At 29.3% G+C, this 288,358-nt stretch overlaps 13 protein-coding genes and 1 pseudogene across 21 annotated transcripts; 6 read left to right on the top strand and 8 right to left on the bottom strand.

Moving 5' to 3' along the window:
• Positions 1–75,792: 75,792 nt before the first annotated feature.
• On the bottom strand, positions 75,793–157,655 carry LOC132935700 (uncharacterized). Its single transcript, XM_061002315.1, has 5 exons — positions 157,048–157,655; positions 117,352–117,562; positions 97,151–97,775; positions 95,251–95,879; positions 75,793–77,765 (listed from the first exon to the last, which is right to left on the bottom strand). Exons 1-5 carry the CDS (start codon positions 157,355–157,357, stop codon positions 77,381–77,383), a joined length of 2,160 nt encoding a protein of 719 aa, XP_060858298.1. The 5' UTR covers positions 157,358–157,655; the 3' UTR covers positions 75,793–77,380.
• On the bottom strand, positions 88,032–91,586 carry LOC132937156 (E3 SUMO-protein ligase ZBED1-like). The gene is made up of 2 exons (XM_061003984.1): positions 90,794–91,586; positions 88,032–90,342 (listed from the first exon to the last, which is right to left on the bottom strand). The coding sequence occupies exons 1-2, from the start codon at positions 90,976–90,978 to the stop codon at positions 88,656–88,658; spliced, it is 1,872 nt and encodes a 623-aa protein (XP_060859967.1). The 5' UTR covers positions 90,979–91,586; the 3' UTR covers positions 88,032–88,655.
• Positions 157,656–159,537: 1,882 nt separating the features above from the next.
• Positions 159,538–160,059, bottom strand: LOC132945710 (SCAN domain-containing protein 3-like). Its single transcript, XM_061015467.1, has one exon. It carries the CDS (start codon positions 160,057–160,059, stop codon positions 159,538–159,540), a length of 522 nt encoding a protein of 173 aa, XP_060871450.1.
• A 2,146-nt stretch (positions 160,060–162,205) lies between these two features.
• LOC132940566 (dynein light chain roadblock-type 2-like) lies at positions 162,206–164,616 on the bottom strand. Its single transcript, XM_061008300.1, has 3 exons — positions 164,526–164,616; positions 164,117–164,284; positions 162,206–162,328 (listed from the first exon to the last, which is right to left on the bottom strand). Exons 1-3 carry the CDS (start codon positions 164,614–164,616, stop codon positions 162,252–162,254), a joined length of 336 nt encoding a protein of 111 aa, XP_060864283.1. The 3' UTR covers positions 162,206–162,251.
• Positions 164,617–169,697: 5,081 nt separating this feature from the next.
• LOC132934772 (dynein light chain roadblock-type 2-like) lies at positions 169,698–177,128 on the bottom strand. 2 transcript variants are annotated; one of them, XM_061001113.1, is made up of 4 exons: positions 176,877–177,128; positions 176,634–176,734; positions 176,358–176,525; positions 169,698–170,361 (listed from the first exon to the last, which is right to left on the bottom strand). In XM_061001113.1, the coding sequence occupies exons 2-4, from the start codon at positions 176,713–176,715 to the stop codon at positions 170,309–170,311; spliced, it is 303 nt and encodes a 100-aa protein (XP_060857096.1). In that variant the 5' UTR covers positions 176,716–176,734; positions 176,877–177,128; the 3' UTR covers positions 169,698–170,308. The 2 variants fall into 2 exon arrangements, with proteins under 2 accessions (XP_060857096.1, XP_060857095.1); XM_061001112.1 differs by having other exon boundaries at positions 176,634–176,723; positions 176,877–177,099.
• A 446-nt stretch (positions 177,129–177,574) lies between these two features.
• LOC132945704 (uncharacterized) lies at positions 177,575–181,927 on the top strand (annotated as a pseudogene).
• A 2,230-nt stretch (positions 181,928–184,157) lies between these two features.
• On the top strand, positions 184,158–191,013 carry LOC132934770 (uncharacterized). The gene is made up of 2 exons (XM_061001110.1): positions 184,158–184,575; positions 188,104–191,013. Exons 1-2 carry the CDS (start codon positions 184,493–184,495, stop codon positions 189,263–189,265), a joined length of 1,245 nt encoding a protein of 414 aa, XP_060857093.1. The 5' UTR covers positions 184,158–184,492; the 3' UTR covers positions 189,266–191,013.
• A 1,069-nt stretch (positions 191,014–192,082) lies between these two features.
• On the top strand, positions 192,083–206,062 carry LOC132934768 (uncharacterized protein C05D11.1-like). 2 transcript variants are annotated; one of them, XM_061001106.1, is made up of 19 exons: positions 192,083–193,224; positions 194,673–195,009; positions 195,859–195,999; positions 196,083–196,183; positions 196,243–196,452; positions 196,607–196,729; positions 196,823–196,968; positions 197,040–197,139; positions 197,576–197,851; positions 197,942–198,196; positions 198,287–198,460; positions 198,522–198,758; positions 198,861–199,041; positions 199,469–199,721; positions 199,808–199,994; positions 200,085–200,228; positions 201,041–201,201; positions 201,265–201,417; positions 205,788–206,062. In XM_061001106.1, exons 2-19 carry the CDS (start codon positions 194,814–194,816, stop codon positions 205,849–205,851), a joined length of 3,102 nt encoding a protein of 1,033 aa, XP_060857089.1. In that variant the 5' UTR covers positions 192,083–193,224; positions 194,673–194,813; the 3' UTR covers positions 205,852–206,062. The 2 variants fall into 2 exon arrangements, with proteins under 2 accessions (XP_060857089.1, XP_060857088.1); XM_061001105.1 differs by lacking the exon at positions 192,083–193,224 and adding an exon at positions 193,452–194,605.
• On the top strand, positions 201,469–202,622 carry LOC132934771 (uncharacterized). Its single transcript, XM_061001111.1, has one exon. The coding sequence runs from the start codon at positions 201,925–201,927 to the stop codon at positions 202,615–202,617; it is 693 nt and encodes a 230-aa protein (XP_060857094.1). The 5' UTR covers positions 201,469–201,924; the 3' UTR covers positions 202,618–202,622.
• Positions 206,063–206,321: 259 nt separating the features above from the next.
• LOC132934769 (dynein regulatory complex subunit 3-like) lies at positions 206,322–219,097 on the bottom strand. Of its 2 annotated transcripts, XM_061001108.1 has the most exons (10): positions 218,751–219,097; positions 217,995–218,158; positions 214,989–215,117; positions 214,698–214,876; positions 213,196–213,417; positions 212,535–212,675; positions 210,809–210,989; positions 208,141–208,293; positions 207,338–207,486; positions 206,322–206,878 (listed from the first exon to the last, which is right to left on the bottom strand). In XM_061001108.1, exons 1-10 carry the CDS (start codon positions 218,875–218,877, stop codon positions 206,788–206,790), a joined length of 1,536 nt encoding a protein of 511 aa, XP_060857091.1. In that variant the 5' UTR covers positions 218,878–219,097; the 3' UTR covers positions 206,322–206,787. The 2 variants fall into 2 exon arrangements, with proteins under 2 accessions (XP_060857091.1, XP_060857092.1); XM_061001109.1 differs by lacking the exon at positions 214,989–215,117.
• Positions 219,098–219,262: 165 nt separating this feature from the next.
• Positions 219,263–239,968, top strand: LOC132934165 (ADP-ribosylation factor-like protein 6). Its single transcript, XM_061000439.1, has 2 exons — positions 219,263–219,667; positions 238,572–239,968. The coding sequence occupies exons 1-2, from the start codon at positions 219,469–219,471 to the stop codon at positions 238,982–238,984; spliced, it is 612 nt and encodes a 203-aa protein (XP_060856422.1). The 5' UTR covers positions 219,263–219,468; the 3' UTR covers positions 238,985–239,968.
• LOC132934163 (leucine-rich repeat-containing protein 69-like) lies at positions 224,481–232,499 on the top strand. Its single transcript, XM_061000438.1, has 2 exons — positions 224,481–225,517; positions 231,030–232,499. Exons 1-2 carry the CDS (start codon positions 224,807–224,809, stop codon positions 231,522–231,524), a joined length of 1,206 nt encoding a protein of 401 aa, XP_060856421.1. The 5' UTR covers positions 224,481–224,806; the 3' UTR covers positions 231,525–232,499.
• A 3,748-nt stretch (positions 239,969–243,716) lies between the features above and the next one.
• Positions 243,717–252,201, bottom strand: LOC132934162 (uncharacterized). The gene is made up of 10 exons (XM_061000437.1): positions 250,414–252,201; positions 247,679–247,832; positions 247,481–247,606; positions 247,260–247,403; positions 246,577–246,694; positions 245,618–246,506; positions 245,359–245,548; positions 245,152–245,289; positions 244,804–245,097; positions 243,717–244,739 (listed from the first exon to the last, which is right to left on the bottom strand). The coding sequence occupies exons 1-10, from the start codon at positions 250,512–250,514 to the stop codon at positions 244,500–244,502; spliced, it is 2,394 nt and encodes a 797-aa protein (XP_060856420.1). The 5' UTR covers positions 250,515–252,201; the 3' UTR covers positions 243,717–244,499.
• A 1,579-nt stretch (positions 252,202–253,780) lies between these two features.
• Positions 253,781–264,683, bottom strand: LOC132934546 (U3 small nucleolar RNA-associated protein 6 homolog). Of its 6 annotated transcripts, XM_061000867.1 has the most exons (11): positions 264,314–264,683; positions 264,045–264,112; positions 263,886–263,982; positions 263,676–263,802; positions 263,454–263,606; positions 257,660–258,024; positions 257,462–257,593; positions 256,898–257,408; positions 255,236–255,509; positions 255,024–255,171; positions 253,781–254,939 (listed from the first exon to the last, which is right to left on the bottom strand). In XM_061000867.1, exons 3-11 carry the CDS (start codon positions 263,957–263,959, stop codon positions 254,888–254,890), a joined length of 1,836 nt encoding a protein of 611 aa, XP_060856850.1. In that variant the 5' UTR covers positions 263,960–263,982; positions 264,045–264,112; positions 264,314–264,683; the 3' UTR covers positions 253,781–254,887. The 6 variants fall into 6 exon arrangements, with proteins under 6 accessions (XP_060856850.1, XP_060856851.1, XP_060856848.1 ...); XM_061000868.1 differs by having other exon boundaries at positions 256,898–257,122; positions 257,186–257,408; positions 263,886–264,683; XM_061000865.1 differs by having other exon boundaries at positions 264,045–264,683.
• Positions 264,684–288,358: the final 23,675 nt, after the last annotated feature.

The raw sequence follows: 288,358 nt of genomic DNA, 5'->3' as shown, positions 1-288,358 counted from the left end.
AAATAACATTTTAATAAACGTGTTTTCATTATTGTCTAATTTAAAAATAAATATACCTAGATTAAGTAAGATAGACCAACTTCACCGTTGTGTCTAAACCGTTCATCTTTTCTTCTGATTTTTTTCCCATTTACGGCTCATCGAACAAGTGTCGAAAGCGTTGTATTTTAGAGTCGACTACTCGACTAGTGTACTCACTACTAGTACTATACTTCTATACTTGTTATGTTGAACGTGTTGCGCCTAAAACTTGTAAGTACCTTGTACCTACCTGTACATAGGCGTAGCGTGATGAATTTATCCAGTGGGCTATATTGCCTATTATGTTTTTGGTACATAACATAAATTCTAAAAAAGTAACTAAAAAAATGGGAGGGGGGGGGCTAAACAAAATTATCTATGCCTATGCCCACCTAACTTTGTTTTAAAATGCCAATTTTTGCATATTTTTAGTAAATATTTAGTGATATTTAAGGTGATAATTAATATTATACCGCATATTAATACTGCAATTTTAAGTTGCTATAATATCCCAACAGCTCATTAGTCATAACAGGGATCTTCATGCATTTGCGTTTTTTTTATGACTTTGGTGTAATCTTTAAATAAAATCATCTATTACACAAGTTATAAAGGCTAATATTTTTCAGGATTTGTCATATTGGTTGATATTTTATTGTTAATGTGACTTTAAAAAAAAAATTAAGTGTGTATTAATTTAAATAAGTATTCAATTTTTTTGAGACGATATTTACACAAATTGATATGTCATACTCTCATAAATGTTATTCTCTATAATTTTCGTAATTAATGATTTTACTCTAAGATTACTAAACAACATAAAAACATGATTTTGGCATGAATTTTTTGGTCTCTGCGGTGCACGTAGACCAGAGAGAGAAAACAAACAGTGCGGTGATATCTTCTTAAGTGATTTTGCATGTTTAAAGATTCTATAGATATTTACGCGTATAGTTTGGTCATAAATCAAGAAATTAAAAACATAAATTATAAAATAAATCTAATCTAAAAAATAAAAATAAAGTGCCTATATATGCACCCTCATGGCCATCCATGTTTCGAATATAGATTTAATGATTATTTTTAATGTGTATAGGTATAGTGTAAATATTTAATATTAATGTACATACATTTGAAGACCTGGTGATATACGTAAGCCATTCTTTAAATTTTGCAATAAAATTGTTAAAGAAATTGGGCCAAGGAATTAGGTTAGATTTTTACAAAGATTTTTGATTTTTGCCCAACCACTTTGTATTGACTATTGAATTTGGCTGATGCACTGATACAAAATAACATTATTATGTTCACTTATTTTTTTTCCTAAAATGTCGGTCTAATATTACCTACATCACAAGGACAATCGTTAATGTTTTATATTGTGCTATATTTCTATCGGTTCTTCAAATGTAGTACCGGAAAATAGCCAATAGGCAACACAATATTAATAAGATTTTGATTAAGATAATAAGATTATTATTACATTAATGAATTAATCTACATATTATGAGGTTAGGTGTAGATTTCTCAAAAATATTTATTAATTATTTCTATAATTAATTATGTAAGAGTATAGGTAACGACCGGAACCAAAATTTAATTAAAACATCACAATATGAGTAAATATAGTATAGATTAATAATAGGGACGTATAATAATATCATCACAAAATAAATTCGTTATGTTGTAAGATATAAATTATCTTTTGTTTTTTATTTAGGCCACTGTCCACAGGTAGATACCAAAAAGGAGTAAAGGACCAAAAGTTGTATCGCTAACATTTTTGTCTAGGAACCTATAAGTATACTTACTAACTAAGTAAGTTCACCATTTCACGTTGCAATTACTTTCTCAAGACATCGCAGAATTTACTTTATGGTATTATAGTATCTATATTAATTGTTAAAAAGGCAAAATTTACTTACTTATGTGTGTGTGTGTGATTCCCAACCAAGTCTATCACACTCGTGGTTCTAAAATTTGGTACATGGGCGATCCTATGAGGATGTGCACCTCGAAGCCTTTTTTTAAATTTTGCTCACTACAGGGATTTTTGGCTTCGAAAAAATGAATATTTTTTTTTGTTTTGTTTAGGATTTCCAATGGTTGTAAAAAATAAAATACCTATTATAATTGTGTATAATTTTAGACTATAAATTATACGTATAACAACTCATATGGCCAAATTACTGTGACAAAAATGTGTGTAGTTTACATTTAACAAAGTTTAAGAAAGTGTAAATCCACATCCACATCCACTGGCATTATTTAATTTGTCACCGGTAACATCATTAATAATTATGTCTACTATATAAAACCAAAGGCATAAAACGGGTGACCGTAGTGCAAATCCCCAGCAGTTTTCAACCGATTTTCATAAAATGTTCGTCAGCAAATTTAGCGAGAAAATAGTTATTGTGATTGGTTATAATTTTAGACCTGTAATTTGTATGTGGCCAAAACAACCCAAAGGACTGTGTCAAAAATCTGCGCAGTTTAAATTTAACGTAGTTTAAGAAGGGGTAAATTCATGGGCATCTAATTTGTTACGTCGTGAAGGATTAGCCAGTTTTTAATAAAACAAATGGTAACAGAATTATTGTACGATTCTTAAAATATATTATTATTCGAACGTGGCCAACAAAAACGGACGGGTTCTATATAAATAAGGTATGATTATATTACGAGTTATTGTGTGGAAACTATATATTGCTTTGATATTTATAATTACGTGTTTCGGTGTTTCGATATGTCTACGATTTGCGAACTCTTTTATTTCGGGAGGGCACATATAGAACGATGATTACTCCAACGGTTTCATAACAATATGTAGCAGAACATTTCTGTTCTATTTAGCGCGTTCGGTGTGTGAAATATATTGCGAGAAACGCGTGCGATACTAGTTTTGAATAAATTATAGATATCAACCGTTTTAATGAAAAACAAATGTCATTTCAAAATAAAAAAAACACAGTGTTAGTGTTTTCTGATAAATATATTGTAACATATTATTATCACGAACCGGGTCTGGTCTTTTTTAATTATTATCTGCAGCGTTGGTTGTGTGAAAAAATAAAAAATACAAACACAAGTTTCACATGTATAATACATATTATATTTATAAACACTATATTATTGTGTCACTCCTATTAAATATTTTAGTCGTTTTTATTTACAAACAGATGTTGTGTTATATTATGATGTTCAGTATATAATCTGCATACACTAATGAGTGAGAGCTATGAAGATAAGTAGGCACGAGATAAAAATATAAACCTCAGACAGACTGGAGTTCGCATGTAAATAGTTAAGCTAATTGAGTTATTTTGTTACTATAAAGTACATATCTAGCTGCAATTACAATTATTATAAGAGTAATATATCCGTATTGTACAATTGTTCGCAATATATATGAATATAAATTATTTACATAATTTAAAAATAAGTATTGTTTTTTTATTTTACAATAAAATATTGGAATATATAAAAACATGACGACTTGATTTTATAACACCTTAACCTTAACTCTTAAAATTTTATAACAATCACTGACAAAACCAAATAATAATAAAATAGCTACCTATATAATAATGCTATCAGTGATCGAAATAGCTCAAGATAAGTGGAGGGATGCTTTACAATTCAGATTTCCTGATATCATCATAACATTCTTCTATTCTTCATTTAACAACAAAGTAGAGGGATGACATCCCTCCGTATCCCCCCCCCCCCCACACTTCGAGCACTGAATGCGATGACAAGTTAGGTATGATTTATAAGTATGATTCTATACTTGGATTATACGTAGGTACATCTTAGAAATAAATTAGACATAATAAAATAATAAATCAAAATCGTTATTCTACAAAATATACTTTGAATAAATAATTAATATAGTTGGTTAAAAAATGCACCATTGTTTTCCGTCCAAGTGTCCAACTCTTAGTAAGCAGTAGCTTTAATTAAAACTACCTAAATACATTTTAAATTTCAAATAATATGTGTATTGTAGGTACCTCTACCTACTACCTAACTATGATATATTTTGATAAGTTATGTCTTACGAGTTGGAATTTTCGTGAAAAATTGAAAATTATTTTGTAATTCAAAAATCGTACAATTTTAATATTCATACCCAATATTTGAAAATGTAGTACAAGGTTCCTTATAAGTTTTGCTTACTAGAATTATAAAAAAAAGTTTAGTGTACACAATTCACTCAGTTGTTATGTACCTATGATACGTGCCTACTTTTTTCAACTAATAGGCATTGTTGGGAATAGATAACTAATAAATTATCTAGATAAGATAAGATAAGACAATTTTAACAAAATATTATCTAGATAAAAATAAAGATAACATAAGTGTAATTTATCTAGATAAAGATAAATACAACAATACATTTATCTATATAAATATCTAGATAAATATCATTTTTTACACTTATTTTTATTGTTTTTTAGTATTTTTGTAATATTATATTTATATCAGTATAATGACATAACATTTATTATAACAACGAATTGAGCCTTTGAAATACAGTACTACGAAGTTAATTTAAATTTATTTTTAAAATGAATGGGGAAATAAACCTATACCTAATTAATTTTAATATGCTTATTATGGCTATTTTTTTTATAGTAGAGAACGATGTAAAGTGCATGCCCGCATGCAGGTTCTCGTATTATCGTAATATTGTCGTTGGCAATAATAACAAGAAATATATTCTTCTAACTTTATAAATAATTCATATTATATTAGAATTTTAGTAACATTGGTTTTATAATTTTTTAGGGGCACTATAATATTTATCTAGATAAGCCCATTTTTTATCTAAGCTAAACTTTAGATAAATTGTAACATAATTATCTAGATACTTTAAAAGATAATTAATTTCAAAAAATCTTATCTAGATAATTCCCAACACTGCTAATAGGTAGGTACTAGGGGAATACGCAAAACCTGCAGTTTTCGACAAAATCGATTTTATTGTTTTGTTGTAACTCAAAAACTGTAGTCTGTAGATACTAGAATTTTTCACCAAAAGTTTATATTTACGTGTATAGAAATATATGCTGTTATTTTAAAAATATTTTGACACTTCTTAAGCAGTTTTTTTTTTCGAAATCTGACTTTTTTGAGTTTATATTTGTATTATTTTCGTATAAATATTAATAAAAAAATTTTCGATCGGTCAAAATTCAAAAAGCTTGAAAATATATTACAAGGTTCTTCATAATTTGTTATTACTTATTAAAGCAATTTAAAAAAATCAATAATACATAGGCACAACTTTTTTTGTAGACATTGCAAGTTCAAATTTTTTTTAAAAAAAAGGATATTTAAACAAAAATATTGATTTTAGTTATTTTGTTGTAGTTAAAAAAATATTAATCGTAGGAACTTGTAACTTTTTTCTATTGTGTATGTTATTATTTACTATATAGCCTATATAGGTAATTAAGTTTTCAATGCATTTAGATTAATTTTTAGCAGTTTATTCCTAAAACCTATTTTATACTCACACAGTCACACCCTTCAACGTACTACGGTTATATTGACTATTAAAGTAATTTATTTAAAAGCTATTAATTATATATGAAATTGTATTATAAATATTATTATATGATGTTTGTCAAAAATTAGTTAAATTTACCGTATTACTTTTTCAACATAAATTACCAATAGCAAACTAAATATAATATAATATAATATTTGATATAATAAAATATATTTAGAAATATAGGCTGACAGACCGTCTCCGCTCTGAATCGTATTTCGTGTACATTAAATATTATGCAGTGACCTACTGCTTGACGAGACGGCTACTATACAGCAGAGAGACTTCTCTGGTTTTTTAATACTTAATTTTATTTATTTAACCGTTTCAGTATTTCGTAATATTTATGTGTATATATAATATATGAGCGACGAGCGTAAAAGTAACGGTACATTTAAACGAAAAAACTAGTTTACACATTTTGATTTGGACGTAGGTAATACCTACTAAAGATTCAAGAATAATTTCCCTGTCACATACCTATATAGGTACTGTTAAATACACAATATACAAATGGATTTTTAAGTGTAATTTATTACCATATTTAAACACGGAGATATACTAATCATGCGGGTCATCGACTGTAGGATTGTCCCAAGGGCCAAGATGTATACCAATTTATTGATATAAAAAAAAAAATAATGAGAAATGAGAAAATAATAGAATTTCTGATTTTTATAACAAAGTAGGTAAGTAAGTGGGTACGCCGCAGATGTAGTCACCGATACGGAAAATAAAAATGAAATTTTTGTCCCCAATGTTTGAATTATGTAATATTTGATACTTAAATACATATTGTTTACATATTGTTCATATTTTGTGCAATGTATACAAATGTAAATATCTTGTTTGATATTTAAATCGTGTCCATTGTATCAAATTGCCTACACACTAACATTATATTTCTGTATCATTACTATTTCAAACTGGTATAATATGTAACTATTGTAACTGTATAACATCAAAAGTCTGTAATTATTACTTTGGTTATTAGGTATAATACAGTTCAGTATTCTCAATTTAAAATATAGACTGGTTTTGAATACGCGTTACAGTAGTTTAATTGCAATACACGACAGTATTCAATGTCAATAATGTTTAAATATTTTTACCGATTTTTTACTACTATTTACTACAGTATTAATTATACTTTTCAATTCAGGGCCGGACTGGACTTAGGTAGGTCGATATGGCCTTTGCCAATTTGGGTGCAATACATTGTGGGGGCCCACATGGCCTCCTAAATAGACAGGACAATACATTTTTTGCACACTGTTTAGTAATGCAAAATCATCTTAATGTTTAAGAATTCCGTAGTATCTACTCTAAATAGCTACCTACATATTTAATTTTACTTAATAATAAATATTATAAAACCAATTAAATCGCAGTCGGCGCAAAAACCTGTCTAATTTAGATTCTAGATCACCGATCATTATTTCTTTTATTTTTTTCGATATGAACGCATATTAAAATAATACACATACGCTTCATACGTATTATACAAAAATACCTATAAATTATTTGATGAACATTTAATTTTTAATATATATATATATATATTTGTATGTATACAAATCAAGTTCCATACTATACATTTTTAGTATGTATACATTTAAATTAAACTAATTGTTCTGTATTTATCGTTAAATAACTACAAAACTGTGGGGGCTCAAATTGTTGGTGGTGTCTAGGCTGCAGCCCACTCATCCCCCCTCTACTCTCCTTAAATTCGTCATTGGTTCAACTGTATATTTTTTTTTGCAAAAATACATTTATTTTTTAAATTTTTTGTTGGAATAGTGTCATCTAGAATTATATTTGAAACTATTAAAATATTAAAATTTATATGTATAAATATTTATCAAGCCGGAAAGAACACGTAGGAAATCGTATTGCTTATCATATTGGACATAGAATTTTTTTTTTAAATTTGTATACAACAATTTCAATATTAATGTTTAATGTTATTAATGTGCATTAACTAAACTCAGTTTAAAAATGTAAAATGAAATATTTACGTCTTATAACGTATAACAAAAAATGTAGTTTTTACCATTAGGTAGTTGAAAAAATACAGTGCTAAAATTTATTGGCCATAAGCCTATAGAACACAAAGTTAGTAGAATAGTTTATATATATTAAACCATCATTCCATACACTAAAAATAATCCTCGACCTTCAGTCTATAAAAAACAAAAAAGTTATATTTAAGTATGTATTTAAGAAAAATGATAAAAATTGAGAATTAAATTAGATTTTATTTGTTAGCTGTTAATTTATTGTTACGGACCTACCAATATATTTTAAATAAAACATTATGCATAGTACATGACGTAGATGCATATGGTAGATATTTATTTTAAAAATTAATAGAATTTTTAGTTATGATTTTACACATCTATGATATCCCGGAAGCCGGTTTTCATAAATATTATGGGCTGGATAATAAAAATCAACGAAAATCTAAATAAGTAATGCAATGGCCAGGATTGGGAGTGAAAAAGTTACTAGGTAGGTACTGGTTTTCTGATGACCTAATTTACTGGAAAAAAATCGTACATATTAACGGTCCGAAATATTATGATATGACCATGATCCAAATGTATATATTTTAAGGTCAATCGGGCACGATTCGATGATCCGCCGTCGGAAGTACTGTAACTTCCATCGCGAAGTATAAACTGCAGTGCCTGATTTACGACTTTTTGGGGCCAGGTTCGTACAATAATATCCAAGGGGGCCTCATTAAAAAAAGCTTCGTACCAAAACTAAAGAAAAAAATACCTCGACCAGTGTTGACAGATAGTATATTATTATGTACATTCACCAAGCATTCTCACCACCATTTTTTCATGAATTTATGAATTAAATGAATTAATTAAAATTCTGAATCTTGGAATTTTTAAACATACCTATACTTAGAAACCATTTTAACAAATTCTTGAGATTTTTGTACTACTTAAAAAGTGTACTATACTACTATGGCGATACAAACTTCTGTATTTCAATTGAGACCCCCTTTGAAAAATTTTGATGTACTTAGTTCAACTTTTCAACTATTAAAATGTTGATACTAAGAATAATAGTAAGTCCTTAAAAATGGTTTTACAAAAATATAAAATAGGGTAAGGTTGAATGGCACTTATTTTAGTCAAGTTGCACTTGATTTATAAAACGGTAATGGTCGGTATTAATAAATAATACATTTTCTTATTGTAAATAATTTCTTTAAAATATAATAATATATTATAATATACATACGTATGTTATATAATAATTAATATGTAATATCATATATATTATAGTATGCCCATGAAAACATTTTATCAATTAGTTAGGGCGAAGTTATAAGTGTTTTCAAAATGATTAAAGTAAGTAAATTTTTTGAACATTTTTGTTGAAAAACCCTTTTTTGAATCGGAGTGAATTTCGACCATTTCCTTTTTTAATCCAAGTACAATATTCGACTAAATTAATTATTATTCGACAATATTCTAACCTATTTAATTTATGTAAAAAGTGCAATAACATGTATTATTGGATCTAGTATTTATAATACTTGGACCATTTTCGCAAATTATAAATTATAAATTTTAAGATATTGATTATACTATTATTTGCTAACATTTTAAACTTACCACATCTCACCATAGCCCTATATCTTCCAAACCGAAGATTATGTACATTGCACTTGACCATATTATATTACCTGTAGTAGTTAGTATACATAGTTAAATAACTTAAAAACTATTCCTCCAAATTTTGATTTTGATTCGTAAAAAATACCAAAAAACTGATACACTTAATAATTTACAGTAGAAAAACCCCGTTTGTGAACCCCCTTCCCATTTGAAAAACAGACGTTTGTATATCTACAGGACACCCAATAAATAATTTAGTTGAAAAAATCTCAAAAATTTGAAAATACTGCCATAAATTATATTTAAAAATAATAAAGATCGGATTTTGAGTACCTGTATTATGGAATAAAATAAAATTGAGAATAATTTCTGAATTACTATATATATACAGCTATTACAAACCTACGTGAAACTGACACTACAAAGTTGGCACAATAATCTAAAACCATTCCAATAAACTCTACTCGGACTTGTTGGACGTTGTTGGACAATTGTTGGAATTTGTTGGAAGCTACATTCAAAGTTATGCAATTTCAAAGTTTGTAGTGCCAACTACATGACCAGCACTACATATGCAAAAAAAAATTTAAAACTCTACCAACAATACTCATATAACATTGTTGGACATTGTTGGACACTTGTTGGAATTTGTTGGAAGGTATTTCAAAAGTTATTCAAGTTCAAAGTTTGTAGTGCCAACTTCACAACCAGCACTACGAATAAAAAAAAAAACGCTGAAAACAGATCAAAAAATATACTTATACAGTTTTCAGACATTGTCGGACTTTTGTTTGACAAAGACTAAAAAAATATTCTGAATTTAAACGGTGTTAAATAATTAAGTTAGGTTCATAAAAAAATGATTTCTAAATTAAAAATGTTTAACTATCGTAATATTGAAATCTAGTGTCCAACAACTACAAAAAGTGGTCCAACAAACTTTTTAACACATCATAAAACCAGAAAATTCCTTCCAACAACTTTCCTAAGTTTTTAAATCACCATTTTCTTCTAGCACTACATTTTTCGTTTTTTCACGTAATATTCATAATAAAAATTTTTAACCATCGTTATATTGAGCTCTGGTGTCCAACAACTTTGAAAAGTGGTCCAACAAACTTGTTAACACATCGTACAAGAAGAAAAATTACTCCAACAACTTTTCTAAGTTTTAAATCACCATTTCCTTCTAGCACTATACATTTTTCGTTTTTTCACCTAATATTCAAATTAAAATTTTTTAATTGTTATTATATTGAGTTCTGGTGTCTAACAACTTTAAAAATTTTTATTATGAATATTAGGTGAAAAAACGAAAAATGTAGTGCTAGAAGAAAATGGTGATTTAAAAACTTAGAAAAGTTGTTGGAGTAATTTTTCTTCTTGTACGATGTGTTAACAAGTTTGTTGGACCACTTTTTGAAGTTGTTGGACACTAGATTTCAATATAACGATAGTTAAACATTTTTTATTGAGAAATCATTTTTTTATGAACCAAACTTAATTACTTAACATTGTTTAAATTCAGAATATTTGTTTAGTCGATGTCAAACAAAAATCCAACAATGTCTGAAAACTGTATTAGTATATTTTTGGATCTGTTTTCAGCGTTTTTTTTTAATTCGTAGTGCTGGTTGTGAAGTTGGCACTACAAACTTTGAACTTGAATAATTTTTGGACGTTCCAACAAATTCCAATAAGTGTCCAACGATGTCCAACAATGTTATATGAGTAATGTTGGTAGAGTTTTAAAGCGTTTTTTCACCTAATATTCATATTAAAAATTTTTAATTGTTATTATATTGAGTTCTGGTGTCCAACAATTTAAAATTTTTATGATGAATATTAGGTGAAAAAACGAAAAATTTAGTGCTAGAAGAAAATGGTGATTTAAAAACTTAGAAAAGTTGTTGGAGTAATTTTTCTTCTTGTACGATGTGTTAACAAGTTTGTTGGACCATTTTTTAAAGTTGTTGGACACCAGAACTCAATATAATAACAATTACAAATTTTTAATTTGAATATTAGGTGAAAAAACGAAAAATGTAGTACTAGAAGGAAATGGTGATTTATAAACTTAGAAAAGTGGTTGGAATAATATTTCTTCTTGTACGATGTGTTAACAAGTTTGTTGGACCACTTTTTGAAGTTGTTGGACACCAGATTTCAATATAACGATAGTTAAAAATTTTTTATTGAGAAATCAATTTTTTATGAACCAAACTTAATTACTTAACATAGTTTAAATTCAGAATATTTTTTTAGTCGATGTCAAACAAAAGTCCAACAATGTCTGAAAACTGTATTAGTATATTTTTGGATCTGTTTTCAGCGTTTTTTTTTTAATTCGTAGTGCTGGTTGTGAAGTTGGCACTACAAACTTTGAACTTGAATAATTTTTGGACGTTCCAACAAATTCCAATAAGTGTCCAACAATGTCCAACAATGTTATATGAGTAATGTTGGTAGAGTTTTAAAGTTTTTTTTTCATATGTAGTGCTGGTCATGTAGTTGGCACTACAAACTTTGAAATTGCATAACTTTGAATGTAGCTTCCAACAAATTCCAACAATTGTCCAACAACGTCCAACAAGTCCGAGTAGAGTTTGTTGGAATGGTTTTAGATTATTGTGCCAACTTTGTAGTGCCAGTTTCACGTAGATCCATTACAATTCAAGTGTAGCCCGCGTTATTGTCGTTTCAAAAAACGCCTTCGAGGATTGAAAATGGCGATTTTCTCGCTAGATTTTTTTTTCACAAATGAGATTTCTACATACACAGGATTCCACGAATTGTGGTTTTGGTGTGCAAAATAACACAGGATCTGCCAACGGCTGGTAATAAGATGCCCTATATAATATAGTATAATAAAACTAAATTTATGGTTGGGGGCTTTTTAACTGACAATTCACCTGGGTAATAGGTACCTACAATAGTCGTTGAAGTCCGCTGCATACGAATTGCGTTCCAGATATAAGAATTTTGATAAATGACCAGTGGTGGACTTAAGGAAAAAGGCTAGGATAAAATAGATAAATACATGCCTAAATAAACAATTTACAGGAACGCGTATGATTTCTAGTTATTAGTTTATTATAGTAACAAAATAATAATAAAATGAAATATTATAATAAAATAATAAGACAATAAAAAATGTATGAATACTATAAATAATGGTCGTACACTCGTACCTATAAGCTTGTAAAGATTCTCCCTGCTTTATGTTATTGATGTAAATCATCGGTCATTTGTAATATATTTAATAATAATGCACGACGATAATAATATTATATTGGGCTTAGTTTTATTTTCTTACCTGAAGCGGGTATATATGGAAACTCCGCCTTACTTAATATGTAATACTTAATAATATATATTGTAACCAAATAAGCTCGACAATTAAAAATGAAGAAAAAATAATGATAGTGTTAGAGAACAAATAGTTATAAATTATAATAATCGATTTATATTAGACTTCGAAGTTAGAATATCCGTACATATTATTCACAGTTTAAAATATTATAACATAAGGTACATATATATTTTATGATTATTACAATTATAATAATTAAGATTTTTTTACATACCTAATACACATTACAATTTGTTTGATTAATTGTTCGGACAATTATTATTTTATTTTTGTGTCTTATATACTTTTGGCATATACTTACGCATTAACGCATACCTAACTATTATTTAATGAGGACGATTATTATTATGAAAGTTATGATTTTATATTAAATCAATTTTATATTTTAAACTAACTTTTATTTTAGATTCTGAGTGGAACGATGAATGTATTGATTTTACAATGATTTGTGTTTTTTTAAAAAAATTTTTTTGTATGTCTGCTGTCATCACAGTTTGGTGCAGTAAAACTGCTTCGATTTTCTTCAACAGTATCTTGTTCGATGGAAAAGTGAATCTATTTGGTGCATTCGGGAGGTCACATTTTATAATTCCTAATAGTTTTCAAAAGCGCCTGGAAAAACAACATACAAATTAAGGAAAAACGGGAATTTTACGCAAAATCATGTTTTCCACAAAATCGATTTTGGTTTTTGGTGTAACTCTAAAACAAATGAACATATTAGGAACATATTCAGTTTTCAATTTTATTAGTCATTTTTTTCAATGAATGTCAATAAAACTTTATTTGTTGGGTAAAAGTTTGAAATTTTAATACATGGCTCCTACTATATTGTTACAATGACATTTGAAAAATATTAAAAATCCTTTGTCACAGTTTTTATTTATAAATTATAACCATTTAAAGTTAAAATCTTGACAAAATAAGGAAAAATCACGAAAATTAGCAAATTATTTTGAGTTGAGAATTTATAAAAATTTTTCTTTTCAAATCTAAGATTTAAAAATGTAATACAAGATACCTCATAAGTTTGTCTTGTACCTTTATCAAAAAAATAATGTCTACAAGAAAGTCAAATTAAATTTTTATGAGCGTTTGAAATTCATATTTTTACAACATTTGATATTTACTCAATTTCTTATGTAACAATTTCCTTATTTTGTTGTAATTCAAAAACGAATGACTGTAAATACTAGAAAATTTTACTGAATGTTTATACTTATTAGCCTTTTTTATACATCATACACTTTTGAAAATAATTTGACTCTTTTTGAGCTGTTTACGGACATTGTCAGTTCTAAATTTTTTTAGTTTTTTTTTTTTCTATAAATATCATTATCTATTTCTATAAAATCATAAGCATGTTATGCAAGGCTCCTGATATATTGTTACAATAGCAGTTGAAAAATATTGAAAATACATAGGCACAATTTTTTTTATAAGCATTTAAAGTTCTAATTTTGACAAAATTTATTAAATTTAAAATGTAATAACTATTTTGTGGTTAAAAATGTATGAAATGTTCAATTTTTGTAGCTAAGGATTGAAAATTTAAAACAAGGTTCCACGTAAATAAGTAAATGTATAAATTACTTTATTCACAGTAATATTATCAATATCATAGGCTGACTGACCATTTTCGCCCAGAATCGTTTTTCTTATACAATGATATTATATCATTGAATTCAAATTTAACACCATCCATTAGAGTGACCCACTTGTAACCTACTGTACAGCAGAGAGATATCCACTTACCCACCTTTTTTTTTTATTTTACTGAAAATGACAATTTTTAATTGTATTACAATTTATTGTTTTTCGAAAAATATTGATGGTTAAAACGTTTTAAATAAACGTTAAAAAGTGGAGTAGTTTTTTTTTTAATATTAATATTTTTTTGAAACAAATTAATTCAAAACGTATAGGTAATAGCTTTTTTCAAAATATTCTTTTTGTGAATTTTCAAACATTAAATCTTAAATTGTTTATCACCCACATGTGAAATGAGTTTTTCACTAATAGCTAATCTCAGAAAATACTAGACCAATAAAAGTTATATCACCGTATTTTATGTTTGTTTGATTTTTTCCAGGACGAAGTCAGATATTATTATACAATATACAGCTAATATACTATATCTATATGTAATATGTATATACATTTTTTTAATTTATAATTTTAATGCATTTTACGATTTTTAGCTTATACTTAAATACCTAATATATATTAATATGTATAATGATCCGATGAAAAATATTATGTTTAACCTACCTATGTTCTTTAGCAATATAATATTCAATACTGTTACTGACAGACCTAAGTGCGTGTGAATGGGAAGAAAAATAAATAATAATTTATTTACATCGAGCATTCAGACACATTCAATTGTTAAATATTATCGAGATGAAATCGTATGAAAACGCGTTCGCAATTTGTTTGTTGTGCTTTTATTATCAGCTCTTGTAAATCGTTCTCAATCGACACCAAGCAGGTATCTACTTCACGTATCTCAACATTAAATGTTTATACATCATTAACTATTGGTTCAATATTTGAAATAATTAAACGTATGTACAATACACATTGCACACTAAACAGCAATGAACGATACATTTTTTTTTCGTTATTGATCTTAAGTATTGGCAATTATGGCTATTAGCATTTTGTAGGGGGGGAGAGGTTTGAGGTTAAGGTTGAAGAATACGTGTATGTGGAGCGAGAATTCGTCACTGAAAACCCATGTGGTCACCCATCTGGGAACTAGTGACGTCGGCTGATGCTCGACCTCAGAACACGTTGGTGACTGAGGCCAACCATTGAGCCACACACAGACTCCTATATTTTAAAGTCTTATTAAATGGCTCTTTAATGACTGAAAAAAATTTAAATAAATTTACTTAAAATACTTTAAAAAAAAACCGGAAAGTCGCTGTGACGTTGTTGAGTACCTATACAGGTCACTGTAATGGGTGTGAATTCAATGATAAATCAAATAACGATACTGAACGGAAACAGTGAGTCAGCCTCTATCTGAACTTCAAATGTATGTATTTTATAAACAAATTTGTTTACGTTTTTATTTCGATATTAATATAAGAACACAAAACTTATGAAGAACCAGTGATTATATTTTTAGAACTCGGGAGTTGTCTACTCGTAAAACGTATCCACCGCAACCGTTCGTTATAGTCATACCTACAATCTTCAATCCCGCTATGAAGGCGTCTTCTGTGAAAATATTTGTTTTTCCTGTCTTCAATAAATTTATCAAAACGGTTCTTGGAGCGGGTCTATACGGTCCAAATGTCCAACAAATATAGTAAATATATAGGTTTTAATTACTCGATGCACTAAATATTAGATACAAAAATTTTAATTGACATATTATTGTCTGTGGATATGTTAAGAGGACGCCAATTTTGCATGAGATGTCTTCGTTTTACAATAATATGAACTTAAAATTAATAAAATGACCCGAAAATCCTAAAAAAAAGATCTAAAAAATAGAAAAACGTTAAAAAATGCAAAATAAAAGTTTCACCTTTAAAAACCGTAACCTTAACCTTTTGAAGTTACGTGATACGAAGTTAGTACCTAATTGGAGCACATTTTCCTAAAGTTCCAATAAAATAATGAGCTTGTCGTTGAAATCTTGGCCCTACTATAACTAATAATATTATATATTATCATATAAAGTATATACAAATTATATTATAGTATACAATTTTATTTATAGGACTTAATCAGCAGATTAATATTCTCGACTAGGTTTTTACTCATCTGTAAATGCTTGAACAAACATAACGATTAAAAAATTGTTTATGTGTCACCCATTTTTGTCCTCTAGTTGTGTGGGTATAATAGTAAGTAATACAAATTATAGGTCTTTGGATTCTCAGAAATCGTTTTTAAATCGCGTTCAACCGATATTATTATGTATAAATATAGTCATGGTCGTGTTTAAGACGTCTTGAAGTATATATTCCGGTTCGGTATGGGTAGTCGTGGTAGTGGGTTGGTATGTATACATAAAAATATAAGTTATATATATATATATTATATAGGTATATGTATAATGTACATTCATTCTGATCTGACACAATTTTATCAAATGACCATTCAAAGAACACGTGAAACGCAATCATCGTTTTACCTCAACCGTAAAAAATAAATATGTTCATCTTCACGCGAGTAACTATATAATATGTAAACTGTGAAACAGTTTATCCAAATAATCCAACGTTTGATACAAATAGTGTGTACGTCATCATATTATTAAACTACGAACAAAACATTATTAACTACATTTTAAACACATGTGTGTTAATATTACATATTATTTAATTTAAGAGGACGTCGTACTCACATGTGATGTCACCGGCTTACCATTGAAAATTTTAATATAATTATTGTTGAAAATAATAGCAATAATAAATTAATGTTTTGTTATTATTTTATTAGAAAATGGTCCTACTAATAACACGTACCATAGTACATTTTACGTTCAGAATAATCTGTTTTACTCTGTTATTTTAATATTACAGTGATTTGACCCTATTACTTAAATGTAAGAACATCATCTGTGTTCGCACATCAGTTTTTTTTACGATATTTCGTTTTTGAAATAAATTATAAATGTTTTAAAATTGTATGTTTTTTTTAAATTCTAAATGCTGATAACTTGGATAATTTTTTTCCTTTAAATTTCATAATAGGTCGGTTCAGTCAACTTAACATATAACATAGTTGAACATATTCTTATTCTGAAAGTAAAGTTTGCAATGGTATATATGTTTGTATAGAGGGGAAGGACAACTGCAGTAAATAAAATATACGACGTCCTCTTAAATAAATTCCTGTCTTTTTAATGCTAAATATTTTTATACTGATTTTACCCTAAGAGCACCGTATGGCGTATGAAAACCATACTATATTAGACAAAGAGTATCGATACGTTCGTGTATATTAATCTGACGTGAGTAGTAAAAAAAAACATTTAGCTGAAATGAAAAACTTTATTTTTCAACGATTTGAAAATTAAACTTTCCTTGCATGCGTGGTACAAAAAATATACTCAGAAATGGAGTAGAAAAAAATATCATAAATCAATATATTCCTGCATAGCTTAGAATGTAAAAACGAAATTATGTAACAACTTGTTTTCGTACCTACCATCGATATTTGTGCGAATTATAAATTATAATTATTATAATATTATGGTTACAAGAGAAAAGACAAAAGACGGACATTCCTTTATGCATCGAATATAGGTCATTGTTTTGATTAGGTGGGTGTGTTCTTAAACTCGGAAGCGATTATTATCGTATAATCATATATGATTCGTATTCTATAATATTATCATGAGTCATGACTGATGTTATTTTTCTGTTTTTTTTTTAGGTTTAGAAAATAATATAATATCATTCTTTTCACCTATATTAAGTACTACTTATACAAGGTAAATCACATGGAATACTCACCCCCTGTTTTTCTTCAATAATGTAGTTATTCAAAATCTGTTTTTTGGGATTTTTAAATACAGGTCGCCAAGTAGGTACTTGAAGACCGGATATTCAAATTCATGAGATTATTTGTTCTACTTAAGGAATATGTCTTGTATAGGAATTCAAACTTCTGGTGTTCTATGGTGAGTAGAACATTTTAGTAATTAATCAAAATGTTTAAAATGTAAAAATGATCCAAATATAATAAACACTAGATTCAATATTACATCCATTTTATATTTTTTTAAGGATTATTATCCTATACTCTATAGTATAAACATTTTAATACCCGAGAAACTATTTGTTCGCATTTAGAATTAGATGCATACAAATTTTCAAAAAAATTATTCACTCAGTAACCTACAGTATAAAAATAGAGTTCTCATTTGAAATAATAGAAGTTTGTATTTACACTAGAAACTCCTTTAGTAGTATTGTAATAAGCATGCTTGATATGCAAGTATGCAACCCTGCATACAAACAAAACACAATTTGTCATATTTAATCTATACTAAAGTATTTTAGGTATGGCCGGTATGGAGGTTATAAAAATAAAATAAGTGTATTTGATAGTTATTTGGATAGATTTTTAATGTGCTCTTGAAAATGCTCGATTGTTCATTTAATAAGTATCTATGTAAAACGGACAACTGTGAACATATTTTGAAATTTTGAAACCGCTTGTTGCTTAATACGATTTTTTAACCAAACAACTAACAAGCCACTTGAAAAATAACACATCGAAGCACTTGGATTTTCAACCTGTGAAATAAGCGCTCATGAAGATAATGATAGAGTTATATAGTTATTAGTTAATATAATACATTTCTGTATAGCCCATTTTTCCCAAACGGCACCCGTTGTACAAATACGTCAATTCCCAAATGGCCCCCACTTTTGCACCCTCAAATTCCTTTCCCCTTTATACATACTTTTAGGAGTGTCTTTAAATAGGTGTAGTGTAAAATGTGTTGGAATTTTTGAAATGTTATTTGTAAAGTAAATTATAAAAATTGACATTATATAAAAAATCATAGGAAATATAAATCATAAATTTAAAATGAGTTAATGTTTTTTTAAAATTTTGTATGCAAAGTAAATTATAAAGAATTTTTACTGTCGAATACTGGAGCCGTTTGGGAATTTACCTATCCGTGAACCCTTTTTCGATGTCTGTTTGGGTTGTACTGGGAATTTGTTGGGAAGGGACTTAGCCTTCTTTTCAAATCGGGAATTCGTAATTTTCACCAAAATATAGATATGCAATTTGGGGTGAATGTAAGTTCTCACACGAAATATAGCAGGTAAAATCAGCTATGGCCCATGGGTATGCATAAGTAAGTTCCCACGGAAAAAAAAATTAAGACGAATACAATTTTCCTTCCCACTTTATTCAGATTTTAACGTAGTTGGTGTGGTTTAAATATGTGTGTTTTTGTGTCATTAATCTCGTTGATTCAAATTACAATAATTTTTCGGGATTTCTAACTACAGGTGAGTACCTCGTTGCAGCCTTATCTGGTTATTATTATTACAAATTTTGAAGTCCGATCCGCCGTAATCGCGTTATTACACAGTATTCTACCTATGACATTTATTAATTTTTGTCATAAATAATGAACTTTTTACCTATATTTAATTATTACAATATTATAAATTATATTTTTTGTAATATAATATATTATGATGGTTATTAGGTAGTTTAAACTCAATACTGTGCTGTGTAAATTGCAGGTTACCTATAGTTAAATAAGAAATAAAAATTGAATATTTTGTGTTATAAGTTATTACTATTAGTTTCTATCCTAGGTACTATCCTATACTCTACTATTGAAATGTGTACTATAGTGAACTATCGAAAGTATAATCGATTTGAATTTTAGTGCAATTACTGAAACTTACAATTCATATTTTTTGTTACTTGAGATTAAGTAAATTACATATCTTTATTTTCGAGTAAATTACACATGCCATGATGTATATATTTTGGGTCAACTTTGGTTCAAATTGACTTCAGTTTACAAATAAAGTCTTCATCCAGACCTCATGAAGTAGGTATAGGTAAAACATTTTTTTTCTGCAATTTAAACCGAATAATATAGGTATTTGTATTTTTTCTTTACCTCGTCTACGCATGAAGAGAGATACATTAATAATATTAATAATATACATTCAGATAATATTATAAAAACAATAGTAGAAAAAGAATGCCGTTTAAAAATATTTAAAAGTATACAATACTATACCTACAAGATATTACTAAAATACTTAGTACAATATTTTTTTAGGTTTTCATTTTCGATGAATATTGTTCTGGTATAAGGAAGCAGGGGGCATAACTCCATTATTGTTTGTCAAAATTACGGTATAGAGAGATGGACTCCAATCCTTCCAAAAATATTGAGCTATTTGCAGGTATTATTCTGCCTATGTAATAAAAACCAAAACAAAACAAATCGAAAGATAGAGCCCGGAAAACTCACGTATAGGCAAATTTAACACCATCCATTACATTGACCCACTTGTAACCTACTGTACAGCAGATAGACATCCACTTATCCACTTTTTTTGTTACTTGAGATTATGTAAATTACATATCTTTATTTTCGAGTAAATTACACATGCCATGATGTATATATTTTGGGCCAACTTTGGTGCAAATTGACTTCAGTTTACAAATAAAGTCTTCATCCAGACCTCATGAAGTAGGTATAGGTAAAACATTTTTTCTACGCATGAAGAGAGATACATTAATAATATTAATAATATACATTCAGATAATATTATAAAACCGATAGTAGAAAAAGAATGCCGTTTAAAAATATTTAAAAGTATACAATACTATACCTACAAGATATTACTAAAATACTTAATACAATATTTTTTTAGGTTTTCATTTTCGATGAATATTGTTCTGGTATAAGGAGGTGGGCAAACTCCATAATTGTTAGTCAAAATTACGGTCTAGAGAGATGGACTCCAATCCTTCCAAAAATATTGAGCTATTTGCAGGTATTATTCTGCTTATGTAATAAAAACCAAAACAAAACAAATCGAAAGATAGAGCCCGGAAAACACACGTTTTCACGTGCTTAACCATATGCTTTGGTTGATTTCTATGGACAGATTCATAAATTAATTTTGTTTAAGGCTCATAATATATTTAACGTTAACCGAGACTCTTTTGGACAATTTTGATGGTGATTGATAATCGAGCAAAAATTACATTTAAGATGGAAGCAAATAATTAAATAACAATACTTTCGCATACAAATGGTGCCAACTAAAAAGAAAAATAAGTAACTGGTTTAGTAGTGGCCTAGTGGTATACAAACTTCTCATAAAAATTCAATAAACGAATCAAATTAATTGAACTTAAAATTACAAAGTAATAACTTGGCTCTGCCTGAGTGGCAATAATGAACAAGGATGTAAATAGTCGTCACGCAAAGTTTAATAATGTTTTTCTTACCAACATAATATTATACCAATAATAATTTATACCATTTACCAATATATCTATTAGCTATAACCTATACAATTTAAAAGTTAACTCTTAGAATTATTAATTTTGTATATTATATTATTGTATACTTTTCGGCACTTAAATGTTAAATATAGTTTATTTATGAAAAACTCTCATTTTTGTATTTATATATTACATTGTTGCCATTTGTTACAGAAAACGTAAAAATTATTATGAATAATTATGATTGGATACAACTTGTATTTAAAAAATTGTGCAGTTTACATTTACGGAGTTTAATAAGGGATAAATACACGGACATTACATAATATTTACATCTGTTACGGGCAACGCTGTGCAAGATAAAATAGTATTCTATTATAATTTATTATTCAGTGACTAGTGTTAAGGCGTAACTGTATGCACCCAAACGTGCATACACGCGTTGAGTGTATAATGCATGATTTTAAAGGAACTATTGTTTTAATCTGATGCAATTAATACAAAATAATTTGTGTATTCATTTGTATACAATAACTATGCTGTTATTTTTAATTCAGAAAAAAATACATTTGAATATAATTGTAGTATATTTATGTAGGTTCTGGAGCACCACCCCCTTAAATTTTACATGTAAAAGCATAGGCACCTTTGTATAGGCAATTCGTAGTACACGCACCGCTCAAACTTGCATTAATTACTCGATATAGGCAACCCGCAACACACATACACTCGTCACATACCACCCGATCCGACACGTGACCGACATATATTTTACCCCTTCCCCTTCAAATACATTACCTCCCCTTTAAAAAAAATATATATATAATATTGTGATGTACATTTGTATCGACTATATCGAACACTTGTCTGACATATATTTTACCCCTTCCCCTTCAAATACATTACCTCCCCTTAAAAAAAAATATGTATAATATTCAGATGTACATTTGTATCGACTATATCGAACACTTATCCGACATATATTTTACCCCTTCCCAATCAAATACAAGACAGCCCCTTTTATTTTCCCTTTAAAAAAAAATATATATAAAATATTCTAATGTACCTACATTTGTATCATACATACACATACATACACACAACACACATACATACCTATATATACACACACATACATACACACACACACACATATATTCATTTACATACGTACATACATACATATTTAAAAATATTATACAATTTTCAGATTATAATCCCATTCGAATAAACATCCCGCTAAAGCATGCGTTATACATCGGAATATATCTCAAACAAACCCATATTCAAATATATTATAATATAGTTTACATGTATACATACTTACATATTATATCCAAACAATTATACACACATCATTATCACAAACCCCTGAACACATTATACAATTTACATAACATATACTTACATATCAATAAAACACATCATTAGCATACGATACATAGGTATATTTATATGCATATAAATATGATATGACCATAATTTACAAACTTTTACACAATACCATAGGTACAGTAGGTACTCATCAGTTTTCATTCTGAACGTATGTAATAATATTTACAACACACATATACACACATACGTACAAACATATATACATATACACACACATACATGCATACATACATATATACATACATACATACATACATACATACATACATACATACATACATACATACATACATACATACATACATACATACATACATACATACATACATACGAACAAACATACTCATATAATATGAGATCATCATACATAATATCTAAAAATATTATACCTACAATTTTCAGATTATAATCACATTCGGAAAAAATGACTCGCTAAAGCATACGTTATACATCGGAATGTATCACACACACACACACACACACACACACAAACACACACACACACGGAAACTCACACATAGTCACATACATACATACATACATACATACGAACAAACATACTCATATAATATGAGATCATCATACATAATATCTAAAAATATTATACCTACAATTTTCAGATTATAATCACATTCGGAAAAAATGACTCGCTAAAGCATACGTTATACATCGGAATGTATCACACACACAAACACACACACACACACACACAAACACACACACACATGGAAAAACTCACACATAGTCACAATTATAAATATTGAAACATTCCAATCCAACAGAGTACTACCCTTAATTATATTTTACACCCTGCCACCCGTCCTCACGCCCTAACAATATCATCCGACTACAGACCTGTACAAGCCTGTAGTGACACGTCCGAGTATTGTCGACGAATTTCAGGCAGAAAGTAGTGCACACAGAGCAAAATTAAATCAGTCTGTTAACTACAGTTCAAGTGTCAAGTCGTGTTATTTCAGAGTTCTTAAGTGTTTTTAAAGTGTATACAAATATTTTACAAGTTTTATAAAAATCAAATTATTTATTTTACGTTAATGAACACCATAGTTAATTTTCCTACCGCTAGTTCTATTATTAGCGAATACGCTAATAATTCGCTTCAATAAAACGCCTATGCTTTTACATGTAAAATTTAAGGGGGCGGTGCTCCAGAACCTACATAAATATACTACTTATAATATTTCAATCGCAAAAGTTTCATCGCTATATTTTACCGTCACGCAGTGTCGTAGGGTTTATAAGGTTTAACTCACCCTCTTGGCTTTTTTTTTTATGGTATTCTAAGATCTGAATATACACAGTAGTCAACTACGCGACCGCTCGAATACAGTTTAGCAACGATTTACACTTCATCTTATTGATATAAATCATAAAATTACTATGGCATAGTTAACGGACAAGCTGAACTCAATGCTGAAGACTATAATGCGAATTAGGTTGGTGATACATTTTTTATTATTAATGGAGAACAGTATCTTAAGTTAACTTAATATGGTCATATTTAGTCTTAGTAGTTATTAAATTTATATTGTTTGTAAATTAAAAGTTTGGCTGGTGTATAGTTATAAAAATTATAAACGAGAATAAACTATAGAATAATATTTTGCATTTTTTAATGCAGTTATGATGCGAGATCTTATTTTATTCGCCAATAATTGAATTATTTCATTTTGGATATCTTTTCCTAAGTAATGACAATGAATTTCTTGAGATGATATTCTTCTTATGTGTTCTTTCATTACTGGATCAAATTTACTTAAAAATTCAATACATTTTAAGAAGTTACCATTATTGGAAGTATTAAGTTTATCTGATTTCCCCCGAAAAGTCAAATTTTGACTGCTAAGTGTTTTTTATCAATTCTATAATTCGCCTAAGTACATTTTTCCAATGTTCTGTCTCAATTTTTAAATTAGCTTCATTGATATTATCTATAGTTTTTCCACGCTTACACCTTGTTTCTAATTCTTTCCAATTTTGATATGCCTTTTTATGAGAATTTGACGTCTCGTGTCTGTTCAATATATTTCCATTGGTTGTAAGAGATACTACTCCAATATTAAACAATTTGCAGCAAAAACAAAACACAGAATCACTTGATTTAGAATAAATTATCCAAGAACGTTTAATACGTTCACCATTAGGTAAACGTCGAAAATAGTGAAAAGATGAAAATGATCTACCACTAGTGTTTATAGGAAATGTTTCCATATTTATTTGACAAGGTCCACACTCTATTAAATAAAGTCTTAATTTTTCATCGATAGAGGGCCAATTATTAGGGTCATCAAAATCAAGAGACTTAAAATTGGTGTACTTTTCATCATCATTGCAAGATTTTTTATTTTCAATATTTTCTTCACTTATAGTACTTATACCTAGCAATCTCTTTCTTGTTTTCATTTTCAGAGTCAAAATCAGCTTTTCTGCAGTTTATGTCATGTATATCTTTAATATTTAAATTGGCACTATTCTTTTCAGTTATATTAATCTCTTCTTTACTTTCATTGTCATGTTCTTTTTTTTTATTGTCAACTTCGTCCATACTTAGATCTTCAATATTTTTATTTCCACTATTTTCTTCACTGTCATCAGTATCATTATCATTAATAACATTTTCTTGATAATTTTGTTGACAAAATTTCAGTAAACTACCTTTTTGTTAAACTAAATCTTTCTCCCGTGCTAGTCTTTTCTTTAAATATTGCGAACCTGATAATCGTTTACGCTTTTTTATGTCATCGGCCATAATATCTGAATAATTAATTAATTAATTAATATTATTTTATTTTTTAATTATTTAACATAACTCCATACATCAACGGACAAGAAAAACTAATTATATAACAGTATTACATAGTTAATTAACCACTAGTTAACAAAAAGTCTATTATTTGGTATTTTTGCATTTTTAAAATAATTACAAATACAATAAATATCAGATAGAAGATGTTATGCCTGTAGTAAACGTGTTCTAATTTATTAAATAAATAAAAATACATCCAATTATGAAGAAGACTAAGAACGACGCGCGATACGGCAATATTATTTACTGTAGTGAAACCAGTTTCAATAGCGTCTATAATACGCAGCTTATTCTCCCTGGCCCCCTCCGGCCATCCGTCAAACCATAACCTAACCATTTTACATAATATTATGATTGAACTGTCGGGCGGCAGTTTCACTATAACGGCGACCGTATACTATTGAATCATTTACGCGCTATAGGTACCAATAATGATTAACAGTAAATTAAAAATATATTATATTTATATTACTTACCTATTGTGTAATGAAGTCTTGATAGATGTATATGTCTTGATTTATAAAAAAATTATATTGTTGAGCTCAATAAAGAATGTACCTACACTACACTACACTACACTACACTGTACAGTGAGAGTGAATGACACACAACAGTCACCAATTGCAAAAACGCTAATAGAATTATTATCGATTAAATTGTAATGGCACAACATGCTTTGAGACGTTATCGCAATGCAGGAAAAAATTATCTATATTATTTTTATTGAATATTGTTTTGGAGTTAATATATGTAGATATATATAGATATGTAGATATATATATATATACAATATGTTTGTATATTGTACTTTGAAATTTGTTAAAATCTAAAATAAACGTGAAAAATAAGATATTTAATTTTTTCTTATATGCCACCTCTATATAGTTATAAATTTTGCCGCCGTAGGCTTGTGCCTACGTCGCCTACGCCTATAACCGGCCCTGCAAACAGCACAATGAACTTAAATTTTGTATCGTGAATTAGAGAACTGAATAACTCATATATTTTGACTTTCTTGATTTTAGTGCTATTTTTGGATTTTTAAAGATATTTTGGATTTTATCCTGTACGGAATTGCTAATATTTTATAAAATAACATTTTAATAAACGTGTTTTCATTATTGTCTAATTTAAAAATAAATATACCTAGATTAAGTAAGATAGACCAACTTCACCGTTGTGTCTAAACCGAGCGTACATCTTTTCTTCTGATTTTTTTCCCATTTACGGCTCATCGAACAAGTGTCGAAAGCGTTGTATTTTAGAGTCGACTACTCGACTATATAGTGTACTCACTACTAGTACTATACTTCTATACTTGTTGTGTTGAACGTGTTGCGCCTAAAACTTGTAAGTACCTTGTACCTACCTATACATAGGCTTAGCGTGATGAATTTATCTAGTGGGCTATATTGCCTATTATGTTTTTGGTACATAACATAAATTCTAAAAAAGTAACTAAAAAATGGAGGGGGGGGCTAAACAAAAGGGTAATATATGATTCCGAATGGAACGATTGCGAACGGACCTTTTCCGGTAACACGATTGCGAACGTTTTTACCTGCTTTTAATCGTGCGGTGTTGTCAGATTTGGTGTTAGTCAATAACACATTTTTAAATGCCCGAATGCCCCAGCCTTGAAGAAGGTCACGTATTTACAGACTATTTAGTATTGACATATATTCCACCTGATGCATTATTTCCACCATATCTTTGGGCACAAGAACCTTCAGTAAATCCAAGGTATGATTTAAAAAAATAACTTGAATTCTTGTTCCTTCCCACTTAAATTTTACCAGTAAATAAAACACCAAATTCTCTGATAAGCGTCATTCGTTCGCAATCGTGTTTACCTATGCCTATACCCACCTAACTTTGTTTTAAAATGCCAATTTTTGCATATTTTTAGTAAATATTTAGCGATATTTAAGGTAATAATTAATATTATACCGCATATTAACACTGCAATTTTAAGTTGCTATAATATCCCAACAGCTCATTAGTCATAACAGGGATCTTCATGCATTTGCGTTTTTTTAGGAAACAGCAAATTCAAAATTTGATTCGATATTTGTTTCATATTAGGTACCTACATACAAATAAAACGCAATCATGTAAATTGTTTTTTTATGACTTTGGTGTAATCTTTGAATAAAATCACCTATTACACAAGTTATAAAGGCTAATATTTTTCAGGATTTGTCATATTGGTTGATATTTTATTGTTAATGTGACTTAAAAAAAAAAAAAATAAGTGTGTATTAATATAAATAAGTATTCAATTTTTTTGAGACGATATTTAGACAAATTGATATGTCATACTCTCATAAATGTTATTCTCTATAATTTTCGTAAGTAATGATTTTACTCTAAGATTACTAAACAACATAAAAACATGATTTTGGCATGAATTTTTTGGTCTCTGCGGTGCACGTAGGCCAGTGAGAGAGAAAACAAACAGTGCGGTGATATCTTCTTAAGTGATTTTGCATGTTTAAAGATTCTATAGATATTTACGCATATAGTTTGGTCATAAATCAAGAAATTAAAAACATAAATTATAAAATAAATCTAATCTAAAAAATAAAAACAAAGTGCCTATATATGCACCCTCATGGCCATCCATGTTTCGAATATAGATTTAATGATTATTTTTATTGTGTATAGGTATAGTGTAAATATTTAATATTAATGTACATACATTTGAAGACCTGGTGATATACGTAAGCCATTCTTTAAATTTTGCAATAAAATTGTTAAAGAAATTGGGCCAAGGAATTAGGTTAGATATTTACAAAGATTTTTGATTTTTGCCCAACCACTTTGTATTGACTATTGAATTTGGCTGATGCACTGATACAAAATAACATTATTATGTTCACTTATTTTTTTTTCTAAAATGTCGGTCTAATATTACCTACATCACAAGGACAATCGTTAATGTATTATATTATGCTATATTTCTATCGGTTCTTCAAATGTAGTACCGGAAAATAGCCAATAGGCAACACAATATTAATAAGATTATGATTAAGATAATAAGATTATTATTACATTAATGAATTAATCTACATATTATGAGGTTAGGTGTAGATTTCTCAAAAATATTTATTAATTATTTCTATAATTAATTATGTAAGAGTATAGGTAACGACCGGAACCAAAATTTAATTAAAACATCACAATATGAGTAAATATAGTATAGATTAATAATAGGGACGTATAATAATATCATCACAAAATAAATTCGTTATGTGGTAAGATATAAATTATCTTTTGTTTTTTATTTAGACCACTGTCCACAGGTAGATACCAAAAAGGAGTAAAGGACCAAAAGTTGTATCGCTAACATTTTTGTCTAGGAACCTATAAGTATACTTACTACCTAAGTAAGTTCACCATTTCACGTTGCAATTACTTTCTCAAGACATCGCAGAATTTACTTTATGGTATTATAGTATCTATATTAATTGTTAAAAAGGCAAAATTTACTTACTTATGTGTGTGTGTGTGATTCCCAACCAAGTCTATCACACTCATGGTTCTAAAATTTGGTACATGGGCGATCCTATCAGGATGTGCACCTCGAAGCCTTTTTTTAAATTTTGCTCACTACAGGGATTTTTGGCTTCAAAAAAATGAATATTTTTTTTTGTTTTGTTTAGGTGGTTGTAAAAAATAAAATACCTATTATAATTGTGTATAATTTTAGACTATAAATTATATGTATAACAACTCATATGGCCAAATTACTGTGACAAAAATGTGTGTAGTTTACATTTAACGAAGTTTAAGAAAGTGTAAATCCACATCCACTGGGATTATTTAATTTGTCACCGGTAACATCTGCAAGATCGTCCATAATTAATAATTATGTCTACCATATAAAACCAAAGGCATAAAACGGGTGACCGTAGTGCAAATCCCCAGCAGTTTTCAACCGATTTTCATAAAATGTTCGTCAGCAAATTTAGCGAGAAAATAGTTATTGTGATTGGTTATAATTTTAGACCTGTAATTTGTATCTGGCCAAAACAACCCGAATGACTGTGTCAAAAATCTGCGCAGTTTAAATTTGACGTAGTGTAAGAAGGGGTAAATTCATGGGCATCTCATTTGTTACGTCGTGAAGAATTAGCCAGTTTTTAATAAAACAAATGGTAATAGAATTATTGTACGATTCTTAAAATATACTATTATTCGAACGTGGCCAACAAAAATGGACGGGTTCTATATAAATAAGGTATGATTATACTACGAATTATTGTGTGGAAACTATATATTGCTTTAATATTTATAATTACGTGTTTCGGTGTTTCGATATGTCTACGATTTGCGAACTCTTTATTTCGGGAGGGAACATATAGAACGATGATTACTCCAACGGTTTCATAACAATATATAGCAGAACATTTCTGTTCTATTTAGCGCGTTCGGTGTGTGAAATATATTGTGAGAAACGCGTGCGATACTAGTTTTGAATAAATTATAGATATCAGCCGTTTTAATGAAAAACAAATGTCATTTCAAAATAAAATAAACACAGTGTTGGTGTTTTCTGATAAATATATTGTAACATATTATTATCACGAACCGGGTCTGGTCTTTTTTAATTATTATCTGCAGCGTTGGTTGTGTGAAAAAATAAAAAATACAAACACAAGTTTCACATGTATAATACATATTATATTTATAAACACTATATTATTGTGTTACTCCTATTAAATATTTTAGTCGTTTTCATTTACAAACAGATGTTGTGTTATATGATGTTCAGTATATAATCTGCATACACTAATGAGTGAGAGCTATGGAGATAAGTAGGCACGAGATAAAAATATAAACCTCAGACAGACTGGAGAAAGCAGGAACGTTCGGCACACGTTTCGCTCGGTTCGTCTCAATTTGCAGATGTGGTAGCGTAGTGAAGCGGTTCCCAAACTTTAGCGATCACGGCACCCTTAGGAAAAAATTTCGTGTTTCGTGGAACCCCAATGTCTGTAAAACGAATATTTTATATTATATTAGTAACTATTATTTAGGTGAACTTTTTTTGCCCAGTATGTATAATATAAAATAATTTTCTTAATATTCACATACATCTAGCGGAACTCTTGAGATTGTCCCACGGAACCCTTGGTAATTGCTTACGTAGTGGTCTGTTGTACAGTTTGTTGTGTTCAATTTGAAAGCAATAAATAAAAAATATCTAAAAACCGGGAAGATTGCTGAATTTCTCCAAAGTTTTTCGCAGCGGCGGTGGTCACTCATTAATCATCTTTATGTATTTGGCAAGAGGCGTGGCGCAATTGAATGGAGAACCTTGGGGGAGGGTGAAGGGGCTTGAGCGCCCTATAATATTAGAAAACATTCGATACACGGGGCCTGTGACTCCATAAAGACATACATAGCTGCGGACTGCGGTGCAAATTTGGACGCAGAAACAATAGAACGTCAAAAACAAAAAAAATAGAACAGTAAAAAAGTAAGAAAAATTAAAAAGTTAAAATACAATACAAAAAAGCTGTTTGTATTTATTACAATACGCCAACAATAATTATCACTGTATTACTGCAGTGTTGCGATAAAGTGTATTAAATAATATAAACGGCTGCAATAGCCAATAATAATCATAGATTACCTATACTTCCTATATGCGTAAAATTCAGTATCTATAATACGTAGTATATAATAATCAGGGATAGGATTTTATAGCACTTAGGTAAAACCGCATAAATGTGTGCTATAACCTTAAATATCCTTAAATATGTGATAAAAAAATATATTCAAAAATTGTCATTTTAAAAAAAATGTATATCAGCGGTTCTTAACCTGTGGTCCGCGGACCCCGGGGGGTCCGCAACACTCATGTCGGGGGTCCGCGGCAACTTTACCACCTAACATAAGTCAATTTGTGACATGAGTGTATTATTACAATATTTTTCGATTATTATTTTTGTTTCCGAAGACTTTTTATTCGTGACCACTGTGGTACACACCACGGCAGAGGAAATATTTTGTAAAATTAATGAATTTATTATAGCGAATGAAATTGAATGGACTAAATGTGTAAGAGTTAGTACAGATGGTTAGATCCACAATTATCGAGTAAAGCTCTGAAAGTTTTGATTCCATTTCCCACAACTTATTTATGTGAAAAGACATTCTCCGCCCTCGTGGATATTAAGAATAAGTTTCGAAACCGATTAGAAAACGTAGAATCTGAACTACGATTAAAGCTTTTGAGTATTGAGCCCGATGTTCAAAAACTAGTAACTGAAATGCAACATCAACCATCGCATTAAAACTTATTAATTAAGTAAATAAAAATTAAGTTTTAAGAATATTAAGAATAAGATAATAATAATAATAATTAATAATAAAATAATTTCTATTACAATTTTTTTTTTTAAATTTAAGTCATTAATGATGTTCAAGTGTAATAGTTATAAATGTGTACATTTTGTTATGTCTACTTCTATAATTTGTAGTATAAAATAGTTATTATAATTTTGGTTATGATAACTTGATATGTTTTGTAAAAAAAAAGGTATTTGAAAAAAAATTGGTGGGGGGTCCGCGATCTCTAAAAATCTTTCATCGGGGTCCGTGTTCTACAAAAGATTAAGAACCGCTGATGTATATAACATTTTAATTATAATAATTTTTCCTTTTTCTTTAATTATTTTAATACCTATTGATCTATTTTTAGCGTATATAAATAATTTTTTTTGTTCGTGTTTTAATTTTTTTTTATATATAAGTACTAATATTTCTATTAAATTATTTATTATTATAATTTTTTATTGCACGTACAATTTATTATCCCAACGTCCAAACAGCTCTGTCCATTAATTTATCCTAAATTAGATAATTAGACCTAGCTGTGGTACTGAAAAACGCAAATCGTCTTTTTTCAAAAAGACTATCTTAGTAGTAGGATAAACATTTCCTGGTACATTATTGTACCTGTTGCATTATAAGTTTGATATTCGACGCTCATTAATCATTATATTTAAAATAAATTAATAATAGGTATGTACCTATTAGTTCAGTTTGAATTTAGTCCTATTGCATAGTATTTTATCCTGACGAACTACGATGAAGGTTGATAATCATTTAAGATAACTATAAACTATATAAAAACATTAAACAGTATAAAGTATAAACTTACAAAAAATATGGTTTTTGATAACTATATAGGGCATAGGGTTATAGTTATATAGGTTATTATCTGACTTTATCATAAATCATTTTTATTTTTAATTTAGTAATATTCGAAATTTCAGTAAAATGTTTTGAATTATATATCTCTACGCATAACCTACCTAATCAGCTCGTGTTTGCACTACGATGGTGTGCGTATGCGGCCGCGGTTTTTGGTAAAATTAAAAATATGACCATTTAAAAAATTAATTATTAAAATGTCATTTACACTATTTTAATCAAATAAAAGGCACACAGTGTATAATCATTTTAAGTACAGAAAACACCGAGTAATGGCAAACGGAGATAATATATCTTGGCGCTGATGAATAATGCATAAGACAATGAACTTATTGAACTATTCAAACTAATGACAAAATATCCAACATTTTGACCGAAAACGGAGACGTATTTCATATAAATAATACTGTAGAAATCTGGGTTATTAATAAGTTGGAAATAGTTTGTAATAATTGCAAACGAAAAATGACTTAATGTACTTTGGAGGGATCAAATAAAATTATTCGTCGTGAGCGGTAGTTGAAAATAGTAAAATACAGAACTTTTACATATCTACATGACGATAATAATAAGGTAGGTATAATAAAATGCACGTATATAGACTGCAACGTCGAAAATTAATAATCTACTTATGAACTCCAACAATTAGGTACAAACTACAAATCAATAGTTTAATGGAACATTTTACCATGTAAATGAAAAGTCGAAAATAGTAATTTTCACAACAAACAGTATAATTTAGAATATTTAGTAATTTAATAATTTAGTCTAAAATAGTATAACAGTAATACTATTTTTAGGCGATGATACAATTTAATGTTTGTCTCGCTCATTTTCAACAACTTAATATAGAATTCGTGTTTTACATAAATCAATGTACATTCAAATAGGTAGTGTATTGTCTGGTTCCATCCAAAATAACTGATACTTATTTATGAAAAACGTGAAATTTAATAAAAACATTATGTAATAAAAATTCAAACCTCAAATGATAATTTTAGATTTTGAATTATCTGCTCGTACCTAGTGGATTCTTGCATATTTTTCAAGTACAGAAATTATAAGTCACCGGTTTTACAAGATCTAAGGCCAAGCTTGGTACAGTCAAGTTAAAATTGAATGCCTAAAACAAAAATGAATCTGAATACATCACATTCGTTAAAGTATTTATGTGAATTACCTCTAGACTGAGCCACTTTCGAACGAGGTAGGACTATACCTGCAACGGTCCAGAATCTGGACGTCACTTGGAAGGCAAGTTATACAATCCACACCCATCAATTTATAATTTGTATTGAGGTACTCGAGGAACACTGAGCAGAAGTTTACTTAAAACTATACAATCAAATAGACGAAAAATTACGAATCACAGCTCTAAAGTTATCTCAAATATTAAAAAACAGGACAACGGAAACAAAAGTCTGGATTAGGCTACTAAAAAACTACTTCAAATTTCAAATTTAATTTTAAGCAAAGTACTCATCATAATAATACTCATATCATTACTCTAAAAACTCAATTAATAATAATTATGATTTCAATACGAAATTTTATTTCAGTAAAATTAATTTGCGCTAATAGGATGATTATATTTGCGTTTGGGTCATGTTATATGAGCTACAGCCGGCGTAACAAAGTATAAATAGTCGGTAGGTTATAAAGGTTTAATGGTTATAAAAATTTGATGCTACATATAATCTATTGAAAGTACCCGAAATACGATTTCTGATCTATGAAAGTGCCACGTGAAACTTTTTGAGTACGAAAAAAAACATTCCCAAAAAAGAAAATACAAAAAAAGATAAGAACACCACTGTCAAACAGATACATACATGGTCTCTTGGTTTGAAATCTAAATTGTATGTAAACCCAATTAAAACTGGTTTGAAACTTTGAACATTAAATTATTCCTCATTATATATTTGTTGTCAATAAATAGTCAACTGATATTATGTAATATTATAAAAATAAGAACCTAAGAAATTAATGAACAAGGTTTTAATTATTGTTATTATTATTATTATTTCAATTTAAAAATCTACATAGGTGGGGTGGGGTACAGTTCTGTGTCAAACGAAATTCTTAATTATAAGATTTGTATCTTAAATGATTTCGATAAAACAAGAAAGAGTTTATTAAAGGACCTGCTATACGACGGGCTTAGAAAAAATCGCATTCTCATTTGAAGAGTATAATTATATAATTGTGCACTCCGATAATTAACACTGATGATATGGTGAAAAAATGCGAAGAAAAGCTAGTTGCAGGGTTTATAAATGCTTTGTTTTTGCTTGAACTAAATTCAATAGAATCTAGCAAACTCATGTGACTCGTGGAAAACCAAAAATACGAATACTCACTCGAGGAAAAATACGTTTTTATGGGCTAATTATTATCAAGAAGCTTGAGGTAAACCGTTGACTATTTATCACACTTTTTAATATTTTAATAGGTACTTACAATCGTTTTGTTTAGTTATAATTTTTGGGTTCGAATATTCTTGCACAAAAAATCGCCAATTATGGATTAGAAATTGTTAATTAAAAACTCATTAAAAACTCCAAAACGTGCATAGAAAAAATGACTTAAAAATAATGCTATAATACTTAAACAATTTAATTATTTATAAACTGAATAAATGTTTATAAATTATCAGATTTTATTAAAGCAATAATGTAAAAATAAGTTAAAAACTTTTTTTTTATTTTTATTTTAAAAGCCGCTAGTATAGACTATGATAGCTTAACAATTACATAGTAAGAAACTAAAGTAGCCTCTGTATAAAGGCAATTATTGTTTTGATAGCTGTTTCAGAATTAGAGTTTAAGATGGAAAAAAGATTAATGGGAATATTAAGAGACATGAAAAGAATTAGTCTTTTAAGTCGGAGAGCAGGGCAGTTAAATAAAATATGAGGAAGGTCACATACATATATACTCATTTGGATGAAGTGAGCAAGTGTACAAAGTGGCGAGTCGTTTAGTCCAAGTTTAAATGAGTGACTTGGTAATAATGAATGTCCTATCCGTAAACGATTATATGGACTATATGAGACCTTTGTAAATTTAAGTTATTAAACCAGGTTTTTTTTTTGATATTAGGCGTTGTATGTCTGTATCTCGAAGCGAACTCAGCAGGTAAGTTATGCCAATGGGAAGACCATAGGTTAGATTGGTAGTGTTTTAAAAATGGGATAAAGTCAGAATGTGGTAGATGTGTAAGAGAGGGACAAATTAAACGGGAGGAGGATTTAGCCAAATTATCAGCAATCTCGTTACCTCGAATACCAGTGTGACTGGGAATCCAAAGGAAGTGAATCGTGTAGTTAGATTGATTGATTTTGAAAACAAGTGATTTGATACGAAGAACAAGAGGGGAGATTTGAGAGTTGAAAGGGTTGGAAACTAAAGCTTGTAGGCAGGACATAGAATCAGTGGCTATTAAATATTTATTAGGGGTGAAGTTAAGAATTAATGTTAGGGCTTCGATGATAGCATAGCATTCAGCTGAGAAGGAGGAAGACGATGGAGGGAGGTTGTTAGTGAAAGATAAATGCAATTTTGGAATGTGGAAAGCATAACCAGCAGAAAGAGGTGATACCGATCCATCCGTATAGATAATAATGAAATCGGGAAACTGTATATTAAGATAGTTTGAAAAAGCTGCATTTACCATGGAGTAAGACATCGATTTGAAATCATTGGAGGAAAGGTCAGAAAATTGATGACCCAATTGAACATGAGGGGAACATAGTAATGAATCATATGGAAGCTCATAAAGAGGAAGTTTAACTAAGTTGATGATGAATTGGTGGAAACACGAAACGGAATTAGCGATAATAGATAAGACTGGAGTGGATTTGGGGACATAGCGCCAATTCAGATATAAAGAATAGTAAATATCAAAAATTAAGTGTTTACTATGAGATAATGATTTCAAAATAAATTTACCAGCAAGCCAACGACATCTAATATTGAAGGGCGAGCAAATAGATTCGACTTCAATGGCAGGGCATGGAGTGGAATCTACATAACCCATAATGATTCTGAGGCAGGAGATTTGAAGTTTGTTAAGTTTTTTCCAATTACAAAAAGAGGCTGACCCAAAAAGGAAACAACCATAGTCCAATTAAGAGCGTATAATTGAGAAGTAAATGGATAATAAGCATGAGGGATGAGAGCCCCACCACGTACCAGTTATTGATCTAAGAAAATTAGACCAACGAGAGGCGAAAATTGTGAGTGACGTAATGTGAGGTGACCAACGAAGTATGGGATCAAGGATGATACCTAAATAAGTGATAATTGGTACAAAAGTTAAAAACTTACTAATAAATAATAATAAATTAGTATTAAACATCGGAATTCAATATACCTATTAAATCCTTTATTGAAATAAATATTATACACCTCAATTAAAAACGTATTTATAATTTATGTAGGTACATATAAATACATTATGTCATATACACATGGTATATCCATTAAAACACGAAAACTCCATCATGACTACGCTATCATGTAAAATCTAAAAATATTTATAACAAGCACAATTTTACAAAGCAAATGTATAAATATGAAATATTAATCCTATTTTAATTTATTAATATTATATTTAATTTTAATTTTATACATATTAAATTATAATATTAATATTCTAAATTAAAACAGTCCTAAAATGTACTTTTAAACATGTGTTTATTTCCTAAAAATCTAATAATATGCATTTAAGTAATTCAATGAAACATCGTCTAACGGACATCTCCCAATAGCGGACACTATTTTAATATTTTCTTTTAGTGACTTTTTTCCGAGTTCTATCCAAAAAAACTATGGCATTAAAAAAAAAAAAACATGCAGTGGGGTGGTAAAGTTTCGAATAAACGATTGACTGTACTTTTATGTAGTAATATCATAGGTGAGTTTGAACATCCTCTCGTCATAGGTAAAGCTAAGAGACTGCGAGTTTTCAAAAAATTAGAAATTTATTCCCCGTCGACTGGTGTTGGAATAAAAAGGCATGGACGACACAGATTATGAGAGACTGGCTTACGAAGTTTGATAAAAATACGAGTCAATCGTACTCAAAAGATGTGCGTAAATAAAATAACGAAATTAATCGTTACTTATATTGAGTTATTTATTATATTTATTTATATAATATAATAAATGTATTACAAGTACTCCGATGTTTACGGATATAACCTACCTAAAACACCCAAGTCCAAAAATATAAATTTAAATACGTAATGCAGCATGCATGTACAGTACAAGTTTATAAATAATTTTATAATATTCTGCTCCGAATGTATTCAGACAATTGTCAAGGTTATAACCAGTCGTCAAAATGTATGTACTTTTGCATAATAATCCATAATGTTTGTTTGTTGATTTTTATCCAAGAACTAGATCACAATTTTCAAAATAGATATTATAGTTGGCTATTACGAACAGCATTTAATGTTTAATATTAGAATCAGAATAAAAACATTTCGTTTTATCTAGATCGCTCCAAACAGTTTAAACATTTATGTTATAATAATAACATAATAATATTACTATTATATTATATGTTAACAATATTATAATAATACTATTATATTTTGTTGTATTATATTATTATCTCATTATAGTCATATTATTTGTGACACCTGTGGTACGCGTTAACTATCGTTAATTCGCACAGAGTTCATTCGGGATTTCGGACAAATGTATATGAAATGAATCGAAATAATAAAATTACTAAAAATGAATTAATTACTTTAAAAAGTAAAAATAAAGTAACTACAACTCCGGGATTAAAAACATGCATATAAACTGCAGCTTTTAATGCGAATTAATATTTTCAGCGAGAATTTCAAAACGCCAAATCAACCTGTCACTTCAAATATTTATGTATTTTTTAAGGTCTTACGATTGACCTTAATTATATAGTGTTGGTAATAATAATAAAAACATAAACGATCATTATTTTTTTTGCAGGTTTTCGCATTTCGTGCACACAACTGCCACGATTTAAACTAAATTAACACTTTCTTAAGTTATTAGATTCTGAGCGGAGTGATAAATGTATTGATTTTACAAAGTGTATGTTTTTTTTATTAAATATTTTTCTAGTAGAAAAAATTATCTAATCATGGACTTTGATTGAGGTTTCTGGTAAAAAATTGGATCTAGTTAGTAGTTGGTACTTATAGAAGGTAAAAATTGAAAATTCTCAGTACTTTTTAAAATAGGTAATGTTACAGTCGTAAATTAGGTAAAAACGTAAATGCTTAGCCAATATCATAAATTCCTAACATTAGTAGCTGATATATCGCCAATGTCTAGGTGTTAAGTGACAACATAGGGAAGGTTGTAAAATTCAAATTTTTTGTTAACACATTTACAACTATGACTAGCAAATGACAGACAATGTCGATAATTTTGTTTAGCAAAATATTAAAATTTGGTAAAAATTTAATATCGCATATAAGATAAATTATACTTAATATTTCATGAATAATGCATATCCTGCCAACCCCCTCAGTGGCGTAATCAAGGGGTGACGTGGGGGTCAGACCCCCCCCCATTGGCTTTTTATTACCTTGATAGTAAAAACTAAAAAGTTTTGAGAGGGTGGGAGATTTTCCAATTTTCCCTTACCATTTAGATATGTCGTTTTATTTTTTTGATACCCCCCTTCCAGAAATCATGTCTAAACCACTGACGCCTCCTCCTAAATGACGGCACTACCTGTGACACTTTGAAGGTAGGTACTATAGGTAGATGTTAGATACATGTTATGCAATATGCTAGTAGGAATGCGTGTGTAAAAATATTATAATTATTTAATTAATATAATTATTAATTAATTATTAGAAAAAATAAGTTATCGTGGTTTATATTGTATACCTACTATATAGTCATAGGCATAGATGACATATCACATATTATGTATTCGAAAGACTGCTATATTTTATTTAAAATTAGAGTTCACCTAACAGCCAGTTTACAATAGATTTGTGATTTGAATTGATTTAACATTTTTGTCAATTATGTCTGAGAAAGCCTGGAGTTATAGTAATTACCTAAGAAATATTTCTAAATGCATCATTGCCTTAAAATAATGGACAATAGCGTTATGTCCTAGTAAATATCGTATACTGTATAGTTTGATCGGAAATATCGTTATTAGAGAGTTTTTGCACAACGCCGGTTAAAAATAACGTGTAACGAACCAACTACTTCAGCTCAATAATGGAAGTATTTTGAAATAAATAACAAGTTGACTGTATGAGTTATGTATATTTATTTGTAATTTAAACGTAAATATTCTAAGTCCAAAATAATTAACTAATAACTTTGGTAAACGAGATGTGACTTAATAATTGACTTGGTGGTTTCTCTGCTGGTGCTCGTCTGATGGACACTTGTCCATCGACGTACCTCGTCGGTTATTCCTAATAGCTCCCTCCTATGGCATTTTAGTATAAAACGGTATATCTCTGCGTACTCCTGAGGTCACCTTTAGACGTCATTCGTATAATTATGTTATTTTAGGAGTATATATTTTGTACAAAGTCATAATCTTTTACGCTTATTATATTATTCGTTTTTCCTAGAATATGGATAATGCGTGCATATACTTATCACGTGTTGTGCGGTACCGTTGATGTTATTACTATTAGTCCTGTATTCCTATCGATGTAGGCTTTCCGGGATTACTGATATTACTACTATTAGTTTTATCGATGTATGCCGCCCGGGGTTACGTGCTCCCTGCAGCATTTATGTCTATTATTGAATATATCATTATTATTATTATATACGTAGTCACAGCTCGTTACAAACGTATGAACCCGTTAACGTTATTTACCAAAACAAGCCTTTGCGCATGCGCACCAAATATCGGTACTAATATCGAATATTAAATATCCGGTAATGCAAAAACTAAAGTTGCAACTATAACGTTAATATATCACCGTATAATTTAAGCGAACGTTATTTTTACCGGCGTTGTGCAAAAACTCTCTATTAACGTAAATTCCTTAATTTACGTCTCTGTCGGTAACAATTATAAGCTGGCAGTCCATCTACGCTCAGAATCATTTTTCGTATGCAACGATTTATCATTGAATTCAAATTTAACACATACATTACAGTGACCTACTCAAGATGAGGTACACTCGACATCTATTTTACGAGCGGTTATCTACTCGACGGCTTTTACTTTTGAGGTTTGACCCTCCAAAGTACCAAAAACTAGATCCAAATTGCTACCAGAAATCGACCTTGAATTTTAAGAAGCTATTTTACTGCTCCTAAAGATGACATCACGATCAATAAATAAAACACATATAATATTGTAAAACCGAAACATTCATTGCTTCGCTCAGAATCGGAAGAGTTACATATTTTGTTTTTTTTTTCAGTTTATTTCTTATACAATTTGGAATCTTTACTCGCACATTTTATTTGATTTATTTTAATTATGATATTTACTTAAAAATTAAAATACAAAAATGTTTTTTTTCATATTTATTTTCTTTACAGTTTTGTTTTTATAGTTTTAGTTGTATTATTTGTAATGAGAAAATAATGCATTTTCCTACAAATTCACAGCTCTAGTATATAATATATAAATTATGTTGATATCTAGGGGTTACTTCCTCGACAGCTTTTTTTTTTTAATTTGAACTTATTGTAGTGTTTTTTTTTACTTTTCATAACACAGATCTTAAAAATAAACACACGTCTTAAAGTTTTGTTCATGGAAGAACTAAATATAGATCGTATAGAATAAAAAATATTTGAATTAACTTTGGGCTTCAAATATTATCTTTAATCCTATTATTTTGGTTTCATATAAACAAGAATGATTTTATGCACTTGACTATTAGGTAGTTGGGTATATAAATTATCATAATATAAAATATTATAAAAATTGAACGTGGTAACTGTTTATTAACTATAACATCATACTGCGTTTTGAAATAATTTATATTATTCTTATTATTATTATAATCAAGCAATACCTATACCTATATTCTACCTAGGTACTGCGATTTGACCACAATGTGTACAAGGTTACAAGCCACACATTCCGTCATCACTCATCTGCTTATAATAATAATTTTTACTATACATATAATTTATCAATCATTATCAGGTGGACGGAGTGGCCGAGCGGACTAAGGTGTCGGTTGGGACGCACACCGGCGCTGGTTCAAACCTCGGTTCACGGGCGGCATTTTTCTTCGGGCAAGTCACGGTGTCCGGAGAGAAGTGCCGCCATCCCGCATCAGGGCATGGCAGATACCCACAGGTGCCCACTAAAAGATCTGCCGAAACTACACACACGTGTTACACCTACAGTTCCCTCCCCTACAAACAAAAAACAAACAGCCATAGTTTTCGGGCTTCACGATCAATAAAAAAAAAAAAATAATCATTACAATTATTAGATTAAGTACAATAAATTACTTTAATTAGGTCGTGCCCAATGAAACCTAAATATATAATTAATCAAAAGACTTGTTAATGGGCTGAATGTCGTTCAAACTGTATATAATTTTCTTTGATTTTACCGCCACCTAGTGGAACCGCTCCGAACGCGAACGACGGTACAAATGGCCATTCGTTCGCGTTCGGCTTGCCGTTCACACTTCTATGTTCGGTACATTTCGATGTACCAAATTCGCATTCGTTCGCGTTCGCGGCCTAATGTAAACGCACCTTAAGAGAGTGTATTTCGTAAGAATTCTTCCAGTGTGAATCTACCATTCTCCACATAACCCATTCTGAATAGCCATATCATTGCGTGGATAAATTCTATAATCTGATTGTCTTACCTAAAAAATTTAAAAATCATCTATTTATTATGATCAAATTATTAAGTATTGAAAATATATATTTCTAATATAATTCATTCAAGTATTTCTGATAACTAACTATAATTACTTTTTAGAATTATTCGTAACACATTTACGTTATTATTTTTTGTATACTTTATATATATGTGTTAAATACAGTAGACCATGTAGTTGATCAATGAATAATAGTTTTTACTTAATACCTACTCAATTTGATAAAAAAAATATTTAGATATTCGTACTTAATACAGAAACACTTTTACACTGTACTTAAAAATGTTGTTCTTTATTTGATCTTTGGGTGACATTGGGGTACATACCTATGTAAGATATTATAAATGACAATTATCATAAAATACTTGAATATATTTATCAACGAGGAATAACAATTATTTAAACTCTTTGACCATTTATTACTCTTGTAAGAGTGCAGAACGCAGTTTATTTTGTGTGATTGAGTGATGGTTCTTTATTCTTACGTAAATAGTCAAAACAGTTTATTTATGTTATACAGTTTTTCTTTTATTTTGACCAGTGCTCTTCGAGCTACAGATATTTTGGTATAGAATTTTAAATAGTTTTTACAATATTTTCTTTTTACATACTTTGCTCATTGAGCTACAAATATTCGATACGTTAGTTGTTTGATGAGTGGTATGACTCACGTGGGTGCCGTAGGGTTGATGGATAGACCAAAACAGCCGACTCGGTTGGTGGTGTTTGGCGGGTGTAAAGGATGCGGCTATCGGGCGTTGATTCGTCCTCGACAACACTGCTTCTTAGGTGCACGTATTAGTTGCGGCGCGGAGTGGTGGCTGTGATGACAGCACGTCCTACAGCGGCGGCAATAACAGTTGCAGGTAATTGGTTCGACGGTGTCGCGTGCGGATGACGGCGACGGTCGGCAGGCAGACTTGACGGTGGCGCGTGCGGGTGACGGTGATGGTCGGCGGGCCAGCTCGACGGTGGCGCGTGCGGGTGACAGCGACGGTCGGCGGTTGCGGACAACGACCACTGCTGTTTGGAATCGGTAGCTTGAACAGTACGCTGCTAAGGCGTACCACTACCGACTCCGCACAGAGAGTGTTGTGGGGGAGCTCTCTCCAGTGCTTTAGGCGTGAGTAGCTTGATCAGTACGCTGCCAGGGCGTACCACTACTCACACTGTCAAGGATGGAAGAGAGATGTGGAGGGAAGTTACGTTAAAATGACGGGAATGAACGAATGAACAAACTATCGAACGAATTATTGCTTGATTGAATGATAGAACTATTGAACGATTGAATGAATGATTGATTGATTTGATACCGTAGGCTCTGATCTGGCCTGTATAAATGTAGTTTGGTGCTTATTGCTGCTGGTTGGTGTGTTGAATAACATTGACCACATTGTCTTAGGTTTCTGCATGATGCGTGTTAGTCTCATGTGGGCGGCTAAGTTATATTGAGGTAGTTTTAAATAATCTGGTTGATTTTTGTATTGTTGACATTAATTTGTGTTTTTCCGTGTCGGAAAGTCTTGTAGGGTGGTCCGGTCTTGGAGCGCGTGTGCTGCCGCGCGCTCTGTACGGCGTCAGTGCGTTTTTCTATTTCGACGCATTTTTGTCGTTATTCGACACATGTGTTGCTTTACGGGCAGGAGAAGTAATGGACATTATAGTAGGTCAAGTTATTAAGTACCACAACACTTTACGCGATCATTAGTGGCATTACTGATGAGTAAAATGCTGGAAAGTCACGATTAGGTCGGTTCGGTACCGTTTCATCGGACGCTGGTTATGTCCGGTAGATGGCGCGGGTTGTTTCATTTATGCTTATTAATTCTGTCTCGTTACACTCTATTGAAGTCATTTCGTGCTCTAGTCTCCACTGTTCTTAAATGATCTATAAATATATATACCTACCAAATCAGAGTCTTATTTCTTGGAACTATCTAATTTCAGTGATTGATTTGAAAAAAAATTACCATTACATCTGTATAATTGTGGATGCTGTCCCATGAGCCGTAAAAGTGATGCAAGTGATGACTATATAAAGTTATTTGTTCTATGTTGAAGCCTGTATACAGTAAATCTCTGTGGAGTTACTGTGTCCATCCAGAAGTGTTCAAAATAGTTCATCAATGTTCCGAGTTCGATTACAAGATTGTAGTCTGTGACTGAAATAGAAAAGTAATTATGCATAGCTGAACACTATTAATGTACTTAGTATAAATAACTTACTTAAGTCTTGTATAAATCTAAATCCTAATTGTATTGAATACAAATATCCATGAAATATTATTGCGTTCCCTGGCAAGTGAGCTAATGCCATCAACTACAGTAAATATTATGTATGTTTAAAATATGATGAAGAGTAGGATAGAAAAGAGATTTCTGGAACCTCAACCTGCTGGCTCAACTCTAAATTCCTGATGGCTCAACCCGTGTACACTTTTTGCTCAACCTATGGTTGCTCTTCTGCTCAATTCATGGGTTGAGTCAATCTATCACATACGTATACAACATTCCTCCCGCCACCCCGCTCTTCGATTTCACCCGTGCCGATCATCCCACCATCTATCACACACTTATACGATTAGAGACCGGCACAACTCAATATTGCTATGTTTAAACTACTCCTATGCCCAAAGGACATAATACACATTGTTTTTGATTACATTAATTATTTTGTATCTTGTATTATGATCAATGATCATGAACACAAGTATGAATAAGATTATTATTTATGTATGCTAGAATTAGAACATTTTTTTAAATAGTTTATCAAGATTAAATATACCAAATTCTTTGTAAATTTGTTCTGTGCTAAAAGCTTCAAAAGAAAAGACATGTTTGGAAAATATTCGTCATTACATTTAATGTGTGCTTCAATAGCTGAATTTGGTTGGTCTTTTTCTGGTTTGTTAGATCATTTTTTTTTCCAAAGTTGAATTTCTATTGGCAGTACTTCCTTATCCAGAAATTCAGAATATATTTCGAAGTCGTTTGCATCTATTTCAAATTTGTTGCATATTTTTGGTAACAACTTGTACAGCGAAGAAATTTGTTTTTTGTGATTATTAAACCTTGCTTGAAGTTGTTCAATGAAATTGTCGAAAAAAGGAATATATATTGTTATGCGGTAATATTCTTCAGGTGAATTTGTAATGACGTTAATTCGATGTTTTTGACGTGCAACGATTCTTGGTATTTTTATGTCTTCTTCACTATCAACTGATTTTATGAGATCCTTTGCTTTTTCAAAAATCTTGGAAAATGTAGTATCCATATTATTCCGCATATCATGTATTTCGTGTAACACAATATCAACGTATTCCATTGCTTCGGTCAAATTACAATTTACAGACTGTAAATTCTTACACAGTGGTAATATTTGGGTAAAAGTATAGAAGCTGTGACCATACTTATAACAAAGTCGCTGGTTATAATAGTTTTTCCTAATTGTAAAGCTTTTGATGACGTTTCAATATCACGTTTTAACTGTAATTCATCTAATGTATTTACAATTGCTTTATACATTTCTGTAAATCGTATAAGTCCGTCGTGATTTTCCACCCAGTGTGTCTCACACATTGATGTAAGTTTGGTCCATTTAGATTCAGGAAACTGTTCTTTAATATATTTTTTTAATAATTTTGTGCACATTGCAGATGCTTTAATAAAATTACGTATCGATTTAAGGATACCAATACAGTTACGAATATGTTGAATACTACACGAATGTGTACATAAAGTGCTGCTGGATGTACTTTTCGAATAATTAATTGCACTCCGTTAAAATTACCGCTCATTGATGCCCAGTGTTGGCAGTATCTAGATAAATGTATCTAGATAATGAATCTAGATAAAACTACAGCATCTTTATCTCATCTAGATAAGTAAAATATTAGGTATCTGATTGTCATCTAAGATAAACTGTATACCTATCTAGATAAATATATCTAGATAAATAAATAATTTTTAGTTTCGATTGATTTGTTGGTAGTTTGGTACTTTTAATTTTTAATTTTATCTTATCATTGATCAAACAAAATATTATTACACTATTTCTGAATTAAACGTGAATATATTTATTTTTTTTCATAGCAGTAATTGTATTGATAATAACAATCTAATACTATAAAATCACAATATTATAATTTATAATAATATGATATTCATACGAATGTGTTTTTCATTTATTATTACGTTTCTCGTGAATGTTGATTACTATTTTATAGAAATGGTTCCAATGAAATAATATCGTTCTTGTCTATTTATATAAAACTAAATAATATTGTTATTAATGTTATTACGTAAAAGTGTAAAACCCTCGTCCAGCAGCGCACATTATTTCGTGAACTCGTAATGGAATATCCTATACTCTATATAATTATAGTATATTATTATAAATTATAGTATAGTATAGTCTGAATTCGGCACTGCCCCGCTAGACGTTCACAACTTCGCGTTATAATAATAATATTATCTTGATTTTTGGATAGTGAGGCGGTGTCCGGAGAGTTAATCGGACATAAATAGCTCAGAACATAATAATATTTGGTATATCTCGAAAACAATAATATAATATTATATTATATTCTTATTCAATTGCTAACGTTCACTCGCGGTCGTCGCTCAACGTTGAACCTTAAACCTTGGGCGTATTTATGTATACTTCCATATTGGCTGTAAAACATTTAAGAATGTTTTTATCAATTGTTTTTTTATAATTTATTACATTTAATTCTATTTTGAAGTGGATGTCGTCCTAATGATACTTGCATGCAATTATTATTTATTAAATTAGGATAATAATTGTAGGTATAGCGTTTGGAGTTTTGACTTCTTAAAAAATATAACATAAGTTACCAATTAGTGATGATTGAAAAAAATTAATAAGTCTTACAGTATTTCCATATTCGGTTTGAGTTGAAGTAAAAAAGTAGGTGCCTACACAGAAATAAATCATTGTTTGACAGTTAAAATAAGGAATTGAATAGAAAAATTTGTTTATTAAAATTAATGGTCATACAATAGTAAAATACTAAAAGGATTTGTATAAAATAATTAAGCAATATATTTATTTTTTGCGCATTTTAAACAAAAAATAAAAATATCTATTATGATATCTAGATAAAAAAAATATGTATCTTTATCTTTATCTAGATAAAAGTAAAAATGATCATCTGAATCTAAATCTAGATAATTGTTAACGAAATTATCTTTATCTTATCTATATATTATTTTTGTTATCTGGGCTCAACACTGTTGATGCCGCCCTGTCATATCCTTGCCCTACCATATACTTCGAATCTATACCAAGACATTTAATAGTTTCTAAAATAACATTGGCTATATTTTTGCCAGTAGTATTTTCTACTGACACAAATTTTGAAAAATCTTCCCGTAAAATAAATTGATGGTCAGGATCTTCATCGACGTATCGAAACACAAAATGACATTTGTTCGATTCGCGATACATCAGTTGTCTCGTCAATTCTATTTACTAAACGATCTTGTATTATTTTTCCGATGATAGTGATTAAATTATTTTGTATGGTAGGACTTATATACATAGCTTTAATTGCGCCGTTTTCAATGCGATCGGTCATAATTTTATCACCGAAGTTCATTCATTCGCATAAGAGCTCTAAAAGTACCATCATTATGAATTGGCTCATCTAGTGTGAGTGGCCCAGCGTCAGATGTACCATGAAGGGCCAATTCTTGACGGCCACACAATATAATAGTTTGAATAACCGGTATTAATTTATAAACCTTTACCGATAAAATGATGATAAAATATGGCACAATATTTACATACCGCACCAGAATCTTGCATTTTAGTGTAACATAACCACGGAAATCGTTTAATCCAATTTAATTTAAATTTTAAATTTCTATTTCCCGACATATGAAACGTAAACTTATCATCGGGCACCCAAACATTAGTGAGTAACTTATATTTTATTCAATCACTAACCTTTTGATCTAAACAGCAGCCAATATCAATAATATAATTTGTAGATTCCGTTGTAGTTAGTGTATCTGTAATTATTGCGGTCGATGTAGAACTTGTACTTGTTTCATTCTCGGTTGTTTATATTTTTTACAAAATAATTTGTAAGGGAATTGTTACGCTTACTATTTGACTTTTTATTAAAGACCTGATACCTAACCTTAGGCATCCGAGATGTACTTGTCGAGGACCTCTGCAGCCAGGAGAGCCGCGTTGACTCCTTTGATGTCTCTCGGAGTGCGCAGGGGCCTGGAAGTAACGTGAGCGTGAAAAGCTTCAAGGTTGAACTTCTTGAGCAACCAGCCTGGGTGCACGTGGGTCGGCGGTGAGAGGGTCGATCGAAAAGGCAACATAGGCATGGTCACTCAGGTTGACCTCGTCTAGGATGGCCCAGTCCACGACATCCACTCCCCTGGAGAATGTGACGTCTATGATGGAGGTGGCCTCCCCTCTGACGAAAGTAGGCGTGTTACCGGTGTTAGCTAGGATCAGGCCGAGACTGGGTGCTAGGTCGGTGAGGAGGTAGCCTCTCGGGTTGTTGGTGCGCGATCCCCAATCCACGCTCCACGCGTTGAAGTCACCCCCTATGATAAGCCTGTTATCGCCCCTGGCTCTCACAGCGAGTTCGAGGTCCCCTAAGAAGGCCTCGTACTCGCCCAGAGTGGTGCCGGGTTTCCAGTAACAGCTGAATACTACGAGGTCTCCTAGCCTTATCCAGGCGTAACCTTAACCGGAGCCCCATTCGTCGTGAACGAATCCCGTGCCGGAGGTGGTTCCTACGGCAGCCTTGCGGTCCAAGCTGAAGCACATCCTGGGGTTTTCTTCAGTCCTGGCGTAGGGTTCACTCAGAATGAGGACGTCCGCATTCCTTGGGGTGACTGTTTGGTCCAGGAGTTGTTGGGCGTCCCAATTCCCGTTGAGGTTCACCTGAATGAAACTAATCATGTTGGCGATTATCGGAGCGCCAGGATTCTGCCGCGCACCTTGCTTTGCAGGCGGCCGAACCAGGTCTGTGGGGACCCGAATTCAGACCGGCGCGGTCACAGGCTACGCACTTGGAATCGCGAGTGCAATCCTTCTCCTTGTGGGACGTCTCCCCGCATTTGTGGCAAGAATCTCTAAGGTCAGGATCCGGGCAGCTACTTTGTGAGTGACCAAAACCATGACATTTGTAACACCTGGTGGCGTCTGAACGGGGTATTCTGAAGCGGCAACAGGTCCAACCGACCCTGACACGAGTGACCTCCGTAGGTTTAGCAGATCTGGGTACGCAGACCTTAGCTACCTGTTGTCCATTCTTCAACCTCCACGTGGAGGTAACAGATATCTCGCTGGTGGCTGCCGCAATCGTGGCGTCTCCCTTACTGGAAGTCAGGATGGCGCTTTTGACGGCCGCGAGGACTGCCTCAGCGGTGGCGGTTGATTCTACATCAATTAACTCCATGTCGACAGACGTGCCAGCCTTAGCTAAGGAGGCCTGCACCCCAGTTAACTTTTCGGAGAGAGCTTTTTGGAGAGACGAGGCCGCTTCCCTAGACTTGAGGCTCCTCCCCAGGTCCAGAACAACGTCCCCCCCTCTGGTCTACCGGATTCCGTTTACGGTAGCACCATAGTCGCCGGGGTTGACGCCTCACTCTTGAATGACCCTGACTGTGTCTTCGTAGGAAGAACCAGTCGGGACTTTTACTATGATGGGTGCATTCCGGAGTGGAGGTAATCTCCTGGGCACCGGTGTGATCGAAGTTGGCTTCCCCATCGGCGGGTGGAGCAGCAGCCTTGGCCTCCTTCCGGGTTTTTCTTCCTACCACTTCCGACCAAGGTGCTTCCACGTTAGAGGTAGAAGCCGCAGTCTTGGTGAGCTTGTTGGGCTCTGAACCTGTGTGGCTAGGCTTCGCCATTGTTGTCTTTTTGCGTTGCTTTTTTCTCGTGGAGGTGTTCTGAGGGTCTACCTTCATGGATAAATCGTCATCGGTGAGGCTGCACTTGGGGCTGGGGGCCCTCTGGTCAGCTGTCCCAGTAGTAGGGATGCTGGTGGGCGAGGTGTTGGCTTTTACACGATTCAGTGCGCCTATCGTGGACCTCCTTTTCCGGAAGCCGTATTGGCAGTCTGGGATGATACCTGTTATTACCATTATGGCCGCATTGTCACGGTGCAGTAAGCACTCGCGACTCTCAGTGCCATTTTCCTCTGTGGAGAGGCGAGTTTGTTTTTGTTCACCTCGTGCTTCAGTGCATCGCATCATATCGGTGCGGCGTACAACAACTGCGAGTGCACAACCGTCGTCAGTAGTTTCCTCTTCTCAGCAGTGGGTCCTCCGACGTTTGGCATTAAGGTCCGCTCAAACCGAAGCGGTGGCGGTGGTGGTAACTTCAGCGGTATTTATCGCTTTTTAAATACCGTTGATCTAACCTAACCGGAGAGCGAAATATTTCGCCGAAAATTACTAGTTGACATTGTGACACCCATGTATCTTAGTAATATTTTAAAGTACAAAACAACAAATTGCTATATATTTTTTAAATTTTTACTATACCACGGATATATATTATGAAAACTCAAGTTCAGACGAAGAAGATTTATTACTGTTAGCAGCTGTAATGGATGATGAAGAACAAAAAAGATACCATATGCAAGGTGACGATTACGATGAATAGATATGTGTTTGAATATAAAGTCAAAATATATCATATAATCTAATGATAAGCTTTCTATAGATGTTAATATATCAATAATAAAATGTAGATAATTCACAGTTGGGAATTTACAACTGATTATCGTAGCGGTAAGCGAAAAATATAGTGTCTGCAGCGAAAAATAAAAATATCGCGTTCAATCTTACGGTAACATTTTCGCGGTGGTATTAATTTCGCGATAGTGAGTGCGTTCGTATTAAAACGTATGGACATTAATTTTCGCTGCCGCTACCGCCAACACTACCGCTTCGGTTTGAGTGGACCTTTAGGCGACAAAGCGCCGAAGCTGTTCTCACGCCTTTTTCGCTGGCCGTGTCTATGTGTTTTCTGAAGCCTAGAACAGAGCTGAGCTGCACACCAAGATATCGGATGTTGTCTGCAACTTTTATTTCGCTGTCGTCGATTTTGAACATTGGCTTGTCGTATCCTCACTTGGTTGTGAGCATTATTGCCACCGACTTGCTGCTTGACAACGCCAAGCCTTGCTTCTTCATCCACGCAGAAACCACCTGTAGCGAGTCGTTCGTGGCTTCCTCCAGTATCCGGGTGCTGTGCCCCGTGGCCACCACTGCCGCATCGTCAGCAAAACACACAATATGGACGCTGTCTGGGAGTTCAATCCGCATCAACTCATCATAGAAGATGTTCCATAGGATCGGACCGATGACCGAACCCTGCGGTACTGACCTGACCTAACCTAACCTTTTTTTTTTTTTTTTGCCGTTATCGTGGCGCTGTAGAGGGGAACTTTACCTTATAGGTCATCCCTCTAAATCCACATCGTTTATTAAAAAAATATTCAGTTACAATGTAGCTATATTTTACAATAATTTGAGAGCTCTATCTCTCGTGCCGTGGCCTTCAGCCTATAACAGATTTTCCTAATTATGGTAACATTATGTATCTTTCTGCCCTTAGACGTGCTCTTTCCTCTTCTTCTCTCTTTGAAAGTATGCCACTGACAAACTCTCCGACCGCGTTCCAGTTGTCTCGGTTCTTCAGCATCAAGTCCACCATCCCTTCTGACTCCAACGTCTTTTCCATCTTGACCTCTAGCTCCCGTCACTGCCTCCACCATCGATCCCAACGGAAGATAGCGTGGTCAGCATCATCTCTCGGAGCAAAGCAGTCCACGCACATGGGGTCCTCCGTTCGCTTGAAACTATGTAAATACTCCCGGAAGCGGCCATGCCCGGTGAGCATTTGCGTTAGGTGAAAATGTATCCCTCCATGTTTCCTTGTTGCCCATTTTTTCACGTCTGGTATCATCCTTCTTGTCCATCTGCCCGTATCCGCCTCATTCCACTCGTCCTGCCACTTTATGAACGATTCTTCTCGGGATTTATCTTTTCTAGTCCTATCCTTATGTAATTTCAGTCTTTCCAACGCCAACAGATGTGTAGGAATGGTAGCAGCGACCACTAATATGGCTTGTGTGGAAACCGTTCTATACCCCATGGCAATTCTTAGAGCTATTATTCTTTGTGGTTTAGACCTAACCTAACCTAACCTAACCAAACCTAACATATCCTGACCTGACCTAACTTTTTTTTTCGTCAGTTAAATCGAGGACCGTAGGAGGAACCGCGTTAGCATTACTTCTCCTCCGGACCCCATCGTTTATTGGTTAACACAATAACGCCTGAGTCAGAATCGGTGGGCCAATCCCCCACTCGCTGCCTACAACAAACAACAACAACTTACAGTACATGATAATTACAAATGGGGAGACCCTACTCTCCCAATGTTGCCTTCGGCTACAAAAATTTTTTTTATCTTAACTAAGGATGTTTCTAAACTACGGGGTATCTGACGTCGAGTCCGTCGGCTAGCTCTGCGGCTTGGCGGGCTCTCTCCGCATCCTCCTTCGCTGTCAGGATGCCTTCGACCATCCGGTAGAACATCCGGAACGTCTCCTCTGCGTTCCTCAGGATCGCCCGCTTCTCGTTCTGGTCCGCTGGGAGCTGGTCGAAGGGGGGGGGGGGGCACACACAATGTCACCGATGTCGGCTGCGGACGGACTGTGGCCCAGCTGAATGGCCAGAGGGACTCGGAACGCACTCCAGTAGGGGCAATCTGTCAGGGTATGCTCGGCAGTATCCTCGTGGCTCAGGCACTGAAGACACGTGGGGCTGATGGCCCTGGATCACCTATACAGGTATTCCTGGAAACAGCGGTGTCCCGACAGTGCCTGTGACATGTGGTACGTCAGAAGCACTAGCGGAACCGTTCTTTCCAGCCAACGTCCGACTGATGGGTGCACCGTCTGCTCCAGGACGCCTTCCTGGTGGCTTCCCATCTCTGCTGACATGCCTCGATGGTTCGGGCTCTCTCTTCCCTTTTGACCGACGCTTTGGAAGGTCGGAGCGCCCCAGGAGCGATTTCGATGGCGAGATGGGACCGGATCCTCTTCCGCTCCAAGCCGAGTAGGTCCGCCGGAACCGTCGAGGCCAGTACCAGGGCGGCTTCGCCTGAGAAACCTAACCTAACCTAACCCTAAAAAAAAAAAAAATGATATTTTCCACACCATCACGGAGGTATAGCACATGGTGAACGTGGTCTCTCCTATAGGCCTGATCCACGAACCGACAAAACTAAATAAATAGCTAACGAAAAAAAAAAAAAAAAAAAAACTTAAGGCAATTGCCGTCCAGTTCGGTGCAGCATCTGTTTGTGATCCCGGATCTTCGTCCGTAAGCTCACAAGACTCCGAGGAGCGTTTGAAACGATGTGCGACTCCACTCTTATTAGGTTAGTCAGGATCTGCACCTCCTGGGCTGAATATTTCTGCCTTGTCGGTATCAACCGCAGGTTACCCATATTCAGTCGCATGGTGGGAGTGGTTGGAGATGCAGGATTTGTACGCCCAACGAAACTGGCCATATTATGGGAGGAGGGGGTAAAAAGGGAGCCGTCAAAGGAAGGGTAGGTGGAGGTGGCGGCGAACGATTTTGCTGTTCCGATGCATCTGCAAAACGACAATCTTTGTAAGAAAAAACAAAACATCGAAACACACAACTCACCAATCTCAAGGCGTCCACGAACAGCTCCCTTACATGTGGCGACTTTGGGACACTGGCCCCGATGTCAATGAGTTGCCTCTCACTCCTGACGGATGCCTGTGTGGACACAGCCACTGACAGGGACCACCTGACGTCGGCGGTGTACACAGGCACCCGCCTGTATGCAACGTCGGCCGACTTCCGCTCTGGTACACCCGACCCAATAGGGTAGTGTACCCTATTGTCGAACCTAAATGGTCTGACGGCTGGACGTCCCTTTGTCAACCAGTACCGTTGACGACAGGCGTAAAAGTTTTTATGCTCTCCCAACTAATATCAAAATCAAATACAAGATAAAAAAAAAAATGGTATAACCCCTAACCTAACCTAAATTTACACTAATTTCCACATCACCCTAAGGAGGTACAGTGCAATGATGCGCTTTTTTTAACGTGGTATCCCCCCTTGAGGCCTACTCCACGGAACAACAAACGGAAAAAAAACACAGGCCATCAATGAAAAAAAAAAAAAAAACCCACAAACTAGTGGAACTGTTCGGACCGTTCACGCTGTGAAATACGTCGGCCTCCGACATCTCTGCCCTGAACTGAATGATTTGTGTAGACCTTGGGTCTAGGTTGGAAACCACCAACTGTAGGGGGACTGCTCCAACTTCGGCCAAGATGAGGTCTTTCAGTGCAAACTTAGCCGACTCGAAGTCCGGGCGCCTCTGACAAAGTCCCTTGACGATGGCCAGCTTATACGAATTGCAGACAACGAAGGCCCTGTACACGTCCATGGCCGGAACGGTTCCGGCCACGGACAGCCTTCCCAGCATGCCGTGTGAATGGGCGCCATACTCCCGCGTCAAGCGTTTCAGCTTGAAAGCGATCCCCGCGGTGACGGAGCTGCCCATTCCACACTGCAGCCATATAAACCTTGAGACAATGCGCAACCACTCACCAGCAGCCTGCATAAGCAAAAAACACAACTATAAATAATTTTGAAAATGATATAAACATACAACTAAGAACTGATATATCTGTGCAACAGCGTGTTATTTTTTTAATATCACTATCCAATCATTTTTTATAAGCAAATGAAAAAAAAAACTAAAAAAACCAAATGTTTAGAATCATATTTATTTTTTAAATTAAAGTAAAACCAAAATTTTCCGAAAAAACCCGTTTCCGAAGTGGTTACCGGTAATCTTGAAGAATTAAAACCGCTTCCAAACCGATAATCGGTAATTACATTTTTAGGGATCATTTTGGTAACCAGTAATCAATTACCACTAATGCTAAAAACCCCTAAAACCGATAACCGAATTTTTCATAAGCGGTTTCATGCCCTGGTTATATACTAGCATATTATATATCATACGACAGAAGCAAGGCTGGGCGTTAATGAGTTAAGAAGTTAAAGTTAAGTTAACTTTTCCACTTAGATGAAATGTGGCTTCGTCCGAAAAAACAATGCGTGAGACAAATGACTAATCTTCTTCTTGTTTTTCGGATACGAAATTGTAAAAATTAATCCTTTTTTGTTTGTCTTCCGGTAAGAGGGCTTGTTATAGTTGTATTCGGTATGCCTTCAATGTCAAACGACGTCGTAGAACACGCCAAACTGTCGAATATAAGAGATCTAGCTCTAGGCATGTACGATGTGTAGACTTCTGTGGACTCCGAATGAAACTTTGTCAAACACGCTCGATGAGGTCGACCTGAGCGTTTCTGTGCACACAGACAACCACTTTCTTTGAACGTTTGTTGCTAACGTCGAATGCTTTGAGCAGTTGGAGCTTCAGTTCCATAAGTTCTTCGAAAATCACGTTGAACGGTTATTACTGAATCGCACTTATTGAAACGTAGGACGCAAAACGCTTTCTGTTGCGGAGTCGCCATAACGAAACAAACTAACGGTTCCTAGTTCACTAACCATTACGGTGCCAAATTTATCAACTAGATAACTTAAAATAAATTTGTTTATCTAATCTTTCCATTAATACATTGGTCATTACCCTGCGATTAACCGTTGCCGAAGAACTATATCAGTTCGTAATCGGATGAAGACTGTTGATACATTCTGTATATATAAGTTAAAATAATAGTTATTGTAATAATAAAAGGTACAACAAATAAATCGTCAAATTGTATAAATCAAAAATTCACACATTATTGTTGTTGTGTGCTTCACTGAAACTGGTTTTTTTTTCATATCATCAAAAAGTTACCATTGAATCAATGTTGGTGATCTGCGATCGGTTTTACTTTTAAAGGTCGATGAATATGTGTTTTTACAGATTTTGGATTCATTAGTAACTTCAATATTATTAAACCATTAGTTTTGGACACTTTCATAAGTGAAGCTCCTTTAGAAGATAATATATGGTTTTCCAAAAATGTTTCCAAATTCGTTGGTAAGGATACATGTTGTATTGTAATATATTTTTAAGTTTTTTAAAACTCGATTCAATGGCAGCGGAACTGCATACTTCTTCTCCATACTTAAAAATATGTAACATAACTGCAGACCACAAGGACAATAGTTTCATGCTTTTAATTAATACAGGCGCCAACGATGGTAAAAATAAAGGATTTATCCCAGAACCTTCTTGTATAGAAGACTTATTTTTCTCAAATATTGCATTTACCCATTCTTGTAAAGGGTTATCAAACTGATCAAGGCCTTCGTTTTGATGTTCAAATTCTTCCTCGACGAATATCCTGGCTTCATATTCTGATTCTGCAGTTGCAATTATTTTTTCGAACTGTTTCTCAAAATCTATAAACCAATGGAAGTTGCAGACATTATAATTTGCCTGTGTATTTCACATGAGGTATCTTCATTCGTCACTAAATTAGTTCCATCAGTTTCGTTCGTTATTACAATAAACAATGATAGAAGTAGTGCATGTATTTCAATGAGAGATTGAGACTTTATTAATACACCTATTGAACGTAAAATAATCTCTCACTCTTCGAGAAACTATTTTTAATGACGGCCATTTGCTACAAATTTTAACGAAATGTGCTACATCTATTCGGACAAAGAATTGAGGTACCCAATATGTATCATGGTCCAATTTTTAGGAAAGTAGGTACAAGAAAATACTAAATATAATTTATTTATGTGACTATACCTAACACTAACAAAGTAATATATTTATAATACCTAATATTGTTTTTACCAAGCCTATAACTTATTATTTATATATAATTTTATTATAAAAAATAGGTTATTAAAATTCTATATTATGTGTATAGCAAATACAGAGATTCTTTGTTTAATGTCCAATTATTTAACATACAAGTATTTCTATTAACTTCTAAGTGGGACCAAGAAAATATAATACGCCTACAGTCAATTCCATACTAAGTACACATTTGAGCTTATACAAGTTATAGTCGCAGCCTGGAAAGTAATCCATATACTAGCGCGTTTTAGGTTTTGACAATTTTTCCAATTTCCAGTTAATTGTTTATAAGTATTAGTTGTTAACATTTAATATTTTGATGAATTATTTTGAACACTGTTACCTTAGATTACTCTTTGTCTAATTCATGCGGACAATGTCTGTCCGTACAGAAAAAAAATAAGTAAATTATACTTATTATATAATTAATTTTACAGTTACAGTGTATTATTATTAGAAAAACTATGAATGGGAATTTGTTAAACGGACCTAAGTTCATTTATGACCAAAAATAGTTTTTATTGTAAATAGTAATTTATCTTCTTATGTAAAATTGTATGTATGAAATTATTAAAAGGTGGGTACCTATTTATATTTTATTATAACTTACATTTTTAATGTGCCCAATATATCTACTTAAAAAAACTAAACTAGGTTTATGTAATATATAAAATACAAAAAATGTTTTAAAATAATAGGAGGTAGTTATATTAATTTATGAATAATTCATTTTTAGTATTTAGTTACCACCTTACTTACTATTTAACATTTAAATTTAAAATAAATTTTGATTTTATTCCCAATATAATTTTAATTAGTTAATATAGAATGCATTAAAATCCATAGCATTGACAACTAACTTGTTTGAAAATTAGATCAATGGAATCATATATTTCAAATACAGCATATGGCATAAATAATGATTGGAAAATGGTAAATTTTATGTTAATTACTGAAATAATGGACGAGCGCCATACAAGTATTAATCTTGAAGATAAACTTATTTACATTATGAAAGAATGAGATATATATAATACAACTTGATAAAATAACTCATATCAATATGATAACGCCGTTGAAAAATGCCATTGTTTCTATGGCACCTGATATTAAAAGCAGAACATGTTGAGCCTATTCCTTACAATTGTGTATTAATAAATGTTTAGAAGAAAAGAAGATTAAGCAAATATTTGTAACTGCATCGTCGATTGTTTCGGATTTAAAACATTCATCTATGCATATTTTATAGCAACCAAAGCACTCCAGTTAACTCAGAAAAATACTAAACAACCAAAAAAAAAAAAATTTATCCAATATCTGTAAATTCAAGATGGAATTCTGTGTATACTATGATTGAACGACTTATTGAAGCTAGACAATGTGTAAGTACCTATAGAACTTAATGACCACAAACAGAAACACTGCAGTCTGCAATTATTTTGGAGCTCTATTAGTGTAAATGGGAACTATTGGTGTCATGTATGTATAATGAGTAATGATACAATCTTTTTAAAAAGCATAGTTCATATTTTTTTAAATACCAATGATTCTGACCTATTAGAAATTAAGATATTAAAAAAATCTTTGATAATGGACTTTAAATCAAGAATTTATGAAACAGGTATACAGAGATGTACTGGCCTAATATTATCTACCTAATGTAGTATTTATTGTACAACTACATATTGGCATATTGCTATATGTTATATATTAAACAACAAAATATTATGTGAATAATGAGTTTTATTATGTTTTTTTTATTAGGAAAATAGATAAACACATACATTATACATAAACAAAATTAGATAAAATTAAGAGCACAACAATGATTGAAAATTTTGTTTACTCAAAATTCAAATACAAACATTATCAATTTTCTTATTGGAAAGTTTATGATTGTGGATGATTCTTCTAGTTCTATTGTTCATTATCCATCTCCAAACGAACCAAATAAATAATTATTATAATAATGCCACAGCCAATCAATCATACACCAGCTTCAACATTAAAGACAAATAATGTTTTAAAAAAATGTGTTTATTTCACAACCATCAATTTTAACAGTAGGTAAATAATTTAATACATATATAATATACCTATGTAGTATCGTATATTATGTTATATGCATATATCTGTTATTATTTTGCAAAGACCTAGATAAATAACTTCATGTGATAATCAAGTTAAAGTAACTATTTATTTAAAACACATTCTGTTCATAATCTTAATTTTATCTATATGTATCTTAATATAGATAAACATTGAATTTTAAATTGATTTTCAGGCTCAACAAATCAAAAACAATATTAATAATTTATTATTCTATCAAAAAAATTAAATGAAAATGGTGGTATGTTACTGTTAGAATATTATGATACTGTAGTCGTTTGTCCTAATTATTTTGTCTTTAAATTTTAACACGGCATCACATACAATTGAAGGTGGTAGTGCAGGTTTTCGAACAACCATTTTAATACAATATAACAAAAAAATAATTTTTATAAAATTACACTCAAGATATATAAAAATGCACACTGCAGACTGTGAAACGTACACTGCAATCTGTTGTCTGTTAAAATGTCACAATAACAATAAAAATTAAATTAAACCAATAAGAACGATGGAAATTAAATGAAATGTATAAATAGAACTTATACTGATTAAGTGATAAATATACTCCACCCGAGATAAGAACGTACCTCGTTGCGCAGGCGGCGACCGGTTTCCCACTCGCAACCTAGTCATAGATATAAACATAGTATAGTTATAGTCATAAGCCCAACCTGCACGTGTCAACCTATTTTGGTTATATACAGGTATGCTTCGCCGCCATTTTTCGACTAATAATTACACGTGAATACGAAATTTTCCCCTTTTATTTTATCATTGAGTCACAAAATGGTGGCGTAGCATACCTATGGTATATAGAGCCTTATTTTGTTCTGCCTCCCAGTAACGTTCTTATTCCGGACGGAGTATACACACGATTTATTTGAAATATTTTTCGTACATGACATATTATTACTATGTATTTTATGTAATTAAAAATAACTTTCTTTGTGTAATAATATGTTTATAGATATAAGTTACCACAAAATATAAATTATACGTGTCTGTAATTTATTATCTTGTATTTTCATATTAATACAAATGTATTATTGAAGTGAGTACTTCATAGGCAATATCAGACCTCCTTACGCTGTATCAAATCCTTGAGTTATTGACGCACGTTGACAACCTTTGCCGACGTAAATGTCTAATCATATTTTTTTGTATATAATATAGGCAGTCAACTGCCATGCTTATAGAAAATAATATAAACATGAATTGATGAGTGGGACATCCGACATAACATGTATTTAAGTGTGATTGAAGAACATACAAAGATTTTTATGGCGAGGAAATAACGTGCGAACTCCGTGTCAGGACGTGCAAATTCGTGTTAATTACGTGCTAAATATTGACACAGGAAAAAGTTTTAAAATCGCATTATTTCACTTTTTTGGGGTTCTGGGGAAATTTGTAAAAAAGAAAATGCGATTTGTACGGCGGGGAAATGACGTGCGAACTCCGGGTCTGGACGTGCAAATTTATGCTAATTACGTGCTAAATATTGGCACAGGAATTAATTCTGATTTGACTTTAGTTATGTTTGGCGGATATTTTAAGATTAGATTTTTAGATATTTTAAAAAGAGCAAATTACGAATATAGTCGTGCAAATTCATGCTAATAGCATGCTAAATAATTGCATGACAATTTTTTTATATTTTGAATGTGGGGGGGGGGGGGGCAGAGGAACGTACGTGATAATTTCTGATGTTAACAGAAACACTATATTATATTATGTTTGCAGAAACCACCAATAAATTTGCACATTTTTTCAATATCAATATAAACTTACCTCCACCTATTGTGAACTAAGAATGAGTATATGAAGTGTTATTACGTTATGGTCGTTATGTAAGAAAAAATGTGTTTCAACCATAATTGTATAACCCACTGGCCAGATTAAATATGATAACCAAAATGGACGAATTAAAGTAATTAAAGCACAATTTAACTTTTAATTGTAACTTGTAACTTTTGTATAAAGTCAGATGAAAAATAATTGAATTAAAAATGAGCAACTTTACAAGTCACAAAAGTAACTGATTTACATAACTTAGTTACATGTAACTAGTAACTATAATTTGCCCAACCCTGTATACACTATGTCATTGACACATGGGTAATACTTAGTTACAAAATATTAAGGAACAATAAATACTATACATTTTCATATAAATTATACTACGATATATAATAATAATAAAAAATATATTTATTTTAATAGTTATCAACTATTATTATGAGAATCATTACAGTTATCTATGTATTACCTATATTATCTATATCTAAAAGCGTAACTTCTGACTTTTTTTAAAAAAAAATAGCTATTTTAATTGGAAAGATTTATTTCTTAGATATTTCTTAATTATTTTCAACCATAAAAAGGTCTTTCAGGCAGGTACTGCCGACGAAACTGGTATAGTAGGTAATTTAAATACTAAAAAAGCTTATATAATTCATAAAATGACATTTCATTTTGCATTAGAAATGCATACAATTGTAAATAAATGTTTATACCATTAAATTTAATTTCAAGGTGTCTTATTGATTTTAAATTAATTGTAATATGAATTTAGTGTACCTATCAGCATCAAATAGTTATTATATAAGCTAGTAGTTAGGGAATATTTTCTAACGTATTTTGCAAAAAAAATTATAATTTTGTGATGCAAATGCACTAATTCCCATTAACACAATTTCTTTATCAGAAAATCTATTATTGAGTTCAATATTTATTTTATCTACAATTGGCAGATAAAATATATAACCTTTAAAACCAGTTTCAGAATTTAACATATTGTTTTAAAAATTGAATTCAACTAAATGTTTTTCTTATTTTTTTATAGAAGGCTTGTAGCCTGAGGATACTTAATATCTAATTCACTTGTAATCAATTTATAATCATTGTTATTGTTTAACTTGGTTTCATAATCTTGATTATCGTTCATGGGAACGAACATGAAAATATTTTGAGGTTATAGAGGTCTTAATACAAATAGATATATAATATATTTATTGTATATAATTTATGATAAGACCTCTGCCAGAATGAGAGACAATGTTAAAAAGCAGTCTTTCTCTCTTCCCCATTCCCGCATACTTCCCTCTATTTTATAAATGTAGCCATGACCTATCCATTCTAATATCTATGATGTCAACTTGAGAAAGTAAGTAATATTGACAACAGTTAATGAATATATAAATTTAAAGTCTATACTTTTAAGTAAGCCAATAGCTTCTAATGAATGCAATTTTATGTAATAATAAAAACACAATTTCTAAGGTAGCTTTCATAGCTTTACATATTGTATGAATTTGAGACGACTATTTTACAATATCTTAAGTTAAACAAGTTTGGTTGTTAGAATTTAGTGTTGTAAGCGCCAACTAATTAAATAATATAAATAATAGACAGTATCATATTCGTAATAATAATAGGCCAATGAAGCAAATGAGCTGAGGCAGAACTTTGAAAAATAAAAATTAAAGACAGTGCTTAACTGTGGTAGACGGGAAGTTCGCGTTCTTGAGCGAGGTCCGTGTGTTTTAAGCGACTTAAAGAGACTCGTATTTTATGTGTTTGTTTATGAATAATAAAATTGTTAAATTTCAATAGTTTGAATTATCATCTTATTTGGTGTACCAACGAGGGATAGGTATACGAGATTGACGCCCATCATAATTTGTTATCCACTACCCGAATTCCTTTTTATCATTTAAGTTTTTGTTTGTTTGTGTTTTAATTTGTTTAATTACAAGTAATTTATTGTGTGTTTTACACATATAGCGTTTTGAACATTATCCATTCATATTGAACTTTCACGGCCTGAAGACTACGATAAATTGAGTCCATCATTTGGATACACGTTCGAGATAAATATTGGTGTATGGCTATATTTTGTTTGTAAGCGATTTTATATATTATATTTTATATTTTACGCATTTTTCATTAATTAATATTTTTTTTTTGTGTTCATTAATTTATATTTTAATTTCAGTAGGAGTAGTAATTATTTAGTTAGTTTTTGCATTATAATATATTAATTGATCTAGTGGTTTACATTTTCTGATCATAAACTCTTAAACAATTTTTCTTAGAATTCTTACTAATTTAAATTTATTTCGGGATTTTAAAAATATTTTAATTTAGGTACCTATATAATTTTAGTTAAAAGCTTTTAGTTATAATTAAACACATTTAATATACAAGTAGAGAATTAAGATTACCTATATCTTCAATGTTGATTGAGTAGGTACTAGCTAGTTTAATTTAAACTACTCAAAGAAGAAATTAATTTGTATAATTTTTATTTTATATATTCTTAATAATAAGAAAATTAAAACTATTATATATGAAGTAGTTTTTATGTGTCATATTTATCTATTTTATGTATAATAATAATTAGTTTATTGCATTTATAGATGTGCCAATTCAAAAGTTTGATTTCTATTTGTATTTAATTTTTTTTTCTGAATTTATTAAAATGATACATTGATTATGAATTATTTGTATTATTTTATTTTATATTTATAATACATTTTATTATTATAGCTACAATTATTATTATGAATTCATGTGTGAGAGATTATTAACTTAATGGAAAAAGAAATATGAGTGCATATTATATACATCAGACATTTAAATTTGGATATAAGTTGAATATAAAAAGATATTAAAAATATATCTGGTGGATGTGTATCTGTTGATATACATAAGATATTTATATTAAGGTATAAGCTGAATATAAAAATATATTTATAATATATCTGATCGATATATACGTGTTGATATTAATTAAATGTTTGTAATTGGATATTAGTTTAATATTAAAATAATATTCATAATATATCAATTCTATATCTTGTCAATATATAAATATGGATATAAATGAGATATATTTATTCTGATATTTATCAGATAAAAAAAGTTGGTTCATAAGACATTAATATAATATCTGGTAGATATATTAAGTTTTGTAGGACAGTTAATAAAGATATTCTGTGGATATCAACATAAAATTAATAATATCTCATTGATATTTATTCAATATGTTTCTGCTATGTGGGAGGTAGGTCATGGAACAAAAAAGAAGAAGAAAGGTCATTAGATAAAGGTGGAACATATACTGTATTGAAGTAACGAGAAAATAAACTAGAGACTCACTCATTAACCGAGCTTTGTAAGTTCTCAAAATTTTCAGAGTGGGGAATCTCATTGTTAGATTTATGAGCTAGGACAAAATCCCAAAACGACCTAGGATTAGATATCAGCATAGACTCAGTACGAGACGGGAAGAAATGTCTCCAACCAATTAAATTAATTTAAGAATTCACAATATATTTTTATATAGAGATCACGGCGGAAGTCATAATAATTATAGGAACGATCGAATAAAGTGGAGACTTTATTCAGCTTTATCATAATACCAAGACCCGGATGATAAGGATCACAAGGCACTGCTGAAGTTACAGCTTTTATGATGTAGACTCTTTTATCGTTGGAGAATACAAGGTCCAAGATACCCCCAAAAAAGTTTTGAATGTCATTGTGTTGGAAAAAATTTAAAAAACGCAAAAGCATCAGGGTCACATTGGACTCTGGGGTTAGAAACCGTATTGTATATTAAATCAAAATCATCGTTGGACCATATAATATCTGGCAAATTGAAGTCACCGCAAAAATGAATACACATTCAGGGCAAAGGAGAAGAACAGATTACACAGTGGATATAAAAGACTTGCAGAAATCCGTCAATTAGGAGGAAAGTACACGAAGCACACTAGCAATTTGATATTATTAAAACTAAGTTTAACAAATAGACGCTCAACATTAGTAGGTGGAGTAAAAATTAATTTAGATATTATATCATTACGGATGGTAATGAAAACCTCTAGAAAAACTACTTGTTAAACTATTTCTATCGTATCTATATATAATATAGTTGGTTAGTTTTAGCTCACTGTCATAGAAGCTGTCACATAGCCGTTTCAGTGGAACAGATAAAAACATAATCAAAAACAGCAACATTCAATTACAATTAAAATACTTAATTTGGTTCTTAGACCGTGGCAATTTTGATTAAAACCTAAGAGAACCTGGTTACAAGTACATACATCACTACATAACCAATAATCCTTATAATATTATAATTATTAACGCGTAAATAAACAGAAGGAACACAGCTTGACGCATGGGCGTAACTTGGGCAATTTTAATGAGGAGGGGGTAACTTTATTTTATGTCAATATATCGTATACTTAAAGATATTTGGAGACTAAATATACTTAATCACTGGAAACTGGATAGCATAAAATAATAATATTATTATCTAAGCTGAATCTTAATTGTAGTAGGTATGTTAAAATTAAATGACATTATGGAAAAAGCTTGATAAGATGATGGTTTATTCAATAAAAACATTCTGCATTTCTATATTTTCCTATTACTTTATTTTTGCATAAAAAGGAATTTATTCCGAAGTCCATAAGTCATAACGTTATAAATATAATGTATAATATACAATATAGGTACATAATATTATAATTTATAGTTATTAGGTATATATATATTTATTTTTAAATGTATCACACTGTGCGTCTGTATATTAATTATAACTTATACAAATAATAACCAAAGTCATACACACAAATATAACATAATAAAAAAGTACCTCGAATTTTACAATTTAATAATTGTTATCAGTTGAAGTTCACAGTTAAACAGTTATCACTTATCACGAATAGGAAAACAGGCTTTCATTTTATCACTTCATGCCTAAGTTCAAATAAACGTGTATCGAACCTCAGTATGAAGAAGGAGGGTTTTGTGAAAACTGCCCATTTCTTCACACTATGATGAAAATATTCTGGAGTTTGTGTGACGAGACTTGATAAAGTTGACCACTTTACAAGAATCATCCAGAACGTTCTTCAAATCAACTGGAAGAGGTTTCGATGCAAGAGCTTGTCGATGGATGCAACAATGAGTCCACTTTACCAGGGGGGCTACTGCCTTGACACGTGCAAGGAGACCAGAGTAACAACCAGACATAGATTTACCACCATTAGTACTTAAACCACAACACTTCGACCACTATATACTCTTTTCAGTGAAATAAAAATCAATTGCGTGAAAAATATCTGCACCTGTTGCGCGTTTAGTAAGAGGATGGCATAGCAAAAGCTCTTCTAAGCTTTCATTTTTCTTTAAATACTTAGCAATTACTAACAAAACAGCTAATTAGCTAATTGTGCGACATAAGTACTCTCGTCAACTTGAATGGAAAATAATGGACTGTCATGGATATCTTTTAGTATTGTCTCTTCAATATCATCAGATATGTCTTTGAGTCTACGACTGACTGTATCATTTGATAATGGGATAGCATTTATTTTATGGACATAGTCTTCTCCAAACATACAAGAAACTGTGTCTTTAATGCTTGGCAAAATCAAATTTTCGCCGATAGTATGATTTTTACCACTTCTAGCGATACGATAACTAATTTGAAAAGAAGCTTCGACAGCATTTTCGTTAGCACTACCTGTAGAAAGGTAAGTACGCGTATTGCATTTATTTTTATTTTCTAGCAAACGTTTGAAAAAACTGATATTTTTGTCCTTTAAATCTGAATGTTTAGTATTTAAATGACGAGTTAGTAGTGAAGGCTTCGTACTGCCATTACATAGTACTTCTCCACAAACAACGCATTCAGGTCTAGCGATATTTTCAATCAAAACAAATGAAAAACCATAGGACAGATATTCTTTACTATATTTCCTTATCTTAGTATCACTAACCTGTGGTAATTTTTTCTTTTTTTTTCTTTCATTACAAATTAATTATAGATGATTTTTCACTTTTTTCACTGGAAGATGGTAAAGCAATATCTAAATTTTCATTATAAACATTTTTTACGACGGACTGTGGTTTAGATTGGTCTTGTTTATTTAATATTTGTTCATTATTAGAATTAGAAGTACTACTAGACTGTGGTATTGGCTTTTCACTTTTTTCACTGGAAGATGGTAAAGCAATATCTAAATTTTCATTATAAACATTTTTTACGACGGACTATGGTTTAGATTGGTCTTGTTTATTTAATATTTGTTCATTATTAGAATTAGAAGTACTACTAGACTGTGGTAATTGAAGAATTCGCGACATTGACCCTCGTTGTTTTTTTATAAATTCTTCTTTTTTTTGTTTTTTATTCTTTTTTGGTGCCCAGAGGGATAGGAACGAAATTTATCGCGACCGTGACTGTCCATAGTAGATTGGATAAATAACTAAAAATAACGAAATTATTTTACTGATTGCTAAATATCGATTATTTATATAATTATATATTTATATGTGAACATCTATATATTTATTATGACTACATAAGATACCAGAAATATCAAATTTACCGTAAAATTAAAACCAGTCTTGTAGTTAAGACTTACAGATCAAGCCGATTTAATATTATTTCAACGAAAACAATAGTATTTTTATTGATGCCAAATTGTTGTGAAAAATAATTAAATATGTGAATCTTGTGGTATTTAAATACAAGTATTTATATTATGTTAAAAATACTCTTAAAAAGTATTCAGAATGTTTAAAAAATACATTAAAAACATTGTATTTAGAATAGGTACCAAAAAATACTTCAAAAAGTATTTTGATACACGTATTCAAATACTTGTATTCGAATACTTTACAAGACTGATTAAAACAAATAAATTATAAAATTACTTACTTAAGATACAAAGAGCTACGTTGAAATATATATGAATTTCTTTAATAGCAGTCCGCACTCCTGCTTCGCTATCTTCAAAATGAAGAAGTAAAAATATAAAATAAATATGTTCTAATGTTATAATATGTTATATGAAACAAAAATTATACGTCGTCGCCCGTCGGCTGTCACTCGAATTTTCCTGGGAATCCGATAACAAATCTACCCGTATCACTGTTTAATCTTTATCGAATATTTTACGTATTTTATTTATATCTCTCGTAGAAAGTAGGCAACTATTAGTATATATATATATATTATACATGTACATATTATTAGCTACATCAAATGCGATAAGCCAATAACGACGATACAACCGTCGAGCATTTTAGTTTTAACAATCATTATAAAAATATAAGATCAATATATAAAAATAATAATATAATATTAATACAAGATTTTTTATCCTACTAAAATATATTTTTTAAATTTAACTTTGCTCATTTTATTAATATTTGATTTTTTTTATTAAACATCAATTTTTTATTCAATTGATTTTTTATACCATTTAGGTTTCTTAGATATAGGTTTTTTTTTCTACCTTGGTTTTTTATTTTAACTAACCTTTTTTTATTGAAATTACATTTTATTTTATTTCAGTTTTTATTTAGCTGATTTTTTATTCTAATCAATTTTTTTATCCTATAAAGGTATTTTTTTAATTTAACTAGCCTTTTTTTTATTAATTTTTCGACCAACTTCTATTTGGGAATAAATTAGGGAGGAATGACTTACAAATTTTGAATTCACGCTTACAAATACTTACAAATTGCGCATAACGATTTGGAGTAGTCAAAAACTTTTGATCAATTGATCTAATGAAACGATAAGAATTCTGAAAACTAAATGGGATAAAAAATCAATTGAATAAAAAATTGATATTTAATAAAAAAATCAAATATTAATAAAATGAGCAAAGTTAAATTTAAAAAATATATTTTAGTAGGATAAAAAATCTTGTATTAATATTATATTATTATTTTTATATATTGATCTTATATTTTTTTAAATATAACTTGGCTCATTTTATTAATATTTGATTTTTTAATAAATAAAAATTTTTTATTCGACTGATTTTTTATCCTTTATAGGTTTTTTAGATTTGTATGGAAAATAAAAGGAAAATTAATAAAAAAAATCAGTTAAATTAAAAAAATATCTTAAAAAGATAAAAATTTTAATAAAATAAAAAATCAGCTATATCTAAATAAAAATTTATATTAAATAAAATGTAATTTCAATTTATTGTCAATTTTTTATTCAACTAGTTTTTAATCTATTTAGGTTTTTTCGATATACATTTTTCTACGTTGGTTTTTTTAATTTAACGAACCTTTTTTTTATTGAAATTACATTTTGTTTAATATCAATTTTTATTTAGGTAGCTGATTTTTATTTTATTAAAATTGTTTATCTTATTAAGATATTTTTACTTAAATTTAACTTGGCTCATTTTATTAATATTTGATTTTTTACTAAATATCAATTTTTATTCAACTGATTTTTTATCCCATTTAGGTTTCATAGATATAAGATTTTTTCTACTTTGGTTTTTTATTTTAACTAACCTTTTTTTATTGAAATTACATTTTATTTAATATCAATTTTTATTTAGCTGATTTTTTATTCTAATCAATTTTTTTATCCTATAAAGGTATTTTTTTAATTTAACTAGGCTTTTTTTATCAATTTAGCGACCAATTTCTATTTGGGAATAAATTAGGGAGGAATGACTTACAAATTTTGAATTCACGCTTACAAATACTTACAAATTGCGCATAACGATTTGGAGTAGTCAAAAACTTTGAAATGCCAAAACGGCCAAGTTTCGCGGAAGTTAGCCGTGATTTAAACTTTTGAGGATAATTGAAAACGGCTGTACTTACAAATTACCAAATTGTGCTTACATTTACTTACAAATGACTTACAAATTATTGACAAAATTTGGAGCCAACATTTTGACATTGTGTGGCCAACTTCACGGACGCCGTATAACCTATGTTGAATTAATGTATAATCTTTACTTGTATGAATAATGTAATTTATTAATTATGTGCCCACATTCAGAACTCTCCCAACACATCTGATTGTTGGAGTTGTATCTTAAGTACGTTTATTTTCATATTATTTTCGAACAATATTAAAGGAAATAAATAACACAGCAGCTGACATATTATATCCTATAATATTATGTACCTATTGTACTTATAACCTATGTAAGATATTATTATTTGATTTATTAATTATTTTGTATTTCATAATTTGTAGTAAAAACAGCCCTTTCCTAAATTCTACATTTCTATTAACTTAGGTCATATGTGTAGCCCAAAAATAATGAGTTACAAATTATGAAAAGTTGGTAACAATTGATTACAAATGAGTTGAGTTACAAAATATTGGCATTGGTGCCGAGTCGATCAGACAAAATCGGGCAGCTGGACCGCTAACCCCTCATTATTAGAACATCGACAGAGTCCAAAAAAGTTAGTTACAAATTATGAAAAGTTAATTACAATTGGTCACAAATGAGTTACAAAATATTTGCATTGGTCCTGAGTTATCGGACAAAGTCAGAGGGCTGACTCGGGAGGCCTCATCAGTAGAACATCGACAGAATCCAAAAGTAATTATTTACAAATTATGAAATTTAATTCCGTTGAATTCTTTTCATTGTAGGAATTCGAAGAACAATAATAGGATTTGTTTATGACAATAAAGTCTTTATAATAATATATTCAAAACAATACCAATTGTATTACTTATTTCATTTTATATTAAAACATGTAAGGAATATACGAATATAATATAATATCATGAATCATAATGAGTATGTTACTATAGTTTTAACAATTAATAAGCAATATAAATAATACGGATATTCATAAAGTATAGGTACCTAATTTGTATAATCTTTTGTATCCATCAATTGATATCCATTGAGTTTATAATATAAGAATTTTAAAACTAAAATTTTTAGCATTATTAACTTAAATGCTTATACCAATAATATAATATTATAATGATACTATTATATATTCACTCTGTTCGCCAAGTAAGTGCTCCAGCATTTTCACTTAATCGATTACTGGATGGAAAGAGGTAATTATTCAACACATCATCCGTTTATCACAATCATTTTTGGACATTTTTGGAGCACTTCCCAAATTTGCTCCTGAATGTTTGAGTTAAAATAACAGTGCAGAACTTTCAAAAGCTATTTGGACTAAAATAATGATCAACAAAATTGAGTAGTATTCCAACAATGTCAAAAAAATAAATGTATGATATAGTTTTATATACTGCTAACTTTATACGAGGGTCAAAAGCTATTTTAGTTGGTTAAGAGGGCTACCTCTTCATGTCGAAATGGCCATAACCCTGGTACAACAAGGTTACAAATTTTAAAAATTCGTTTACAAATTAAGCTTAATGAATTACAAATATTTCAGAGTTATATTAGTTGGTTGGAGGGGCTAGCCCTCCATTTTGAAATGGGCATAACTCTGATACAGCGAGGTTACAAATTTTAAAAAGTTGGTTACAAATGGTTACAAATTAAAAGGAAAATCATGAATTTAATTCCAATCGATTTGGTTAAAGTGGGGGGCTGACGTGAAGTTGGCCCCTCATTGAGAAACTAGGTGTACCTAAATTTCGAACTACGAAGTAACAAATTTTGAAAAGTTAGTTACAAAGTTATAAATTAAAAAAATTAGGTTACAAATATTTTGAAAGTTTTTTAGTAAAGTGGGGGGGGGGGGGCTAACTTCACACGTAATTTTTATTCTATATAGATTTTTTATTAAGGTTTTTTTAAAATTTCTTTTTAGATTTGTTATATTCAATCAAGGTTTTTTAACAAAAATAAATTGTTTTCTTCAGTATACATATTCATAATAAATTAAGATAAGATCTTAATTTGGTTTCAAACTTTATAAATTCCTTAAGTTCATAAGTGCTAATCCCCAGAATTTTCTAGTAAAAAATATAAAATATTTTTGAAGTAAGATAGTATTTTTTTTTTCCATTAAACATCTTCATAAAGATATGTTCGAAGTCAAATATAATTGGAAGATTGTCAAAATGTCATCAAGATATCAGGTATGTAAGTTAATAAAATATTATATGATGTATTGATGTTATATAATGTTATATAAAATGTTTGTTTACAAATTGTTTTATGCCGGTTACAATTAGTTACTAAAAGGTTACTAAATGTTGAAATAGGTCTGATATTGATTGAACATATCCGGGGGCCAACATCATAAACGTAATAGTTTAGCAATTCGCAAACGACAGCCCCGTGTAAGAATTGATATTTTTTTATGTTAAACAATAAACTATGATATTTTTGTAATGCACATAGATTTTATTTTGTACGCCATATCCCGAATATATAGCATTATACTTAGTAATATTATAGGCTGACAGACTTAGAATAGTTTTTTGTATACAATAATTATTGATTTTATATCATTGAATTCAAATTTAGCATATCTATTACGGTGACCCATTCTACAAATTACTATAATAAAGTAAGTATAGAGCAGCTCTGACTTCTCCTGTTAATTTTTTTTAAAGACTTTTAAAAAAATTCCTCACCATGCATTTTGAACATTACGACCGCTGAACTAAATAAAATGATATATAAATTATAATTATGGAAAATTATGGAAAATGAATTATGGGCGGTTATACTTGAGTTACAAATTCCAAATTTGTGGTTACGAATTATTACGAATTGGTAACCTTTCGAACCGTTACGGACCCTGTAATTCGGTTTTTCGAGTTACCTACTGACCCTGGCACCCACAAATGGAAAATGGATTTTGGGCGGTTATAGGTACTGAAGTTACAAATTCCAAATTTGTGGTTACAAATTATTACAAATTGGTTACTAATTTGTGAAGCCGTTTTTGTAACAAAATGTTAACTTTGCAGTGCTCTTAGTGTCAGTGACCTCAAAATTTCTCGAATGATCTTACAATAAGGCAATTTTCGTAGAAGCAGCTGTAGACAAATCAAAACTACGACTATTCGATATCAAGACAGCATTTCTGTATGGAGATCTACAGGAAGAAATACACATATTACAGCCAACGGGTTATGAATACGGGTCGAATAAAGTATTTAAACTTCAACGAAGTCTTTATGGGTTGAAACAAACTCGAAGATGTTGGAACAAACGATTCAAAGATTTATTGAATGCATTTGGTTTACCATCCAGCGAAGCAGATGCGTGTGTATTTATAACTAATAACAATCATATTATTCTTGCAATATTTGTAGACGATGGTTTAACCGCTGCAGATAATGAAGATATAATAGAGTAATTTTAACAGACCTGAAAACAGAGTTTGAAGTTAAAAAGGGCAATTTAGATTTTAGAATATTTTCTAGGTTTGCAAGTAAACATAATGAAAGACGGGTCATTATTTGATGTACAAATAATGATTTGTACATCAAACAAATTATGCATGTAGCAAAATTAATAAAATTAATATGTTTGATGTACAAATAATGATTTGTACATCAAACAAATTATGCATGTAGCAAAATTAATAAAATTAATATGTTGGATGCTAAGGAACTTTCAATTCCGATAGGCTAGTCACATACACTCTTGATACGTGCACACGCGTGCTTACAATGATCTAATACTAATATTTATTGTATATTTTAACAATTATTTTTATGAAAAGTATAGCTGGACATATTTAGATACGTTAATTTACAAAACTATGCGATAAAGACCATATTGTAAGTTAAAAAATTAAATACAAATTACAAGCAGGCTACATTTTTAATAAAATATTATTTATTACAGATAAATTGTATATATATTTATTATTATTATACAAACAACAATATTGAAATGCCTAGGTATCTATGTGTTTTATAAATTTGATTAAGTAAGTATATCAAAATATGTATGTCAGCCTCTCCCTTTTATTAATTTAACATACCTACCATCGATCAATTTTTATGGTAAATTAATTAAACTAAATTTATAAACATCGATAATCAATATAATGATTTACATCAATAAGTTAGACACCTTATTTAATTACCTATTATTAGTTATCCCCCTTAAATAATTGACCAATGCAGGTACCATGAACTATACAAATTTCATTATTTTGATATACCTATTTGAATAAATAGATACTTTACAATTCTTCAAACATTAATAATTATTTTTAACACATACATAAATAGGTATATTATACATGCTTATACCTTAAAATTAGATTTAGTAGTAACTATACTAACTAGTAATAGCAAATTTTAACGATAAAGGCATCCCTTCGTGAAAACCGAGTTCTATAGTTTCATAAAACCATAGAAGAGATATATATTTCTTGAATTAAAAATTGAAATCACAAATATAAATGATATTTCAAGAAAATATATTTAAATAATAAAAAATAAAAACGATAAATAGTTGATTACAATAAACAAATAATTAAAAATCCTACACAATTATTTTAAAGGATATGTACAAAAAATGTATCGTGGATTGTTTTAGTATCATTTAAACAAATAGTTACACTTGTGTTGGTATTAAAATATCTAATATTACACAATTTTGTCTCAAGTGGTTTCCGCTTATAATATCTAATAACCTGACGTTCGATATGGATACACCGTATACATAGATCGAATACATTTAAGATTTAAATATATTTAAATAGTTTATAAAATAAAATAAAACAAAACAATAAATTAACCAAGTAGGTATATATAATTATAATACAATTTGATATACTAAACCTAAACCTAATGTTGTAGAAACGAGATTTACCTGACTATGGAATTTAATTTCATAAAATGTACAGAGGTGGGATAAAATGATGTATATTCTACCCACTAGTAAGTGGGTAGAATATTATAATTGTATAAAAGTATAAAACGTGATTTTCTGGAACTAGGTTTTATCGTTAGTAAATATTACAACAATATTTATCCAATCTTTTTAATAATTATATTAATCGCGCATAGTACAGTATGTTAGGTACCTGCCTATCATGCAAATGCTTAGTATATATCATAAATATAATTTCAAGCAATACTAAGAACTACTACTATACTACTCGTACTCGTACTTACGTAAATGTCTAAATAGCTACCTACAGTACGGTCCACGAAAACGTGCGGGTGACCGCTGCGCGCCTCGTGGCAATTTTGCGTCGGTGGTTGGTAAACTATTTCCCGCTAAATTTTGAAATTAATCGTGTACACACATATATGTATATTGTACAATGCGTATATTTTTTTTATAAAATGTATATAATTGTACTCAATTAAAAAAAAATTACCGTACATAAATTTGAAAACTGTTCCTACATATAAAACATTTGGTTGCCTCACCGGTATTGCAGCCGGCATGCCGCGCCAGCTGCAACACCGGCAGTCGGCACGGATCATATGTTGAGGTACACTGGCTTTCAGAGAAACCCGCACGTTTTCGTGGACCGTACTGTAGGTATATATTCTGTAGGTAGTCAATGTCAGTGGCGTTCTTTTGTCAAACAAAGCGAGTAAAAATATTACTTAATTGAAACGTTTTCAGTGGGACCCCCATTTTCTTCTTGAAGAATAAAAAAAATAATAATCTATAACTATGAAGATTTAAAGTTTTTATTAATAATATTATTAAGATAGCTAGATAACCTATTACGTAATAATAGATACCTAGTGAACTTAAAAATCCATAACACTTTTTAACGAAATAAAAAAAAGGATACTAATACATTATTTAAATACTAATTGAAAAACTTACACGAATTGTCGCACGGCTATACTAATGCTGATCACAAATTAACGAAATTATATAAGAAAAAAATGCTTTTACAGCGGAATTAGCCGATAATGTTACAGTATAAGATTATAATTCTAAATTGTATGACAAAAATAACTAAAAGAGTAGAACTTTGCCTGAGCAATAGGATTATTATTTTTTCACTTAAACGAATAAAAATGTTCAAGTTTCAAATAAAGGCTTTGAGAACAATCATCTATATTTTGAATAAGTAATATAGACGATATAGTGTAATTGAAAAACAAAAAATACATGCACTGCCAAATTTCTATAGTCTTTTTATGAGTTTTTAAGTAGGATTAATGATTATAGACTCTGTAGTGTATTACAATTATGGATTTGTGGCATCCTTATTTATTGGTATATTTAAAGAAGTTAAATAGGGAGGATAAACTTATGTTTATTAACTTGTATTTAACTATTGTTAGTCACGCCCATAAAATAATTTTTAAAAAATCTTATAATATAATAATAGGTAATTTAATATAGTACCTATTTAGGTACCTATACCTACATCCGTATCAGATCAACCACCGAGAAATTCCGAAATGTAATAATCACGGCACCTCCTATAATATATAATATGTAATATAATGACATAGTATACCAAGAATATAATAATAAGACGACTAAATTCGCAGTTTCCGTGCGGTGTTGATCGTGACCCTCCCCATACGACCCTATCACCGGCTCCACGCCACCCAATACTTGTTCTGCGGGCGCAGTTTAATTTTATTTACATCAAGTAATTATAATAATATTACGTAACCTACATTAAGTTATATAAAAGTTAATAAGTTACATTAGTTTTCGGTCATAAGCATCCGCGATATACACAATACCTAGGTATAGTATATTATAGTATAATCGGTAATTGATATCCGCCGATGGCTGAAAATCATTTATAATAACTGTTGTCCCAGGATATCGGTGTCCGGACGGTGGAGGCGTACTCGCTGACGGCCGATTCATATATAGAGGCGGCCTCGCGGTTGCCCCGCGACCTGTACGTGGCGCACAGCCAGCACGCAAATATGACAAACAGCTGGAGCACGACGAACGCGACCAGCATCAGTGCGAACGCGTATGTGTTCCAGTATAAGGTGTTCTGGTCGCCTGTTGTGCTGGTGGAGGTAGAGGTGCCGCTGCTGCCGGAGAAGTTGATCTCGTGGCCAGGCTCGCCCCGTTGGGCTTCGAATTTGAACTTGTCCTCGATGCGGATCTCCTGGAATACCACTTCGTCGGTTTGGTTGCCACCGCCGACGCTACGTCTGCGGCGCCGCCTGTCAAAAGAAAGAACGGGATCAGTTTTAAATCCAGCGAAAAAAACAAAGACTTAAAATAGGGTGCAGCCGCATAGCCTGTCACCGTTTTATTTGGCTGACTAAAAATTAAAAGGGCCATAAGCGTGATACGCATACATCGGTGGAGCTTAGTCCCATTCAATTTATTATTTTAACCCTTCACAAAAAAATTGTATACTCATATTATATAACAATAATATTATTATCTACTTTATTATATTTGCCATCATCTAGTTACGCCTATGATCCTATGCTTAGTATAATTCAGTTTACGTTTTTGATTATAATTATTTAAAAACCAAAGTAAAAAACTTAGATGAGAGACTCATAATAAATAACCACTTAATCACAAAACGCAGTATTACACTGTCTATATTATGAAAATATGAACTTTTGTGTACCTATTGTAAAATAAATACCTATGGTAATTCCTACCTCGTACATATTAATGCATCTACATTACATTCACCATCATCTTAAAAACCAACGTTTAATTTTTAACCAATAAAGGATAGAAGATGAACTACATTGATCACATATATGGTTAACATTTTTAAAACATTATTGTGGAGAAAAATATATTATAAAATTGACTGAACTCAGTTATATAAAGAAAGACACACATGCAGTTGTTGTGCAACATTCAAATTTTTAAACAATGATTAAAATATATATTAAAAATAGATACAATTGCGACGACAAAATACGTACGATCTTGATATATCACGATCGTACATCCAACTATTTCTTGATACTAGAAGTACTTGATTGAGCAAACTCCAAATTATTCAATTAAGGAATATTTATTTTTATTTAAAATCATTTAACACACGAGTGATTAAACAAAAATATAATTAATTAATAACTTTAAAGTACAGTTAAAGATATTATAAATTTACAAACATGGGTTTTGTTTAACCCATTATTTTTAAATTAACTGCGTAAAGCTAAGTTATTAGAATGGATACTTGAACTAGTTTATTTATTAAGTTGATTAACAAATTATCTGACTAGGTAAATTGAATAATTAAAAAGGTGGACAAGTGGGTACCGCAACTCTGCTGTACAGTAGTTGTCGAGTGACCGTTGTAATGTGCATTTGTATATTATGAAATTACTTGGTGTGCCAAAAATTCCAAATGGAACAGGGGATTAAGTACTGCTTCTAGTGGCGAACTAGCTCCTTATAACGATCTTAATCTTTTAAAGGAACTCGATAACTATAAAAAATCAAATAAAGTTATAGGCAACGTGGCTGCCAAAAGCTTTTCAAGACATTTATGGTAAGTGAGACACTTATTGGATTAGCCTTTTTTGATAGCAAAGTGTCAAATGATATGAAAGTTAATATGGTTAAATCATTAGTGAAAAAAGGAGCTGACTTTCCTTTACGGCGTATTACAGTTGATACGACTGCAGTTCAAACAGTACAATTGTCTGATTTTGTTTCTAAAAATACCCTTGTATTATTTACAGCCTTAGAAATCCCCCAAGATTTCTTAAATCAGAATCCAGATACTTGGGAAAATAACAAAGATTTTGTTGACGATTGTAAGAGGGTTCAAAATTTGAAAGTAGTTAATGATGCAGCTGAACATGGGATTTCGTTGATTCAAACTTTCAATGGAATAATCACCAATCAAGAAGAACAAAAGCAGTATCTTTTGCAAGTAGTTGAAACACCGACAGAAGTATCCAAATCCAAATAAATCTACAGTTGATGATTGACATTTTATGTGATGATTATTTTTTATACAATATTATGATGATCGATGACTTTTTTTATATTATTTTTAATTATTTTTAATTATTAAATATATTTATTTTTTTAACTCATACATTGAAATATCTATTATATTTTTAAAACAATTTGCGCAACCAGTAAAAATTGAAATTTTTTCTTGAAACTTTTTATGAACCTTGTTATTAGATGGATAAACAAATTAAACGGATGGGACTTTCAGAAATAAAAATTTTTTTTTTATTATCGCCCTAGTATGCATTTATATGCACTATACATATACTTAATTTAAATAATATAATATAAGGTTTAAATATGCATAGTACCATTTTGTTGGTAACATAATATATTATATTAATATGTTGCGTGACTTCTCACGCAGAAGTTAAGCTTTGATGATTCTTTTTTAGAAAAATCCAGGATTTATTTAATATTTATAAAATTGTCAAAACAAAACAAATTTGATACGAATAAACACGGTAATAAGTTATAACCGTGGTAGATAGCTGCGGTACCTACCCACCATGGTATCGCGACACATCACCGTGTCGCATCGAACATGTTTCTCGCGCACTTAGATCATAATATATTACCTATATATTTAAATGATACGTCAAGATAGAACATGCAGGCTCGTACTGGTCCACCGGGACACCGGGAGTTTTCCCGATGCACCCCATCCCTATGGTTAATTATAGCACCCCACTGCACTTTCTTTTTATATCATTATAATTAATTTTTACTATATGTTAAAAATAATGTACCTATTTTTTATGTTGTGGATATTATAATATTATACAAATTATATGTTTTGTAGTTATTATGCATAGGTATTACTGCACAGGCATGTTTGTTTCCGGCTTGTACCAAAAACAAGCCAATAGAAAATTCTTATTATGGCGTAGCAAAATGTACCTAATCCGTAGCAAATTATTGATGTTTGGTTTAAGATTGTAGCACTAAGTGCCGGTGCCAACTTGACTGACATTATATTATGAATTATGATCGAAGTTCGTTTAGGTACGATGTGTATCTTGGTTTTGATTATCTGGGTATGTATAATAATTATACTTGATATTGGTCGCGGTTGTTTTACATGAAGACATGGAGAAGGAGTTGGAATAAATGTTCAACTTAACGGTAAACTGTGGTATCAATTTATCGATATCGCCTGAATTGACAGATCTGAGAGTACAATATCGTTTCACACGATTACGCGAACACGGTAGAAGTGGAATAGCGCCTTTATAGTAAATATACTAAATTTACGTAATTTTATCAAACTATTAAAGTAATAACTAATATTTACAACTGCCAACGGTATTGTACGTGTTATTCGGGCTCGTTTGTCGAGTACTATAACATAATAAATAATAGTATCATATTATTATGTGTAATTCTGTTGAGTAAATAACGACGGCTGTGTCGTCAATGTTTTCAATTATCGGCGTGAGATTATTTACTTTTATTATTTAAATTCGATAACTGTACCTACTGCATGTTGTTGCATTATAATACGTCTTGTATAGGGTGGCCAGATTTAATTTTTAGAAATCCGGGACACCAAAATTCATAAAAAATAGGTTAATATCTAGTAAGTATATACTATATAATTACATAGGTAGCTGTATATAACTTATAGGTATAAATAATATTCAAATTAATCAATTAGATAGGCTATCTTTATTTTATGAACACTTAAAATTCAAATAAAAACAATAATACAATTTCCAGCCGTTAAGATAAGTATACTAATCTAGGTAGATTTTACTGATTTATTATTTTTCTTTATTTTTGTCGTCCAAAGAGACCTTATATTTTTCAGTGCTGTGTACTTTCTTCAGTAGTGTAGAATTTTTTATTATTTCATTGTAAAATTCAATGCAACTCAATCCATATGTTTTTGTTATCAGACAACATTCTATTGTTTTAGTATCCATTTGATTTCGAACGTCAGTCCAAGTAGTTGTCATTAAAGAAAATACTCGCTCTATTGACGCGTTTGACCCCGGTAAACAAAATGCAAACTCTACAACCATTGCCAGATTTGATACATTTACATCTTTTTCTTTAAATATATTAAATATTTGTACCCATTTTTGTTCTACTAAAACAACTTTTTTTAATTCTGTCTGAAGTTTTGTGTACACGTTATTTTTTCCTTTTCTATTTAATCCACCAAAATTAGTGTTTGTGTTATCAGCCGATAGTGCAACAATTTTTTGCTTTAATCCGAATTTAGTAAGAACGTCAATAATTTTAGAAGTAATTAAATCAGACGTTTCACCGGGCAAATTTGAGAACTCTAGTATTTTGTTTTTTACACCAACATGAGGCAAAAAATAACGAACAACAACAGGCACTAGTTTAATTGCTTTGTGGTTGGAACCGTCAACTAAAACAGATATATAATTCGCAGAAGATAGTTCTTTTAAAGTATTATCAACTATGTACGGGCAAATAACGTTGACAACTATTTCCCTGGTTTTTGTTTTTGCACACGTGAATTTTTTGTCGTTTAAACATTGACGAATCAGTTCATGTACAAGTCATAGAACGAAAACTGTGATTGTGAATTACTGTATGATACACAAAAGTAGCTTCGCGGGCGGCTAACAAAAAATCATTTTCAGTAGGAACCAAAGCAGAAAAATAGTTGGAAACTTTACCATATTGAATCGATGATCTTGTAGCTAACTTATGTTTTTGCGTTTTGAGGTGATCGTTTATGTCCGATCGTCCACCATGACTTACTGAAAAAGTTCCATGGCAAGTTGTACACTGTACATTGAAATCGTCAGTAGATTTAAGTTTTTTAATAAATGGGAAATCATTTTGCAACTTTTCGTTAAAATGACAAAGTCTTTTAGGCGGCATAGTCACTACGACACTACGACATTGTAAATTATAAATACGAACAAAACTGTTGATAAATCAGATAAATATTGCACTCGCATACAACTTGTATCGTCAGCAAATAACTGTTAACTAATTTATAATGTATAGACTATAGGTAAACTATACATTCTGTAGTATAATCTTTCGTAACCGTAATACTCGAAATTTAAAATCATAATATGGTTTTTCCCGATTGAAAATTAATTATAACTGATTATAACTGCAATTGTCGTACATTCCGACGTTCGTTATCGAAATAATATACGATTAGGATTTGTTCAAAATAAAATCGATAACCGAGTAAGTAAAAGAATACCAATTTAAAAACGGTTTTAATTTCCGGTACATAACTATGCAAAAGTCCAAAACCGGTACAAATCGGTGTCCCGAGAACTTTGTCCGGGACGCCGGGACATGGGTTCCTAAACCGGTAACGTCCCGGGAAATCCGGGACGAATAGCCACCCTAGTCTTGTACCTAGTACCGGAGAACTCACCTGGGTATATCCGTTGGAGAAATGGGAGTGAATTAAATTTAATAGGGCCGGCGCACAGTTGTATAAAATACTGCAATTTTAGCTGGCCAAATGTACTATTTTGAAAAATTATTGTTTTTTTTTTCAATAAATTATCTTTACAATAATATTCTGAGGCTGAATATAGAATTTCAAGTAAATTAGTTAATACGCACTCGACTTTATAGTCTAAAAAACTATGGACGATAGGTTTGCATAAAATATATACATTATTTCATTGATATTTTCAAACTTTCATAAGTACATTTTTATATTTAACTTTTCACATAAAACAATAAAAAATATTTTTTTTTTTTTAAATTTTTATATAGTTATTATATTGTCCTAAATGTAATAATAACAGATTATTATAGATTCTGAGCGAAGCAATGAATGCACTGATTTTATAATGATGTGTGTTTTATTTTTATTTTTGTGTCTGTCATCACCTTTTAGGACAGTAAAAATGCTTGGGTTCTCTTCGACAGTAACTTTTCTGTTAGGAAAGTGAATCTAGTTGGTACTTTGGGGGGTCAAAAATAAACATTTACCCTGTAGTTTTCAAAAGCGACGTGAGAAACAAAAGAAAAATTAAGGAAAACCGGGAATTTTTAGCTTTTAAAATATACCTTTTTTTGTAAAATGTATACACAAATAAATACAATAATGACAGTTTGTAAAATTTTTTAATTCTTCATTACAAAAGAGACGTTAGACATCTTGATGACATTATAGGGGTCGAAAACTCAAAAAGGTTGAGAACCGCTGCTTTAAATGTTAAACGATTGTTTATTTTATCATTTTTTAGATTCTAAGCGAAGCGATGAATGTATTGATTTTATAATGATGTTTGTTTTTTTTTTATTTTTGTGTCTGTCGTCACCTTTTAGGACAGTAAAAATGCTTGGATTTTCTTCAACAGTATCTTTTCTGATAGGAAAGTGAATCCAGTTAGTACTTTGGGGAGTCGAAAGTAAAAAATGATCAGAAGTTTTCAAACGCGACGTGAAAAGCAAAAGAAAAATTAAGGGAAAACGGGAATTTTTACGCAAAATCTGTTTTCGAGAAAATCGATTTTGGTTATTGGTGCAACTCTATAACAAATGACTGTAGGTACATGGAATTTTCATTGGTTGTTTACATTTGCATTTTCTACACACGATAAAATTTAAAAAATATTTTGATTTGTTTTGAACTGTTTAGGAACATTTTCAGTTTCCAATTTTATTAGTATTTCTTTCTATGGATGTCAATAAAACTTTATTTGTTGGGTAAAAAAGCTTAAAAATGTAATACAAGGCTCCTACTACAGTAGATTCTTAATATGTCGAACGTCGATATCTCGAATTTTTCGTTCTCTCGAACTACATTGAATTCCCCTTGAAACTACTATTGCACTAAATAGTAGTGATGTTACGAACTGTTCGATTTTCGAACCGAACCAAATACCTAATAGTTCGGTTCGACAATCGATCTAGAGAATTTAAAAACAATTCGGCGATCCAACATTATTATTATTATTATTTATTGCGTGTTGCGACCGGCGGCGGCGCAGCATACTCCCATACAACGCGTTTCACCGAGCCCACCGTGATACAACTTCACTACGCCAGGCGGTGCAGGGGGGTCTGGTTATGAAAAACCCTAGATACAAAAATAGATTGTTTGGTTGTTTTCAATTTTAATATCTGTGGCTTATTATTAATATCTTATCTAATAGTATTATATATTATAAATTGTTATGTAATAACTGATTACTGGCTGCAGCCAATATTTTCAACGGTCTTGTTTTTTTCTATCTTTACTCTTTAGTCTTTACTGAACATTTGTATTTTGTACTATCGTCTATCGTGCCGTTCATACCGTCCTTAGTTAATACTTTATTTTAGGTTAGTTTAGTTTATACTGATACTGACTAAACTTATAAGTTTTTAAATAATAATATATTCATCGTTGTAGATTCGTATCGTATTGTGTATCCATGTAAGTACAATTGTCAATTAATTATTATTTAACTATTAGAGTATCAATTAAAAATCTTAAATCTTATATAAAACTAAATTTTAAAATAAATCTTTTAAGTTTTATTCTATTACTATAGATTTATTGTAATTTTACTATATACTGACTATGGCTGAGAGGATTAATGCATTTGAGCGGTTAATGAGATCCAGTCAATCTGATGATATTCAAGGTAGTAATGATAATAATTTTCAAATTGATGATCCAGACCTAGAGACAACTGAATTTATAAATGAACAACATGAAGAAAGTCTGATGATAACAGAAGAAATAGAAGAAGACCATACAACGAATCAAAGGTTGATTTATAGTTTAAACAACAACCACTCTAGTAAGGCATCTTAAAATCCACACTAAAAAATATTCTGAATATCAAGCATGTAATGAGAAAAAAAAATTAAAAAAGAAGCATTGAAGAGAAAAATTGAAGACACTACACAGAAACAAAACAAAATTCAAGATTCATTCAACTCAAAATCATATTTATCACAAAACAGTGCAAGAGCTAAATTAATTACCCAAAATATAAGTGAAATGATTGCGTTAGATTACCAACCATACTCGATCGTTGAAGACCGTGGATTTAAGAACTTAATGTACCTACACATTAGAGAACAAGTATAAATTACCCACAAGACAATATTTAGCTTCTACTGCAATTCCTTAGCTGTATTTAAAAAAATTATCTCTACTCAAAGAAGAAATTAACACTGAATTGAATAGTATGCAATCCATATCATTTACTTTTGATATATGGACAATATTGGGGCTCAACAACCATATATATCACTAACAACACATTATTTAACAAAACAAGTTGAGCTTCACAACAAAACACTAGGATGTTCATTGTTCATACTTTCCAGGAGAACATGATGGAAAAAGTATTTTTCTTAAAATTAAATCTATGGTTAGTGAATGGAACATTGATATTTTAAGTTCAAATATTCCTATTTATATGGTCACAGATAATGCAAGAAATATAAGTTGTGCATTAAATAAATATAATTCCAATGATAACTTATATCACTATTTTTGTGCAGCCCACACATTACAATTGGCCATCTAAGATGCTTTAAAAGAAAATAATATGGAAAGTTTATTAAAAAAGTGTCGTTCAATTGTAACTTATTATAACCACAGTAACAAATCTTGGGAACGTTTACAACAAATTCAATCTTACAAACCATAAGCTCATACAAATGGTCGAAACTCGTTGGAACAGTGTGTTTTTAATGTTGGAGAGCATAATAGAACAAAAAGAAGCAATTGTTTTGGATTTGCAAAATTGGGTAAAAGACACTGATATTACAGTAGGAGAGTGGAAACTTATTAATGGATTTGTTGAAATATTAAAGCCTGTTCTTGAAGCAACAAAGGAATTTAGCCAAGAAGATATACCAACATTTTCAATGGTAAACCCAATAATATATACCATAGAAACAAAATTAAACAATTTTATTATGAAAAATAGCAATACGACAGCAGGATTAGGATTTTCTAGAAGCTTGAAAAAATCTATATCTAATAGATTTCAAGTATGCAAAAATGACTCAGCATACTTAGCAACAGCAATTGACCCTAGATTTAAAACTATACTTATGGAATCGTATGAAGTAGAAAATGTAAAACGTTTGCTTACAACAGAAGTTGAGAATCTTAAATTGACAAGTGATACAGACCTAGAAACAACTGAACAAAATATACAGCCCATAACAGTACTTGTTCCGACAAATTCACTGTGGGATATTCTTCAAGAGCGATCAATCTCCAGTACTGGCAATGAAGGACTAACAAGCTGTGTAAAAAATGAGGTAAGATCACTTCTTGCTTATCTATTTATTAATTGTTAATTAAATATATTTATAATATATAATAATTAATAATATAATAGTAGATATTAATTATTAAAATATTATATGATTATCTACTTGAATTTTTTTAATTTTTTTAGATACAGGAATATTTGCATCAACCACTTCTTCCTCCTACATCAAATCACCTTGTATGGTGGAAAACTAATACTGACAAATTTTCTAGTTTGGTTCCTGTTGCATTGAAGTACATTAGTATTCCAGGAACATCAGTTTGTAGCGAACGGATGTTTTCCAAAGCAGGACAAGTGGAAGAGCTCGAAGACAAAGATTAGTGTTCTAACATGACAATATTTAAATTAATATTTAATTATATAATTTAAAATTTGATACAAAATGTAAATAAAAAATAATAAGAAATAGTTGCAACTAGCAAGTTTACTAGCAAGCAACTTTATATTTTATAAGATAACCATTAGTTTATAGTAAATACTAAATACTAAATAGTAAACAATAATGAATAAATTAATAATACATTTTTAACCATTGGACTTTTTTAATGTTCGGTTCGAGTTCGATAAAATATTTGAAAAGTTCAGTCGGTTCGAGTTCAATTAAAAATATGTAGGTTCGGATCTGTTCGAGTTCGTTAATTTAAAGAAGAGTTTGGTTCGGGTTCGGTTCGACCTTAAAAATCAGGGTTCGTAACATCACTACTAAATAGTATTTTGCTCTCGAAAACTCGATATAAAATGAATCGTTATCCCGAATAAATTACTTCATAAAAGCCGGTTTTCTCATACTATTTCTGATGATAAATGGAATTTTGTAGCTGAATCTTAATTTAGACGACAGAAGTTTAAAAAAAATATAATATATTTAGTCATTTAAATTATTTCAGTATTTTAAGTATTCAAACTATGTATTTTAGGCATTCGTATTATTTATTATTTATGTAAATTTTCATATTCATATTGTTTTTCATTTATTTTGATTTATTTTATCTCGATATTTTGAAGTTTTTGATATCTCGAACTTTTTTCTGTTCCCCTTGAGATTCGGCACAACGAAAAGTTACTGTATTAGGAAAAAATTACATTACAAACATACGTGCGTCATATTTCAGTTATCACAGGCCTGTATTTTCGATTATTGATTATGATTAATATAATAGTAATTAAATAGTAATAATAAATAATAATCATTTTTATTTTCATTTATTTTTCACATTTACTTATTGATATTTACTAGGGGTCACTATTTCACGTGTATTTAAGAACACGAACGTACGTGTTTTTATGGAAACGGTGTTAAAGACCGTGTAATTCAAATACACGTGTATACGTGTATTTAGAGTCCATATACCCGTGTGACGTGTATTCAAAGTCCTTACGTTATGATCAGTGGTAGATACTAGATACAAGGATGGGTAAAAGGGACACGTGCCTTTGCCCCTCCGGCCTCCCCATTGTCATTTATAAAAATAATTACTAATTTGAGTTTTATTTAACGATTGTATTATAATATATTTGACAGTAAAACACTATAAAGATAACTTATAAATACGACAAAACCCAAACTAATTCTTTTAATAAATTACAAATTAGATTCATACATAATAAATAATAATATAAATTATAAATGTTTTCGTATTTGCTTTTTCAATGAATATTTTTTAGAAATAAAAAATTACAATATAATAACAAAAATAATTTCTTAAACTATAAAATATAAATACAATTATTAAAAATTAACTGTAGAGAATTTTTTCTTATGATAACCTATGAATAAATAATTTAGGATAAAGAAACAAAAATATGAAATAATAATTAAACACAGTCACTGTATAATTATGAAAGAAAAAATGTACATTAAATGTTCTATAATAATAATTGACGATTTTGATACAAAAATACTAACATATTAACATTTTCTGGTGCTAAACAGTTCCTTTTGGACGTAACGACATTCCCGGCAGTTGAAAAACATCGTTCCGAACTTACAGATGTTGCTGGTATTGACAAATATTTCTTTGCTAACTCGGCTATTAAAGGATATTTTTTTTCATGTGACTTCCACCATTCAAATGGATCAAAATCGTACCTCAGTTGTGGTTCTGCTAAGTAATAATGGTATTGTGTCGAAGCATCATTGATGTCACGAACTTCTTCGCCGTATAAAAATTCAAGTGCACCCTTATTTTTTTGAACACAAACGTTAGTTTCCTCTCTGTTATCCGGAGTATTCATTTCAACCAGTAAATTTTTTACTTTGGAACGAATATTTTCCCTTACATCTATTTCTTCATGTTCCAATTCTTTATACCTCGGGTCAAAAAATGATGAGACTTGTCTTGTAGATACTATGTTTTCTAAATTGTTAAGCTTAAAACGTTCTTTCAATTGCGACACTACTGTCTGTTTGAAATTTATAACGACTTCATTATCATCTTTGTTTAGTTGAAAGTGTTTTTCAATCACTTTTGAAAGAAGTGGTCTAACCATTGATACAGGAGAATGTGTTTCGGCACAAAACACAGTTGTGACAATTTGTAATGGTTTTAACAAGATAATCAAAGTTTCCATTTTTGTCCAGTCACTTTCCGTAATTTCCAACTTTTTTGCTATTGAAACATTTGTTGTATTACGATCTGCTAAGACGTTTGTCACAGCACACCTGTTAGCATAAAGACGATCCAACATCATATATACTGAATTCCATCTTGTTTTACAACTTTGGATCAGACTTTGTTGTGTTAATCCAAGCTGCTCTTGCATTTTTGTTAAAGCATGCTTAGCTACATTGGAATGCTTAAAATGACCAACCATTTTACTACTTAACTGAATTAGTGTAGTGATTCCATCTTGTCCTAATCCATTGTTGACCGCGAGTTGAATGCTATGAGCAGCGCACGTTACATCGTATGTTTCAGAGATATTTGTCAGTAACTGTACAGCATTTATTGCATTTCTCGCATTATCTGTGACAACTGTCATAATTTTTCCACCAATTTCCCATTTATCAAACGTATCTTCTAATTGATGAGCAAGATTTACAGCAGTATGAGATTCCTCCATTGCATGTGTTGTAAGTGTATATGACTTCGGGCACCATTGATCATCAATTATATGAGTAGTAACTGTAATATAGCTGTGTTGAGATAATGATGACCAACAGTCAGATGTACATGCTATACTTTTAGAATCTCTTAATTTTTTCTGTATTATTTCTGTTACTGACGATCTTAACACTTTCATTCTGGATTTTATTGCTCCTTCTTTACAAATTTTATAATTAGGTTCAACAACAGCCATAAATTGTTTAAAACCTTCACTTGAACAAAAAGATATGGGCATTTGATTCACGGCTATCATTTTTGCCAATGCTTGATGTATCTGTTCGGTTTTTTCAGAATTGCAAATTTTGTCCTCCCGATTTATAAAAGTTCGTCGTCGTTTCCTAGGTATTGGCGCGTCAATTTCCAAACTTTGCGATTCTGAAGAACTTGCAGTCGTAGTTGAACTGGTTAAGATACCGGAATTAACAAATTCATGACCAGAAACAACCCTTTATTAATGACAAAATATATAGATAAGTTCCTATGATTAGTGTTTTAAAATTTTGAATTTTTTATTTTAAATATATTGTGAACTATGATGAAAATTCGATGCATTCCTAACTATTATTTACTAATTTTAAGTCTTTACCTATCTATATTCTATATTATACATATTAATATTTAATATATATATAACATAATAGGTATAATATTTCTGTTAAATAAAACAGCAAAACATAATTTTACTTTAAAAATCAGATTATATTTCTAAATAAATACAGTGTGATCAGGATAAGTGGAAACACTCAATAACTATGTGCAGACTTAATATAATTTAATATTGTTATTTTATTATTTTATTACTTGTTTAATTATGATACGTCATATATAAAAAATATTCTTTGTAAAAAAAAAGATAATTTACGGTTTATGAACATAATATATATTAAATGTACTTACCTTCGTGTTACAGTTGTAGGTGGTTTTATACTATGTATAGTTTTTAAATGTCTGCCCAAAGATCCTGTTGTTCCACCAATACAACAAAATTCATTGTTTTCATTTTCGGTACACAAATCACAGTAAGCTTTATCGCCATGCCGTTTAGCATACAGCCACACCCAACTTTTACACTTATTACTCATCTTATGAATTAATAAAATAGTTATCTATTGTTATTTGAGTATGGAAACATATGACAATGCACAAGACGTGAACAACACACAAATGAAATAACATCACTCCAAATTAAAGAACCCAACTCGTAATTTAAGTTTTATTAATAAAACGTATTTACGAATTTGCGATAATGTTGTTATCTTCACTATTAAATATCTATCATACTCGTTAAAGTTGCTTCAAGGACGTCGTTCCATAAATTAAAGTTAAAAATATTAACTCTAGACTTTGACCAGCTTGCCGTACTGGCTTCGTCTATCTGTTAGTAAATGTCAATTATCGGCCGATAACAAACAATATAAGAGACAAAATAATTCAGTACACGAAAATTGTATAGCACACGTCAGAATAACATGGCAATATTATTAATAAAAAAATAAAAAGTTTCTGGACTTTAAATACACGGGTAATTTTAATACACGGGTATCTGGACCTTTAATACACGTGTATTAAGATACACGTGCACACGAACTTTAAAAACACGTGTAAATAAATACACGGGTATTACTACATTTTATTGTACATGTTCGGACTACGTGTACACGTGTATATCAATACACGTACCAAACCGAGAGCCCTAATATTTACTTTTATTTTGAATGGTTCCACTAAAATTTATTTGTAATCTATAATATTTGTTGGAAAAGAGACATCGTTGGATTTTGAAAATGAATTATCGAAAATCGAGTCCTCTAATTTTATATAAAATATCCATAACAACCCCTTCAAAAACATTTAAACAAAGTTGCGACATCCGACAAATAGTAATTGTTTATATCATTTTTTCCAGAAAAAGTTGCATTTAAAAATATCATTGTTTGTATAAAATATAATAATATAGGTACTTACAACTTTCAAGTACCCACAAATAATATTAGATTCTGAGCGGAGCGAAAGAATGTATTGGTTTTACAATGATGTGTGTTTCTGTCAGCAACATTTTGGATAGTACCTAATCATGCTTAGATTTTTGAGATCAGCATCTTCACTGTTAAAAAAGTGAACTTAGTTGGTACTTTTGGGAGGTCAAAATTGAAAATTCCTAGTAGTTTTAGAAAGCGTTGAGAAAAACGACCGACAAATGATGAAAAAACCTCTAAAAATGGGATTTTAATTTCTAACGCTTTGTTTATCACCATACCACCGAATAAAAAAAAAATAATATAAAGACTACGCTAACCACTCAGAATCATTTTTTCTTATACAATGTTTTATCATTTTATTTAAGTATAACATATCCATTAAAACTACTGTACAGCAGAGCGGTACCCACAACCCACTTGTCCACCATTATTTTAAATTATAAAAAAATATGAATTTCTAAATACAATATAATTTTCACATTTTCATATTTTTCAGCGAAATTATCAAAATTCTAACTTCATACGCACATAAAATATTATTTTGGATTTACGCTCAATTTTTTTTTTAATTTCCATTAACAACAACTGTCAACTATATTATGAGTATCCGTTTATTAAATTTAAGGTATTTTAAAATTATTTATCGACAATAGTTTAAAAAAACTTTAAAAAATCAAATATTTGTCATGGCTAGCTAAAACCGCTCAAAAAGATGCAAAATATTTTGAATATTACGTATGTTAAATTCTCATATAACTATTTGGTGTAAATTTAGGGTATCTACGGTTATTATTTTTTGATTTAAATCAAAAAAAATATATCAATTTTATCAATTTTATCCGTTAATAGTTCAAAAAGAGTCAAAATATTTTTAGATTCTGAGTGGAACGATGAATGTAATGATTTTACAATGATGTGTGTCTTTTTTTTATTTATTTATTTTTTTCACCTTTTAGGACAGTAAAAGTGCTTGGATTTTCTTCATCAGTAACTTTTCTGATAGGAAAGTGAATCTAGTTGGTACTTTGGGGGGTCTAAAGTAAAAATTTCCCAGTAGATTTCAAAAGTGACGTGAAAAACAAAAGAAAAATTAAGGAAAAACGGGAATTTTTACGCAAAATCTGTTTTCGAGAAAATCTATTTTGGTTTTTGGTGTAACTCTAAAACAAATGACCAGGGACATGAAATTTTGACTGAATGTTTATAATTGCATTTCCTATACACCTTAACATTTTCCAAATATTTTGACTTATTTTGAGCTGTTTACGGACATTTTCAGTTTTCAATTTTATTAGTTTTTTTTTTTCTATAGACTATAAATATCAATAAAATTGTATTTGTTGGGTAAAAAAGCGTGAAAATTTAATGCAAGGTATATAATATGATATATTAATATAATAGCAGTTGAAAAATATTAAAAATATATAGGCACAATTTTTTTTTTACCTAATTACTTATTTAAAGTTCGAATTTTGAAAAAATGTATGAAATTAAAAATTATAATTATTCATAATTACTTTGTAGTTAAAAATTTATAAAATGTTCAACTTTTATAGCTCAGGATTGAAAATTTAAAACAAGGTTCCACGCATATATGTTATATATAAATTACTTTATTCATAATAATATCATCAGATATATTTATTTTTTTTAGTTTTTTTTTCTATAAATATCAATAAAATTTTATCTGTTGAGTAAAAAAGCTTGAAAATTTAATAGAAGACTCCTAGGTTATTTTTTCAAAGACAGATGAAAAAAATTAAAAATCCTTGTTCACAGTTTTTATTTATAAGCATTTAAAGTTCAAATTTTGACAAAATACGGAAAAATCACGAAAATTAGCAAATTATTATGAGTTGAGAATTCATAAAAATTTTTTTTTTTAAATCTAAGATTTGAAAATGTAATATAGGATTACTCATAAGTTTTTCTACCTTTATCAAAAAAAAAAATGTCTACAAGAAACTTAAATTAAATTTTTATGAGCGTCTGAAATTTATATTTTTACAACATTTGATATTCACTCGATTTCTCATGTAACAATTTTCTTATTTTATTGTAATTAAAAAACGAATGACTGTAGATACTTGAAAATTTCACTGAATGTTTACATTAGCATTTTCTATACACCATACAATTTTGAAAATATTTTGACTCTTTTTGAGCTGTTTATGGACATTGTCAGTTTTCAATATTTTTAGTTTTCTTTTCTATAAATATCAATACAATTTTATTTGTTGGGTAAAAAAGCGTGAAAATTTAATATAAGGCTCCTGATATATCGTTCTAATAGCAGTTGAAAAATATTAAAAATACATAGTCACAATTTTTTTTTATAAACATTTCAAGTTCAAAATTTTGACAAAATTTATCAAATATATAATTTATTAATTATTTTGTAGTTAAAAATGTATAAAATGTTCAACTTTTATAGTTAAGGATTGAAAATTGAAAACAAGGCTCCACGTAAATAGGTTATATATAAATTACTTTATTCACAATAATATCATCAAATATACTTGGTAATATCATAGGCTGACTGACCGTTTTCGCTCAGAATCGTTTTTCTTATACAATGATATTATATCATTGAATTCAAATTTAACACCATCCATTGCAGTGATCCACTTGTAACCTACTGTACAGCAGAGCGACATCCACTTATCCTCCTTTTTAGTTTTAAAAAGTTCTTTTGGCCACCTAAAAAATTGTCTTTTATACCACTTAGTAGAATATTTCATCTCATAAATAATGATAAATCATTTTAAAAGATGAGAAGCGATTCTAAGTGGAGACCATCCTAATTATACCTAAAATAATTCGAGATTTTAACGAATATTCTTAACATTTGAAATTTAAACGCTTACCTATAAAAAATATTATCTTGAAAATGATTTTAGATATTTTTTTAATTCCTGTAAGAAAAATGTTCGGAAACTTTTATTACATTAAACATTTTTTAAACTTTTTAACTCACAAACAAAAATTGTATCAAAGGTCAAATAAAAACGAAATAAAATATTTCAAATCTATAAATAACTAAAAAAATTTCTAAACCATTTTGAATATTTTACTAATAGTATAATAATATGTGGAAGATATTTAATTATGTTAATAATTAATTTTTTAATTTTACGTCACTATACGTTTATTCTTTATTGCATTACAACAATAAAACGAAATCTATTTTGTCGGAAATCGGTATTAATACTAAATATTCCCGTTTTTATTTTTAAAAATTGTTAGTGCATGTATGTATTTTTACGATTTTAAGAGCATAAAAAATTAATACCATAAAAGCACATATTTTTTTTTTTGTGATATAATCCTGCCCATTATAATTATTGTTGTTTTAAGTATTTTATATAGGTATACCTTCCGAAGGAGTCGGCCCGACGGACCGCACCGTTGTGGCCGACCACGTTGCAGTTGATGGGCTCGCACTTTGGCAAACAGGGTGTGACCAGTGCCTTGAACTGGACGATGTCAGACGTGGGAAACTTGAACGCGTCAAATGGCGCCTCCAGTATCTTAACGGTGCCTCCGCCGCCTGTATCAACAGCCGATATCGGTCCCATGATGGCTGGGTCCGTGGGACAACCGTCGCCGTCAATGAGCAGTATCTCGCTGGTGTCCACGCCGTCCAGGGCAATCAGTTCCCGGACGAATATCTCGTACGGTGAACGGTCATCGAGTATATGGAACCGGAGACTGAGTGGGTCACCCACCTGCGCGGCGTGTATGTCACCGCCCGCCCTGTTTGTGATCCTCATCATCACCGTGGGTGAAATGACGAACGCCGTCTCTTCCACACCATTGCCTCCGACTCCGCCTCCACCGCCGCCGTTTTTGTCGGGCGAGTCTGACTCGGCCCCGTCGTCACCGGGTTCCGTGGCCGGCGCCATCGCCAATTCGATGCCCTGGCCCACGCTCCGGTTCTGAAGGTCATACGAACACCGCACAGAAAGTCCGATGTCCTGGCCCGTGACGATCTGGTCGTGGTGCTACGACGTTATTAATGTAACAGTTAGTGATGCAAGTCCAGTAAATTTACCAATAAATAAACTACCAATATAATACATTAATTTTACCGTTCTAAGAATCAAATGACCCCCACAATCTGTGGTTTTTTTTACATATTTTCATAAGTTAATTATGATAATAACACAAATTTAGATTTGTATAAAAGGACAATGGCCGAAAACTATAAGTGGTAACACCAAATTTGTTCAATAAATTGTAACAAATAAGCTGTATTTATTATTCCTGTTAAAATACACATATTTTGAATAGGCGGATACCAAATTTAGGTAAAAAGGCACATACTTACCTACTATTATTATTTTCTTTTTATAGTAATAAAAAATATTTATTTTTACTTTTACTTTATAGACGAGGTACATTCAAAATCAATAAGTTGGCACACAAAAAAATATTTATGTAACCACCGTTTACCACTGATATATTTTGATCACTATAGGTGGGTTTAACTGTTCCCGTTGCTAAAATTTGGCACCCGGGGCATTCGCTCAAATCAACCCGTCCCCTTAAATGCGCTACTGCACGTCTGCGCGTACCTGATTTTGAAGATGTATGGACAAATTTAAAGATTACTTAATTTTAATAGAAGAAATAAAAATGTAATTATTCATAGATATATATTACCATAACTCAATATATTGACTGCAATAACTAATAAGTGTAAGTAAGTTATGATCATTTTAAAATGTACATTTTCAAAAAGGTCATATAACTCACTTAAGATTAATAATATCAATAAAAGTTTACGTATGGCTCTAGATACTAATCTGTATGTATTGTCATTTACTTTTACATCATCTATAATAGTTACCTGTTGGTAATATATATAATTAAATTTAACAAAGTATATTAGATATACAAGTGTAAAGGCAAATATTTATTAGTTAAATAACAGAATATTATCGATAGTAGCTAGATACCTGGTACACAAAGTTAATTAACTAAAAAATACTCGTTCAGACTTAGATTTAGATGCATACAAATTGATAAAACTGCTTGATAATTTAAAAGAATGATTTTAATTTGAAAAAACAAATTTATTATTGCCATATGACATTCCTGGTATACAACATCTAAATAATTGAAAATATGGTCAATAAATCTATATTTTACCTAAAATCTCCATTATCATAGAAAAAAGAGGTAAAAACAAGTTCGGTGAATCTACACCCTGCAGCAGTGTAATAACCGACTGCAGTCGACCATTACTACATAATAAGTATGATGTCCTTACCTGTATAATGATTTCGGTGAAAAACTTTCCTGGTTGATCCTGTCGGACGTCGCAGTTTGGACTGTGGTAGTCCAACCGGAGGTCGAAGTCCAGGGTGCTCTTCACGTCATTGACGCAAGAACTCGGCCGATTCTTGGCATACACCTTGCCATCAAACAGCCGGTTAGTATGTACGGACGCGACCATGTCCGCTCCGCGGCAGTCGATCTTTACGCTGAAGCACGACGACATCTGGTAAGTGGTGGCACCGGCTACCGTCAGGTAAGGACGATGGTCCAGTTGCTGCTGTGACAGGCTGGACGTGCTGTGGTGTGAGACGCGGCACACGTTCACACCCGTCTCGTTGTAGTCGAATGAACGGCACTGGAACTCCTTGGATGCCAGGCATATCTCCTTGCACCGGTCTGCGGTGGCCACGTTCTCGTAGATGGCGTCCACAGTCCTCAGAAGCTTGCCGCCGACTTCCACAAAGTCACACATTTTTGGTTGCTCGACCACGCAGTTTGACTCCATGTAGTCCACGATGTCGGCCGATCGATTGCTGATCGGTGGGCGCCCGGACACGGTGAACCGGTCCACGTCGTTCATGTAACAGTCACCGGTCTCCTTGTTGAAGTTGACGGACCTGCGAGCACGTCCGATTGGACATACGACAATGTCAGTCCCATTTCGTTTATACAATGTCATATTGACATGCATATTTTATAATATAAGTAGGTTGTATAATAATATGTATAAATACGTAGGCATTACCTATCTGTTACCCTATACTGAGTAAAATCATTGAATATTTAGGTAGTTATAGGTTTACTCTGAATACTTAAATGATAAAAGCGCATTCCCAAAGTATTCTGTGTACGTACGTATAGGGTACCCCACGCAAAAGTATTCCAAATATTTTTAAAATCCACATCAGTATTGATTTAATTTAAAAAAATTAGTTCTCCTGCGTTATAAAACAATTCAATATAACTAACGAGTTTCAATGCACTTACGTTTTGTTCGGTTCATACCTTATTGACTATTTGTAAAGGTATTTAATATGCAAACTTTTTTTTGATCATACGTGTTTGATGATAAATATCTCTTTCAAAAGATAAATAATTTTAAAACAATAATTAAAAAATATTGGAGTAGTTCAAAATTTCAAACAAATATTAGAGTAATAGGCTACCTATCAATTTAAAACAAAAACATACGTTGCGGTATAAAATACACAAATTTGCCTAAATAAATAGTTTTTGGTTTAAATTTAATATTTTGTTTATTTTTATCCAAATTATGTGTTTAGCACCTCAATGGTTTTTGATACCATTTTCATTATTATCATTTAAATCGTACTCTTAATTGTATAGATAATCTGCAGCTGTATATAGACATATAGTAAACACTTAAAAAAATATATTTGTTATTTATCAAATTGAAAAATTATCTCAAATTCTATGCATCTCAAATAATATATTACGAACTATTTAATAAATCTAAAATATAATAAAATGTATTTCATAATAGTTTTTAATTATTATATAATTTATGGTTAACCAATACAGATGATTTCCTGCCAATTTAATTTAGATAAAAATGTAATAAAAAAAACCAGTATCCCAAATTAAAATTACCATAACTTTTTACTTCTTTAATACCCAGCCACATACATAATTAAACACTGTGGTAGTCTACAAAAATGTCCGCGATGAAATTGTCAAAAATAAAAAAAAAATAGAGTATCAAAATGGGAATTCACATACCTCTAACTTTTCTCCAACAATTGTATGTAACTGTACGTCTGTACTTATAACTGATTCGCTTACAGGTGCGAGACATTTTTATTACAGCTATTTTTTGTTTATTGAAAAACAAGAGTCAAACGACATATGAAAATATTTGTTATATAATTTTAGAAAAATTAGCAAATATAAATTTAAATCTGTCTCCAAGTATTTTAAATATTGACTTTGAAAAATCGGTCGTTAATGCGACAAAAAATATTTTGGGACACCATATTAAAATATAAGTAGATAATCCAATTAGGTATTAGGTATTGAGGTGCATTATAGGAAATACTAATTGTTTAGCGTTCATGTTGTCGAATGCTAGATGTGTTGGTATTTTTACAAGAGGCGTAATTAATTTAAAATCAATTATGTCACAAGAAGCTATTATGAGTTGATTTAGTATTTTGATTCAACTTATATACTATATAGGGCAGGGATAGGCAACTCAATGCTACTAGAGAGCCAATTTTGAATGTGCGAAAATCTAGCGGGCCAGAGAACATAGGAAGCAAAAAAAAAACCTTATGTTAACTATACCTCTATAAATAATATAATATTATTTACGTTTAATAGTTCAATACTAGATAAGAATTTATATCTACGTTTTACGATAAACATTATATTGATTTTAATAATTTTATAAATACAATAAAATAAAATACAGAAAAATCTTAACATTTTATACTTTTATAAACTAAATTCAAATGTAGCACAGGCCGTGAAAATTTTTGTTGTAATTTTATATCATTGTCTATCATTAACTTTTAGGATAGTAAAAATGATAAGATTTTCTTCGACAGGAAAGTGAATCTAGTTGGACTTGATGGGGGGAAGAGCACCAGGAAAAACAAGAAAAAAATTTAAAATATTAATATTTTCTTCATATAGTAGCTAATAGGTAATATATTTAAGTATACCTCTACATATATATTAATTATTTAGTTATTGTTATCTCTCAAATAAATGGGTTACTTATGCTTATGATAGTAACCTTTGATACTAACTAGTAAGCATTTAATTATGTAAGAAAGCTATTTGTGTTGAGATAAAAATGCAATTATAATGTAATTGTTAGCGAGCGGTTTCTTTTCAGTTTTATTTTTGGCCGGTCAAAAATTTTGCCTTTTGCCCACCTCTCAAAAACTGAAATGACGCCACTGACTATACTTAGTAGTTGGTAATATTATAGGCTGACAACCGTCTTCACAAAGAATATTTTTTCGTATACAATGATTTTATATTATTGAATTAAAATTTAACACCATCCATTACAGTGACCGTACACTTGTAACCGTACATCAGAGTGACATATACTTACCCACTTTTTTAAACTTAATACCTAGTTATTGCGTGTTATTGGATTTATGTTTAATTATTTGTATATTTTAACAAATAAAATAATTTAATCGTTATAATATAATTATAATTACAAGAGCTCTCTTGATAACTCAAATTCGGACAAATCGACATGGATGATCGGTTCAGACTGCATTACAATATCAATATGAATTTATTACACAATTAGCCATTTGGTGTTTTAATTTGTATTTCATTTGTCACCAAGCTTTTAAAATATTTCAACTTCAATAAGTACTTACTTAAATCTATACTATATATTTAACATAAGTGTTTATTTTTATACAACTAAATTATTCCTTTACGAATCGTGTTTTAAGTATTAACGTTTTACTATTTATAATAATATATCTTTAAAATATTATGTTTACCACAATATGTAGGTAGTTTATAAGCTATATTTATTTACATACTGCTAGCCATTATTTAAAAAGCCTCTCGTAGGTGTATATATTTCACGGCAATTTAAATAATAGCTGCTGAACGAATAGTATATCAATTATTCATAGTTATTATATTTCCAAGATGTATATTTAAATCCAAAATTCTTACAGCCACTTAAAACAACAAGAAAAGTGGTACAAATGATACATTAAAATGTGATAAAAAAGAAGTAATTTAGAAAACAATAATTATAATAATCACAACATTGTATCTACATAAACATTATGAATCTAGGTTGTTCCATTTCGTGTTGTGTCGGCGTATATTATTTTACACAATTATCAACTAATCACGAGGCACAAAGTATCGCAAACCGGAAACCGGAAAATTATGTTTGATTTTATTTGGAAACCCGCTACATCACTATTATATAGTTCTATAGATTGGTACTGTCTGTATAAAATATGACGTGTAACAGTGTAAGAAATATTGATTTTTAGTTTTTACTGATTTAATATACCTACTTATAATTACGCGTATAATATCTTAATATAAAACTATAGAGAGTAACTTATTTAGGATAAAAAGAAAATAATAATTGTTTATTCATTTTAACTATAGTTCCTGTAGTTCTGCGTACTAGTTATTTATGACTTATAGCTAGGTAGTATAAATTATACAGGTTAGGTTACATTTTATGTAACTTTTATTGGTTATATTTCAATATTTGGTAGGTACTTACAATTTTCAAAAATATGAAGGAATATATAAAGTTTAATTTTAACCTTATAAGTAAATATTTTATATAATGGTATAGGCCATGGGAGGACTTTGGCTATATTCCTAGAAGGCCAGAAAATAGACAAGTCCTTATCCACTTCCTCCTCCTCCTCCTCCACCTCATGCTCCTTCTCACGCGCTTCCAATTAAATTAATAATAACCTGTGTGATTATCTTAAAATATATTTAATAAAAATGATTACTGTCTAATTCACATAGTTCGAATTGACTACAAAACAATATAAGTATGAATTTATTATACAATTACAACTAAATTATTCCTTTACATGACTCGATGACTGATGATTTAAGGATCAGTGTTTAATTATTTACAATTTATAATAAAACTGCTAAATATTATTTAAAAACCACGTGTACGATATTTTACGGAAATTTATATTATAATGCCATTGATTCATAATATTATACCGAGAACTGAGATTTGTATAATTGATATTGTAGATATTTTCGTTATTATTACTTTTTCTGTATGAATCGCTAATTACAATATATTATTGTAAATATAGTTTTCTAATAATATAATATAATGTCCACTGTGAAAAGATTCAAAAAAATAATTTAATTTAATATTAAATACATAATGTACGTAAATTAAGAATATAATTAATGTATGTAATGGGTATTTTTACACTATAATCTATCTATATATCTATTATCTATATATATATACGATATAAAATATAAAATTGTAAGTGGTTTTCTATACGACCGCGCTAACCGATAAAACTACCGAACAGATTTGGTAGAAATTGTTTACTGTTATATCTGAAAGTCTGTTGAAGGTTTTAGTACCACTTTTGTTAATAAAAAATAAGTATAAAGTTCCTGAAAGATTAAAAAACAAAGCTAATTTTCTTATATTTATGTTTCCATTTTGTGACGACACTATTTAACATTTTTCCAATTTTTTTTTTCACAAGGTTATACCAAATACTTCTAAAAGTGATCCATTATTCACAATTTAATTTTATTCGTCATATTATATATATATGTATCTTAATTCAATTGAGAACGGCTGGGCCGATTTGGCTGATTCTTTTTTTGTTGTGGTCGTAATTGCCAAGGCCCAGTTCTTATGAAAGAAAATTTTAGGAAAATTCACCAGAAAAGTAGGAAATCTGGATGTCAGAAATATAACAGTGGCGCTTCTGTCCAGAAAAAATAAACTAATAATTAAAATAATAATAGTGTATTATATATTGGTTGCCATTGGTTAATCGGGCATGTTTGTTGATTTGTATTAATATTTTTTGTCAATATACATATACATATATACATATATATATATATATATGAATTAATGTTTGTGTGTAGATTGACCTCTGGGAACAAGTTAGGCTAATTTAAAAAGTGTTAAATTTGGTTTTTTTTTATTCATCGGATTTTAGTACGGTTAGGTTAGGTTAGGATTTTGTATTAATCGATTATATTAATCCACCGTGGGTGTAATTAAGTGAAAACGATAAACTTGGAATATCTTTGATACTCTAGAGTTAAATCATACACTTGCGTACAAACAGCACGGAGTCCGATAATATACTGCTGCGAATCAGAATTTTTATTCTGGTCAACGGAAAAGTTAAGATAAGTTTTGACACCACACACCATACACAAAGTTTGAGTCATATAGAGTTGGTACATTTAACCATAGATAATATAAGAATGGATAGGCCATGCCTATACCAGTTCCATATGGGGCCGTGTGCTTTTTTGGGGGAGAGAGAACGTAAAGAGAGAAAGACGATATGGGGCTTTTTAAGGTTATGTGCAAAACTATTTTATTAAATAATAATGATAACATGATAGTCAGTTATATTTAGATATTTGTCAGTTTGTATTTTGATTGTTGTGCCACTTGTGCCTGGAAAATTACTCTAAACTTTGTTAAATATTTAAAATATTAAAAATATTAATTATTATTTATCAATTATCATATCAATAGTTGCCCCATATAACCTTAAAAATAGTATCACTAAAGTTTCATGTGATAAGTTCTTATGTCCTCTCCATTCTTATATTATCTATGCATTTAACGGGATACAAAGTGCACGGGATCAGTGCTATTTTTAATAAAAATATATTTATCATTAATACCGCTAGAAACATTTCAATACGTTTCCATAAACCTTTTTTTTAATATTTACTTGCCGATCACATTAAACGATAAAATTTGAATTAAACATTATACATAACATCGTCCGAAGGCAATATAAACAACCAATCACGGGCAAAGTTGTGACGGATCGGTTAGAATATTAGATAATATTGATACATTATATATTAAAGTAATAAAATTCGAATCATGAAATCAACGATTGAACTGTATATTGTTGCATTTATTCTAATAAATGTTTAATAAACTGAAATCGTTTTTCACCGCAACAATAAGTAGGTAGGTACTCTGTAGCCAGCCAGCAGCCACTCGTGATAAATTGATGTATAATAGCCAATAGATAAATAACGACAATATATAGGTGGCAGGTGCATATTGTTAACTGTTAAGTATCGGAACAACGTGAATAAACAATTTCCTTTAGATATTTGTAACATTATGAATGTTAAGAAAATCGGTAGAGACTGCGCAGCAGAGACATATTCTATACATTATATACAACAATACGAATCATGATTATTGTAAAATAATATATAGATACCTAATCATTCGGTACGTCAAGTATAATCTTATCGTGATAAATACAAAATTAGATAATAACGATAATATTATGGTAAATCAAAAATGGCGTATTGGCGTGTGTGAGAGGTGAGCCGATTCTCGGGCTGGTTTATATATAATAAATAATTGTTATCATAATATCATCGCGTGACGGTCGATCATCGTGTATTCATGTCACGTCAAAGTTAATCACTATCCGGCCGACGATAATATAGGTAAATCACTTGTTGCTTTTGAATAATTGTCATCGCAAATTGTATGGCTGATATGACTATATGAGTGTGTGCGACGTGCGTGTGTATCATGGATGGCGAGTAAAATATATAATATGACGAAATCAGCATTCGAAAAAGGCGTCCATCGTAGGTAGTACATAATAAGTCGTTGGCATTAACAGTATCGCAGCTCACAGCAGACCGTTATCTTTAGTTATGACAAGTGCTTACTGCTTAGGTTGGATATATCTCATAATATCTCAAGAGATATTGTTGACATTTAAAAAGAATAATATTAGTGCCACAAATAAGCCTAATTTTATGGTGAGGGGGGGATTAGTCCCCCATAATATTGATTAAAAAAAAGTGGGACCAAGACCCTCTATCCCCCAACTATAGTTATTGACCTACAATATTTGGTAATTTAATTATTAATACCTACACTTTTATTTATATCACTTACATTCAATATCTATACCAGCACTATACCTACCTATATTATATATTCTATATATATTAAACAAACTGAGTAAAATACTCGGTTTTTGGATGACAACACTGTGGTAAGTATCGTAACATATTACACGATCTGGTTATATTATACTCTCCACATTTTCTACAGAAAACACAATGATATTCTTATCGTCCGTTTTTATATCACGTGTTTTAAAAATAACTGTTGGTATATTGTGTAAGCAGTTACTTACTACAAAAACAAATTTTTTTTCATTAATATTTATTGAGTTCAATTTTTAAATTATATGAAATAATTATATTAGCAATAACTTATAAGCTTACTTTCTGAGGAATCTACTTGGGGTGACTTTGCAAAAGTGTTGGGATGTCTACGGCACCTTCCCCCAACCCACTCTATTTGCGCCAATGACCGTATTAAATTTATTATTTTCCCAGTCATACGAATAAAATATATACACATCAGATGTCAAGAGGACGCTAAGTTCCTACCTATCTACCCGGTCTATCTGTTGTCTACGTCTTACAAACGTACAACATAGCAAATTTCCATTCACTAGTTTCAATAGTGTCTGTTACTTTTGATAATACTTTTAAGAACTTAATCTGTGCTCAAGCGCCGGCGATTTTTCAATATTTTAATTTTCAAGCAAATTATGGGTAAGTATGTAAAAATGCTCATACCTTGCTTGAAAATTAAAATATTGAAAAATCTCCGACTCTTATAAGCACAGATAATTTTCTCACCTAAGAGTTTGATAATAGGTCGAAATTCTAATACCAAAACTTGCTAGGTTGTACTTGTATAAGACGAAGACAACAAATGCATGGGTAACGTCCTCTTAAACACACACATTAAAATGTATCTATAGTTCTTTGTAACCAAAATGTGTTATATAAAGGCCATAAAGGGTGTTTAGAATTGTTGTACCCTGGCCCATAGGCATACGCTTTCAATTAAAAATTATTTATGACGCTGCTAATTTATGTACCCCTATATTACACTTATTCCATTAACCATGATTGAGATTAAAATATATAAACAGTGATTCGTCAAAAATGTCTTAGCCACTTCACCATTTATATAATAGTTGGTTGTTCAAGAAATGTTTTCCCATTAAATATTGACAAATCCGTTATGATCTCTCATACATGTTTTCCACCCCAGGTGCGAACATGTCCACCCCCTTGCATAGTTGCATGCAGCCCATGAACACTGCCCTGTTATACCCTGCTATAGGTAATTATAAAAAGCTGTGCGAAAACAACGATGAATAACTTCAACACGAGGCTGTGCTGTGTAATGGTTGTCCAAAGACGTCACACTACGACGATTTTCATAATAATAGCTAATCTTGTCGAGTAAAAACGCATTTTCTGACTTATTCGATAAACGAATATTTAAAATATTAAATTCCTAGCAAATACATTTTCGAGGTGGTTATAGGTAAGTGCACTTCTCCACGCTCTTCCAATAATAGAAGTTTTAATTGTAATTTTACTATTACAATGGTTACTATACTATAGATATAAACAGTACAGGTATATCTGTAAATGTTTGCTGAGGAGTGTATTATTTATAGATTATATATATAGTTCAATTATTGTTCTCCATAAGAACGATGACTTGACAAATTATTCGGTTCAGCTGTCTGTATAAATGTGATCATTATATAATCATTCATCGTATACATCCGTCCTGAATGTTACTATATATACACATAGGGTAGGTACATAATGGAACCTTTAACGCCCAAATATTTCGTCCGCCGAGTCGCGGTCTGGCCTGTCGTTTCCATACGATTCTCTGTCGTAGACCGCAAAGTGTGTATTGTGTACCTATATACTTCATAAATACGGCGGGTTATTGACTGACATGTCAATCAGAGTGTATACGACCTGAGAGAAGTCGAGACGTCACGGATTGTCAGGCTCGGCTGCGGCGGGCAGGATGCTGCAGCCGCGGACTGTCCCGAGTAAGACCTTATAGACTGTAGTTATTATTATTTTTTTTATCATCGCCGTCGTCGCCATCACAGCTCATTGGTAATCGGATTTGTTTACATCCACGGAGTACTTCTGAGTAAATTGTTCGTGCAGTGTGTGGGCACTGGGCGGCGTGTGTGACCCGACCCGGGTCCACGTTTAATATAAAATACGTATATAACAATAATAATATAGGTACCTATTAGATTATTATCGTGAAAGAACGAAGTTATTTGTATTGTTGAAAAGAACCGATGATAATGCCGGTAAAAAAAATATTACAATATTTACTGTTATTAGTTAATTAGTGTAGGTGTAGGTATATATTGTAATATTAACAATAATTACTATCATACTGTTATAATACAAGTGCTAGAGGTCGGATATTTAGGTTTTACATATTAATATATTATATTATACAATTCTCATATTATATACCCTATAAGTATTGTAGTATTTATTGGAGATTTCATAAACGGGGGAAAAATGAGGACGATTATTATTGATTAGGTATACATAGTTAGAGAATAATTTGGTTTGCAATAATTATGAGCATATTTTGGGTTCAAAGAATAATATTTAGCTTATTTCTCATATTTTAGAATATATTGTAGTATTTTTATTTTTAAAAAAAAATCATAATTGTTTATCTTACCAGTTACAAGTCAGGATTTTTTCTGTCACAGAAAAAAAATCTTATTGCCAAAAAATTATGAAATTATTCTACAACATGTTTGAAATATTGAGATTTATTGTTCATCTATCTCGAATACCGATGGTCAGTACTCAGTAATTACTTTGGTAATCTTTGTCACTCTACTCTCGGACTGTGATGTGAATAATACATTTAACAATCATACAATAATACAATTTTTAACTACAAAATAATTATTAAATTTTGTCAAAATTTTAACTTTAAATACTTATATTTTTTTTATTAATTTATTACAAATTGTGCATATTATGTATTTTTTAACTGCTATTGTAACAATATATCAGGAGCCTTGCATTAAAGTTTTACGCTTTTTTACCCAACAAATAACATTTTATTGCTATTTATAGAAAAAAAAATTGAAAACTGATAATATGTCCGTAAATAGCTCAAAAAGGGTCAAATTATTTTCAAAATTATATGGTGGATAGAAAATGCTAATATAAACATTGAGTGAAAAAATTTCATGTAGTTACCTACGGTCATTTGTTTGAGTTGCACCAAGAACCAAAATCGATTTTCTCAAAAACAGATTTTGCGTAAAAATTACCGTTTTTCCATAATTTTTCTTTTGTTTTTCACGGCGCTTTTAAAAACTGTTGGGAATTTTTTACTCTTGACTCCCCAAAGTACCAACTAGATTCACTTTCCTATCACAAAAGATACTGTTGAACAAAATCTAAGCACTTTTACTGACCTAAAAGTTGATGACAGAAACAAAAAAAAATAAAAAACACATCATTGTAATATCAATACATTCATCGCTCCGCTCAGAATCTAAAATGTAAAGGATTTTAAATTGTACTTAAATAATGTTGATCTTATACAAATTTATTTATCATTAATCAAAAATGACGTAATTTTTTAACTATATTTTAAAAATATTTATTATTGTCAATTGAATTAAAATAAAACTCCCCATCACAAGCTATGCTTATAAAGGAGTTTCAAATCTTTGTATTTTATCTTGTATGTACCATCTGTACGTGTTTCTTAAAATTTGCGAAATATACTATTATTATTATTATTATTATTATCATTATTTTGTACTATATACCTACATTCTACAGATATTTATTTAGTTTGACTAAGTTAGTTTATTTCAAAAATTTCGAAAAACTAGATCCATTAATCAACAAAATATATATAGCATTCAAGACAATGTTATAAATATTAAGCTGGTCAAACTGTAAATGTTAATTGATAAAAATGCATGTGGATAAAATGTGCCATAATGGGAATTAAAGAACCAAGTAGGTAAAAATTGAAGTATCTACGAAAAATAAAATATGTTGAACTTATAAAATATAATAAGAGTTAAGAAAAATAAAAGGAAAAAATATTTTTGGGAACTTGCAATAATTCAGTTCATCACGGGTAATGATAATAGCTTCTTGATCTTGAACCACTGTAAATACCTACCTATGTTATATAAAAAAAATAAATAAATAATGACCATTTTTGTATAGGAACCTAGTGACGCACAAGTGCAATAAACATATTTGGCAGAAGCACTAGTAAGTAGTTGTAGTGTTGTAGTAACATACTATAAAATAAATTCAGGAACGGAATTGCATGTAATTAAAATGTGAAAATGTGTACATAAATATTTAAGTGTAAGTAGTATAACTCATAGAATACGTATGTGGTAATAAAACATCAAAATACATGAAAAAAAATGTAAAACAATTTTATTAACGTTGGATAATTTATTAGCCTGATTCTTGGCAGCAGTGGAAAATCACAGTTATACTTTTAAATACAAGAATGTAATGTGTCATCGGTATGGTCTAATAATATTTTTGAAATAGTTCATTTTACGCCGACCTGTGTATATTTTATATGGTGATGGCACCAAATTTTAGACAGGATTTTCGACAATTTCAGTTTGAATTAAATTTTTACGGGTTCTCATAAGTCATAATATTTGTCCATTAACACGTACTTTTTCTGTTGCTTATTCAACTATACGTATGATATTCGAATACCTATAATTATTAATATGTAAACACCATTTCACATTCGTATATACAAGGTGCGGCAGTCAAATCCGACGATTTGAAAAAATAAAAAAAAATAGAAAAACAATTTTTTATTAATTTTTCGCCAAACAAATACAAATTACACAAGTAGAATTTTATGTTATATATTTAAAAACTTCATTTTTTAAAGATTGTGTCAGGCAAATGCCTTCCTTGGTTAGCCACACATTACTACTACATATATCATTACTTTTGTAATACGCTTTTACCGCGAACGCACGCTGTTCACTCGACCAATGCTCCATGATTACTGAATTCCGGCCATTTCGGGTATTTAAAAGCGACAAGAACATACCCGAAATCTCTACCACTTTAGCCACGCCCACCAGTTCATGTTAAAATCGTCGGGTTTGACTGCCGCACCCTGTATATAGAAATCCATTCCCCATTCAAATATTATTATTAGAGATGGATCAAACTATTCAAGTTCAAAAATCGAACCGAATTTCAGGTGTTCGGTACTAGTCCAAAAGTCGAACCTGGATTAAAAACATCTAACCGAATCGATTTCGAAAAAAAAGTTCAAATTCTATAATTAATACGAATTCCAAAATAGTGCGAGTTCCTAAGAAATGTACGAAGAAAATTCGAATATGTCAAATGTTGCGAACAAGAAATGTTTCAGGTGTTTATTTTTAATTTTTTTTTTGTCTATTGTCCATTTTATCGACAAAAAACACAAAAACACAAGTGTGTTTTATGCTAGACGCTTGTTTGTTATTTTTAAAGTGCAGAGTTGAATGTTCATTTTAGTTGCATTACTGTTATTTATAATAAAACATTTAAATAATGTTAAAACCATTTTGTTGTCTAGACAGCTGATTGACCAACTGATTAACATATAATTATTTTGGCTTTGTATTGTTTACAAGATCGACGTGGTACGGTTCGATGTTAAATGAAATGTTCAATTCGAGTTGCATATCAACATCAAATTGTGGAAATCTCAGGATTCATGTTCCGTTCGATATACGGTTAAAAATTTAAAGATGTCGGTTCGACAAATGAAAAGATCTGATCGAGTCCGCTCAAGACCATATTTTTGAGATAGGGCCACCTCTAATTATTACCACTGCAGCGGAGTCGTACCCTCCAGCGGAGTTTTCCGGCAAAATTATATTGTGATGAGTGGTTGTAATAGGTCCTACTTGTCCGAGGTGCGTCTGTATATTACATTATATTATATACGCTCATGGGTATACGACACACGTGTTGACCGCGGGCGACCTTAGGTTCACTTGACAAGGTAGGTATATACGCCGTACGTGCATGTAGGTTATACTTGTCTAAACATGCACATGGTACGTATGTATATTATAATGACCGTGCTCTAATGATTTTAAACTATTACCATTGTATAGGTATATGCGTAACCGGGTAGGTATTATACCTACTTGCCGTTACACGTATCACGTCGATCGACCGTCAAGCTTATATTGTTTAGTGTTGGATATTATATAGGTATGTCGTATATGTTACATAATTATAATATTATACCGCGGAATGGTATTCTTTTAAACCGAGACCATCCCATAAAATAGGTAGATATTCGACGCACATACTCGTTCATAATAATATGTAAATTTTTTTAACGCTAGTCGTAACCAATAACCACGGTACATAAAATATACATAATTATATATACAATGACATTATCCTCTTGTTTTCTTATTTGTATAAACCATTGAACCATATCGATTCGTAAATAGAATTACCTATATATTGTATAGTTATCTCCATAGCTGCCTGCATGAACATGGGTGCCTAAAGGCTTGAGTGCCCGTTACAATTTAAACCAAATGATTTATAAATATGAATGTATATTAATTAGGTAAACCAATAATTTATTTCAATTCTAAAAAAAATCAATACGAATATATATGATTGATAAGATTTTATGAAACTCGCATAATCATTGATTATATAGTCACATAGGTAATATATATATCAATATATATGCACGATGGTTATAGCATTGATCACTGATTATAGTAGGCTGGATGCTGGATATATTATATCTACCTAGGATTAGGTATATAGTAGGTACTTAAGTATTTTCATATTTTTTATCTGTACAACATGATACATAAAAAGTATTTTATTTAAGTTTTCATATTATTATTATAGTATTAACTATAATTTTAAGTGAAAAATAAAATGCTCACTTTAGCTTTGAATTGTAATATTTTAAATATTACAATTCATTAATCTACTATATACTGGCCACATGGTATTATATATACGGTGTACCGGCTGGTTTGGTTAGGTAGCTAACTATGATGTATATATACACGGATTTTATAGAGAAGTATCTCGAGGACTTTGAAAATTTCGTTTGATTGTCATAGATAAGTTCGGTTTACTATAGACTTATTACATAATGTTAGCCCAGTTTCAACGAGCTGTTTATATTTATTATTTATTGGTTAATTTATTATACCTTTGAAAATCATACTTCATAAAATGCATATTATACTGCATATAATGCATACTTCTTGTGCACCGCGATACGTCACATATCACATGAAACTCATTTGTTTACATAATAAATGAGGAAACAACTAGTATTTTGTGATACACTAGTAAATCTAGATTTTAACTTTTGATAGTAAAAACATTTATCTAAGTTAATTTGTTTATATTTTATGATTTTTAAAATTTCAAAATTAATTAGTAACTCATTAATTTGAAAGTATAATAGCTTTAAAAAAAATATTGAGTACCTATTTTAAAAATTCTCATAAAATGTTAAAAATCAAGTTTATATTTTTTGAATTTAAAATGTTTTTTACGACTGCGGAACAACTTTAGGTACTTAACAAAAATAACGAGATTTCAGGTAATTGTAAGAAAATAAACTATATGACTTAAATAAAGGATTTTACGATCCAAAATTGTATAAAATCCAGATTTACAAATTGGATATTTTGAATTTTTCAAAAAAAAATTAAATCAGATTTAATTAGATATGAATTATTATCGTTCATTCAAAACTCAACCGACTTCAAAATAGTTTTTTTTAATTTTATCAATATTATCATTAAGTCACTCTATAAAATAGTAATTTCCAATTTAAAAAAAAAAATTCATATCAAAAAGAATTAATGCATTTTTGGCAGTTATATTTTTGTAAATTGTGGTATAATATTATGTGAATAATAAATGATTTCATTAAAATATTTGCACTTAATTTTGAATTAGGGCTACCGACTCTCTAAATAAATAACATAGGTACCTACTACCTATACCTATCCATTACCTATTCCAGTAGAAGATCTAAAAAGTTTCTAGGAAACACATTATAAATATCTCCCGACGTTCACTGTACAAAAATAACGTAAGTAAATAAGTGGTATAAGGTATGACTATATAAGTGTAATCATGTAACCGTTTTCGACCGTATAATATAACACAAATACAAATATGGCTATATATGATGGACCGACCGCGACGTATGTGTGTATGATATATTGATGAAAATATATGTTGCATAATATTTTTCTAAAAATCGATTATTCCCATCAAACCGTTCATCTTTTCACAAATCCTTGTTCACATGAGTTATTCTTTTACTTTATTTATAACCGGATGAATGTACCGTAGATTTACGTTATTATACGGTTTACATCATATAACATATTCATATATAATGTAGGTAGGTATATAAAATATGTAAGAAAATTGCTTTACCTACACTGCAGCGCAATGTTCTCAAACGACCATATTATTATAACCGTGCATGTGCAAATATACTATATATAAGTACCTATATAGTATATACTACCTAGCACATTTTTACATTTCCATTTGGTATAAGAACTAAGAAATAAAAATCGAAGACTTAAATATGATAATTATCAATGTAGATTTTTAGGTAATTTCTATATTAAGGAACTGTGTATTATTTAAAATTATGAAAACAAAATAAAAATTAGACCTCATCATTTTTTTATAATCTGTATATATATAAGCCAAATACCATTCATTCACTCCTTCGTCGCTACGTCTCAAAAACCTAAAAACGTACAAACTTGAAATTTGGAATAGTGGTTCCTCTATAAATGATCTATTTGTGCAATAAGAAAGGATTTCCCGAGGTGGTCAAAGGATCTTGATAATCACGGTGGAAATTGCAACTTTTTTTTGTTTATAAATAATTGCTGGCGGTTGCAGATTATAATAGTAATAGTAGAAATTAGTATTATTATTATTATTTTTTTTTTTTTGTATATAAATAGTTACTCTGACAAATAAGGTACAAGCATGCATCAAATTGTCACGCCTATGACCTCGAATAAAAATAAATTACATCTTAAAACCAAATGCATGTGTTTAGCTTACATACTCAAAAACTACTCAATTGAATTAGATGAAAATCTCAGAGACTGTTTTTAGAGATGTCAGAAAAGTTCAGAGTGTAAGTAGTTTAAACCACGTTAAAAATATAGCAAATAATCCAATCTGAGACATTCAGTTGCCACCCTATGTCGAATATTTGGGAGTTTACCAATTGCGCTTAAAATTACCTTTTCATATACCAATTGCGCTCTAAACATTTTAGGGTTGATATACCAATTGCGCTCTAAAATGTTTAGGGTCGATAGACCGATTGCGCTTATACATTTTACACTACCTAAGGAAAACTTATTAGTCAGTTATAATTATATAATAAATGCTTGACCGGAGTTATACGATTTTTACGGGGGGTTGAGATCAAGTAATTGGTGACTGAAATATAATTTATGCCGACTGTAAAAATGTCGACTCGTAATTTCTTAAAACAAATTGTGTGAGGTTCCTTATTTTTGGTTTTTCTGTATAATAGGGTATCACATGTTTATAATAATAATTTTTTTAAATAATACTTTGAGCATGGCCTTACAATTTAGAATAATACAATTTGGCTTCACAAAGTGAATTATAGTTTAAATTTGTTCACCACGAGGAAAGAAAAATGTAATCATAAATATAACAGGGCAACTACAATAAAATAATACATTTGGTCAATAATAACATGCTGATTTAAAAAAATATTTTCTGGTAAGTACGCCAAGTATCAAATGCCTACATAATATAATATTAATAAATAAATAAGTTTTTTTTCAAATTAAACAATAAAATAATATAGGATAAGGAAAACTTATTAGTTAGTTGTAATTATAAATATAATAAAAATAAACGAATAGGTACACTGATCACAAGTTTGATCTTCAATTATTCAAAATTAAATTGTAATTATAAAAATAGTAAAAATATATATGAATAAATAAATGATTTTTGGGAGTATTATAATTCACATTTAAACATTTTTACAATAATAATAACACACAATTTTTAAAAATTCTTTTCTGCTAATTTCGCCAGTTTTGTATTTATCGATATAAGAATTGATTGTTAATTGTTTTGTTAAATATGCCCTATTTGAAATATATTTATCTTGTTCTGTACTATTTATTGCAATATACGCGCTAGTCTGCGTGTCAATGATTACTTTTAAAAAGACAAAAATATTTGGGTGGGGAGAATAAAAGTTTGTAGAAAATGAAGCGTGAAAAGCTTCACACGCATTAGTTGTACGTTCAGAACTTATTGAATTAGACGCCCACAGTATCGGAGGAAATGTAGAATCAGATGAAATATAGTTTTCAACAATATAACTAGTAAATTTGGTTAGATTCGAATTGATTGGTTGAATTGTCATTATTTCTTCTACAAACACATCCTCCACTTCTTCGGGTGGAAAAAGTGACAAACCAAAAATTAAATGCAGCCATTTTCCTACTTCAGAATCAGGGTTTTTATACTCTGTTTGTAGTCCACAACTTTGAATATTCCTCCACCAAGCTTGCGATAAATGAAATCTACATCCCACTAGAAGTATTGAAGGCCAGACTTGTTTAGCTGCAACATGTATACCTTGTTCGAAATCGGCAACGATTGTTTTTGGATTGAAATCAAGATTGAACGTTGCACATTTACTAATCAAAGCTTGAAATAAATATTTGTATGTACTTGATAGCTTGTTTGGCAGTAAAGAAAATATAAGTGGAATATAGTGCCCATTTTTCAAACCATGTATTGTAAAAAATTGGTAAAAATATTTAGAACAAAATTCAAATGTTCCATCGACAAATATTTTGTCACAACTACTACACAAAAATTCTAAATTTGATTTCGTAGAAAAACATATTATATTCAACATATTGTCGTTTATAAGCAATAAATTCTCACCCTTGTATGTATTCGTATCCAAATTATTTAATGCTGTATGCACTTCGGTTACATTTTTCGGTAATGGTGGTAGCGTTTTTCTACGAGTACGATAAACGCTTCGTCGTATAGAATGCACATCGCTTAATGTCAAATCTAACGCACTTGATTGCACTTCATTCCGAATTAATTTTAGTGGTCGTGTTGTAACTTGGTCTGTTGCTTTTCTTTTTAATGAATTAGCAACAATTTGTCTATTAATATTTACACTTGCTTCGTGTTTATGATCAAAGTTAGATTTTAAAAGCACCGTTTCACTTACATCACAAAAAAAATTCGAAGTACACGATTTAACTGTACATCTCCACTTTATTCCATTTTTTGAGATAGTACATTTCCGAAACTTAAACTCATCGAGAACTAATAACGGTTTGCCTTTTTCACTAAGAGCTTGTTTAAAACGATCCATATTGTAACGTCAAACAACTCAAACTAATACTAAACGACTAACAAGACATAAATATTGGGTATCATCAAAATGTTATTCTATATACAGTATTACAGTTTATTAGGCTGTCAATTAGCCTGATAAAATATATCCGATGATAATGAAAACTTGTTTTCGTCCATCACTCAAATGCATACTTCCGTAATCAAAATATTCGCGTAATAATAATATCGTTTGATAAAATTCCCGATACTGTTATAAAATATAATATTATAACCAGTACCTAATCAATTATTGATCAATAAATACGTTTTTAATTTTTAAGAATTTTGGTGTTTTTATGTTGATGTTGATGGAATTAGATCGAACAACAATATTTTTATATCTGAAGGTAGCCGCTAGGTTAATTTTAATACAAGCGCAATTGGTATATTGACCGTAAAATATAAAGAGCGAAATTGGTGTACTAACCGTAAAATATAAGAGGCGCAATTGGTAGACTGACCCTAAAATACAAATTTTGTTTTAGGCGCAATTGGTCTATGCCCGAATATTTCCCAAAGCTAGGTACGCTGACGCCGATTTGTCCGTGAACTGAGGTAGGTACACTGAAACTCAGATACCTACACTCAAACCAAGATACACCTATATTATACTATATAGGATTTGCCACAAAAAAAACTGCACACGGGCGAAGGCGGGATATTCTAGTATTATGTAATATTATATTATATTCATACTCGACTGTTTATTAAGTATTACATTTTCCACCATATTATAATAGTTTTTGTAAGAACAAAGAAATTTTTCATTTGAATAAATTATTTTAATTGGCTTATAATAAGGTAGTAACCTATACATAGGTATAAATGTATAATGAGATTCTGTGTAATGTACGTCATGTAGGTATATTTTGTATATTACAGTATTTTTAAAATAATATCAGACGTGTTACCTACTATTTTTAATAATATTCTATGATATTTTATAGAAAAGAAAATTTTATGTATAACATTTTTAACTATTAAATTACGAGAACGCACACATACGCGTTACATAAATTCTCATGCATTAATAATGATTAATATGACCTACTAAGTACGCTATACGTAAGTTAGACTTGCCTGCATTGGAAGCTCTTCTCGTTTAAACACTTGTCCATACAACCAGACCGTGAAATAGCTTTGAAATGTTGTTTGGATGTGACTTTCAGTTCCCCGTGAATTGTATCGAAACTCCACGACCGTTGATTACACGACTTCGGTGTCCGGACACATATTTTCCGAGCAACCGTTGCAGTGTGGGTTGAGTAATGCGATCGTTTCAATGGGAAATCTGAAATGTAAACATTAAATTATGATTTTCAATCAATTTTTCATCATTTGCGTTCATAAAATCAAATTTTTATCCTACTTAGGTAGGTAATGACAACGTCTGTAGTGATGATAAACAATGGTTTTCGTGAAAAAATATTTGTATATCCTACTGTGACTTATCGATGTATTTGGCGTATGCTCATTATTTTTATGATTAGGTAGTTGCTCATTAAGGGTTAATATACATTTTATATATTGTGTATCATACATATTATACATAGATGATGTCATTGCGGTTACATCCAAAAAACCGCATGTTTTATAATTTTTTTTTTTTATTACTATTCGGAAAATGTACAATCTGTATTTGTTAACATAAAATTTCATTGAAGTTTGTACTGCACGTTTTTCATAACTGTATAATAGTTGTACATACCTAATTACAAAGAAAAAAAAGCGGGTAAGTGGATGTCGCTCTGCTGTACAGTAGGTTACAAGTGGGGAAATGTATAATGAATTGTATTAAACTTGAATTCAATGATACAATATCATTGTATAAGAAAAACGATTCTGAGCAAAGACGGTTTATCAGTCTGGATTTTTTTAATTTTTATTATTTATTATAGCCTTTAAGTAGAATTTAATATTATAATATTATAATTTTTTATTCGTTGCTACGGTGATATACAAATCGTTAAAAAATAAAATCCCATTTTAAGTGCTTTTTCGTAATTTGTCAGTTATTTTTCCCGTGGCATTAAATAACTATTGAGAAAATCGAAAAATGACCTCTTTAAAATACCATCTTGATCCAATTTGCTAACAGTTAAGGTACTATATGTTGAAATCGAAGCACTCCATCTGGTAGAAATTTTTTTATACAGGATATAAAAAAAATAAACACCATTGTAAAACCACTAGCTTCCTCGCTCCACACAGAATCTAAAATGAAAACCATTTACCTATAAAGGATCGGTCGTGAAAATATTATACATTGGTAATAGATGTATTCCATAAATAATTCTCAGTGAAACAATTGAAATACCTACGGAAAATATGTATAATTTATAGGTAACAGCTGCGATGTGAAACGATTCACACGTTTGACCAGCTAAATTGTCTGGCCAAATTTTGAAATTCGATATTGAAACAATGAAACGGATGGAAACAAAACAACGCTTTACGGTATTTTATTGTTTTACCTTTACACGGATAATGCATTTCGCGGTGTGCATCGGAGACGACAAATTAATAGCTCAGACTTGTACCGAATCCATTAATTAATTAGACAGTCACCACTGAGGCACTATATACCTATACCTATTATACATTTTATACATAGTTATATCCAACCACTCGAAAAGAAGTTTAAGTGCTTATAATTCATGCCACTTAACTGTTAACCGAAGCAAATTGATCCAATAACTGTTTGTTTATAGGTAAAAATATACAATTCAATGATATATATATCTCGTAGGACACGCATAATATGCATAAAGACACCGTATATGGTTAATTGATTAAAAAAAACATTAGAAAACGCTTAAAAAAATTGGTAGGTAGGTATTCCTATATATTTCTTAGTTTTATTTAAATTAGGTACTGTTTTGTTCTTGTTTTTCAATTATTATTTTTGTAATTAGAAATGTCTGACATACAATATTGAAACCAAGTCAGGTACGAGTTAGTCGACTTTGATTGCTGTGAGTTGGGACCCGTGTATTTCGTTCTATTGTTATTCGCTAGTTTATAATGTCGACACTATTGAACGATTTACCACAAGTTACAGAACTTAGAGATAAAACAATATTATTACAACAGCAATATCCAAATTATTTTTCTGAATCATTACTGATTCAAATATTACTTTGTGTAAAAACATTAAGCAGTGAAATAGAATAAATTAAAACTATAAGAGAATTTACTGCATTATTAATAATTAAATATTATGATATGAGCAATAGTTTTCCGGAGATGTGTTCATTATTAATTATGTTTTTAAGAATACCTGTAACGGTAGCTACAGCCGAACGGTCATTTTCAAAGTTAAGAATTATAAAGAATTATCTAATAATTCCATCGGGCAAGAACGGCCATCGGATGCTGCGTTATTTATAGACAAGCAGAACTCATGAACGTTAAGCAGGTTATTGACAATTTTGCTAATTTAAAAGCTCGTAAAATTTAACTGTTATAAGTTATAACTGACTTATAAAATACGCCATTAAAGATATATAAACCTACATTTTTCTTATATATTTATTCTGAAAATAAAGTTACGTTTTTCGCATTGGGGCCGAATTTTATACTTACGCCACTGATTATTATCATTTATATTCAGTACAGTTCCGTCCGTTACTATTTTAATATATTCTCTCGGTATAATAACATATGTATGTTAGGCTAAATCGGCATGACTATTTTAGTAAATCGTGTCTATATTGTAGTTATTGTACTTTCTTCGATAATTCGTATGTCACATTTACCATCCTGTAAATTTCAACTTGCCCACCCTCAAAGGTTTTGACAAAGTGAATACATTCGATTTTAATGTTTCAAAAAATAATGCTTTATTTTTGTTATTGTCTTAAAAACTTGGAGTCAAGTTAAATTTACGTATCGTATGTATACTACGGTAAACTCTACGAGCTACTGTATATCTGCTACTGCAGGATTCGGCGCCGTTTAATTTTTCATATTATTTTTATTTTATTTTTCACAACATATTATTATTATTATTATAGTAAAGAGGGTTAGAAAACTGTGCGTCAGATGGGTTCCAAAATAGCTATCATTATTATTCATAAAGACGGTCAAATTCGTACGAGATTTTTCCTGATAAATGATATAATACTGTGTCAAAACTGGCCAAAACCATTTTTATATTTTACGATGAACAGTGGTGGGCTAAACGTAGTATACACAGGGTGAATCATTCGTTTTTGTGTCCATAAAATATACTCTTAAATGGTGTAAGCGATATCTAGCTCTAGTCTCTTGACAAGTCTTTCGTAATATTATCGCCTTGTCTCATCTTATATTACTTATTCAGGACACGATGTACCTATATATTGTTATAAGACGGCTCCTTTATACGTGTCAGTTTTGTTAATTTCACCGTTTTAATTTTACACCTGTTTCAACAGTCTGCGATAGTGTGATGATTACATTGTGTACATAATACATAGGTACGTGAGTTCATGGAAACATGGAATACATAGTTAGTACTAAAAATACCTTACTACCTTACTCAGATAATATGTGTAATTTTTAATGATTTTTAGATGTCTCGTGTTTTTGCGGTAATTTTAGAAAAACGTGAAAAAGAACCTTTTTTAACATTATTATAATATTACGCTCCTTTTCCTTTATAAAATGCTACTTTTTCTCCCTGATTATATTAAGTACGTCCCGCTGTGTTAAATATTCAATTCAAACATTGTTTATGATACAAATGTTTGTTCACAACAGTCATAAATTACTAAAATAAAATTACAAAAAATTTGTTTGTATTATATATACGACTGTAGTAGTGCTATTTTTAGATCGTGTATTTATTTAATTAAATGTATGTAGACTTTAATTTTGCTTATTAATGTATAATAATGTATTCTATATAGTACCTATTATATTAAAAAGAATATTTAATAGAATATCTTGTTATCATCAATTGTATAATAATAGGTAGTAATATATTATCTAATATACAAAATTCTCGTGTCGCAATGTTACCATACTCCTCCGAAACGGCTTAACCGATTTTTATGAAATTTTATATGCATATTCAGTAGGTCTGAGAATCGGCTACTATTTATTTTTCATACCCCTAAGTGATAAGGGTTGTCCAGAAAAAATAAAAATAAAAATAATATTATTATTAAAATAATAATAGTGTATATTATATTATATTGGTTGCTAAGGGTTAATCGGACATATTTGTTGATTTGTATTATTATTTTTTGTCAATATATAATATATGAATGTTTGTGTGTAGATTAGACCTCTGGGAAGAAGATAGGCTAATTTAAAAAGGGTTAAATTTGGTTTTTTTAATATCGGATTTTAGTACTTTTAGGTTAGGTTAGGGTTTTGTATTAATTGATTATATTAATCCACTGCAGGTAGAATTAAGTAAAAACGACAAACTTGGTATAACTTTGATACTCTAGAGTTAAATCATACACTTACGTACAAACAGCACGGGGTCCGCGATCTACTACAGGTAGATTGCCTACCTGATAATATACCGCTGCGAATCAGAATTTTTATTCCGGGCAACAGAAAAGTTAAGATAAATCTAGAACATCGTAAACCTAATTTTAAATCGCATTGAACAAAGTTTGAGTCATATACAGTTTGTACATTTAACGGATAACGAAGTGCACGGAAACAGCTAGGTATAATATTGTATTAATAAAATAATAAAATAATAAATAATAATAATGCAGCTCTAGGCTCTAGCTCCAGTCATTCGGATATCACTGGAAAAAATAAAATTGGGTACCTACGTAGAATAAGTAGAATTTAGTAAAATTCTACATTAGTGTTCAAGTAAAAATAGCATATTTATTCTCTTTTTTTACGGTTATACGAGGTGCTATAGAATGTAGTTTTATATATTTTATTGTTTTAATTACACATTACTACTATAATTTATAATCAGCAGATAAAATATAATTTTTTTTTTACTTTAGTTTTGTAGAGATTAAATATCCACATAGGTACTGATCAATAATCATTATATATTCAACTTATATAGCTACTTATATAAATTTCCATTAATCTACTTAATGTGAAATCTTATTATACTAAAGTGCATATAAGTAAATTTCAAGTATTTACTTCAAGTTCGATGTGTATAAAAAATTAACATGTGTCCATGTATAATATGTAATTATTATATGTAATCTATATTATATTACTACATACATATAATAATATAATAATATTATAATATCTTTATCATAATTTACATCTATATTTTAATTAAAAATTGTAATGAGATAGGTAGCTAAGAAGCTGGTAATGAAGTAATTGATTTCTTTTCATAATGTTTCTATTAATGAACAATAATAAAAAAAAAACTTTCCACATTTAGATGCCAGAATGCGTTATGCAAATCGCTCTTTATTGCTACCTATATTATACTATCGTCTGTGTCCATAATAATCAGCTGTATATGTCTATATAACATTACATGCGTTTGGCATACTCCGCCGGGATGTTTACAATATTTTTTACCCACTGCAGAGACCGGAGCAACATATAAAACGTCTTAAAATGTATAAATACGTTTGCGGGTTACCATAGAAACCTCGTTAACTGCATGGTAGATACCGTGTTATTTTTATAATAATTTCTACTACTCTGAAATCCGACGCGGGTAATTTGCATACGGATACACCGTAATCACATACATGTATAAACATGCAACAAGTGCGGCATTTTTTTCTTCTTTACACAGTACCGTAATTCGTAGATCAATATCGTTTATTATAATATATGTGTACCTACCATTATATTTAAACCGGACTTTCATATTGGTCTTGGAACCTATTGAAAGGACAGTTTCTTGTTTATATTTTTATTTTTTTTCGTACCACATTGGTCGTTAAATTATCGCATTTAATCATCGGCGGAATATTTATGCACCGCACCACGACATAGGTACAGGGCCACAATTAGGATGAGGGATGACAACCACCACAGACGACAAATTTTTGGAAGTGGCTAATTAACAATTTATAAGGTTGTTGCAAATTAGTTTTGTATTTACTATAAGGTTTATATAAACTTTTGATATCAATATTGTTTCTTTATAATAATCTATAAATACCTTATTTGTAAAATTATGTCGTATTCTAAAAACTATGAGTATTTAAAAAAAAATTGCAATTGAAAAAAGTGAAATGAAGGACTTTTAATTCTTAATTTTCCTAGTGACCATGCAATTTAAGTATGGTTGGGGCGCAAAAAGTCTAAATGTGGCACTAAATATATGTTTAATGAAAGTTATTCCACTAGATATATCTTTATTAGAGGCAAAGGTACATCGATTCGGTTGCGTCCAAAAACCGCACACTTTTGATTTCGACCCCAAAAGGGTCGATGGGCAAAAACCGCACACTTAATCGGTCATGGTATAACTAAACTTATAATGGGTTAAGATCGCACACTATTTTGTATGCTAAATAACGGGATAAGATAATAAGATAATAAGATACTATACAATAATCATGCTAACACGTTTTAAAACAAAAACAAGTTAGTAAATACATAATGGTAATATTTTTGATTTTTAATTAAATTATATTTATTTTTAGGAATGCTTGTTTAAATGTTATATCTTGTTTTCATAATATTGTACATATACATTATTAAGTAGCATTGTAAAGACCTTTTTGGAGTCAAAATCATTAGTGTGCGGTTTTTGGATATAACAAATTTAAAAATTGTTTGGTTTTAACTTACCAAAAGTGTGCGGTTTTGTCCTGTATTTTATTACAAGTGTGCGGTTTTAGGAGTCAACGATCGATTCCACCCAGTAGTGGATCTAGGGGGGATTCCCCCTTTGCCCCCCTCCCAATCACCGTAGTTTTCTTTGTTTTACACTGTGTTTAACCAATTTTGTAGTCAATTTTTGTACTTCTTGTACTATTTTCCTCCCCAAAATTAAGCCCTGGATCCGCCACTGATTCAACCGATTGATGGCTGAGTGCAGTTATCCAATAAACCCATCGATTTGGCCAATTTGAATTCTTAAGTTTGGGAAACTCAAAATTGAGTTAGTTAGGTACTTACCTATACTGTTTTTCATACCGAAAAATGTCCAACTATAGACGGACCAGAAAAGTATGGGGAAATATATAAGTTTCCCGGAGAACAATTAGGTACAAATCGTAATTTCATAAATCGTTTTAGAATTAACATAAACGTAAAACGTTATTGATAATATTATATTATATGGGTACTGCAGTTGTATTATTATACTCATTTAGCTATTTAAAAATTTCAATTCGATTCGAATTAAAACTCAGTGATTCAACAGAAAGTCCTTATTAAACAATTATAAATCAAAGGTTAATATTTATTAACCTAATTTATTGTGTAGGTAATTATTATTAGATTTAAATAATACGATTTTGGAGAAATTGTGTAATATTTTATTATTGTTTACCCTAATCGAGTATAATATTTAGTGTTAAATAATTAGGCCAATTGTATATATATAATATATTTAATTAATTAATTAAGTTAAGGAGTGACTTAATGATGACTGCAGATAATTAGATAAACATTGGTAGCTGGCGGAATCGATGTAGATGTTCTGACGGAATCGATAGGTGTTTGCACTCGGAAGTCAGCTGCGATGTTGCCTCTACACAAAATATTATAGATTATAGATCACCACGTTCCTTATTCGCGGATATCGTCGAACGGTAATTATATATATATAGCTGTTATAGTGGTATGGTATAGATAAAGCATTGATGCTAAAAGGTTTTTATCAAACTCTATACCTATAAAGCTCCTAACCTAATCTAAACCTAAAGAGCTAAAACCTATATCGTGTTCACAGATTTTCGAGGTTTATTATAATATTCTGTATTATACGTATAGCAATAATTTATCGACTGCATGTTTATTATAATTTATTGTGCCTATCCGATAATAACTATACGGTATACAATATAATATATACAACACAGAACATTTGAATATGTGTATATTTTATATTTCATGTATGGATATAATATAAAACGTGTTCGATCGCGTGCTAACAGAGTATACCGTATATACCTGTGACCAGTCATACCCGTCTGTAAAACATCACTTGACAACTGATAATGAGTAATGACTATATATGCGACATTGCGTAGGTACCTGTAATGTTCAAATACTAGGTTTTGTCATATATGTATGTATGTATTATTATTATACATGTAGTTTTATACGAGATATGTGTACGTACCTACCTATATATATATATAATATACAATAGAAAACTGTCATGTTATAAATAAATTTCCCTTTTTTTTTTTGTGCTGAATAATGGAAAATTCTCATCGACTTCCACGACCGCGACGTCGCATTCAGATGACAATATTATATGCCCGTACCCGGTACCCACAACTATATTAAAATTATTATTATATATTACTATATTAGTGTATATGCCTATATAATACCAGCCATAATAATTAATAGTCTATGAATATGGCACATGCACACGATCGCATTATTATGCACGGTTTGAATGTATACCGCGCATTCTTATATACAGCTATACAAGTCTAGTAGAAAATTGCTAGAAAATTGTTCGGCTGTGTATTACATTTTTGTTGATAAGTCGCTATTATAGCTAGGTGTATACCTTAATATTATTATTATTATTATTACATTATTAAATAATAATATGGTATTGAGGTTTTATTAAGATATAATTTATACTTACTTTTCAATGAAAAATAAATATTATGCTATATTGGAATTGGAGAGATCTGCATGAGAAGCATTGAATAGCATTGTATAGCTATAGATTTTTTATCTGCAGGACCCCGGCTAGAGTGTTAGCTATTTTGAGTTTGAGAAGGTCAACCGTGGAGCTCCCCGCGCCCTTAAAATCTACCATGAAATTATTTCTTTTTGTAATTATAATGTGATATAGGTAATTTTAAATTATGCAACAAATTCGAATGTATATACCTATAATATGTGCTCATATTATTGCGTTTATTATATCTTATAGGTATATTTATCGAATTGAATTTATTATTAAATTATTATGAATTGTTTTGTTTAATATATCTTCGGTAGGTATTCAAATTTCAAATATTTGACAATTTTCTTTCAATAACGAACAATACTCATAATAGATTTTCAATACGAATCAAAATAACAAAAGTGTGTCTAGCAAAGTTTGTCAAAATCCTGAGATGTTATACCTATATATGGGTCTGTTGAAATATAAGTACTCCGCGGTAGGTAAAAGTGAAGAAAACTGTTTGGGAATTGTATAATAATTTGCAAGTACCTACTTATACTTGTTACTTATCGCCCAGCCACAGTGCTGTATAAAATAATGTACCTATCACGCCACCGGTCGACAGTCCGTCGTACTCGGACATTTTTATTTATATAAAGCATATTTACCTCCATCGCTGGGAGATTTATGTCAAGATACCACTAATAAGGTAATAGCATAATATACAAACTCACATTACACACGTTATAGTTAACTATATTATAGTATCTGCGGGTAAATGCTAAAATACAATACTAACTTTTTTATTATAACTTATACGTGGTACGACAATAGTCTTAAATTCATATCCTTTCAAAAAAGCCGAGCATGCCACTGTGGAGGGAGGGGGGTAAATTCAAGTGATTTTGCTATAATAGTATTACTGCTGCAGTCTGCAATTGTATAATATAATATAAGTGTTAATTTGTGCAATACATATAGATTTTTTTAAGTTGGATTCACGAAATAAGAACTTATGTATTATTATATTATGTAATATGCAATAAGCTGATACATTCATTATTTAAATAGTTTTAACTTTTTTGAATATAATATTATTTTTACATAATTTAATGTATTTGAAAAAAATATTTTTAAAGTTTTTATTACATACATTTTTAATTTCATATTCCAATATTTTCCAAACTGCAGAATATTCCTTGGAGCAAGTAGTTGGCTAGTTTATTAGTTGTAAGTATTTAAAGTTTTTTTGAGTATAATTGTAGTGGACCAACATTTTGAGAAATACTTCTGTGTCGCTATACTCCGCTTACATAAATTGTATGTATACCTATCTACAACTAATTAACTAATCGTTAAGAATTTGATATGTTCGAAATATTTTGAAAAATATTCTGTTTCGGAATATGAAATGAAAAATGTAAGTTGTTATTTATTTGAGTAAAAAACTTAAAAAAATCGTAATAAAATCTTTTAAAAAATAGCTTAGACTTTACGAAATAATGATCGTGGACTTAAAACGAACCACCTTCAAGGAGTATAAATGTGCATATTAATATTAACAATATTGTAGGCTGCTGCTATTACTATACTACAATGCTGGTGCAGCTCGCGGACCACCTCTGCAGTTTACGCGTCGTGGAAAAAAATTACGAATTCATTGACGATTGCACGCGGCCGCGGTAATGATACAATCACGATTTTCCACAGTGCCTATACACAATATCCCGTCTCAATAATATATATATAACAAACCTCGCCGCGCGCCGTGTCCATCGACCATCGTGACCCACTTTTGACGGCAACATCTGTCACGTTGGTTTTTTTTTTTTGTAACATTTTAACTGAATCGGATCTTATTTGAATAACGCACCGTGTACAAAGAAGGTTTTTTCTTCTCCGTCCCTCTCTCTCTTTGTTTGGGTTTTTTTTTTCATTTATAATAGGTATATAATAATATAGGTTCGTGTTTACCTATATAGAGACCGTACCTGCTGCAGCAGTGGACTATATTGTTATAATATATTTTAACAGGCCCCGCGCGACGTTTATATATATTGAACGGACGTGAACGCCCTTTCGGCCAACAAGAATATATTTTAGAAGACACGCGCATTGAACACCGTTAACGCGATAGTCGATGGTTTCTCGTGCGTTTGTCTTAGGTCAGCGCGCGATCCTCTGCACGTTTTCGTCACATTATTAGATCCGACGACTAATAATTATCATGTAATGCCGAAATGCGTGCAATAATAAGTGTACAGATACAGGGGTGGTGATCGGAACTTAGACCCTCCAATAATGTATTTGAGGCTGAAGCCCCCAACTAAAAAACAAATGATAAACCTATTTTAAACGTCGTGAATTAAATTATTATTTGATAGGTTTTACAATGATATTTATTTCTTCTATTTTTTTTTTATTCTGTGTACACATTTTTGGATAATACCTATACATTACACAGCTCCAAAAATGCATCTATACCTCTATTTAGATCTGAAATCCCATAAGCTTAGTATTTTGGAGAGGTATTTTTGAAAATTCTCAATATTTTTTCAAGATTTTAGGAAATACTATCGACAATTGGACTATTTTTTTATATTAGTAATATTAAAAGTAATTGTCTAATGTTGAGGACTCAAACAATTAACCTCGACTTTTGAAATGTATAGTATCTCCGCCTATGTAGAGGTATTATATTATTATAATATGTTTATCGGACACGGGTTGGTATGATATGGTTTCGAGGATCATATACACTACACTGTTTATAATTTATAATATGCACGCATGCCTGTAATATTCTCATGGCTTGAACTGGACATTATTTCTATTAAACTGGGCAATTCCATAAGTCCCTAAGTCAAGCGAGATGAGAAGGGGGAGGGGATCTGATTATAGATAATAAAGATATGGATCTGCCTTGCCTATATCTGCTTGCTGTAAACTACCTCGGCCAGAGAGTTGAGTAACGGAAAATTACTCTAAATACCACAGCGGTTAGAAGTGGTTAAATTATGAAATTATATTATAGGTACATAGTACATCCACCAGTACATCTCACATTCTCGTCTATTCACATCAATACCATTTTTTATTAATATTTTTTAATTATGATTTTGAATAGTTTTTAATGTTGGTGGTATTGTAACGAGACACAATACATTATTTACCGTGTTTCTTGTAAGTTTAACCAAACACAAAATCAAAATGTTTATCTCACTGTTTTTAAAAATCTATAGAATCAATAAATATCATATAAGTTGTATTTATATTGACTTCCGTTTTGTTAATACCTATTTAAATAATATGGTGGTGTGATATAATATCGTAAGGTTTAGTTTAGACAGGAGACGGTCAGATTGGCAGATAATATTATGAGTAGGTATATATAGGTAACTATATTATATTTTAGAATGGACGGTTGTGCGTACGGTGCAGGACAAATTCGGCGAGCAACATAATCCAGCAGGACGTGCACGTAAAAAATATACTCGGCGTATGTGCCATTTGGATAATATTGGCTATTGCACGCCAACTGCTGGACATATAAAATTAAATAAAAACAAACTAATCTCGCTGGAAATAATAATACGTATGAACTATTTTAATATTCTGAATAATAACGCTGTTGAGAAATGTACACATAAAACGTTTTTCCCACATAATATAGGTAGGTACACCTTAACGGAAAATACGTGCAAGTTTTCACAAGCACGTATGAATAATTCATTAGATATTCAAAATCTAAAGCACACAACGAAACATGAAGCGTCTAAGTTATGCCACACATTATGTTTATATATATAATATATAGGCAGGTAGGTACCTAGGTATAATATATATTATTTCTGTAATCCTAGCTCGGAATAATCGGTTTACCGTTATCGCCATTATAGTAATTCGATTTGTTTTACTTGAAAACGATTTCGTATGTACGCTTAGGTATATACATTCGTATGATGAAGATTTGTTTGGCCAGATCGATTATATTATATTATACCTACATAGATAATAATGCAGATAAAACAATGAAAATATATATATACACATCACGTTATCACGGCGTGCACCTACATAATAATATAATATCAGATAAGTGTGTTACCGACAAAGCCCAATCACTATATGCAAATAATCGCGGTAAGTCTAGTTTTACTAGTCGTACTCAGCACAAAAGCTGAAAATCTATATTCGAGCTTTCACTGACATTTTGTTGCAATCTGAAATCATGACAGTTAAAGCTGATTGATCAATGAAAGAAAACTAATAATATATTTTTACTAACAGTAAAAAAAACTAAGTCACGTATTTTAAATCATAAATATTTATTAATACATATTATCCTACACCTCATTTGTTTGAATATTATAACTATACATTATTCAAAGTTAAAAGTAATTACTGATATTTATCTTATTTTTTTCAATATAAATAATTTAAATAAATAGGTCCCTATCAGTAACTTGTAACGTAATATAATATTATGGTTTACGAGCAAAATAAAATATGAAAGTTAATAAACAAAACTATGCGTTTAATTTAATATATAGTTTAATAAAGTGTTTGATTATTAGTTAAAAAAAATCATTGATTGCATTGATCAATAACTAATAATACTTTTACAGCAGTCATTAATACAATTGCATGCACCCTATAGGTTTTACTAAACGTTTTGTAAATGATGCTTTTAAGCTTTTACCTAGGGCAAATCCTAACCTAATACATACCTACCTACTATTCGTAATCCAAGCATGCTGCGTATATGTATGACTTCGTTAAAATAACGGTTTCGGCAGGTAACCGTATTTATACCGGTAAATACCCAACAAATCAGAAAAAGAGCAATTCGTAACAATGGATTTAAAACCATTTTAATTTCGAACATTAGCGTGTAAATCCTAACATTAACTATAGTAAAACCTAGCTTTCCTATTATAGTGATCGTGTAATCTGACTTTGTCGATACCCACGGCATATAATTGGATATTATATAATATATTCGTAATGCGTAGACTTGTAAAAAAAAAACTATCGACGAGACCCTGCAGTATCAAAATCGATTGATCGACAATCGGCATAGATGAACGGTGTAAAAATAGTGAAATGTAAAATAATGTAATTATAATAATTAAAAATATTGTATGAACCCGTGCAAAACGTAGTTTATTAATAAAATCGTTTTGGCGCATTATTAATATATATATATTATTAGTATCCAACGCTATACACGCGGCTATTGTACACTTGTATCAAATATATATTATCATTAATATACACAGAAACAGCTTATAATAATAACTTCATAGTAATATAGGTACCTATATACAACCATAAAAACTACAAAGTGATTTACCGAATATGATCACAGCTCACCACTATTTTTCCTTGAATACCCAATGAATTTATTCAAATATTGATTTTTGGAGTCTTAATATTATACATAAAGACCTCGTGTTTTCTTATACCATCTGAGGAATGCCCTGTGGCGAAACCAAATTCGTTATTGTAAATGAGAATAACCTTTCCTGTAAAGTGTAAATTATTAAGCAGATGACCGTTTTAAAAATGTTAATGCAACATTGTAGTAATTACCTAATGTCATACTCTGTACAAATTTGATAATTTGTAAGAATATAATATTGTCGAAGTATAATACAGGCTACATTAAACGTTACATATTTTAAAATTTTATGAAACCATTTTTAAGGACTCAGAAACTTTTTGTTTAAATTTAAATTTAGTTAGGTACATCAACATTTTCAAAAAAATCATCAACAAATTAAAAAATGTACAGGACAAAGAGTGATTCGAAAAAAATAAGTTTGTATTGCCAAATGACACTCTAATGGCATAAAAATCAAAATTATTGAAAATATAGTTTGTACTAAAAAGTTTCAAAAATCAAAATTTTATATAAAATTTTAAGAAAAATGGGGGGTTAATGCTTGGATATGCTTTGGTATAAATTATATATAATATATAGGTTGTGCACGACGCGTTAGAGCCGAGTCTGCACCTATATCGTTGTGTTCGTTTACAACTGAACTGTACATTGATATAAGTATACGATATATACATACACGAAAACGATCATCTGCAGACGTGCGGTGATTTTTGATATTTTTTAACGTACCGCGGCAAGCACATGATGTTGTTGGTGCGTGTGTCATATAGAGTCCATTGTCTGAGTGTAATATGAGTAAAAAATTCCATCGAAACTGTGTCGCCCGAAAATTATTTTTTAAACCTTGTGCGGCCGCGATGACGATTCGAAATCGCGTTTTGAATAGAAATATGATGCACATTCTTCGCCGGCGAACTGCACGATTACTGATGAGGTATATAAGTAAAGCAATAAAATATATATATAATATATAAAATTAATAGTTAGTAAAAGAAAAAAAAATGTTACACCGTCACAATTGACGTATACGCGAGACAGTGTTGTGCAAACAATAAAGTGTGTCTGTGATGATTATGAGTAAAATATATAGGTAACTAATATAAACAATCGGATCGAGACCAACAAACTTGTAGCATTATTATCATTTATCATTATTTCTCGGAAAGACACATTTTTTACAAATTATATTACTCTGCTGAAAACGATTAATCAGTCGAGACATAATTAAATTAGTTTTTCGAAAAACAAAACGTTGACTGTTAACTGCGTTATTAGATCGAAACATGATTTATCGATTCAAGAAGAATGTTTGAACAAAAACGAACCGTTTTTGTAACATAGATAGGGTGTACTATTAATACATTATTATTATTTGTTTCTTTTTTTTTAATTAGATTCGTCGCGTAAACTATAATTATTTTAATTATATCGAAATACTTTGCATGATTTTTAATTATTTGATTTTCCCACATCAAAAGGTGTATAATAGTAAATTCAGGTCATATTCAAAACTCAATTTAAAAAAAAAAAACCTCTTAACAGATTTTATCGGTTTTCTTTACTCACTGATTATACAGTACATATTATTATAATATAAACTATCAAGTCGGGAAAGTTAATAACATAAAATGATAGAGCTGTAAAAACTGGGGTGTATTATTATATAATACGTTTAAACGGACGTTTAGCGCATCATGACCGCAAGCTGCGGAACGGCTTAAGAGATCGTATATTAAATAAAATATGTTGTGTGTGTACTGTTTGTGCGTGTGTGTTAGGATGGAAGGAAGTTAATTATTATACTAGTACAATGCTAGCTATTATATTATAGCTGGCACGTGTCTTGCAGTTCCTGTCAACGTCGAGGATTGCGTGCGCGGTCGATTTTATCCTATAAGAATATTTGCGTTCGCGTGTCGTACCGTTTGTGCAACAAAAGTATTGAAAGGTATCTAGAAAGTCCGTGGATGCGTACCGCCTACGTACGAGTAAGAATAATTATAATTTGTACTGGGTGTCCCGCTGTGTTTCTACTCATCTGTAATTTTTATTTGTAAAACTTTTTTTTGAAAATTATAGCAAGTATTATATAGGTACCTGCATGATACCTGTATGTTTGTAATTCGCAAGGAAAAAAACCATACAAATAGGAAATATTATTATTTTTTCAAAATGTCTCTTAACGATTTCAAATTGTCCGTATAAAAAAAATGTTCAACAACTTAGATAAATTTGATGAGTCGAGAAAGTAGTAATGACTGTCAAAATGCATGCGATAAAATCGGGAAAATGAAATAAAAAATGTGGAAATATGCCCTTAAAAAATATACATTGACCCCATTATTAACCAGCGTTGGTGAGTACAATAGATGATTTTATTTTACCTATGTGTTAGTAAAGTATAAATCGGGACCTGCAGCCTATATTTGAGCTCAATAGGCAAATGGATCCATTATTAACCGTGAGTTTAATAAGCAGCGACTAGGACACTATCAATACTATAATATTGTCTATTAGATATTAATTAATAATTATCAATGATAATAGTGTGCGACTTATCGTGTAGTGTAGATTGGACAATTTTTAAGTTATCAAAAGAAAGTTATTAATTTGAAATGAATATTGCTGCAAATTGCAATGTGATGCCCTGACAGACATACTGTATATTATTATATACAGCTCGCGATCTGTACATACATTATAATAACGACCGCATTTCTGTACATTTTTCCTATTCATTCCCCGTGCGTGCGTATGGATATCAGGTTAACCGTGTATTATAATAAACATAAGGTATAAAATGTTTATCACTGCGCAATGCACCTAATACCTATATATAGGCTAATTAATAGGTACATATTTTTATTTCCCTACACGGTAAGATTGCGATCAAATCAAAATAAACAATAAAGGAATACATTGATTGATGAAGCTATATATAGTGGTGCTTGTATTTCATTAAAATAACAATTAGGTACACACCTAATATGAAAAAAACCCAATTATAAATTATTTAGGGGAAGAAAGTTCAGCAATCAATTGAAAAGGAAATAATAAAAAATATTTCCAAGTACTATTTATGTTAATACATTTATTTAAATTCCCGATTATCGGCAAAAATGTTTAGGTTAACCTATTCCAACATTATACATGGCATGCGTGAAATTATTTTGAAACTGACTTAAGAACGGTGTGTTTTATTAGTAGTATCTATACGGCTATACTGGTATAACATATAAGTAAGGAAAGGCTTAAAATCAATCTAAATTGAAAATGTCATTGTGTATATAAAATATAATAATAAACGTAAAAGTTTCAAGTCCCCGCAAATGTGAGTGAAGTTGGCCCCACCATGTCATGATAATTATACTAAACTTGTACCAATATTTTGTAACTAATTTTCAACCGCCATAAAAAATGTGCACCCTCATGTTTCACCCTTAATTACTAAACCAAATCGTCCTATCAACTTCAAACTTATTCTAATAATATTTTATTTATAATAAAGAAAGAAAAGATGGTAATAATAATAATAGAAATAAAAAATAATGGGAAAAAATAATAATGAAAAAATACCTAATATTCTTGAATTACAAAAAAAAAAAATAGGTAGTATTATTGTTTTATTTTTTTCTAATTTCGTCCGAATTTGAACTTCTAACAAAAAATCGGGCATACACTCTCAACCAAGTAGGTAGGTAATGGTCGTACTGCACTCGGGTTCAAAAAATGTTATAAATTTAGCGTAAATATTAAACATAGTTCATTGCACTTTTCACAAATTCTTTTAAACATATTTTTATACGTGTCTACGGTTGTATTAGTATATTATGTCATAATTCACTTCCTTTTAATTTTTCCAAAAAATAATTTCTTTAAAATATAATATTATATAATATACATACGGCGTACATATAAAATTAAAAAATATAAGCAAATATTAATTAGTATGCCAATGACATTTTAAAGGAAATTAGTGTTTTCAAAATATTTAAATTGTGTTTATTTTTTGAAAATTTTTGTTTAAAACCCTTTTTTGAACTCTAGAGCAGTTCGACCATCATCTTTTTTTTAGTGCAATTCGACTATCCCGCATTCCCGCCTTCAATCATCTATTAGAATCGCTTTATTGATGTATAAATATACACTCATATTATTATATTATATAGCTGATCTTTTTGTTATCAGCTTATTCTATTTTCGTTCAGATTGTTTCCCTATACGGCTAGCCTAGAGATCCTAGATAATAAGAGAGTAGTCAACTGAATAGATATCAACCATGTTTTGTCCAAAAAATTTCCGCGTTTTTTTAAGCCTTAAATGTATAAAATAGGAAATATTATAATTTACTAGGCAATTCATAAAATATTAAAGAAATATGCTTAGGTACTGCATAGCAGCAACTAAAATAATAAATTATTGTATAATACAATATGAAATATGGGTGTAATAACTAGGTATGGTATATATATATATCTTAATTTATGATACATAACTTACTATAGTCTATGATAAAAAATATGAATACGGGTATTATATAATTATGCAACAAGACAAATCAAAATATTAATAGTTACATATTATTAAAATTACATTGTAGTGTAAAAACAATTGACAATTAATGTATTTAACATTGGTAAGATATATACAAATTTGGAAGAAAAATGGCGTCCATTATCAATGATAACAGACAGCCATTTGAAAATGTTCACCGAGTAGGCCACTCACTTAAATAGGCTAGCCTATTACCCGCGCTGCACTCGTGATGAACGGAAGAACATAATATTAGAATAATATATCGTGTCTAGACCAAATCTATTGTTTAATTTTTATTATCTATAGGTACTTAATATTTCTAAATGTTATTTAATTTCAATTAAAATGAGGTGATAGTTTTGAATTATTTTCTATCCGATAGTCAGTACGACAACATTTAATAAAGAAATATTTCGTTTTCATAACTTTGTAGTAGTTAGTACTTTAGTTGAAAAGTGTAGTGTTGTGAGGGAAATATCAGTGGTTATTTTAACTGGTATACCTACCAACTAAGAGACACAAATACACAATTGTCAATTATTGTCACGTAGGGAAATAGTTTTGTCAGCAAATACCTAAGTAGCATTTTTAATAACTGGAGGACATCGTTTTTTTCTTTATATTAGCATTTATGCCTAAAAATTAATCATAACGTATTATACAAAGATAGAAATATAATGAATTTCTCTAAATAATTGAATTTGTACAATATATTTTATACTTACTATTTAGAGAATAGACATGTACTTACTAAAAGATTGTTTTTATACGGTTTTTTGTTACTCCCAGGGTCAATCATGAGTGGCGGGGGAGGGGGCAGAGAGACTACTCATTACCCAACAATTTTAAATTAAATTGCTATAGAAATATGGAAATATAAAATTTATTTTTATTTTATTTTCCTTTCCTTTGCTTTATTTCTTTAGACTTTAGTCGCAACTATCTGATTTTATAACATAATAATAATTATTAAATAATTAAAAAACTGAATTTATCTCTAAATTAAATTTTTATTGCCTGATTAGTAATTTGTAGTCTGATGCCTGTAAGTGTTTAACACGGTCGTGGAATAATAAAATCACCAACATTTGTAGACAGTTTTTTAGTATTATCACTATTATCAGACTTAGGTAAGAGAATCAAATATAAATAGTCAACAATTACTCGGGTAAGAAAACATAATAATATTTTGATAAAAAAATTGATTTTATTATACGGGGTTAGGTGATTCTTTTATTATTGAACACTCATTATCTCAAAAAGTATAAATGTTTTTGAAAAAAAAAAAGGTTTCAAGATGGTACTTTAGTAAGGTCATTTTTCGATTTTCTCAATAGTATTTTAACGCCAAAAGAAAAACAACTGAAATTTAATTATCTAACCTATTTGTTAAAATGCTTTGTTTATCAATTATCACCATACAAACGAATAAAATGTAAAAATTACCCAATTCCCACTAGGTATATAATATACAATAATTGGTTCCTTATTAATACATATTTATGATTCATACATTTTCTTTCATCCACTCAGAATCGTTTTTTATCGAATGCAATCATTGCATTCAAATCGAATACTGTAATAATACACTATCCTGTTCGAGGACCGAAGTGTCGATGGACAAACTTCCACCACCGCTGACCTATGAGCATGAAAGCATTTTCAAAAATATGGCATAATATTGCAGCATTTTATGGTTTTCACACATTGATATCTAAATCTAATGCTAATCCATATAGATAATAAAGAACACATTACTCGTTGAAATTGTATGTATTATTTTTATTTGTTTTTAAAATATTGTTCAACATATTATCTATCATGAACTGTTATATGCGCTAGTCAATTTTATATAGGACCATGATCTTTGTAACAAAATGTGTCGCTGGGAATATCTCACACATTTTTTAATCGTAGCTCTAGATAGCATCACAAAGATCATGCCATTGTCGACCTATAAAACTGACTTGTACATAGCAGTTCATGGTGGATATATTGAACAATATTATAAAAACAAATAAAAAAAAGGTGGATAAGTGGATGTCGCTCTGCTGTACGGTAGGTTACAAGTGGGCCACTGTAATGGATGGTGTTAAATTTGAATTCAATGATATAATATCATTGTATAAGAAAAACGATTCTGAGCGAAAACGGTCAGTCACCCTATGATATTACCAAGTATATTTGATGATATTATTGTGAATAAAGTAATTTATATATAACCTATTAACGTGGAGCCTTGTTTTAAATTTTCAATCCTTAGCCATAAAAGTTAAACATTTTATAAATTTTTAACCACAAAATAATTAATAAATTATAAATTTGATAAATGTTGTCAAAATTTGAACTTTAAATGCTTATAAAAAAAAATTGTGCAAATGTATTTTTAATATTTTTCAACTGCTATTAAAACGATATATCAGGAGTCTAATATTAAATTTTCACGCTTTTTTACCCAACAAATAAAAATTTATTGATATTTATAGAAAAAAAAACTAAAAAAATTGAAAACTGACAATGTCCGTAAACAGCTCAAATAGAGTCAAAATATTTTCAAAATTGTATGGTGTATAGAAAATGCTAATATAAACATTCAGTGAAATTTTCAAGTATCTACAGTCATTCGTTTTTTAATTACAATAAAATAAAAAAATCGTTACATGAGAAATCGAGTAAATATCAAATGTTGTAAAAATATAAATTTCAGACGCTCATAAAAATTTAATTTAAGTTTCTTCTAGACATTTTTTTTTTGATAAAGGTAGACAAACTTATGAGTAATCTTATATTACATTTTCAAATCTTAGATTTAAAAAGAAAAATTTTTATGAATTCTCATCAAAATAATTTGCTATTTTTCGTGATTTTTCCGTATTTTGTCAAAATTTGAACTTTAAATGCTTATAATTAAAAACTGTGACTAAGGATTTTTAATTTTTTTCATCTGCCTTTGAAACAATAAACTAGGAGCCTTCTATTAAATTTTCAAGCTTTTTTACTCAATAGATAAAATTTTATTGATATTTATAGAAAAAAAAACTAAAAAAATTGAAAACTGACAATGGCTGTAAACAGCTCAAAAAGAGTCAAAATATTTGGAAAATTTTATGGTGTATAGAAAATGCTAATATAAACAACCAGTGAAAATTTCATGCATCTACGGTCATTTGTTTTAGAGTTACACCAATAACCAAAATCGATTTTGTTAAAAATCGATTTTGCGTAAAAATTCCCGTTTTTCCTTAATTTTTCTTTTGTTTTTCACATCGCTTTTGAAAACTACTGGGAAATTAAAATTTTGACCTCCCCAATGCACCAACGATATTCACTTTCCCATCGAACAAGATACTGAAGTCGAAAATCGAAGCATTATTTCGACTACTTATCGTGTACACAGACACAAAAATAAAAAAAAAAAAAAAAAAATAAAAAAAAAAATAAAAAAAAAAAAAAATAAAAAAAAAAAACACACATCATTGTAAAATCAATACATTCATCGTTTCACTCAGAATCTAATAATACATACAATTTCAACGAGTAGTGTGTTCTTTATTACTTATTGGAATAGCATTAGTTATCAAAGTATGAAAACTATTAAATTATACTACAATATTATGCTGTAATTTTGGAAATATAAGTTGCTTTTATTCATTCAAAATTAAACCGATTTCAAATTTGTTTTTTCTCCATATTATAGGTACATAAATGATACCAATTCTACAAAAATGCCTATTTTCGAATTTTTAAATTTGATTTTTTTCGGACTATGATAAAATGGAAGCTTTTAATTGTATATACCTATTACTTTTAAAAAACTGCACAACAGTGTCTACATTATATTTCGAATTATAGCTACTGACTTTCTAATTAATTAACATAGGTATACCTACCAAATTATATAAGAATAAAAAAGTTTATGTATTCACGAATTGTATAGGTATTTTTATCACGCTTCCATCCAAAAAACCTTTTGATACAAAATCATAGGCTCTATTTATTAATAATTCATGTTATGTTGGTATGACACGTTTATAGTTTACCTACCTACGAGTCTACGACTGTACGACGGTTGTGTCTTACCACTATTAGGCATACGAGTACAACTCCAGTGTAGGGACAAGTCTTTATCAAAATATCATCGTAAGGCGTGCGCCGTGCAGTAAATAAATAAAATTCGTAGGTTTTTTTAATGGCAGGTTACGGTTAATAACACGAGGTACGGTTATTAATTTATTGTATTGTTATTATTATAGTTCTGATCTTGATATTATAATATGACGTATGCGCGTGTCGGCTAATGGAGTTCGAGTGAGATTAATCGACCCGATTCGCAGAGGTGTATACTGTATACCTCTCGTATTGTATAATCAAACCGTAATAATAATAATAATAAATATATGTATAGGTTTTTTTTTTGAGTAGACGGTGTAAAGTAAACGATTAACTTTATTGAGATCGAAATATTATTCAAGAAAATAAGACTGCGATAAGATCTGTCGAAGTGGGACAAATTATAATTCATAAATCCTATATATACAAGTATATTCATCTAAATAAATATTTAAATAGGATTAATAAGAAGAAAAATACGATTAGCCCGTCACATATTTAATATTTCTTTTGATGTTTATATTTTTTTTATGGATATGATTTGTTTACTTATCGTCCAGACCCGCTAGGCTGTTTTAAATTATAATCGAACCAAATAAATGGACTTTCCGCTCCATTTATGAGAATATATTTTTCATAATTTATACATAAAAATAACGAGCGAAGATCAATCGATTAGTATCACGTACACAAAAAAACAGATAATTCTCTTTACGAGATTCCGCCGCGGAGGTAAGGATAATAACTGTGATAATAATGATAAAATTATTGATACCTATACCTATTACCTATTTAGTTAAACTTATCAAGATCAGAAGTTATAGGAGATACCCAACATAAGCGTGCATAAATAATAAATAAGTATTCAAATGTATACTTGTGTTCTGTTCCAATAACTATTCGGGAGAAGGTAGGGGCCAAGAGGTAACATTTGTTTAACTATTGTCCATCACTAGCCACTATTACCTTTGGTGTTTTGGAGGGTATAAGGGGGTATACCCGTGGTATACGGGGGTTTATATTTGATGAATTTCCTTTTACGAATCCTATAAATACGGATAGTACGAATACGCACCATATACGATCTTATATATACCTACCTTTATTATTTTTAAATTATGCAATCCGTATTACGTATTGTTTATTGTCACATATTTTGACATTCAACAATCATCTACAAGTCAGAACCGTGTAACAACTAACAAATAGTTAATATTGGTTATTTACAATATGTATAAGACGTGTACCTATTGGTTATTGCTATTCAGTTAATCATTGTTCACGTGACCGACAACCGTGATTATTGCAGTTTTTTTATGAAAATATGTGCGAATTTCCACCATCACAGAATACCTAATAAGAATTTCCGAGATAATTATAGTAATAAAATGTTAAATCTGACCTGAGAAATAATTGTTAATACTTGGGTAAATAAATAAATATTTACAAAACTCGGTAACAAAAAATTGATTTTTGTAAAGTTTGTGAATGACGTAAGAGCTTTGTAAAATAATAGCTCACAATCACGCCACCGGCTTTCTCAAGAGTTGTATCTGATTAGTTTTGGGCTTACAATATTACAATATTACAATATTCATTGCATATTTGCATCTTTGTTCTTTACCTTAAATTTATAAATAAACGTATACACTATACCTATACTCTATTGTTTTTTTTACAAAAACACTAACACCACTTCCTTTAACCACAAAGATATTCACTGCAATATCAAATGAAATAAAATAATATTTTATAATATTTAGTTATATATAGACGTGCGCACAGGGTGCACAAAAAATTGTGCCTACTTTACATTTTTGATGAAAAATATCGTTTAGTTATTTAAAACTGATTATTGAGAGACGGTATAATTTATTCTGTATCATATTATATATATAACATTATTATGTATAATACACAATTTAGTTACAATGTTATGGTGGGTATCTTTTACATAACTAGTAAATAGTAATCACTAGTCAGTGGTCACAGTCCCATTCCCATATACCAAAGATATAATATTTTAATTTATAGCCGGTAATTTTTTTCCAAACCCACTGTTAATAATTAATTGAGTATCATATTATGTATAATTTTTTATTTTACGTTTAATCTTTTACACCAATAATAAAAAAGGATCGCAATGTACCTATACCTTAACTATCACCCCTTGCGCACTTGTATGGCATCATAAGCATCTGTTAAGGAATTATATAGATTCCCTGCCTAGGGGATATGTCCCCCTGGAAGGCGTGAACACATTCCTGGAGAGGTGCTATCAGTCATCACTCATTACAGAGTAAAAATTATTTTGAATTATTTACGTAAACGCGGGAAAAAACGAAAAAATAATATTGGCTGGTTAACGCGTATCACTAAACACTTCTCCTTAATTTTTTACATATTCAAACCAAAAAATCTACAAGCCCCCTTGCTTGAAATAAAAGTTAGGAAAACTAGTAATGTTATAGTAATGTACCTTCTCTCTATAGTTTAATCGTCAATAAACAATGATGAGGTTTTAGTGTTTTATCATTCAAAAATAGGGCTGTAGCCCATAAGCGTAAAATATGACCCAAACGCAACCCAAAAGCGCAAAAACAAATAACCCAAAAGCGCAAAAAAAAATTACCTTTTTAATAACCCATAAGCGCAAATCAAATTTATAAAAAAAAAGCGTATTTAATTAAAATCTTAGTTATTATTAATATTAAATTAATATTAATATTAAATTTGAAACTTGAAACCTACTGTTTTCAAGTATTCCAATCTAGAAATTTTTTTTTCTTTATACAAGGTTCAAGTTTTTGTATTGGAGACGACTTTAGATTTTCGATTCGTAGATTTTTGACCATTTGATTGTAATTTTAAATAAACTTCTGCTTGATGTTCTTTAATCACTTCAATAAAATTATAAATAGATGGGTGTGGGTTATAAAATTGATCTTTCAAATGACGGTGATATGATTCTGGACCATTGGTAGTCCTTGGCTCGTTCGAAGGTGGCTCAGCCCAGAGATGTGGCGGATATCTGCTGTCATTATCAATAAAATTCGCTAAAATATAATCTGAGAATGCTGATATCTTTTGATTGTCCGGAGCAATAGAAAATAGTTCATAAAATGCTTCAGAAATTTCAGTACACGGTAAAAAAGCCAATCCAAAGAAATACTTTAACCAATGTGAAATTTCTGATTCATTTTGGTCGTATTCAATTTTATGTCCCAATTTTGTAATTTGTCTATACCAGGCTTGCCCAAGATGAAAACGGCAACATTTAATTTGTGCATTTGGAAATATACGCAAAACGCCATTATGTGCAGATAGTTCAAAATCCAGAAGTATATTTTGAGGTTTTAATTCTTTCTTACATAATGTTTTTATTAAATGCCACATTTTTTCATAAATATCAGTTGTTTTGGATGGTAACAGACAATATACAACTTGGACGTAAATTGATTTATGTAGAACATGAACCGTATAGAGTTGTTCAAAATGAGCGGGACAAACGTAAAATGTACCATCGCCTAAAATAGTATGACTATTATTGACTAAATATTCTAAATTACTGTTTGTCGTGAATATTACGATTTTCGACTCTTCATCTTCATGGCAAAATGTTTCATTACGATGTGTAGTTAAACCATTGGTTTTTAATTGTTGTATGAGTTCGTATAATGAAGTAGGTGCTGCGGGAATTATTTTTCGACGTTCTCTATACATGGATTTTCTTATACTAGACATATCGTTGTGTAATAGTTCTGTAGTTTCAACCGCCATCAGTTCACGACGAATAATTTTATTTGGTCGCTCCGAAATACATCCAGTCGCCTTTCGTTTGCAATTATTACGAACTATTTGTCGCTGAATATCCCGATTCTCCACAGTATTATGATTATGAGATATATTTTCATTTTCCGTCAAAATATTAGATATTTTAGAATTAGTTTGAATAGTAGAAGTACATTGTCTTACCGTACATCGCCAAGATATATCTCCGCTTGCCATTACTCGCTGATGTCTGTACTTAAAATTATTGTACACAATACACAATACACCTTTATTTGTGTTAGTTAATGTAAATGGCATTTTAATAATTAATTTTAATTTTAGTCGAAATCAAGACACATAGACACACGTGACACAGTGGTAGCACAGACACCAACTGATATAGGTGGATATCTGGTATATCGAATTTCAATTAAAAATAAAACGGCTCAATAAGTTATATAAGTCATATCTATATAGGCACCTGTGTAGTTGCAAAGCTATATAGTTATCAAAAATCCTATTTAATGTAAGTTTATACTGTATACACTATTATATATTATATTGTGTATTATAGACTATAGTTATCTTAAATGATTATCAACTGCCATCGTAATGTGTAACGATAAGATACAGACAAATGCAATAACCGTCGCGATGCGTTGCTGCAGAACGGATAAGGCCGCGTACCGGCGTACCTATACATGGAAAGCGTAGAGCATCAAGTCAGTAAAATATTGTATCAAACAATTCAATTTTCTTTTGCGCTTTTATCCCGCTACCAAAGCCCAAAAGCGCAAATTCATTTTGCGCTTTTGGGCTATCGAAAAAAAAGGTCGATTTGCGCTTTCGGGCTTCACCGAAAAATGGTGAACAATTTAAAATATCACATATTATAATAATCGGTATACATTTTTTAACCAGACAACCAGTTGTTGAATCCCGATAAAATTGTAAACAATTGATGTCAATTGTTTATGCTATTTTATAACGACGATGAGGTTATTATTTATAGTAGGTAATGTAGACTAAATGTCAACAGTATAGTACACGCCTAGTCGTTATGGTAAAACTAAGTATATATTTGATTCCTATACAATATAATACATCAAGTGCGTGAAAACGTTTCGGAAATATATAATGTGTCTGTGTGCTATTCCGTCGCGGTAATTTATATTTTAGACTTACAAATAGTTTAATATATTATATATATGTATATATATTTATTATAGATGTACGCAATAAAAGATACATTTTCAGTTTTGTACGGAACGGTAACCGTTTGAATGAAGTAAGTAAGTCTTTATATTATGGGCGCATCGTGACACTATAATATTATAATATATATACGAATTGGCCACCCACACATACAGGCGTACATATCTATATACCCGAGTGCATTATATATAGTGCCTGTGGGTGTATATGGGATAATTTGATGGGGAAAATGCAGCGCATGATTTGGCCCAATAACGGAATAACGTGATATTTCGATTTGTTGGACATTTACCGACCGATTATTATTTACATATTTTTTTTTTCATTGTACTACCGTCGTTCGGTGCGCGGCACATGTGCACACGTCGCCATTGTTATAATAATAGTAATAATGATATAGTAGAATGTTTACCCCTCGGTTTACCCAGAAACCTGTCCGGAATGAAATTATTAATGCACTTCAAACCGCATCCGTCGTCACCGTCGTCCGCCGAGGAAGAACCGCGTTTGCTTTTTTGTCTACTTGCCGCATATTAAGTATGTTTCCGTTTATTATGTACACGCAGTAGCAGTGAACCAATATTGTGTTTATTGATTAGCTACAGTTCGAATAGACTATAACAATATAAAGGCATATGTCCCCTGGCCCGGTCCAACCATCACTTAAGTGTGTATATTAAAAAATATATTATACTTTATACCTGGTTGATACCTAATTGTTATTATGCACGCTCATTTTTATACATATACATTATTATATATATTATATATATTTGGGTTAACTACTTTAAATTGATTAACAGTTGGTAATGTACCAAGTTTCAGCATTAATAGAACAGTGAATAATCAACAATCAACTGTTGCAATGCAGTGGTTTTTAAATGCATTAATTTTTAAAATGCAAAAAAAATATATTTAATCTGTTATATAAATTATTGTTAATATATTTAATTGTGAATAATAGACGTGTATTTATACTCACTAGTCACTATAGTTTATAGAGATAAAATATTATATATGGCGTCGTGGCGACATGGTGTATAGTCTTTAAGAGTGTGTATAATGTCATTAACTTGTAAAGACACAACCGTTTTTTAGGGGTTTCATGTAGGTAATTTTATTGGCATTTCAAATAAATGAAAATTTAAATTATTAAATACTTATTAAATTAAGATCACTGCTCAGCTTTGAAACAGATAGTTTAATACAAAGTTAAGTTGAAAAAAAATACTCATTAAAATATATATATTATATATAAGTGGTCTCACGACATCATCGTCTGCAGCGAATACCTTTGTCGGTACCTACCTTGTTGAGTTATTACGTAAGTATGTAGAAAAAGGTGGAGAACAAGAAGTAACTATAAAGAAAGATACCTGCAGTACAAGATAAGGTATAATTTGTTAGTGATAACGAAAGAATAAATCATTTTAAGTGGTTAAAATGCAACTGCATCTAAATGCTAGGTATGTACTTTTTAGGTGCCATCATGTTATAATAATATACAGCCACAGTCACCAATCTTAAAAAAAAAAGAACCGTATTACATACTTTTTCTATATTAATAAATTATACATCAGTAAAATGTATAAAGAAGTTATAGAAAATCTTATTTTTATTTATGTGTAGTGTACATATTATGCACATAGTAAAAACCTATATAGTATTTTAGTTAGTACTACACACTATAGCAGACAAAAAAATAAAATAAGGGATATACGTCTTATTAGTTATCCATCATACATTATTTAATTATTGTTGTGGTGCATTATTAGTGTATAGTGCATTACAGACGTTTACTGTGCGGCGTATCTAAACATGTAGGTACCTAGGTATAATATTACGATTTACGACGTCCTATAAAGTCTTATAAGCGTGATTCTATTGAAACAAATTTGCCCAACTGGAAAAAACTGATACAATCTGTATTATTAAATATTAATGCAAAGACTCGAATATTTAGACTCAAATAAGACAGAACATAATGAAGTATTAACTATAAAGGGTAATGTGGAAGTATAAAAGTAGGTAAGTAAGTTAATGTTTTTGATGAAACTCCGAAAGTTTGATTAATGACTCAATGAAATAGTGGACAGTGTAAACACTTAATAGTTGTTAATAGGTACTAAAATAGCAAACTATGACACTCATTCTATTGCATTCAACACTAACTATGTAACTACCTGTTAACTATTCAGTGAATTTTGATGTAATTAATTATATTATTAATAATTATTAGTCAAACTTTTTGACACTTTAATTTACATTATAAAACGTTTCTTAAAGAAAACTTTATGATTACACAATTAAACTGTCCATATTTTCTCAGTTTTTAAAATATACGTAGGTATGTATATTACGATTCTAGTACATTATAGACACTTTCAATTAATTTATTACATTTTATATTTACTTAACGAATTTAGCGTTTACGTAAAATATAATTAATGTTATTTTCAATTTTATTTTTTCTAACGAGCTATATAATTTTTAATTTATTAACGTCATCATAATAATATATTAATATGTTAAAGATCACAATCTAAATGTAATATTAATCCCTGTATTAATTTTAATCAAATAAAAATGTAGGCCACTTACATTCCTGCATAAGAACCCACGCAACCTAACAAAAACGCCAGTTATATTATTACATTATGATGATGATCTGTATAGAACTCAGTTTTGACGGTTATAAAACATATAGACGTGTGGTCCTCAGGTAAGAGAAGTAGCTTTGAAAAATTAATTAATAAATAGTTTCAGATAGCAAAACACGCTTCTAAAATAATAAAATTGGTATCGGACATAATATTTTATTATGATAGCTATTGATATTATAGCGATTAATAGTTGACTATTCCGAGCACGTCTTTATTATTAGTTATTTCTTTTAAGAGGGCGCTACACAGATATTTGTTGCCCCCGTCTTACAAGTGCGTAGTAACATACCAAATTTACGCTCAGCAGATCACGTTTAACTCTGTTTGTCTCAAAATAAGAGTGAATCGATATATTATGAAACTTGATGGTAAGAACATTATCTGTGTTTGTCTATGGGGTTTTTACGATAACTCAGTTTTTAAGTGAGTTATGAGCATTTTTAATTTACGCTATATTATATTCACATAACTTCCTTCAAAATTGAATTATTGTAAAAATCCACATTTAAACACAGATAATGTTCTTAACATCATGTTTCATAATAGGTCAATTCACTCTAATTTTTAAACTAACGAAGCTAAACCTGATCTGCTGAGCGTAAATTTGCAATGTTACGCACTTGTAAGACGGAGACAACTAATGGCTGTATAGCGTCCTCTTAAAGATGGGATTGTAGGTATAGCACCAAATTAAGCATAACTATGCGTTTTAATAACTTATGGAAACCAAAAATTTTGAATTGTTGATATGTCTTTGAATGTAAAATTATTATTATAGTTTATAAAAAAATAATCATGCCTATATATTTTTAATATTTTTAAATTGCTATGTAAGATTAACTTATGTGTGTTCTTATATTAAATGTTTAAGTTGTTGGACACAGCCTAAACATATTTATCACCTTTTTTAAAAAAAATGTAAATACGTATACAATAGTTTATAATTAGTCTGTATATTTTGAAAATATAATTGAATATAGACAATTCACATTTAAATAACCGTAAAATGTTTCGAGTTTTCACGATTTGTATAAATACCTACTCATTGTATTTTATTAAAAAAACTAAAATCGTTTAATAAGAAATCATTATTTTATGCGTAATTACGTGAATATCAAATGTTGTCAAAATATATACTTCTCATAAAAAATATATGTGAAATTATAGACTCTACTTGTTGTATAATCCTTAATAAAAACAAAACTGATATGTAACCTTGTATTAAATTGTCAAACACTCAAACCTTAAATATAAATAATAAAAATTGTATACATACTAAAAAATAATAATGTACTATTGAACGAATACTTCATGTGGCATTTTGGACGAATGTACAATGTACATTACAGTGGCCCCACTTATTAGTTATTACCTACAATTAAATCTGGATTCGATTTAGATCTAACTAGTGTTTAAAGTCATTATTTTACTATTCAAACTTATAGTAGGTAGGCTAGGCTAGGCTAACCTATCTTATATACCTTCTACCTAATAATAATTATATATTATGTTGCCCTGTGCCCCTGTACTTTATAATATGTAGGTATATCGTACATGTAGGTATGTATGTATTAACTATTATTATTATGTACTATTGATCAAATACTGATTTGTATGTGTTACATGCATTATAATATTATATTTTTTTATATTACCTATTGGGTATAAAGTAATAAGTATTAATTAATATAACATACTAACATAAGCGTACTCAGTACACCCACCCACGCATATTGTAGTAGTTGATTGCTTTAATTTAGACAACCGATTTTCACATGAACCGAAATCCACTTAAAATCGACCTTTTTACCAGCGGTGACACTCAATCACAGCTTACAGCTTTATTTTTTTTTTGCATGTGAAGAAACAACGTTGTTATCATTTATTTAACATTGTTTATCCAATCCGCTGCAATACAAATTTTTTTGTAATGAAGACAATTACGGTTATTAGTTTTAAGTCAGTGAAAAAATGTTGTTCCATCATCAGTTACTTAAAAAATAATTCAAATATTAAAATTATAAATATTGATCCCACGCGTCTTTTATGTACATCACCTGGCGCCTACTATAGGGTAATTTACTAATTGTACGAATTTGTACAAATCACAGTAAGTATATATCATATATTATAATGTAACGGGTACCTAAAGTACGAAAGATGGATAAATGATACATTATTTGGATAAGATGAACACTACCCCCATACCTGGATACAACAAAAATATTGTTCATAAAACAATTTATTTTGGGTAATTTTTACATTATATACGGCTGAGTAGGTAACGATTGTATAGATAATTGTTTTAGATGAAATTCACTCAATAATAGATACATATTTTAAAAGTCTTATAGCCACAAAAATGTCTATACAAAATCAAATGCTTATCAAATAAATGTAATTACAAAGTCGGGGAAATACTTTGAAATTCTAAATGTCACCCAAACACAAATTGTTCAAATTAATTATTTTAATTTTGGATTAGTATAAATTGGTTTTTGCTACTAGAATTATTATACTCTGTATACTTGAACGATTTGAAGTGTTTGGTATGATACCATGATAATCGTGTTGTGCCGATATTATCAGTTTATACGATTATAGTTATACAGTATACGGATACATTATCCACAGAACGCTGCCTAATGTACCTATCTATAAATTGATTGGTGTATATAATATTATACATATTTAAGAATTAAGGTGGATAATGTATAGATGCATTACATTGTCCATAATATGGCTATAGTTTACATTACCCGTTTTTGGACCTTACCCATAACATTACACAGGTAAAATGCGTGCGCTATGCCCGACCGGGTCGTAAATGATAATTTAATAAAGAAATCATGGAGCTATGCGAACCTCGTGACTCATGATATCTATGTATATACGAATGTCCGTCCGTTCTATTGTTCGGGGATGAATGCGTACAGCGATAATAATAACATAAGACGACAGTCTGTCATAAACGTGAGACGAGTGTAGAAAATGTAGTCATTGGCCTGATTAAAGACATGCCAGTGTATATTAGGTGCATACATATTATGTACGCGTGATGAATGAAAGTCATTTTTTTATCGTATAAATAATATTATATATTTGTAATATTCTCTGGCGACCCAGGGTACTCAAACAGCCGTTAAGTCCTACCGTGACGTGACCCCTGCGACATGCGGTACATTATTTATTTTATTAGACATTCCGGCTAGTTTATTCGAACATATGGATATTACAGCAGGTAGTCCGGAAGTCGGAAAAAATTACCACGGAAAAGAAACCCAGAAAAATATATTATAATGAACAAAAACCCATGGAAATAAAAGTCTTTATGCGAGCGCCGCGTACAATAAATTGTACTATATAATAATATAATATTTGGTTAAATAATTTACTGTTGTGTGCCCACTTATATATTATATAAAATGTATACCTATATAATATGTATAGTTTTACATTGAATATATCTTTTATTACAAGACTATTGATAAAAATTATGATTTATGACATTTTCAATGGTTTGAGCAAAGAACATTTTACTTAATTTATATTGTTGGGTACATGCCTAAACATAACTATTACATACGATTAAACTGGCTAAAAATGTAATTAATTAATTAATTAATTGAATTAAACGGGATTGGTAAATTGAGTCCCAAATTACCTTTTATCAGTTAATTGGGTCACGGGAAAAAACGGTTAGACCATTCATCCCATTTTTTTAATATCTATAATAAGTCACCATTTATAAGTATTATATAAATTTAAAAAATCGTATGGTGTACAATATTGTATATTAAATTAAAATATGTGTCTTATAGTCATAATTAGAAGTTAAATTTTATAATTGTGGTATATAAATGGGGGCTATGGACAGGTAGGTCATATATGGGTTTAAAGCCGGGATCCAACTTACCTATTGCCTACCCTTTTCTTATCGGGCCATCGGGGCTCAATTTACCGCTTTTAAAATGCATTCAAATTATCGTGAACCCAAATTACCTAGCAACGATTAAAGAAATTAAATTAAAACACAAAAGAAAGCTCTTATAGTTAAAGTTTTGAAGTCAATATGGAGGATGAATTATTATTCTAATATTATTTATAATTTGTAAATTTTTTCGATGGGTTTTTTCCGTGGGTTTAATTTTCTGGGAAAATTGTTTTCCGTGGGTTGTTTTCTCGTTGGTTCAGAATAATTATATAAATTATATAAAATTTAATTTTGGCATCGTTTTAAATCGAAATCTTATAGTATTGTAGCCAACAGACAATAGAATAATATATCGTATATTAGTGGTGTGGTGTCGTATATTAGCGGTATTGTGGTCAGAGGTTTTAAATATGTATTTTTTCATTTAGTGAACACGATTTATGTTAGACAATACCACGAAGCGTAAAGATCATTAGTCTTAACTGTTTAGAGGTATATCAACAGATTTAGATTGTTCTTTTGTTTTACGTTGATAACCAGTATCGAAACCGTAATACGCATTGATCTTAGATTTTTTTATAATAATTCAATTAAGGTGCCTGATTAAAATATAAAATACGATTACGAATTTTCATAATACAGTTAGGTAACTGCGAACAACATTCTTATCCCTGGTGCATGAGGTTGTTGTTTTTATCTTATACTTCTAAGTATTCTCTTTTTGACTGTTCTTTCGCACATAATGAGTCGTGTATAGTTTGACTAAAATCAAAATTAAATTATAAGTAAGACAAACTTTGATTGTTTTTTAACTATGGAAGAGATTGACTTATTTGTGGGTGGACACTACAAACTATAGATTCTTCAACATTTCATTTTTTTTTCCCCGTAATGACAATAAATCAAATAATTAAATCCATTTAACGATTAAACATTTAAACATTTAATGTTTTTATGATAAATTCTAAGCTTAAGACGTAACAATCAAAACATTAAGTTTAATAGTTTTATTACCCACTTGAATATTTGCCAATAATTATCACCATATTTATCCTAAGTTTTTAAAATATACATCACATTTCTTAAAATCCTAATTAAGTTTGCCACTACCGGACATAATGTGCTAACCGTGCCTGCTCCATTCCCCCTAAATACGGCTTAAATGATAAATAATATACCATCAAGTCTATCATGTTTCCACATATATAAGTATATAACTATAATAGCCTGTACATCTATTAAAAATTAATCACGACAGCCTTGCAGGTTTTCGGCGTCAAGCGTGATGTTGATAATATGGCGCGGTTGTTCGGTCGTTCGGTCACTGAAAACTGTCGCGTCCATAATGATTATTATTTACGTTCCGTTATAATAATATTATTATTATTATAAGAAATTAGGGACGAATGACGACGACGGAGTGAACATCTAACCTATCATGCATAATGCCCGAACGCGGTTGTCGTTTTTATCAGAAAAACGGGTTTATATATATAGATTCTATAAAATAATTAATAATAATAATTTTAAGTATATAATAACGGTGGTAGTAGGCAATACTTTTAAGTTTATTATTTACGCCCAGCTATATACTCATCGCAACCGGTGTCCAGTTATTAATGTGTTTGTATAACGTATAGGTTGGTGCCGCCACTGCCGCATATATAATATTATTATTTTATATTATGTTCGTCTAACCGACCCGTGTACGAGGACAATGTCACACAGCAGCAGCCAGCACATAGGTATAATATAATAATTATATAGGTTTATACGTAAAAATACGTTGTTTTAACCTTAATAACGGCAGGATGGTTTACCTACAGTTCGAAATCGTTAAACGAATTTGCATAAAATCCGGGTACATAAAAGTGATTGAGTAAATAATATACAAACGCGTCTTGTATAATATAATATACATAATAAAGTTATTATTATCATCGTGTATTAATGTATGAAACTCTGCGGGTTCGGCGGCAATTATTACGGAAAACTATACAAGCGTTAAGGTTAACTGCAGCATAGGACTCATTAGCTACAAGAAAAACAGGACTAAGCGATGTGTAAAAGTTTATGTATAGTTTCTTGATATTGGGCTCACTCACATTCTATACGCACAACGAGTAATTCAAATAATAATTTGTACGACTATAAAAGAAAAAAAATCTTTTATTTAATAGCGTGTAAATTCTTATAACATTAATGTCAGAAAACCTAATCCCAAATGAAATTCGCAGATATAATATAACGAGGAAAACATATAATAATCATACTTAAGAACAAAAAACATGTTCTTAATACACGTTTTATCGTACATATTTTTTTCTTAAATTCCTATACATAATATTATGTAAATGAATAATTGAAATAGTGATAATTTTCAATTGTCAAGATAAACGGTCAAATATAAATGGGCAACAATATTCCGTTTCTTGACCGAAATTATTTTGAAATCTAATAAATAGATAACATTGGTTCATCATTGTGAACGGTTCACAGAGTTATATTTATAATCATTTATCACTATTAAGTATTGCAATGATATTAGATATAAAATTAATTAACTTTTTCGAGCATTAAAATCTCGAGAAATTTTCTTTGATTTAAAATAATCATCGTACTAACATAGTATTAGTAAGGAATATTATAAATGTCTAACTTATAAATATTATAAAATATATATAATATATTTACCTAATTATTATTAGGTACATTAAGCCTTAAGGTAGGTAGCAATATACATATCACAATTTTATATATACAATTATTATGAATTATGCAGTTTAATAGAATTTTTAAAATACAATACATGAAAAGCATTTCGTGGGTGCATTTATTACTTATCATTAGGTGAGGTTAGGTTAGATTATTTTCTACTCGAATTGTTTCTGAATATTATTACTGATAGACGATACTTGCTTGGTTCGGCCGTGCTGACTGAGTGGGTACTTAATAATTATTTTCATATTCAATTAAAATACGAAGTATTTGAATCATAAATGTCACGCTGATTTTATACGGAAGCGCAACCAGTCTTAACGACTCGCAAGTTGATATAATAACTATATAAGATCCATTAAACGGGGTGAACAAGTTTAACCACGCCTGGAAAATCGTGACTATAATATAGGATCTAATTATCGGTCCTATGGTATATTCAGCTTTTTTTCACCTAAGGTATTTTGAAAAAAATGTTAGTGCTGTTTGATGTAGGTATAATTAAATTCTAAAATGCTTATGTATGTATAGATTATGTATTTAATTGACCTCCTTAACATTAAAATTTTTCAAATTAAGTATCCAATTTTATTTAAACAAAACTGTCTGATTAATGATTATCCAATATAATTATTGAAATGTATTTGAACAACGATTCTGAGCAGATCAGAGTTGCGTGATTTTATTTCTTCACTTTTTTTTCACATTATTGTATATTATCACAATATGGACAAGGCTTTTTTTAAAATGCACATCCAAATCAAAACCACATGTATGTTTGCTTAAAAAAATGCAAGTATTGTTCAATTGTAATTTGTAAATGTAGTGAGTAAATCGTCGGATTGAATAAATACTTAATATTATAAAATCAATTTTTTAGTTGAATATAAAATATATTAGGTACCTAAATATTAAGTAATAATATAAAATTCGCGAAAAAAAAATTATTCTTCATAGCATATTATTACTCGTATTGTTATACCATCAATATTACTAATTATTAAACAAATAAACATCATAAGTATTCTATAGGTTAGGTTAGGTTAGGTTAGGTATTACAATATACTGACTCTCGATAACTCGAAGTTAGTGGGACTTTGAATTGCTAATTATATTCAAAAATTCAATATATTATCAAAAAAAAAATAAAATTTGGTACCTAATAAGTGTTATGAAACATGTAAAATAGCTACACCGCGAGCTACACCTAAGTATGTATAATGTATATTAATAATAAATAATACTATTATAATACTATATTATATAAATAATAATTAATAAATACGATATGGAATACATTCAATGTTTGTTAAAAAAAACCTGTGAGTTTTAAAAACGAAGATAAGTTTATAATAGCTAGTTATTTAGGTATACATAATTATGATAATGTAGGAATACTTTGACTGCTAAATCACGGAAATAATTTCGAATTTCCACGAGTTGAATTGAGTTGAGAAGAAAGAAATTTAACGTTTTGGCGGAAGGTTTATTTTAGATTTTAATTCAAATTATTTTGAGTGTAAACCTTATAGCCTATAGGTACCTAAATGTGTTTTTCTTCGAATTACAGCGAAATTCCCAAGGGACCGAGCTTTGACTTCGAATTACCTATCGAGAATCGAAGTATCGAATTATCGAATGTTTGAATTAACAAGAATCGAATATAAATAAAATAATTAATGTACACCTTATATATTAATATATAAAATAATTATAATAAGGATAATACGTAAAATGATAAAACTAAACTATCCCCATAATATGACATAATAATAAATATTATGATACTTGATGCGTCGTTTTTGTTTATCAGTTAATAACAGCTAGTGATATATTACGAATTTTAAATAATATTATAATATCTACTTATTATAAAATATAGACATGCGATTTTTACCTACATAGGTACTTACATACTTGGAATAAAATAGTTCAACCTACAGTGTTACTATTGTTAATAATAGAAAAATAAACTATAAACTAATAGTGGTGTAAATATTAAATATAAAATAAAATATCCTTAGAAATAGGTTCAGTCTTCATTCAGAATCGTTAATTCAATGACGATGTACTCTGAACGCCGCCTATACTAAGTATATTATAGTAATATAAGTAGTTATATAATAGGTTGCTAAATAATAAATTATATAGCAAAGAAAGTTCCCTAATTTTTTTTTATTTTGTTTATTTTACGACATTACAATTTTACAGTCATGTTTCGCGAAAGGTGAAATTTAACAAAAGTAAATAAGTACATTTTTCTATTTTTATTAAAACCAACTATGTCCGAGTAATAATTATTCACCTCCAAGCTTATACAATATATATTACTTAGGCAGTTGGGCAATGAGCAAAAGCTATGATATTCTAATATTATATACAAAAGGCGAGTGTATAGTGTATTTAAATATTTTTTAGACATCGCCACAGTTGTGTGCACATAATATTATGATTATGATTTTATCCTACTCTTCTGTCATTATAAGTTGTAACCAATGTTTTTTTCAAATAATATGTGAAAATACAAGTTATTTATATATTTTTGACGGGTAATTTTTATTTTATTGACCTGATAGGTACATCGTACATACCCAGATATTATAATGATCCTACCTACAACCTACTACGACTACATTACAATAATAATATTTGATATCCGACGTACCCGCGTTGGCGTTCTTCTGCGGCACCGCGGCGTACGACACGCAGGCGCCCGTCTCGTACGTGATGGCGGCACATTGGTCGTCCAACTTGCAGGCGTCTATGCACTGCGGCAAGGTGAACAGGGCCAACTGCTCGCGCATCGCGTGTTTGGCCGCGGGACTGGCTGCGTACCCGGTGAGCAGTTCGAAGTTGACATCACCGCCGCCGTCGCACTTGAGCGACGCGGCCGGGCTCGAGCAACCCGCCATCATCACCACGACCAGCGACAGCGCCACCGACAGACGCGCGGATCGCCGCGGGTGTGGGTGCATGACAATATCAGCCGTGGCAGCAGCAACTCCACCCGCGCTGGTGGGTGTCAATACGCGACAAAAACAGTCTCGAGACAAAGTAATCAGACGCGCACCGTCAGCGAAATCGTCGTAATACGTGTAAATAATATTATTATCTATTTTAAAACAATATTATGTTGTGCACACCGTTTATTAAAACTATTTAAGATGTAGTTGTGTCGTGTGTATTTTGAAGCGATGCGATGGATATAAAACTCTTTGGTGCGCGCGGGGTGTAGAGGTCGCGACGTCGGTGCCGCGGAGAGCCGAATAAGACTGACGCGTCGGAAGAGTCAAGAGTGCGGCCGACTACGGTCCGCGGGCACGTGGTCTCGGCGCGGCGGCCGTGGTTCCCGGGAGTCGAGAGCGGGAGAGAAGAACCGCTGGCTGGCGAGCCGCCGCCGCCGCCGCCGTCTTTTCACAGCGACGATTATTATTATTAGTATTCGGCGTTTAATATTATATATATTTATTTATTATTATTATTATTTATTTTGACCGTTGCCAGCCGCCCCCGCTCGGATCGGCCGAAATAATAGATGCGTATTAGCTTCGCACAAACAAATAATAATAATAATAATAATAATTTAACAACTGCGTCAACACTTCGCTGCTGGACCGCGGGAAACCCGAACGAATGACCTAATAGAGCCCCGTTTCTGTGAATCGAAAATAATAGGAACCAAATTATTTCATTTCGATTATTATCGCATTAACCATCACCTGTAAATATAAATATATACCCCAAATATAGTACCAACAATATAGGTAAAGTAGGCAAGTACCAACAATATTATAATATATACCAACAACCAATTACATTATGGCTTCTTATTTACAATCGTCTCTCCTCCGTCTTCTCGTTTGAAATTAATGGCCGAAACGTTATGTTTAGTTATGTGTTCCTATTTAAAATATTGGAAAATATATAAACCACGACGCTGCCGCTACTTCAGTTCGAAGTTTCAATAATACTGTCATTTATCGGCATAAACATTCAGATTTCAGACCCCGGCGAAGGCCTCTCGGGAACATTAACGCCAGCACACCATAGACTAACATTTGAAATTTGAATAAAATATAATATTATTCATTATAATTGTATTTATTTATTTATAAATTATCGGGGCTAGCCTTTTTACAGTATAGAATGTGGTATACATGACATTTTAATATAAAATAACACGAGATATAGAAGAAATATATTATACAACACAAAATAATATTGTTAATACAGATAATGTAATAATTAATATTTATAAAAATAAAATACAGGTTGACAATGAACTAATTAAAATTATAATATTTTTTTAAAAATATAATTGACTATCTAAAAGTATTACGGTGGAGACTAATTTAGCAAGTTTCAGAGTTCAAACAAGACTCATTAGTCATTACCGGCTTTCAACTTAAGTATGGGACAACAAAAATATCGTGATTTGGAGAATTATAATACATTATAATGTGACCCAAAAAGATGTTTGTCCAATTTTTCTTGTGACCTTTCTAATACATAATGTTCAACTTCAACGTTACTCATAGGACAACTTGATAATATACCCCCCCCCCCTTGCCACTATTAAATTTCTAAATACACTTATTTATTAAATTGTATATTTACTTATCTATAAAATATAGCATTCAAAGTAATGTATTATAATATTAACATTAATTTTTCTTTCATTAAATATTTCTAGTAAAAAAACTAAGTTCCTACTCAATTGACTGACGAAATCTATTTTAAAATTATTTTTCCGGCTTGGTGACGACAATAATTATTAGGTACCTTACCTATTGACAAACACCTTTATTATTTTCCTGTTCCCTCACTGTAATTTTTGTTTTATCACTTACTTAATGCTAATTGGTAATTTTGTCGGTTATTCAGTCATTCCGAATTCCGATTTGTAACATCGTATTATATAGTTGTTACCTTTAAGACAAGGGTGCCCAATTTATTTTGGAAGCGGGATATAATTGCAATTACATTTAGCTGGCGGGCCATGTTATGAACAAGACTTTTTTACACTTATAATTCATCTAAAATTCTATTTTCAATAGATACTTAATTAGATAGGACAGATAGGTATTTAAATTAAACAACATTTTAAATTTCACATGTTTTAATTTTCATTTTTAATAATATTAAAAAAAAAACATCAGTGAGACCTATGAAGAGACTTATTAGCTAATAATTTTTCAATATCTGGTGATAAATCTGATGTAGATAACAACATCAAATCTGAAATATGAGGCGCAGTTAACGAACTACGATATTTATTTTTGACATAGGTTAGAGTAGAAAAAGCTTTTTCGCAAATATATGTTGATCCAAATCTGCTTGAAATCTGCAAGGCAGGATCATACGTTGCAAGAAAGTCTTCTTTTGGTAATAATTTCCAAAATTTTAATAAATTTTCTGAAGACTGCAGCTGTGGTTGTGATGATACAGTTTTGGTAAATATCTGCTTCAAGGAAACGTGGTTTTGAATTTCTGTGATTTCCAACTGGATATTGCATGAATATTTTTGTATTTCACTTAAAGTGATTGAAAATGGGTTCATGAAAAACAAAATGTTATTTTTGTCCTTCTCAAAATCCTGAAATCTGTACTCAAAAGACTGCAACAGTAATTTAATTTTTGTTTGATATTTCGAGATGTCAGGCGAACCCGATAACATTGCTGTGTGGAATGGTCCTAGTGCTAATTTGATACACACACGTATATAAAATAAAATATACAACAAAATTTAAACTTTTTTTTTTTAATTTTTATTAGATGATATACAATCTATACACAAAGGCATAATAAGAATATGTGCTATAATAAGTTTGAATATGAAAAGGGTGAGGGGATAAGCCATCCAGTGATCGCACTTCCTTTTGCTTAAATATATTTATATATTATTAGATAAGAATTTTTTTTTTTTTGTTAATCATTAAGAAGATATCTGCACTAGTTTCTTTTCAGTTTCTTTTTTTCTTTTTCTTTTTAACTTTCTTTTTTTCTTTAATTTAAACTTTAAAGAAATATTAATAATAATTTAAAATGGCATAGACTATAGAGTATAGATGTTGGCGGGAAAATCCAAAAGCGTTGACGGGCCTGGGTTTGGGCATCCTTGCTTTAAGAGGATGTTAGCGCACTATTTGTTTTCTCTCTCTGGCCCACGCGCAACATATACAAAACACGTTAATGCAGAATCTTTTTTTCTATGTTTTTAAGTTATCTTAGAGTAAAATCACCCATTACAAAAAAGATGGAGAATAATATTTTTGAGGGAATGACATACCGATTTTATATTTTATTGTTATTTGACTTTGTATTCGACTTTCAAAATAAACAAAAAATGTTGTAAATTTAAATTATGTTTAAATTGTGTTGGTACAATATTTTGACAAATCGATATGCATTCCCTTAAAAATATTACTCTCTATCTTTTTTTGTAATAGGTAATTTTACTCTGAGATTACTTAAAAACATAGAAAAAATGATTTTTCGTAAATGCGTTTTGTCTATGTTGCGCGTGGGCCAGAGAGAGAAAACAAATACTGCGCTGACATCCTCTTATAAGCGGAAGTCGTAGAATGCTGAAACTAACCATTATGACTAGTAACGATTAATGTTAAAACTGTGAGGGTTGACCGTCAAGGAGTCGTAAGATTTCTACGAATAAATTTTTTTGTCTTATTAAAATATAAAAAACAATCTGTAGGTACATTTTTTAGTACATTAGGTAATGTAATTTGGACGGATAATATATAAAGAAACATAATATTAAAAGATATTTTAGAGGATACAATTGTACGAGAAATGTTTGTTATATAATATTGCTACCTATTATTATTATTTTTCGATTGAAAAAATAAACACTGGTGGAAACATTTAAGACTAAACGAGTTCTTCAAAAGTGCTTTTTTACTAAACGGTTGATATAGCAACATAATATTTGTCTCCAATGCATAGTCCATCGATTTGAATTTTAAACTGTTGACACAAATTGTATAGTTTATTATATTTATGCAATGAAATATGAATAGATACCTACATTAGACATACATATTATAATAAATGTCCGTTCTTAATATAGGTGCAATTATTCATATAATTTGTGGTGTTACTTTCTATATAACAACGTATCATTATTAGATTAAGGTAGCCGGTAGGTACATATTAATTATTATTATGTTCTCTGTATAAATAGTATTAGGTATCGTGCACGTCATTATTATAACCTAAGGTGATGTATATTTGTAAATCAAACTGCAATTTGTATATCTGCAGTCTGGGTCATATAGGTACTGTTCATAAATAAATAATAATAAACTACCAGAAGCAATGGCACATCGCAGTACCTATATAATATAACACCTATATCTACTATATTATCCATTGATGAGTGGCTCGACTGCAGTGGTATTTGTATTAAATTTGTTGTCGGCATCTCGTGTATATCGTACATACATATACTAAGCCATGACACAACAGTACAACACGCAAGGCAATGCAAATATTCATGAACAAAGTACAAAGTAGGCCAGTTTATAAGGTATGTAGGTATACCTACTCAAAAGTGGAAGAGTGCTTAATGGTACTAATGGGAAAATAATATATGACAAACTAGTTTTATAAGAATAAAGAACGAAAAAAATGATATGTCACTAAGATAAATAGAAAAGAAAACTATGTAATAAATATAAGCCATTAGCCAACCTTTTTAAAAACTGCCATGCTATCATAAAATTAAAAATCAATAGGTACTTAATAATTTTATACGTGTCTTACGTATAGTATAGCCAAATAGATACAACATAACTAATTTATAATTACATAATAACATTTTTGTTTTATTCCAAGCAATATAAAAATGCATTATAAAGAGTTTACTAAGCTTTTCATAATAGATTTATGATTTTGTTTCTGAAGAACGATAATTACGAAATCTTTACCTGAAAAAAAAAAAGATTTAAAAATATAATTTAATTTATCTAATTGGTAATTAATTAATGTTTTTATTTTAGGTACCTATAAGATTTTAAATATTAATTAACTATCTAAATTCAAATTTGTTTTATAGTTATTTTATAGTTATTAAAGTTATGTGTACTAATTGATTTTTCAGTTATCTATATAAACTTGTAGAAGATAGTATTGAGTATTGACATATTATATATATATTATAGAATATAGGTACATTCTACATACATAATTTAATAATAATAACACTAATCTACACACAGTCGATATTAAGGGGATTCGATACCGTGATTTTCTGTTTTTGTCTAACACACGCGCGACATAGTATTTTAGACGTGTTTTTTGCCAAACATTCCAACTGATCTATTGAAGCGATAAGAATTCTGAAAACAGATTTGAATTCGTCGTCAAGTCTACTTGAAATCGACTTTCCCACATTTTTGATATTATCCCCCAAATTCCAGAAAACGTCATATTAAAAAAGAGTATTTAAACATTTTTGTATTTCAATTTTTGGAGAAGCTAAAATCAAACAATCAAAATTGTGAGAAAGTCGATTTCAAGTAGACTTGACAACGAATTCAAATCTTTTTTCAGAATTCTCATCACTTCATTAGATCAATTGATATGTTTGGCAAAGAATCCGTCAAAAATCCTATGTCGCGCATGTGTTAGACAAAAACAGAAAATCACGGTATGGAATCCCTTTAAAATATTATTTTACTTCATCCAGAATCAGTTTTTTTAAGTAACTATAAAGCAACAATAATCAAATAACAAATGTTAAAATATTTTCAAAATGTAAACAATCCTTAACGATAAAATAATGATTGATGATATAGATTACACTAAAATAATTGTGTACGGGTGTCGGGTAGTCATAGATACCTACAACATAATAACTATGAGCCATTCGGGTACCTATTTATAATAATACGTTAATACTGTTTGTTAATATAGGGAGGATTATCTGATAATGCTCAAAAACTATTACTGCTTCGTCAACGTCAGATAGTACATAATATATGTCTTTAAAAAACAGATTATGAAGGATCCACCAGTCATACTTCAGGATATTTGACGTATCACCAGTGAATCTTTTATTAAACAAATTGCGATTTTGTGGGTGTTACAAAATTTAGATCAATGGGTCTATAAAACAAAATAAACAAGTAATAAAAGTCTCTCGAGCATTTGATGCCAAGACTCAACTTTATCTTTTAGTAAAAAGTTTGTCAATTACCTTGGACCCAATTTCTAAAATGCCTATTTTTATAAAACAAATAGTTTTTGAAAAATTGTTATGTTAAAAAAACAATTGTTAAAACTGGCTAATAGAATTTATCTGAATTTTAGTTATAAGTACATTTTATGTAATTCTAATTTTTTTTTTTGTATGATATTATTATGTATTTTAGATTTATATAATTATATTTTAAAATCACATTTATTTTTGTTGTAGTTTTCATATTTTTATAATTATTCTCTGTTTCTGTAATTATATATCTTTGCCACAAGCTTGTGCTTTAAGAAGATACATATCTCAAATATAATATAATGTAATGTATTTTTGTTCTAAGCTTAAAATGTTGTATGAAAAAAAAAAGAACAACAACAATTGTAACGAATGGAAAAAAAAAAATGTTTGATTGAAATATGATATAGATAAGTAAATAGGTATGCATGTATACATTTCAAAACAATAAATATAGTAGTCAAAATATTATTTGGGTAAAAAAATATTTCAAAATAAAATTTACCAGGTGCCACCAGCACCTCTCGTCTTTTAGAACCCATTCGTAAAACAGTTAACTCGTTTGACGGATCCAAATTTCTAACAAACCCCTTTGCGTTGTCAGCCAACTTCATTATCATTTCAGCGTGGCTAACAGATGATCTGTTGTCTAATGTTGATGTTATGAGATCACCTATAACAATCGTATCAAACATAATATTATGATAAATTATAAAAAAATACAGAGCCCGAGTTAAGGACGAAAGATTGAATGTCACAAGCACTACCTAACTGGCTAACTAGTACCTAACTACAAGACTTGAAAGTTGAATAAGTAATGATAAGTTAATAAATCCGCAATCACAACAATTAGGTACCTACTACCTGTTAACCTACCTATAACAACCATAATAAGACACTGTTCGAATACACACCATTATTGTTTACCACAATAACACCGACAACACCGTTTTGGGATTGGATGCGTTTCAAAGTTTCTTCGAATTCATGTTGAATATTATTCATTTTCTAGTTTAAATTCTATAATTATTATTGTTCAAACTTTAAAAAGAGTCGATATGTAATTTAATAAGTATTACTGTCATACAAAACGTAACAATTGAATAAATTGGAAATATTAGTGAAATTATACAAGTCGTTTCCATGATTACATAATATTATAATATTATCTACACCTACGATAATAACATAGGTAATAATATTATATTATTATTTTTAGCGTAATTTTTAAGTAATTTTTAATTTGTATAGGCAATTATTTTGAATCAAACTGCTTTGATTTCGGACTTGTTCTTGTATGAGTAGTGAAATATCATTGAAATGTATTAATATCATTACAAAATAAAATACTTAACAGATATGTATACAAACAACAACATGGAATTTTTTTCAACACTAATATTTTATAAGGGCATCCAGTTGACAAACAAAAGTAGTATAATATTTTCGACCAAAAATCCATGACATAACTGAGGAATGAAAAACTTAAGTTTAACGGATTTTAATTTTGAAAACCGATTATGATTGATTAACAATTCTACTAGTTTTTAATAGAGATGATTATAAATATTTCAAAAATTGTTGTGTCGTGATAATGTGATAGTAAATATTAATAAATAAAAAACGCTATCCATTAATATCAAAGCTGAAAAAATAAATATTCAAAACCGTCACTATTATATTATAAATTAAAAACCTAACAATCTTAATAATCAATCAAAATTAAAATCTCTCAAACAAAATTCTTAGTTTTATCTGGCTATTTGGTAAATTACCTGCAGTATTCTTCAATCGAAAATAGTTGATTACAGTTTTAATCTTGACAAGAATAAATATTAATGTAACTCCATACCAAATTAATTTATATACATGCAATTTTCACTGGATTGTTTATTTTCGCGTTTTCTATACATGATAACATTTTAATAAAACTTTATTTTTTGGATAAAAAACTTGAACATTTAATTCAAGGCTCCTACTATATTGTTACAATGACATTTGGAAAAATATTAAAAATGCTTGGTCACAGTTTTTTTGTATAAACATTTAAAGTTAAAATCTTTATAAAATACGGAAAAATCACAAAAATATTTATTTTTAATAATAATTTATAAACATTTTTCTTTTTAAATCTAAGATTTTAAAATGTAATACAAGATTCCTCATAAGTTTGTTTACCTTTATCAAAAACAAAAATGTCTACATGCAAGTCAAATTAAATTTTTATGAGCGTTTGAAGTTTATATTTTTACAAGATTGAATGAAGCGATTTTGTTATTTTTTTTGTAACTGTTGATACATGAAAATTTCTATGAATAAAAATTTCACTTTTCAATAAAGATAAAACTTTTCGAAATAATGAGTGTAGATATTTAAAAGGTTATACTGTATGATGTATGTAAAAGACTTTTACAATTTTATGTTCATATTTAATCTGTTTAGTTTTTATGACATACAGCACTATTTTGTTACTTAAATAAAAACTTTAAATACCTACCTACTTACAATTTTAAGATATAGAAATAAATAATAATAATTTTATTAATGACTGCCACTTTAAGTAAAAAAAATTTTAAGTTAACCTACCCAAATATTATTTTATTTTATAGGTACTACCATTTTAGGTGAGTACTTTAATTTTTATATTATTTTTTGGAACTTATTTAGATATACAATAAAAAAAAAAAAAAAAATATTGCTGCGTAATTTGTTTTATAATTATTTAAAATCAAAATGGTAATTTTTTTTAAAAAAACATGGTTTTTACGTGCATATATTATACTTCTGAACATTTATTCATTTTTTTATGTATTAATGTATATTTTTAAGAACATACATATTTCGTGATTTTTAGTAGATAATATCAATTCGAGCCCAGCTATAATTACCATGAACGTTCTTAATAGACATATCAAGAATGTCATTTAATGTAAAAAGAAACCAGGCTGTATAGACGTATAGTATAGGTGTCGGTGTATCTTGTCTATTAGTACCAAGTCAGTGTAATTAGTCTAATTATGTATATTGTGTTAAATTTAAACCTAATGATAAATAATTGAATTCGTAAAACGATTCTGAGCGAAGACGGTCTTTCAGCAATCAGCGTATATATTAGATATCAAGTATAGTATATTCATAATGCTATTACAATTTAAAGTAATTTATTTTACTACTTATTAGTAATACAGTAAGTTGAATTAATTTTTGACGAAAACATTCCATTTGAAAATGTTCTTAATAAGTAATAACTAATAAGTATAGGTAGGTACCGTAGGGCCAATACGTTAAAAGTTACAAATCACTACGAAAAATATTTTACTAACTTTTTTTAACCTAACTAAAATCGTTATTCTTCGTTTTAACTTATTTCGTCAACATTTAAACGTTAAATAAGTATTTATAGAAAAACTGTGTTTATATATTTTTAAGATTTTTCAGATTTAGTTTCAGTACAAACTACTCACGAGAAATAAGTTTTTGTTCAATAAATTGTTAAGCCTTAGCTATGAAAATTGAACATTTTATACATTTTTGACCACAAAATTATGCATCATAAATATTTTTAAATAGCCATAATAACAACTTATATATTATTAAGTTTTCAAGTTTCTTAACCTAACAAATTTTTTTTTTAATATGAAAAGAAAAAAAAAATGTTGAGTATTCTGTGTATAGAAAATGTTAAAATATATAAATATTAGGTGAAAAATTCAAGTACCTATCTCTATGATTATTAGTTTTTGAAACACTTTTGTATTTTAAATTTGAATGTGGTTTTACGTTAACTTTCTAATTTAATTTATAGAAAAAAAGATTCTCATGAAGAATCTAGTACAACATTTTCAAGCACAATTTATTAAAATTAAAAATGTTATGCATTTTTAACTATAAAATAATTTGAACTTTTACGATTATAAACAAAATTGTATGTGTATTTTCAATGGTTTTTAATTATTAAATATAAAGAAAATTAATTTATTATCTGTTTAAAAAAATCCCAATAGTTATAATATGTAAATATTTTATGAACATTTCATTATTTCAACTACCTATCTATGGCAAAATACATGTTAAATAATTAAAATGTCAAACAGATGTGAAATTAAAAATACAAATATTTAAAAATATGTTAAATAGCTAAATAGGCCACTGCTATTATAATTTATAATAATGTATTCGTTTCAAAATTGTTCAACCATTTTAGATTCTGAGTGAAGCGATGAATGTATTGATTTAACAATGATGTGTGTTTTTTGTGTCTGTCATCACCTTTTAGGACAGTAAAAGTGCTTGGATTTTCTTCAACAGAAACTTTTCTGATAAGAAAGTGAATCTAGTTGGTACTTTGAAGGGTCAAAAGTTAAAATTTCCCAGTAGTTTATTTTCAGTTTCTATTTTTTTTAGTTTTTTTTTCTATGGATGTCAATAAAACTTTATTTGTTGGGTAAAAAAGCTTGAAAATTTAATACAAGACTCCTACTATTTTGTTACTATGATATTTGAAAAATATTAAAAATCCTTTGTCACAGATTTTATTTATAAGCATTTAAAGTTCAAATCTTGACAAAATACTGAAAAATCGCGAAAATTAGCAAATTATTTTGAGTTGAGAATTCATAAAAATTTTTCTTTTCAAATCTTAGATTTGAAAATGTAATACAAGATTATCCATAAGTTTGTCTACTTTTATCAAAAAAAAAAATGTCAACAAGAAAGTCAAATTAAATTTTTATGAGCGTTTCAAATTCATATTTTTACAACATTTGATATTCACTCGATTTCTCGTGTAACGATTTTCTTAATTTGTTGTAATTAAAAAACGTATGACTGTAGATACTTGAAAATTTCACTGAATGTTTATATTAGCATTTTCTATACACGATAAAATTTTGAAAATAATTTGATTCTTTTTGAGCTGTTAATGGACATTGTCAGTTATCAATATTTTTAGTTTTTTTTTTCTATAAATATCAATAAAATTTTATTTGTTGGGTAAAAATGCGTGAAAATTTAATGCAAGGCTCCTGATATATTGTAACAATAGCAGTTGAAAAATATTAAAAATACATAGGCACAATTTTTTTTATATGCATTCAAAGTTCACATTTTGACAAAATTTATCAAATTCATAATTTAATAATTATTTTTTAGTTAAAAATTTATAAAATGTTCAACATTTATAGTTAAGGATTGAAAATTGAAAACAAGGCTCCACGTAAATAGGTTATATTATATAAATTACTTTATTCACAATAATATCATCAATTATACTTGGTAATATCATAGGCTGACTGACCGTTTTCGCTCAGAATCGTTTTTCTTATACAATGATAATATATCATTGAATTCAAATTTAACATCATCCATTATAGTGACCCACTTGTAACCTACTGTACAGCAGAGCGACATCCACTAACCCACCTTTTTAAGTTTCATAACATAAACGATCTATAGTTACACATGTACTATTATACTTGAAATATTAAAAATAAATAAGTTTTAAATAAAAGTTTTTTTAATCATACAATTATAAAATAATTAGTTATTAATATAAATTATTTAAGAAACAATAATTTATTAGTCTGAACTTATTGTTATTGTTCGCCATGCCACTGATCATAATATTGTGACCAGACCTCTTTATCTCAATATGTGCTCAAAACCAAAATAAAAAAAATCAAATATTGTAAAAAGACTAAAATAATTTACAAGTAAATCTTTCTTAGTCTTAACTATTCCGTTAATGCATGTTGTTTATTATACTTGACTACAAATTACGAAAGTTACAAACAATTTTAAGAGCAGATCTACTGAGTTTTTGTACATATTACTGTATAAGCTAAATATAGTTTACTGTTAAACGAACAAAATTACTGTTTTAATGTAAAAATATAATAACGCTTTGTTTTTGGTTGTATTTTTTGCTCTTATTGCAATAATATTTTGCTTATTATTTTAAGTATCATAAAGTATCTAATGGTCTTGAATCAATGTCACTAGGCCACCTAGTCCACTATAAAATATATTAAATGCATAAAATAAATGTATAAACAACATGATACCCAAAATAAGCAAAATACTTGAAATATTAAAAAACATTTTTAATAATACAAAATATGAATAAAGAAACAACATACAGTGTCTTTGTGTCCTACTGCCCTGTGTTAAAAGGATGCAAAACCGCAAAACATACAACATATACAATTTTCGGTTAGTAGGCTTGTTCTATCATAGTGAGGCTTACCTATTAGTTATCAGCTAACTTAAAGACAAGAATATTATCTGTTATCTGCGTTTTAATGTCGGTTGTATACGATATATTAATTTATTAACAAAGATAGGAAATTTAAGGAATTTTTAAATTGCAATAATTTACTATAGGTACTCATACTAACTATTGACAATCATTCTTAAATATTGAAATATCGTAAACAACCGACGTCCAAACATAGATAATGTTTAATTAAAAACGATTATATATCTGGATTCATAAAAACAAATAAATAGCTTTAGAAGAAAATATAAAATTAAAATCTTGTTGTATGCATTATATAAAATTATAAAAATCAATATTTAATATGTACAATATTATTTGTAATTAACTAATAATTATTTACAAATTTCTATTTTTGGATGTTATTTAGATTTCAATTGAAGTGCATTTTATGATTTGCTATAATATTTAAAAATTGTTCTCTTATGACTGTGCTTCTGTTGGGTTTTGAATAACGATCATAATGAAATCTTTATCTGAAAAAATAAATTATAAATACATTAATATCAATTTAGCTCATAATAAAATTATGCACCTAAAACACTATTAAATTGTATTAAATGTTATAAATATTTTTGCTATATACTATATATGTTACTAGTTTACATACATACTAAAATATTAACTTAACATGTATTATACAATAATACAAGCTAAAAGTAAAAAAAATTCCTAATAGTTTTCAAAAGCGTAGGTAAAAACAAAATAAAAATAAAAAACAGAAATTTTTACGCAAAATCAGTTTTTGACAAAATCGATTTTGGTTTTTGGTATAACCCTAAAACAAATTACCATAGATACATAAAATTGTCACTGGTTATTTATATTAGCATTTTCTATACACAATAAAATGTTCAAAATATTTTAACTGTTTACGGACATTTTCAGTTTCCAGTTTTTTTTATCTAGCTGGTCAATAAAATTTTTTTTGTTGGCTAAAAAGGCTTGAAAAATTAATACAAGGCATCTAATATATTGTTACAATGGCATTTGAAAAATATTAAAAATCCTTAGTCACAATTTTTTTTATAAGCATTTTAAGCTTAAATCTTGACAAAATACGGAAAAATCATGAAAATAAGCAAATTATTTTGAGTTAAGACTTCACAAAAATTTTTCTTTTTAAATTAAGATTTTAAAATCTAATATAAGATTCCTCATAAGAGTGCCTACCTTTATCAAAGAAAAAATGTCTACAAGTAAATCAAATTAAATTTTTATGAGTGTTTAAAGTTCATATTTTTACAACATTATAATTGTTATTATTATATTATTCACTAGATATCTCATGTATAAATTTTGTTATTTTGTTGTAATTCAAAAATGAATTGAAATGTATTTAAATGTTTATATTTTCATTTTCTATACACCATACAATTTAAAACAAGGTTCTACTTAAATAGATTATAATATATAAATTACTTTATTCATAATAATATCTGACCGTCTTTGCTTACAATTGTTTTTTCTTTTACAATGATTTTAGATTTTTATGTCATTGAATTTTAATTTAACACAATTCATTACGGTGACCCACTTGTAAGCTACTATTGGCCCTCTTGGGGGTCCTCCAAAAATTTTTTTAGGGTCGCCAATTCATGTGAAAACAAAAATTGTTTCACTTATAGTATATATATATATATATATTGGATAGTCTGATAGATAGTTGATAAAAAGGTAAAATTTATTTATAATACAATTCAAGGCTAATATTTCTTATTACAGATAAGATAACAATATAATCGATTAAGCGATGTTCTGAGTATTTTATAGGTGTTTCATCAGTTGTACGTCTTACACCAGCTGATAAAGTAAATTGTGTGATTATTTTATTATAAGTTATAAACTTTGTACATATTGTACATTTAATTTTAAAAAAGGTGGGTAAGAGGATGTCGATCTGCTGTACAGTAGGTTAAAGTGAGTCACTGTAATGGATGGTATAAAATTTGAATTCAATGATATAATATCTTTGTATAAAAAAAACGATTCTGAGCGAAAACGGTTAGGTTAGGTCAGCCTATGATATTACCAAGTATAATTGATGATATTATTGTGAATAAAGTAATTTATATAATATAACCTATTTACGTGGAGCCTTGTTTTCAATTTTCAATCCTTAACTATAAATGTTGAACATTTTATAAATTTTTAACTAAAAAAATAATTATTAAATTATAAATTTGATAAATTTTGTCAAAATGTGAATTTAAAATGCTTATAAAAAAAAATTGTGACTGTATTTTTAATATTTTTCAACTGCTATTGTAACAATATATCAGGAGCCTTGCATTAAATTTTCACGCTTTTTTACCCAACAAATAAAATTTTATTGATATTTAAAGAAAAAAAAAACTAAGAAAATTGAGAACTGGCAATGTCCATTAACATCTCAAAAAGAGTCAAATTATTTTCAAAATTTTATTGTGTATAGGAAATGCCAATAAAAACATTCAGTAAAATTTTCAAGTATCTACAGTCATTCGTTTTTTAATTACAATAAAATAAGAACATTGTTACATGAGAAATCGAGTAAATATCAAATGTTGTAAAAATATGAATTTCACACGCTCATAAAAATGTAATTAGACTTTGTTGTAGACATTTTTATTTTTGATAAAGGTAGACAAACTTATGAGGAATCTTGTATTACTTTTTCAAATTTCAGATTTAAAAAGAAAAATTTTTATGAATTTTAACTCAAAATAATTTGTTAATTTTCGTGATTTTTCCGCATTTTGTCAAGATTTGAACTTTAAATGCTTATAAATAAAAATTGTGACAAAGAATTATTAATATTTTTTAAATATCATTGTAACAACATAGTAGGAGCCTTGTATTAAATTTTGAAGCTTTTTTACCCAAAAAATAAAGTTTTATTGACATCCATAGAAAAAAATACTAATAAAATTGGAAACTGAAAATGTTCCTAAACAGTTCAAAACAAATCAAAATATTTTTAAAATTTTATCGTGTATAGAAAATGTAAATATAAATAACCAGCGAAAATTTCATGTACATACGTCCATTTGTTTTAGTGTTACACCAAAAACTAAAATAGATTTTCTCGAAAACAAATTTTGCGTAAAATTTCCAGTTTTTCCTTAATTTTTCTTTTGTTTTTTACGGCACTTTTGTAAACTATTGAGAATTTCTTATTTTTGACTCCCCAAAGTACTAACTAGATTCACTTTCCTATCAGAAAAGATACTGTTGAAGAAAATCCAAGCATTTTTACTGTCCTAATAGGTGATGACAGACACATAAATAAAAATAAAAAATAAAAAACACACATCATTGTAAAATCAATACATTCATCATTTCACTCAGAATCTAAAAAACCCTTGGGTGATTATTTTGAAAATAATTAATGGTTAATAAATCTTGCTTATCTTTCAGATATATTTTCTATCTCAACGACCTAAATTTGAGTTTACAAGGGTCATATACTAATATTTTTACATCAAACAATAAAAGCATTTCTCAACAAAATCAAACTTTGGGATAAAAGAGTAGAAAAGCTTACGTTCGATATGTTCCATCTTTTTTTTATATGGTGAAAGAAAAAATAATGAATGAAAATGAAATAAATAAAATGCAAAATGTTATTATAAATTCATTTACTAAAACTAAAAAAAAAAAATATTTCTTAAATATTTTGATCCAACGAAAAGACATTTGCTCAAACAATTTATGGGTTATTAATCCATTTATTAAATCAGTAAAAAATAAATTATCATCATTAAATGAAGAAAAATTAATTTAGTTGTATTCAGACAAAGGGTTGGAACAGATTTTTAATTGTAATAAAAACATAAGTACATTTTGGATCAAAATTCAAAATAAGTATCTTGCATTAACAGAAGAAGCTTTGAAAAAGTTAATTCCTTTTTCAACGACATACTTATGCGAAGCAGGATTTTCTATGATGACTACAATTAAAACTAAATTGAGAAATCGGGTGGATATATCGCCAACAATGAGAATCAGTCAAACCAAATCTATTAAGCCAAGGATTGACAAAATTATTTCAAATCAACAACAGTAAAAGAGTCATTAAATTAAAACAATATTCAAATGTGCGTAATTTAAAATTTTTTATTTGAATTAATTAACACCAATTGGCTTTTAAAATATATCTTTTTTTGTAAAATGTATACACAAATAAATACCATAATAACAGTTTGTAAAATTTTTAATGCTTTATTACAAAAGGGTCGTTAGACATCTTGATGACATTATAGGAGGTCGAGAACTCAAAAAGGTTGAGACCCGCTACTTTAAATGTTAAATGATTGTTTATTTTATCATTTTTTTAACGATGCTATAATTTCAAAATATTAGCTCGTTTTGAACTAATTATTCTCATTAGAAATGTTCAATATTTAATAGTTTTTTTCCATGAATACAGATAAAATGTTTTTGGTTGGGTCAAAAAACTTGATAATTTAATACAAGGTTCCTCATAAGTTTTTAGAAAAACAGTTAAAATATTTTAATGATACATAAGCAAGAATTTTTTTATAAGTATTTAAAGTTAAAATTTTAACAAAATTCATCAAAATCTTGAAAAATTGTTAGTTATTTTGTAGGTAGATAAAAAGTTATGAAATGTTAAAATATTTTTAAGGTAAGGATTGAACATTTAGAATGAGGTTTCTTATAAGTAGTTTATACTTTAATCAAAAAATAAATAAACACAGTTTTAATTTCAAATTCAAAGTTCATCTGTTATTTCATGTTTTTTAAAAAGAGTGAGTGGCTTTTTTAGATTATAGATTTAAAACGTGCATTGTTAAATAATGTTTTTAAAACAGGTCTCGCATTTGAAGAAAAAAAAAATTTGTTTCATGTTATTAGATTCTGAGCGGAGCGAGAAAGCTACTGGTTTTACAATGGTGTTTATTTATTTTTTATCCTGTATACAAAATTTCTATCAGAAAGATTTCAACATATAGTTAACATTAGTGAATAGGAACAAGATCGAACTTTAAAGAGGTCTTTTTCGATTTTCTCAATAGCTATTTAATACCGCAGAAAAAACTATCGACATATTACGAAAAACCCCTAAAAATGGGATTTCAATTTCTAACGCTTTGTTTATTACCATGTATAGCAACAAATAAAAAATTTATTAATAACAATATAAAAAATCCAAACTGACGAACCGTCTCCGCTCAGAATCGTTTTTCTTATACAATGATATTATATCATTGAATTCAAGTTTAATACAATCCATTATACATTGACCCACTTGTAACCTACTGTACAGCAAAGCAACGTACACTTACGCGCTTTATATTTACAATTAAAACATAAAACCATTTTTTCTTTTATCATTATATAAAATTAAAACTTTTTTAGCATTATACAAATGTTATGTTTATTGTTAATTAGAATTTATATGTTATTTTGCTTAAGATTTAATACCTGTTAATTTAAAAAAATAATAACTAATGCAAGGATTACATTGGCCCGGATACGGAATACAAAATAAATTCTGAGGTTTTTTGTTAAGACAAAAATAAATCGCATGAAATAAATATTTCTACAAACCAATATAAATTTTTAAATTTTTTTTTGTTTGATGATATTCTATAAATTATGTTTTGCGTTTGGTTTTGTTTAATAATATAATATTATATATTTTGTTAATTGTTATGTTTTGTTTTGTGGCATTTAAATATGTTTCTTTATTGTATTCAGTTATAGTTACAATTAATATCTATTCCCCCCTATGAAAAAAAAAAAAAAATTATAACTACGCCACTAAAAATATTCCATTAATAAACAAATGTATTTACAACAGTCCTTATATAGATAATAACAATGTGCGACCACCGGCATCCATCGAAATGCTTTATCAGTCAACATCTTGTGTGCCATTTAAAATATAAAAGATCATATGAAAATGAGTTTCTTTTTAAATAGAGTTATGAGACATTTTACAACTCTTATACAGTTATACATTATCATACCAATTAAAGATTAATTACTAAAGGAATATTCTATTTCATAGAATATGCAGAAAAGAATCCATAGTAAGGGAATTCACATTCTGTAAAGATTAAAGATGTGTACCTACATATTTACAATCCATTCATTTTCAATTTTTTGTTATATTAAATAAAAAAATATTATCATATTATTCTCATAATATATTATTGGTATTTCATTGATGATAGTTATACTATTAAAACACCAATAGGGCATAAAAATACACTATCATTTAATATCAATTATTTAATCAAATATGGAATTATACAATAAATGGTTTAAATCTAGTTTAGCACCCATACAATTTTTTAATTCTTTTTCCGAAAACCTATGTATTAAAACGAGTTAAGAATGATGGTATAAAAGTTAATTGGCAATACATGAATGAAATATAAAATATTAAAATATTAAAATATTAAAATAAAATATGTTTAATTATTGATTTAATAGAAGAAATACATTTGATGAAATTTACCTGGTGCCACCATTATCTCATGTTTTTTAGTACGCATCCTCAAGAACATCAAATCGTTAGACGGATCCAAATCTCTCACAACACTCCTAGCTTTATCAGCTAACTGTTGTATCAATCCAGCGTATTGGACCGAAGTTGAATTGTCCAAAGTTGACTTAATAGGAATACCTAAAAAAACATTATTATTAAACCTATACTTATTTAACGTTTAAAGAAATATATATAATATAGGTATTACAAGTATAATAGGTGTAGAAATTGTAGAAGAATACGAACCTTCGTTATTTACTACAATTGTACCGATGACTCCACGGTGAGATTGAATGCGTTTCAAAGTATCTTCAACTTCGCTAGCCATTTTTATTTCTGAAAGAAACCTGTGTGTAATTATTGATCAAACAACAACAAAATCGTCGAAATGGTTACTAGTATTATAAACTAAGTATTAAAATAATATCAACAATTGGGAATAGATAATCTATTGATATAATAAATAAAAATATAGTATTCGTCACGTACAGAATAGGTATTCCAATGTTTATAATATGATGCAATAAAATATAGGAACGCCAAAGCGCAAAGTAAAACTGTATAGGTAATACTATAATATTATGTTTCACTTTTTAAAAAGGGAGTTTTCGCTTTGTTTGTCGAAAAAATAAATGATAGACAACTACTACAGTAAACAGAAGCCCGAATACTGATAAGATAAATATAATGTATGTTGTTATCTATTTCTGAGTATTTCGATCATAATATGTGTATATTATTCGATTGTATAGGGTTTCGATACAGCTGATTACAGACTTCCACAGGGCCATCACTCGCGACTAGCTTATGAATTGATAAAGACGACAGACATTTCAATATTTGAGAAAAATTTAAAACTTCGAAACCACATAATTTGTTGAACTTTACAAATATACAAGTCGTTTACAATGAAATATGAATGCGTTCGTCATGCACTCATCTTTACTTTTAATCCATACGCTGAATGTGTACGCTCGAACCGTTCGTTTTGATGTTAGTGATATTAAATGTTATCACCAGGAGTTTTATAGTTTTTCAACTTTTTTAATTTGTTTTAATATTTTAAAACTGATAAACAAGAGTATGGAGTACCTACTACGAGAGTTTATGGGCGAAACGCGAGTCATATTAGTTTTGCGACTAGTTGGAGATTGAGATATCATATTTTCTTCCTCACTGAAGTGACAATGATGCCATATTTTAGAAGTACCTATCCAGGTTATAGATTAAGATAAAGGTACGTTTGATAAACGAAAATTCAAATCACTGTAAGATTTCAATCATGTCAATAAATAAGAACTATATTCAACATGTTCTGGTTTTTCAATCAAATGTATTCACCAAATGAATAACAAAAGTTTTTCATCTTATATAAGGAAATAAAACTGATAGGTAATTATCAATTTTTCAATGTTGAAATAAGACTTAATCAATAAATAAAACACGGAATACGTTTTAGATTAAACATTTTTTAACATAGGTAAAGTTGATCTTCATAGTAATTTTCAATAGGTATATATTTTGGCAAAATGTTGATAGTTAATTAATATTTTGGAGTTTTAAAACCAAATTAATATATAATATATAATGAATTATATTTATCACACTAAATGACAGCAAAATAATAATAATAATAGTTTATTTTGCAACAATAACCATAATCACTAACCATACAATATTTTTAATATATACAAATAATTACGATATTGAATCATTACCAATAAGCAGAGCTTATGATAGGAGAGCAAGTTCTTAAAAATAAAACTTTAAGTATAAGCAATAACAAATGATACCAAATAAAACAGTATTAAGCGAATTAACATTACTAGACATACATTAATAACATTGAACATTTAATGGTGTACATAAAGAGAATATATAGAATAAAAAGTGTCAAGTTAGTAGAAACTGAAGTTAATCAAATTTTAATATAGATAATCAGAGTGATAAAAGAGTTATACCACTAGAAAAATAAATTGAAATTGAAATAATAATTTGTTTAATCAATTTTCAGATTTGTACTACATATTGAGTTTCAAGATGGAGCATTTTGTATGGTCACAAGATGTACATTTTCACCAGATTAACTGCAAAAGAAAAATACACAAACTCCGTTCATTAAAGCTTATGTATAACATCTACTTCTTTCACCTGATTTAAATTTGAATGGTATATTATAAATATATGTAATATATTAAATAAGTGTAATGCATTGTTTAGTAAGCCACTGCATACATTTTTCATAAATATACTGTTTTATACAATTAATAATAACTTATTACTTATTATATAAATAGAATAAAAAGTTAAATTTAAAATGTTCATTTAAATCATTATTGTTGTGACTTTTATAACTGCATTCTACAATAAATGATTCAATATATTCGTCCGACGCTTATTGATAAAACTTAAAAGTATAAAATCAACTGAGTTAAACACTTGCTCATCATAAATTAAAAGCTTTTCAAAATATTTATTAAGGTGGAATCAATAAACGTTATAGTATATGATTATATAACCTTCTTTTTATAACACAATGAAGTTACATGCAATAATAGAAATTGAATATTAAATGGAAATTGAAATATTAATTTGTTTAATCAATTTTCAGATTTGTACTACATATTGTGTTTCAAGATGGAGCATATTGTGTGGACACAATATGTACATTTTCACCAGATTAACTTCAAAATAAAAATACACAAAATCCGTTCATTAAAGCTTATGTATAACATCTACTTCTTTCACCTGATTTAAATTTGAATGGTATATTATAAATATATGTAATATATTTAATAAGGGTAATGCATTGTTTAGTAAACCACTACATACATTTTTCATAAATTTTTGTTTTATACAATTAATAATAACTTATTACTAATAAAATAGAAATTTGAATAGTATATTATAAATATATGTAATATATTAAATAAGTGTAATGCATTGTTTAGTAAACCACTGCATACATTTTTCATAAATATACTGTTTTATACAATTAATAATAACTTATTACTTATTATATAAATAGAATAAAAAGTTAAATTTAAAATGTTCATTTAAATCATTATTATTGTGACTTTTATAACTGCATTCTACAATAAATGATTCAATATATTCGTCCGACGTTTATTGATAAAACTTAAAAGTATAAAATCCACTGAGTTAAATACTTCCTCATCATAAATTAAAAGCTTTTCAAAATATTTATTAATTTATTAAGGTGGAATCAATAAACATTATAATATATGATTAGATAACCTTCTTTTTATAACACAATGAATTTACTTGCAATAATAGAAATTGAATATTAAATGGAAATTGAAATATTAATTTGTTTAACCAATTTTCAGATTTGTACTACATATTGGGTTTTGAGATGAAGAATTTTGCATGGTCAAAGATGTACATTGTCACCGGATTAACTTCAATGGAAAAATACACATACTCCGTACATAATAGTCTATGTATAACATCTACTTCTTTCACCTGATTTAAATTTGAATGGTATATCATTAATACAAATAATATTATACTTTATAAGTGTAATGCATTGTCTAGTAAACCACTACATATATTTTTCATAAATATATTGTTTTATACAGAAAATAAATACAAGAATCTTTTCTCTGTAATTAGTAAAGTATACTACAAATGTCTACATTCATGCTAAAATAGTTCTAAATCATTATTATTCTGATTTGTAACTGCAATGTAATTATATGAAATATCATTTAATAGTGTATTGCTTTGTTCACCACACTATTTAAATCATTTTTTATTAATTTTTTACATTTAATTATTATATGTTAGTATTATTATAAATATAAATTATTATAATAATTAATAGATATATAATTGCATTGTACAATAGACTATTCCAACTTTTTCTATAGTAGTATAAAATTATCATTTGATTTTAAATATGTGTTATAATGGTAGGCAAGGTTTACTTTGTCTATCATACATTTAAAGCGTCACAAAATATTTATTAATTTATTTATGTTTGATCAATACACTATACTATATATGTTTATATAACTCCTTATATACTATGTACACATTGATATTTCCTCTTGAGTTAAAAACAAATCATATTTTAAATGTACATATAAATTACCTATTTTACATTAATATGGATATTTTTATTATTGTGTATTCTAATGAATGTTTTTTCTGAATTTATAACAAGAATATTATAATAGAATTCAAAAAATTTATTTATTTAAACAATGTGCAATTGATGCAATTGAAATGGTGTACTTGATTATATTATTTTAGGTTTTTTCTTTTGGCAGTACCTATTGTATTTATGAAAGTATAAAATAGCCCGCCAACTATAAATGGTTAAACCACCCTCATTTAGAATATAAGTTTAAATTTGTTTAAATATATATTTTTACATTTAACAATATTATTCTTAATACCGATTATAAGAATTATAAAATCAAATATGTCTTACTCTTTCATATAATGAATTGTAAACTTTACTTTTTAAAATGACAACATTTCTTTTACAAACGCATTTTTATTTATTAAAATTTATTTACTTTTATATTCAAAATTATATATTATATCATTTAAAAATGTATGTTTTAACTCATTGGTTTATGATAATTTAGTGTTTTTGTGATTCCTTTATTTGTGTATTGTGCACAATAAATTACTTATTCGTCAATAAATAACTAATTATATAATTGACAATCAACATTCTTTCTTAGTTGTTGTCTACAAAATTTCAAACATATATTTTCTTTTTTTTATTTAAAATTCCCCAACTTTATGTTTTTCAATTGGTTTAACTTCTGGAGGCAGATATTGAGCTGTTTCAAAGCCATTAGATGATAAGTAATTATATTTTTCTTTACAGCGATTGTTACTTCTTAACTTAGTTTTAGTACAGACTGTTATATTTATTGCAATTTTTAATGTTCCATTGTTCTGTATTAGATGCATCTATATCTAGCGTAAAATCCATATACTGACAAAGTAAGTTTAATAATAACACTTATCATAACATTCCAATTTTAACCCATAGAAATGTTATAACATGAACCAGTTTCAATTTTAACACCTCACATCAATGCATTTTTAAACTTAAAATAACTGTACATAATTAATACTTTTTATGTACCTATATTAACATAAAAATGCACGGGAATTTCTTTTGAAAGATACAAATAAATATTTAAAACATAAAAAAAAGCTTATTCATTTTATGAATACAAAATCAATTTATTTATGACCTCTGTTAAAATGTTACAAAATATATAAAATTAAAGCCATAGGGTAATTTTACTTTTAGTCAAATTATAAATTTTTAATTATCTGAAATATCTTTTAATTTTTAATTTTTTTGATTAAGCTATAAGTAACCATCAACATTTTTATTCATTGGTTGGCTATGTCAGCGATAACTATCTCAATACACATCTATTTTCATGAACATATTTCGGATAATCTAATTATTCTGAAGTAGTGGAATGTTTAGGCTTGATGTAATTTTCATTTTTATGACAAGACCAGTCGTTTTTATAAGCACACTCCAAATGTCCCAGCGTTGGCACACATACTTTTATCCCACAGCAAATAGTTTTGTTTGTCGGATGAAAACACATGTGACAAGGCTGTGGCAAATGACCCTTGGTCAGTTTGAAGTATGCATATAAAAACGATTATTATTGGTGTATAATTCCTACAAGGAACAGAATAATTACAATTTCTAATATATGCACATGAAAACAGTTGTGTTTAGAACAAATTATCATAATCACAATTGTCTGATGTAACTATGTAAGTGAATAAAATGAGTGCGTGAGTAATATTGTCATCATAATTCACAATTGTTGATTGTGTTCCATCTGAATAATGTTGGTTATCATTTTAACTCTGTAAACAAAATAATAAATATATTATTTGGAATACAGTGTTAAATTCGATAATGAATCTAGTTTTAGTGCGGAACAAGCTGAAGACAATAAGAAAATTATGACGGTAAAAGCCAATATTGTATTGTTGACCGTGACACGGAAATACATGACAGTAAACTGGACTTGCTCGGTTTTTATTTGCAGTGGAATTCAGTGAAATGTAATCTATAGCCTTGGTCCAGTGTCCAGACCTGGTCGATTTTAAAACAACTACCCTGATCCGAACCTTATAGATCATTTTATTATACATATTATATTATGATATGCTGTATAATATGATCTATAAGGTTTGGATCAGGGTAGATGTTATACAATATGATCTAATAACTAATATGAAATGACTATTGGTTATAAATAATAATATGATTAAGTGTAGTGTGTACGTCCTAATACTAAATACGTACAAAGTTCGGTGTCTGGCTGTCTGTATAATGTACTAAATAGTAATAATAACTAATGATGTAACTAATTGGTCCATTTTTACACAATTTTGATATTTATTTTTAATAGATAAATGTGAGTTTTAAAAAATATGAGCAAACATTTTGAAAAATCCTTCTTCAATGGGTCTTAATCATTAAACGAAACTACCTACTGACAATTTGACTCGTAGCTTTGGCGGCTCCGGCTAGGCTTGATAGTGAATCAACCAGGCAGTCGGGACGAGTTCTTTTATAAAAAGATTATAAAATCAGTGGTATTGCTCGTTATTGTAATAAAAAGTAAAAACCATATATTATAAATGTATTTATTTGCCATGGATAAGATACCAAGTGTGATACAGGATACAGGACTTGGAATTTTGACGACTGTATATTACATTTATATTGCAATTACATGTTAGTTATACAGAAGGATGAACAGTGACGGATTTAAGAAGGGCCTGCCCCCCTCCATTAGCCTAGCATCTAGGTTAATAAATTAGGCCGTTTTTAAATATCTGTCGTATAACTTGGAAAACGACGATGGCCCGCCACCAAAAATAATTTCTAGATCCACCATTGAGGATGAACTAATATAGTAATATTGCCAAAAATAAATCGCTTATAAAGTCCAACAATATCAAGTCAAGTACCTATCTTCCGAATGCGTTCGGTAGATCAGTGTGAATATAATATAACAGTAAAATGGTGTTACCAGTGTATTTATCATATAATGGTGATCAAGACGAATTATAACGGAAGTTCCCAACAATATTGTAATCTGTTGATAAGTTTATACAAATGTCTAATACCACGAATTAAGATAATATACATATTTAAAGTATATTACACAACAAATATTGACAATTTGAGGCGAAAGTAGGTCGCTGTAGATTAGGTACCTACACATTATATCGTATATAATATAATATAATACAGTGCTACGGTTACTTACTGAAGTCAACAGAGTAAAGTTATCACGTAAAACCATTTATTCTTTTAATCTATTCTGTTTAAAGACATAAAAATAACAATTATAATTTTATTTATTGCGCGTCTTCGTCTGAGATGGATATTTTATTTTTTTCGTTTTTACAGCCAGACCGTCCTTTGTTTTATCTATATGAATAGAATTTAATATGCCTAATAAATGGTCTACATACACACTATACAATATAAGATTATGTAATATTATAATAATATGTCTATGATTATTGATTGTGCAATTATTGTATGTATTGTGTAACTTGGGGTCTGGGTTAGTGTTGAACACGATTATAAAGAACTACGTATAAGAAAATATTTCTTCATAATCGCGGTGTCAAACCGACTAGTCACTGATATCACGGAATATAAAAAATAATTATCGTGATATGGATACATACATAACATTATTATAATACACGTAGATAGGTGTATATTCTAGAGTGTAAGTTAAATTAGTACGTAGTTGTACTCATGACAGAATAAATCTATTTTGTCATGGTCGTACTCACGGTTATAAAGAATTATAATCGTGTTTGTATAATGATCTAAGGTTGTACCAGACTGTAAAAGATGAACCTATTTCTCCATGAATTTTTACTTACAACAAAAATGTACGATCGCTGGCATAAAAACTGATAAGGTTAATCGGCAGTCGCATTGTTCTGACATTCTACAACTCGCAACAACTGTTGACGGGTGTACTAGTGTGAGTTCTTTCATATTATAAGTGATCCAGAGTGACGACATTGTTGTTTGACGAAAATTCAAAATGGACGATTCAAGTTGTCTAGCATGGAGTGACGTGGATACAGTGGAAACCATTTCTCTTGCATCTTTGGATATAAATTCTTGGTAAATAGTTTTCATAAATAAGCTTTTAATACAAATATGCTTAGCTCTGTTATATTGTTAATTTAGTTATATTTGTTATAATATTTGTATTTTAAGGCTCTGTTAAATGTGGCATAGTACCTATAAAGATTTTGGTGTCCATATAAAGTGAGTCAAAATACATTCACGCTCAGACCAAGCCATGCTAACCTAACCTACCTTTCCGATTGCATAAAATGTCCGTTACTTAGGCCTACCCAGCCCCATATTGAACCAGCAAGTATCTAAAAAAAAATTTGGAGGCCATATTAAGATTTGGTCGTTATTATTTTTGGAAAATAATATAATATTAATCCAAATTTATGGTTAACAACAATGAATGCATCAGTTGAATACTTCTATATTGGGCTTTCCATTCCCAAGAATCCATAATTAATGTGACACACTACTGTCGTCCGTCAATGTATACTGTATAATAATATTTAGTTGTGTGTATGGTGTGTACAAGAGTGAGATAAAAACAACTTTTTTTAAAACTTAAATATATAATTAACCTTTTGAAAAATTGTTTTTCTTAGCCAATATTAGAGATATTTCTTTAAATTCCAATTGAAAAGGACTTACATAAAAATAATAATAAAGATGTTATTGATTTAATTTGTAATAAAACCCAAAATTTAATAAAGTTGTTGAAATTGTAATGAAAAAAAATAAATATTATATTGAAATGTATTAATATTAAACTAGTATTAACCCTTTGAGGAGCATGGTTGTATATATATGTTTTTACCGCGAATTCCTTTTAATTTCTTTGTTTATGTTTCATTACTGTAAAATACCATATATAAAATATGTGAAGTTTAATTTCTATCAATCGATTTATTTTCATTTATCAATCCTATTTAAATAGGACATACATATATGTCTACGCTCATAATTTTTTTTCCAATTTTTCATTCTTAAGATGCTCCCTGAATTGCTTTTACGTATACCAAAGCATTAAAATTTTAAACATCGCTTACAACAAATTACGTTATTAAGATAAAAATAAAACTATTCTAACGTTTGATTATAATTATAATAGTATTATAATATAATATTATAATTCTAATTTCAAGTTATAAAGCTTAATTATAAATGTTGACCCATTGCCCATAATTATATTATTTACTGCCAGAATACTTATTATTTTTCAACTGTATTGGTAAATAATTTATTAATTATCCCCATTGGGTAAGATAAATTATCAATTATCACTATTTCAAAACCTAATATGAACCATAATTTTGTAGTATAAGTGTATACTAAATTAATCTGAAGTGTTTTGTTCTATAACATTCTAACTATACTTCTTTCCAAATAAGAATGCACCAGTTTTGCACACTTTTTTCCCCTTTCCACCCTTCCAAGAAGTATAATATTGATTATTATTTAGCTAAAAGCTTTTATTTTAAAATAATAATATACTGTCAAATTTTTAACTTATTAAGTTATAAAAAATTGGTTAAAATGGTTATACTAAGGTCATGTGTTTATGATGAAATAGGTAAAAATTGTAATACATCTAGCTCTAAACTTATGTTTTGCATTTTTTAATATTTCTATTTGGTAGCTTTTTCGTGCGCCTCTGCTGAAGTATGTATACTAAGTAACTTAATACAGTGTATTAGTCATTGGATAATTTCTAAATGTCCTAAAGGGGATTCGAACCTGGGATTTTCTGTCTTTGTCTAACAGACGCGCGATATTGGATTTTAGACATGTTCTTTGCCAAACATACTTATTGATCTAATGAAATGATATGAATTCTATAAACGAATTTGAATTTAGTGTCAAGTCTACTTGAAATCGATTTTTTGATATAACGCTTTTAGGAATTTTGGGAATAATATCAAAAGTGTGGGAAAGTTGATTTCATGTAGCCCTGACGATAAATTCAAATTCTTATCGCTTCATTAGATTAATGTTAGGCAAAGAACATGTCTAAAATCATTTGTGGCGAGTGTGTTAGACAAGTACAGAAAATAATCTAAAAGATAATTCATAAAATAAATCAGCTTCCTTTGATTGGAGTGTAAATAAAATAAAAAATAACGTACAACATTTTTTGTCTATAAAATGGCCGATAGAAATTAAAAACATCGGTGGGCCAAAAAGTCTCACTTGAACGCTTTGCCTAACATCTGGACTGTGGATTAACCCACATCCATACTAAATGTCTTGCTTTAAATCACCACTTTTAAGAGGATGTCAGCGCACTATTTGTTTTCTCTCTCTGGCCCACGCACAACATAGACAAAACGCATTTACTTAGAATCATTTTTCATTACAAAAAAGATAGAGAATAATATTTTTGAGGGAATGACTTATCCATTTGTCTAAATATTGTCTCAAAACAATTTAAACATAATTTAAATTTACAATATTCTTTTGTTTATTTCGAAAGTCGAATACAAAGTCAAATAACAATAAAATATAAAATGGATATGTCATTCCCTCAAAAATATTATTCTCTATCTTTTTTGTAATGGGTGATTTTACTCTAATATTATATAAAAACATAAAAAAATGATTTTGCGTTAATGAGTTTTGTCCATATTGCGCGTAGGCCAGAGAGAGTAAACAAATAGTGCGCTGACATCCTCTTAAGAAAATGTCACCGCACTCTTTGTTTTCTCTCTCTGACACAACATAGCAATATAGCACATTTGAATTCAGCAGAACTAACCTTGTGTTGAGCTTTACTATTAGAATGAATTGGCCCATTATCAAACTTTAAGTTGAGAACATAATCTATGTTCTTGCGTCAATTTTTTATGATATTTCAATTTTTATGCGAGTTATGAGTATGTAAAATGTTGCAATTAAAAAATGCTCAAATCACTTGAAAATTTAAATGCTGTAAAAAATCCAATTTGAGAACAGATAATGTTTTTAACTAAAAGTTTTTAATATCCAGTTTACTCTAATACTAGGTTAATACATAAGGTTACTTCTGCTGAACGTAAATTTACAATGTTGAGTGTAAGTCAAAGAAAAAATACAGATAGTGTGTTGACATCCTTTCAACAATAATTATGATTTCTTACATTCATGCATATTAATCTTTAAAATTAAACTTTTATGCATAAGCTTCTATTCAAGCGTGATATGGAATCACACTGTGTTCGGCCAAACCTTCGATCTTAATTTTGACTGTCCAAAATGTAGCTAAAACTTTCTACAAATGCTTCCACTCCAACCTTCACAATCCTCTCACCTCTGAATTGTTTGTCAAAATTATTCTAAATGATCCCGAAAGACAGCTGTAATGTAAATAGGTGCCCATAAGTCTCATCAACTAGACCCACCTATCCTATTCACTAACACTTTATGTAAAAATGAAATAGATTGTAAAATATATTTATATTAATAATAAAAAAAGACTTGTGTTTAAATTAGTATAGTTCCCTATTTTACATATTATACATTTTAATTTTTAGAAAAAATATATTAGTGTTAACTGATTATTTATTATTTTTTAACATTTAAAATTGTATTTTGTTGTAGTGTTGATATTCCTAAACAAGTCGATCAAACAGAAGACACTAGTGAAATTTATCTACCACCTGAATTGATGGAAAAAATTGTTGGTTATTTTGATGGCAAGTCTTTGCTTAAATTCAAACAGTTATCAAAGACATGTGATGATATTGCTAATAATGCACTTCGTTATAATAAACTATGGAAAAAATTTTGCCTCGGAGAAATACCAAAGAAATATTTAATTGATTTGTTCACTAAACAATGTGATAAAAATATTCCATTCGAATCGCTCTTGGAAATTCATTATGAAGCAGCTTATCAAAAATGGGTTCAATGGCAAAATCCTGTTTTTAAATTAATCTATATTGGGCAACACAATTTTTTGGGTCTTAATGGAGTAGTTAAAATTGTTTGTCATGAACTTGATGTCATGATTGTTTTTCCAAATTTTATGTATTCATTTACACTTACAAAAAATCAGATCTCTGGAAAATATTATGTTTTAAGTGGTTATTCAAAAAGTTGCAAATCAGATGAACTAGTTGTGTTAAATCCTAGACCTGTCATGAATCAAGAAGGTAGAGATAATGATGTTTTCATCACTTGCCATGAAAGACATTCAAATTTGTGTCCATTGCATAACACAGTTTATGAAGTACATGATGGAAATATGAGAGAACATTATACTGGAAAACTTGTTGATGTGGACATGAACTCTTATACTAATATATGTTGTTGGGTCCGAGAAACATGGTACGAATGGCATTCAAATATTGATTCAAATGTTATCATGGGCCATTTATGCCCACATTTAAGTTTTATCTTGTTTACATCAGTAATTCATGGGTTGATAATTAGCCGGAATCAAATTAATAGCATTTTAATTCATGGCATTTATAAGAATACATGTATAATTGCTCGTTCGTGGTTGAAGAAAAAATATACAGGAACTTCTGCAATATTCATTTATACAAACATTTTGTTTGTTGGAACTCTAAATGGTTTCTTATTGGCATATCGTCTGCACTGTATGGATGATTTAATTAATCTGAAAGACAAAAATATACTGTTAGAAAAAAAATTGGACATGGGCCAAATAAATTTGTTTGATATCATAGATTTTGACGATGTTAAAGCCTTAGTAGTTGCATCGACAAATAGTGTTCTTTGGATTAAAATTGATTAGAGTCTATTATGTGTCTTCATAATTATTTTTAGAGACTGTGTGTTTATTATGAGGAGAAATCGAAGACTTTAATTCTACACTTAAAATCAGAAATGTTCAGTTTCATGACAATTTTTTTTTTATTATTTACTAAATATCTATTTATTATAATTAATTTGAATTAATGAAAAAAAAAATCATATTTAAATATTAGATCTTAGTAGTTCCTTAATTTTTAAATATTTAGTTTGTTTCTCTACAAATATTAATATATTGTAATGCTGTTAACTATAAATTTACTAAAAACTAATGATACAATTTTCTTTAAATAAAGTTTTGATTCAGTGCTGGGCCGTATTGAAGATAAGTATTTAAGATATGTATCAGAAATATAATGGTTTTGTATTGGGATCATTTTTTTGCTTATATCCAATATTTATTAAATTTTTTTAAGTATTTGTAATTATTTTTAAAACATTATACAATTTAATCTTATGCAAAAACATTTATAATTGTTTTTTTTCTGGTATAAAAATATTTCCTTAGATTAATTAACAATTTTGTATAACCATAATATATGGTACATATATACATCCTCATAAGTCATTATGATACAAGCAGCGCTACCTCAAAAACTTAAATATCTTATAAATTCTATATTTCTTATGCTCAACTTGAACAGTATATTGAAATTGTTTACATTTTATATACAGTGAAACCACCTCTGACGTATACCTCTAAATAGCAGATATTTGCTTGGGGACAAACAACAAACTGAACCCTCTGAATAGCGGAACAACATTTCAGTGACCAAGAGTGTTTAAAGAGGCAGAGGTTTCACTGAAATTAATTTTGGCAAATGTATTAATTCTACACACTGTAAAGAAAAGAGTTTTAAAAATAATATTACTTATTTACTTTGATTTTAAAATAAAAATTAAGAAGTTTTTTAATTAGAACTCACTTTTAGATTTAATCAGTAAAATAGGAAAATTAATGAGGCTGGACATTAACAAGTTAATAAGATAAAAGTTAAGTTGATTTTAACTTTTTATCTTAACTAGTTACTTTTGGGTTTCTCTTAATTTAAGTACTAACTTAACTTAATTGTTTTTTTATTAACGTAAAATTAAAGAATTAAATTTTCATTTTAAGATATTAAATTATTTTATTACATTTCAATCAATTTTTTTTCTCGTCAAAAGATATTTCGGGTAATTTTTGGTTAAAATTAAGTATTACCTCATCGAAAATTAAACTACCATAATTATCAATAATTGTTAATCACAAAACCAGTGTCAAAAATAGACTAGTTTTATCATTTTCAAAGACTACTATTAGTCAAAAAATAAACCTGTAGTACTCATGGGTAATACTATGAAACATGTTTGATAGAACTTTTTAGGTGTACTTTATTAGAATTATTTAGAAATCGTAATATTATATATAATTACTGCTTGTAACAATTGTTATTATTTTTTTTAGTGATGAAAAACTTCTATGAAATACTATATGTATTAACTGTCTATGTAGTTTTGAATTGGTAAAAAGTAGGCCAGTACTTTTATATTAAAAAAATTTACTTTAACTTTTTCTTATTGACACATCACCTTAACAGAGTTAAAAAAAAAATTGTTATCTTGCACAGCTTTTGAAATTAAACACCACATACTGGTTAAATAGAATTAAATATATTAGTATATATTTTAATTTATTATTTATCTCTTATATATTTATAGGTATTCAAATATACATTTTAAGGGTCATCACATCCATCGATATTTTATGATAAGAAGTCTTCCATTTCCTCATGAAACTCGATTACGTTTTTTACTTGTAACACATCTAAAAATAAAATGTAATGCTAAGTTTATACATAATTGATAATATTTGTTAACAAAATAATACAGTGCAAGTAAACTAATAAAAAAGTAACTAATATTTAGTTGGTGAAAAAAAGTCAAATGAATAAATAAAAATAATGTCAACTGTTGACTATACAATAAAGTTTTTTTTTAAATTTTTATAAATTATTAATTACAGGATATCCAAAATGTATTATAATTGTAGTGCATGATATTGGAAACATTTTTTAAAGGTTTGGTCTAATTGAATTGTAAATGTAACTATTTCTTTTTTATTACTATTTATTGAAGACAAAACACCAACAACAATTATTAGCTTTTGAAATGTAAAGAACATTTACATGAAGAAGGTTTATAATATAATATTTTACATTATGAAGAAAAGAAAAATGAAATGAGGAAGGACAATATTTAAAAAAAAATTAAAAATGATATTGCTTCCTGGAGAGTTTCAAGATTGACCCCGATGTCTGTATACATTTGGCTGGATTTACATTTACCATCCATTGATTGCATAATGTAATAACATGCTTACACTTGAAAATAATTTTACTGCCTGTACTTTGGTAAATACTTGATACACATTGAATAAAATAAAATAAAAACCAATAAATAATTACTAAACATTTTCTTTGGAAAATTATCTATTTTCAGTTACATTTGAAACATAAAACATGTTCAATAAAACAAATATTAATTAAAAACAATAAATAATTACATGATAATTGCACTGATTTTCTTTGGTAAATGATTTAAATTCAGTCTCATTAGTCATTTGAAACAATTAATACTATACATAATTTAATTTAATTTAATTTAAAAAAACAATTAATAGGTACATACCTATATTTAATTTAATTTAAAAAAAAATATTAAGTAATTAATAGCATAGCTTTTCCTTGGTAAATTATTAAAATTCAATCGCATTTGAAATATTAAAACATATTTAATAAAATAAAGAAACATTAAATAATGCGAACCTTTTCTTAGGGAAATGATTTGAATTCAGTTACATTTTATACAATTATACAAATTAAACTATTTCCCATTTAATTACAACAAAGTTATTTAACATTATTTTTTCTATTTAAATTAAAAACATGTTATTTCCGACTACAAAATATTTACTACAACTCAAAAAAAGTGGTTAAGTGGATGTCGCTGTGATGTACAGTAGGTTGCAAGTGGGTCACTGTAATGGGTAGTGTTAAATTTGAATTCATTGATATAAAAATCAATGCATAAGAAAAACGATTCTGTCAACCCATAATATCATTAAGTAGGTGTATTTTATGATATTATTGTGATTAAATTAATTTATTTTAATATTAGGCATTAGTATATCTAAACAACAGTAGATTAAATTCATATTTGTCAAAATATCTACATTTGTAAGTAAATGTCATTGTGACAATATATTAGGAGCCTTGAATTTAATTTCCAACCTTTTTTACCCAACAAATAAATGTTAATTAACATTTATGGAAAAAAAAAACAAAAAAATCAAAACTTGAAAATGTTCATAAACTGCTTAGAAATCGCCCAACATTGAATATTCCTCTAAAGATCCTCCCCACCTGACTACCTTTTTTATACCTAATTAATGGTACATACACTACCTAACCTCAGGATCGTACTCAAAGGGTGTGGGGGGGTCAGGGTCTGGGCCCCCTATTGACTAACAAAATTTAAAATTCCTAAGGTGCAAATCACTTATTGTATACTTTTTACATGTCAAAAAATTTGGACCCCTCCCCCCTATCTAATGTGTATTTGTTATTTACTTATACATATTATCATAAAAACACTCTTAACAGCCTAATTATGATGAAATGGCTCCAATAAGATAACATAAACAAATTGTCCCGGATCTAGAGTTGGCGAAACTACCAACTTTAAATAACTCCCAATAAAATGATCTTCGATACGTTCCTGACCGTTGCATTTAGTATGAGGAATAATTGTTTTCCACAATATAATTTTAAAAAAAAATTGACGTTTGCTCAACAAAAATGGCGCAGTACCCTGTGTAAAATACGTGTACCGCCTGGCCTACATCAGACACATACATACATACACATCATTTATGTAACGTGCCGCTGTCACAAGTTGAATGTAAGAAGGTGTTTTTAAAATAACTCGCAAATGATAATATAATTTGTATGTTTTATTATTTAAATATAATTAATTATGTATTATTCCAAGCCCAAATTAATTAAACTGAAAGCTAGCGAGTTGTGATTTAATTAGTGACTGTTCTGAAGTTGGTCTGCTGCTCGTCTGATGAACGCTTGTCCATCAGCTCTCCTCGTTGGGTTAGTCCCTGTCACTGAAGACTGAACTAAATACATGGAATGCGTATTATGCATAATTCTCATATATGTAAAATAAGACCATACAGGAGCCGCCATATGCATTCCGATTTGATTTTAAACATTAATATTATGATAACTATAACAATTTTCATAGATAACATAACATTTTACCATGTTTTCCCTTGACTCGGAATGCATATGGCGACTTCCTACGAGGTTCATATTTTGAACAATGCACGCGTTCCATGTATTTAGTTCAGTGGTCCCTGTCCCCACTTGATTCTGCACAACCGTACACGGTCGTCCTGCGGTTAGGCCTAGCGTTGGATTGTCACACGCCGGATGTCTAACATAATATATTTATTGTTATTGTGCATTTGTGGTGTTATTCCATATAACCACACAAGATTTATACGGACATATTAGAGTTATTTAAATACGTAATCATATATACATTGACGCACGCCGCCCATGATCACTCGCTCGATATTATTATCTATATGCGTTGTATATAGATGTTATTACTACACACGCATCGTATACGCTATTACGCTATTACTATAATATTATTAATGTTACGCGGCGCGTATTATATATGATTACGTATACACTATGACATTACTTAAATAAGTGTTTATGTAGGTAATTAAATAGGTATATAGTCACAGCTCGCTACATTTACATCAAAGTATACCTTATGATGTATTCACACTTTTAAAGTGATATTAATTGATAGGTGTATTATATTCTCGAGTGGATTATATTATTACGATATAATTTAATTACAGCCATTCGGAGATCGGACGACGGCAATATTGGCAATCTTGAATCTTTCGCATCGAAACTCGAAAGGATTTTATTACGCATTATTATAATTTACGCGGGTTGCAGAGTACGCCGGTGTGTGTGTGGAGGCGACGCTCGATGGCGTCAGTCCGATGGCAGGAATGTGGAAGGGCGGTAGCGTCTGAACCTTATCTCATCCGACGTCGCGTGATCGTGCCTCCACCACAATAATATTTTACTAACCGTATTTGACCGTTTAACTCGTGTCGCATTGTCTATGGACGTGTGTGTGTGTGTGTGTGTGGGTGTGTCTGTGTGTGTGTATTCTACGTTGTTTGTTGTTCAGTGTTCTTAACACCCGGCATTCGCGAATAATATTACAGTACTTCTCCGTGGTTCGTTATTGTAGCTATTTTGTGTTATAGTGGTAACTGTAGTTTCATTCGAGTTTCTCCTTTCCAGCCGCCGATTATTATTATTATTAAAAATTGACTATCAACCAAACCGTTTGCACGGCACACACCACCTGTTCTGCCGCACCGACGATCTCCGTTTTTCCGTTTAGCGCAAGTACGTTGTCGTGGTTGTCAGACCGGATTACTTATGAACGACAAACGCGGTGGAATGGCTCCCGTAGACGTGACGCTCAGCGAGAAGCACTCTGACCGTTTTCAGCTGGTCAGTTATTCGAAACTCGAGTCTGCCATACCGGTGTACAAGTATAAATGTCTGCGTACTGGTATCACCGTGGTGTTTGGTGACATAGATGGCCCGCTGGTCCAAGGATACTTCACTCTGGGTAATATATTGTTCGTTTTTTTTTGTTTTGTTTTTTTCTGTTTACAAATGTTGTAACGATCAACAACTGTGTTGTGAACGGTGTGTGTGGGTAACCGCTCGAGATCATTACGCCCATGCTATGGCCACAGGCTAGATTGTCGTCATTTTATTTTGCATTGTTGAGTTTTGCACTCTTTATTGAAAATCGTAACATTTTTATTCGTTGACAGTTTTATTAACATTCTGAAATCAGAAGTGGTGAAAATTCTGAAATGCTTTATTACTGGTTTGTGCTATCAGTTTAAGCACCAAAATCCTGGCTGAGTGAACCCGCTCAATTGAAACCTGAACCTGTCGCATCAATTGCCATTAAAAACTAGTGAAAAGTTGTTCTTCTGATTGTTTATTCTCCAATAGGTGACTATAATCTCAACAAATCAACATTCCACTATGTTTTACATTAAACATTTAGGCATAATAGTTTTAAAAAAAAAAATAAATCTTCAAATAGGTATCTTCTGATAAGTAAAAATTATTTGCTAGGCAAAGGTTAAGAAGCATTGTTCTGAATTTAATGTTCACAGTTATCTTCTAGAAGTAAATAACTGGATTACTGACTATTATTTTTGTTTATAATTACTCATTTATGAATGTGTAACGAATATAAATGGGTTAAATTATGTTGAAAATACATATAATATGTAGGTACTCACCTACAATTTGTACCTATTATTTCTATTATTTATGACAACCTTTTTATGTTATATATACATTTTTTTTTTAGTAAATTATTTGCATTGTTTTTATTTATAATTAAATATAGTAATTAATAAACTATTTGTACTATTTTCTAAATATTTATTTATAGCTACTGAAGCTCATGATGGTGATGGCATTCCACATACACTAGAACACTTAATATTTCTAGGATCTGAAGATTATCCTTTTAAAGGAGTTCTAGATTTATTAGCTAATCGTTGCCTTGCATCTGGTACAAATGCTTGGACAGGTAAAAATAATCTTTTCCTTTTATACTAATAGACTAAGATAGGTAGAAATCAATTATTATTTTACAACAATATTTTTTTTTAGATGTTGATCATACTTGCTATACAATTAGCACAGCTGGTAGTGAAGGTTTCCTATCACTTCTTCCAGTCTACCTTGACCATATATTATATCCTACAATAAAAGTATATTTGTTCAACAATTATTTACATATTACAAGCTATTAATTTAATATATTATTTAGGATTGTGGGTTTATTACCGAAGTCCACCATATAACATATGAAGCAGAGGATGCTGGTGTTGTGTACTGTGAAATGCAAGGCAGGGAAAATACTGGAGAAAGTATTGTATCAAGAACTATGTTGGAAAACTTGTACCCAGGTAAATGTGGTTATAAATCTGAAACTGGAGGTATTATGAAAAACTTGAGGGATTCAACTACAAATAAAAAGGTAATAATAGTATTTAAAGAATTTATTGTTTTTAATTGTTCTTGTATAACACCTACTATAATAGTTGGTGTTTTGTTATATAAAATATAAGTTTTTAAATAGAAATTTTGTAGATTTAAGCTATTGAATAATTTATTTTCATTATTTGTTATAGATTCGTCAATATCATCATGCATTTTATCGTCCTGAAAATTTATTACTCCTTATAAGTGGAAAGATAGATCATTCTTCTGTGTTTGATGTTTTAGAGCCATTCATTCAAAAGATTTTATCAAAGGTAAAATATTGTTACTTACATTATTGATTTGAATGATACCAACTAAACTATTATTATTGTAAATATGTAAAATATAATTTAATGATGTTGCAGGGAAATCGAGGAGATTATGTCAGACCTTGGCAAAGTCCAGTAGATCCATTAACTATATCTTCAAATAATTCCGTTCTTTTTCCTTCTGATGAAGAAACCAATGGGATAATATGTGTTGGCTTTAGAGGCCCAAATTGTTTAAAAGAGTAAATAAATATGTTATTTAATGAGGTAATATGATGTATTGATGTATATTAATGTTATTTTTCTATTTTAGTTATACTGCATGTCAATTATTGTTGAAATACTTGACGGATACTCCAATCAGTCCTTTACCTAAAGAAATGGTTGAAATTGAAGATCCTTTCTGTACTGAAGTAAGAAATATAAAACTATATAGAATATTTTGTTCAACAGCTAATAATATTGTTATCACTGATATTGCTTGTAAATAATCTTTAATATGAGATCATCTCTGAAAGAAGTTCTGTTGAATAATACCAAAAATGTAACTTAGTACCTATTAGATTTGCATGTCTTAGTTACAAATAATTAAAAATTGCATTTAGTTTAATTCTAATTAAAAATTTAAATTTAATCAATCAATAAAAACACAGTATTAATATATATAACTTATAACTAAATATTTATTTTTTTTTTTTAATTGGTGGATTTAAGATTATACAATATTTTACTATCTAGACTTAAATGTATATGAATGTACTATAAATATTTTTGATAATACCTATATCTATAACTTATTAATTATTATACTATATATTTTTTAATATTGCATATTATATATTTTAACAGGTATCATTTGATATGACTTCACATAATGAACCGTCTATAACCATTAATTTTGAAAATGTTCCCATTGAAAAAATGGATGCTGATATCATACCATCAAAATTGGATGAAATATTTAATAAACATTTGGTCGATGATAGTTATCTCGACTTGGCAAGGTTAAGAACATTTGTTGAGAGAAACAAACTTCATATATTGAGCTTCTTAGATAATTATCCACACGAAAAATTGTCTTCAATAATTATAGAGGATTTTTTGTATGGAAAAACTTCTGTTGATGTGAGTAATATTATTTGTATTTAATGTAAATTGTTCAGAAATTAAAACACACTATGATTCCACATTAATAAATATTATTAATATTTTCAGTTGGAACAGAAATTGAATAAAATTAACATACTAAAACAACTAGAAAATGAAGAAATAACATTTTGGAAAGGAATATTAGAAAAGTATTTAATCAATGATTATAGAGTAATTGTTAGGGGCATACCTTCTATAAAAAAGCAAGAAGAGCTTGCTAACGAAGAAAAAGAAAGAGTTCAAGAACGACAAAAAACATTAGGGGAAGATGGTTTGAAAAAAAAGGCAATCGAGTTATTAAATGCCAAAGTTGAATGTGAGGTAAGAATAAATTGTAAAATATTTAACAAAATTAAATATTTATTTTGATTGTAAAATAATTGTTAATAAAATAATATGCTTGTGTTTCAGACAAAACCACCCAAAGAACTTTTAACATCGCTTAGTATTCCTAATACTGAATGCATACATTTCTATTCATTTAATACATACACAACAAATTCTATTGATCAACACGATTTATTTAAAATAACTAATGCACCCATATACATTGAAGTAGACAATATTAAAAGTAACTTTACCTATGTAAGTATATTTTTATTAAAATTAAACTAAAATGCATTTTTGACTGTTTGTTGTTTTGCAGATGTACACTTTTATTAATACCAAAGATTTACCTATGAACCTTAAAATGTATTTACCAATTATGGTTGATTTGTTAATGAAAAGTACAGTCAATTGTGATGGTATTAAAATTCATTATACTGATATTATTGCTGAATTGGAAAAAGATTTAATGTCGTGGAATGCAGAAATAGGAACGTCATCATCATCTCAGTTTTTATGTGGAACGTTTTCTTCTGTTATTTCATTATTCTTTCAAGTAATTTTTGATTAAATTAAATAAAGTCATTAATAAAATAATGTTTAACTTCTCCCCAGTTAAATAATAAGTTTTTCATTATTGTAAATATTACTTTTTTAGTTGGAACCGAAGAAGTTTCATAAAGGCATCAAGTGGCTGCATAATTTTTTGTTTAATACAGAAATAACAAAAGAAAAATTTTCTATTAATTTAACAAAAATAATAAACGAAGTTTCGAGTTATCGAAGAAATGGCAATCATATGTTAAGGGATATACTACGTAATGTAATCTACAAAAATAGTAAGTTGACATAAACATTTTATATATTTTTTTCTATTATCTAGTAGAAGCATTTTATGCTGAGATCATATTATACTATGGATAGAGCTACTGCATTATAAACGCGTACTATGTGTTAAAGACATCATAATGACGAGACGCAAGGGGACTGATTTCTATTGTGCATGTATGTCAGTACTCGTCGCATAATTATCATATTTATCACTAAACTAGCGGTGATATAAATTGCGCGTGATAACAGTTGTACCAATCATGCGCGTGAATGCGTGATATCAATTTTGCGCATGCGCATTTCACCTATTCACCTTAGTTATGTTCGTTTCAAATATTTAGCCAATAGCAATATTCATAGTATATGATTTAAGATTTTACGATACATACTGTTATATACAATTTTGTTTGATAAATATTTGTTCAATTCGTATAGATAACAACCACTATGCGTGCAGTACACTGAGGCAACATAAATTCTTATCAAATTTACAAAAAAAAATTGAATCTGATGAAGGGTGGTCATCTATTAATGATGATTTGAATAATGTGAAAATGGTTTTAGCCAACCCGGAGTGTATAAAAATGCATTTATCTACTGATTTAGATGTATTGTGTGAAATTCAACCTGATGCATCTTCACTATTGGAACAGCTAATTCCGTCAAACGTTAAACGTTCAGTAAAGTTGTGAGTAATTAAGTAAATAAGCATTATTGTAATAAGCATTGTATACTTTGAAATTGTAATTAAATTGGTATTTACTTTTATTTCAGATTTGAAACTGTTTTTGACTATGAATATATTTTACCCAATGATCAATGTGTTATACGAGCTTGTGCTGTTGGTATGGGTGCTATTGAGTCCAGTTATTTTATACAAGTAACAGATTGTATCAATGACTTTAATCATCCAGATATGGCTGCTTTATTAGTATTTTTACAATATTTTACACAGTTAGAAGTATGTCATATATCATATTATTAAAATTTAAAATTTAATAATTTCTTTCCATTAACTGTTATTTCATGAGGTTTTTTTTTTATTTTGTAGGGACCAATGTGGAAAAATATTCGTGGACTGGGTCATGCATATTCATACAGCATTACTCCAAGACCCAATGAAGGATTACTGTTGCTACATTTTTATCGTTCTGTAAATGTACCTGCTGCATATAAAGAAACTAAAAATATAATGGTATGTTAAATCAGACTATTTTTGAAAAATTAAAATTAGAATCTTTATGAATATCCACGCACCACATTTATCAATAATAATATATTTACATGGTATCTGTTCATTGGTCAGTAATGGTTTGTTTTCTTAAAGTGCCGGCCAGCACATGACCTGTTTTTTGCTCAAAAACATGCCTTACAGGAAAAATTTACACCTCATAAAATAATCCCATTTTGATAATTTTTTTTTTTTAAAGATACTATTCTTACAGTGCAAATTGTACTTGGATTTTCAAAATTCCAATTCTAAACCATATAATACGATTTTGAATATGACCAATTTTCAGAAGCTTTTGTTTTTTTTATTATGTTTGTTTTAAGCAACGAAATTAAAAATCAAAGATAAATGCAAACTGTAAAAAATTATCCTCTTTTTAACGAAAAAAATTAATCAAATCAGACCACTCTACGATGCATGAAAGTTTTTCCTGTAAAGCGTGTCTTGAGCAAAAAATTCCGTTTTTCATTTTTGATCAGCGGTACTGTTGACGTGTGCTGCTTGCGTATTTAGACCGGTACCCGTATACAATCACACACACTAATTTTCATTGACGACTAACACAAATGCCATGGGCAGCAGCAAAGAAATTGTATATTTTCTAAATATTGCCCCTTATTAAAGATTTAAGCAGGCCTCTTAAATATCATAAACAATAGTCAAAGACGATATTTTAAACAACAAATTGTATTGATTTATTACCATTGTTATCATTAAAGTTAAAGTTGATATATTCACATATTTTATTGCATAAATAAGTTTTTTTCCCATTATAGGAGACTCATTTAATCGATGGTGCAGTTTGGGACACAACACTATTTGAATCTGCAAAATGTTCTGTAATCTTTGAAATTGCTGAAAGAGAAAAGTCATTAGGTGACTTAGTAACACAATCTGTATTGTTTCATTTTAGAAATTTGTCGCCCGATTATAATCGGTAATAAATATTTGTAATGATATTGTTAAATTATATTTATTAATAATGTTTACAATTATTTAGAAATCTTATTAAGAAGATATCTGAAGTAACACTCAAGGAACTGCCACAAATTGGGAAAAAGTATGTGATGCCATTGTTTGATCCAAAATGTATAAGAGCAGCAATGGTCTGCCCACCATCTAAATTAGATGATGTAGCTAGTGAATTCAAAAAGTAAGTTCAATCACATTCTCAATTATAACTTTTTGTACATTCAAGTATAATATATTAATTATGTTCTCACAATGTAATGAATCATTTATTGATATACATTTTTTTCTTTTTGGTAACTTTATATATAATAATTTCATTTCTAATTTTAATGAAGTTTCATTATAATAATTGTTGAGTTTTCTGATTGTTACTTGTGTTAGTGTTAAGTTCATTTAAGTTAAATCTATTTAAGAATGTAATTTTAATATTTTAAATGTTTTTCAATTAATTTATTCTTTTATTCAATTTATTAATCAAAAGTGCTATATAATTGTGATAAGATAATAGTCTTACTAAAACTAACCTATAAAGTTAATCATATATACTCTTATCTAATATACTGTAGCTCTGTACTTCCACATATTATAACATGTGTACACTAATAATTATGTTTATTAAAGCCTACTTTACTAAGGTTCTCTCATTTAATTATTATACAACAATTTAATAAACATAATTATTCTTTCAATGGAAAAGTTACTGCGCCCTGATCGTTTCGAGACTGATCCTAATTCCCCAACATCAGCAAAAGAATGGGCTCACTGGATCACAACATTCAATAATTTTGTCGAAGTAGTAAAAGTAAAGGAGGAAGACAAACTCAAGGTACTCACTAACTTTTTAGCACACTCAGTATATGACAGTGTCAGCGAATGTACAACGTACGGAGCAGCTATCAAAATATTGACTGATATCTACATCAAACAAAAAAATGAGATCTCTGCTCGGCACTTGTTAGCCACAAGAAAACAGCAAATGAATGAATCTATTGATCAATATATTGGATTTTTAAAAATCTTATCTAAGGAATGTGCTTTTAAATCCGTTTCGGCCATCGAATACAGAGATGAATATATTCGAGATTCTTTTATCAATGGTCTTTTGTCTAATAATATTCGTCAACGCTTATTGGAGAACAACACATTGAAATTAGAGGAAGCTGTAACTCGGTCTCGGGCATTGGAAATGGCTCAAAAGCAATCTGAAGTGTATAGCATGCCTCTGACTCAAGGATCTGTGAACGCTCTAACTGAGGGTACTACTTCAATCATCAAACCTGATAACAATCAACCAACAGTATCAGCGATACAACAAAAATGTTACTTTTGTGGCTATGACAAACATCCTCAGCTCTTGCCCAGCCAGAGATGCTGTATGTAAAAAATGTGACAAGAAGGGACACTTTTTGAAGGTATGTAGATCAAAAACAAAATCCGATAGCGCATTTGTGTCCATGGCTACTCTAGCTTGTGTAACTGCAACTGTACCAGGTCTCTTGTCTAAAGCTATTATTAGAGTAAAAGTAAACAACATTGATGCAAATACTCTTATTGATACTGGTAGCTCTAATAGTTTTATTAATGAAGAATTTGTCCTAATTCACAAAATAAAATCATATCCAGAAAACGGACAGGTACTTCTGGCAAAGACTACCTATTCATCAAACCTAAAAGGTTATGTTCTTGTTGACTTACTGTTACTTCGGGGGACCAAAACCACCATTATCAATTTGTAATGTGACTTTTGTAAATATAGAGCCACCTCGACTCTTCAATAATGTTGTTAAAGACTGTAAGCCAGTAGCAGTTAAGTCACGTCGCTATTCGGATGAAGATGCTAAATTTATAAGGGAGGAGGTCACTAAATTATTGTACAATAATATAATTGAAGAAAGTACTTCGCCCTGGCGAGCTCAGGTTTTAATCACTAAAAGTGAAAATCATAAAAGGCGCATGGTTATAGATTACTCACAGACAATAAACAAATTCACTCTAATGGACGCTTTTCCCTTACCCAATATCGATGAACTAGTCTCTAAGGTCACGCAGCATACCATCTACAGTACCATAGACCTGCGCAGTGCTTACCACCAGATCCCCATACACGAAGATGAACGTCAATATACGGCATTTGAAGCAGGAGGTCGATTGTACCAATTCAGAAAAATTCCATTTGGTGTAACTAATGGAGTGGCCTATTTTCAGAGAGTAATAGATACTATAATATCCCAAGAAAATCTTGATGGAGTCTATGCGTACCTCGATGACATAACTATTTGTGGAAATAATCAAACCGAACATGATTTAAACTTAAACAAGTTTCTTACTATAATAAAGAAATATGGACTCATATTGAATGAGGACAAATGTCAGTTCTCGAAGTGTGAAATCTCACTACTTGGTCACCACATTAGTAACAAGCGTATAAGTCCAGACCCTGAAAGATTAAAACCACTGTTGAATCTACCACAACCTAAGGATGCCTCATCATTGAAACGAATACTAGGTATGTTCTCCCATTACTCTAAATGGATTCAAGGTTTCTCTGACAAAATCCGCAGTTTGGTAGACTGCAAATCATTCCCTATGTCACCTGTAGCAGCAGCTGATTTTGAACGCATAAAACAGGATATTGCTAAATCAGTGGTAAATTTAATTAATAGTGAAGAACTGCTGGTAGTGGAGAGTGATGCATCTGATTTTGCTCTAGCCGCGACTCTAAGTCAGAGTGGTCGGCCTGTGGCATTTTTCTCTAGGAGTCTCACTGAAGGTGAAAAAAGACACCCATCGGTAGAGAAGGAAGCATATGCAATCGTAGAGGCTGTGAGAAAGTGGAGGCATTTTCTTATTGGAAGACATTTCAAGCTAATAACAGATCAGGAAGCGGTCTCGTTTATGTTCAATCTAAAACATTCCAGCAAGATAAAAAGTGACAAGATAACAAGATGGCGACTTGAGCTCTCATCTTTCAGTTACGACATAGTATACCGCCCCGGTAAGGAAAATACAGTAGCGGATGCTTTCTCAAGAGTCTGTGCAAACATTAATAACCCAAGTAAGCTTTTTGACCTTCACAAAGCATTATGTCACCCTGGTATGACTAGAATGTACCATTGGACTAGAAGTAAGAATCTACCATTTACTCTTGATGATATTAAAAGGGTAACCACAACTTGTCCTATATGCGCTGAAGTTAAACCCAAATTCTTTAAACAGGAGGGAAACCATCTTATCAAAGCTACTTCGCCTTTTGAACGGTTGAATATAGATTTTAAAGGCCCACTACCCTCTAATACAAACAATCATTATATCCTTACAATAGTAGATGAATATTCGCGCTTCCCATTTGCAGTTCCATGCCGGGACATTAGTTCAACTACTGTAATAAATAGTTTGTGGCAGTTATTCTCCATATTTGGTATGCCGGCTTACTTCATTCTGATCGTGGTTCATCTTTTATGTCACAAGAACTCACAACTTTTTTGCACAACCGTGGAATAGCCACCAGCCGTACGACACCTTACAATCCGGAGGGAAACGGACAAGCAGAACGATATAATGGGATTATTTGGAAAGCCGTCCAATTGGCCCAGCAAACACAAAGACTTAAAATAACTCAGTGGGAAGAAGTGCTAACAGATGCCCTACATTCTATAAGATCTCTGCTTTGTACAGCTATAAACTGTACCCCACATGAACGCTTCTTCCATTATCCTCGTCGTTCTTCAAATGGGAAAACTCTCCCTTCATGGCTTAACTACCCTGGTCCAGTACTCATCAGAAAACATGTAAAATCATCAAAGTACGATCCACTGGTGGAAGAAGCTGAATTGATAGAGGCTAATCCCGACTCGGTTAGGTTAGGTTAGGTTCCCGAGTATGCTTTGGTGCGTTATAACAATGGACATGAATCTACGGTGTCTCTGAAAGACCTGGCACCTTCAGGGGATAGAAGTCTGTTGGGAGAAAAGAGAGACAGAGAACATAGTATTAAACCAACAAGCTTGGAAGCTCATGCATACGATTGTGGTCAAGAGAATAAAGATATTGTTATTGAAGAACCTACCCAGATGAATGAGGGGCTAAACAAGACATTAAGTGATGTTGAAGAACCTAGAAGGTCTACAAGAACCAAAAATAAACCAAAGTATTTAGAAGATTATAAAACTAATTAATTAATTATTTATTTGTATGTAACTATTTATTTTATTGTTATTTGTTACCTAATAGTTAATTATTATTTGTAGGGGAGAATGTGATAAGATAATAGTCTTACTAAAACTAACCTATAAAGTTAATCATATATACTCTTATCTAATATACTGTAGCTCTGTACTTCCACATATTATAACATGTGTACACTAATAATAATGTTTATTAAAGCCTACTTTACTAAGGTTCTCTCATTTAATTATTATACAACAATAATGTATTAAAACAATTTTAATTTCAATGTAATCCTATTTACAGGAATAATGACATTTTTTATTATTATACTTAGAAAGCCTAAACATTACAATTAAATAAATATATATTTTTATTTCATTTCAGAATGGATATTGACATGACCATATACAAATCATTGGATGACAGTCTTCTCAATGATGCTGATTAGATCTTCTAATTACTTTGATGCTGTTTATATTATTTCAATTTCATATTTTATTTTTTTCATAATAGCTGTTTTATTTTTAACTGACTCATAAGCCATCATTTCTTTATTCATGCCATTATATTTTTATGAGTTTATAATATTTTGAATAATATCATATTATAACCATTCAATTATTTGAATGTTAATAAAATACAGTCATACTATCCAAAAATTTTGTTATTACCTAACCTGAATCTAAAATACTACATTAATATTTAATGTTAGGTACTTAATATAAATAATTTCATAAATTATGACATTATTATTAATTATTGTAAAATAATAATTAAAGAATAGGTACCTATTACTTATGGCATCTGGACTTACAAAGAACCCCTTCAGTGGAGCCAAGTCTATAACTGAAGAGGGGCGACCACCATTTTTATATTATAAATATACGTATACGGTCAGCATAAACATAAAAGGTATGCAATGTATGGTGCAAAAGGAGTGAGTAATGAAAAATAAATTTTGCACACCCTAATTTAATTGTAGTTCGGTTCCACTAAACCCCTTCTTTTTTGCAACTGTATTTTTTAACGGACCACATTATTTTTACAATTACAAAGTTTATAATCTTGCTAGACAGAGTATAGCATGTATTATTTAATATACTTAAGCTTTTGTCTATAACACATTAATTTATGATCTTATTATGTTAACATTTGTTGACGTTTAAAATTGAATATGTTTAGACATTACGTACATTAACAATATACATTTATTTTTTATGATGTTTATATCTATAATGGCATTGAAAATATATATTTTGGTTGCCTTATAACCAATTAGGTCCAATTAGTTATTATATGTAATATAACAATATACTATAATAAATACATAATATAGGTACCTAATAATAAACTAACTCCAAACATCATAAGACTGTTATAACTGCTAAGACTGTGTTCGTTTCAATGTTTCATTTTGATAACGGATAAATGATGCAATTTCTGATATCTTCCGACGATTTCTTTGGAATTCTTCGCTGCAAAATTATTTTAAATTTTAACTATAAATTATTATATGTTCAATACAATTAATAATTCAAGCTTAACTGTAGGCATTTATTGAAATATAATAAAAATAACTTGGTTAAAAATTAGGTTAATTTTTTAATAAGAGTCTTAGGAACTCGTTATACTTTATGTATTAATTATATTTTATATACGGATTAAAAACATAATTTTAACGAATTAAAAAAGTAATAAAATATATACCTAGGTTTGTAGTGTTTGTAGTTTAACGAGTTACCTGTTTAATATCAGCTGTTTGTATAATTATTATTAATCAACCGCATCAAATAAAATCTTACAATATTGTGCTACACAATTACACAACCACATGTATTCATGAATCGAACACTTTTTCTTAATAGTTCAAGTTATTATACAATATTTTGTGTCATAATATTATCCGTTAATCATTTTAGTTTTGGCATTTTTACCTGTTCAATTTGTCAAACACGTCGTCTAACCATTTGGAAGCACTTTTCGTTATGTATAATTCAGCGCGTTCTACCTGCGAAGCTTGCGATTCCATACATTGTGAAATATCGTTTGTGAATTGTGACACTCTGCTAATTCTATTGTTTATCTGAAATAGTTTTTTAAAAAAAATATGACCAGAAATGCGTGGCAAGGTGCAGAGGAGGGCATTCGCATTTCGAATAATATAGTATTACGTGTAGTGGGTATAAGTACAGCGGCATATTTAAGAATTGTTATAGGGAGGGGATGAACCATTGAATAAGTAGCATACGTAATAGTAGATGTAGATTTTCATAATAGTGTTATGCATATTATTGATCAATGTAATCAATAATATATATATATAATATTGTTAATAATAACACGATATGATATATATAAACATAGTTACGTAGTACGTAATTAAGTAATATTGACCATGTTCTCATGTTTATTGACTTATTGTAGGTATAGGTACATATATATTTTTAACACAGGATTGGGGACACACACTGACCCCAAACTAACTGTCCAATAGTTCATACTTACCAGTGTACCACCACCACACTATAGTAATATAGTCTATACGTGTATTATGCACAACTTGTAAAACATAGACAATATTGGGCTAATTTCCTATCTCACCATCAATTGTTAAGAGCACGTTATACCTACCGATAATTTTTGGCTGTAAAAACATACTACACATTTTATTTGGTTTGTAAATGGAGTTAGGACTTTATTCTTTGCGTCAATAAAAAAAAATTATAATAACACGTACGTCATCGCTTTGCACCGAAGACACTGCATACTCTAAAATGAACTGTAGGAATATGTTCTGTTGTCTCTGCAACATACAAAATCGGTTGTTGACCAACTGTTTGAATTCGACTATCTGCTTTTCAAGTACGTCCCGCAATTCACCAATCATTTTCTAAATAAATCGGTATTAATAATTAAAAAAGGGCTAATAATAATAATAGTTTTGTTCATTTTTATCATCTAATAATTTATTAGTTAAAAAATAAACATATAAAACGTTCAAAAATTCAACATATTAATTTAAATAAATAATATTATAACAAATATTTTGATTATTTTGTGATATTGAGCTGCTAGGTACATTTGGTTTTTTATGGTATCACCGTATCGGTTCTATATTATCGAGTATCAACCCATTATAATTTATCCCTATTCATTATTAGTAATAATTAATATTGAGTAGTTCTATGTTCAGTGGATGGGTAGTTAAATATAAAAAGGTGGACAAGTGGGTGTCGCTCTGCTGTACAGTAGGTTACAAGTGGGTCACTGTAATGGATGGTGTTAAATTTTAATTCAATGATATAATATTATTGTATAAGAAAAACGATTCTGAGCGAAAACGGTCAGTCAGCCTATGATATTACTAAGTATATTTGATGATATTAAGGCGAATAAAGAAATTTTTATAGGTATTATAAATTTATAATCTATTTACGTGGAATGACATTAATGTAAAAAAAACCTAAAAATATTAGAAACTGAGTATATCCATAAACAGCTCAAAACAAGTCAAAATATTTTGAACATTTTTTAATGTAGGTATAGAAAAGACATAAATATTCAGTGAAAATTTCATGTATCAACGATCATTTATTTTAGAGTTACACCAAAAGCCAAAATCGATTTTGCGTAAAAATTCCATTTTTCCTTTATTTTGTTTTTCCGGGTGCTTTTCAAAAATATTGGGAATTTTTTACTTTTGACTCCCCAAAGTACTAACTAGATTCACCTTTTCTATCGAACAAGATACTGAAGTTGAAAATCGAAGCATTATTTCAACTACTAATCGTGTAAACAGACACAAAAAATAAAAAATAACTCACATCATTGTAAAGCCAAAACATTCATCGCTCCGCTCAAAATCAGGGATTATAATTAGTGTTTGAAGTATGAAATATTATAAAACGTGAAACATTGAAATTTTTTTTAACACAAATAAAAACACAATGATCAGTGTTCAAAATTCCAATGTAAGAATTCAGTATAGGTATACATGTATTATGTAAACTATTGTATACCTACTTGTATCATTTAAACATTAAAATATTTAAAAATGTTGAATACCATTTTAAATGTATAATACCAAAGGTTAGGTATACATTTAGGTACCATACAATTATGAAGGTGATTTATGACAATTATATGTAAATATAAAACTTATTTAAAAATAAAACAAAATTTATTAAAATACTAAATTATTTCATCTTTTTAAATTTCATGACATTTTCAAACACTAATTATAATATTATATTAGGCACTAAGATATTCACACTACATCCCGGAATTTGAGTTACTAACTCTCCATTTAATATCCACTTAATATGTCTTAAATAAAAAATATTAATTAACCTAATAATTATTTTAATTATTTAATTAATGAATTATTAATACGCGTGGAGTGCCGTGGTGATCGTTGGTAGCGAAATCGAAAAATTGCTCCGGTACAGTAATGAGTAATGACTAATGAGTTTTAATGTGTTATTTCTTATCCCATATTAAGTTGATATTTAATTTTTGCAAAACCATATTTATTCCAGTATACTGGAATACGTATAAACGTATTTTTTCTCATTTATCAATAATTATCGTCGTACTATTGTGGCATTATTATATAGCTAACTGCTAAATAATACTATTATTATTTGTTAATAATATTAATAGCCAAAGAAAACTATACCTACACGTTTTGTTTAAAATACAATTACGGACATTGGTGAAAGAACATTTTATAATAAGAATAAAAATGTTCTTCAAAATACAATAGAAGATAAAAAAATCTGATAAAAGTTTTAAAGTTTGTTTATATTTTTTTGAAACCAAAATGTATAAGATTACTTCTTCCGAGTATGAGCATTGCTCTAAGTCTTTAAGAATATATTCCTATATAGTGGTTAACCGTTAAATACTCGTATTAATTAATATATGTATATTAATACTGTTCGGTCTTCAGTGGAGAGGTCGTTTTTGGGTCTCAAAAGGATCAACACATATTTGATATTTGAGATCTACAAGGGGCGATAATCAGTATTCAGTTGAATTCTCTTGCCATCATGTAATCATGTGCATCGAATCAGTATCATCAATCGAGTTTAAGACATCATAATATTGACAAATTTGAGACAAAGTCTAAAGTAGCTTTTTTAATAATGTAAGCCGTTTTATTCGTGTATTGATTTTCCTCCTAGCTACGTTTTTTTTATATTTATAAGTAATAAATAATTATTCAATTGATAATACATAATATATTTCTTATTGTACATTATGTTGGTTCAAAAAAAAAAAATTAAATTAAGAGGTGGAAAATTTCATTCTGCTTGTATGCTGAAAATTGATTAATCCACTGCTACACTTATATATTATAATACACTATTTAGTCTATAGTACTATTTATTATAAATATCAACCGTTATTTTCCTAGACAATTGGTCCTCATGGCCCATCAGCGTGAGCCACGTTACTCGCATCCTCTCACCGAATCGTCCGCATGCGACGTCAGCGTTCGTCGATGGACTTACACCGTCACCGGTGCCTGCCGACAATTCGCATTTCACACGTTTCTTGTGCTCAGCAAACTCCGAAACGCACCTGCGAAACGAGATTACGATGTTAAGTCTGACAAACGTTTGTGCACTGGTACAATTTCAAAATGCAATGGCCCTTTAAAAAAAAAAAATTGAATAAACGTGGACATGAGTACATAACACGTAATACACAGAGACTTCGCACGCGAGATTTGACAGATTTGACGAATCGTCGAAGAATAATAATTCCTAGTTCGGTTTACTTTAATAATATTAGCACCGTAACGCCCGATTCAGTTTGCAGATGACCTAAATTTGAGTTGTAAGATTTTTTTCAAATTTATATCTGATAAACGTATTTTTCATTTGTCTAAATATTATATGAAAAAATTATATTATAATTTATTTTCAAATTTATATTTTTACCACGATATTTTGAATAATCTCAATTTTTATAAATGTTCTTATTGCGTGTATTTGAGAATTTAAGAGAAATCTAATAGAATGTATTGATTATTAGAGATAGTCAATCGTGGAGTGTTGTTAGCTTTGCCTAATAATAGAATGAATTGATCTATTATCAAACTTAAAGTTAAAAATATTATCTGTATATAGATCTATACGTTGGTTTTTCTACGATACCAATATTAATTTGTCTACGATACCTAACTATATGACCATCGTAAATAATCCAAAGTACTAACACATATTTTTTAACATTAAATTTAATAGTATAATTAGTACCTAGTTAAGAAATTGCTTATTTACTAAACAAATACAATAAAATGAAAATTTAATATAGGTGATCTTGGTAAAACGCCTTGGTAATATGTCATAATATTGTGCAAAATATACAATATAAGTAGGGACATTTTGAACATTTTTTATCGTACCTAAATTGTTTCAAAGCGAACAGCTTGTAAATAAACAAAAACACTCATATATACCCAGTCTCGGCCTGGCCCAGGCGGCTAGGAGGTGATTGCCTCCGAGGCCCCGACCCGTATTTTTCAAGAAATGAATGAAATTATTTACCAACATTTACCTACTATATATATAGCCCAGTGGTATGCGTTATTTGTATCCATTAAATAATTTTATAATAATAATATAATAATATACATTTTATTATTTTAATGATACTAAAATCATAATATCTTAGTCCGTGGTAATAATAATATAACTATATATTATAATTTTGGAATCTATAATTATGTTTAAATAAGTACTGTGATGTTTGATCGATATTATATTACTATATCTTATATATATATATCGATCCATATTATGTGATAAATATCTATAAAACGTTTTTAAATTATTTTTTTGAGAATTGAGCCCTTTAGATCCCAGGCCGACACTGTATATACGTATACCGTCTCGCTGAGTTGCGATTAAAATTGTTTTCAGGTCCGACGAATGACGATATACCGACGATTTTTAATCCAATATATAAATATGTCACTTTCAGCCATCACGTGTGTGAGTGTCTTTTTACTCTATAATATAATTACATTAACCAACTAGGAGCAGTGCACGTTATATTTTATTCTGGTTTTAAAATGCTTAATTTCAATTTTTTTTTATTTTGGTCCACTTATTTGCTGACTTTCTGCTTTCGTCCACGCCGCCGTCGATCAATTGCCGCAAATCGCAGTGGAATTCGTCGACCAGTCGGGCACGGATCCCGCGGCTAGTCTCTGCAGCTTCCGTTATTTCGGTTATCAGTCGCCTAAAGTTGTCAGCGTATCTAAACGAGCGATGGCCAAGGGAGGACAAACGAAACAAGAACAAACAAAAAAAAAAACGTTAAATCGCCTCACAACAACCGAAATAATATATAAGAATGGTTGGGTTTTAAGCCCTCCCCCCAGACACCAATATAATATGTATAATTAGGTACCTATTTAAAAAAAAGTACAATAGTAAGCGCCAAGTGGTGCACCTCCGTATAGTGGTTTTGATGAAATTCCAATCAAGGATGTGACAAATCTAAAGTCATGGTAGTATATTATGGTACATGGCAAAATAATATGGAAAAAAATAATTTTGTCCTCTTTCAAAGATCAGTCGTACGTACGCTTAATTGTTGTTATAGTTTAAAACTTTTATAATATTTATACGTATTATACTGATAAGTGATAATAATTGCTGCGAATAAATTGGTACTAAAAGGAATGAAGCAAGTCCCAATAGAGGGATAGGTAATCGCGGCCCCCTCAAAACCACCACTTGTGCACCTAAATTCGGATACAATAATACGGCCTTACCCTCTGTAAACGTTATGGATCCCGTAACGGCTGTTTTCCATCAATACTTGTTCCACGGTCGGGTTTCGAAATACGTTGACGTTGAAATCGACGTCTTCGCCTTCCGGGATTCCATCTAAAAACGCGTTCTTCCTGCCCGCCAACCGTTCTAGTCGCAATTGCTCGTCCACGGACATCCGTTTCCATTTCTTGTCATTTTTTTCGAGCATAGCAACCAGTTGACTAAAAATAAAAAGCATAGGTATATTTTTTTTAAATATTTATAACAGACATACTTGACAGAAACACGTCATGTTTATTGAATTATGAATTGTTCTGCAGGTGTTTGCAGATTATCTGTTCACAATTTGGATATTTGGTTGTACTTTTGGTGGGCTAGTTCTCAGTGCGTATTTACAGCTTACAAGTTTTAATTATTCAGGTCTTTTAAATTGTTTGAATATGGTTGTACCAACAGCCGACAGGCAACATGCTATATAGTATATTAGTAAATCCATATTAATATACTCAATTAATATTATTTATTAAATGCAATTGTATTTGTATAGGTATGTACTTTAATAAAGAAACAGCGAAATTCTGAATTAATAGCAATTCAAACTAGGTATATTTATAAAAATAAAAGCATTTTTTAAAATTATTTGATGCAAAAATTCTAAAATATTAAATAGTGGTTAAATAAATATCTTTTATTTTTACTGGCTCCATTGTATCATAATGACACAATAACAATTTAAAACCTTAAATCATATAATAACAATGACATTACATTAAAAAGGAATTTTCCATTTCGATATCAATATCAATTAGGTATTTAGGTATCAAACATTGTGTGGCCAGTGGCATTGTGCGGCCTCTAAAATTTTTCTTAAATAAATGGGTTCCCTAATAAATTTAATTTGATATTTTCAATAGGTAGTCAATAACGATCTGAAATATAACTTGTTATATTACATTAATACATTATTATGCATAAATACTATAATTGTAACTGGCCTCTGGAAATTTTTAGTTCGTCACGCCACTGTATGTGGCTGTCAGTGGCATAGTGTAGGTACCACTTTCATGGATATTCTCGATTTGACATAACAGTTGTGAAACCTATAGTGTACACTATTCACTGTAAGCACCTTACAGGTCACTCGCTTAGCATAAGTTGTAATGAGCAAATTGTCATTTTACAGTACGCCTTAACAGACAAACACAGTCAAGTAGTCAACACATTAACTTATTGAATCTTTCTCTTATAACAATTTAAAATAATTTAAAAAAGGTCCTGTGGGATGGACCCCCCCCCCCCCCCCCCCGTAAATATATCTAGGATAGGCCTAGGACTATATTTAAAAATTAAAGTGGCTAGCACCCCGATCACAATTTACATGGTCCATGGATGTACAAATAATTCCATTTAGGGAGAAGGGCTAACCCTCCCATCGATGTCCTCATATATTGTTCACATCATTGCAGTATCTATACGCTACAATAAATTATAATTAAGGTACCTGTGGGTGTCGAGAGCTTCTTTTCTTTCTTCAACTGTAACAGTTTTATTATTGTACACCAGTAACGATTGTACAATTGACAGTATGAATGTCCGTTCGGAGTAAATGGGTTCAGTTTGGCATGGGTTACCTTCTACTATTAGTGATATGAGGTTCGTAAACTTTCTTAAGTACAAAGTCTGAAAATTAATTAAATAAACCAATAACATTATTACTGTTAGTATCTACTTGTGGATAAAAAAACATAGAAATCTCACTGGTATACCTATTGGCTATTACCTATGAACTTACAAATTTATAATCAGCTATTTTGCAATATCCTATGTCTAGCATTTCCAAACAATTACGTTGAGTATCCAAATTTTGTACGTTTGTCAGTGGATTGTGGTTTAAAGTCAAACGCCGCAATTTAATTAATCCCTTCAAAATAATAGATAATTGTTGTTGTTAATTTGTCAACATTATCTGATACAGAGATCTGTTATAATACACAATGTTGGGAAAAATGAGTATTTAGGTAGGTATGCATTTTAAATATATTTATTTGAAAAAATATATTTTCCAATTGGTAGTATTTAATTTTTTACTATCTATACATTTTACTTTCTTGATTTTTAATTTAGTAAGTATGGTAATTGAAATGAAAAAAATCTGAATTTTGAAAACTTCAAGAATTTGTGTTAAATAGGAAAATAATAAAAATGTAACTCGGTAATGATGAGTAGGAGGGTAATATTTAGCTAGCTTTAATATAAAATATTAATGAGAGAGATTTGATATCACACCCAGTCGGTATAACCACTTGAATCCATAAAAACGTCGGCATAAACAGTCCCAAAAGTTCAATTTTTTAACTTTTTTCCTAAACTATGATAGCTAGAAAGTTGGTTGATAACTCATTAAAAAAGGATTATCAAGTAGATAATAATGTGGAATAAAAATTTTTAAAAAAAAATTATTTAATTTTTTACAGATAAAAAAAAAGTTATTTTTCGCTAGATTTTCATTTAGCGAGGTAGATTTCCGAAACGGATGAACGAATTTTGTTGTTTGGGGTCTTGTTAGATTCACATTGGCTAGGAGAAGTGCAGTGAAGATTTTCAGAACTTTATCTCCAATCGTTAATTCACTACAAAGCTGTAAAGCTGAAAAACATAAAAAAAACGCCCAATAAAATTTGTTTTTAATGTTCTGTAGTGAATTAACTATTAAATATAAAGTTCTGAAAATCTTCACTGCACTTCTCCTAACCAATGTGAATCTAACAAGAGAACAAGACCTCAAACAACGAAATCCGTTCTCCAGTTTCGGAGATCTATCTCACTAAATAAAAATGAAAAAGTTTTTTGTGGGACTATTCACACCGACATTATTCTGGATTCAAATTGTTATACCGCGCTTGGGTGTGATATTAGTTAATACATTTCTAAATATAAAAATCAAGAAAGTTTACATTCCGATCCCTGCTTGGCAAGCGTTTTTATATTGTAATTTGGATTTTATATTTTATTTAATATACTGTCAATATATTGTATTTTTCATTTTAAATATGTCTTTATTAAATATAAAATATATTAACTATTTTAATAATATTTAAATTTTTACTAATAATACAACCTACCTAGGTGTTAGGAACGTCGTCGTTCCTACGTATATTTATTTTGTATATGGTCAGCAAATTATATTCATACCCACACAATAGTATTACGTATAACCTTCTTAGTCTCATAATGTATATTATTATCTATGAATTATAATATTATTATGATACACAATAATATTGATAATAGTGAGTAGTTGTACGATTTTTTACTCTATTTCCATACCATTTTATATTTTATTTATAGTATTAACTATTAGATTGATAATAGATTAGATCACCTGGTATTAACTTAAAAATCATAAGTTTTGCCAATTTATAATATTATTATATAGTGTAATACCTAATATCCCTACCACAAATATTCAAATTATTATGATATTTAAGGTATCTACATTACCTACTAGGTACATGAGTTATGAGCTATGTTTTATTTTAAATAGCTAACTTCGTCTATTGTTTTTGTATGTATTTCAAATTAACCATTTTACATATTTTATTTCATAGTATATTTTCAAAAAAAATATTTACTTTTAAATAACTTTAGTATTTTATGTTTAAGTTATATAATTATATCATTACCTATCTCATTACTAGTGATCGCAAATCCAACTAAATATTAGCAGGTGTTACTAATAGGTGACTTCCTCTAAAATTCTTTTTAATGTTATGTTTTTATTATTAGGTACATCAAAATTACTTAAGAGGACGCTACATACATGTCGTACGTGTGTGAGACGGAGACAACAAATGCATAGGTAGCATCCTCTTAATGTGCTTGTTTCTACAGATTATTTTATATTTAATAAAGAAAAAAAAAATATGTCTACATAATAATATATTAATATATGACGATCATGTAACCAAATGTACTCGCGCGGATAACATATAATAGTAATAATATCAGTGACCGGAGTCCGGATTTATATGCAGATACATATATTATGTACTAGAATAAACCTTTTGGAATCTGATGAGAATTGTCTCCGATTTAGATCATTGTTATTAAAATAAAACTAATTGTATTTTGCATATTTTTATTTTAAAGTGAATATTTTTATTTATAGAACACACATTTCTTATTCGTCGTATTTTCACGTTCCAACTACATAATATCAATAATATTACGACCAGTCTTTATATATATATATATATATTATTTGTATATTAATATAGATATATTCGTTGTTCATATAATAGAGTTCAAGTGTTCAACGGAAACCGATCAGGGCTAATATTTTATAAATTGAAGATAAATGAAGTTAAATGTCGAAGAACTCAGTGAAGACAACGAAATACTTTTTTATGAGTTTAAAACCTTTTTATACCTTTTTTATTACTTAATTAATTAATACTTTTTTTTACATAGTTTTAAATAAAATGTTTTCGATTCAATTTGAAGTGCATATTTTGTAGCATATATTACAGCATTTTTAGAAGCATATTTTGAAGACTTTTGTGCATATAAATCCGGTTCTAATAATAATAAATTACAGTATTACACAGTTGAATTTTGATTTTATAACATACCGCGGTACTCATATACAAATATACGTAGGTATATGGTATACGTGTCTATAGTTATTTGTTAAGTGCTGCAGTGAGAATATAAATTATATTCGTTACTTACATCGTATGTAGGTACAGTTGTACAGGCTATATACCTACAAAATACAAATTGATGAGAATTGAATTACCTGGAGATTTTCGATCTGCTTAATATGGTTATGCGAAAGATCCAACTCCACAAGGTTTGTATAGGCATCGAGATTGCAAATTTTATCAATACGGTTGACCGGTAATTTTAACGACGTAAGATTGGTGGACGATATCAAACACAAATTGGCTATGTGCAGTATATCTGTATACAATAAATGATTATATCAGCTATAGTATACCTATAGCTTACAGCATTTTTCACTATAATTACAGAAGGTCAATATTAAAATGTCATACAATTATATATCGTATTTTACCCATATCTATATGACAATATTCATAAATATTAAATACCTACAGGTATTTATAAATTATAATAGGTAACTCCAAATAAGTGATAAAAACTCATAACTAATAAGTATTAAGTTATTACTATTATTACTATAGAGTTCGGATGTTGTATGTTAGGGGTGGCCAAACGGTTGATCTTGGATGATTTCTAAGTAGATCCCCCTTGTTAGACTTTATTAATTATTGTAATACATTTTTCATTTAGTAGATACAGCGATTAAATACATACATAATGATATTATTAAACATTCATCATTTGTAAGATTAGTAAAACGATGTTTAAGTATAACAATTTTTTCAAATTTCTAACGGTGGTTCTTACAATATATTATGATTTATAAACAATTTATGGCAATAAGATACGTCAAAATAAAAAAATATGATCATAAAATCGTCTATAATAATTATAGACGCGATGTATATAATACAATATTATATCTCACTCGAACAACTGAGATCCAGACAACCGACGTCTTCGAATTTTCGTGTCGACGATGCATCCGAATCGTTATGATGATCGTCGTCTCGGCTAAACCGCCCGACGTCAGAGTTGATCACCGTGAATTCCATGACGAATTAAGTCAAAGAAATCTTAGGTTTGCGACGCCGATGACGATATTATAAACTTTATACTCAAAATATTATATCTAAGCTAATACACCTAAGAAGTGTGTGTTAAATTAGGTATATACTGTAACTTGTAAACTGATATTATAATATAATATATAATACCTAATGTAATATTATTACATTATTATTAGTTTATTAGTTATTACCACATTGTGTCCCTATTGTAACCATGCAGCGGCATTAATCCAAGTATAATAATAATAGTAATAATAATCGCGAGTATAGCTGTTGTGTTGTACAAGTTCGTACCGGGTAACCATGACGATTGTCTGGGGAACAGGGTTGGTAGGTAGGTAGGTAGGTACCCTAAGTAGCTGGCCGACGAGTGAGCGCGCGTGTGAGAGCGGCTTTATCAATGTCGATGAGTCGTGCATGTCGTCGTCGATTTTGCAGGTAAAATCCGGCCGAGTTACGTCGACACCCGACGAAGACAACTGACCGGAAACGTGACGTTTTTTCGAAGATCACCAGTCGCTACCGCTTCCCTCTTGCATAGTGCATACCCACAACCACCAGCCATCATAGAGGACAATGAACATCTGGCGGAAGCTGACGAGGATGCTGGGCTTTGTAAGGCGAACACCACGCCGGCGGAAGGCACGAGTGCTATTCGTCGGGCTGAACAACGCTGGAAAGAGCACTCTGCTGAACCGCCTGAAACCGGACCGCGAACAACTGTCAAGGAAACTGATCGCCCCCACCGTCGGCTTTACCACTGACATGTTCGTGTGTGAGTGTATCTATAAAATATAAAATACAAAATATTATTGCCATCGCCCATCAGTACAACTATATGCATATTATAGTCCTATATTATAACTCATAAATAATATAATATAATAATTTAATATATTATATTAAATATGCAGGCCCGGTATTAAGACGCGGTACCTGCCTACCTATAAGCTGTGTAGGCTACATCCTATACATGATCATGATTTATTGACCTCGGATTTAGATAAAAAATACATTTTTTTTTAATTTTAGATTCTTTGAATGGAGCGATAAATGTATTGATTTTACAATGATGTGTGTATTTTGTGTAGGTAACTGAACTTTGAAGGCACTTTTTATAATTTGATAACCTAGATATAAGTAGAAGACATAATATACGCTTCGACTTTTAACTTCCATATTTTTTCTGGCAGAAAAGTAAATCTATTTGTTACTTGTTACTTTAGGGTGGTCAGAAGTAAACATTTTCAATATTTTTCTTAATAATAATAATTATTTTTTGGTTAAAAAAAAAAAATAAGGAAAATAGGAATTTTTACGCAAAACCAGTTTTTAGTAAAATCGATCTTCTTATTTTCTCGTAATACAAAAACTTAATGTTATTATTATTTTCTATACAAGGAATAATTTTCAAAATATGATAACTCTTTTTGAGCTATCTATAGACATTTTCGATTTTTTGTTATTTTGCGCTCGTTCATAAAATTAAAAATTTAATACAAATCTCAAATCACGAGGTAAAGTCCTAAAAATTATGTAAACAAAATTTTTTTACTATAGACATTTCAAGTTTAAATTTGGAGGAAATAAATATACCTTTTTAAACGAATTAAATTAAACGTTAAAAAAACCATTTATAAAAAAAAAAAAAATAATCATCATCATCTCAAAATCCCTGTTTGAGAACATCTCCAGGTTGGACCTCTTATTTACCTTTTTCGATACAAAATGTAGACTATCTTCTTTCCTAAGGTCTAATCTATCTCTGTACCAAAGTTCATCGCAATCGGATGAACGGTTTAGGAATGTATAAAGAAGGACATAGGTATAAAGGACCTAGTCAGATGCAAAAATGGTTTGTCTTTTATATGTATACCTAGATGAGGCATTTTGTATTTCATTTTTATTGTTTTACTTTTTGTTCATTATGTTCATTGTTCAAGAAGATAAAAATATTGTTTTATCAAGTTGAATAATAACGGATTTTTTTATATCGATTGAAAAATGTAAAACGTTTGTATTTACAAATTTACAATAAACATATTATTTAAACACAAATTAAATATTAAAAATAATATTTTCACAAAGGCTATAGTAAAATAAAGTACCAAATTGTTTACAGCCTGCGGGCACCGTAAAGCCGCGTTTACCCGGCGCGTTTGCTTGAGAGTGAACCACGGCACCTTCGTTCGTATATCACGACTGAAAATCAAACATTGTTTGATTCTATCACGTTTGGGTCGTGGGGCCGAAAGCGTTATTCAGTCTCGTGTAAACGCAGTTTAATTGGTAGTCCGTGTCTGTTTTTATACATGTATCATATTACTCATATTACATTATACTCATAAATCATATAAATTATTTTATACATCGTAGCTTGATGATAATTGCATATTGACAACTGAAATTATTAATTAGTATTAGGTATATGGGCAGAAATGTGGAATATTCATTTTCAGCACAGGTAGATGAAATTTTAAACAAGGGAAGTGAATTATTAAAATAATATTAGGTTAATGATTTATTATTATTTATTATCATCATTAACTTACTGTGGGCAAACACGTTGTAGTGTGTAACAAGAGAAGCAGTTTGTGAACTAACAAATATTTGTGTGGTGTGTAAAACTAATAATTATTTAAATTATTTAATACACCATATTGAAAAATTCTAATTTTGGTATCTATAAAGGAAAACTATCGTTTTTTATAAAATAATTAGTTGATAATATTTAATTATTGTTTTTACTCGTAGATAATAGTTGTAATCAAACAGTATTTATCAGAAGTAAAAAGTACTTTTCTTAATAATTTTTAGTAGAACGGACATTTTTATACGACCAAATGTCAAAATATTGGTATTGTTATTTTGATGTAATTCAAAAATAAAATAACCGATGATACTTGAAGTTTTTACTTAAATATGTTTGTATCATAAATTTGTATACATGGTGTCATTTTTAAAATATCTTTTTGAGCTTTTAAAGACATTATTACTCTATGACATTTATGATTTTTTTTTCTATAAAATACCTAGGTATGCCATCGATAAAAAATGTATGCTTGGTCAAACGGATTGAAAATTGAAAATAAAATACATTTTTTATCAGATTTAAAAAACATTGAGCATATTTATATTTATAGTACCTACCAATCTAACTTTTTATGAGCGTATGATTGTATGAAGTTAAGCTGTTGAAATTCGTTAAAATTGCGAAAATTTGCAAATTATTCTGTGCATAGTTATAATAATGTATAATATTTAAATTAATATTCATACATAATGTTTAAAAATTAATATATGGTTCCAAATAAGTTTTGGTTACCCGAGAGTTATAAAAAAAATTGATCATAATTCCACGATATGTTTTATGAGCGTCGTGTTAGATATTAAGTTATTATTAGTTACAAATTTGATATTTAGTATTCACGTAGGTATACAATTTACACGTATCTACATATATTGTATTAGGTACCTAGAAAAATAATATACGGTATACCGACTATAGTCTATAATACAGTAGAGGCGCAGAGCTACTTCCTAGGTTTTAAATATATTACATATAGGTTGTCAATTGTCATAATATCATGTAGGTAAAGTATATTCGAACAGCTAATATTATAATTATAAAAGAATTTTAATAAAGTATTTTTCATGTTATGTCTTATAAATTATAAATATAATAGGTTTCTTTAAAACTTGCTTTGTAAGTTATAAGTATTAAAATATAATTATCATAATACTATCTTACATTTTTAACTAAAAGAGGTGGTAAGTATGTAACAAGTTGCTGTATGTTAGATGTCTAGAGAGTAGATGAAGTGGATGTGTTAAATTTGAATTCAATAATATAAAATCATTGTATACGAAGAACGATTTGAGTGAAGATGGTCTGTCAGCTTATAATATTACTAAGTATATTTTATGATATTATTATGATTAATAAGTAATTTATTTTACTATTAGGCATTTTTAGTACAATAGTATTAAATGTATATACCTAGTAGGTTAGTTTATCGTATGTAGTATCGTTGTGAGAATTTCTTCATTTACCGGTGAATATCCTAGTCTAACTTCAAATAGGTACTAGTAAAAATTAATTTGACTTTCTGGTAGACTTTTTTTTGTTAGGTAAATGTATGAAAACTTAACTAAATTGTTTAACAATTTCAAATCTTAGAAATGCATGGAAAAAATTTTATGAATTTGATTTCTAACTCGTATAATTTGCCAATTTTCGTAATTTTGATAAATTTTGTCAAAATAGTTAAAGCTCATAAAAATAACAGTGGATTTACGATCAACTTTTTTTTTAATTCACACTAACAACTTCTGAGGAACCTTGTATTTAATTTTCAAGTTTTTTAACCGAGCGAACATTTATTATCGTCAATAACTAACAAATAAAAAAAGAAATTTTTTATGTCTATATAAGGCTATAAATATCTAATAAAAAATTCACAATATTTTGAAAATTGTGTGATGAACAGGAATTGCTTATGTAAACATTCAGTGAAAATGTATCTATTGAACTTTAAACCCCACAACAAGCATTAGCTTATAGGGGTTTGGTAACTTTTTATTGTACTTATATAATATGTTTAGTTAATAGTTACAATAAAATTATTATTATTATTAAAAACAGATATAAGAAAAAAAAATTAATTTATATACTGTTATAGTTATTATTTTTGGAGTTAAGCTAAAATGAAATTGACTTTTTTGAAAATTGGTATTGCGTAAATATAATAATAATATTTTTTCCCTTAAAATTTTGTTTGTTTTGCCTGGCGCTTTTGAAAACTATTGCGAATTTTTTACTTTTGACCCCCAAGTACCAACTAGATTCACATTCCTACCAGAAAATAAGTCATTGAAGAAAAATAAAGCATTTTTTTGTACCAAAAGGTGATGACAGACACAAAAAAAAAATTTCAAAAACATCATGGTAAAATCAATGTTAAATCAAAACATCTATCATTTCGCTCAGAATCTAAAACATAATGTAATATTTTAATATTAAAGTATTTTGTATAATATAATATAATAATTACATATTTATGTTACACCCAAAAAAATAACTAAAATACAAGGTACCTATAGTACTAGTTACAATTAATGTAATACAGTTACGTAGGTACCTATCACAAATTAATGTATTTCAGTTAGAGCCCAGCCCTGCCTATAGCTAGGCATTCACACATTAAAATATCATTAAAAATGTTTCTTTCACTAGGTACTGCTCGTCTGCTCGTAATTCAAATGTGTTCAATATATTATGTTTAATAACCAGTGGCAGCAACCACTAATAAGAAATTATTTTTAATTAAAATATTGCGCGGCACTTAATATAGTGCTTTAGTATATTAATATCTTTACGGAAGCAAAACCATCAAGATTTTCGAGAAATAAATTGGAGTGAATTGTGTCAATCGATACAATGTCATAATATCGGTTTAATATTGAGCGTTCAAGAAGACGTCATGGCGTATGAGGCATACCAGCGATACGTACCGATTCGTATCGGACCCAAATTTCGATACGAGTCGGTACGTAATTATTCCGTAATCAATAATAATTATATTATTATGGCGTATTGAATTTTTCTTCTTATACGTTATTGTGCCTCCATGTAACGGTGTATTCATGGTGGGATTAAAAAAAAAAAAAAAAAAACACAAGCAACCAATCAGCTGATTTAGCGTTGCTTCCAATTTTTTTTAACATAATATTAAAATTTGTGTTACGCACTTATGCCGCAAAACGTTGTGATAACGAACTGAACGGCGTCTAATACCGATTACCGAAACGACTATCGTAGATTGAATGTAGTTAATTGCCTCGGATCGATTATTAAAAATCGTGTGCTTTTCGTTTTTGATTAATAATTGTGAACGTGCGTGTTGTAATAACGATGTTAATCCACTGTTCGCTCATTATCCAAGATCTAACTGCTGCACGGCCGAACACACGGTCCCTCAGGTCGTGTGTAATGACCAAAAAAGAAAACGACGAATACTATGTGTGTGTGAAGAACTCTATGTACCCGACCATTAAATCGTACAAACTCACCATGTTGCAAAACATTTACCACAGTTTCATCAAAGAAGGGAAGATGGGATTGGAGTTCAGCGAGCCCAGACAAGCATTGTTGATAGTATGCGAAGACAAGAGACTGCTTTACTTGTTCTTCCGTCAACTTAAGAGCATTATTAACGGGAACGATGTAATCATCAGTACACGTCAAATGCCTAAGAATGTACCTGCTAAAAATGAACTTATAAATCGTTTTGATCCATCGTCTCTGCAGTATGTAGCTGTTAGTCGTTTTGACAACCGTGTATTGAACATGAGACATTTGAGTAAACTTGTGTTGGAAGACTGTGATTTACCAACAATTCCTGTACAAATTGGCCATTTACCCATTAAATATCTTAGCATTACAGGTAGTAAACTACCTACTTCAAAAAATGAACAAGATGTCTTCTGGAATTGGACATCTGGAACCACAATTTGCTATACATTAACAACCTTAAAAATGGATTCCGTTGGTATCAAAAAATTGCCATTTGAAATATTCTTCTTGAAAAATCTACAAACGTTATCTGCATCCAATAATAGTCTGGTAATTTATGAATTGATTACTATTAATAATAATTAAATAATTACTAAAAGTCTTTTTTTACGATGCACTTTTATAAACTGTCCTTTGGTTCTCTAACTTCTTTCTTCAATGCATTGATAGACTGTATAGTGTTCAATATAGAAGTTATCATTTATATTATTTTTGGTACATACATAGTGCCGCAGCTATAAACTCTTAGGCCCGTGGGTAATTTATTTTGATGTCGATTTAATATTATTGTTGTTATTTTTAAAATATAATAAGAAAGTTAAAGTCACTTTATCAGTCATTATTTTTCATTAACCATCCCAACCAATAAATATCAATGTTACTTACACTTCTAATCTAAAATTAAAATAACTGAAAAAAATAGATCATACAACTTTTTTTAATCAAATTTGGTAGTTATACCGTGTTAGGTTAGGTTTGCTACTAAAGTAATTCTCAGAGTAATTAATTTTAATATTTGTATTGCAGAAGTTTCATTTTTAAAAAAACATTGCATTTATTGTATTAATTAATGTTTAATTATTAGGTATAATTATAGTCTATATTTCTATCATATTATATTATTGTTAATAATTGTTGAGTCAATACCATCTTCCATAGAACAGTGTGAATAGGTTCATGATACAAAAAAGTGATAGCTCAACATTTATAATTTTGAAGTCCTCCACAAATAATGTTTTTGAATTAAAACGAAATAATACTAACATTTTTATTGTTCATTTAAATATCTAATTTAATATAAATTTGAACTTAAAATGTCTACAATAAAAAACTGTGTTAATTTATTTTTTAGAGTTTTTGGTTACAATATTATGTAATTACTTGTGAGAAACACTTTTAATTATTCAATCCTTAGTTAAAAAATTGATCATTCTACAAATCATAGACATGTTTTGACTATGTGGTATTCAATTAACAAGTAGCTAGTTTTCAAATAAACGGTTTTGGTGATTGTACAGTTAACAGGTTGTGCAAATAACCAACAATTTGAAATCAGCATAAACTGAATTTGGTTGTAGTTAAGACCCTTAAAAATGTGTCATATTTAAGGACTTGTGTTTACTGTTTAGGTTATACACCCGTATGCACATGCTATTGAGACAACACAATAGATCAAAATAATCAAAATAAATTTATTGACATGAGATAGTTATATGCTCAAGACATAAAGCTCTGATTTAAAAAAATTAAAAATTTAAAGATTATTGAATCCATATACAAGATTACTTGGGTTAAGTCAAAGTACTTTTTCAATTTTATCAAATTCTTGACGGGAATAAACATTTTAAATTGTATTAATATTTAATTTTTAGATTCTGAGCGAAGCGATTAATGTATTGATTTTACAATGTGTGTTTTTTTTTTTTTATTTTTTTTTTATTTTTGTCACTGTCATCATCTTTTAGGACAGTAAAAGTGCTTGGATTTTCTTTCTACAGTAACTTTTTTGACAGGAAAGTGAATCTAGTTGGTACTTTGTGGGGTCAAAAGTAAAAATTTCCCAGTAGTTTTCAAACGTGACATGAAAAACAAAAGAAAAATTAAGGAAAAACGGGAATCTTTACGCAAAATCTGTTTTTGAGAAAATCGATTTTGGTTTTTGGTGTAACTCTAAAAAAAATGACCGTAGGGACATGAAATTTTGACTGAATGTTTATATTTGCATTTCCTATACACCATAAAATTTTCCAAATATTTTGACTTATTTTGAGCTGTTTTTTACGGAAATTATCAATTTCCATTTTTTTTAGTTTTTTTCTCTATAAATATCAATAAAATTTTATCTGTTGAGTAAAAAAGCTTGAAAAATTAATAGAAGGCTCCTAGGTTATTGTTTCAAAGGCAGATGAAAAAAATTAAAAATCCTTAGTCACAGTTTTTATTTATAAGCATTTAAAGTTCAAATTTTGACAAAATACGGAAAAATCATGAAAATTAGCAAATTATTATTAGTTGAGAATTCATAAAAATTTTTCTTTTTAAATCTAAGATTTGAAAATGTATTATAAGATTACTCATAAGTTTGTCTACCTTTATCACAAAAAGAATGTCTACAAGAAACTTAAATTAATTTTTTATGAGCGTCTGAAATTTATATTTTTACAACATTTGATATACACTCGATTTCTCATGTAACAATTTTCTTATTTTATTGTAATTAAAAAACGAATGACTGTAGATACTTGAAAATTTCACTGAATGTTTATATTAACATTTTCTATACACCATAACATTTTGAAAATATTTTGACTTATTTTGAGCTGTTTTTTACGGAAATTGTCAATTTCCATTTTTTTTAGTTTTTTTTTCTATAAATATCAATAAAATTTTATCTGTTGAGTAAAAAAGCTTGAAAAATTAATAGAAGGCTCCTAGGTTATTGTTTCAAAGGCAGATGAAAAAAATTAAAAATCCTTAGTCACAGTTTTTATTTATAAGCATTTAAAGTTCAAATTTTGACAAAATACGGAAAAATCATGAAAATTAGCAAATTATTATTAGTTGAGAATTCATAAAAAATTTTCTTTTTAAATCTAAGATTTGAAAATGTATTATAAGATTACTCATAAGTTTGTCTACCTTTATCACAAAAAAAATGTCTACAAGAAACTTAAATTAAATTTTTATGAGCGTCTGAAATTTATATTTTTACAACATTTGATATACACTCGATTTCTCATGTAACAATTTTCTTATTTTATTGTAATTAAAAAACGAATGACTGTAGATACTTGAAAATTTCACTGAATGTTTATATTAACATTTTCTATAAACCATAACATTTTGAAAATATTTTGACTCTTTTTGAGCTGTTTACGGACATTGTCAGTTTTCAATTTTTTTAGTTTTTTTTTCTATAAATATCAATAAAATTTTATTTGTTGGGTAAAAAAGCGTGAAAATGTAATATAAGGCTCCTGATATATCGTTCTAATAGCAGTTGAAAAATATTAAAAATAAATAGTCACAATTTTTTTTTATAAACATTTAAAGTTCAAATTTTGACAACATTTATCAAATTTATAATTTATTAATTATTTTGTAGTTAAAAATGTATAAAATGTTCAACTTTTATAGTTAAGGATTGAAAATTGAAAACAAGGCTCCACGTAAATAGGTTATATATAAATTACTTTATTCACAATAATATCATCAAATATACTTGGTAATATCATAGGCTGACTGACCGTTTTCGCTCAGAATCGTTTTTCTTATACAATGATATTATATCATTGAATTCAAATTTAACACCATCCTTTTCAGTAACCCACTTGTAACCTACTGTACAGCAGAGCGACATCCACTTATCCACCTTTTTTATATTAAATATATTAAAAACTATAAAAAATATATGTTCCGATTGATGCAAAGTAAACTTCTTTATCAAGTCAAAAATATTTATATTTTAGAAATCAAACCACCAGAAGTACCTTTATATTTGTCAGCCGCTAAGATTGTTTTGATGAAAAATTGATAGGGTTAGCATGTGCCTTAATCTCACTACCAGCAAACATTTTAAAGATAACTGCGCTTTATACTTATAATTTACCTAAGTTTTAGCCAATAAATGCATTTACTATATAAGGTAAAATTCTGGTTCTTAGTTTCATACAGTGAACTACTGAGCTATGTACCTTCAGTGCCACTGCCAGCGACTCTACCCCAATAAGTTACTGATATTTTATTTTACTTTACTATTTTTATAATAAGCCACCTTCACCTTACATATTTTTTGTATTTTTAAGTAAATATACTATCTCGGGTATATTGTAAATGTTTTTATTGTAATTTGTAATATTGAAGGGTTTTGACCAAGAATCAGACAAGTCCATTTTCAGCAAATAAAATAAACTATTTCAAAAACTTTTGGCTTTTTCTTTGATTAGTATACCACTGACTGGAATGTTTTGCTGCCCAACTTGATTGAACCAAGTGTACAAACATTGTTCTAAACGAGGAAACTCACTTGGTCTATTCTTTTTTCGGTAACTTTCTGCATCAGTTGTATTAAAAATTGTATCTTTCAAAATAGTAGAAAGTGTCGATGAAGGGATTTGAAAACTGTCCGCTATGTCTTTTTTCTTTTTACCACTCTCGGCTGCTTCAATTATTCTTTTTTTGTCGGAAATTGACAAACACTTTCGTTTCGATTTTCAAGGTAACGACAGTTTTATTTGTTATATCTAACTTCGTTATACAGCGAGGAGTTGACTGTATTTATAATCTGGATAATTATATTATAAAATTATAACTGAATATAAGTTAGAATTTTATACAATAATTCCTCATCATGGACATTTTAGAAATCATAATATTATCATTGAATTATTATTTGTAACTATTATCGAAATCTTTTGGTAATCACAGAAATCTTTTGGTAATCTAGGAAACCATTAGGAAATATTGGAAATCATGGTATTCTGGAATCAAGTATACACATTTTGTGCCAGTGATTTACCCTTGATTTTTAACTACAAAATATTTGAAAATATTTGTGATTTAGATGAATTTTTTTCAAATTAAATTTTATACAGACCTTTTACCTAATAAATTTTTATGCTGTTTGACACGGCAAAACATTTTTTATTGATATTTATAGAAAAAAAACTACGAAATTTCAAATATCTGTAAATAGCTCAATAAGAGTAAAAATATTTTTTAAATTATACCATGAATATTCATGGTATAATTTTACTATTTGGTACCTATAGAACAAACTAATATAAATATTTAGTGAACATTTCAAGTTTCCACGGGTGTTATTCGTATTTGAATTATAACAAATTAAGAAAATTGTTTCATGATAAATCATTAATTTACGAATAAATATCTAATATTGAAAAAATCTAACTTCAAACGTTCATAAAAAATTAATTTGACTTTTCGGTAGGTATACTTTAAACACATATACGGAATCTTGTATTAAATTTTAAAATCTTAGATATACAAAGTTTTTATACATTTTAACATTTAAAACTGGCAATTTTTAATTTTAGCTTTTGGTTTTTTGAGGCCCCCTAGTACTGGAATGACTCATGTGCATTGCATACCTTGCACACCCAATTTTTGCGGCACTGTTGTTACATAGTGTGTTTTTAATTTATATTTTACTGTTTCCTCAGTCTATTTTATCCAATAAATCTTCTTAGGTTAGTATACTTGGTGTTGCTAGTTGTGAACAAACATCTGATTCAAAAGGTTAAAATGTAAATTTGTTGATTAATTATACTAACCTAACCTATGAGCTAATATAAAAAAAATACTACAATCCTACAATTAATATTCAAAATAAAACATAGTGTTATACGAAAAGTCAATATTTAAAACACCTTGCACATTGCATACGCCATACATTATAACTAAACATGCAAATGCATATAATTCTGGGCTCTAGATTTATAATTTAAAAAAAAAAATTATTAATATAATAAATATAATGCATTATACATTTTATTATTGCTTTAATCTGATAACTTAAATAATTTGAAATTTTTTTTTTCAGGCATATTTACCTCAGTTTATTGGTGATCTTAAGAAACTCGAAAGCTTATTTGTTGCTGACAACTTGTTAGTATACTTTCCTCATATTTTATCTTGTAGAACCTTCAAAGAAGTCGACATATCAAATAACTCGTTTCAGTTACCGAAATCTCTAATGTTCGACCACATAACTGAATATTTACAAATATTTGGAAAGGTAGTGAAAGGTGATTTAGATTTAGATATAAAACCATTAAATCATTTGGCATTTTACAATATGCTGGAAAATTGGATACCATTTAAGAGGCAGGATATTCCGCGTACTCTTTGGACATACTTTGAAGTGGTTGGTCGCTGTATGTTGTGTAATAAATGGATACTACCAGATTACTCTCGAATAACTCATACATTTGCTTTACCTTCAGCAATAAGTACAATTAAAGATCACACAATCAACGGTATACCATGGCAATCATTAATATGTCGTAATTCATATGATTGTGAGCTACATGTTTAGAATAAGCCATATTTATATATATTTATTGATATAAAACTTAATTAAATATAAGTTTTCATAAAAATTTACATTATCCATTATATCTGTATAACTGTTTTAACATCAAACTAATAATTTACTCATTGTACCATAATTCGAAACAAATAATAAAACCGTTTAAGAGTTTGAGATTTGAAACATTATATAATGAATCTTCTGTTTTTACAAAGTATGTTATTTATTTATTTTTAATTTTAATTAATTATAACTGTCTTAAATACAAATTTGGTTCACATACCTTTGTATATAAATTATATAAATTGTATATAATATTTTTTTTCATTGTGATTATATTGTGATATTAAAATGTCCCATTTTACTTGTATAAAAATAAGTATCTCCTTAGTTTTTTTTTTAAATTTGTTTAAAATCCTATTTCATTAATCATTTCTTTACTAAGTACAATCTAAAATGAAAAAAATGTATGATAATATTTAATATTATTTAAAGATGTATTACAATTTGAAATACTTAATATTACATAGTCCATTACCCACACTAATTTTAACCACAAAAGGAGAGTATTTTTTTGTGGTTAATCAAACATTGACTGAATATGTACTATTTATTTTTAATTTTAATGTCATACCTACATAATATTATATTATATTATCTCTAAGTTAATATGATTAAGAATAATTTTAATTTGAAGTGCATTGTGTTAAAAGTTAATTAAGTATTTTATAAGATTAATGGAAATATTTTAAGTATAGTTATAAATCTACTATTTTGTTGTGTGGATAATTGCTGTACTATGACATATAATATAAAAATATATTATGTTTTTTGTATTATTATTTAAATATAGGTAATACTATTTTAAATAATTTTTGTAATGATATAGGTATTTACTATTTACTAATTATGGCGCCCGGTGCCAATGTCATTTTGTCCACAAAAATACACTCTACAGGAATAAAAATTATTCTGTCTTGTAGAATCAACCAAATTTGATATATATATTTTTAACTAATAGAGGGTAATATTCTAGAGGCCACATTGAACTCTGTTTTTTTAATATTTTTAGGTATATAAGGCTTTATAATATGGTTTTAAAAATAAGACAATTTAAAGCTTTTTTTTACTAATTATTTAAACCATTATTTAAATAAAATAGTTCAATGCAGCCTGTAGGAAGTCTTCTTCTATTAGATAAAAAAGTAGTCATCAAAATTCAACAATAGTACAAGTCTTGATCATTTTTACTGTTAAGTCTTTTTTGTTGATATAATACACAGTAATAAGGACTTATTAGATAGGTACTTATCATAGTATGGACTATAGTGGAATAAATAAAAACCATTATGTTTTGTGGATAATAATTAATAATACAATTTAAAATAATTTAATATTTTAAAAACAGTAATAATCACGGTTTTTAGCAGAACTAAATTTTAACAAAAATTCAAAATTTAAAGAACCTACGGTTATTAGCTCTGAATTTACACAAAAAAAAACAAAATTGATTTTGTTGAATGCTAATTTTGCGTAAAGAATTCTGTTTTTCTTTATATTTTTTTTGTTTTTGTCTACATTTAAGAAAACTTCCGGGAAATTTTTTTTGAAATGAAAATAACAAAGAATTTAAATAAAATCTAATGCTAAATTGCAATCAACAAGTATTTAATAATAAATTTAAAAAAAAATCAGTAAAATGTTCACACTAAAACACTGCATTTTTATAAATTTATTTTACATTTTACAGTGCATGTAGTTCTATTTCTGAAACACGTTTTGAAATCTGGTCATAAAAAAGATTTCTTTGTTAATAATTCTGATAATATTCCTATTCTGTATTTATCCTTTTCTTTTTCAGCTTCTGATTCTTCCCTTTGAAAGTTATTGCCTCCTGCTCAGTTAGTGAAGCTATTTATTGTGTCTATTTTATCAACTTATCTTGAAACCCTTCTTTTTCTTTAGTTGCCCTAAAATCATTTATAATTTATATAGTTTATTTTATTAATGAGTTGAACTTTAAACTACATAAATATATTTTTCAATAATTACCTAAATCAGAAAATTCAAAATTGTGCTTGTACTTAATTTTTGTAAAACACAACGGATTTGATTTTGGTTGTCTTATCATTCTTAGTGTATATTTTCCCAAGAAGTCCCTGAAAAAAGTAGGAAATAAAATATTTAGTAAGCTATTTGTAAACCAATTTACAATAAAAACGTGATGTATAAATACAAAATAAATTTTTACTTTTAGTAGATTTATTTTGGTCGATTTTATCGCAAATTCCTTCTAATCGATCTTCATTATGGTACTTCTTCTATTGTTTTCTACTTAATATTCTTAAAGTAATTTCACAAAATTTACCTCACTATTTTTACTAGTGTTTAAAACTAACACCACTTTTTCATTAGAAGTTGTAAATTAGTTTGTTAAGTTAATTTTAATGTGAATAAATAAAATATTTAAAAATTACAAAAGCTAGAGTTGTATTATAATTAATAGGTACATGTTTCAGCATAGGTCATCTTTGGGTTACTGAAAGAACTTATAAATAAACACGTAATGAAATACAAATTAAACAATAAAATTAATATCAAATAAAAAAAGTTGGACAAGTGCTGTACATTAGGTGTCGTATGTGTCACTGTAAGTGTTAAATTTGAATTCAATTATATAAAATTATTGTCGGTATACGAAAAACTATTTTGAACGAAGACCGTCTGTCAGCATATATTATTAATTACTAAGTATTTTAGACATTATAGTTATGTAGTAGGTTGAATTAATTTTATATGAAAATGTTGCACTTCAAAATGTCAATGTGTGACCTTTTCAATATAATAATTATTAATTAATAGTACACTTTAAAAGTTTCAAGTACTTACCCATGAATAATCTATTTAAATTACAATAAAAAAATATCTATAAAAAGACTTTTGTTTTAGATTTTTTGGTTACAGGCTATTTTGGTTACCTACAGTATAAATTACTTATGACTTTATCAGTGCTTGATTTGGAAAAAAATTTGAAGGGGAACTCAGCGGATGTTAGATGAGAGAGCGTTCCACATAAAATTAACCGTCACATTACCGAAGGGCTTCGCCTCCACACCCCCTCCAACATCAATCATACCAAAACAATATTAAATTTGTCTTACATAAATATATAAAAAAAAAACAAATATTAATTAATTATTTTTTTAAAACATAAAATTGGTCAATTATCAATAAATTATGCATTAAAAAAGTCCATAAATATTGATATGTACTATTTTCGTTTTTGTTTTGTGCATAGCCCTTAAGAGGATATGTTACACCCACATACACAGGCACACAGCGCAAATATACATAGTAATACATACACAGCTCCCGTCTTACAAACGCGGAACATGGCAAATTGTACATTCTAAATAATCCATTTAACTCTGTTATGATTATTGTTTGAGTAAATTTACCTATCATATAATTTAAAAGTAATGATATTATCTAATGAACATCTTTGGGTTTTTTTTTTATTTTAATTTTAAAGCAAAATATGAGCATTTTTTAAATGGTACAAACAATTTACAATTTTAAAATAATCATAACTTGCTTTAAAACTCAAAGATGTTCACTAGATAATATTCTTACTTCTAAATTTCATAATAGGTAAATTCACTCCAATATTAGTCATAATAGAGTTAAATTTAGAGCATATAATTTGCCATTTTACGGGTTTGTAAGACGGGTGCTGTGTATGTGTTCCTATGAATATTTGCGCCGTGTGCCTGTGTATGTGGGTGTAACATATCCTCTTAAGGGCTATGCACAAAACAAAAACGAAAATAGTACATATCAATATTTATGGACTTTTTAAATGCATAATTTATTGATAATTGACCAATTTTATGTCTTAAAAAAATAATTAATTAATATTTGTTTTTTTTTTATATATTTATGTAAGACAAATTTAATATTGTTTTGGTATGATTGATGTTGGAGGGGGTGTGGAGGCGAAGCCCTTCGGTAATGTGACAGTTAATTTTATGTGGAACTTTCTCTCATCTAACATCTGCTCTCTTCAAATTTTTTTCCAAATCAAGCACTGATAAAGTCATAAGTAAGTTATACTGTAGGTAACAAAAAAAAGCCTGTAACCAAAAAATCTGAAACAAAACAGTTTTTTTAAAGATATTTAAAGTTCAAATCTGGACAAAATTAGATATTTAAACGTAGAATAAAGATTATGGATATTTTGTTGTAATTTTAATAGATTATTCATTATTCAAGTACTTGAAACTTTTAAAATGTATTATTAATTATTATAATGTAAAAGTCATACATTGACATTTTGAAGTGCAACATTTTCATAAAAATTAATTCAACCTACTACATTACTATAATTTTTAATTTATAGTTAATTTTGTGTGGAGCGCTCTTTCATCCAACATCTGCTGGGTCCCCTTTCAAATTTTTTTTCAAATCAAGTACAGATACGTTCTTATTTATTTATTTTAGATTAAACGGCTGCGGGCCCAATTACAATAATAATAACAATCGTTCGTTAGAACAGTTATTATTTGGATAGCACAAATACATTTAAAGTTATCAGTTTGAGAACATTAGTTTTATTGTTTTTTTCATTTAATTATTAAAAATGATTGGTTAGTTAGTGCTATCAAATAAATAAACTACAACACAGATAAAGTTCTTCCCTATGCGTAGTGGAATTTCAGTAATCCTACTATAAATACAGAGGGAGTAAAATTGTACTACGCAAAACAGTTTTTTTCAATGTGTGCCCTCTTAACGTCTATATAGATATTATATACAGGGTGTATCTTATGTCATTGTACGCGGGTTTTTTAACGATTATGGATCGATGACATGGAATTTTGTTAAAACGAAAAAAGACTTGTTTCTTTATTTTTAACAGTCAATTTTTTTATAACAATTTCAAAATTTTTAAACACGCAGGTGTAGTAGCAAAATCAACTTTATTTTTTCAAAGGGTAACTACTATATTTTTTGATGGATTCCAGTAAAACTTTTTTTTCTGAAAATGTTGATAGTCATCATCAATTTTGGTTCACTAGTTTATTAACTGTGCTTCTCTAAAGTTTAGTAAAATATGCATTAATACTTTTAATGTAAATAATTGATATAGGTTTAATTTACAAGAGCTAAATAATTTTTTCTTATAACTAACTTTTATAACTTGAAATTTGAACCATAAGTTTTCTATATCGGTAAATATCGCATGCAAAGTATGTATTTAGTAAAGGTCTGCACGGGCCGATACTTTACAGCCCGGTCCGGCCCGGTAAAATTTTTAGAAAGCCCGGCCCGACCCGTGAATAGTTTTTGTCGTAAGTAAACCTGGCACGGGTAGACCAATTTTTTATTTATTTGTTTGGTCCTGCCCAATACCTATCTAAAAATTGAATGGATTAAGCACGGCATGGTTAAGACCATATATTTTCGTCCATCATGACCATTGTAAAATAATTTTTGAGAAAGCCCAGTCCGAAGTTTTTGTAGTTTTTAAGACCTTTTATTCTTTTAAAAGAATTTTTTTTTTAAATGATAAAATAGTGTATGTACTAGCTAGTAGGTAGTAGGTAACTGTTTTAATTTACATAACCTCTAAAGGTCGTAGGTATTCAAGAAAATCAGTAGAAAATTTGAATTTACCTATCTTACTTACTTAACAATAACATAAAAAATAAGTAAGATAGGTAAATTCTGATTTCACCAACATGTTGAGCATACAAAATACAAATACTAACAAATATCACACAATATACTCAGTCTTTTGAATAACAAATTAAGTAGTAAGTACTAAATACCTAATATATAATAACTAACTTTTAAAATATTATAAAGGATTTTATTAAAGAAAAGTGCGGCCCGGACCGGTGCGTAACTTTTGTCCAAAAAATAGTCCGGCACGGCCCGAAGTTTACTTAAGAAAAGTCCAGCCCGGACCGGTGCGTAACTTTTGTCAAAAAAATAATCCGGGCCGGTCCGGGTAAGCCCAGCCCGTGCAGGTCTTTAGTATTTAGTAGTTGAAATTCTTTAAGAATTTTTTTTGAAAGAGTCATTAGTTTACCGATTAAACTACTTACGTGTATAAAAAGGTAGTTAGAAACAATTATTTAGCTCTTGTAAATTAAACCTATATCAATTATTTCCATTATTTGCATATTTTACTAAGCTTTAGAGGACCATATTAGTTAATAAACTAGTGAACCAAAATTGATGATATGACTATCAAAATGTTCAGAAAAAAATCTTTACCGGAATCCATTAAAAATATATTAGTTACCATTTGAAAAAATAAAGCTGATTTTGCTATTGGTACACCTGCGTGTTTAAAAGTTTTGAAATTGTTATAAAAAAATTGCCTGTTTAAAATAAAGAAACACGTCTTTTTTCGTTTTAACGAAATTCCATGTCATCGATCCATAATCGTTAAAAAAAATCCGCGTACAATGACATAAGATACACCCTGTATACAACACAGTTGGTAGGTACATTTTTTAGAGTTGCGTTGCGAAAACGAGATATTTTTATATTAATTTTACAAACTAAATTATATATTTTACAAGTTTTAACAACAATGGGTTTTCTACATACAATTAAAATCATATTTTTTTTTCAGTCAGTTCCAGCTAACTACACAATGAGTACTTACTTACTAACAATTATAAATGTGTGTAATGTTGGTATACATTTTTTATTAAATAGTTTTTTACTTACCGATTTATATTTGTACGTTATGTAAGTTACCCTATTAACTTGTAGAGATTAATTTTCAAATATTTATTTGTCCAATTAGTCAATTAGAATTTTAATATATTCGAAGTACATATTGTGCTACAATACTATACTATGTTATTAGATATTGTATATGTGGACATATGTGTTTAAATAACTGAGAAATATATTTAAATACATTTAGTATTTGCAAGTCTATGCCAATTTGAAATACTTTTCAAAAGAGTATTTTGTAACTAGTACCAATACCTCCTGACTCATCCGTTGTCTGTTTCGTGTGTACTGTTGCAGTCAACAACGTCAAGTTCACCGCCAGCGACATGTCTGGCCGGGACGGGTACCGGAGCATGTGGGAGTCGATGTACGGCCAGTGCGACGCCATCGTGTTCGTGGTAGATAGCACTGACCAGATGCGGTTCGCTGTGGTCAAGGACGAGCTGGAAATGATGCTCCGGCACCCGGACGTGGCCGACCGACCGGACCTGCCCATACTGTTCGTGGCCAACAAGACGACAGCGCCGGATGCGTGTGGCGCGTCCGCCATGGCCGGAGCGCTTAAACTGCATGAGCACATGGAACAGGACCGTCCGTGGCGGTTGGCCAGCACTGACGCGGTGGCCGTGCCCGGCCAGCCGGCCGACGACGGGCTAAACGACGCCATGGAGTGGCTGGCGGAATTGGTCAAGTACACCCGTCAGCGATGACATGTCCGTTCGCCAACATATTTATTTTATTTTTTTTTTCGCAATAATTGATTAACATTTTATAATTTTTATTGTCGTTGTTTATTACGTTATTATTATTATTATCGTCCTCCGTACACTAATTTGAAAATTATATTCGTCCGATTCAGTGCCTATTATTTTTGGTAATTTTTCGTAGTAAACACATTTTAGTACCTAACACAAATAACACGCGAGGAGGCGTTTTTATTTAAATAAATACATATTATGTTCTTTAACGTGTACGTAACTAGGCTTATTTATAATTTTAAACAATTTACATATGTGGTGATTTATTTAATGTAAGACAGTTCTTATTTCAAAAACTACATTATAATATAACCTAACGTTTTTGAAAATGTTCTTCACATAATTTAAGTCATTAAAAACAATATTTTTTAGAAAATAGTTTTTATCATCATTATTTTTCTAGTTTTGTATTCTTTGGAATGAAAATATTAATATCTTACATTTTAAATTTCATATTCAGAAGCAGAATATTAATCGGGATATTTTATCTATAAAAATCAAATTTTGGACAAATAGGTACCTAGTTTATTTCTTTAGTTATTGGTATAGTTCAAATGAGCGGAGTAGTAGACCAACCTAATATGGGGTACCCCTGCAGTAGGTAAGTACTACTCTCTATTGAATAAATATAAACTTTAAACACAAATGTTTCATAAACTAGGTAGTTTCTCGTTGAAAGTGCTAAAAACATATTCTGCTATGGAATTGAAAAGCATGTTATTGTCATTAAAAATAAATATTAAAAATATAATTTTAGGATAATTCTATTTTTGAAAAAATATTTTTAAAAACATTGACTGTACTTACCTACTATTTTGGAGGCTAAATCTAGTTAATGTTCTAATCTGTTTCCTTTTAGGTTTATTTATATATATTTCAATAATTAGTGATCATTAGGTAGTTAATTAATTTTGTCAAACTACCTGTATGAATAGAAGAAGTTTATATTGGCGAATTCAATGAATTTTTTATATATTTAAAAAAAAGTTTACGAAATAAAAAAAAACTATTTTATTGTTTTTTAGTAAATTTTAGGAAAAAATAATACTATATTTTTATCATATAATTAAAGTGGATTTCAAATAGTGAACACATTATGTATTTCATTGCCTATAATGAAACATTCAGTTTTGAAGGTGTAGATTTGCGTCTAAATATCTTCGCTATTTTTTATTTTCTTCTTAAACATAAAAATGTTGTACTCCTTCGTAATTGTTAGCTGTACATATTTTTATCATTTTAATAAATAATTTTGTCCAAAATCTCGATTTTTAATTACTTATATTAGTTATACTTACTTCCTTAATAGTGTAGCTGTTTCTCGTGCTGTGGGCAGTGTCATGGATCTTGTCGGATCTTGACCCGAGTGCGCTCACATCGATTACGTGTGTTGTAACTTGTAAAGCCCTCAAAACTCTTGGTCTTGCCATGCGGTTAGTGAAGGATTTTTAACTAGAATGTTCGTTAGTAACACATTTATGTGCACTTGTGCACCCCATTTTGGAGTATGGGGCCGTAGTGTGCGATTCTCATACGGCCGATAATGCAAGACATCTTGAGCGTGTCCAACGCAGGTTACTACTCTTTGCTAGCTTTATACCCACTTAAGTTTCCTTGTGTGCCTCATAATTATAGGGAACGAACTAAATGCCATTAAAAATAAAAATAAATGTCCTTAAAAAAGCGGGTAAGTGGATGTCACTCTGCTGTACAGTAGGTTACAAGTGAGTCAATGTATAATGGATTGTATTAAACTTGAATTAAATTATATAATATCATTGTTCAACGATTCTGAGCGGAGACGGTTTATCAGTCTGGATTTTTTAAATTTTTAATAAAATTAATATTATAATATTATAATTTTTTATTCGTTGCTACGGTCATAAACAAAGCATTAGAAATTAAAATCCCATTTTTCGTAATTTGTCAGTAGTTTTTCCCATGGCATTCAATAACTATTGAGAAAATCGAAAAATGACCTCTTTAAAGTACCATCTTGTTTCAATTTGCTAAAATATAAGGTACTATATGTTGAAATCAAAGTACTCCTTCTGGTAAAAATTTCGTATACAGGATAAAAAATAAAAAAAAATACCATTGTAAAACCACTAGCTTCCTCGATCCGCTCAGAATCTAAAACACAACTTAATGCCTTAAAAAAATGACCTAAAAACTTTAAAAATGTTTTTAAATTCAATGAAAACATAATTTTGAACTTAGAACTTATAAAAGACACATTATTATAAAAAATGTATGTAGTAAATGCATAATTAAATAATGTCTAAACAACTTAACTTTTTTATTTTTTAGTACACGTAGGTAAATGTTTTTCTCTAGGACTCTGCCCACATGTTGTGTCACAGTAAATATTTTGTCGGCTGCCACTCTGACCTCACAAACCTTACAAAATAGTACGCTTCCATCGGTAGAAAAAATTGATTCCCCATTTTGTTGAACGTATGAACGCAAACAACAAACATCTGAAGTTTAGGCCTTAGGCATATTCAATAACTTAGTGGAACAAACAAAACTAAACTAAATAAATCTACGAAAATCAACAGTGCAATACAAAATTAGGATTTAGATATCTTATCTTTACCTAATTGCATGTAATATGTTGTAACTTGTATGCATGGGCGCCCATAGGTAACATTTTAGGGGGGGGGGGGGTCAAAATAAAAATATTTTCGAATGTAATATAATAAAGATTTAATGTTATTTTTCACATATAAATGTATACATGCATGCTATATTAGATTCTGAACGGAATAATTGCCATATGAATAAATAAATAAATAATAATTGCCATACGAATAAATAAATAATAATTTTAATAAGTATATAAAAAAAAAGAAATCAAAATAGAAGTAGCTATACTAACTGCGTCTGTAGTGCACTAAATCCTATGAATTCTTCTCTTATAGTTTTTGAACTATCAACATAACGAACACCAATCGAAAGTTGTTCAATGCCAGCAATATCGGAAGTTTCGTCGGCTAACAGTGAAAAACTTGAGCTACTATTTACTTCTCGAACAATTTGATCACATAATACATTTCCACATACTAAAATTAATTCATTTTGAATGCGATGTGAGGTATATTTAGCTTTACTATGACATGTTAATAAATGCTCAGACAGAACACTATCTCCAGCTTCAACACGAAGTTTCAAAAGATCATGACAATTTCCACTACCTACAGCTCAATTTTCCTCTAATTGCTAGATCATATGTCGCACAAAATATTATTTATAATGAAATCGGGACTAGCTTTTTTCTATTTTGTTCAATTTGTGAGTGTTGAGCAGTATTTAATTGATCTATAACACTTTTTTCTTTGTTGGACATAATTTTTAAAAAATCTGTTGATTGAGAAACCGAATCTCTAAGCCATTCAGATTGCATATGTTTTTTTGCGTGAAAATGAAAATTAATATTTACCATACTTGGTAAATTCACTAACAATAAACACTTTTAACGACAGGACGAAAAACAACACAATGTTTGCATAAGCCGCCTCTTAAATGTCTAGAATAAACTAACCATCAATATTGTTTAAGCCATTCTATTTTAAAATTCCTTTTTTGTGCAATACTGGCATTCTTAAAATCATAATTATCAGAAGGAACATATGGTTTTGTTAGTAATTTATATTTAAGTTCATTTGATAAATTTGATTTATTAATATAAAATCCTAAATCTGGATATGACTCACAATCATTTGGCATATAATTAATAGTTAATGTAGGTACCGTATTTATTGACGTAGAACATTCCGGGTTTGAATTTACTTGAGCAGAATATCTTCATCAGATTTTTTTTTAATTAAAAACGATCGAATGTCCATAGTAAAAATTGAAAAAAATAATATTGAATAATCACTAATGACACTCAGCAATCAGCACTAAATATAATGTCACACAGAAAGTGGACGACTAAAATGCAGTCAATGTTGTCTGATAAAATATTTGTAGTACCTATATTGTGATCTTTATGGATTTACCACAAACTATCTACGATAAATAATTTTATGTATAGGTACCTATACGGCCTACAGACTACGACCTACCTATCTATGATGTTAATATACGATAACAATGAGTATATTTTTATACTTATTTCATATCTTAAAAGTGATTTCAACAAATTATTTGCCTCGGTAATAAGGTAATATTGTGGTAATATTTATTGAGCTACAAGTTCATAATATTTTTTTTCAGGGGGGGGGGGCACAACCAACCAACCAACTATATGGCTAATAAGCTTTTAAGACATCTAATGCCGTTTGCCTTTAATGACTTATTAATCTAATTTTGTAAAATTTCTATATAATAAGTTATTGTAATTACTATTAATTACTATTTTGTAATGACTTATGTTATCTCAAATGGGTAATGCTGCATGGTCAAAAGGGCCTAGCTTGTATAATTAAAATTAAAGAAAAAAATTATATAAAAAATATTTTACCTATTATTATACCACATTCTAAAAATTTAAAAATGGCTTCTTTAAGGTTTACATCCTTAGGTATAGGAAGACTCATGTACAAATAGTGCGATAGACTTGGTTGTGGATTGCTTACACACATGGGCAAACATAGATAAATGTATCATATTATTTAATGTTGTTTATTATTATAATTCTAAATGTATCTTATAACATAAAACCACTGTGGGCTAAATATATAAAAAAAATAAGTACTATATATTGTATAATATGATATATAAATAATGTATTAATTAAACTATTAAATCTAACAAAAAAAATTACCCGATTACAAATATAAATTTAGATGATGGCACAGTTGTTTTGATGGTATAAAGTTGAAAATTTTAATTTAGTTAGTTTTAAACTTAATTAAGTATTTATTTTTTTGCTGGTATTTTAACATATCACCTTGTAACTATATATTTGGTTTTTTTTTTTGCTTTCTACTAAGTAGCAAAATTTGTTCAACATATTAAATATTACAATTTATTAGGAATGAAAAATAACATAATTGATAATCACGAATGATACATTTATTGATTATCACTATCTACTGTATATGTGTTTCATTTTAATAAATATATTTTATAGATAGCCAATTGCTTGATAATTAAAATATAAAATATAAGAAACTATAAACTATATTATTTAATTTTTATTATATATTATTTAAAGAATGTAATAGACCTGTTAATCCATATCTTTTTTTAAATTTAAACATTAATTACTTTTTTTCATTAACCTTTAACTGACTTACAGAATATTTTATTTGTTGTTAATTTTAAAATTTACAAACATTCTATAAATATTGAACATGAATATTATGTATTCTTTTACAAAAATAAAACATACTTCAGTTACATAAAAATAATATTACAATTACATATTATAATTGTTATACTAACACGCTGTGTCACTGAATATGAGTGAAAAAAAACTTCAAGATATAAAGATATTAATATTTGTGAATAATTAGTATTATTGTGGAGACTTTTCTTCTGGCATACTGAGCTCCAATTCAATATCTACAAATGAACTCTTGTGATTATTGTTTAAATTACCAAAACTATCTTCACGAGGTAACCGTTTGCCAAAATGTCTTTCAACCCATTTCAACATAGTTAACACAGAATCAGTACTTGGCAAACGACGTTCTGCAGAGGTTTTAACTATTTGAGACTGGGCTACTCTGAAAGTTGCTGCCATACCTTTTAATGCCTTTCAAATAATATAAATACAATTAGGTGAATATTATTTTAATTTTAAGATGAATAGAAACTACCTGCATTGCATCTTCATCGGTTACATCATCTCCTGCATAAATAATGCGTGTGCGTTCACTCCAATCCAAACCAAAAGCTGTACGTAAAATATACAAAGATGCGCGTCCCTTGTTCCATTGTACTGGAGGTTTGGCTTCAATGGCACAATGAGCCTGGCCTGCTTTAAATCCGGCTTCTTCTATCAGACGCTGTGCTGTGGATGTAAGCTCAGGTCGAGCGTTAACAGGTACTTTACGGTAATGGAATGTCAATAAAGTACCTTTGTTTTCTACCCATGCACCATCTTTGCAAACCTAAAAATAAAAACAAATAAGTTAATAGTTCATTGATAATTACTTTCTATTTACTTGTTCTTGAAGCACTTTCAACAGATCTCCAACTTTTTCTACATATTCTTTAGGCATTGGATGCGTAAACCTACTTCCATCTGGATGAAGAATTTCCAGTCCATGATTACCAGCATAAGTTAGACCCTCAATACCAACCTATATATATTAATTTCAACCATTTATTTTGTTGTATATAGTATGATAGTTTAATATTTAATAACAAACCATATCTTTAACATTGTGAACATTTCTACCAGAAATAATGGCTATGTATACATCAGGCATATTGGCCAACCTTTCTAAAACACTTTTAGTTTCTAAAGGTAATGTAGCTAGGTTTGGGTGAGGAGCTAATGGAGCTAATGTACCATCATAGTCTAAAAGCAATGCAAGCTTGTTTGTGTTCCCAATATATCTATAATAAAAATGATTAAATAAAATATATTTATACATATTGTAATATAATTGTAAAACAAATATTTACTTAGCCAAATAATCATCAAAGTCCTGTAAAGTGACTGGTTGCATGGTAGTTGGCAAAACATCATCTCCATCTTCAAATATTAAAGTACCCATTGCTTTAAGGAAAGATCGCATCCAAAAATCTACATCATGTACTTTTTCTCTACGTCTCAAACACCTCATTCTTAAAATCCTTTCATCTTCAGGCATAGTCAATGCTCTATGCAAAGTATCAGCTGCTTCAACTAATTCATACGGATTACAAATTAAAGCTTCATTCATCATTTCACCAGCGCCAGCAAATGGAGATACAATAAGAACACCAGGTGATTCTTTAATTTGACAAGCAACAAACTCTTTGGCTACTAAATTCATGCCATCACGAAGTGGTGTAACCATTGCTACAGCTGAGTCACGATAGAAAGCTGCCAAATCATTTTGACTAACACAACCATAAATATATTTAATGGGTGACCAATTAGGAGTTGAGAAACGACCATTTATTCGTCCAACAAGTTGGTCCATTTCCTCTTTAAGGTCCTGGTATTCCTTAACATCTGTACGTGATGGAACGGCAATTTGCATAAGTGCTACTTTACCCTTATGTTGTGGATATCGTTCCAATAGGAATTCAAAAGCCTTTAATCTATGTACTAACCCTTTAGTGTAATCCAATCGATCTACACCAAGTATCAATTGTAATGATGTACTTATTACAGTGGGTGCTTGCTTTGCCATTTCGACAAATCGATCAAATGGTATACCAATTGGCAATGGACGAATACGTACTGTGCGACCACCATGTTCAACAAGTAAATTTTTTCGATCTACTCGACAACCTAATCTCCGCTGACAGCAATCCACAAAATTTAAACAATAGTCTTCAATATGAAAACCAATCATATCACAACCTTGAAAACAAAGTATCCATAAATAATATGTAAGTATATTCATTAAACTACTATGAGGTAGGGTACATACCTAACATTCCTTGAAGAATTTCATCAGCCCACGGAAACAACCTAAAAATATCCCATGGAGGAAATGGTATATGAAGGAAAAATCCTAATTTAAATTTCAAATTTTTTTCATCAGCAACCTAAAATAATAATTATATAATTGTATACAATATGTTTCGATGCTTAAAAATATTTTACTTCAACTACATTGTAAAGATAAGTGTACAACTTTTGAAAAGAATTTTTATTTTGACATAATTTCTATTTAATTTCGCCAGATGAAATTAGTTTGATAATTATGTAAAAATTATATTCTCGTAGTAAATTCTTTTATATTAAGATAAATTAATAGTACTTCAGAAGTAAAAAGTACAAATTAATTTGGCTGTACTGTGATATTAAAAAAAAAATGTTACATCCTTTTGATTTAACATTTTCACTGCTCCAGAGTCCAGACGTACTATTACATTCCTGTATTTTATAATATTATCTTTGCCGGTAACTGTACAAGTTTAGGAAACATTGACTCGAATTGTTTTAAACTTAAATAATAAGATCATAAAGATCTGAAAATTAAAATTTGAAAATTAAAAAAATTTAAATTAAAATTTTATTTTATGTAGAACACAGGTTGAAATGCGTAAATGGCGTAGCAGTGAAAGGGTTAAATTATTTATCTATATAATATGTAATATTAAACTTTACATTTCGTATACTGTTCGCAGCTAACATAAGATGATAATCATGCAACCAAACAAGAGGTGTTCCAGAATCTGTTTCTTCTGTTGATAAATTTTCCAAAGCCCCTACTGTTTTTGATGCAAATTCTTTATTGACTGCACAGTATGACTTATAAATACAAAATAAAACAATTTGAGTTAGTTTCATTACAATAATTATTTTATTTTTTTTGCATCTATTATTACTTTCCAAGATTCAGCAGAAAATTGTGCTCGGTCAGGCATTGAATGGAATAGAGGCCAAAATGTTCCATTACAGCAACCATTATAATAACTATCAAACGTTTGAGGATCAAAATCAACGGGTATAACCTTGAAGGAACATTAAAAATTGTTCAAATAAATTACATTATAGTTAAATTCTTATTTAATTAAATAACCAACTTTATCAGAACGTAATCCAGCAGTAGGTGTTGTATCATTAGGATCAGATTCTGGTATTTTTTCACCTTCCTCTAAGTGAATACCAGCCCATCCAATCCATAGTCCATTTCCTTGAACTACAACAGGTGCCACAGCAGTGACTAACCCACCAGCACTAAAATTAAAAGATTTTGAAATGTTAGACAATAATTCCTAATATTTTTCAATATTTTAAAATTGACAATCTTAAAAAAATTATAACATGCACCAGTGCTACAAAATCATTATGTATATTAATAAACACAGTTTATTTGGTAGAGATTATATAGAATATAGATTATTTTTAATGGTACATAGCGTAAAAAGCATTTGAGATTTGGTGGAGGTGAAGACCTCATTAATATTGAATAAAGCTTAAAGAAATTTATAAATTTTTTTTTTTTTTGGAGGGGGGGGCTTAGCCCCTTAAGCCTTCCTCTACTTTTGCCTATGAACATGGAATTATATTGTAAGTAGTGCAATTATAATATATTTATTTAAATTTCATTAAACTAAAATTAACAATAATGAATTTAACAAAGTACTTATAACATAGATAAATGAGTAAAGTTCATTAACTTTGAAATACCTACTAAATGTTATTTCAGTAATTTTCATAATAAGAACATTGATTATTAATACGGTTTATCATATTATAGCAATTATTATTATTTTTATTATGAAATATCTAATAATAAAAAAAAAAACATTTAATTTATTAATATTAGGTAGGTATTGAACGAGTGATACAAACTATATCCAAATATCAATTGGAACAAAATGTATTTATGTATATCTAATATCCAGTTGTATTTAGGTGTTTTTATACTTTGATGATAAACTAATTTTATTTAATCCATATTGTCCCTTCTGACGTTCATCACACATCCAGTATCGTTTATCGTTTATTGTTGGATGACAACTACAGTAAGTAAAAATAATTGTTGTGTATGTTCATTTTTGGAATTCATCACAACTATGATATTAGGCAATATTTTACAGAAAATAATGGAATTAAATATTATTTTATAAATGTCCAACTAAATGATGGTATTATTAACTTAGTACCTACCAAATTATGGCACATCTTTATTTGTAAATAAAGAGTTAATTGGTTATCAAAAAATAAACATTTTACAAAATATGTGGGTTCCCGATGGTAAATTTTAGGGCTCTAAAAAATGAATACACAAAATAGAAAGTTTAATCTAGCATGGTTAACAAAATATAAATAGTGGTGTATTCCAAATTATAAAATAGTGTCTACTAAAAAACATGTGTTTAATTTGCCCCTTCATACACCAGAAACTGGTCTACGCAGGTACCTACATACAAAATGAGCAAAGATAGGATTTTAAAAATGCATTAGAACGATAAAAGTCTTTTATTTTTTAATTACTATAAAGTCTTTAAAAACTATTATTTTATTCACATTAAGGGCAGAAAATTGATAACAATCAATAAAAATATTGCGAAATCTTCACTAAAACTAGGTTTAGAAAACTAGGAAAAACTTAAGCCAATTAAAAAGACTGATTTTTTGTGAGCATTGAAATATGTCTTTAAAATCACATCGAAATTATAGAAATATTATGGTTAGTCTTTTTTCATTTGGAAATTTCTTTGGTTACCCACCGCCAAAAAAATTGTTGTCATTTTTAGATTTTACTTAGAATAATTACGACCTTACTAATAATTATTAAGTAGGCACCTAATTAAAAATACCTAACCTATGGAAATTTTACTATAATTAACATACATTATAATACATATTAATTTATTTTCGAACCACAATTGCTGTATCAAACAAGATATTATTATTAACATATATATATCCATTAACATATACTATGGATAGAGGTTCTGCATTATAAAAGCATCTGTTGAATACACCATGAAGACGAGTCGTAAGAGGACCGATTTTTATTGCACATGCGTCTCAGTACTCGTCGAATATTTATCACTAAGCTAGAGGTGAAATAAAATGCTCGTAATAACAGTAGTACGAATCGGGATCGTGAATGCATGATATCAATTGTGCGCATCCGCATTTTCACCAATTCCTCTTAGTTATGTTGGCCTCAAATATTTAGGCAGTAGCTCTATCCATTGTATATGATCGAAGTTCATAAACATAGATATAATATATTATAATTAATATCATTCAGATAACAAATATTTAAAAAAAAACGTTATGGGTGTGGTTACAAATCTACAATGACAGTTGTAAATAGTTTCGATCTACAACCGTGGTTACGATTGCTTGCCGCCGCCGCCGCCGCGATATGGAGCACAACGCCATCTCTGGAACGTTTTATAACGTTTCACTTATAGCGTCATGTTGAGCATCGTCCATTAATTTGGAATAAAAAGAAAAAAACCTGGCACAGTACCTACGCCGTCTTAAAAATAATTGGTGGGTAACAAAATAATAAATATTGTTAAAAAAATACAGACCCACTGACACAGTCATACCCATTCATATTCATATGACCATACCAGAGTACCTAACTAATACAATTACCGTATGCCGTATAGACTGTAAACACACACAAAGTACTTAATATAATGTTTGTTGTTGGCTTGTTGATCAACAAGTGTCAAAGTCAACTAGAAGTAACAACAAACGAGATAAAACACGCGGTACTATTCGTATCTTTTATATTATTTATTAATTATTATATTACTAAAAACCAATTCCCAATCAACAATCATACCTGGCTTTTCTTTCCAATTTTAGCGTTTGTTCGTTTTTTTTGAGAATGAATGGAAGCCTGTTGGACACTATGATGAGCTTTCCGGACGCGTATGCAGGCATTGTAGTGGACGCAGAAACAAAAAAGTAATAATTGACAATTCTCGATAATCGACGGTTTTTAGACTGTCTGACTGTCTGAGTGGTATGTTGTTGTTACTTGTCGTGTTATTGCCGTCGGTAGAGTATTGGATGATTGGATGATCGCCGACCGCCGTTATTCCCACTACTTTCCCACCCAAACGACTGTGTACGGCCTAGTACGGCCGTCGTCAGAGAGACCTCTGGTGGCACGTTTTATGACAAGTAAAGAGATATAACCATAATATAGCTATAACCTTACTAATGTACCGCACAGTCCACTCCACCCTGCCCGCATAAGGAACTGTATAAATGTTACTAGGCACTTTGTTTCCTTTCTTGCTCACTCTATATCGTACCCCTTACTTCTCTCTCTAAGCGCTGTCCAGTAGTTTATAGGTCTATGGATATAACATCAATATCAGATTCCGTATAGCCATACTGTTTGTGCATATCGGCCATATTTATTTTCTCGACTAAAATACAATAGTTGATTGGCATTAAATAGGCTCGGCAAGACGAATGCACGATATAAAGAATGTTACGATATATAGAGGATATATGGTGATGCCACATATCCCTATTTCAGGAATTTTTTCCATAGTTCAGTGATTTCTTGCTAGGTGACGCCAACATTCAGCAATAGCCGGGTTTTCTTTTAAGGACGCTCACAGGCAGTGTAGCATTTATCTATAAAAATCTATAAAAATGGTTATGCGCGGAACAACGTAAGACGACACATTTTACGAAAGTGGTATTTTCAGAAACCTTCCCAAATTTTTACTATACAGGTATAAAAATGTATGCAAGTCATAGCGATTTTATTTTTTTGATACATAACTTAAAGACAATCTAAATTGTTCGTAGATTCATGTTTTTTATGTCTATTAAAAACAATTGAATATTGATGTCAAAAAAATTAAAAAGCTACGACACAGATAAAGTTCTCTTCTATTAAGTGTGAATATTCAAATTTTCTAATTAGTTGTAAATAATGTACTCGTAAAGTACTTGTAATGTTTGTCCCGCGCGAAACCGTTCTTCAATATTATAATCTCATTATCCTGGAATTCCGCAACCAAGGTTGGTACCTACTGATATAGGACCACTTTTAAAATACTTTGAATTATACTCCGTTCCACGATAGTGCGATTGAGCAGCGACCAAAACGTGTTCAATTCCGCGCATCCGCACCACATTCCTGGTGAGGTTGCCTACCGTCGGTATTTGTCGATTGCCGTCGTACCCTTGTCGAACAACGTTGTTATAAGATTATACAGAGTGGTTACTGGTGCAATTTAGTTTATTATTATTACAATATGTTTTATGGTAGTTTTAATAATAAAAAAGTAATAATCAAAATAAATTATACTTATTTCATAAAAATAACTCCTATACTGATATATTATATTAAAAATGTTAGTCGGGGTAATATTTGTGGTGCGTTACTTGAGCCGCTGTATACAGAGAGCGGGCGCACTCTCTTGTGAAACGGAGTATGTAAATTAGTATATTTAGGATAAAACCACAATGTAGATAATACGGTGTAGTCACTTCCTATGTTTGATTAAGACATTTTTAGTCGTATTTTGACGGCAATGGTGCTAAGAAGGCCGATTCTTTAAATAATTATATGTAGCGGTATAAGCATTACAACTTTAGGAACGAATGTATTTTACTTCATAAACGATTTTACGGAACTTTCTTTTTTTGAAATGTTAGTAATTGTATGCTTAATGTATTGATGAAATCAGAATTTATCTATCTTACTCACTTTTTATGTTATTGTTAATAAACCACATAAAACCTACAATTAATTTTTACGTGGTTTATTAAAAATAACATAAAAAGTAAGTAAAATAGGTAAATTCTGATTTCACTAACACGTTGAGCATAAAAATATTAACATTTCCTAAAAAAAAGTTCCGAAAAATCGTTTGGGAAGTAAACTACATTCGTTTTTAAAGTTTTGATGCCTATTCCACTACATAGAATCGGCCTTCTTAGCGCTCCCGGCGGACAATTCCCGCATTAAATGCCGTCAAAATACGACTCGCTATTCGACGCCGAGTGTCTACATCGTGGATAAAACATATTTTAATTTTCTTCTCGAAATGTAATTTAAAATGCCTATACTAAACCCCTTAAATGCGCGTACTTTGGAGTACTCTTAATTTTTTATTGGGTATGTTACTTACCGATTTCATATTTCTGATATTTTTAGCTTAAATTTATTAAAGATTAATATTTGCTAATAAATTTTAAAGAAGATTAATATTTTTATGAACTATTTAATACTATTTAATATCAAGACAATAAAATGTGAAGTATCAGACAATCAAATATTTTAAAGATCCCTCAATGGAAAAATAAACCACACGTAAAGTCAATGCATAGGTAATTAAATATGTAATTTATATGTATTTATATAAATTATAATATACTAGTTTTGGAAAAAGCATCTTATACATACTTATGGAATAGGAAAGTTGAACTATATCATAAAATATATTTTCAAAGTATATTGTTTTCTATTGAATCTATTTTAAGTTTTAACTAACATAAAACGTTGTATTAAGAGGATTCCATACCGACCGTTTTTAAGGAGTTGAGTATAGGCAATTTTTAGGCAATCTGTATAGTACGTGCGTACGTGGCGTGCAGGTGTAGTAAATTATTATTAGTGTGTGACTTCACGGCAAGCTAGATAAGCGTTGCGCACTCGCATGCAAATGTCACATTATGCCTAACAACAAATTTATTGCATGGCGAAATGTTGTAAATCATAGACCTAAACGAATTCCAACTTACCGACTTTAGTTTTACACCGTTAATAATTTTGAAAACAAATTACCTCACTTGAACTTTAGAAAAAAAACTTGTATTCTTAAAAATTTTATTGGACATAAATAGTTTTAAAATTTTTTTATTATTATTCTGATTTGAAAGACTCAAAATAGACTTTATAATAAATTCAAATATGTTTTAAAATTATTATAGGAGTAAAACTCAAGTTAGTACGATGGTCTATTTTACTCTAAAAAGTGGTAGTGTGGAATCCCCTTAATTAAAATGTCTGATAAAAGTGTGAAGAGTGCAAAAATTATTATTCTTTAACATATTATTTAAACTAATAAAGGAGAAAAAATATTCTGATATTCAACTAAGGTATTTAATAATATAAAGTTAATATTTTATATTTAGTCATTAATAAAAAAAAACCATCAAACAGAAAATATTTTATTTTTATCACCATTGGTTATGGACACATTTTGTTATACATAGACTGCTACAATTGCACTTCGAATTTCAAGAAAGTTAAGGTAAATGTTAAATTACAATTAAATATACAACATTTGAATAATCACATTTACAGTTTTAATATAAATTCCATTTCACTGTCCGACTTTTTTTTTTGAAATAATTATCTATTGTTGATAAAATGGTAAAACCATGAATCTCGCTTTCATTTTTTAATTGCGATTTTGCTACAAAAAGTTTTATAACATCTTTGCAGTATTTTTTTGTTATAATAGTTCTAACATTTAGATTTTAGAAGTTACTAATATAACGTGATATTTACATTACTTTATAATAACTAGTATCTAAAAATTTAAATATTTTATAAATAATATATTGTGCCTCATAATTCATAATAATAATATTATGAATTATATGATCTTACTCTCATAATTATTTCATAACATACCTTACTATGGGTGGTTATAATTATGACATATACAATACAAATAAAAATTGCGCAATTTTATTTTATAATTATTATGTAAAATTAATTTTTTTAAATACTGACAATTTCATATATACATATATATATTTAAATTTTATCTAATATCTTACTATGGATTTAACATCAAAGTCATCAAAGCAAGTCCTGACAATTTAACATTTCCTTGTTAATTCCTTAAACACAATTTTAATCAACCAGCTAAATTAATTATGGTGAAAAACTGTAAATAGTGTAGATAATAGACATTAGACATACATGCAATACTAATTGAACCTGCAATTTCAGTATTTCCCTATGGGCTCTGGCCTAGGGGTCTCCCCCTTTATACGCCACTGAAATAGTAGTGATTTGTTCAAACAACTGGATGTTACACAATTGTTGCATTGTAGTATTTATTAATATAATATTAACATAGAAATCAATATCATTTTGTTTTTGCTTATGTCACTTAAAAATTAAATAAAAATAACTATAAATAATAAAGAGACTTAACACAACATAATATCACAGGCATAAAAAAAAAAAAAAATAAGTTTACAAATTACTTAGAACATGAATATAAATAAAATAAATACACACCTATGTAATTTTTTTCCTAACTATAAAATTATTCGTCATCATCAATAACAATAACTCCTCCATCTTTAGGATTGTCTTCCCTTAAAAACCAAACAGACAAAACACATCAGAACATTTAGTATATAATTTACGCTTTATTAAATAATTAAATAAGTTATACATACATAAATTCCTCCTTAAGTTTTTCAAACTCTTTCGTCATACTATTCCTAAAATCTGGTTCTAAACACAGCAATGATGCATTATAGATTTCTTTCACTAATTTATGAGAACCATACTTGTATTCAAAACGAATGCAGTCAGACCACACTCCTGTATAACCAATTTTAAATCAGCTTCAATAATATTGTAATTTGTAGCAATAGTTGATACTCACCAATGTCAGTCTGGCCAAAAGTATTGCATACATCGTTATACAGTTTTCTTATAGTTTTCAATTTAGTAATACCAGAGTTCTGAGTGAGTTCCAATGAAATCATGGTTGTATACAACTGTTTGCATTCTGGTTGTATGTCTCTAAGTTCAACGAATAATTCACGAGTTGAAAGTATTCCATTGTGAACTACACTCCATTCCAAATATTCAGGCCTGATTACAAAATTAATGTCTGGGAATGGAAAATGTGAGCCTTCATGATATAATTGTTGGAGCTAAATTGAAATAAATACTGATATAGAGAAACCACAAAATATTCACAAGGAGAAAATAATATCTATAGTATTCTATATAATTATCGAACACTTACTTATAGGCAAGTTTATTAAGTATTATAGACAGGCCCGGATTGGGCCAATGAGCTACCGAGAAAATCTCGGTGGGCCGGTTATGAATGTTTGGTCTTAATTTTATTTTTATAAAATAATTATAAATTAGTACAAAAATTGATAGAAAATATAATTGAATCAAACTATTAAACTGTACAGTAATCAAAGGTTAGAAATACTAAAACTCGGTGGGCCAATACTTAATGGTTGATACTTAATGATTATAGATACTTCTATTGGGTGATCTGCTATAATTGAAGAGAAAAAGAGTAAAAAATATACTGGAAAAAAATAATAAAACACTTAGGGAATTATAACATATTGAGTTGACTGCTACTGAAATGTGTTGATTAGTTGGAATTTCACTGTATAACAATTAAATATTTAATTTTAGACAAAATATATTTTACACAGGATGTCAAAACAAAATACCATTGTTTACTAGGAAATAAAAAATTGATCGACAGTTTCAGTTATTTTGAGAGAAAAGTTAAATATTGTGAAGTTTACATTAACTGAACAAATAAAGACAAGATTAAAATCAAAATGCAAATTTCATGTGATATCATTATAGTCAATGTAGTTTATATATTAAATAAGAATACAATAGACATTAGAAATGAATGAATAAATCACAGATGTAATAAGATATAGACTCAAGTTAATTTATAGCAAGAATATTGGTAATTTGTAAAGTACATTTTTTATATTAAGACCATATAATTATTGGTCAATAAATTCTACAAGCATAATCTACATCAAGTATTAAGAGGATGTTAACGCACATTTGTTTTCTTTCTACGCGCACACACCAAATTTTCATTTAACAGAACCAACCCCGTGTTTTTGCTATTAATGTTATAGTGAATTCAGCTACTATCAAACTTTGATAGTTTAGATAGATAGTAACATAATCTGTGTCCTTAATTTGCCTATTTTAATTTTTAAGTTATGAGCTTGTAAATTACTACAATTAAAAAATATTTATAAATTGTATAAAAATTAAAATATTCTAAAAAAGCCAATGTAGGGACACAGGTAATGTTCTTAATTTAAGGTTTGATAATAGGTGAATTCACTCTAATATTAAAAGCTACAACACATGGTTGGTTTTGCTAAACATAAATTTGCTATGTTGCGTGTGGGTCAGAGATAAAACAAATGGTGCGCTGACGTCATCTTAACGAGATAACTTTTAACGCCTGAGTTTCATTTAATTATTTTTATGTAGGTTTATCATTGAGAAATTATCAAAATATTAATACTTATTTTACCAATTTTGGATGAGTGTTCCCCAAATATAAAATTAGAATTTTCCATAAAGGCATTGATTTGTTTGCTAAAGCCCGAACACCTGCTTGAAAAGCTTCAATGGCCATTTCAAGACTGTCGTAGCTTAAATAATATGATATTAAAGTAATCCAAAGTTCTACACTATCTTCTATCACTTCAACTCCTTTTCTCAGAACACTATGACATTCTATATTTGTGTTTTTAGCCTGAATAAAAATAAACAAACAAACGATTTTTGTATTAAATAGTAATACTTTATGAAAATGTACCCAATAAATGTAATGTTCAGATTTATGTAATGCTTTGTTATTGTGTGCTTCTTGAAAGGCTCGCTCCATTGTTTCATTCATAAAATTTCTTATTGTTTCTTTTTTCATGCGATAAGATTTCCGTATTTCTATAATATGATCAATATAAAAGTTCCATAACTTATGTTTATTTTTTAATGGTAAATTTTCTTTTAATCCGTCTTCATATGTTTTAATGCAGTTTCTATAAAACAAATTATGGTAAAAATTTTTTTTTTTTAATTTTTGGATACTGACCTAATACCACTAATATAATTTTTATCATAATGTAATTGCTCAGTTTCTCGATGATAGATAAAACCATCAAAATGAATTTTAGCTAATTTTTGCCACATTAGTTCACTATGTCTATACTTTCTGACCATATCTCTACATAAAAAAAATACATTTCTAATTATGTACACTAACTTCTTTCTTTTAATACCTAATCAATACCTGACAATATTACATTGAAGTTCTCTAACTGCACTTAATTTTATTGCTCTGTCCAGTAATATAAAATGAAATTCAATATCACCTTCAAAACGTTTTATGAGGTTTCTATATTTTCCAATGGCAATTGGAAGTGAGGCACCTGCAGTCTTTTCTAAATGTTGTACTTCTACCCAGAACTCTTCTACGTATAAGCTCTTACAATTTTTGTGATATTTTAATCCTTCTGTGAAATATTGTCTAGCTGATTCAACATCATTTCGATCATCAAATTCATATGTCGCTGCAGTTATATATACTTCAGGATCACTATGGTATCTCAACATAAGTGTATTCAACATGTTACTACATTTAGTAATAAATAATGTCTGCAATTAAGAATTTATAATGGTTAAATAAATATTTCAAGAATAATAATCAAATTCTTCTTGTTATAGGTATTTCAATGGTTATTTCAAAATTTAAATTCATAACTTTCTCAATATAATAGTTAGATATACAATGTGAAAATGTATTATCGACATTCAAATATTAATTATTATTATTATTAAAATAACTTTAAAATTAATACTAAAATTATTGAAACAGATATTAATAAATTATATTAAATTAATTATTATATATTATTTATTGTCTTATGTGTTTATAATTTAGCTATTGTTTATCATCATTATTTATGGTCTCATACAAGAATTACTACAGCCTAACTTCCATATTACAAAATCTTATGGGGAACAAAAACAATTTGGATTATAGAATATTTTGTTAAATTTTGTTCTCGAAAATATTTCGTTAAATGGAAGTTTCTCTGTATATTTATTTTACATAGGTTTACCATATAATTATTGTTACAGTGAAGCAGTGGCGGGACGAAGGACTTAATTTGAGGCACGTGCCTCAGTTTAAAGGGTGGTAGGTGTCCTGGAGATTAGGGGCATTTCACATAAATATTTTATTAACTACACACCAAGACTAAGCCAATCTTTCTCAGTTACCATTTACGTAAATACATAATTACTAATATAAATTATTGTGCATCATAAGTTAATGAAGTTCGCCACGCCACTGCAGTGAAGTATCTTATATTTGAATGATATTCAATTTACGGTAAATTTTTTTTCCAGTAAAAGTTTACCTGGTAAATTTACAGCACTCACATCTCTTTAAATAGATAATATTTAAAATAATTAAAAAATATATTAGACAGGACATCAATATCTTACTAATTACGATAGCTTATGATATCATGATACAATATCAACAAAATCGGAACAATATCGATACACAAAATTATACCGTTGCCCATAACTAATTTTTGATAGTCATAATAATCAATATCGTCGGCTAATAGGCCAATTGATGTAACCCTCACTTTTTTCTAATTTCAGGTTATGATTGAAATGGATTATTATAGAGAAAATACACATTGTGGCCAAATATTGTAACCCTCAAATGATTAATTCCTGTCTAAATTCAACATAATTAAATTTTTTTTAGTGTAAGCCACACTGTTAAAACAGTGTCAATTGATGTAAGCCACGACGTTAATATCAACGTCATGTTCAAACAATTTTTTCTTCAGCAAGCCAATTAGTGTAAGCCTACACTCTACAGCATATCCCTATATAGTGTTTTAGGTGGTCTACAATCTTACAGGCCAAATAGTGTAACCCACTATAAAATTATACTTAAGTATTATTTTCTACTACGTTTTATTTATATTAATACGGTAATTTATTGTTATATTATTTATATTATTATAACTATTACAATATAATGTTGTTATTCGTTGAAAACACTGATATAAATAAAAATAATAGAGTTTATAATAACAATTCGACTGATAAGAAACCTAATCAGTCATCGTAGAACATTTTATTTTAAAACAATAAACTTTATTTTTATGCTTAACCCGTCGTTGGTCGCGTCTTTTTTTTGTACTCCTTTGGTCGCGTGGTGAGAGATTCTCTCACTTTCTTCAATAAGTCTTATAATATGTAATAAACTACCAAAACACATTTATTATATAAATGAGCACTTATAAACTATATATATTTTTTCTTTTTTACAAAATACATTACACATTAAAATTTGAATAAACGAGCATTAATATATTGTTATTACTAAAAAAAAAAAATAATTAAACTTTTTATTCTTGAACTATTTTCTGGATTATCTAATACGTCTCCATCACTGTCATCTTCATCGGGGTCAAAATCATCTAACATATCATCGTCAGCTTCCTCAAGCCATGCAGATATGTTATTATCCATAGTAAAATAATTCACAGAAAAAACGTACTTGTTTGGTCGCATATAGAGAATTTCTCTCACCGTGTGTATACGAGTCACGTTAAACGGATACTGAAAATATGTAATAAATTACAAAGTCGTTTAATGCCCATCTATTTTTAGATTATCAGTATCTGATAAGGTATAGCACAACTAATAGGCAATAAACCGATATAACAGACAGTGGTGACCAAAATAATATCGTAATGAGAGAATATCTCACCACGCGACCAACGACGGGTTAAATGAATTATGTTAAAGAACTTAAGCTAATAAGAAGATAATAACAGTATAAGACTAGTAAACTAGTTATAGTTTTAATGCAGGTTTTTTGTAGTTAATTGTGTACAGCGTTTCAATATCATTATGAATACCAAAACTAAATTGAATAGGGCTAGTAAGATGATAAACCTTGTTTTGCCAAATAATTACAACAAAGACAGAATACAAACGATCAGCAAAATGTAAGTAATCAATTAAAATCAATTAATAAAATGAAAAATGTTCAAAAATGGGTAAACTCTATTCCATTGAAAATAAATGAAGATACAGAAGTTGTCTTTTCTAATCAAGATGAAGTAGATGAACAAATAACTCAAGACTCTATGACTTGTGTTCAAGATTGTATAGTTATTAACATACCAACAGAAATTAATAATAATGAACTGAGCACTAATAATACAAATACAAATTGCCTAGAAAACTGTAGTATTATTAATAATAATGTTACATTTGAAGTGAACATGTGTACAAATGATTATAATATAAATAATATTATAATTAATGAAGCTAATAGCATAAACAATAGTTGTCATACCATGGAGGTTGAGGTACTTGAAGAAGCACATAATTATGATAATACACAGATTGGTGTAAGTGCCTACAAGAAATTGTCTAGAGGTAATAAACACAAGATAAATGCAACACTCAGAATAGAAGGAAAATCATATAAGACTAGAAAAGGGACTGTAATTAAAGAAAAATCTGTCCAACCGAACCCGTGCTACTCAAAAAAGTGTCAAAATAGTTATGGTATTATAACTGAAGAATTAAGACAAAATATTTTCGAAGCATTCTATGAACTAGATGGTCAGCAGAGAAAAGATTTTCTTATAGCATCAATACAGACTGGGCCAGTAAAAAGAAGATACTCAAGTTCTACTGATATTAAAAAAACCTGTTCAAATTCTTATTTTCTACCAATTGATGGTGTAATGACAAAAGTTTGTCAACAATTTTTTTTGAAAACACTTTATATTACACAGACCTATCTAAAATACACTGATTCAAATAAATCTAAATTATTAACTGCTAAAAAAGATAACCGAGGTAAAAATAAACCCTCAAATAAAACACCTGCTAGTAATCTACAAACAGTTAATCAATTTATTAAATCATTACCAGCTGTTCCATCTCACTATTGTAGGGCCAGTACACCAAAAAATACTTACCTGCTGAACATAAAAACATTTCTGCTGTTTATAGAGCATATAAGATTCACTGTGAATCGCTAAAATCTGAAATAGTTAGTGAAACAGTTTTTAGAAAAATTTTCACCAACAAGTTTAACATAGGGTTTCATATACCTAAGAAGGATAAATGCAATGTATGTGAAAGTATGAAAAATATTAGTGAAGATAATTTAACTGAGGTACAAAAAGTTAAGTTTGAGAAACTTGTTAAAAATGCTGAATATTCAAAAACTGTTCACTTAGAAGAACAAGTAAAATCTAAAAATGACATGTCTTTTGTATGTACATCGTTTGATTTACAAAAAATTTTAAATACTCCTCATGGAGATAGTATGCTTCTATTTTATTCAAGGAAATGTACTATGTATAACGAAACACTTTATGAAAGCGGTACTCGCAACGGTTATTGCTTTGTTTGGGGAGAACAGGATGGTCTAAGAGGTTTTAATGAAATATGCTCTACTTTGATTAAGTACTTAACAATTGTTGAAGAAAGATCCACTGTTAATACTGTATCATTATTTTGTGACTCATGCCCGGGCCAAAATAAATATAATAAAGTTCTTTCAGCAATATTTTGTTTCATGAATAAAGTAGCTATAAACATTAATTCTGTTAGTATAACATATTTACAACCTGGACATACTTATATGCCGGTAGACTCTGTTCATTCAGCAATTGATTCAAACTTAAAAAAAAAATTGTTTGGGCACCGTCTGAGTGGCCAACTATAATTGTGAATTCTAGAAACAAGCCAAAACCATATGAAGTTTTTGTTCTTAAACATACAGATTTTAAAGATTTCAAAAAACTTCAATCCGATAATTTCCCTATATTGACAACAACAGATGATGGACAAAAAATAAAAATGAGTGAATTAAAAAAAGTTACTTTCCCAAAAAAATCATCTACTATTTTATTGAATTTTTGTTATGAATCAGGAAGTGAAGAAAAAACTGTTACAATTGCTCAAACAAAAGAGCGTAGACATTCTAAAGACAAACAGTTACCGAAAAATTCAGAACCTCAACCAGCATTTAAAAAAATACTTCCAATATCAGTGGCAAAATACACTGATTTATTAAAACTTTGCGAAAGTGGTGTCATACCTAACAGGTATCATAGAGAATATATTTCATTAAAAAGAAATGAAATAGTGGAAGATACACTACAGGAGACTGATGAAGAAGACTGTAATACAGAGACTGAACGAGATCAAAATTAAAGGTACCACACCTTTATTGTCATAATTTTTGTTAAATATTTTATAATTGTATATTAGTTACCTATACTGTAAAAAACTAATAGTAGGTACCTAATAGTGGTTGAGTAATTGTTTTTATTTTTTTTTGTTTTTTAATAATACATTTAATTTTTATTTGTTGTTGAATTCCTATTAATCATACATAATTTATAAGTGCTGTTTTTAATATTTATTACAATACTGTTCTTATATTTATAAACAATAAACAGGTTTAATTGAATATCACTTGTTGTCTTCAACTACTATTATACTTTATAATAAGATATTTTATTGAGGGTTACAGTAATTGGCACAATTTAATTATTTTAAGTCAATTACAGCATCCATCACTGTCTGAAATTATCAAGCCACAATAATTAATATTATTGTAGGCCAAGTAGTGTAACCCAACTTCACTTTGGAGTAACATAACAATATATCATATTGTATTAAGTTTAGTAAGTATGACATTCCTTTATAAATACATTATTTTAGAATCTAAAAAAACAAAAATTAAGCTTGTAAGTTAACAGAATCATAAAAAAAACTATATTTTAGTGCCTCCTGAACAATTTCATTATTGAGAGTTACAACAATTGGCCTATTAGCCGACGATATGCAAGTAGGCATACTTTTCAATTAGTCATCGATCATAACTCATCATAAACATAAAATTATTATATAAAGTAGGTTTTTGAGATTTTCAATAATCTTTAGGGAAAATATAAAAATTAAAAAACTCATCTTATTTATAATATTAAAATCATTTAGGTTGTAATTTATTGACTTACATTATTTGAGCAGAATTCAATATATTCTGATAGTGAAGTCTTTTCAACAGGAAACAGTAGAAACATACAGTTGTACATATCATTGATACGATTTGATAAAATGGTAAGTATTTCAGTGTTGATATACTCTGTGTCATTTTCTTTCATTTCTTGCTATGAAAAAAAAAAAAAAAAATAATAACAATAATAAGTAATTGAAATAATATCAGCTGTCAGTCTTACATCAATTTTAAGTTGACATGTATCCAACATATTTAATTCGACTTTTATTTGCTTCAACAATTCCTCTTTGGTGGCCAACCCAAGTGCAATTTTCTGGTTGAGTGATTTACGATCATCATTTAACATTCTTATGTTATGTAAAATATTAATATAAATAAATAAGTACTAAATAAAAAATAACATTGGTTTAAGAATTGTATACTTGCTTACATTAGTTCGTCCCATTTCATTATACCATAAGTTTTCATGAAATGAATTTCCGATTCTACTTCATCTGCCGACATGTCGAAAACGATTCCTTTATAAACTGATCAAAGAATTTGAAACGCAAACAAACAAATTAATAAATCCAAAAATTGAGGTACCAACATTAGATACTACAATTTCAGTTCGAGTGTTGGGCCTTGTTCCAACAGATAAGTAGAGCCGTAGAGGTACTTGAATTGAATGAAAAGTTTTCGTAATTTTATCATATAAAATCATAAAAAGGTAAGTATACAAATATTTAAATCATTGCCCCTAGAGCAGTATCATACATAAATACTTCCTTTGGGAAATTAAAAAAAATCATTAGAACAAAGTATGCAGTGTATGAAAAAAAATTCAGTAAGCGAAGTACTGCTTTTAAAGATAATTACCGATTGTTTTCCGTTTTGACCAAGCCGTGTATGCCCGTATTTTAAATTAAATTGATTTGTTAATTTGTGGCCGATTAAAATAGTCAGCGTCTCGTGCCCAAGATCTATAAAAAGATTTTTAAAGATTTTGTCTCGTACCTACGACAAAAATTGATAACAATCGACGAAAAGTCAACAATTATTAGGTATTATACTGATTTCTGTGTTAAATTCTGGTACTGTTGTCAGTCTTTCACGTTACTGTGTTAGACCAAATAGTATAATATAATATCGTATTTTAGTATTTGGTTAAGTCATCGTTATGAAGTTATGAATTTTTGGATTTTGATCACACATCCACACACTATCGTCAATATTAAGCATTGATATTTTATCAATAAGAATATTATGATGATACTATAGATAATACACATATTATCTATAGGTGATACGGGGCCTTATCACACTTACCAGGGTCGCGTAAAAATCAGGATAATAATTACCGGGACCCGTACAACATTTGTTACCACGAACCACGATTCAAGATGGACGAGTTGCGCAACGAACCTGTGGTGGCTCCGCTGTCGCCTCCACAATACTCGCCTCACTTTTGGTACCCTCCTGGTCACCACCGACCGCGGCTCCGTCACAACCAGTCCGCGCTAGCGCGTACGCCGACGCCGCGTACCTACCTCCCTACCGATGAAACTCAACCACTCCGATCACGACAAAAGACCGCACACCACGCAAAACCATGTCTTAAGCTACGACGTTTTCCTTTGTTAAAGTTATTCCTGCCAAAAGATTGCGCGCCCCGACACGGAACTCAGCAACTTGTTAGTTAAGTTACGCGCGCAACCGACCACGAACGCAGTGGCGCAGTGCACAGTACATCTCACGCGATGTAACGATCCGCCGACAGACCGACGTATAGTGTATCGCCATTTTCGTTACTATTGTATTGTTTTTCAGTCTCCTACGAAATAAAGATAACTTATTAGTTATTACCAATGATCGAATATTCTCTTTCTCACAGTTGATGGAGGCGAAAGTAATATCGCCATTTGACCTCCACAAACCATTGACGATAGAAAGTGTTGAGCTGTAACAGGCACGCTGTGTATCATTTATAATAATATGTTATTTTTCCAGTGGCCCTTACAGATCCACCCCCGCCGACTTATGAATTGATAAGCTTCCTATCGCCATTAGATTCTGAGGCGCAAAGTTTATATATGAGAATTATTGGTACCTATAGTAAGAATTACAACTCCCGCTCAAGTGGTCATTTTTTAATTTAAACATTTTTTCTACAAACAACAACACATCATAATATTATTAATCAATAATCATTCTTGATATTTTTTGATTTTGATAGAAATTTTTTAGATTAAGATTGAAGGCTTAAAATTTTTAAATACTAATATTATTTAAGTAATGTTTAATTCTTTTATAAATACAAATCAACTTGCTACAAGTTTTGACAGTTTCTTTTTTATCCTGCTGTTTTCTTTATTTTTGGTTTACTATATACTTGGTATATTACCCTATACGGTTATACACATTACAATGTATACATTACTAACCACTGTGTGACGGGGAGTATAAGACCATTCCCTCGGGGGTTTTTACACCTTTAGCCATATATCGCGAGGGCGGCTCCTTCACGCCTTTTTACGACGCGGTCACATTACAATGTATACAGTGAAAAATTGAGTTATCATTTGGTCGGCGTTCCACAAAAAGGGTATACCTTAGTCAAATTTTTAATTGTCCTGGAATAAAACTGATTAATTTTCGTTATGTTATGAAAGTGATGATTGATGTATTTTTAATAATTGTTAATGTTGAAAAATATATTGGTAGGTACTTATGAAAATATAAATTTGCAATAAAAGTTTTGATTATAATAGGGGCCGGAATTATATTCTTTTAAAATAGCCAAAATAAGATGCTAATATTCTCTTAAAAAATTGAAAATATTCTTCCAATATATTCTTTAAAAATCATAATAAAATATGCAAAAAAATATGCTTTTTTATTAAAATATTCTCTTGAACTAAAAATTGCATTTATATGCAAAATAATTAAGCAAACAATACAAACTGATATAAATATATACATGATTTGCAAAATAATACAAACATTTTAATTTTTAAACCAGATTGTTTTATATACAGTAATACTTATGTTACGTCCCAACCGACGTCGATATATACATCAACGCAGAAATGAAATACGTGATGTACTAGGTATGATGAATGTTTTTTAACGTAGTACAAAATTACAATGTTATAATATATGGTGTAAAAGAGTGGTGTTACGACTCTTTAAGATAGAATTTAAACTGTGAGTGGTGTTACGACCAGACTCTGAATGTCCCTAACCGTCTGAAGAGCTCTTGTCCTGGGCTTCGAAAGATACGTGTGACGACACCTTCTATAGTTCAATTGTTTTCTCTACGCTTTTGCAACGACCTCCGCATGTTATACTATACTAATTGCCTTATTAGTTATAGTGTCAAATATTATTAGAGACGTGCGGCGCGCTGTACATATATGACTATTTAATACGTGGGTACGTAACACCTCCCTTCTAAAAAAAAGACTATGTTTAAAAGCTTAAACATAAATCTTTAACATTTTCATAGTATGTAGTTATTACAATGGTTTTACAATAGTGATACATTGGTTATAATACATTGATACATAAAATAGTGATGAATTGGTTGTAAAATAGTGATACATTTTGTTAGTAATATAATAGTTGTTAGATATTAGTACATTTTTTTTTTATATAAGTATATAGTTTCTTTTGTTTTACATTTTCTTCTTAGTCTAGTGTTAGTACATGGTGGTCATATATGTATGGTTAATATGCGTATTCTGTTACCTTTATATAATTTAATTATTATAACTATTACATATTTATATATCCGTCCTATATTTTTTTTTTTTCCTCTTTTTTTTTTTTTTTTTTTTTTCCGTCCTATTTCTATTGGTCTTATATGGTTTTTGTTTTAATGATTGAGTCGTTAGTTAAAAGGTTATCTATTTCTTAACTAGAGTATGTCCATTCAAGTAAGTAGAATCTTACTTAGATACTCCCTGATTCCCAATTATAGGTATAGATGAAGAAATACTAGAAATGGTAGTAACCATCAAATTTTGAGAGTGCTTATATATTAATTCTGATAAAATTTCGTTTAGTATTATTTTAGCCCTATAATTAAAGACGTTAATTAAAATTATACGCCTATATATATTATATATTCTTATTTACTTTATACTTATGTATCGTTACATATTTTTGTACGGTGTTTGACCGTTATTGGTACGTGTTTAGGATTGAAATATAATTCAAACATGAAAGCAAAAGTGAAGAATGTACGTGATTTGATAGAATTGAAATTTGATACGGCTTTGTTTGTGCCAATGCGACTTGGAGCATGACGATCGTCATCATGATCCTAAAAAGTTTCCTTATATATTAAATTAAATATAATATAATATATAAATATATTAAATATAATATACACTTTCATATATATATTTTCATTGCCTAATCCTATCAATTATTGTTAATGATCATATTTACATGTATATTATATTTATTCTTTATATATATATGCTTTTCTTATTTAACTCGGATTCTCGTGGAAATTATTCTGATTGTGTGGTCTACTATTATACGCGACATTGTTCATACGGCATTGTGACGAAAAATGTCCTTCGCGATTGCACATATGACAACGCCTAACATTAAAATTGATGTTCCTCGGATTTGGGTTTCTATTAGTATTCCTATCGTGGGTATTGTTTCTGTTTACATTATTGTTATTGTCGTTGTTACGATAGTTGTACGCTGTGTTTTGATTATTATTGTTAAATTGTCTATTTTGATGCGTATTTCTATTACTATACGTATTATTTGCGCGGAAAATGTCTTGTACATCATTAAATGTACGAATAATTTTTTCGGTAATTAACGCGATTTGTATTGCTTGTTCGAGAGTAGTAGGATTTTTTGTTTTTACTTCGAATTTTATTTGGTCGCTTAAACCGTTTATATAACTGACTAACGCTTGTTCCCTAATATTGTCACGTAATATTTATGCTTCAGTGGGTGTTTTGTCTATGGCCATACTGTGTTACATAGTTTCTGATATATTTCCTCTACTCTATTATTGTACGCGCATATGGTTTCATTATGTTTTGTTTTTCAGTAGTGGTCAAACGGGGGGGGGATGAGGGGGATAGATCCCCCCCATGACTTTTTCAATATTTATAACGATATATATTGCATGCATATTAATATATTATTATTCTATTTTATTTTTCTAAAAGCAAATAATCATCTAATGAAAATTTTCACAAAATGACGTGTGGCGACACCTTCTATAGTTTAAGAGGACGCCACACCCGTCTTTCTGCATCAAAAATAATGCATTCGTATTTCAAATGCTACGAAGTCAATAATGGTCGTAGACCCATAAGTAATACACTGTTTTCTCTACGCTTTTGCAACGACCTCCGCATGTTATACTATACTAATTGCCTTATTAGTTATAGTGTCAAATATTATTAGAGACGTGCGGCGCGCTGTACATAGTTAATATATGATTACTTAATACGTGGGTACGTAACACTTACATGATCTCCAAACGTTATAACATAATTTTCAAAAACTAGTTGCAAAGTGTAAGGATAGTAGGTAAATATGTGTTGGTTACGAAAATTATGAATTTTTTAAGATGGAGGCATATGTTTATGATACAAAACCAACTTTATAATTCTTGGACTCTTTTAGATTCTGAGCGGATGTATAGATTTTACAATGATGTCACCATAGGAACGAATAAAATGTAAAAATTACCTAATACCCACTATAACTATAGTAGTATAGTACCAGTTCACAATTAATGGTTACTTATTAATATTAATATTTTATGGTTCATACATTTTCATTTGTCGGCTCATAATCATTTTTTTTATCGAATACAATCATTACATTTAAATCGAATACTGTAATAAAGCACTATCCTGTCCGAGACCAAAGGGACAATCGACAAATTTCCACCACTGGTTGACCTACCCCGCTTCACTTGCCGCTTTTAGATTCTAAGCCGAGCAATAAATGTATTGATTTTACAATGATGTGTGTTTTTTTAATTTTTTAAATGTTTGTGTCTTTCACCACCGTTTGGGGGCAGTAGAACTGCTTCGATTTTCTTCAAAAGTATCTTGTTTGATGAAAAGTGAATCTAGTTGGTGCATTTGGAAAGTCAAAATTTAAAATTCTAAATAGTTTTTAGTTTTCAAGAGTGCCGGGAAAAACAATATAAAAATTAAGGAAAAACGGGAATTTATACGCAAAATTGGTTTTTGACAAAATCAATTTTGGTTTTTAGTGTAACTCTAAAACAACCGGATATATATATATATATATGACCGTGGATATATGAAATGTTGACTGAATGTTAATCTTAGCATTTTCTATATACCATAAAATATTCAAAATATTTTGAGCTGTTTACGGACATTATAAATTTTAAATTTTTTTAGTTTTTGTTCTACGAATGACAAAAAAATTTTATTCGTTAGATAAAAAAGCTTGACAATTTAATACAAGGCTCCTAATATATACTGTTACAATGATATTTGCAAAATATTAAAAATCCATATTCACACTTTTTTTATAAGAATTTTAAGTTAAATTTTTCTTTTTAAATCTAAGATTTAAAAAAGTAATACTAAATTTGTCTACCTTTATAAATAAAAAAATGTCTACAAGCAAGTCAAATTAAATTTTTATGAGTGTTTGAAGTTTAAACTATTACAACATTGGATATTCATTCAATTTTTCATGTAAAAATAAATTTTCTTATTTTGTTGTAATTCAAAAACCACCAAAAAACAAAATCGACTTTTTCGAAACCAATTTTGCGTAATAATTCCCATTTTTCCTTGATTTTTATTTTATTTTCCCCTGCGCTTTTGAAAGCTATTGGGAATTAAGTCGAAAAACTTAAGGAAATCGTGCATTGCATTTTCAAATCTTAGAATTTTCAACCCAAAATAAATTGCAATTTTTGACGATTTCGAATAGTTTTGTCAAAATTCTTATTATACAGATACTTATAAAAATATACTGTTTTTACCCTCAACTTTTTTTTTTAATTTCCATTAAAAACAACATGCTTACATGCTTGACATATTGACTGAATGTTTATCTTAACATTTTCTATACACCATAAAATATTCAAACTTGTTTTGAACAATTTACGGGCATTATCAATTTTCAATTTTTTTAGTTTTTTGTTCTATGAATGTCAATACAATTTTATTTGTTGGGTAAAAATGCTTGTAATACAAGGTTAATACAATGTAATACAAGGCTCTTAATATATTGTTACAATTACATTTTAAAAATATTAATAATCCAGTCACAATTTTTTTTAATAAGTATTTATTGTATACAATATTTGACAACAAATTTAAAATTTAAAAAGGTTGGCAAGTGGGTGTCGCTCTGCTGTATAGTAGGTTACAAGTGGATCGCTGTAATGGATGGTGTTAAATTTGAATTCAATGATTTTAGTATCATTAAGAAAAATGATTCTGAGCGAAGACGGCCAGTCAGTCTATGATATTACTAAGTATATTTGATGATATTTAAGTGAATAAAGTGATTTATATATTACCTATTTACGTGGAACCTTGTTTTAAATTTCCAATCCTAAAATATAAAAGTTGCACATTTTATAAATTTTTAACTACAAAATAATTATTAAATTTTAAATTTGATAAATTTTGTCAAAATACGAACTTAAAACGCTTATAAAAAAAATTGTGTCTATGTATTTTTAATATTTTTCAACTGATATTGTAGCAATATAGCAGGAGCCTTGCATTTAATTTTCACGCTTTTGTACCCAACAAATAAAATTTTATTGAGATTTATAGAAAAAAAAAAACTTTAAAAATTGAAAATCGACAATGTCCGTAAACAGCTAAAAAAGAGTCAAAATATTTTCAACATTTTATGGTGTATAGAAAATGAAAATATAAACATTCAGTATAATTTTCATGTATCTTCAGTTATTCGTTTTTGAATTACAACAAAATAACAAAATCGCTACATGAGAAACGAGTGAATATCCAATCTTATAAAAATAAGGTCCACTTCCCCAGCCCCCCTAAATTGGAATTTGGAATTTTCGTTTATTACTTATGTTTGTAAGTCGTTTTTAAAGGGTTGTAAAGATATTTTTTTCGTTTGTAAAGAATTCGTTTTCCTAAAAAAAAAAAATTATCGACGGGGGGCTGGGGAAATGCCTAAAATTTTTGAATTTTGAAATTTCGTTTATACAAATCGATATTATGACCTATATTTCTGATGCTTAATAAATATTATTATAAACTTAATGAAACTTATTTAAGTGTTCATGAAATTAAAAAGATACATATTCACATGTTATACGTATATTATTTTATCTACATTATAAATAAGATAATTCCTAAAATATACAAAATGTTTTTGGTGGAAAATTATTGTTAATTATTATAATATATTAGGTGGGCTTGTCAGCTGTCACACAGTAATTTCCCGGGCCGAAATTGTTAACCAATACCTATGCTGCTCAATATATATTTTAGTGAATTTTATATTTTACACTTCTAATATTATTTATTTTATCATTGTTTGTATAACTGGTTTGTAATGTTGTGGTAATAATATTAAATTATGTGTCCAAAATTTGGTTCATAATTCATTACAACTTTTTTGAGTAAAGTTTGCAAAAACTAGCAGGGGAAGTTTTCTTGACAAATATACATTTGTTAAAAAATATTTTTTTATGTAACTTTTTTAAAATACATTTAAAATTAATTTGTTCAAGTCTACAAAGTAAAGTACAACTTATATCTACTATGTACTACTTAGTCTTATAATTTAAACGATGTATGATATTTTGTAAGTCACCTTAGTAACCTTATCCTAAGTATAGTAGGCGATACTCTTACTGCATACTGATTACTGAATAAAGTATACATAATAAAAATAAATATATATATTATTTTTCTGAAATTATGTTTTTTTTAAACTATTTTCATTACCTGAATAAAATTTAATCAACCAACTATAAATTTAACTTAATATAATCCTTATAATTAAAGTATAACAATATTATTGATAACATTATTACTATTAATTACTAACATTCGTGTTATGCCCTTTGGCATATCTTTGATTGCAAAGTTGTCATAAAGCTATTTTATACTGTTTGGTCGCTTTCAGTATGCCTTGTAATGTCCAACCTCACTTCGATTCCCTCCAGTAAAGGAATAAACTACATTAGCGTAGGTTAGGTTAACTTAATTCTATATAATCTTATGTTAGTTTCAATAATCCACTTTTATGTTTTTTGTATCGATATCAATTTAGTTTGTAATCAATTCGCCATTTTTCTAAAATAATCTATCAAAATCATTTACGCCAATTACTAACTGTTCGCATTATACTCAATAATATGGTAAAAAAATAAAAATCTTCCTTAAAATTTGAATAGAAGGAACATTATTATTGTTTTTAGAGTTTCCCCGTGGCGTATGCTTGTTTGATACGTCATACACAAGCAGCGTACGAAACTGTGATGTACTTTATTTTATATCTATCATTGCCTTATTCTGATGGACCAGTGCTAGTAATTACAGATTTTGAAACAGGCCTTCGAAACGCTATTAAACGCGTATTTCCTGAATGGCAACAAGTTGGCTGTTCTTTCCATTTTAATTAGGTACAAATTCACTTAGAATCTTACAGAGGTATAGGTACAAATTATTATTATTAAAATCGAAAAAATTGTGTACAGGCTGTGTTAAGACATGTGAGGCAAATTGGTTTGGCTAATATGGTCAGAAACAATGTTATGGATCGAAATATAGTGCGATTGGTAATTAAAATCTTAATACAAACATTATTACCTATAATGAAACTAATTCTTATGTATTTGTGATATTTTAGTTATTAGCACTACAACACATTGGCCGTGTAGGGTCTGACGTTGTCGTGCAGCAGTCAGACTCCGCTCGTTAACAGACCCCTCCTTTTATTTTGAATAGCTCTCCTTAATTTTTTTAGGGTCTCACAATACCTTGCTGCGTTGATGGTCTCCCCCCTGAGGTAAATATTCAATCAAAATTATGCCTTTGTGGTCCCAAAACACTGACGCCATGATTTTTTTGGCTGAAATGGTGGTTTTGAACTTTTTGGTTGAGGGTGAAGTGGTGTGACGCCATTTTTCGGACTGTCTCTTGGTTTTAGGTGTATAGTGTGTAACTCAAGTTTCATAACCAGTAACAATAGACTTGAGAAAAATATCACACTGAAAAAAAAATCCTGATCATATTGAAAAAAAACTATGTTAATTTGACAATTATATTGTTGCTATTTAGCTAACAATATATTTGTCAAACCAGCATACTTTAAATTGTCATTGAGATAAATAAAAACCATGATCATATTAATAAGACAAATTGTCGATTTGACAAAAATCTTGTTACAATTTATCCAACAAGATACTTGTTAAACCAACATACTTTAAATTGTCATTGTGATAAATAAAACCATGATTAATAACTAATAAGGCAAATTATTGACTCAGCAAAAATAATGTCTTGAATTGAAATTTTTTTTTTATTTATAGTAGAACAATATAGTATAAAATAATACAGGTATAATATAATTGTTAATTATATAGACAAATAACATATAACATATACATAATTAGGTACCTTTTATTTATATAAAAACAATATACTATAAAATAATAAAATAATACAGGTATAAAGGTAAATTAATTCATTACAAATAAAATGGAGTAATAAAAATTCATGTTACTTATTTAAATAAGGTGATCATTGAAATAAATATTCCACAGACATATAATATGAAAAAGTAAATATAAATTTAAATGGAATGTATTCATAATCAGGCACTTATTTATATATTTATAAATTATAATAATTAAATAATTTATAGATATATTTAGATCATTCTATATATTAAGCAAGTTTTTTAATTATATTATATTACTGAATAATATTAATTGCTTAACTCTGACAATATTTGAGATAGTTTGTGATACGGCTTGTCGTGCTTGGACGAAAAACAAAAAAAAAAACTTTTGTATGAACATCTATACAATCTGTGATTGAAATGGATATTCGAACTGAAATAGATGAAAGATTTTATAACATACCTCTACGGCTCTTAGAACAGAATGTATTTTAAAGTGTTATACACAAAAATAGCAGGGCATTAAAGTTTCCCAGCAATCACCCGGGTGGTTGTGCAAATACCACATAAATAAGTTAATTAAAAATCGAATAATAGATATACAGTAGAACTTCCATATAGCGGTCACTGAAGGGACTGTAAATAATGACCGCTATTTAGAGGTGCCCGTCCTACAGAGGTGACCGTTAACAGAAGTTCAAAACCTTCTAGGTGACCGCTATATAGAGGTCATACAAATTTTAAAAATAAAACACCAATATTAAAATAACGCATATGAATATGGGTATTAAAAATTGTATTTATGATTTACGAAATAAAGTAGGTAGGTAGGTACAGTTTAAAATTAAAAAAAATCTCATAAGCTTTTATAAATAGGTACATATTAAAATTAAAAAAAATTGAGTTATATTAGTTTGTTTTAAATTCATTTGATTATTTGAACATTTTTTTTCAAAATAAATTTCTGCGGTTTTTAACACGTCATAACCATCTACGTCACCTTTTTGAAGAGTGAAAGCTGATAATTGTTGTATTTGAGTTAAAACCTCAGAATAGTTTGATACAGTGTACTCGGGTTCTTCAGTTTCTTCATGTGTTTCCTCTTCGTCATTATCTGTTATTATGAATGACTTGATATCAGTACTATCTTCTTCAGTTCTTAGATTTTTGTCGACCAAAAAAAACTCTTCACCTTGCATATGAGTTGGCAGCATATTAAGTAATTCTTCACCAACAATTATTTCGTTTTCAAGATCTGTGTTATCTAAATCTACAGGCAAATTTTCCAAAATAAAACCGGATTTTTTAAAACATTTAGTAACACAACTACCAGTTATTTGCTTCACAGACTGTTTAATCCACATCAAAGCGTCTAATACAGTAATGCTTTTTGCAAGTTCATCAGCATCTTTTACTACGTCTATCTGTGTTAATGAATATTAAGTATCATTTGTCGGTAAATAACTTTAAAATTTTGGATTATACCTTGATCTAAAGGCTGACAGTGTGACGTCGTATTTGGTGGTAAAAATACTAAGTTTATGTTTTGTAGTTTTAAATCAGGATGTGATGTTGCATTATCTAAAAACAAAATAATTTTACGCTTTTGTTTTTTCATTTTTTCATCAAACCACATTAACCACTCAGTCATTATACATCGTGTCATCCATGCTTATTATTTGCTTCCCAGTGTAGGTCTAAGCGTTTTATGTCCACATTCTTAAAGCAACGAGGTTTCTTAGATTTACCTATGATTAGTGGCTTTTCAAATTCACCTATTAAATTAACTCGTTAAGATAAACTGTCAAAAATAATTTCGAAATAATAATTTTCCATTTGATATATGTATGTACTTTTAAATGTTGACCGTTAATTAGAGTGCCCGCTATTTAGAAGTATTAATGTATTTTTCCCATAACACTCGACGGGACCAAACAAATTGACCGTTACATAGAGGTGACCGTCCTATAGAGGTGACCGTTAACGGAAGTTTCACTGTATTACATAATAATAATAATTCAGTGTATATTTAAAAAAAATATTAATATAATAGGTAGGTTAAATAAAATTAAAATCACTGAAAATATTTTGGTGTTTGCATAAATAAAAAAATGAAAGCACCTATTTAATAGTTTTTTATAGGTAAGGTAGGCCAGGTAGGTAAACAATATTGTTAACAATTATTATTTCCCAACACTAGAAATTCAATTTCAAAATATCTTTTATAAATATTCTGAAATACCTATAATGCATGTAAAAGAAACATAACTACAGTTATAAATTATAATTCATAAAATTGTTATCACTAATAAAAATTATCTTACTTTCAGTAATATCCTTTGTAGTTTTAATTTCCTCTAATAATTTACGGCAATTAATATCTTTTATTTTTTCATCCATAATTGTAAGCACCTTATCAATTTTTACATAAAATTCATCATATATATTGGCACAATTGGGAAATAATGCATTATAGACTATGTCAATCTGAAAATTGTATTAATAGATATATATATTTAATATATATTATATATTAATATATTAATCAACTAATAATCTATATTGTTCTATGATGATACCGTACCATAATAAAAGAGTACTTATCTAAGAAAGGTATGGCCTAAGGAAATAAACAATTTAAGTCACATAAAGAACCATGATGGTATTCAAAAATATTAAGTACCTAGGTATTAAAATAATACTTAAAAGTTGTTATAACTATTTAGATTTCTTACTAGTTTATGTCCATATGGTACTAAATATTGCTTCCACATTTTCAATATATCATTGGTGGATGAGGAATTTTTAATATAATTAAGTCTGTAACTAATTGTAGCTTTCCAGTTTCTTTCTAAATCTGGAAATGAAGTTGAATCGTGTTTTAATTCATCTAAAACACATTCAATATCTTTTTCTTGCACTAAAACAATAGCAATAATAATTATTAGTTTATTCAAATAAATAATGAAACTACATAACTCACGTAAATACATAATACAATTTTGGTTTGGTGATGTTGTATTAATATACAATATAAATTGATTTTTAAATAAAATAAATATAAATTGTAATATTGAAATAGTATTTAATTTAACGTTTTCATGAGTTGGGATACCTAATATTATAAGAAATTCTTATCCTAAGAAATGCGTTTTATTAATTTAGGTCTGTTGGTATAATTAAATCATATTTTGACTTATCGTTTAAAAGATATTATGTGTAGTTAACTTCATTAACACAAAGCACAGTCTTCATCGAAATTTTGTTTTATGGTAACACAGCGGACACGACGAAATAGTAAATAGGTAGGCACTAAATGACAAAATAATTAAAACGCACAAATGGCAAATGATTATAGACGACAGACCGCGTATGCTGGAGTGCAGTGGAAAAAAACGAATTTAACAATAGTAACAGCATGTTTTAACAATCAATTATCATAATAACAAGACATTTGTTGTTTTTTGGCAAAACCAAGATAAAAATAGATTTCATTCTGAATCAAAGCTGACATACACGTTACTTACAATAACAAGATCAGTATAATCGTTTCAACAATTGATTGTTAATTTAACAAATAGTACATTGATCAGTTTTATTTGACTGTTATCATTATAAATAATGCTACTATTAATCAAATTAATATCATTGTTCTTTTGACTAATTTAGATATTGTTAACAGCTAACAAGACAATCTTCTAAATATTATCAATCGTTTTTTTTCAGTGCACCGTCCAGTTCATAGCGTTCCAAAAGGTAACGAATATAACGGCGTGGATTTCGCACTTGGTGGCAGACTCGATCGACATGTTTAACAAGAAAAATTTGTGCGACCACAGTTTTAAACGTACTAAACTCGTCCTTAACTTGTTTTAAAGGTTAGGAGTAAAGCTATACGGCTGTGTAGCCAACATAGTAAAGACATATTCCCTATGGCCGTGATAGCCTCTGGACACGCCTCGTATTAGACCATTTTTAACTATATTTAAAATGTATTAAGTAGTTAATAAATAATTACCATAAATATTTCATTTATTTTATTATGGTGAATTTAGAACTATGTTGTCGTTGTGAGTTAAATAAATAAATTCAAACTGTATAATGTTATAATATAATATGTTATATAAAATAAAGTAGTATAGTATGTAGAATTGTAGAATGTTTTCGTAGGAGATACCAGCCTATTAAGTACTTACATTAGTTTTATTTATTTATTTATTGTTTATTTAAACGGGCTGAATACATGATTATTTAAAATGTGTAATAATAATAATAAGTGAGATTAGAAATATAATTTAAATTTTGAGTAACAAATAAATCAAAGGAAAAAGAGTAGAAAAATAAAATAATGGTACATTGAGTATATTAGTATAATAGGAACATAAATGTAATTACTGATAATATCAATGCACAGCACTGGGGCCCGCAGGGTCAAAGGGCCCTTGGGCCTGGACGGATAGATGTTAATTTTTTTTTTTTAATTTAATTCATAATAATTGTATTATTATATTGTATTTAATTTCATATGACGAAATGTAAAAGCCTGGTCCGTTTTACTTGTAATTGTTTATCAAAATATTGGGAAATTTACTAAACCAAGAGTGACATAAATATATTTGTTGATTATTATACGCGATATCGCGATACCGATACACACACACACAGATAGTTACAGACAGTAACTGTTGTAATGGACGTAGGTCTGTCATATTCTGTGTTTAGTTGAAATAACTGTTGAATGACTAACCAGCTATCGTGGCATTCTTTTGGATAACTACGGTGAAATACAAAATACGATTTGAAGCACACTTCTAATACTTAAAGAGGACATTCAAAGCACCAAAAGTGTTGATCTATTCTAACATAGATTGTAGAAATGGATTCTATATCTGGACAAACAAACACAATATATGGTTGGATAGTAGCTCCGTACTCAGAGTATCTATTTTGTATTTCAGTAAAATCCTCGTTAAAATTTGTAATATTCTGAAATTATTTTTAAAAAAAAAGACAATAAATAAACAAATAAATACCAACTATAAAATTATTCAAGGATGGGTAGGTTCACTAATATTTTTCAATCATTATAAAAAATGTAAATAATTAATTAACTAACCGTTACATGAGTCGCAAATGATAAGGCCGATTCGAATAGTGATGGTTTCCAAAACTTGTTTCTTGCATTAGAAGAACAATTTTTTATTTGAGGTTTGTTGGTATGAGGTATGGAACTAATAGTATCCGTATAATATTATAAGTCACTAAATCTGAAAAATTAGTATACTTTAGGTTTAGTAAATTTATAAAAATCGATTTCATAAAACATCATAATCAATCTAAAATATTAATATCTCACCCCCATTCAAATCTGAAGAATCAAAACGTTTGAGAAGTGTTAGGGCATGCTTATCCTTTATAGATGATTTTCTGATCTCAATCAAACGTTTGGAAAACTTTTCCCAGGAATTCTTAAAATCTTCATGTGTATTAGTTTTTTTGTATCCAATTTTAAAATCCTCCAGAATGTAATGATAATAATATAATTTATTATTAGATTTATTTATTACATACATCTAAATAAAATAATAAATAAAAAAATAAATGTACATACTAGTTCATAACTATAAGGACCCCGAAATATTGCCCATGCTTTAAACACATCAGATAAGGAAGTTACATCAAATATGTCATTTTTCCTTAAGTTAAAGGTGAATTCCCACTTGTCTCTAATATCATATAAATTAAAATTCAGCCCATCAGAAATAAGCCATGTTTTAAACTCAAGTAGGTACTTCATCTAAAATAAATATAAAATAATTAGTTTCTTAAGTTTTAGGTATTGAAGGTAATTTATAATTTACCTGAAAAATATATAGACTGGGATATTGTATTAAGGCTTTTAATCACCGATAAGCAAACGAGTAAACGAGTTAGTTTACAAATTGGTATCGATTTTGTGGTTTTCTTCTTTCGCGCTAAAAATAGGTATTAACACAATAATTCAACAATCATTGATAACTCTCCTGTTCTTCAGCTCCTGATTAAAACAAACATATAGTTTAAATATACTCCTGTTGGTATTAATTCAAATACAAAATGTATATAATTAACAACTACACTGTCAACAACATCGTAAAAAGTTAAATCAACAATAGTATTTCTATGTGTGTATACATAACTTTTACCAAAAATATAGTTGAACTGGCAAATCAGTGTAACCCACTTAAACTAATTTATTGAATTAATTTTGTTTTTATCAATTTAGTATTTTTATTATTATAACATGGTTGGTGTACTATTGTCGCGGTCGTTATTGCAACGTCCGCGAGAGCGCGACCGAGAACCGGTCCGGCCGCTGACGGTGGCGATCAGCTTTTGCCTGACCGTCGTCGACGCACACACGCGCTACTAATTACGTTATATACTTATATACTCTTAATTACAATTTTAGTATACTTGCCATTGTATTGCTGAATAAAAACGTGTGTCATGCCGTAACGTTGTTGTCAATATTCATTCATCCAACCGTTCCTACACTTACAAGTGGCGCAGTCAGAAAAGGAGTAAGGTAAGTGCTTATTTTAATAATAAATAATTTTACGTAAATTAAAGTATACTAGCACATATCGGATTAAAAGAACCTACAATAGGGTCCTTATCATACCAGTTTCAAATAGTTTATTCTAATTTTTATTTTAAATAAAATATTAAGGGTTTATTCCAATCTAAGGTGGACAATTTTGCAAAACTTGCGAAATTTTAGTGTAATTCCTACAGAGCTAAGCTTGGTTTAGGCTATTTATAGATTGGAAAGTAGATTTTAGCCAGCGATATCCTGAGTTGCGATAGTCTCATATCTAGTGTACTTTAATTAGGTAGATAATAGCAATTAAAATTTAATAATCACAATGGGCAGTAAATGCATTGGTGAATTAAATATTGTTGAGATTAACCGGGAGTTATATAAGCATTGCATTGAGACCGGAGGGTCCAAGGTGGATAAACTGTTAATACTTGGGGAGTTTATTCGTACCAAGGAACGCATTGACCCAGGAACATTACGTTTTGGGGAAACTGACGAGGCGTCAGCTCAGGTACTGGAAGGGAAAATATCGGAGGCTCAGAGTGAGGAGGATGAGGTCAATTCTGAAAAGAGCTTTATATATCAGTTCATGGAGCAGATGTTAGATAGGCTGGAGGGGTTGGAAACAACGGTCGACAAACAGCAACTGACGATCGCTACTCTCAGCTAAAGCGTAGGACACTTGGAGCGGGAGTAAGCAGAAGAAAAGCTTAGGTCGACCGAAGTGGTGGAGCAAGCCAGTTGTTCATACCCTGGGAATTCCCCCCAACCACCCACAATGATGTGTTTTTAAATTATTTTTTTTTATGTCTGTCATCACCTTTTAGGACAGTAAAAATGCTTGGATTTTCTTCAACAGTATCTTTTCTGACAGGAAAGTGGATCTAGTTGATACTTGGGTGTGGGCCAAAAGTAAAAATTTCCAAGTAGTTTTCAAAATTGTTGTAAATATTAAAATCATTTTAAGCTTTTTGACGGACAATTTCAAATTTTTTTAGTTTTATTTTCTATAAATATCAATACAATTTTATTTGTTAGGCCAAAAAGAGTGAACATTTAATACAAAGTTACTGAATTTTGACTGACACAATAGCAGTTAAAAAATATTGAAAATACCTAGGCACAATTTTTTTTTATAAAATTTTTACAAAATTTATCAAAATCTCTAAAATTATCAATCATTGTAGGTAATTAAAAAATGTTCAGTTTTTATAACTAAGGATCAACAATTTAAAACAAAGATTCTCATAAATGGTTCATACTATAACCAAAAATCCAAAAAATATATAAACAAAGTTATTTTTTACAGACATTATAAATTCAAATTTGGACGAAATTACATACTATTCACACATTTTTTTTTTCTACTTATGAATCACATACTTCATTAATAATATATATATTATATATATATATATATATATATATATATATATGCAGACTATCTCTATAATACCTTTTATTTACAGTCCTTATACTCCAGAAAAAGTGGAAAAACTTAAAGGATACCTATCGGAGGAAATGCATTACAAAATCAGGGCAAGCTGCCAATAAAACTAAATCATATATTTATTCCAATATTTTGGAGTTTTTGAAACCAACAATGGATAATAGAAGGTTAGTGCTTTGATAATAAATACAATTAATATTTATATTAACTCTATATACATAATTAATATAAATATAAACATATACATTAGTTCATAATCAGTGTTGGGAAAAGCTAACGAAAAATTTATCTAGATAAAGATGAAAGATAATACGTGTGAATTTATTTAAATAAATATATAATAGATAAAAATTTGAAAATATCTAGATGAAGATAAAAGATGAATACATTTTTATCTAGATAAAAAAATAGATATTTAAAAAAAAAAATGTTATTTGTTGGTTTGAATTACGAGTATTTCATATTTGAAATATCCACGAAGGCTCAATAATATCAAAAGGTATTTATTGAAGTAATGAAGTTATTTATTAAGTCACAAAAAAATATTAAAAAAAAAATTACATATTAATTACTATAGTAAATATTGATAATAGATTAATATGTTTCGTGCTATTATATTAATTCACTAAACATTTCTACTAAAAAGAAATTTCCAAGAATTTTAGTTTGTATAATGTTAACATATCTTTATTCAAACTCTAATCCAATATAGATTTGTACGTAGCTTATTAAGCTTACGTATTGAGGAATATTATTTTAACGAACCTGGTTGAACATCCACACTCACCAACTACATGTTTTTTTTATATATACAATAATTTGATATGCTTAAATTTTACAATCTAATAAAAATTAAATCGATAGCATTGCTAAACAGTAAAATATTACATTAAAATATAAAAAACATAACAATATTCGTAGTGTAGAAAAAGCAAATTAATTATATTCAATCTAATACTTTTGACTAAAATTTACAAAAAAGGATATCCGATACAGAAATTAATACATTTAAGATAATCATATACAAGTAAACAAAAACTTGCTTATAGCATATTTACATCGGATAAATTAGATCAAATTAATAATATGTTGTTGTACACAATTGATAAAGTTATGTAAAAATTTCAAAAAAAAAAAAAATTCAAATTATTTATAAATTTCTGATTTAAATAATTTCAAAAATAAATTAACAAAAAAAAACATCTATCATTGTATAATTAAAAGTAAATACGGAATCAGTTGATTAATTTAAATTATATATATGTTACGGTCAAAGTGTATAAATCGGGCATTGTAATACAGTGCCCGGGCATTGTACCCAATTCTCGTCATATTTGGGCAAAGCTGAATCTGATTTTAATTTGGTGACTTTGCCCGGACATTGTAATACAAAAGCCGGGCATTGTGTACAGTGCTTAACTGTCTGTGGGCAATGTAAGTTTATCGCGAACATAATATTTTTGTCTCAGAATTATAAATGTATATGTTACGGTCAATGTGTATTTTTGTCTCAGAATTATAAATGTATATGTTACGGTCAATGTGTATAATCGGGCATTGTAGTAAAATGCCCGGACTATGTATACAATGCCCAATTGCAATGGACAATGTTGAAAATTATATACTTTGCCTGGGCATTTTTCAGAATGACCAAAACCCAGTGGGCAATCAAAATTAAAAATTGCAATTGAGCATTGTATACATAGTCCGGGCATTTTACTACAATGCCCGATTATACACATTGACCGTAACATATACATTTATAATTCTGAGACAAAAATATTATGTTCGCGATAAACTTACATTGCCCACATGACATCATCAAAATATGAAAAATAAAAATAAATACATAAAGAAATAATATATAGGTACCTTGCATTGTATGCGCTCGTCCTGGACAATTTTTAATTTCGTTGCATCTCAATATCATTTTTTTTTACCTTCTCGATCTTTTTTATAAATAAATCCACCATTAACAAGGAGATCTTTTCCCCGTTGACTTTTTACAAACTCCAATGACATGTTATAATTTTTTTTTAATTTAGAAGTTAAAATATTTAAAGCACAATAACAGATGTAGGTATAGTTAGTTAATAATTTTTAAAAGCGTACGACCCACTGCTTCACTAACGCAAACTTGTATTAATGTACAGGTATAATTGAACGGAAAACCGTAATATTAAGATAATGATAAAATGTGTACCATAAATGTGACCATAAAGATTAACAAACTACAATATAAAAATTACAGGGTAATCGGTCAAAAAGTCTTTGGTTTTTACGTTGAAATTGGCTAATACCTATATGTATGTTATAAATATTTTATTTATAAATAATATTACAGTATATAATATATTATACTATATTATTGTAACGTCTCCTCTTCACCTGGGCTCTTACCCATTCCGGTGTCGTTCTGTTTATATTAACGAGGTCTCGGAGACTCGACCTCGGTGTGTGATATTATTACTAGGGATCAGGGTTACCTTATGTGAAGCAAGTACTCAACGTAATGTATATATATATATATATATATATATATATATCTGTTATTGATGTATTATTATTATTTACTACTAGTTACAATATTGAAAGTATACTTATAAATTATAACTCCGGGCTACCGATCGGGCCATGGTGTGTCGTGGGTGCCGATGTCCAAATGTGGGTTGAGCTGGTCGTCCGCAGGTCCTCTTCAGGTCGTTGTCAGCCCTCGAGTTCCACTATCGACCACCTCACTGTCGACTCTTCATTCTTGACTATCCAACTATCAACCGCCGACTCTCCTATCGACTACTTCACTGTCGACTCTATCATAACTGCCTCCGGCCAGGCGTCCAGGTCGGTATTTACGCGATGTGAGCTAAACATCGCGTCAGCATAATATATATTTCATACATATATACACATTTGTCATTACTAACACTCAGCATATTAGCCGTGCTCAACGTAGGGAGTAATGTACGATGTCGATGACGATAATTGTTACATGTACCCCTTGTCCATTTAAATCTGGACCCCAGCTTTGGGAAGTCAAGCAACGGTAGCTGTGTTAGTGGTAGTGTTGTATTTTCTGATTTCATGTTCATTGTTCATCCAGTAGCAAAGAATAACGGTACTCCAACCTCCTCCGACTGTATTTTCTTGCTTGGACTGTGAAACATGAATTTTTTAGGTATACAAACACCAAGCCACCAAGGCAATGGTCATGCGTATATAATAATATTAATAATATATGCTCATTGTATATTATTGCTTGATAACTTCTGGATAGTGAAGTGGATTGTCGTTGGCGCTTCCGTCCTTGAATACCGACACCCACGGCTGTCTTCACTTACCCCTTTCAGTTGCCTCGAGTTAGTTAAAATTTAAGTATGCAGTATAAAGACATTTTTTTTTTTTTATATATATATATGTATATAAGAAATAGTGTTTAATTTCATACAAATTACATTGAAGATGGTACATGAAATATATTATAAGGTTACAAAAACATTGCAAGTAGGTACTATTAACATTTTTTTTTTTTTTTTTTATCACTATTATAATAAATGTTCATAATACATTATAACATGTTTGAATTCAAAAATAGTATACAAAACAATGTACAAATATTTGTTTTGTTCAACTTAATATATAATTTAAATTACAATAATAAAAAAATTTTTTTTTTCTTTTTTGATATAATAATATACATTTAAATATTGTACTCAAGTTATGTCTAGTGTTTTAACTAGTACAAAACCTAATTACATAATTTAGTACATAATTTTTATTAATCAAAACTGTACTAGTTAACTATAAATAAACTCAACAGTAGAGCACTAATTTTCGGCTAAACTTGGATTGGTTGTTAATTCAATAACGCAGTATTTTTACATTAAAAATGTATTTTTTTCAAAATTTCTCGACAAAAACGGAAATATTTACATGTGTTAGTAAGATAAATTCACTCGAATATACTCTCATTTTATAAATTGGTTCATAATAAATACCCGATCCATGTCCTTGGTAGTTGTCGATAATTGTCTCTTCTGTTTGCAACGTATCTGGTATTATCACGCTTAATGCTAGAACAACTGTAACTATTGCGAACATTTTACAATTTCTTAAATTATAAAAATTAAAACGAAATGATTAATTATAATATAGTATAAAGATTGCCGATTAAATATTATTAATGTTAAATATTAAATTACAATTTTAAAAACGATAGTTATGACATATTGTTCATTGACTGTCGTAGTCACGCTCTAGGTGTGTTATTATAATATCATTCGCTAATGTATACGCTATATAATATATATCCTTACTTATAATATTAATAATATTATAATATATGCCCATGAATGAAATTGTGCTGAATTAATATTTATGTTGTTCACTCATTGACCTATATTTATTCAGCTAAAATGCCAAACTGTTAAAAATTACGTTATATACCTACACTATAATATTATATTAAAATCGATCGTTAGGAAATGAAGTGATGAACACACACATTTTTTTTTACAAACAACTTAGCTTCGTTAATATTGCTTAACAATATTAAGAAATTAAGTGGTTGTGAAATATATTATGGTGGTCTCTCGACAGTAATATTATTTACAACGTGGTAAATAATATGTTGTGAGAGACCATGCTAATTGTCTTTATATTTTAATATTTTTAATTACATTTAATATTGTGTGGGGACCCTAGCTCATATCTATCCGAAAATGTATTTTTTCTTGTATTAATCTTTACTGTCGTGAGGTAGATTTTGGTCGACTTTTTGAAATGCCGTATAAGGTTTTATATTTCTATCTTGGCAAAGAATATTTGGATTGTTTGAATTTAATAAAATGTGTTTTATTTCGCGAACTTCGGTCAATGGACAATTTGCGCGTTTCAAGTCGTTTTCATTGTTTATTACCTCGGTTTCGGGTAACTTGATTGCTTCTAACATTTTCCTTTCCCTTAGCAGAGCACGAGAAGTATGAAGAGGACGAAAATCATGCGTAAAAGTAACTTGTGTTATTTCTAGGTCGGGATTATCATATTTTTTGTCATAACATCCTGGTGTCCAATGATCATTTTCAAAAAAAACTACTAGAAATTTCCTACCTGGTTTATAAAACCCTAAACCTGCAGTTTTTTTAGAATTTTCGTAATTTGGGCATATGATTATTAAATTGAAATTATAAAAATCAGCTACTGCTGCTACGTCCTCACCGTCTAACCAAATTGGTTTTTCGTGTAAATTTAAATCAAGTAAATGGGAAATGGTTTCTGCAGTTACATAAATATTTTCGTGCGCCAGCATTACTGTCAACGCATATATTGCACAAAATCCGTCTCCCGGGACCTCAATCAACTTACTACTACATCTAACAATTTCACGTAACGTTGGCTGAATTAATATTAAATTTCTCATTTTTTCAATTTTGTTGTCATTATCCGTATCCCTATTTAATGTAGTTTCATCAACTATTTTTTCAATTTTCAATTTAATATTATCTGACGTTCTACGTTTTTGATCGAATTCCAAAACAACTAAACCTTTATCACCTGTTAAAACTATCTGTTTATTAACAAAATTTATTTTGGCTTGATATAATTCTAAAAAGTCTGTACCTATTAAACTAGGTCCAACTAAGTTCCTAACTACCATGCATTTAATAAGGAATTTAATATTTTCGAACACAACAACTGTATTAATAATACCAAGTAGTTCTAAATCGGAACCGTTTGCCGTAATTAGCTTTACGCAATCGATTGCCTTTGGAGTGATTCCTACTGGTAAATTGTCAGCATTAATTATAGACGCAGTGGCCCCTGTGTCTATTACAAAATTATGTTCTATGTTTTCAATTTTGCCTACTACCTCAAGTCTTTGACCTGGTTCGAATGCTGCCGGAAGCGAGGTCGGATTACACGTCGTTATACATTTTTGTATCGTATTGTCATTATTTTTTTGCTTTTCAACAGTTACTGAATTTTTACTTGCGAATTTGTGATGAATATTATGGTCACTCATGACTGCTACTTTTTTTTCATTGAATAAACTATCTATATTATAATCGTCTATGTCAGTGTTTTTATTAATATCAATTTCATTTTGTTTATCGTTAATTTTTAAGTTTTTTAATTGTTTTGGAATTGGAAATAAGGTTTCGTCATTTTTATATTTTTTCGCTATTATTGTTTCCAACAATGTTGTACTAGAAATGGTATCGTTAGAATTTTTTTGCTG

This window comes from Metopolophium dirhodum, chromosome 1 (assembly GCF_019925205.1).
Source record: "Metopolophium dirhodum isolate CAU chromosome 1, ASM1992520v1, whole genome shotgun sequence".
Classification (NCBI taxonomy): Eukaryota; Metazoa; Arthropoda; class Insecta; order Hemiptera; family Aphididae; genus Metopolophium; species Metopolophium dirhodum.
This window is presented reverse-complemented; position numbering and strand designations above follow the sequence as displayed.

Excerpts from the sequence above, each read along its gene's own strand:
- LOC132937156 (XM_061003984.1), bottom strand. The coding sequence starts at position 90,978 with ATGAGTAATAAGTGTAAAAGTTGGGTGTGGCTGTATGCTAAACGGCAT. Across the intron at positions 90,343-90,793 it reads CCTACAACTGTAACACGAAG|GGTTGTTTCTGGTCATGAAT; the intron begins GTAAGTACATTT and ends TCATTAATAAAG.
- LOC132935700 (XM_061002315.1), bottom strand. The coding sequence starts at position 157,357 with ATGCACCCACACCCGCGGCGATCCGCGCGTCTGTCGGTGGCGCTGTCG. Across the intron at positions 95,880-97,150 it reads TCACCGAAATCATTATACAG|CACCACGACCAGATCGTCAC; the intron begins GTAAGGACATCA and ends ATAACGTCGTAG. Across the intron at positions 77,766-95,250 it reads CGGGCCGACTCCTTCGGAAG|GCGGCGCCGCAGACGTAGCG; the intron begins GTATACCTATAT and ends TTCTTTTGACAG.
- LOC132945710 (XM_061015467.1), bottom strand. The coding sequence starts at position 160,059 with ATGTTATCGGGTTCGCCTGACATCTCGAAATATCAAACAAAAATTAAA.
- LOC132940566 (XM_061008300.1), bottom strand. The coding sequence starts at position 164,616 with ATGAATAATATTCAACATGAATTCGAAGAAACTTTGAAACGCATCCAA. Across the intron at positions 164,285-164,525 it reads TATTGTGGTAAACAATAATG|GTGATCTCATAACATCAACA; the intron begins GTGTGTATTCGA and ends CGATTGTTATAG. Across the intron at positions 162,329-164,116 it reads AGAGGTGCTGGTGGCACCTG|GTAAAGATTTCGTAATTATC; the intron begins GTAAATTTTATT and ends TTTTTTTTTCAG.
- LOC132934772 (XM_061001113.1), bottom strand. The coding sequence starts at position 176,715 with ATGGCTAGCGAAGTTGAAGATACTTTGAAACGCATTCAATCTCACCGT. Across the intron at positions 176,526-176,633 it reads AATTGTAGTAAATAACGAAG|GTATTCCTATTAAGTCAACT; the intron begins GTTCGTATTCTT and ends ATGTTTTTTTAG. Across the intron at positions 170,362-176,357 it reads TGAGATAATGGTGGCACCAG|ATAAAGATTTCATTATGATC; the intron begins GTAAATTTCATC and ends TTATTTTTTCAG.
- LOC132934770 (XM_061001110.1), top strand. The coding sequence starts at position 184,493 with ATGGACGATTCAAGTTGTCTAGCATGGAGTGACGTGGATACAGTGGAA. Across the intron at positions 184,576-188,103 it reads TCTTTGGATATAAATTCTTG|TGTTGATATTCCTAAACAAG; the intron begins GTAAATAGTTTT and ends ATTTTGTTGTAG.
- LOC132934768 (XM_061001106.1), top strand. The coding sequence starts at position 194,814 with ATGAACGACAAACGCGGTGGAATGGCTCCCGTAGACGTGACGCTCAGC. Across the intron at positions 198,197-198,286 it reads ATGCCAAAGTTGAATGTGAG|ACAAAACCACCCAAAGAACT; the intron begins GTAAGAATAAAT and ends CTTGTGTTTCAG. Across the intron at positions 201,418-205,787 it reads GTAGCTAGTGAATTCAAAAA|AATGGATATTGACATGACCA; the intron begins GTAAGTTCAATC and ends ATTTCATTTCAG.
- LOC132934771 (XM_061001111.1), top strand. The coding sequence starts at position 201,925 with ATGGAAAAGTTACTGCGCCCTGATCGTTTCGAGACTGATCCTAATTCC.
- LOC132934769 (XM_061001108.1), bottom strand. The coding sequence starts at position 218,877 with ATGGAATTCACGGTGATCAACTCTGACGTCGGGCGGTTTAGCCGAGAC. Across the intron at positions 218,159-218,750 it reads TCTGGATCTCAGTTGTTCGA|ATATACTGCACATAGCCAAT; the intron begins GTGAGATATAAT and ends TATTGTATACAG. Across the intron at positions 215,118-217,994 it reads AGCAGATCGAAAATCTCCAG|GGATTAATTAAATTGCGGCG; the intron begins GTAATTCAATTC and ends ATTATTTTGAAG.
- LOC132934165 (XM_061000439.1), top strand. The coding sequence starts at position 219,469 with ATGAACATCTGGCGGAAGCTGACGAGGATGCTGGGCTTTGTAAGGCGA. Across the intron at positions 219,668-238,571 it reads TACCACTGACATGTTCGTGT|TCAACAACGTCAAGTTCACC; the intron begins GTGAGTGTATCT and ends GTACTGTTGCAG.
- LOC132934163 (XM_061000438.1), top strand. The coding sequence starts at position 224,807 with ATGTTAATCCACTGTTCGCTCATTATCCAAGATCTAACTGCTGCACGG. Across the intron at positions 225,518-231,029 it reads CTGCATCCAATAATAGTCTG|GCATATTTACCTCAGTTTAT; the intron begins GTAATTTATGAA and ends TTTTTTTTTCAG.
- LOC132934162 (XM_061000437.1), bottom strand. The coding sequence starts at position 250,514 with ATGCCTGCATACGCGTCCGGAAAGCTCATCATAGTGTCCAACAGGCTT. Across the intron at positions 247,833-250,413 it reads AAATTGGAAAGAAAAGCCAG|TGCTGGTGGGTTAGTCACTG; the intron begins GTATGATTGTTG and ends TTTTAATTTTAG. Across the intron at positions 246,695-247,259 it reads CTGCGAACAGTATACGAAAT|GTTGCTGATGAAAAAAATTT; the intron begins GTAAAGTTTAAT and ends TTATTATTTTAG.
- LOC132934546 (XM_061000863.1), bottom strand. The coding sequence starts at position 263,959 with ATGTCGGCAGATGAAGTAGAATCGGAAATTCATTTCATGAAAACTTAT. Across the intron at positions 258,025-263,453 it reads TTGAATTCTGCTCAAATAAT|ACATTATTTATTACTAAATG; the intron begins GTAAGTCAATAA and ends TCTTAATTGCAG. Across the intron at positions 257,409-257,461 it reads AATTATATTAGTGGTATTAG|AAACTGCATTAAAACATATG; the intron begins GTCAGTATCCAA and ends TTTGTTTTATAG.